Source organism: Aquarana catesbeiana, linkage group LG03 (assembly GCF_042186555.1).
Source record: "Aquarana catesbeiana isolate 2022-GZ linkage group LG03, ASM4218655v1, whole genome shotgun sequence".
In the NCBI taxonomy this organism is placed as follows: domain Eukaryota; kingdom Metazoa; phylum Chordata; class Amphibia; order Anura; family Ranidae; genus Aquarana; species Aquarana catesbeiana.
Window position 1 is genome coordinate 419583824 of NC_133326.1, and position 288358 is coordinate 419872181.

The following is a 288358-nucleotide window of genomic DNA, read 5'->3' on the forward strand; positions in this document are numbered from 1 at the left end:
TTAAAAACTCAAAAATTGATTTGATAATAAAATAGCAAAATATTACAAGAACAATATCAAAATGTAGAATGAAAAATAACATCAATAATGTAGTTATATTCTTAAGATGAAGATTGAATCAGATGTGTATCTTTGTGTGTGTGTGTGTGAAGCTACCTCGTGGTGTGTCTGAAGCAAATCTGCCCCACCTTGCTTCTTTTCCTAGTTTTTACTCCTAAAATCTAGACCCCCACTTTATCTTTAAAAGGACTGGATTAAAGTTCCTCTGAGCCTTATTGTCCTACAGACTCTTCTAATGAGAGTTAGCTTCCCCTCTCACCTCTCACGCAAGGGTGGGCGTTGTTCAGTCTCTATGCATTGGCATTCCTGAGGAGTGGGCAAGAACAATGTGTGAAAGCATTTAACTTGTACTTAATATAACATCTAAATCTAATACTACATATACTAATATATATATTATATATTTATTGAAAACCCAATGTTCCTATTAATAGTCCAATCAAGAAATATTGTAGTATAAAGAACTTATAATCTTAACTAAAACATAAACTTTTACATCTTAAGAAATGTGAATCCTTCCTTCTCCATCTGTGATGGGGTAGGTAAAAACTAATTATTACCATATGTGAGCTCTCCAAAGAAATGCTTATGAAGCTTATAACTAGGGATGAGCTTGATGTTTGGGTTGAAAATGAGTTCAACTCGAACATCGGGTGTTCGCCAATTTGCAGAAGAACGAACATTATGGGGCGTTCACTGGAAATTTGAGCGCCCGCGGAACGCCCTGTAATGCACTGCGAGATCGCAGTGCATTGCTGTATGATGATTGGCCAAAGCATGCACCTGACCTGCATGCTTTGGCCAATCCCAGCGTCCTCTGCTAAGAGCGCCATAATTGGCCAAAGGCAGGGTGCCTTTGGCCAATCATGGCTCAGAGGGACTAAGTCCATGCCCCACACTATATAAGGCTGCCTACACGGCGGACCTGTGTAGTGTTGTTGGCGTGGACGGAGAGATAGCTTGATTTAGATTAAGCTGGCAGGTTATTCAGTTAGTGGCAGTGTATTTGATATATACAGTCAGTATATATATATATATATATATATATATATATATATATATATACTCTGCATCCAGACAGTGTAGCCTAGATCTACATTCTACAGTGCATTCCGTGGTGTACTATTTCTAATCTACTTCAGGCAGTGTATTTATTATTATTATTATTATACAGGATTTATATAGCGCTAACAGTTTACGTAGCGCTTTACAACTTGAGGGTAGACAGTAAAAATACAATACACTTTAACACAGTAGGAATCAGAGGGCCCTGCTCCTTAGAGCTTACAATCTAAGAGGGTGTTTGATATATATATATATATATATATATACTCTGCATGCAGTCAGTGTAGCCTAGATCTACATTCTACAGTGCATTCCATGGTGTATTATTTCTAATCTACTTCAGGCAGTGTATTTGATATATATATATATATATATATATAGATTATAGATCTATAGATATAGATCTATATATATATCAGTTTAGTATATATATATATATCAGTTTAGTATATATATATATATATCAGTTTAGTATATATATATATATATATATATATATATATATACACAGTATCTCACACAAGTGAGTACACCCCTCACATTTTTGTAAATATTTCGTTATATCTTTTCATGTGACAACTCTGAAGAAAAAGTAGTGAGTGTACAGCTTATATAACAGTGTAAATTTGCTGTCCCCTCAAAATAATTCAACACACAGCCATTAATGTCTAAATCGCTGGCAACATAAGTGAGTACACCCCTAAGTGAAAATGTCCAATTTGGGCCCAAAGTGTCAATATTTTGTGTGGCCACTATTATTTTCCAGCACTGCCTTAACCCCCTTGGGCATGGAGTTCACCAGAGCTTCACAGGTTGCCACTGGAGTCCTCTTTCACTCCTCCATGATGACATCACGGAGCTGATGAATGTTAGAGACCTTTAGAAGAGGCTTCAATCTGGGACTACAGCCATGCAGACCAATTTGATGCAGTGTGCAGCGTATGGTCAGAGCATTGACATACTGACCCCCAACCCCTTCAACCTCTGCAGCAATGCTGGCAGCACTCATACATCTATTTCCCAAAGACAACCTCTGGATATGATGCTGAGCACGTGCACTAAACTTTCTTTGGTCGACCATGGCGAGGCCTGTTCTGAGTGGAAGCTGTCCTGTTAAAATGCTGTATGGTCTTAGCCATCGTGCTGCAGCTCTGTTTCAGGGTCTTGGCTATCTTCTTATAGCCTAGGCCATCTTTACATAGAGCAACAATTCCTTTTTCAGATCCTCAGAGAGTTCTTTGCCAAGAGGTGCCATGTTGAACTTCCAGTGACCATTATGAGAGAGTGAGAGCGATAACACCAAATTTAACACACCTGTTCCCCATTCACACCTGAGACCTTGTAACACTAACGAGTCACATAACAGCGGGGAGGGAAAATGACTAATTGAGCCCAATTTGGACATTTTCACTTAGGGGTGTACTCACTTTTGTTGCCAGTAGTTTAGACATTAATGGCTGTGTGTTGAGTTATTTTGAGGGGATAACAAATTTACACTGTTATACAAGCTGTACACTCACTACTTTACATTGTAGCAAAGTATAATTTCTTCAGTGTTGTCACATGAAAAAATATAAGAATAAGAAATAAGAAAATATTCACAAACATGTGAGGGGTATATTTATATATACTCTGCAGCTTCCAATGTAGTCTATATCTACAGTGCATTCCGCGGTGTACTGTTTCTACTACTTTTCTGGTGGTGTACACAGTACACAATACAGTGCAACCGTAGTACAGTTGCTACTACTTTTCTGGTGGTGTACACATGACACAATACAGTGCAACCGTAGTGCAGTTGCTACTACTTTTCTGGTGGTGTACACATGACACAATACAGTGCAGCCGTAGTGCAGTTGCTACTACTTTTCTGGTGGTGTACACATTACACAATACAGTGCAACCATAGTGCAGTTGCTACTACTTTTCTGGTGGTATACACAGTACACAATACAGTGCAGCCGTAGGGCAGTTGCTACTACTTTTCTGGTGGTGTACACAGTACACAATACAGTGCAGTGTGGTGTTGCAAAACAAAATATACATTATGTCTGGAAGGCCACCCAGGAGAGGCAGACACTCACAGGCCACCACTTGAGCCAGAACATGCAGAAGAGTTAGTGGAGTGGATAACAAAGCTGTCCTCATCCTCCTCATCCTTTGTCACCCAGGCTCAGAGTAGTTTGCCTTCCAATGCAGCTGCCAAAGTGGCCTATTCCATCGGCTCCTTGTTCACAGTCACTCCTTCCATAGCCCCACCATTATGCATGGAGGAGTCCCCCGAACTATTCAACCACAGTATCGGGTACATGCTGATGGAGGATGCGCAGCAATTAGAAGGCTCCAATGTTGGTTCCCAGGTTGAGGAAGGGAGTAACGTGAGCCTAGAGAGAGGGGGTGCCCAAGAAGGACAAGAAACTGTCAGTCATGTTCCCCCAGCCACAGCATACTGCCAAGTTTTCTCCAGTGATGAGGAGGGAGGGGATGATGAGGTCACTGACTTTACTTCGGTGCCTGATAGAAGAGAGGAGGAGGAGGCACAACTCCAACCAGGCAGGATGTCCTCTAGGGGGTAGCTTAAGGGCAGCCACCCTACTGCATCACACTGCAGAGCTCTGCAGGTGAAGGGTGCTGCTGACTCCCCGCTGATTTTGTAAAGTTCCTTGGTGTAGGCCTTTTTTGACACGTGTGCAGCAGATCGCACCATTGCTGTTTGCAACCTATGTCTGAAGTGGATCAAGCGTGGCCAGAACAGCAGCCGCTTGGGCACCACATGCTTGACCAGACATATGACGACCTCCCATGCAGTCCGTTGGCAACAGCACTTGAAAGACCCACATTAAAGAAAAAGGCGGACTTCTCCTTGCTCCTCATCTGGGATCTCCAACCCCACTATACCTCCAGTCCTCTTAAAAACCTGCACTGAGAGGAATGAAGGTATACCAATAGGTGTCCCAAGTACTTGCCGCCAATCTGCTATCAGTACACCTCCATCTTATTTTAGCAGGCAAATTTCCCTTCCCCAGTTGCTAAACCATAAAAAGAAATTTGGTCCCAGCCATCCACATGCTCAGCATCTGAATGCTAGCTTGGCCAAATTGCTAGCACTGCAACTGCTGCCTTTTCAGCTGGTAGACTCTGCCCCCTTTCGTGAATTTGTGGAATGGGCTGTACCTCAGTGGCAGATTCCAAAACGCCATTTCTTTTTACGGAAGGCCATTCTGGCTCTCTACCGGCATGTGGAAGGCAATGTTTTGGCCTCATTGGACAGGGCAGTCAGCAGTAAGGTGCATATTACCGCTGACTCATGGTGTAGCAGATATGGGCAGGGACATTACCTTTCCTTCACGGCGCACTGGGTAACGCTGGCAGCTGGGAATGATGCAGGACAGGGTTCAGTATTGTTGGAGCTTGTTCCGCCATCACACCTCCAAAATGCTAGTGGTGAGTCTGCCACAGCTCTCTCTTCCACCCCTCCTCTTCTTCTTCCTCTATGGCCTCTTCTGCAGGTTTCTCCTCTGAACCAGCGCTGCTCCGTAAGTGTTCAAGGGCCTACGCAAGCACTCAGGCAAAAAGATGCCATGCAGTGCTTAAGTTGGTCTGCTTAGGGGACAGTAGCCACACTGGGGCAGAGATTCTGTCAGCTGTGCAGGGGCAGGCTCAGAGGTGGTTGACGCCACGCCAGCTTCAGCCAGGAATGGTTGTATGCAACAATGCCACCAGCCTTCTCTCTGCCCTCCAACAGGGACACTTGACCCATGTCCCATGTTTGGCACACGTCCTGAATTTGGTGGTGCAGCAGTTCTTGAGCAGGTACCCAGACTTACAGGATCTCCAGAGGCAGGCCAGAAAAGTCTGTGGTCATTTCCGCCGGTCATACAATGCCAGTGCTCGGCTGGCTGACATTCAAAGGGAATGCAACCTGCCTACCACCTGCCTCATTTGTGACATGCCCACCAGGTGGAACTCAACTTTGGCAATGCTGCAGTGGCTGCACTCACAGCAGAGGGCAATCAATGAGTACCTGTGTGAGTATGGCACTAGGACAGGGTCAGGGGAGCTTGGCTTTTTTTCATCACACCAGTGGCTACTGATCAAGGATGCATGCACTGTCCTGTCAACATTTGAGGAGGCCACAAGGATGGTGAGCAGCGACAATGCATGCATCAGTGATACTGTCCCTCTTGTCTTCCTTTTGGAGCACAAGCTTCGTGGAATAATGGACAGGGCACTTGAGGCAGAACAGCGGGAGGAAGAGGAGGACTTCCTTTCCTCTCAAGGCCCCCTTTATCCAGATAGCATTCCTGTGGGCCCACCAAACACACAGGAAGAAGAGGAGGAGGAGGATTGTGTCAGCATTGATGTAGAGGATAACACTCAGCAGAAGTCTTCAAGGGATGGTTTTCAGTCCCCAGAAACCCAAGGAGTTGTACGTGGTTGGGAGGAGGTAGTTCCTGACATTGTCATCCTCAGTGACCCAGAGGACTCACAATTGAATGCGTCTGCAAACTGCAGGGCCTCCCTGATTCTGAAAAGCCTGCAAAAGGACCCTAGGATTTGTGGTATCAAGGAGAGGGATCATTACTGGCTGGCAACCCTTCTTGTTCAACAAGGGTAAGGTTGCAGAACTCATCCTGCCTTCGCAGAGGGAGCAGAGGATGAAACATCTTCAGGAGTCCATGAAGAAAGGTTTGTGCAATGCGTTTCCAGACCCTGGGAGGTTACAATTTCCTGGTGCTGAACAAGGTGTTGCTGAGGCTTCGTTCAGTCAGAGGAAGAGTGGTGGAGAAGGTGGTCGGCCGACCGATGCCTTTAGACAATTTTCAGTCCTCAGCGCCAAGGTCTGATCGGTTCAAGCAACCATCGCCAGCGTCTGCATTACATGGTGCATGAATATCTTGGGGCAAGAGCAGGCTTGGAGACCTTTCCAACAGACCATCCACTAGGTTACTGAGTCTTGAGGATGGACCACTGGTCAGAACTTGCTCAATATGCAATTGAGCTACTGGTCTGTCCTGCATCCAGAGTTCTTTCTGAATGCACATTCAGTGCTGCTGGAGGGTTTGTAATGGATCATAGAGTGCGCCTGTCCACAGACTCCATTGATAGGCTCACATTCATAAAAATGAATCAGTCTTGGATCAGCAGCAGCTATCAAGCACCTGATGTTGATGTAACTGATTGATTTTTCTATAGATGTGGGATCCCTTGAAGACTGCCTATGCTGAATGACTATCCTATTTCTCCTCAATCTTGATGATGCTAGCTTCCAACGCTATTTTTGGTTTAGGGCACCATCACCACTGCCTAAGGCCCAATTTTTCTGCCCCTGTTTAATGGGGACATGCAATTACAATTTTTGATCAAATATTTCACAGCAGGGCCCGTTCCTGCGCCCTACAAGAGTATCTGTGAGGGGTTACAGTGTTGTGGCACCACCACTGCATAAGGCCCAATTTTTCTGCCCCTGTTTAACAGGGGCATGTATTTACAATTCTTGATATAATATTTTATAGCAGGGCCCGTTCCTATGCCCAACAAGCGTAACTGTGAGGGCTTACAGTGTTGTGGCACCACCACCACCAAAGGCCCAATTTTTCTGCCTCTGTTTAACAGGGGCATGTAATTACAATTCTTGATCTAATATTTCACAGCAGGGCCTGTTCCTGCGCCCACCAAGAGTAACTGTGAGGGCTTACAGTGTTGGGACACCACCAAAGGCCCAATTTTTTCTGCCCCTGTTTAACAGGGGCATGTCATTACAATTTTTGAAATAATATTTAACAGCAGGGCCTGTTCCTGCGCACAAGAGTAACTGTGAGGGGTTACAGTGTTCTGGCACCACCAACACCTAAGGCCCAATTTTCTGCAGACTATATAGGGCAGGCCGTATAGTATATATACTTCTGTTCAGAGTATATAATGCCTGGGGGCCCCCCCCACACCATTTTTTTTTTAATTTGGGTGCGTCCATTATCAATACCAGACCCAAAGAGCCTGTTAATGGGCTGGGGGGGGGGGGACTCGTGTCGTTTTTCTCAATGATTTTCTTCTATATTGCCGGGACCCGACAATACATTACAGCCGCAAGCAGTGTTAGATTACTTTTTTCCTTTAGAAATGTCATTTTGCTATGGTTTTTTTCTAAACACGAGAAAACTACGCCACTTTACAGGCATACTAAAGACACCCCCAGGCACGATATTTAAAGGAATATTTCATTTTTATTGTTTCACTTTAAGCATTCTTAAAATCACTGATCCCAAAAAGAGTCAGTTTTTAAAAGTTTTTTTTGCATTGATACATGTCCCCTGGGGCAGGACCCCGGTCCCCAAACACTTTTTAGAGCAAAAACTTGCATACAAGCCTTTAAAATTAGCACTTTTGATATTTAACATTTGTGTCCCATAGACTTTAACAGTGTTTGCGTGTTAAAACAAACTTTTTTGCATGTTCAGATGTTCTGGTGCGAACCGAACCTAGGGGTGTTCGGCTCATCCCTACTTATAGCAATATATACAGTGCCTTGCAAAAGTATTCACCCCCTTGGCTTTTTACCTATTTTGTTACATTACAGCCTTTAGTTCAATGTTTTTTTAATCATAATTATATGTGATGGATCAGAACACAACAGTCTAAGTTGGTTAAGTAAAATTAGAAAAATATATACATAAAACTATTTTTTAGAAATAAAAAACTGATAATTGGCATGTGCGTATGTATTCACCCCCTTTGTTATGAAGCCCATAAAAAGCTCTGGTGCAACCAATTACCTTCAGAAGTCACATAATTAGTGAAATGATGTCCACCTGTGTGCAATCTAAGTGTCACATGATCTGTCATTACATATACACACACCTTTTTGAAAGGCCCCAGAGGCTGCAACACCTAAGCAAGAGGCACCACTAACCAAACACTGCCATGAAGACCAAGGAACTCTCCAAACAAGTAAGGGACAATGTTGTTGAAAAGTACAAGTCAGGGTTAGGTTATAAGAAAATATCCAAATCTTTGATGACCCCTAGGAGCACCATCAAATCTATCATAACCAAATGGAAAGAACATGGCACAACAGCAAACCTGCCAAGAGACGGCCACACACCAAAACTCACAGACCGGGCAAGGAGGGCATTAATCAGAGAGGCAGCACAGAGACTTAAGGTAACCCTGGAGGAGCTGCAGAGTTCTACAGCTGAGACTGGAGTATCTGTACATAGGACGACAATAAGCCGTACGCTCCATAGAGTTGGGCTTTATGGCAGAGTGGCCAGAGGAAAGCCATTACTTTCAGCAAAAATCAAAATGGCACATTTTGAGTTTGCAAAAAGGCATGTGGGAGACTCCCAAAATGTATGGAGGAAGGTGCTCTGGTCTGATGAGACTAAAACTTTACTTTTTGGCCATCAAAGAAAACGCTATGTTGGGCGCAAACCCAACACATCACATCACCCAAAGAACACCATCCCCACAGTGAAACATGGTGATGGCAGCATCATGCTGTGGGGATGTTTTTCAGCAGTTGGGACTGGGAAACTGATCAAAGTTGAGGGAAAGATGGATAGTGCTAAATACAGGGATATTCTTGAGCAAAACCTGTACCACTCTGTGTGTGATTTGAGGCTAGGACAGAGGTTCACCTTCCAGCAGGACAATGACCCCAAACACACTGTTAAAGCAACACTTGAGTGGTTTAAGCGGAAACATGTAAATGTGTTGGAATGACCTAGTCAAAGCCCAGATCTCAATCCAATAGGAAATCTGTGGTCAGACTTAAAGATTGCTGTTCACAAGTGCAAACCATCCAACTTGAAGGGGCTGGAGCAATTTTGCAAGGAGGAATGGGCAAAAATCCAAGTGATGAGATGTGGCAAGCTAATAGAGACTTATCCAAAGCGACTTGGAGCTGTGATGGCTGCAAAAGGTGCCTCTACAAAGTATTGACTTTAAGGGGGTGAATAGTTATGCACATTGACTTTTTCTTTTATTTTGTCCTATTTGTTGTTTGCTTCACAATAATAATAATTTAAAAAAATCTTCAAAGTTGTGGGCATGTTCTGTAATTTAAATGATGCAAATCCTCAAACAATCCATGTTAATTCCAGGTTGTGAGGCAACAAAACACAAAAAATGCCAAGGGGGGTGAATACTTTTGCAAGGCACTGTATATACTTTCACATAACTCTAAAAATCTATACATTTCACTTTTTCCATATCTAGAAGCTATAAATATATACAAGTCAATCATTCTAAAAAGACCCAATCCATTCATTCTGTAAAATTTGTTAATTGATAAATATTAGATATTAGATTAAAGAAACTTTCTAACATTTCCCTCTCAAAATGACTGATTAACCAATCTTAATCATTTTCTTATCTAAATCCATTTACAACCACATCTCATCCGTATCAATACATGTTTTCAGATCTTAAGATAATTGATTGGAACATATTTTCAATTTTGATTCTATATAAGGAAAAGTGAACTTTTGCTTCAAATACCATAAAAATATTTTCACCCTTATTATTTTCTTTTACCAAATAATTCACCCCCTTAATATTCATAAATTCATAAATGTAACATTGTTGCACAATACTTTGAAGTATGGATGTCACTTCAGAAATATATGTTTCATACTTTCCCTCCAAATTGTGTTTAGCATAAATCTATGATCCATACAACCTTTCAAATAACCTTGTCAAAATGTAAACATAAAATATGTTTCTTAACTTCAATTTATTCATATATGTGAGTAGGGATGAGCCGAACACCCCCCGGGTTCGGTTCGCACCAGAACCTGCGAACGGACCGAAAATTCGCACGAACGTTAGAACCCCATTGACGTCTATGGAACTCGAACGTTCGAAATCAAAGGTGCTAATTTTAAAGGCTAATTTACATGGTATTGTCCTAAAAAGGGTTTGGGGACCCGGGTCCTGCCCAGGGGACATGTATCAATGCAAAAAAAGTTTTAAAAACGGACGTTTTTTCGGGAGCAGTGATTTTAATGATGCTTAAAGTAAAAAAAAAAGGTGAAATATTCCTTTAAATATTGTACCTGGGGGGTGTCTATACTATGCCTGTAAAGTGGGGCGTGTTTCCCCTGCTTAGAACAGTCCCTGCACAAAATGACATTTTTAAAGGAATAAAAGTCATTTAAAACTGCTTGCGGCTTTAATGTAATGTCGGGTCCTGGCAATATGGATGAAAATCAGTGAGACAAGCGGCATGGGTATCCCCCAGTCCATTACCAGGCCCTTTGGGTCTTGTATGGATATTAAGGGGAACCCCGCACCCAAATTAAAAAAGGAAAGGTGTGGGGCCACCAGGCCCTATATACTCTGAACAGCAGTATACAGGCGGTGCAAACAAGACAGGGACTGTAGGTTTGTTGTTAAGTAGAATCTGTTTGTAATTTTGAACTGGTACATTTTTAACGTGTTTAGCTCCAGCCAAAAAATCTATTTTAAGCTTTTTGGAAAACATAGGGAAGGGTTATCACCCCTGTGACATTTGTTTTGCTGTCTGTGCTCCTCTTCAGAAGATTTCACCTCACTTTTTGTCCCAATGACAAATGTTTTTTGAAAATGTGGGGTTTTTAGTGAAACAAGGATTGGTGATAAAGCATCAGTGTAAAGGAGAAAAGTTTTTCCCATATTAACTCTTACAGGAGAGAATTTCCCTTCCTAGGGGTAGATTTTATCCCACTTCTTGTTGTCTCCTTCCGTTTGCAAGTAGGAGTTGTTTGTAAGTTGGATGTTTGAAAGTAGGGGCCTGCCCTATATACTCAGCAGAAATTTGGGTCTTAGGTGTTGTTGTGACCACAACACTGTAAGCCCCCACAGGGCCCTGCTGTGAAATATTAGATCAAGAATTGTAATTACATGCCCCTGTTGAACAGGGGCAGAAAAATTGGGCCTTTGGTGGTGGTGGTGCTGGTGCCACAACACTAAGTCCTCACAGTTACTCTTGGTGGGCGCAGAAACGGGCCCTGCTGTGAAATATTAGATCAAGAATTCTAATTACATGTCCCTGTTGAACAGGGGCTGAAAAATTGGGCCTTAGGCACTGGTGCTGGTGCCACAACACTGCAACCCCTCACAGATACTCTAGTTGGATCACAGGAACTAGCCCTGCTGCAAAGAATTGCATCAAAAATTGTAATTACACGCCCCTGTTAAACAGGGGCTGAAAAATTTGGCCATAGGCACTGGTGGCGGCGCCCAGAACCAAAAATGTTCTTACAAGCTATCAGCATGATCATTGAGGAAGAGGATAATTACTCAGCATAACAGGATAGTCACTCAGCATCAGCATAGGCAGTCTTTGAAGGGATCTGACGTTTCAAAAAAAAAATATTCGGTTACATCAGCATCAGGTGCTTGGTAGCTGGTGGTCATCCAAGACTGATTCATTTTTATGAAGGTCAGTCGATCGACTGAGTCGGTGGACAGACGCACCCTGTGATTGGTTACAAAGCCTCCAGCAGCACTGAATGTGCATTCCGAAAGAACGCTGGATGCAGGACAGGCCAGTAGCTCAATTGCATACTATGCAAGCTCTGGCCAGTGATCCATCCTCAAGACCCAGTAACCCAGAGGATTTTCGGTGGGAAAGGTGTCCAAGTCAGATCTTTACCCTAGGTATTCCTGCACCATGTAAAACAGACGCTGGCGATGGTTGCTGGAATGGATCATACCTTGGGGCTGCGGACTAAAAAATTGTCTGAACGCATCGGTCAGATGGCCACCTTCTCCACCGCTCCTTCTTTGACTGACCGAAGCCTCAGCAACACGTTGTCCAGAAACAGGAGTTTGTAACCTCCCAGTCTCTGGGAACACGTTGCACAGACCTTTCTGCAAGGCCTCCCGAAGATGTTTCATCCTCTGCGACGGCAAGATAAGGTCCGCAACCTTACCCTTGTAATGTGGATCAAGGAGGGTTGCCAGCCAGTATTGTTCCTTCTCCTTGATACCATGAATACGAGGATCCTTCCACAGGCTTTGCAGGACCAGGGAGGCCATGCAGCATAGGTTTGCTGAGCCATTCGGTCCGGAGTCCTCTGGGTCACTAAGGACGACATGATCCGCAGCCACCTCCTCCCAGCCACACAAGTCCATGTGTCCATGTTGGGACTGTAAATGATCCCTTAAAGACTGCTGCTGATGCTGAGTGCCAGGCTCCACCTCCATACTGACACAATCCTCCTCCTCGTCCTCTTCCTGTGTGATCGGCGGGCACGCAGGAACACTGTCTGGATAAAGGGGGCCTTGAGAGCTAAGGAAGTCCTCCTCTTCCTGCCTCTGTTCTGCCTCAAGTGCCCTGTCCATTATTCCACGCAGCGTGTGCTCCAACAGGTGGACAAGGGGGACAGTGTCATTGATGCATGCACTGTCACTGCTCACCATCCTCGTGACCTCCTCAAATGGTGACAGGACAGTGCATCCATCCCTGATCATGGCCCACTGGCGTGGGGAAAAAAAACAAGCTCCTCTGACCCTGTCCTGGTGCCATAGTCGCACAGGTACTCATTGATGGCCCTCTGCTGCGTGTGCAGCCGCTGCAGCATGGCCAACGTTGATTTCCACCTGGTGGGCATGTCGCAGATTAGGCGGTTCTTGGGCAGGTTAAATTCCTTTTGGAGGTCTGCCAGCCGAGCACTGGAATTATATTACCGGCGGAAATGCACACAGACTTTCCTGGCCTGCTTCAGGACATCCTGTAAGCCCGGGTACCTGCCAAGAACCGCTGCACCACCAAGTTAAGGACGTGAGCCAAACAGGGCACATGGGTCATTTGTCCCTGTCGGAGGGCGGAGAGGAGGTTGGTGCCATAGTCGCAAACCACCATTCCTGTCTTAAGTTGGCGTGGCGTCAACCACCTCTGAACCTACCCCTGCAGAGCTGACAGAACCTCTGCCCCAGTGTGGCTCCTGTCCCCCAAGCACACCAGCTCAAGCACCGCATGGCATCTTTTGGCCTGCGTACTTGCGTAGCCCCTTGAATGCCTACGGAGCACCGCTGGTTCCGAGGACAAAGCACAGGAAGAGGCCATGGAGGAAGAAGAAGAGGAGGGGGGTGGAGGAGAGAGGTGTGTCAGAATCACTAGTAGTGGCATTTTGGAGGCGTGGTGGTGGAACAACCTCCAACACTACTGCACCTTGTCCTGCATCCTTCCCAGCTTAGGTAACGTCCCTGTCCATGCCTGCTGGACCATGAGTCAGCGGTAATATGCACCTTACCGCTGACTGCCCTGTCCAGCGAGGCCAAGACATTGCCTTCCACATGCCGGTAGAGAGCTGGAATCGCCTTTCATGAGAAAAAGTGGTGTTTGGGTTCTACCACAGAGGAACCGAACATTCCACAAACTCACGGAAGGGGGCAGAGTCTACCAACTGAAAAGGTAGCAGTTGAAGTGCTAGCAATTTTTCCAAGCTAGCATTCAACCGCTGGGCATGTGGATGGCTGGGAGCGAACGTCTTTTTGTGGTGCAGCAGCTGGGGCAGGGGTGCCATCTGATACACTCGTCTCAAAAAACGCCCAAACTAAGAAAATTTTGAATAACGCGCAGAGACAGCAGCGCCCTGCACATGCGGAGCTCTGAGGTGTGATGCAGTCAGTGTGCTGCCCTTAGGCTGGCCCCTGGAGGACATCCTGCCTCGTCGGTGATGTGCCTCCTCCTCCCCTCTCCTATCAGGCACCCACGTTGAGTCAGTGACCTCATCATCCCCTCCCTCCTCATCACTGGAGCAAACCTGGCAGTATGCTGCAGCAGGGGGAACATGACTGTCAGATTGCTGTCCTTCTTGGGCACCCCCTCTGTCTGTGCTTACGTTACTGCCTTCATCTAGCTCAGTATCATCACCAGAGCCTTCTAAATGCTTGGCATCCTCCTGGAGCATGTACCCAACACTGTGGTCAAACAGTTCGAGGGACTCCTCAGGAGGACATGGTGGGGCTAGGGAAGGAGTCACTGATGCCATTGAGCCGAGAGAAGAGGCCACGTTGGAAGCTGCTTTGCCAAAGTACCCTGAGCATGGGTGAGAGAGGATGAGGAGGATGATGACAGCTTGGTCATCCACTCGACCAAGTCTTCTGCATGTTGCGACTCAACACGGCCAGCTGCCGAAAAAAAGGGCAAGCATGTCCCACGGCCACGTGCTGATGAGGATGCACCGTGTCCACGACCAGCACTGTTGCCTCTAGACACAGAGCCTGCTTGCCCTCTTTTATTGGCTTGTGACTCTCTGCCTCTCCTTGTTGGCCTTCCAGACATACTAATGGTCTGTAGTGAGATGTAGCTGCACTAAGCTGGGATATATATATATATATATATATATATATATATATATATATATATATATATATATATATATATATATATATATATATATATATATATATTTACTGATACTGCAGCTAGCAAAATCAACTGCCTGCCTGTAGTATTATTAGTATGAAAACACCACCAATCTTCTCAATCTTCTACAGGTAGCTTTAGCTGAACACTGTGCAGAGGTCGCACTACACTAACTTGTAGCTTTAGCTGAACACTGTGCAGAGGTCGCACTACACTAACTTGCAGCTTTAGCTGAACACTGTGCAGAGGTCGCACTACACTAACGTGTAAATAATGTAGCTGCCTGCGGTAGTGATAGGATCAGGAAAACACCATCAACCTTCTACAGGTAGCTTTAGTTGAACACTGTACAGAGGTCGCAATACACTAACGTGTAAATAATGTAGCTGCCTGCGGTAGTGATAGGATCAGGAAAACACCATCAACCTTCTACAGGTAGCTTTAGCTGAACACTGTGCAGAGGTCACACTACACTAACGTGTAAATAATGTAGCTGCCTGCGGTAGTGATAGGATCAGGAAAACACCACCAACCTTCTACAGGTAGCTTTAGCTGAACACTGTGCAGAGGTCGCACTACACTAACTTGTAGCTTTAGCTGAACACTGTGCAGAGGATGCACTACACTAACGTTTAAATAATGTAGCTGCCTGCAGTAGTGATAGGATCAGGAAAACAACAACAACCTTCTACAGGTAGCTTTAGCTGAACACTGTGCAGAGGTCGCACTACATTAATGTGTAAATAATGTAGCTGCCTGCGGTAGTGATAGGATCAGGAAAACAACACCAACCTTCTACAGGTAGCTTTAGCTGAACACTGTGCAGAGGTCGCACTACACTAACTTGTAGCTTTAGCTGAACACTGTGCAGAGGTCGCACTACACTAACTTGGAGCTTTAGCTGAACGCTGTGCAGAGGTCGCACTACACTAACTTGGAGCTTTAGCTGAACGCTGTGCAGAGGTCGCACTACACTAACTTGGAGCTTTAGCTGAATGCTGTGCAGAGGTCGCACTACACAAACTTGGAGCTTTAGCTGAACGCTGTGCAGAGGTCGCACTACACTAACTTGTAGCTTTAGCTGAACGCTGTGCAGAGGTCGCACTACACTAACTTGTAGCTTTAGCTGAACACTGTGCAGAGGTCACACTACACAAAAAAATAATGTAGCTGCCTGCGGTAGTGATAGGATCAGAAAAACACCACCAATCTTCTACAGGTAGCTTTAGGTGCACACTGCGCAGAGGATGCACTACACTAACTGTAAATACTGTAGCTAATAAGACTAATAGGATCAGAAGAACACCAGCAATTTTCTTCAAATACTGTAACAACACCTTCCTGCCTGTCAGTAGGAAGATAATAACAGGAACGGATCTATCTAAACTGAATACAGTGTATTTATATATATATATATATATATATACAACACCTGGGATGTATATATATACACAATACACTGTAAGTGCAGCTAACTGACTGTCCTGCCTAATCTATCTAACTTAAATCAAATGACACTGTCTCTCCGTCTCTGTCTCTCAACGCCGGAAAACACTACACAGGGCCGACATGCAGATGGCCTTATATAGTGTGGGGCGTTTACTAAACCCCCTGAGCCATAATTGGCCAAAGCTCTCTGTACAGATGGCTCTTTGATTGGCCAAGCATGCGGGTCATAGTGCATGCTTGGCCAATCATCAGCCAGCAATGCACTGCAATGCAGCAGTGAATTATGGGCCGTGACGCACCACTCGAATTTGGTGCGAACGGCCCATATAATTCGCAATTCGGTGAACGATCGAACAGATGATGTTCGAGTCGAACATGGGTTCCACTCGAACATGAAGCTCATCCCTATATGTGAGATGATTTTAAAAATAAATACATATTTCAATGCAAAGTTAGTCCTAACTTTAAGAAACTTTAAGTACTTTAAGAAAAATGTACTCTTAATTAACACCAGATGTTCCTCCTAACTGAAAGTACATTGCATGTGATTGTAAAAATGAATGTGTAAAAAAAATCTCATCTTGATATGATAAACATCACGTCACAAAAGTGTGTGTATTATATATATATATATATATACATACATATATATATATATATATATACATATATATATATATATATATATATATATATATATATATATATATATATATATATATATATATATATATACCCTGTATATAATATATATTTTATAACTGCAATATATCTGATGGATAAATTATTTCATCAGTAGTCAAAAATCAAAAGTCAATTGTTTTTAGAAGTTTCTCTCTTATTAGAGGTCTTGACATTTTTTTTTCTTCTTCTTTCTCTTCTTCCTGCACTCTGTAACGTTGTAAAAACTTTATTGAACATAAAAAGACAACAATAATTATAACGAATGAATCTTGTGTCAGATTTTCTCCCAGAACTGATATTCTTAAGCTTCAAGGGTTTTTTTTTCATCTGAAATGTCTAGAAATATTACATTTCTCTTCTTTTGGTGACTTATAAGTCAGATCCTGAAACAGAATGCAGTATCATTATTTTGAATTTACTAATGCAAAATATACCTTCATTTACTTATTAATTTTACATATTGCAATCCTAATATTTTATCATGACATGAAAAACGTATTTTGGTAATAATATTTCTAATTACCTTGCTTTGCTCTATTTTTCTTAAACTGGCCTATACTCCTTATGCTAGTATTCTGTGCATTTTAACTATAACAGGATGCAATTTCTCCTTTTAGTCATGATTCAAAACCTCGTTTTCACAAACAAAGAAAGGTTTCAAATCAACCCAGAAGCCTGAAGTGAGCTGTGTCCATTCACCATTCACTACGTGCTGTACTGTAATTTTTGGCATCTTCCTATTCAGCATTTTCTGTAGATTTTTTTGCTGAATAACATAACCATTCTTTAGGTAACACATAGGAAGACCTGCTGAACGACTCTTAATAGCATTAACAAATACTGTCTTAAAGCCTCTCTCAGCACTTGTTCTAAAAACCCCATTTATAGGTTTTCTGAATACATTTGTACAAACATCATTTTGTGCATATAGCTGAGAATGTTCTGTTACCAAATCTACCGGTATAGATTTAAATTGTACAGTTTTAAAGAATGGGCGATATTTATAATTCTCCTGAATTAATTCTCTCTAGAAGAAGTTTTAGTGATAGATCAGGTGTCTGTAATATGATCTTACTAGATCTCACAATCTTTTCTGTTACTTTGACTGCAAAATAAACACTTAACATTTGTTTAATATGTGTGTCAAAGGTATTTTCCATATTTGTCCAACCTCTGGAGAAAAAGCCTGTTATTTTCTGATCACCTTCTTTTAATTGAGACAAAGTCACTGAGATCGAATTCTCAGATACATCAGTTTGCAATACAAAGGGAATAAACTGACAAATTTCTATAGTATTCAATGAGGGAGCATTCTGCAGATCCCTTTTCAACATTTCAAAGGCATCTGTCTGGGTGTCACGTACCTGAAGAGAGACTGAAATGATGAGGTCGGCCTCTCTTGAAACAGAAGGAGCCCAGGGACAGGAGGCACATGAGTGCCTGTAAATGAAGACCCGGGAGCCTGTAGCAGGAAGTCACAGCTGGTCGCAGGACTGTAGTTGCAGAGCAGGAAGTCGCAGCTGGTCGCAGGACTGTAGTTGCAGAACAGGAAGTCGCAGCTGGTCGCAGGACAGTAGTTGCAGACACTCGGATGGTAGTGCTGAGCCAAGCAGGACACAAGAGCAAGGTCACAGGAATAGCCAGGTTCGTTAACAGACGGGCAGCAAGTTACCGGAACATCAGGCAGAGACAAGTCAGATGGGAAGCCGGAATCGTTAACAGATGGGCAGCAGGGTACTGGAACATCAGGCAGAGACACATCAGATGGGAAGCCGGGATCAGGAGCCAGGGATCAGGTATTGCAGAGTCCAATAGCAGAGTCAACAGGAGCCAAGGTCAGCAACGGGTATCAGACAGAATAATCACAAGTTTCAGGATATCAGGAGCACAGCTGAAGACCAGTCAGCACAGATCAGTGGTTGGGGCCTCTATTAAGTAGACCGTCTGGCACCAATTTGACGCTAGGGCCACGCTCCTGCACATGCACGCTGGGCGCCGTGCATGCGCATAAGTGTGCACGGGCATTTGCAGTCGCTCGTAAGCGTGCACCAGGCGATTTCCACTGGTTTCTTTACACTGAGTTTGACCCCATCTGCATTATTTTGGAGCTTGCCCAGCCTATGCTCTACTGTAAATTTAAAGGGCTGTAAAGCAAGGGACCAACTTGTCACGCGGCCATTTTTCTTTCCGTTTTCACACATCCACTTTAGGGGAGCATGGTCGGTGACCAACTTAAATGACCTCCCCACAAGTAATACTTCAGGGAGTCTAAGGTCCATTTAATAGCGAGACACTCCTTTTCGACAATGGCATAGTTTTTTTTGTGCTTGTTCAGTTTCCGGCTCAAGTATACAACCGGGTGTTCCTCACCATCTCTGTTCTGGGATAGTACAGCCCCTAGTCCCACCTCAGAGGCATCCGTCTGTACCACAAACTCCTTTGTGAAGTCCGGGGTCACCAGCACCGGTAGTACACAAAGGGTCTGCTTTAATTTCTGGAACGCCTCCTCGACTTCAGGATTCCATTTAACCGTGGCCAACCCTCTAACCTTTGTCAGGTCGGTCAGAGGGGCGGCAATGGTGGCAAAGTTGGGTATAAATCATCTGTAATACCCCGTAATGCCCAGGAAGGCCTGAACTTGTTTTTTGTTTACTGGTTAGGGCCATTTTTGAATTGCCTCAACCTTATTGGTCTGAGGCTTGACCAGTCCCCGGCCAATAACGTACCCAAGGTATTTGGCCTCCTCCAGGCCTATGGCACACTTTTTTGGTTTGGCCATGAGAATTGCTTTCCTAAGGGAATCTACCACTGCTTGTACTCAGAGCAGGTGCAATTCCCAATCTGGGCTGTGGATGACCACATCGTCCAAATAATCAGCTGCATACAGGCGATGTGGTCTCAAAGTTTTGTCCATCATTCGCTGGAATGATGCAGGGGCTCCATGCAGACCAAAAGGCATCTGCTTGTACTGAAACGAGCCCTCAGAAGTGGAGAAGGCAGTCTTCTCCTTGGCCGATTCAGTTAGCGGTATTTGCCAATAGCCTTTAGTTAGGTCTAGGGTTGTTATGTAGCGAGCCTGTCCCAACCTGTCCACGAGTTTGTCGACCTGAGGCATCGGGTATGCATTGAACTTAGACACACTGTTGAGTTTCCTAAAGTCATTACAAAACTGGATAGTGCCTTCAGGTTTTGGGACCAGCACTGTGTGGCTCGACCACTCACTGTAGGACTTTTCTATCACATCCAACTCTAACATATTTTTGATTTCCTTTGTGACTGCCTCTCGCCTGGCCTCTGGGATTCTATATGGCTTTACATTTACGTGAACCCCGGGTTCTGTCACTATGTCATGCTGGACCACGTTGGTCAGCCCGGGTAAGGGGGGGAGAAGTCTCTACTTTTGTTTACACAAAGGCCCTAACGTCACTTTGTTGTGCCATGGACAGGGAATCCATTATGGGGAAGTCAGGTGTCACCGGTACCTGGTCTGTGAGAAGCGGGGATGTGGCCAATTAAGTCTCTCTGTCCTTCCAGGGCTTTAAGAGATTCACATGATAAATTTGGTGTGGTTTCCTTTTCCCTGGCTGGTAGACTTTGTAGTTTACCTCCCCCAACCTTCCGACAACCTCAAAGGGTCCCTGCCACTTGGCTAGGAACTTAGGAACTTGCTTTCCACCGTGGGCACCAGTACCAGCACTCTGTCCCCGGGGCTGAAAGTACAGACCTTGGCACCCCAATCATAGACCCTCCTCTGAGCCTCCTGGGCTCGTTCCATATGTTCTCGTACCAGGGACAGGACAGCTGCGATTCAATCCTGCATCAAGGAGACATGCTGTATGATGCTTCTATATGGGGTGGCCTCTCCTTCCCACGTTTCTTTGGCGACATCTAGTAGCCCCCTGGGAAGTCTACCATACAAGAGCTCAAAGGGGGAATAGCCTGTGGATGCCTGCAGAACCTCAAGTATGGCAAACATGAGATAAGGTAGCAAAAAATCCCAATTTCTCCTATCTTTGTCGACCATCTTTTTCAGCATACTTTTCAAAGTTTTATTAAATCTTTCGACAAGACCATCTATTTGGGGGTGGTAGACAGAGGTACGGAGATGGGAGATTTTGTATAACTTACACAGTTCCTTGGTAACCCTGGACATAAATGGGGTGCCCTGATCGGTTAAGATCTCTTTTGGGATCCCCACTCAACTAAACACCTGGACTAGCTCCTTGGCGATAGCCTTAGCTGAGGTGTTACACACGTGAATGGCCTCAGGATAGCGTGTCACATAGTCCAGAATTACCAAAATATGCTGGTGACCTCGGGCAGACGTCACTACCGGCCCCAACAGGTCCATGCCAATTCTATCAAACAGAACCTCGATTATTGGTAGAGGAACAAGGGGACTGTGAAAATGTGGCGACGATGTCAACATTTAGCACTCGGGGCACTATTCACAGTACTCCCTGACATCTGCATACAACCCGGGCCAGAAAAATCTCTGGGCGATTCTCTCCCTGGTCTTTTCGATACCGAGATGTCCCCCCATTACGTGACCATAGGCCAGGTCTAGCACCACCCTACGGAAGGGTTTGGAAACCAGTAGCTCTTCTACCACGTCCTCTCCCCGTTTTATCACCTGATACAGTAAGTGGTTTTCCCCCAATTAGGATCCACCGGTTCCCCATCCACCATCTTAACGTTTTCTCTAGCCCTCATGAGGGTGGCATCTCAGAGTTGCTTGGTACAGAAATCCTCTCTCCTGACCTCTAAGTCGGGTACCACATTGTGGCTACTCTTATTGTCAGGGTCAGAGATGTTCTCCTATGCGTTACCCTCGGACTGGGAGCTAGCTTCCAGGTCCTCTGGCTCCCCAGCCATGACAGGGAAAGTAAGATGATCTCCGGCTTCCTTGATCCCACCAACAGCATCCCCTTCCTTTGGGCTAAAAGGGTCTGGTGAGAGTTCCCGTGCTTCCCCAGCAGGGGGAGCTCTACCTACCACCTTCCCTTTGCCAGCCCATAAATTCCAAAAATGGGGAAAATCTCTCCCCACTAAAGCTTCATGGAGCAGCGAAGGTACCTGTCAAGTATCAAGTGTGACCAGAGCTGTGTGGACGGCAACAGAGGAACAAACGCAGGTAAGGTTAAAATATATGATTTATCAAGTTAATTGAATAAATACAACCACCTCCAATATACTACAATGTGCAACCAACCAACCACCAACAGAAACCCACAAATAATAACAGAATATTAACAGAACAATATATACAAGTAAAGGGGAATACCAGAATCATAAACAGGGCCAGGCCAGGGTCGTCAACGGGAGGTCAGCAGCTAAAGAAAAGGAAGGGACGGGTACAGGTACAAGACTCAGGGTTGAGGTTCAGGTAACAGACAGGAACAGGATCAGGTACAGGTACAGATGCAGATACAGATACAGAGTTTCACAGGTTCAGGGTCAGGGCGCAAGGATAGATACCAAGGCAAGGCATAAGTGTGTCTCCCAGGTACTTATACACACCTCCTGCAATCACTCAGGTGATGCCTGATTGCAGGAGATTATGTCAGCCCCACACTGCCAGGAACCACCCGCTGGTGGACACCAGTACTGCGGCCCAAGGATCACATAATACATAATACCACCAACAGGGGAAGGCTCCCCTGGCAGTTCCAGACTGCCAGGAGACACCTGCTGGTGGACCACAGTACTGCACGCCAAATGTCAGAGAGTATCATCAGCGGGTGGAACCTTTCCTGACAGTACCACCTCACTGAATGTGTTACACTGCCCCAGGGGGTATCGACCTCAACCACCACTGTCTGGTAGTCCCAGGTGTCCCAATGGATGCAAATTACCCCAATAGTACTGGGGTGTAGTTTTGTGGGGTTTACACAATCATCCCTGACTAGGGTCACCACACTACCAGAGTCTAGCAGGGCTGTGAGTGGCTTCCCATCAACTGAAATAACACACATTTGTTTTTCAATGCGAGTCTGACATGATGCAGTACATGCAAACAGAGACATGCGTATTTTCATATAAGCATAATCGCATTGCATAGGTTCATCATTTATAGGACAGTTTGCAACAATATGCCCTAATGCATGGCAATGAAAACACCATATATGTCCTACCCCCGTCCTCTTAACGGTCCCAAAGACTTTCCTGGCTTCTTTGGCCAGTCTCCAGGTCTAGGGCCCATAGTCTCTTCAGCTGTAACAACAGTCTTATACAACTTCCCCATGCTCTTGTACCCCGGAACAGTCTTATCAGAACCACTGGGCGATCTTGCACCCCTAGACAGACCGAAGTGGGGCGTAGATGGGTTCACCAAGTCCTCAGTAGCAATGTACCTCTCCACTAGGTCCACCAATTGGGTTGCAGTTTTGGGATCCCACTGTCGACCCACTTCCTCAGATCAGCAGGGAGCTCACGTAGATACCGGATCATTACCACATGCTCCACGATTTGAGGGCCTGTCAAGGTCTCCGGCTGCAACCATTTCCTGGAGAGGTGGACCAGGTCGAACATTTGAGAACGGTGTGGCTAGTTGCTGGAATAGGTCCACTGATGCACGAGCTGGGCCCGGACTGCCATAGTGACACCCAAGCGTGCAAGTATCTCTGTCTTCAGAGTCTCAAAGTCCTGGGCCTTATCCGTTCCAGATCAAAATAGGCCTTTTGAGGTTCTCCTGTCAGAAATGGGGCCAACAGACCCACCCACTGTTCTTTTGGCTATCCTTCGAGGACAACAACTCTCTCAAAAGTCGCAAGATATGCCTCAATATCAACGACCGGTGTCATTTTCTGTAGGTGGTAGGAGGCACGTACCATCTTTGGTTCCACTGGCACAGGAGGTGCGGACCCCTTTTTCAGTTCATTTAGAGCCTCTGTGAACTGCCGGTTCATCTCCTGCTGGGCGGCCTGTTGTGCTGCAAGGACCCCCTGTTGTGCTGCAGTGGCCTCTGTGACTTGGCGGTTCATCTCCTGCTGGGCCGCCTGTTGTGCTGCAGCGACCTCTGTGACTTGGCGGTTCATCTCCTGCTGGGCCTCCCGTTGTGCTGCAGCAGCCTCTGCAACTTGGCGGTTGGTTTCCCGCTGAGCTGCATTGGCCTGTAGCAGGGCCTTTATCATTTCCTCCATCATTAGAAATTGCCCGCTAAATCCACCACGTGTGGGGCGATTAGCTCGTGGGGATCACCTTTTCTCAGAATGAAGGTCAGCGTACAGGCAGTTTTTTAAAATCTGGCGGTTGCCAGCTTTATTTACAGGTGGTTTGCAAAGTCATAAAAATAAACAAAACAGTAAAACAAATCCTTGCCGTCCGGCGCTAAACTAAACAGTACACTGCTCTCTATACTGTGTGGGGCTGGTCCCCGTCACCCACAAAGCATGAGGTAAAGCAAACCTTTGTTTTCAATCCAAACAAACAGGGCTCCTCTCTCTCAGATTCCCTTCTGAGTCTCAGGCCAGAGCACTGCTGTGCTCTCTTCCTGGTCATTTAAAGTCCACCTGAGCATGGACTCAAGTGGACCAGAAGACCCGGACCAGAACCAAGCCTGCCACAGAGACTGGAAAAATCCGGGCCGGATTCCGGTTCAGTCTCTGACAATAGAACAAATGCGAGGTGAAGTCGATGGCCACATATCTTACAATGTAAGCAAGTAACATTTCCTGTCTGCTGTGAAACTTTGGTTCTGCCTGTGACGTGTATCTCACCATATCTGGGTGTGGCCATACATGTCGCAACTCTCTGATCGCCATTTTGCTTTTGTCTGTCTAAACTCTGTGTGCATACTGCATCTTTATTCATTAATTTAGTTTTAAGCAAAACTTCATGGTCCAGGTCATCTATTTCTATAGACCGCATATCTGGTACAAAAGACTTCTGTTTAGAGTCTACACTATCATTAATCTCTAAACGTGACTGTGCTTTAGAATTTACACAAATCCTTTTTACATTATTCTGTAATTCAGACAACTGAATATCTTTTATTTGAATTGCACTTTGCAAATCATCTATTCGCTCAGTCAAAATCAGACAGTTAGGACTGTTATCCTGCTGAGTCTTTGTTTTCCCCTTTTGTACAAACAACATTCCTTTTAGGAACTACTAATATTGTGTCAAAAACTTTAACTAACTTTATCACATTTGTAACCTGTTTGCTGAATCTGTTAAAAGTAAATTTTGATTTTTGTATCTTAATATTGGCCTGTAAGCATTCATTGAACATGTAACACCATAATTCATCATCTTTAACAAATTTTGACAGCTTTTTGAATTCTAATTTACTCTCACTAGATAATTCATCAATAAAATTCATTACTTACCAATTTAGGACAGACTTTCTTCATGTAACACGCGTTCCCTCTCTTGGCAGGAATTAACGTCATCAAGAAACAGAGTTTTCTTGCACGTGCGCAAACATCTTTCCAATTCTGATAATTCTATGATTCCAGGTTAATTCGATCATGTCGAAAGTTCATTCGCTGTTTCTATTTCTCCTGGAAGCTTGACTGCATAATCAATGCTTGTCTTGCTTATCTTTCCGCTCTTCAAGCGGAAGGAGAAATAATTCAAAAATGTTTGAAATTCAGACAAAACGAAACTGGCTGATGGCTTGCCACTGTTAAAATCATTATTTCTGTATAATTATCGGTATTCAATAACTCATATTGATGAGAAAAGTTCCAAGAAAGTCCGTTCAGTTCTTGTGTAAAAACTCAAAAATTGATTTATGTTTTGCTTGCGTCTATCTAGCAGGTTACTCTGTGGTATAAGCAAGGAAGCTGAGATTTCTGCAGTGTGTAAATGTGCTTTTACTATACAAAGATGTTGTACATACAAAACTATTATAATCTTAGGAATACAATACAAGACTGACAGATATCTATAACAAGCAAAATGCCTAGCAAATGAACAGCCTATGGTCTAACAGTACAAATACATTTAAAAGTTACTTATCTTCTGTTACTGTATGTTCATGATCTCCATTGGCAACGATGCTTCTTGGACACCAGGCGCTGTTCTTGTATCATGAGTGGCAGCTTCCGATCTTCAAAGCATGATAATGTGTGTGTGTGTCCCTAGCTTATGCCTGAATCCCCCTTTTATGTGCCAGGCTGTTTACCTTAGTTACCAAACAACAGAAAACATACCAGTTTACTGTAGCTGTGTAAACAATGGACTGTTGAAACTGTCAATTGGATACAACAATGATATCTACGTACCTATTGTACGCCGCAGCATTTGTTTGAGAAATCTACTCAAGCCAAAAAACTGATAGTAATCTAACAGTCATCCTTTTAGTTTGAGAGCTGAAAGAACCTCAAACAAGTAAATCGCTTACTTGTGTACTGTAGCTATAGAGACAATAGCCTGTTGAAAACGGTCAATTGAATACAACAATGATATCTACGTACCCATTGTATGAAACAGCATTTGTTTGAGAAATCTACTCAAGTCAAAAAAACTGACACTAATCTGAACAACTCACTATTGTAATTTTTTTCCCATGTATATTATGTCTGATTAATATAAAAAATATCATATTGTAACAAACGCAACACATATTAATAATAAAATAGCGAAATATTACAAGAACAATATCAAAATGTAGAATGTAAAACATCAATAATGTCGTTATATTCTTGAGATGAAGATTGAATCAGATGTGTGTCTTTGTGTGTGTGTGTGTGAAGATTCCTCATGGTGTGTCTGAAACAAATCTGCCCCGCTGTGCTTCTGTTCCTAGTTTTTACTCCTAAAATCTGACCCCCACTCTATCTTTAAAAGGGCTGGTTTAAAGTTCCTCTGAGCCTTATTGTCCTACAGACTCTTCTAATGAGAGCTGGCTTCCCCTCTCACCTCTCACACAAGAAGGGGGTCATTCCTGGCATTCCCGAGGAGTGGGCAAGAACAATGTGTGCAAGCATTTAACTTGTACTTAATATAACATCTACATCAAATACTACATATATATATCTATATATATATATAGATATATATATATATATATATATATATCTGTCACAAAACCTCCGGAAGCACTGAATGCCAGTTCGTTAAGTAGCGCAGCCTAGCAGCTCAATCGCATACTTCTATTCTCATGACCCAGTAACCCAGTGGATTGTCAACTAAAAAACTCTCCATGTTTGCTTTGGCCCCTAGATAATCTCCCACCATATGATATAGACGCTGCCAATGGAATGTGAAAGCTGACAGCCATGGTTAAATTAAAAAATGTTTAAAATGCATCACTGAGGCAGCCCCTTTCTCCTCCGCTCCTCTCTTGACCAACAGAAGCCTCAAAACTACATTTTTCACAAGACTGTAACCTACCTGAGTCTGGATAGGTGTTACATAAACTCCTGTTTAAGTTGGCCTCAAGAGATTTCATCTTCTGCTCCCTCTGTGGGGATGGGATGAGTTCTGAGACTTTCTCCTTGTAAAGGTGGTCAAGGAGGGTTGCCAACCAAATAGTGAGCCTTCTCCTTGATGCCACGTATTCTCGGTTCCTTTCACAGGTTTTGAAGAATGAGGGAGCCCATGCGCAGACATGAGAAGTAGACTCTTCAGGGTTACTGAGGATTACAGTACCTGGAACTGCCTCCTCCCAGCCTCCCTGCTCTCAAGGGTTCTGGGGATGGAAAACCATCTGTTAAGGATTGACGTATGTCTTTCTCTGCTTAGTGCCTCCAAAACTGCCAGAATCCTCCTCCTCCCTTCCCTCTTGTGTGTTGTGTGGTGTCACAAGAATGATGTCTGCATAAGAGAGAGAGAAAAGAAAGTCTTCCTCTTCCTCCTGCTGCTCTGCCCTGAGTGCTCTGCTTCAGCAGGAACACAAGATGGTTGTATCACTGATGCATGCATTGTCACGGCTCACCATCCTTGCTGCCTCCTCAAATGGTGACAGTACAGTGCATGCATCCTTTATCCGCAGCCATTGGCGTGGGAAAAAAAAGCTGAGCCGGCCTGAGCCTGTCCTTGTGTCATACTCACACACCAGGTGTGCAGCCAGGGAACGGGAGTGCCAGACGCTTAGATTTGTGTCCATTTCTCTGTTGGTCTGTTGCAGGGTCTGCCACTGCACCTGTTTCCTCTTCCATGAATCTGCTGTGTATCTGCACAACATTGTCTTCCTCTTGATGCACATATCTCGGCTAACACCACACTCCCTTGGCTACAGTACAGTACAGAGATCTATGGATGTTTCTTGGGTTTAGCAACATTTAGTGCCTAACACCAAAGCTTCACCCTTCTTTCTCATCCAAGCATAAGGTGCTTTTACTTAGGTTTTTAGTAGATTCAGGCTGCTCTACAGCTGTCTGTTTGGTCCCTCCTAGGACCAGTGTAATAAGAACAAAACAAGGGTAGGAGTATTTTTCAGCAGAAAAAGGCTTGTGACTTCAAAATACAGCGCTGGAGGCAGGGAAACCCTTTCCCCCAAAGTCATGGAAGTTTCTCACAATGGTTGCCAGTCCTTGAGTCCTTGATACCCTCTTGGTGGAGGGGACTCAGTTGGAGGAGGAAACCTGTCTTCCCATCAACATCTTGGAACTCAGAGCAATTTGGTTGTCCTTTCAACACTGGACCTCTCAGCTGCGAGGTCAGCCAACAAGAATCCTGTCAGGCAATTCCATGGCTGTGGCCCTATATCAACCATAAAGGCACCAGAAGATACGTAATTTAACAGGAAGCTGACTTCTCCTAAACTATACATTTCAGCCCTGTCCTCTGTCCACATCCTAGATTAGGAAAGTTGACAGCTGGACTTTCTCAGTTGTCAGTGCTTGATTCCAGGAAAATTAGCTTTCCACCTAGATGTGTTTCAAGCCCTGGATTTGGACCTTCTGGTGTTCACATTTAACAAACTACACAGGATTATTGCCAAGTCCATGAACATTCAGGCCTTCTCAGTGGATTGTCTGATGACTGTATGGGATCTGTTCCACATGATCTATGCCTTTCCGCTCCAGCAGGCTTCTTCCTGCTCTACTCCGCAGGATCAAGATGGAGAGTATTCCATTGGTTTTTTTTCACCGAACTGGCCCAGGAGGACATGTCACTCGAACATACTCAGAATCTTGGATAAAAGAACAGAAGAAGGGCGCAAGAAGAGTCTACTCAGACTCTAGGCAGACTCTCCATGTGCCCTTCTGAATTCCATCCCAGGAGCCAGTCCTCCACAGTTGATGGGTTTAACAGCATGGCTTTTGAAGCCTGGGTCCTAAAGGACAGGGACCCATTATATTCAGTCATCCCTACCCTCTTAAAGGCTAGGAAGTCAACTTCTCACAGAGTCTATCATCACACCTGGAAGGCTTATTTTGTGTGGTTTTAAACCAGGAGATTTTGTCCTAGGAAATACTCCATGAATGTGTCCTGTCCTTTCTCTAGTCTGGTCTAGATCAGCATCTGGAATTGAGTACCATCAAAGGGAAAATCTTGGCCTTGGCTGTTCTGTTTCAGAGACCATTGCATTTTCATTCCTTTGTTAAGGCCTTTGTGCAGAGTGTCACGCATTTCTGACACTTGCACTGCTGTGGAGTCTACCTCTCAGCTACAGTCTCTTTTATTTGGTAATCATAATCCCTCTTTGCACTTCACAAAGGTTTCCACAAGAGGCTTCCCATTTCTTGCTCCACCATTATTAGGTGAATTAGACGAGTCATTATTTGAGCCAATTAATAAAGGATAACGTTTCTCCCTTCTTTAGGGCACACCCTACCAGATCCATTAGTACTACACAGGGTTTTTGCTATCGGGCAACTGTTTCTTGGATTTGCAGGGCTGCCACCTATTCTTCAGTTCACAAATTTAAGCTTCATCAGTTTGGATATTCAGCCTTCCTCTGATGCCAGTTTTGGGTGTAGGTGTTGCAAGCTGCTCTCTGTGTCTGTCAAGTCCCTCTTTACCCATTTTATTATATGGGCCTGTTAGTGTTGGTTTTCTGTGTTTCCCACCCCTCATTTTAAATGTTTTTGGATGTCTAAAAGCTCCCGTGTCCTGTACTGTATGACTAAGAAAATAGGATTTGTGACTTACCAGTACAATCAGTACCTCTGTTCTTTATGATGGTCTTATTTCTTGCTACAAAACAGGCTAGCTAGGAGTGGAAGAGGTTATATTGAGATTTCCTTTTTGTCAATGTCCAGTCACCTAAAGGTAGAGCTGAATATAACCAATGGATAAAAATGGTAAATCAAATACCCTGTTTTACCTACTAAGGGTAGGTAATTTGTACATGACGCATTCAGTTCCCAGTCCACCTTTTGGGGCACCTTGTGGGTAGAGTTGGGCGAACGGTTAGGGCGGAGCAAAAGTTTGTCCCAACAACGCCTGTCCGTTCGGCGAACACCCGAATTTGCAGGGCGTTCGGCAGGTGTTCGCTCTGCCAAACGCCCTACAATGCTCTGTGCGCTGCACACTGCATTCTGAGCCTTGATTGGATAAAGCTTTGCCCAATCAGGGTGCAGTGAATAGCAGGTTGTTAAGGAGCGGGGCCGGGAAGCTGGCCACAGCGTCCTTAACAACGGATAAGTCATCGGCTGTCAATGGGCTTCCATTGACAGCTGCATAAAAAAAAGGCGTGGGATCCCACTCAGTCCATACCAGACCCTTATCTGAACATGCAGCCTGGCAGGCCAGGAAAGGGGGGGACGAGTAAGCGTCCCCCTCTTCTGAACCTTATCAGGCCACATGCACTCAACATGGAGGTGGAAGCTTTGGCGCCAGGGGGGTTCTGCCCTGGGCTGTAGTTGTGGGGGTCTGTGGGCAGGGGGCTTAGCAGAATCTGGAAGCCCCCTTTAACAAGGTGGCCCCCAGATCCTGCCCACCCCTATGTGAATGAGTATGGGATACATAGTACCTCTACCCATTCACCAAAAAAGTGTCAAGTAATAAAAACACAGAGAGAGTTTTTGACAATTCCTTTATTAAAAAATGTAAAAACAGTGTCCCCCATGTAGATCCATCGTCAATCACATAGTTACATAGTTACATAGTAGGTGAGGTTGAAAAAAGACACAAGTCCATCAAGTCCAACCTATGTGTGTGATTATGTGTCAGTATTTCATTACATATCCCTGTATGTTGCGGTCATTCAGGTGATTATCTAATAGTTTCTTGAAGCTATCAATGCTCCCCGCTGAGACCACCGCCTGTGGAAGGGAATTCCACATCCTTGCCGCTCTTACAGTAAAGAACCCTCTACGTAGTTTAGGGTTAAACCTCTTTTCTTCTAATTGTAATGAGTGGCCACAAGTCTTATTAAACTCTCTTCTGCGAAAAAGTTTTATCCCTATTGTGGGGTCACCAGTACAGTATTTGTAAATTGAAATCATATCCCCTCTCAAGCGTCTCTTCTCCAGAGAGAATAAGTTCAGAGCTCGCAACCTTTCCTCATAACTAAGATCCTCCAGACCCTTTATTAGCTTTGTTGCCCTTCTTTGTACTCACTCCATTTCCAGTACATCCCTCCTGAGGACTGGTGCCCAGAACTGGACAGCATACTCCAGGTGCGGCCGGACCAGAGTCTTGTAGAGCGGGAGAATTATCGTTTTATCTCTGGAGTTGATCCCCCTTTTAATGCATGCCAATATTCTGTTTGCTTTATTAGCAGCAGCTTGGCATTCCCATCCTAGATTCCCCCAGAGGTTCTCCCCCCAGTGTATAGATTGCATTCATATTTTTGCCACCCAAATGCATTATTTTACATTTTTCTACATTGAACCTCATTTGCCATGTAGTCGCCCACCCCATTAATTTGTTCAGGTCTTTTTGCAAGATTTCCACATCCTGTGGAGAAGTTATTGCCCTGCTTAGCTTAGTATCGTCTGTAAATACAGAGATTGAACTGTTTATCCCATCCTCCAGATCATTTATGAACAAATTAAATAGGACTGGTCCCAGCACAGAACCCTGGGGAACCCCACTACCCACCCCTGACCATTCTGAGTACTCCCCATTTATCACCACCCTCTGAACACGCCCTTGTAGCCAGTTTTCAATCCATGTACTCACCCTATGGTCCATGCCAACGCACCTTATTTTGTACAGTAAACGTTTATGGGGAACTGTGTCAAATGCTTTTGCAAAATCCAGATACACCACGTCTACGGGCCTTCCTTTATCTAGATGGCAACTCACCTCCTCATAGAAGGTTAATAGATTGGTTTGGCAAGAATGATTCTTCATGAATCCATGCTGATTACTGCTAATGATATCATTCTTATTACTAAAATCTTGTATATAGTCCCTTATCATCCCCTCCAAGAGTTTACATACTATTGATGTTAGGCTAACTGGTCTGTAATTCCCAGGGATGTTTTTTGGGCCCTTTTTAAATATTGGTGCTACATTGGCTTTTCTCCAATCAGCTGGTACCATTCCAGTCAATAGACTGTCTGTAAAAATTAGGAACAACGGTCTGGCAATCACCTGACTGAGTTCCCTAAGTACCCTCGGATGCAAGCCATCTGGTCCCGGTGATTTATTAATGTTAAGTTTCTCAAGTCTAATTTTAATTCCGTCCTCTGTTAACCATGTAGGTGCTTCCTGTGTTGTGTCATGAGGATAAACACTTCAGTTTTGGTTACTGAAGCCCCCCGATTCACTCGTGAATACTGAGGAGAAGAATAAATTCAATACCTTTGCCATCTCCCCATCCTTTGTAACCAGATGTCTTTCCTCATTCTTTATGGGTCCAATATGGTCTGTCCTCCCTTTTTTACTGTTTACATACTTAAAGAATTTCTTGGGATTTTTTTTGCTCTTCTCCGCTATGCGTCTTTCATGTTCTATCTTAGCCGTCCTAATTGCACCCTTACATTTCTTATTGCATTCTTTATAAAGTCTGAATGCTGAGGATGATCCCTCAACCTTGTATTTTTTGAAGGCCTTCTCCTTTGCTTTTATATGCATTTTTATATTGGAGTTAAGCCATCCAGGATTTTTGTTCGCTTTTTTAAATTTATTACCCAATGGGATACATTGGCTAATGCCCTTATTTAATATGCTCTTAAAGCAAACCCTTAAATCACGATGCAGCCGGACCCAAGAAAGAAAAATAAAATCATTCCACCATCCAGTAAGGCTAACCGTTGAATGCCTGGCTTGCCGTTTGACAGTGCGAATATAGGTAAGGGACAGAGCCACCTGGCGATGTAACCTGGTGGCACCACCCCCCCTTGCGATGTCATGAACCAGTACATGCTGGGTCAGTAATGTCACAAGGGTGTGGTGCCACCAGGTGACCCCGCCCTTACCGCCCTTACCGATATAAGAACTGTCAAACGGCAAGTCGGGCATTCAGCGGTTTGCCTTACTGGATGGGGGAGCGTTTTTTTTTTTTTCTTTTTCAGGTCAATGGTGCAGCAGGCACCATGATTGATGATAGATTTACATCAGGGGATACTGTTTATTATTTTTTTTTAACCACCTTAATAACCAGAGCATTTTTTGCGATACGGCACTGCGTCGCTACCGGGACAATTGCGCGAGCATGCAACGCTGCACCCAAACATAATTGGCGTCCTTTTTTCCCCACAAATAGAGTTTTCTTTTGGTGGTATTTTGATCACCTCTGCAGTTTTTATTTTTTGCGCTATAAACAAAAAAAGAACAACAATTTTGAAAAAAAAAATTGTTATTACTTTCTGCTATAATTCATATTCAAAAAAATATAAAAAAAGAATTTATTCATCAGTTTATTCGACATATTTTTGGTAAAAAAAATCGCAATAGGCATATATTGATTGGTTTGCACAAAAGTTATCGCGTCTACAAACTACAGAATCGATTTAGGGACTTTACATTTTTTTTTATGTTTTTACTGGTAATGGCGGCTCTCAACCGCCCCTTTCCTGGCCTGCCAGGCTGCATGCTTGGGTAGGGGATTGGTATGGATTTTTGGGGGGACCCCATGCCATTTTTTTTTACCATTTCTTTATTGCTGCCAATGGTATTGTATTGCCGGAAATTTAAATGTCTTTTCTTTAAATTTCTTTTCTTTAAATTTCATGCATTTTTTACTTTAGAAATGTAATTTTTGGCTGCAGCATGTTCTATACATGCTACAGATGCACCACTTCACAGGCAGACTAAGGGGACCCCCCAGGCAATATATTTAAAGGTTTTTTTCATTTTTATTGTTGCACTTTAAGCATGATTAAAATCACTGCTCCTGTAAAAAATCTTTTTTAAAAATCTTTTTGCATTGATACATGTTCTCAAGGGCAGTACCCGAACCCCCATGCAGTTTTTATGGCCAATTACTTGCATATAAGCCTTCAAAATGGGGACTTTTGATTTTTAAAGTTCAGCTCCCATAGACTTCAATGGGGTTTGCAGAACTTTTTCTTTGTTCGGGAGTTCTGGTGCAAACCAAACAGGGGGGTGTTTGGCCCATATTTACTTGTGGGGCTGAAAAAAGTTAACTGGGGTTGTGAGGGTAGGCCTAAAAGTTGAAAGAATCATGGGTTTTTATTACCTTAGCAAGGTTTGATATGTAAAGATATCATTCCATATATCTGGTGTACCAGGCTGGTTTTGCTCTTTTCGTAGTCAGATCACACACAATTTAAAGGCACTTTTTTGGAAAAAAATTAAATCCACATCTTTTTGCAGATAAAAAATGTGCATTTATTATTTTTTTTATCCTGCAGCCTGCAAAGCATTGCACCTTTGATCAGCAGATCACGGGTGCAATGCCAGCAGTTCCTAAAGATGGGTGTAACAAGTAACGTGCTACCAAAGGTGAACTTATCCTTTTAATGTGTGTGCTGGGCACTGTAGAAGATTCAAGGAAACAGGAGGTGTGTAGCTGACATACAAGAGTATAATAATAGACAAAAGGAGGCCAAACACATTATCAGTGCTGCCAAAGCACAGAAAGAGAAGGACATCTATTAAGAAAGGAGATAAAACCTTTTTTAGGTACATTAGAATGCTGGAGCAAACCAGAGGTTCCCCCGACAGCGAGACAAGCTGATAGCATAATGGTCTTGGAAGGGGGAGTTGAGATGGGCGATGGAAGGCAGTTAGATGGTGATCAGCTGCAGAGATCCACAGCACATGTGTGTCAGAAACCATGAATCAGACCGAGACAGAAGTACAGTTAATCACACTTGTTTAAAAATAATAAAAAGGTAAACAGAGTAAGCGTAGTCAATACATAGCCAGAGTTCAGTAACCAGATCGGGTAGTCAGCCAATGCCAATGTCAGAGATTAACGTAGTAGTACAGCAAGCAGGATCAGGAGCCAGAAGGGACGTCAGCCGAGCAAGTCTTCAACAGGAAAAAGTCTCTGAGATGTGACCAAAGGCGAAGGCAGAACTGAAGTGAGCTGGACGGCTTTAAGTAGCCAGGACTGACAAGCAGATCATCAACAGCTGAGTCACTGTGGAGAGGAAGGAGCTGGCAATTAGCCAACAGCTGAGCGGCCAGCTCAGAGAAGGAAGGGCTGAGCCCAGCCCTGACAATGTGGGAGCATCTGTCCACAGGACAAATATTAATCATGCACTCCACCAGAATTCCCATTTGCAGTTTGCTAGAAGCCACGTGGGGGACCTCTGCAAACATGTGGAAGAAGGTGCTCTGGTCAGATGAGACCAAAATTTTACTTTTTGGCCTAACTTTTTTTGAGGGGGAAAGTGTTGGGTATCGGCACCACAATACAAAAAATATATATAGAAGTTATTAATTAACTATACCAATGCTGCACCTAAAATTAGTGGAAAATTAATGCACAAATCCAAAAATATATATATAAAGGCGCAAAGGAAACAATACATGAATCAAATGTCAGAATATTAATATACAATGTATATCTGATTAGTAAAGTGCACAATGAAATAAACCATCAGAAATGTCCATATTAATCATATGTGAACAAATCTTCTTGTGTATGCTCCAACACCGTGAGAAATAAAGTGCAAACGTGCTTCAGTAAACTTGCTTAAAGTGCTTCACCCGAAGTGATAACAAAATGCGCTCACCAGATCGCCTCAGCCACAAAGTGACCTGAAAGCATGACTATTAGGAAGGAATCCTTAATTCAATGCTATAGCTCCTTTATGTAACCCATTCCAATCAAGCAATCATATATGGAGGAAGCTGGATCCCAATCCACTTTTCAGGTATACAAATGTAGGTATCTTCACCTTATAACATCTCTCCACTGCATATATCAACTTGCATCAAGTATGTCGATACAAAGCGGCGCTCAGTGTGAGTGTGAGCACCGCTATGTATCGACATACTTGATGCAAGTTGATATATGCAGTGGAGAGATGTTAAAAGGTGAAGATACCTACATTTGGATACCTGCAAAGTGGATTTAGAAGAAAATTTTGACGAAAATTAGAAGAAATGAGGTTTAACCTTAAACTGCGCAGAGGGTTATTTACTGTAATGCCCCGTACACACGGTCGGATTTTCCGATGGACATTGTCCGATCGGAGCGTTTTGTCGGAAATTCCAACCGTGTGTGGGCTCCATTGGACATTTTCCATCGGATTTTCCGACACACAAAGTTGGACAGCAGGAGATAAAATTTTCCGACAACAAAATCCGATCGCGTCAATTCCGACCGTGTGTGGCCTGTTCCGACGCACAAAGTGCCACGCATGCTCAGAAGAAATTCCGACACGGGACAGCTCGTTCTGGTAAACGTAGCGTTCGGAATGGATACAGCACTTTCGTCACGCTGCAATGTTCAAAATGGTTTAATACAGCGCACTCTCTTCTTCTTTATAATGTGACAAGAATTAAGTAGTTTTGATGCTCATATTCACACACACTTCTCACAAACTTATTTTGTTACTATTTATCGGGATTCCCTCAATATATTTAGATTTCTCACATCTGACAACAAAATTTTTTGTTATTTTTGGACTTTAATGTAGATTCTTTTTTTGTGTTTCTCTTTTTTATTTTTTTATTTTTTTTGGGTGATTTTGATTTGTACTCCCGAAAATGTTTGTGTGTTTTTGGTGACAAGTTCCCACAACTCCACTAATATGTTGTTCTATTTAATCTGTAGGAGATTATTTGGTGTTGTTGTCCCTTGTTAATTTCACATTGTACTTTAGAAATGTACCTGAATCCTCACCAACAAACTGTCCTTTTTGGATGAAAACACACACAGGAGAGTAGAATTTCCCTAAAAAAATTTTATTAAGGGCTCACAACTAAACAAAGAGGGAGGCAACGCTGGAGAAACTGCAGAAGTGGGCGAAGCCTTGGACCCCCAGGGCAGACATCAATTATTTAAAAGCAAAATTGGTGGCCTGAGGAGTCCTTATCTAAGGGAGGGCAGTCTGGTCCAGAAGTCCCAGAGATCCGGAAAGCAGCAGATGACATCTGTGTCCCCAGGCTGTGGTCATACGAGAGACTGCATCTTCTGTCAGACCAGACTGAACCCAGGGTCATCACTCTTTGGTCTTCCCTCCACGCCTCCTTACAGGCTTTGGCTGTGGTGGTGGAGTTGTGGCAGCAGGAGGAGGAGGAGGAGGAGGAGGAGGATCGTCCCTCTCCATGACATCCGTCTTGTGTGTCAGTTCCCCACTCAACCCCTTACGTAGGACTTTATAAATCAGGTCCTCAGAGATCGTTGGCCCTCCTGCATGCCCTGCAATTTTGTGGCAGCCATGCAGGCAAAGGCCTCTTCAGGACTGGGGAAGGCTCTGAGGGACGCCAAAGCCTCCTGGATCAGCCTGTATGCTGAATCCTGCACGGGACTCGGAGTGGCCTTCCTGGCTCGTTTATATGGCAGGCGGAGGGGAGGGACCTGAGACTCAGTCAGGCTGCGACTGGCCCCTGGCTTCTCTTGGCTGACACTTAGCCCCGCCTCCTCCTGGCTGCCACTAATCCCCGCCTCCTCCTGGCTGCCACATTCCACAGCCTCCTCCTGGCTGAGGTCTTCCTGTGTATGAAAAAGGGACATAGTTTTAGTTTTTTATTCATCAATCACACACAATTTTCACCTCCTGACTGCTGCAAATTGAATGTTAACAAATATAACAGACTATCCTTCTGAGCCCAGCAGTTTTCATTCTTATCTCAATTTTGGGTGCCCACTACTGTCTATTGATATGTAAAGCACTTTTTTTAATCAGCAATTAGTGATCAATAATAACATCTAATAAACATCATTTATTTATTGCCCAGAAATCTGTAGAGGAATGCTATACCTGACTCCAGCTGGGCTCCTCCATTTCTTCCTGGCTGGAAGGCCCAGGTTGGACATCGGAAGCCTCAGCTGGGATGGAAGGAAGCGTGGAAGGAAGAGTAGAGAGGGATTCCCTGACTTCAGTGTGGTCTGACAGAAATCGCAGTCTCTCGTAGTACCACAGCCTGGGGACATAAACATCATCTGCTGCAGCTCTGGACCTCAGGGAATCTGTGACCTTCTTGCGCTCCCTAAGATAAATGCTCCTCAGGGCACCAATTTTAGCTTTCAAATAAGGGATGGTTGCTGTGGGGACCACCGGCTTCACCAACTCCAGCAGTTTCTCCAGCGCTGCCTGCCTCTTTTGTTTATGGTTATAGTGGGGGTGTCTCACTTGCCACAGACAGGGCAGCTCCCTGTACTTGTCTATGAACAGGGGCAGGAAATTGTGGTCGTTGAACCCATCCATTTTCTCTGCAAGACACAACACAAGACAAACCCTAATGTCAGGCCAAACTCCCCTAATCTTGTTACAATATAGGCTTCCATTTCGAAGCAGTATAGGCCCAAGTTTAGATCCTACCTTCGTTAGCACGATCGGCGTCTCCGATGCTCCTTCCTCTGCTCACAGATCGTACGTAAGACGCGCGCGTTACGATTTATACACACTGCGCATGCGTATAACTCCGCCCGCCCCTGACGTTCTTTCTAGTCTAGTCCCCGCCCCTTTTAGTTCGGCGCAGTGGAGGAAGAGCACATGGCGGAGAGACAGCAGGATAGTGCTAAGTACAGCAACGAGGAGGAGGAGGAAAGGCCGGAGCCTGAAACGTCCCGATCCAGAAGGAGATTAAAGGACTCAAATATGTCCTTTGGGGAGATGTTGGAGATGGTGGACATCCTGAAGAAGGCCGACTATGATGGAAAGTATGGGCCTTACCCCAACCCCAATGTCAGAAAGGCCAAGATCATGGCGAAAGTGGTCAGGAGTCTGCACCGGAAATTCGGGGTACGACGATCGAAAGATCAGCTCAGGAAGCGGTGGTCGGACCTGAAATTACGAGAACACGAGCAGTACAGAAAGATCCGGAGAGTGCTGCAAAAAAGTAAGTAGTTGTGCTGTGTTCCTATTCTTTATGTTTATTACGTTTGTGCTGCTCCATGTGCTTTTAGGAACTGTTGTACAGTTTAAAATGGTAACTTTCATGTTCATGGGCACATTATTCGTTCGGATCACACATTGTTATTTCGGACGATAAAATACCATTGTTTAGGCCATATGCATTTGGCCACCATTTTGACGCCCTATACTTGTCTTCAAAGAATTGGGTTGTGTAGATGGCTTTGTTACTAGAATGAAATGCAAACTAGATTGTGTGTAAGGAGAGGACACTGACCAGCTGTTTTCACATCTGGACACTGGAGCACTAGTGTGGGACACAAGAACACCATTTTTATTAGGGGGGCACACAGGTGCTGCAGTGTATACTATAGGGGGGTCTCCATCTGTGAAGCTTGTACCAAACAGGTAAAGTATTGCAGCTTGACAAAGGACACTAAAAAAGCTACATCTTGGAACTCGGCTAAAATAGATAATTGTACCCCACTTCCAAGCAATGTTTCATCTTTCTAGTTCTGCCATCAAATATCTGTGTGCTAATTATACCATTTTTTGTTTTACATAGGGGAGAAAAGACTCGGAGGACATCCCTCATCCGAGGAGACCAGAGCCCCCCCCCCCCCTGGAAGAAGGGGAAATCCACCCAACACAAGCTGAGCAGGAGGAAGAAGACGTGGTGGAAGTAGTCACCACAACAGGTGAGTGTCTGCAACCACAGGCTCAGATAAGAGATGGATGGCGGCATTTTTTTTCGACCTAATTTATTTTGGGTTTCCTCTCTTTTTAGGTGATCGTGAGGTTGTGGATGAAGATCCTTTCAAATCCGAAAGTGCCCAGATCCTGATCGGGGAGATCATGGGGTGTAATTTACAATTGGAAAACATCAAGCAAAACATCAATGATGTTATTCCAAAATATAAAAACATCATTGATGTTTTGGGGCAAGTTTAAAACCCCTCCAAATCACTTTCTTCTTTTGTCTGCTACAATGTGCGAAATGTTTTTGTGATTTTTCCCAAAGCCAAATTTGGAGGATGCACACAGTGTGTCAACATGTGCTATCTGCCATCACGGGAGATCAATGGACACGTTTTGGGGGTGCAACCCCTTCCTCAATAATAAAGTAACGGTGAGGAAGGGCTTTCTCCCCCAAAACACATCCCTTTATCCCCCGTGATGGCAGGTCGCACATGTTGACATTGTGAAATTGGTGTGCATCTTCCAAATTTGGCTTTTCCTGGGGTGATTTCCCCCCATCTGAACGCAATATCAAACACAGTTCCTAAATACTCATGTCTGATATAGCCTTCCAGTTCTACCAAATGTGAACTTTGTAAGATCAAGATTTGTGTCTTTCTTGTTGGTTTTACACAGGCCTGTTTTCTATAAAATGCACATTTTGATTTTGGATAATGACACCACAAAAATTGTTATACAACAAACATGTTGGTTTGTCAGAAAAACCTTTGGTAAATGCACATGTGATTGTGCAGGTATTAAAAAGATTGTTCATCAAGAATGTGTGGATTATTGTCTCAACACTACAACACTTTTGGGGTGATGTAATTGTTGTTTTATGAGAAAATGGGGGTAATTTCCTAAGGGGAAATCCACTTTGCACTACAAGTGCAGTTTCAGTGCAGTTGCAAGTGCACTTGTAGTGAAATGTGTCTTTGCATTTAGTAAATAACAGCCAACAGTGCTTTGTATAAGGTTACACAATCACGACATTTTCTGCACTCCACACATTTCTGTCCGGGTCAGCTCAAACAAACACAAGCAGTAAATGTCCACAAAGAAGAGCCTGGGGGGAGATGCTTGTCGAGAACTTGAGGTCCTGCAGACTTCTCCCTGTGGCCAAATACCGCAAGGTAGCGACCAACCTCTGCTCCGGAGTGATGGCTTGCCTCATGCAGGTATCCTGCCTGCTAATATAGGGGGTCAGCGAAGCCAACAAACGGTGAAACACGGGGTCCGTCATCCTGAGAAAGTTCCTGAAATCATCAGGATTATTCTCACGGAGCAAAGGCATATGAGAGAACTGGTCACGCTGAAGCAACCAATTCTTGGTCCATGAACTCCTCCCCACCCTGTTCATGGACTGGACTTGTGTCAAGGTCAGGACCCCAACACCAAGCCCCCGCACAGCACGAACTGTACGAGGAGTACGCATACGAAACATGGCTAGAAAACGGTCAGCTGCTCAGAACGAAGTAACAGAACGCACTGAAGAACAGCAAGGCCTGTGAAGAGCGACCTGAAAAACAGCAACGAGCAGGCAAGATCACACAGAAAACTCCGATACGAACTGACTGCACGCACTGAAGAGCAGATACAAACCCACAAGCACAAACTGAACGTCAGAAAACGATCTGAAAGCCACGAGTCTGAAAAAGCGCCAATCGTCTCTCACCAAACTTTTACTAACACGAGATTAGCAAAAGGAGCCCAAAGGGTGCTGCGCTTGGTTCTGAACCGGCCTTTTCTAGTCTCGTCGTACGTGGTGTACGTCACCGCGTTGTTGGCGATCGGAAATTCCGACAACTTTGTGCGACCGTGTGTAGGCAAAACAAGTTTGAGCCAACATCCGTCTGAAAAAATCCTAGGATTTTGTTGTCGGAATGTCCGAACAAAGTCCGACCGTGTGTACGGGGCATAAGAGTGGCAAGGATGTGGAATTCCCTTCCACTGGTGGTGGTTTCAGCGGGGAGCATCGATAGTTTCAAAAGACTATTAGATAAGCACCTGCACAGCCACAACATACAAGGATTTACAATGTAATACAGGCATAAAATCACACACATAGGTTGGACTTGATGGACTTTTTTCAACTCACCTACCATGTAACTATGTAAATGAAAAAAAGAGCTGATTCACCCATCCACAAAATCACTGCTGCTGTGCTTTTATAGAGCCTTCCCTGCCATCAGAATACAATGATCAGTGCTGCTGGCTATAGCTGGCAGCACTGGTCATTTGGGAAAAACCTGACAGGCTGGTTGCACAACCCCCCCCTCAACCATAGCTATATATACACACCTAACCAAAGCAGATTGGAGCCACAGGGCAATGAGTTGAGGGGGTCCTGTCATTCTGTATGGGGTCCCATGACTACTGCAGGCTGCCTGCTGCAATATCAGTGTGATGGATCTTGGATACCCCGGCTGGGCACCTCCGCCAGACCTGTGTCTCCTGTTCTCCAAACGCACCCGCAGCCAGCAGACTCGCCATAACCAGCCCTTAATCCCTCAATCACAATGCAAACCACACAGGTGTTGAGGGTTAAACATGCAGAGCATAAATGGTTTATTAAGTACAAAACATACACCTTTAAACAAAGTTAGAGACACTCCCCTTAGCCTTGTCATAGAGGCGGTAGGGGACAAAGAAGAACCAAAGGAAACTCGACACTTGTATATTCAAACAAACTACAGTTCAAACACTCCAAGGGATTATGATAAGCAGGTAGCCCCTCCTTACACATCCCCCACTGGGATGTGTCTCCACACCTTTTGTCTACGTGCCATGAGCTAACATAATCAAACACAATAACAAGAGGGGGGGATGGGGGAGAAGGGATGCAACTTACATAGAGACCTCATTACATTATCTCAATGCCATTTTGTCCCCAAGTCTCTCGTTTTCTGCTGGGCCATAGTCTGTGGTTAGGAGGCCAGCCCACAGCCCCCTCCAAAACACACAGTGTCAGTGGGTTCTGTCACATTTCTCCCCTTTTAAAAACTGACTAACCAGGTCCCTGACCCTCAACTGGTCTGGACCTGCGTTAGTCACAAACTCACACCCCAGGCAAACAGCAAAAGGAACAGTAGGACTCTGGCGCTGGGGAGCAAAACCGCACATACGGTCTCCCGTGCATAAAAACAGCCGCTGCGTGATCCGGGGCTGGGTTGCAGGTATTGGGGAGAGGTGAATAACCCTCTGCCCCGATGCCAGTGCTTTAGCTGGTAAGGAACGTAGGCTGGTAGTGCTAAGCCCTTGGGGAGGAAGAGGTACTTGCTTCCCTCCCAGTGTAGTTACCAGGCGCTGGGGAGCTAATTCCCGGACTCTCCGTCTCTTTTTCTGATGTTGGGCAGAGACCAACAGCACTCTGCCCATTGCTTCTTCTGGGGGGATGGATACAAAAGTAGAAATCAGCCGCTGGAAAGGCGGAAGGGTTTTCTCCCTTCCCGGTTCTGTGACCAGCCGCTTGGGTGACTTCTTACAGGGACTGTCTCCCAAACCCTCCAAAAAACATACTGAGGGCTGGGCGGAGGCCAGTGGCACTCTGCCCCATAGCCAGCGCTTCTGCTGGGAGGATGAACACGGGGGGTAGTATCCAATTGCTGGGGAGGGAGAATATCTTTCTCCACTCCCGGTGGGGATATCTGCTGCTGGGGAAACAGCTCACAGAGGTCATCCCTCGGACTCCCTGGATCTAACTCTGAGGGTGGGCAGAGGCCAGCGGCACTCTGTCCCATAGCCAGTGCTTCTGCTGGGGGGATGAACACTGGGGTAGTGTCCAATTGCTGGGGAGGGAGAACGGCTTTCTCGGCTTTCTCCACTCCCAGTGGGTATATCTGCTGCTGGGGAAACAGCTTGCGGAGTTCATCTCTTGGACTCTCCAGATCCAACTCTGAGGGTGGGCAGAGACCAGCGGCTCTCTGCCCCATAGCCAGCAATTGGGCTTGGTCACTGGATGCGATATTCTGGGCTTGCTGCTGATCACCATCTAACTGCCTTCCATCGCCCATCTCAACTCCCCCTTCCGAGACCTTTATGCTATCAGCTTGTCTCGCTGCCTGGGGAACCTCTGGTTCGCTCTGGCATTCTAGCACTCGAAGTGCCCTCTGTATCATCATTGCTTCTTCCGTTGCGGTTAGGACAGGAAAATGTAGGGGTACCCCCGGCCCCATTTCCTCCACATCTTTGTGACTGTCCACTACTTCTCACAGACAGTCCCAGGCAATGGGAGCCATGCGGGGCTGCTGATCACCATCAAACAGCTGCTTGTAGGCAATCTCGAGCTCCCATTCCTGCTCGACCAGGAACTCCAATTCCTCCAGGTCACACGCCTCCTCAGGGAGGTCCAGCACCTCATCTCGGAAGTCCAGGATGTCTTCCAGCCGCCATCCCCAACGCCTCCCTAGCGACCCCCCACTCCCCGACGCTCCCAAAGTCTGGGTTTCTGTACATTTTTTGATGGAGCAGCCCCACAATGCCATAGCCAACGCCTTCTGTCGGGCTGCCATCTGCTGTACCTGGCCACAGTTGTGCTGCAAACCACCGGAGGGCTCTGTAGCTGGCGTCCAGCCTCATCTCCTCCTGGACCAATCTTCCGAGCTCTGTCTTCCACTCATCTTGTGGTCGTTCCCTCAGGAACACCTCTCGCGCATGGTACTGCATCCAGTACATCTCTGCGGAGGAGGTAAGGATCTTCCCCTGATGGTGCCGCTCGTTGCTTAGCATCTCTTGCCAGAGTTGATGGCGGATGACATTCCCCCAGCCAAGCATGGTGCACTCTGTCGTTGGTCCCTGATGTTGCTTCCTCATGCCTTGCAGCCTCCTCCCAAACTTCGCTCTCATGCTGGCCGGTCCCCGTACCGATCCTCGGTGGCTGCCCGGATCTTGAATCCCGGTGGTGGTTTGGATGTCTCAGACTGCAGGAGACATCCCACCGCTGCCACCACTGTGACGGATCTCAGATACCCTGGCTGGTTACCTCCGCCAGACCTGTGTCTCCTGTTCTCCAAATGCACTGCAGCTGGCAGACTCGCCATAACCAGTCTTTAACCCCCAATCATGAGGAAAACTACACAGGTATTGAGGGTTAAACGTGCAGAGCATAAACTGTTTATTAAGTACAAAACATACACCTTTAAACACAATTAGAGACACTCCCCTTAGCCTTGTCATAGAGGGGGTAAAGAACAAGGAAGAACCAATGGAAAATCGACACTTGTATATTCAAACTACAGTTGAAACACACCAAGGGATTTATGATAAGCAGGCAGCCCCTCCCTACACATTCCCTGCTGGGATGTGTCTCCACACCTTTTGTCTACGTGCCATGAGCTAACATACTTAAACACAATAATAAGGGGGGGGTGGGGGAGAAGAGATGCAACTTACATAGAGACCTCATTACGTTATCTCAATGCCATTTTGTCCCCAAGTCTCTCATTCTCTGCTGGGCCATAGTCTGTGGTTAGGAGGCCAGCCCACAGCCCCCTCCAAAACACACAGTGACAGTGGGTTCTGTCACAATCAGTCCCTGCATTGTGCTGCTAAATTGTATAAGGAGGAGAATTACCGTATATACTAGAGTATAGGTCATTACGAATATAAGCCGAGGCCCCTAATTTACCAAAAAAAACTGGGAAAAACTTATTGAGCCGAGTATAAGCCGAGGGTGAGAAATACAGCAGCTACTGTAAGTGGAAAAGAGGGTCAACAATGCCCATCTGCAGCTGCATGCCTCCCTGTGTCCTGTGCATGTGTCCCTGTGACCTGTGCAGCCTACCTGTGTCCTGTGCATGTGTCCTGTGCAACCTACCTGTGTCCAGTGCAGCCTACCTGTGTCCTGTGCAGCCTACCTGTGCCCTGTGCATGTGTCCTGTGCAGCCTACCTGTGTCCTGTGCAGCCTACCTGTGTCCTGTGCATGTGTCCCTGTGTCCTGTGCAGCCTACCTGTGTCCAGTGCATGCCTCCGTGTGCCGATCTGCAGCCTCCATGTGGTGATCTGCATCCTCCGTGTGCCGCTCTGCATCCACCGATCAGCTTGTCATAATAACATTCGGCAGCCATTCCACTGTTCAAAAGCCGTGCCTCCTCCTCGTCTGTTATAGGCAGAACACTCCATTTCCCAGCAGTCAGCCTATTATGGACATTCTCTCATCCCCTTACCACGGACGAGGATGAGAGAATGTCCGTGATAGGCTGTACACTGACTGCTGGGAAATTGTGTTCTGCCTATGGAGGCGCGGCTTTTGAACAGTGGAATGGCCGCCGTTTGTCTGCATGACACGCTGATCATGTAGGCAGACGGCGATGACTCGAGTATAAGTCGAGGGGGGCACTTTCAGCCTAAGAAAAAGGGCTGAAAATCTCGACTTATACTCGAGTATATATGGTATGTGCCCAGACATTTTGTTGATGGCATCTACTGATAGCAAGCTCCCTGACAAAGGTGTGCTGACAGCAGTTGTGATATCAGTTTAGGCAGCTGGCAGCACAGTGTCACTGGCTCTCCAGAAATAAAACCATTACACACACACTGAACCCTTTCCCACACTATAGCCACAGTCCAGGTAGTGATATCACAGCAGGTGGGACAACAGCAAGCTCTACCACTGGTCCAGGCTAACCAGAAGCACTAATTACTGTAGGAGAGGTAGCCGATTTGCTGGCATTCTCTGTGAAAAGCAGGATCAGCAGCCCTGGATCTGGAGGAGGAGGAGCTCCTTGAGTCAGGAGTCTGCTGAGCACAATATACCTTTGGAGGAAGCTAGTTGGTAACATTGACAAGGTCCCATAATCACAACACCTCCCTCCAACCCCATTTTCATTACAGTCCACCCCCTTTCCTAGTCACAGCGACTAACTGCAACCATAAACCCCCCATACCAACTCACCTTCTCTACACAGGTACAGCATCTCCCGCCTCTCTCTGGTCACTGTGCCTCTCTACTAACTACTTTACTTTACAGATCACAGTACCTCTGAATGCAAACCTCTCCTCCTCCATTATGCTACCTCCAGTCTACCCATCTTTTACCTCTACCAGAACTTTTCTCTTATCCATCCCCCCTGCCCTTTTTCATTACACTGCCTTTGTGCCATACATCTCTCACCCTCCAGGTCACAGCACCTACCTTCCACCTCATACATCCCACCTTACCTGCGCACCCCAAGACCCACTTGCCAACCCTACCCCTTTCCCTGTGGTGTGTGGGGTTGCAGCTTGGTATGTTTGCCTTGGGCACTGGATGGCCTTGTCCCAGCCCTGGCATCAGGCGGCATTGATAGGTAAATCTCAGGGCATATTCATAGGTATATCACCACTACTGCTGAATGCTGCCAACATTGGGGATGTACTGTAAACATTGTCACTGAAATTGTCACTGAGCCTGCCATCAGCCTGTACTGCAAAGGTGAGCAGATGGGGGAAGGGAGATGTCCAGAGGTAACAGAGAAAGGATAATGCCGCGTACACACGGTCGGACTTTCCGGCTACAAAAGTCCGACAGCCCGTCCGACAGACTTTTGGCGGACTTGCGCCGGACTTTCTAATGAACGGACTTAACTACATACGATCACACAAAAGTCAGACGAATTCGTACGTGATGACGTACACCGGACTAAAATAAGGAAGTTGATAGCCAGTAGCCAATAGCTGCCCTAGCGTCGGTTTTTGTCCGTCGGACTAACATACAGACGAGCAGATTTCTGGGTCCGGCAGAGTTACGACGTAAAGATTTGAAGCAAGTTCCAAATCTAAAGTCCGTCAGATTTGCAACTGGAAAAGTCTGCTAAAGGTCCGGTGGAGCCCACACACGATCGGATTGTCCGCCGGATTTGGTCCGTCGGACCAGTCCGGTCGAAAAGTCCGACCATGTGTACGCGGCATTACAGTTTTGAGTGTTATAGGGCGTACACACGGTCGGACTTTGTTCGGACATTCCGACAACAAAATCCTAGGTTTTTTTCCGACGGATGTTGGCTCAAACTTGTTTTGTCTACACACGGTCGCACAAAGTTGTCGGAATTTCCGATCGCCAACCACGCGGTGACGTACACCACGTACGACGAGACTAGAAAAGGCCGGTTCAGAACCAAGCGCGGCACCCTTTGGGCTCCTTTTGCTAATCTCGTGTTAGTAAAAGTTTGGTGAGAGACGATTTGCGCTTTTTCAGACTCGTGGCTTTCAGATCGTTTTCTGCCGTTCAGTTTGTGCTTGTGGGTTTATCTGCTCTTCAGTGCGGGCAAGCAAGTTCCACGTGACTTTAGGTAGTCATTGTATTCTTGTTCGTTCGTTACTGTTTTTCAGGTCGCTCTTCACAGGCCTTGCTGTTCTTCAGTGCGTTCTGTTACTTCGTTCTGAGCAGCTGACCATTTTCTAGCCATGTTTTGTATGCGTACTCCTCGTAGAGTTCGTGCTGTGCGGGGGCTTGGTGTTGGGGTCCTTACCTTGACACAAGTCCAGTCCATGAACAGGGTGGGGAGGAGTTCATGGACCAAGAATTGGTTGCTTCAGCGTGACCAGTTCTCTCATATGCCTTTGCTCCGTGAGATCCGTGAGAATAATCCTGATGATTTCAGGAACTTTCTCAGGATGACGGACTCCGTGTTTCACCGTTTGTTGGCTTCGCTGACCCCCTATATCAGCAGGCAGGATACCTGCATGAGGCAAACCATCACTCCGGAGCAGAGGTTGGTCGCTACCTTGTGGTATTTGGCGACAGGGAGAAGCCTGCAGGACCTCAAGTTCTCGACAGGCATCTACCCCCAGGCTCTGGGGATCATTATCCCAGAGACCTGTTCTGCCATCATTCAGGTCCTGCAGAAGGAGTATATGAAGGTAAGATTTTTATCCTTTTATGTCACAGTTTATTGTATTGAATGTTTGCTAATATATTGTATTTCTTTCCTCATTCCCTAATTACCATGATTGGAATATGCTGTGAATGTCCCCTTTGTTCTCATGCATGCTGGATTTTTATGTAATTATTATTTTAGGTCCTTCATACATATTTGCCCTTCAATAACCTCCCCAGCATGGTGTCTCCTGCCCTATATTCACCTCATGTAGTCACTTAACAATGTATTTTATCAGCTCCATAGTAGTGCTTTACCCCAAACACCCCCTAAAATGTTTGGTAATGTTATTTTTGATTTAAATTCAGGCAGAGTGCCAGATGCTTTTTTTTGTGGTGTCCCCAAATAATTTTTAGTAACCCTCCCTCCCCCAACTGCTCAGCTGATACCAATTCTCTATCCTCAATCATCTATCTGCTGACTTTGCCAAACCCATACACACTATACCCACCTCTTTACTGGTCAGATTTATGGATGAATTCTCCAAAGCATGTAGTGCAAGGGCCTGCCTGTATACTTTCAAATGGTACTGTTTAAAGTTTTTGTATCCTATTATTATCTTGACAGGTAATAGCAGAATGTCCAAATGTCCTCAAATGTGTACAATGTGTATTTATATCTTTGTATTATGACACTTCTTACCTGTCCAGTGGGCTGCCAATAGTGTAACTAAGGAGGGGCTGTTCCAAGTAATACCCATTATTTAGGCATTCATCTCTCAATGAAGTGAAGAGGGTTACCTGTCCAAGATTTCCACACACCCCTATAATGTTAGAAATGGCCCATGAGAGGGGGGGAGGGGGAATATGATAGGTGTACCTTATACTTTGGCCTTGTTAAATTCCCCTTACTAAATGCTCTCTGGAGGTTGCCCCATAATGTTTGTGTCTAATCTGCTTGCCATGTTTCTGTGAAAAAAAAGTAATGTTTATTGTTTTTTCCTCAACAGTTTCCTTCCACGCCACAGGAATGGCAGACTGTGGCCTCCCACTTTGCCCAGCGGTGGGACTTTCCTAACTGCGGAGGGGCAATTGATGGGAAACACGTCCACATCGTCCCACCACCCAACTCGGGGTCGTACTATTATAATTACAAGGGGTTTAATAGTATAGTGATGTTGGCAGTGGTGTCGGCTAATTACGACTTCTTGTATGTGGACGTGGGGAAGAATGGCCGGATGTCCGATGGTGGAGTCATCGCCCAGACGGAGTTCTACAGGCGTCTCCAGAATGGCAGCTTGGACTTGCCAGCTCCAGAGAACAATGTTGAAGGACTCCCATTTGTGTTCGTTGCTGATGAAGCGTTTGCGCTGGGGGACCACCTGATGCGGCCATTCCCAATGAGGACCCGCACCCCGGAACAGAGGGTTTTTAATTACCTGCTGGCCAGAGCCCGAAGAGTGGTGGAGAACACATTTGGAATCCTGGCCAGCCGGTTCCGACTATTTCTGACACCCATCCATATGGCGGAGTATAAACTGAACCATATAATACTTGCGTGCTGTGTTCTCCATAACTTTTTAAGGAAACATTCGGCCAACTATGCTGGCTTAGTTGGGCCTGAGGCCGGAATGATACATCAAACCACACTGACGGCGCTTGAAAGCGGCTGTCCTGGCTTGCCCTCCCTGAGTGCCCGTGATGTCCGGTTACGATACCAGGAGTTCTTTGCGGGTAGGGGGGCCATCAATATGCCAGAAAATCTGTGAAGCCTTTTTATAATTAAAAAAAAAAAAAATCTTTGTGGACATTTCCTGCTTGTGTTTGTTTTAGCTGACCCTGACAGAAATGTTTTGAGTGCAGAAAATGGCGTGATTGTGTAACCTTATACAAAGCACTGTTGGCTGTTATTTACTAAATGCAAAAACACATTTCACTACAAGTGCACTTGCAACTGCACTGAAACTGCACTTGTAGTCCAAAGTGGATTTGCCCTTAGGAAATAACCCCCATTTTCTCATAAAACAACAATTACATCACCCCAAAAGTGTTGTAGCGTTGAGACAATAATCCACACATTTGCATTTACCAAAGGTTTTTCAGACAAACCAACATGTTTGTTGTATACCAATTTTTGTGGTGGCATTATCCAAAATCAAAATGTCCATTTTATAGAAAACAGGCCTATGTAAAACCAACAAGAAAAAGACACAAATCTTGATCTTACAAAGTTCACATTTGGTAGAACTTGAAGGCAATATCAGACATGAGTATTTAGGAACTGTGTTTGATATTGCGTTCAGATGGGGGGAAAATCACCCCTGGAAAAGCCAAATTTGGAAGATGCACACAAATTTCCCAATGTCAACATCTGCCATCAGGGGGGATCAAGGGACGTGTTTTGGGGGAGCAAGCCCTTCCTCACCGCTACTTTATTATTGAGGAAGGGGTTGCACCCCCAAAACGCATCCATTGATCTCCCGTGATGGCAGATAGCATATGTTGGCACACTGTGTGCATCCTCCAAATTTGGCTTTGGGAAAAATCACAAAAACATTTAGCACATTGTAGCACACAAAAGAAGAAAGTGATTTGGAGGGGCTTTAAACTCGCCCCAAAACATCAATGATGTTTTGATATTTTGGAATAACATCATTGATGTTTTGCTTGATGATTTCCAATTGTAAATTACACCCCATGATCTCCCCGATCAGGATCTGGGCACTTTCGGATGTGAAAGGATCTGGATCCACAACCTCACGATCACCTAAAAAGAGAGGAACCCCAAAATAAATTTGGTTTAAAAAAAATGCCGCCATCCATCTCTTATCTGAGCCTGTGGTTGCAGACACTCACCTGTTGTGGTGACTAGTTCCACCACGTCTTCATCCTCCTGCTCAGCTTGTGTTGGGGGGATTTCACCTTCTTCCAGAGGGGGGGGGGGGGCTCTGGTCTCCTTGGATGAGGGGTGTCCTCCGAGTCTTTTCTCCCCTATGTAAAACAAAAAATGGTATAATTAGCACACAGATATTTAATGTCAGAACTATAAATAGGAAACATTTCTTGGAAGTGGGGTACAATTATCTATTTTAGCAGCGTTCCAACATGTAGCTTTTTTAGTGTCCTTTGTCAACATGCAATACTTTACCTGTTTTGTCCAAGCTTCATAGATGGAGACCCCCCCTATAGTATACACTGGAGCACCTGTGTGGCCCCCTAATAAAAATGGTGTTCTTTTGTCCCACACTAGTGCTCCAGTGTCCAGATGTGAAAACAGCTGCTGAGTGTCCTCTCCTTACACAGAATCTAGTTTGCATTTCATTCTAGTAACAAAGCTATCTACAAAACCCAATTCTTTGAAGACAAGTATAGGGCGTCAAAATGGTGGCCAAATGCATATGGGCTAAACAATGGTATTTTATATTTGGAACAAAAATGTTTGATCCGAACGAATAATGTGCCCACGAACATGAAAGTTGCCATTTTAAACTGTACAACAGTAAAGTAAAGCACATGGAGCAGCACGAACGTAATAAACACAAAAAGAATAGGAACACAGGACAACTACTTACTTTTTTGCAGCACTCTCCTGATCTTTCTGTACTGCTCATGTACTCGTAATTTCAGGTCCGACCACCGCTTCCTGAGCTGATCTTTCGATCGACGTACCCTGAAATTCCGGTGCAGACTCCTGACCACTTTCGCCATGATCTTGGCCTTTCGGATATTGGGGTTGGGGTAAGGCCCATACTTTCCATCATAGTCGGCTTTCTTCAGGATGTCCACCATTTCCAACATCTCCCCAAAGGACATATTTGAGTCCTTAAATCTCCTTCTGGATCGGGACGTTTCAGGCTCCGGCCTTTCCTCCTCCTCCTCCTCGTTGCTACAATTAGCACGCACCTGCTGTCTATCCGCCATGTGCTCTTCCCCCACTGCGCCGAACGAAAAGGGGTGGGGAATAGACTAGAAACAACGTCAGGGGCGGCCGGAGTTATACGCATGCGCAGTGTGTATAAAGCGTAACACACGTGCGTCTTACGTACGATCTGTGAGCGGAGGAAGGAGCATCGGAGACGCCGATCGTGATAACGAAGGTAAGATCTAAACTTGTGCCTATACTGCTTCGAAATGGAAGCCTATATTGTAACAAGATTAGGGGAGTTTTGCCTGACATTAGGATTTGTCTTGTGTTGTGTCTTGCAGAGAAAATGGATAGGTTCAACGACCACAATTTCCTGCCCCTGTTCATAGACAAGTACAGGGAGCTGCCCTGTCTGTGGCAAGTGAGACACCCCCACTATAATCACAAACAGAAGAGGCAGGCAGCGCTGGAGAAACTGCTGGAGTTGGTGAAGCCGGTGGTCCCCACAGCAACCATCCCTTATTTAAAAGCCAAAATTGGTGGCCTGAGGGGCACTTATCTTAGGGAGCGCAAGAAGGTCACGGATTCCCAGAGGTCCGGAGCTGCAGCAGATGATGTTTATGTCCCCAGGCTGTGGTACTACGAGAGACTGCGATTTCTGTCAGACCACACTGAAGTCAGGGAATCCCTCTCTACTCTTCCTTCCACTCTTCCTTCCACCCCAGCTGAGGCTTCCGATGTCCAACCTGGGCCTTCCAACCAGGAAGAAATGGAGGAGCCCAGCTGGAGTCAGGTATAGCATTCTTCTACAGATTTCTGGTCAATAAAGAAATGATGTTTACTAGATGTTATTATTGATCACTAATTGCTGATAAAAAAAAGTGTTTTACATATCAATAGACAGTAGTGGGCACCCAAAATTGAGACACAAATGAAAAATGCTGGGCTCAGAAGGATAGTCTGTTATATTTGTTAACATTCAATTTGCAGCAGTCAGGAGGTGAAAATTGTGTGTGATTGATGACTAAAAATCTCAAACTATGTCCCTTTTTCATACACAGGAAGACCTCAGCCAGGAGGAGGTTGTGGAATGTGGCAGTCAGGAGGAGGCGGGGATTAGTGGCAGCCAGGAGGAGGCGGGGCTAAGTGTCAGCCAAGAGAAGCCAGGGACCAGCCGCAGCCTGACTGAGTCTCAGGTCCCTCCCCTCCGCCTTCCATACAAAAGGGCCAGGAAGACGACCCCGAGTCCCGTGCAGGATTCAGCATTCAGGCTGATCCAGGAGGCTTCTGCGTCCCTCAGAGCCTTACCAACTCCTGAAGAGGCCTTTGCCTGCATGGCTGCCACCAAATTGCAGGGCATGCAGGAGGGTCAACGCCTCCTGTGTGAGGACCTTATTTATAAAGTCCTACGTAAGGGGGTGAGTGGGGAACTAACACCCAAGACGGATGTCATTGAGATGGACGATCCTCCTCCTCCTCCTGCTGCCACAACTCCACCACCACAGCCACCGCGTGGAAGGAGGCGTGGAAAGAAGACCAAAGAGTGATGACCCTGGGTTCAGTCTGGTCTGACAGAAGATGCAGTCTCTTGTATGACCACAGCCTGGGGACACAGATGTCATCTGCTGCTGTTCATGATCTCTGGGACTTCTGGACCAGACTGCCCTCCCTTAGATAAGGACTCCTCAGGCCACCAATTTTGCTTAAAAATAGTTGATGTCTGCCCTGGGGGTACAAGGCTTCACCCACTTCTGCAGTTTCTCCAGCGTTGCCTCCCTCTTTGTTTAGTTGTGAGCCGTTAATAAAATTTTTTAGGTAAATTATACTCTCCTGTGTGTGTTTTCATCCAAAAAGGACAGTTTGTTGGTGACGATTCAGGTACATTTCTAAAATACAATGTGAAATTAACAAGAGACAACAACACCAAACAATCTCCTACAGATTAAATAGAACAACATATTAATGGTGTTGTGGGAACTTGTCACAAAAAACACACACAAACATTTTCGGGAGTACAAATCAAAATCGCAAAAAAAATAAAAATAAAATAGAAACACAAAAAAAAATCTACATTAAAGCCCAAAAAAAATATAAAAAATATACAAAAATATGTTGTCAGATGTGAGAAATCAAAATATATTGAGGGAATCCCGATAAATAGTAACAAAATAAGTTTGTGAGAAGTGTGTGTGAATATGAGCAGCAAAACTACTTAATTCTTGTCACATTATAAAGAAGAAGAGAGTGCGCTGTATTAAACCATTTTGAACATTGCAGCGTGACGAAAGTGCTGTATCCATTGCGAACGCTAAGTTTACCAGAACGAGCTGTTCCGTCTTGGAATTTCTTCTGAGCATGCGTGGCACTTTGTGCGTCGGAACAGGCCACACATGGTCGGAATTGACGCGATCGGATTTTGTTGTCGGAAAATTTTATCTCCTGCTGTCCAACTTTGCGTGTCGGAAAATCCAATGGAAAATGTCCGATGGAGCCCACACACGGTCGGAATTTCCGACAACACGCTCCGATCGGACATTTTCCATCGGAAAATCCGACTGTGTGTACGGGGCATTAGACCTCTATTTTCAGTGTACATAAAATCATAAGTAATGTCATTGGTTTGTATATGTCCCTGAAACTCTGGCTTGCAGGACGGCAATTTCAGTATATTTTATCAGTACAAGAAGGCTTTTGTTTTATTTAACTAAGCCCCTTTAAGCCCCTCCCACTCTTACCCCATTGTGGACCCACCCACAGTTTGCCATTGCACACTGTAAAGTGCCTCTCCTCTCACTCCAATGTGAAAGTGTGGGTGCTTTCACACTGGAGCAGTGCGCTGGCAGGACGTCAAAAAAAGTCCTGCAAGCAGCATCTTTGAGGCACTTTAGGAGCGGTGTATACACTGCTCCTAAAGCGCCCCTGCCCATTAAAATCAATGGGCAGCGCCGCCGAAGCACCGGCAAAGTGCCTCTGCAGCGGCTCTTTGCGGGTGCTTTTAACCCTTTTTTGGCCACTAGCGGGGGTTAAAAGCGCCCCGCTAGCGGCTGAAAATCGGCGCTAAGACGACACCCCCCCAACGCCCCAGTATGAAAAGGCTCTACAGTACTACTCTACTTAGAGGTTGTAACCCTCCCTTACACTTTGTACCAATAGGTAAGCCTAGAATAAGACTTACCTATAGGTACTAATGTAAATATCTCCTAAACGTGTGCCATTTAGGAGATATTTACAGTATACTGCGCCGATGATGCCATCGCCGAATGCGCTCTGAAGAAAGGGGCACCAATGCCGTTTCTTCAGTAGCCAGTGCCGTGACCGGCAGCTCCCCCGTGCATGCATGGGAGTGATGTCATGGGCTCCTGCCAGTCACAGAGCCGAAGTCCGTGGCCCCGGAAGGAAGAGGAGCGAAGATGGATGCGGCCTGCAGCGGGGAATGCGCGGGCTTCATTTTCAGGTGTGACATAATGTACTAATATGCGATGCATACTAGCACATTATTGTCTTTACTTTGCAGGGAAGGGAGAAGAATATGTTTTAATCAAGGGTTTACTTCCTCTTTAACTACATGCCGACCAGCGCCGGCGTAATGGCATGGCTGGGCAAATGGGTGTACAGGTACGTCCCCTTTAAATCGCGGCATTGTGGACGCCCGCATACCCCGTGACTGTGCCCGCGGACTCGATGTCTATGTAAACAAGGCATTTCCCTGTTCTGCAACATGACAGAGATCTACTGCTCCCTGTCATCGGGAGCAGTGATCTCTGTCATGTTCTAGTGAGACAATCCCCCCCACAGTTAGAATCACTCCCTAGGACACACTTAACCCCTTGATCACCCCCTAGTGTTTACCCCTTCTCTGCCAGTGTCATTTACACAGTAATCAGTGCATTTTTAGCACATCACAGATCGCTGCCATTACTAATAAAAAAAACAATAATACTAAAATGCCATAAATCTATCCCCTATTTTGTAGACGTTGTAACTTTTGCGGAAACCAATCAATATGCGCTTATTGTGATTTTTTTTTTTTTTACCAAAAATATGTAGAAGAATACATATCGGCCTAAACTGAGAAAGAAATGTATTTTTTATATATTTTTTGGGGATATTTATTATAGCAAAAAGTAAAAAATATTGCTTTTTTTTTCAAAATTGACGCTATTTTTTTGTTTATAGCCAAAAAAAAAAGAAAAAACGCAGAGGTGATCAAATACCACCAAAAGGAAGCTCTATTTGTGGGAAAAAGGGAAGTCAATTTTGTTTGGGTACAATGTCGCATGACCGCGCAATTGTCAGTTAAAGCGACGCAGTGCCGTATCACAAAAAAGTGCTCTGGTCAGGAAAGGGGTAAATCCTTCTGGGGCTGAAGTGGTTAAGCTACCGAGAGGCACCCTCTCTCTCCCCTGTCTCTTACCCTCCTCTCTCTCACCCCCCCTCTCTGTCAGCCCCCCTGTCTCTCACCCTTACCCCATCTCTATTTAATTTAATTTGTTTTAATAATTTATTTATTTTAACAAAAATTGTTTGTGTTTTCATTTTATTTATTCCTAAAAAAGGCCCATCAAAATTCTCACCACCAGGCCCATGATGCTCCTAATCTGGCCCTGGCAGTGGTGTGGGGGTATGGGATTAGTTAGGAGGCAGTACACTGTGGCAAATTCTTAATCATGTATAGCAAAGCTGGAAATCTTTGGCAAATATATAGTGGGGGATTCTACACTGACCACCAATGTAATTGGGAATTTACAATGACCCCCAATGTGCGGGGGGATTTACACTGACCACCAATGTGAGGGGGAATTTGCACTGACCACCATGTAACGAGGGATTTTACATCACCAACCAATATAAAGAGGGATTTGTACACGGACACCAATGTAATATGAGCATTTACACCAACCACCAGTGTAAGAGGGACGATACACTGAACTCCATGTAAGGGGGAATTTACACTGACAACCATTGTCAAGGAAATTTTACTGACCACCAATGTAAGGTTACACTTCTACACCGACCACCAATGTTAGGGGGGATTTACACTGACCACCAATGTAAAAGGGGATTTACACTGACCACCAGTCTAAGGGCAATTCTGCACTTTCAGATAAAATCTTGTGATCAACTAGGATAATATAATTATTTAACTGTCTTAAATGGGCAGCAAGGAACACACTCCCAATATACAGTCAGGTCCAAAAATATTGGGACATCGACACAATTCTAATCTTTTTGGCTCTATACACCACCACAATGGATTTGAAATGAAACGAACAAGATGTGCTTTAACTGCAGACTTTCAGCTTTAATTTGAGGGTATTTACATCCAAATTAGGTGAACGGTGTAGGAATTACAACAGTTTGTATATGTACCTCCCACTTTTTCAGGGACCAAAAGTAATGGGACAATTGGCTGCTCAGCTGTTCCATGGCCAGGTGTGTGTTATTCCCTCATTATCCCATTTACAAGGAGCAGATAAAAGGTCCAGAGTTCATTTCAAGTGTGCTATTTGCATTTGGAATCTGTTGCTGTCAACTCTCAATATGAGATCCAAAAAGCTGTCACTATCAATGAAGCAAGTCATCATTAGGCTGAAAAAACAAAACAAACCCATCATAGAGATAGCGAAAACATTAGGTGTGGCCAAATCAACTGTTTAGAACATCCTTAAAAAGAACAGCAACACCAAAAGATCCGGAAGACCACGAAAAACAACTGTGGTGGATGACTGAAGAATTCTTTCCCTGGTGAAGAAAACACCCTTCACAACAGTTGGCCAGATTAAGAACACTCTCCAGGAGGTAGGTGTATGTGTGTCAAAGTCAACAATCAAGAGACGACTTCACCAGAGCGAATACAGAGGGTGAGATGGTGAGCCTCAAAAACAGGAAGGCCAGATTAGAGTTTGCCAAACAACATCTAAAAAAGCCTTCACAGTTCTGGAACAACATCCTATGGACAGATGAGACCAAGATCAACTTGTACCAGAGCGATGGGAAGAAGGAAAGGAACTGCTCATGATCCAAAGCATACCACCTCATCAGTGAAGCATGGTGGTGGTAGTGTCATGGCGTGGGCATGTATGGCTGCCAATGGAACTGGTTCTCTTGCATTTATTGATGATGTGACTGCTGACAAAAGCAGCAGGATGAATTCTGACGTGTTTCGGACAATATTATCTGCTTATATTCAGCAAAATGCTTCAGAACTCATTGGACGTCGCTTCACAGTGCAGATGGACAATGACCCGAAGCATACTGCAAAAGCAACCAAAGAGTTTTTTAAGGGAAAGAAGTGGAATGTTATGCAATGGCCAAGTCAATCACCTGACCTGAATCCAATTGAGCATGCATTTCACTTGCTGAAGACAAAACTGAAGGGAAAATGCCCCAAGAACAAGCAGGAACTGAAGACAGTTGCAGTAGAGGCCTGGCAGAGCATCACCAGGGATGAAACCCAGCGTCTGGTGATGTTTATGTGTTCCAGACTTTAGGCTGTAATTGACTGCAAAGGATTTGCAACCAAGTTTTAAAAAGTGAAAGTTTGATGGATGATTGTTAATCTGTCCCATTACTTTTGGTCCCTTAAAAAGTGTGAGGCACAATACAAACTGTTGTAATTCCTACACTGTTCACCTGATTTGGATGTAAATACCCTCAAATTAAAGCTGAAAGTCTGCAGTTAAAGCACATCTTGTTTGTTTCATTTCAAATCCATTGTGGTGGTGTATAGAGCCAAAAAGATTAGAATTGTGTCATAGTTACATAGTAGGTGAGGTTGAAAAAAGACACAAGTCCATCAAGTCCAACCTATGTGTGTGATTATGTGTCAGTATTACATTGTATATCCCTGTATGTTTGGGGGCATTCAGGTGATTATCTAATAGTTTCTTGAAGCTATCAATGCTCCCCGCTGAGACCACCGCCTGTGGAAGGGAATTCCACATCCTTGCCACTCTTACAGTAAAGAACCCTCTACGTAGTTTAAAGCGGAGCTCTGCCGAAATTTTTTTTAAAGTCAGCAGCTACAAATACTGCAGCTGCTGACTTTTAAAACATGGACACTTACCTGTCCAGGGCGCCCGCGATGTCGGCACCCGAGGCCGCACCGTCTCTCGGTCCTCGGGTGCTGCCGCCTCCATCTTCGGTAAGGGAATCAGGAAGTGAAGGCTTGCGGCTTCACTTCCCGGTTCCCTACTGCGCATGCGCGAGTCATGCAGCGCAATACAGATGGTCCCTGCTGTCTCTGGGACCCGTGTGTTTCCCAGCAGACAGCGGGGGGGGACAGGAAGTGCCGTAAATAACAGCAGATTCTGCGGCTATCTATGCCGGAAGTGGGTACAGATACCTGTAATATACAGGTATCTGCACCCCCCTCCCCCCTGAAAGGTGCCAACTGTGACACCGGAGGGGGGGAGGAATCCGATGAGTGGAAGTTCCACTTTTGGGTGGAACTCCACTTTAAGGTTAAACCTCTTTTCTTCTAATTGTAATGAGTGGCCACGAGTCTTATTAAACTCTCTTCTGCGAAAAAGTTTTATCCCTTTTGTGGGGTCACCAGTACAGTATTTGTAAATTGAAATCATATCCCCTCTCAAGCGTCTCTTCTCCAGAGAAAATAAGTTCAGTGCTCGCAACCTTTCCTCATAACTAAGATCCTCCAGACCCTTTATTAGCTTTGTTGCCCTTCTTTGTACTCACTCCATTTCCAGTACATCCTTCCTGAGGACTGGTGCCCAGAACTGGACAGCATACTCCAGGTGCGGCTGGACCAGAGCCTTGTAGAGTGGGAGAATTATCATTTTATCTCTTGCGTTGATCCCCCCTTTTAATGCATGCCAATATTCTGTTTGCTTTGTTAGCAGCAGCTTGGCATTGCATGCCATTGCTGAGCCTATCATCTACTAGGACCCCCAGGTCCTTTTCCATCCTAGATTCCCCCAGAGGTTCTCCCCCCAGTGTATAGATTGCATTCATATTTTTGCCACCCAAATGCATTATTTTACATTTTTCTACAATGAACCTCATTTGCCATGTAGTCGCCCACACCATTAATTTGTCCAGGTCTTTTTGCAAGGTTTCCACATGCTGCGGAGAAGTTATTGCCCTGCTTAGCTTAGTATCGTCTGCAAATACAGAGATTGAACTGTTTATCCCATCCTCCAGGTCGTTTATAAACAAATTAAATAGGATTGGTCCCAGCACAGAGCCCTGGGGAACCCCACTACCCACCCCTGACCATTCTGAGTACTCCCCATTTATCACCACCCTCTGAACTCGCCCTTGTAGCCAGTTTTCAATCCATGTACTCATCCTATGGTCCATGCCAACGGACCTTATTTTATACAGTAAACGTTTATGGGGAACTGTGTCAAATGCTTTTGAAAAATCCAGATACACCATGTCTACGGGCCTTCCTTTATCTAGATGGCAACTCACCTCCTCATAGAAGGTTAATAGATTGGTTTTGCAAGAACGATTCTTAATGAATCCATGCTGATTACTGCTAATGATACCGTTCTTATTACTAAAATCTTGTATATAGTCCCTTATCATCCCCTCCAAGAGTTTACATACTATTGATGTTAGGCTAACTGGTCTGTAATTCCCAGGGATGTATTTTGGACCCTTTTTAAATATTGGTGCTACATTGGCTTTTCTCCAATCAGCTGGTACCATTCCAGTCAGTAGACTGTCTGTAACAACGGACTGGCAATCACTTGACTGAGTTCCCTAAGTACCCTCGGATGCAAGCCATCTGGTCCCGGGGATTTATTAATGTTAAGTTTCTCAAGTCTAATTTTAATTCTGTCCTCTGTTAACTAGGGATGAGCCGAACACCCCCCTGTTCGGCTCGCACCAGAACATGCGAACAGGAAAAAAGTTCGTTCGAACACGCGAACACCGTTAAAGTCTATGGGACACGAACATGAATAATCAAAAGTGCTAATTTTAAAGGCTTATATGCAAGTTATTGTCATAAAAAGTGTTTGGGGACCTGGGTCCTGCCCCAGGGGACATGGATCAATGCAAAAAAAGTTTTAAAAACGGCCGTTTTTTCAGGAGCAGTGATTTTAATAATGCTTGGGAACCCCACGTCATTTTTTTTTTAAATTTTGGCTGGGGTTCCCCTTAATATCCATACCAGACCTGAAGGGCCTGGTATGGAATTTAGGGGGACTCCCACATCATTTTTTTTTTTTAATTTTGGTTAGGGGTTCCCCTGTGGGGCATTCCCATGTCGTTTTTATCAATGAACTTCTATGTGTATTGTCGGCAATGCAATAGCCGCGAGTAGTTTTAAATGGGTTTTTTCCTTCGAAATGTCATTTTGCTGTCAGACTGTCAGAGAGTTCACCTCGGCAGGCAGGGTGCTCGCGGTGGTGGGCGTCAGGGCGTGTCGGCGCGCGTGTTCCTGCGGGTCCTGTTGCGCGCGTTCCTTGCAGCTCCGGTATGCGTGTCCCGGTCAGATCTGTTGTGTATGCCGGTGTGCGGGCGCGTGCGGGGGCGCGTGCCTGTGCGCGCGCGTGCTCCATTTGGCGCCAAACTGCCCATTTAAGCCGGCCTGCCTCTGTGATCAGTGCTGCCTGATCAACAGCTTTGCCGTCCGTAGTACCTGTACCTGAACCTGTGCCTATACTCTCCAGATCTCCTGACGACCCGGCTTGCTTCCTGAACCTCCCTCTGAACTCTGCCTGCACCCGACCTTTGGCCTGTCTGACTATTCCTTTGCCTGCTCCACTGTACCTCGTTGCCTGCCTGTTGCCGAACCCAGCCTGTCTCCTGACCATCCTGCTCAGTCCCATTGCCTGTGTTCCAGCCTGCACCTGCTGCTTAAGACTGCTCTTCCATCTGCATCTGGACTTCAGTTCACAGGCTCTCATACCACTCCGCACTCCTGTGCTTCCTGTTTACCTTACCAGGGGCTGCAAGTCGGACGCGTAAGGGAGCCTACCCTCTGCCCAAGTGGACTCACCGGTTTGGTAAGTAGGAGTCTGATAGTATCAGGCAGCCATGACCGAGTCGGGGCAGGGGGCCTCCCCTATGGATGAACTTTGCAGACATTTGGCAGGATTAACCCAAGCGGTAAAAAGCTTACAAGAGCTTTATACCAGACTGGAGAAACGTGTTCAGGCCCTGTCTGCACCCACCAGTCCCCCGGGGACTTCATCTGCAACCGTGGCACCCTCCGTAGTCATGCTCCCTCCAGAGCCCAAAGTACCTATACCGGAGAGATTCTCTGGAGACCGTAGTAAATACCGTGCATTCCGGATTGCATGCGGTCTCTACTTTGCTCTGCAGCCTCGGACCTTCTCCCTAGAAGCCACTAAGGTGGGCTTTGTCATTTCCTTGCTGTCCGGTGAACCTCAAACCTGGGCCCATCACCTTCTGGAACAAAAGTCTGATGCCCTGGAGAATCTGGACGCCTTCTTCTTGGCGATGTCCCAACTTTATGAAGATCCTCAATTAACCGCTACTGCCGAAGCTTCCCTGCACTCCCTTCGGCAAGGCCGCAGAGCAGCTGAGGACTATGCTGTTGAATTTAGGCGCTGGAGTTCTGATACGGCATGGAATGACGCGGCTCTGCGCCATCAGTTTAGGATGGTTTTGTCCGACCCACTCAAGGATGAGTTAGCACGGGTTGGGATACCTCAAACCCTGGAAGAACTAGTTAACCTGTCAATTCAAATTGACCGTCGTCTGAGAGAACGACGCACCGAAAGATCTACCAGTACCTTTCGACCCACCTGGATGCTCCCACAGGTTCCCAGTCCTCCTAGTAGGCCCCCGGCTCCACCAACTTCTCCAGCCTTCGACACTCCGGAGCCCATGCAGCTTGGTCTGCTCCGTCCTTCCTTGACTCCCGAAGAGAAGTTACGAAGACGTACCCATAACCTATGCCTCTACTGTGGGGAACCTGGGCACTACGCCAGCGTCTGCCCCAACAAGACGCGTAAGTGTCGTTCTTCTGCTCGTATGTGTGCCACTATCATGCCAAAACCTAGTACTCACCTTACCATCTCTGTCACTTTGCAGCTTTCCGGAAAGGCTATCCAAGTTCCAGTCATCATTGACTCTGGAGCATGCAGCTGCTTCATTGACCAGGCCTTTGCAGCTCAGCATGATATCCCACTCCGACTCAAGACCCAGAGCCTGGCTGTTCACCTTGCAGACGGTTCCACCCTCCGTTCCGGTCCTGTCATTCAGGAGACTATCCCCTTAGTAGCTACTATGAACTCTCAACACCAGGAATTCCTCTGTTTGGATGCCATTTCCTCTCCCCTGTTTCCTGTCATCCTTGGAATACCGTGGTTGCAGGCCCACAATCCCCATATTAACTGGGCTTCTGGAAAAGTGGAATTTCTCTCTGACTATTGCCAACAACACTGCCTGCAAAGAGTTACCCACGAGATGCCCCAACTCCTCTGCTTACACCCTGAAGCCAACTCACACCAAGCCATCCCAGAACCCTACCGAGATTTCTCTGACGTATTCAGCAAGAAAGGTGCAGAGATCCTACCCCCACACAGGCCCTATGATTGCCCTATAGAGCTGTTACCCGGAACCGAGGTACCCTTCGGCAGGATCTTTCCATTGACTGAGCAGGAATTGGATACATTAAAACAATATCTTGATGAGAATTTAAAAAAGAAGTTTATCCGCCCGACCACATCTCCGGCCGGCGCAGGCATATTCTTTGTGGAGAAAAAGGATCATTCTCTTCGACCATGCATCGATTACCGGGAATTGAATCGGATAACGATTAAAAATCGCTACCCGTTACCCCTGGTGCCTGAATTATTCCAGAGGCTGGGAACGGCAACTGTCTTCACAAAATTAGATCTCCGCGGAGCCTATAATTTAATCCGTATCCGAGAGGGGGACGAGTGGAAAACCGCTTTTCGCACTCGTTTTGGGCATTTCGAGTATCTCGTTATGCCCTTCGGTCTATGCAATGCCCCAGGCACATTCCAACATTTTGTGAACGACATCTTCTGGGAATTTTTGGACCTCTACTTCATCGTTTACCTTGATGACATTCTCATCTTTTCCTCTTCATTGACTAATCATCGCAGGCACGTTCGGAATGTCCTTGCCCGGCTCAGGCAACACGGGCTGTATGCTAAACTCGATAAATGTGAGTTTGAACTCCAATGCATCCAATTCCTGGGGCTCATCATTTCAGTAGAAGGTATTAAAATGGACCCTCAAAAGGTGTCCGCCATCCTGGACTGGCCCGCACCTACAGACAGGAAGGGGGTCCAACGCTTCGTTGGATTTTCCAATTTCTATAGGAAATTCATCAGAGACTTTTCCAAGATCATTGTCCCCATTACAGAACTAACAAAACAGGGAACCCGATTCTGCTGGACCCCCAGGGCTCAATCGGCCTTTGAAAAATTAAAGGGACTATTCACATTGGCCTCCATCCTCAAACATCCTAACTCTGCCTTGCCATTCGTGTTGGAGGTTGATGCCTCAGAAGTCGCAGTAGGGGCAGTACTCTCCCAATGTCAGGGCCCCAAGGCCCTTCTGTTCCCAATAGCTTTTTTTTCTCGCAAACTATCTGTGTCTGAAAGGAACTACGATGTAGGAGACAGGGAGCTTCTGGCCATCAAGACGGCTCTGGAGGAGTGGCGCTATCTTTTGGAGGGTGCTGTACATCCTATTCTAATCTACACAGACCACAAAAACTTGGAGTATTTGAGATCTGCCAAGAGACTAAAACCACGACAAGCCAGATGGGCACTCTTCTTTTCCTGCTTTCAATTTCATATAACCTACAGACCCGGCTCCAAAAACATCAAACCAGACGCACTCTCGCGAATGTTCCATGACTCCAAAGAAACTGTCCCTCCGGACACTATCCTGCCTGCGGGAAATTTTTTACTGCTTCAGGGGGATTTAATCTCCAGAATAAGGCAAGCTTCCACAACTATACCCCAACCCACCGAGACCAGCCTAAGAGATGGTTTACTCTGGCACAAGGAGAAGATCATGGTTCCTGAGAGCCTTAGGGTGCCAGTACTAGAGCTTTGCCATGACTACAAGCTGGCAGGTCACTTCGGGGCCCAGAAGACAACCGAACTGGTGCAGCGCACCTTTTGGTGGCCACAGTTGGCCGAGGATTGTAGGAATTACGTCAGTTCCTGCCACACATGTGCCCGAAGCAAGAGTAACCGGACGAAGGCCTGGGGCTTATTGAAACCCTTGCCCATTCCTGACAGACCCTGAAAAATGATCTTGATGGATTTCATCGTGGAACTACCCCCATCCGAAGGCTTCTCTACCATCTTTGTCATAATTGATAGATTGTCGAAAATGGCTCACTTCTTGCCCATGAAGGGCACACCCTCAGCCGTGGAAACGGCGAAGATCTTCGTTAAAGAAATCGTGAGATTACATGGGGTTCCCTCTAATATCGTCTCGGACCGTGGTGTTCAATTCACCTCCAGGTTCTGGAAGGCGTTGTGTGGTTCCCTTAAAATTGAACTAGTGTTCTCTTCAGCCTATCACCCTCAGACCAGACGGAGAGAACCAACCAGACCCTGGAGCAGTACCTCCATTGTTTCTCAGCCTTTTCCCAGGATGGTTTCTCTGCTACCAGTTGCGGAATTTTCATACAATAACTCCTTGCATTCAGCCATCAACCAGACACCATTTTTTGCCAACTATGGTTTTCATCCCTCCTTTCTACCCAGCTCGATACCCGAATGCTCCCTCCCTGCAGTGACCGAAACATTGGAGTTCTTCTCTACCACTAACAAACTTCTGCAGGAAACAATGGCCCAATCCCAGGCTTCTTATAAAAAGATGTTCGACAAGAAGAGGCGTGGGGAACTTATCCTGGAGCCTGGCAATCAAGTGTGGCTATCTACAACTAACTTAAAAATGGCTTGACCCTCTAGGAAACTAGGGCCTAAATTCATGGAACCCTTCCCGGTGAGAAGAAAAATAAATGACGTAGCGTATGAGCTCAGCCTGCCAGACTCCTTTAGAATACACCCGGTTTTCCATGTGTCCTTACTGAAACCGGTCGCTCCTAATCCTTTCCCCAACCGTAATGCCAGTCCTCCTGAGCCTGTATGATCAATAACGAGGAGGAGTTCGAAATCGAGGCAATCCTGGACTGTAGGAAAAGGCGCAATCAAATCCAGTATCTCATCAAGTGGAAGGGGTATGGACCCGAGGATAACTCCTGGGAGCCTGAGAGTAAGAACTGCTGCAAGCCTTTAAAAACTCTCATGCAACCAGGTTGGCCCAGCTAGGCATCCGGAGGCTGCCCTTGAGGGGGGGGCACTGTCAGAGAGTTCACCTCGGCAGGCAGGGTGCTCGCGGTGGTGGGCGTCAGGGCGCGTCGGCGCGCATTGGCGCACATGTTCCTGCGGGTCCTGTTGCGCGCGTTCCTTGCAGCTCCAGTATGTGTGTCCCGGTCAGATCTGTTGTGTATGCCGGTGTGCGGGGGCGCGTGCCTGTGCATGCCGGTGTGCACGCGCGTGCTCCGTTTGGCGCCAAACTACCCATTTAAGCCGGCCTGCCTTTGTGATCAGTGCTGCCTGATCAACAGCTTTGCCGTCCGTAGTACCTGTACCTGAACCTGTGCCTATACTCTCCAGATCTCCTGACGACCCGGCTTGCTTCCTGAACCTCCCTCTGAACTCTGCCTGCACCCGACCTTTGGCCTGTCTGACTATTCCTTTGCCTGCTCCACTGTACCTCGTTGCCTGCCTGTTGCCGAACCCAGCCTGTCTCCTGACCATCCTGCTCAGTCCCATTGCCTGTGTTCCAGCCTGCACCTGCTGCTTAAGACTGCTCTCCCATCTGCATCTGGACTTCAGTTCCCTCATACCACTCCACACTCCTGTGCTTCCTGTTTACCTTACCAGGGGCCGCGAGTCGGACGCGTAAGGGAGCCTACCCTCTGCCCAAGCGGACTCACCGGTCTGGTAAGTAGGAGTCTAATACAGACTGTTCTAAACACGGGAAACATGCGCCCCTTTACAGGCATACTATAGACACCCCCCAGCTACGAAATTTAAAGGGATATTACACTTTTATTGTTTGACTTTAAGCATTATTAAAATCACTGCTCCTGAAAAAATGGCCGTTTTTAAAACTTTTTTTGCATTGATCCATGTCCCCTGGGGCAGGACCCGGGTCCCCAAACACTTTTTATGACAATAACTTGCATATAAGCCTTTAAAATTAGCACTTTTGATTTCTCCCATAGACTTTTAAAGGGTGTTCAGCGGCATTCGAATTTGCCGCGAACACCCCAAATTGTTCGCTGTTCGGCGAACTTGCGAACAGCCAATGTTCGAGTCGAACATGAGTTCGACTCGAACTCGAAGCTCATCCCTACTGTTAACCATGGAGGTGCTTCCTATGTTGTGTCACGAGGATAAACACTGCAGTTTTGGTTACTGAAGCCCCCCGATTCACTTGTGAAGACTGAGGAGAATAAATTCAATACCTTCGCCATCTCCCCATCCTTTGTAACCAGATGTCCTTCCTCATTCTTTATGGGGCCAATATGGTCTGTCCTCAATGTCCCAATATTTAAGGACCTGACTGTAAATGTGCAATACTATTGCTGTACTTAAAAAGGATATGCTGCGCTAATGTATATAACATATCTCTTATCTCTTAACGTGTCAATCATATAAGACATGCGCCAGTGTTAAATAAGATTATAGCATCTTCTTATAATAGTCCAAATTAATAGGTCCAGTATTTCAGTGCAATCAGGTGTCGGATAAATGATAATCAAATGTCAATTAAAGATAAGACTTACTGAATCTTCACTGACACCAACAATGGGGCACTATTCCTTCCAATTACCCCAACAACAGGGCACTATTCCTCTCCCTATGGCCACAGTCTGGCCCCCCTAAAGTCTGAAGGTCAGACATGCCTGATGAAAGGGTGCCCGGCGTGGAAACATTGCACCACTCTTTGATGTGATCATGTAAAAAAAAAATCAGTTTGGACGCTATTTTGTTGATCCATGGTGTGCTGGCAAATATCTGCATAATAGTTGTCCTGTGGACATATTTTCCCACCTGAGCTGTGGATCTCTGCACCTCCTCCAGAGTTACCATGGGATGCTTCTTTGATTAATGCTCTCCTTGCCTGGCCTGTCAGTTTAGGTGGACGGCCATGTCTTGGTAGGTTTGCAGTTGTGCCATACTTATTCTATTTTTGGATGATGGATTGAACAGTGCTCCGTGATATGTTTAAAGCTTGGGATATTTTTTTATGACATAACCTTGGTTTAAACTTCTCCACAACTTTATCCCTGACCTGTCTAGTGTGTTTTCTTGACCTTGATGATGCTGTTTATTCACTAAGGTTCTCTAACAAACCTCTGAGGGCTCCACAGAACAGCTGTATTTATACTGAAATTGAATTACACACAGGTGGACTCTATTTACTAATTAGGTGACTTCTGAAGGCAATTGATTCCACTAGATTTTAGTTAGGGGTATCAAAGTAAAGGGGGCTGAATACAAATACACGCCACACTTTTCAGACATTTATTTGTAAAAAAAAAAATGAAAACCATTTATCATTTTCCTTCCACTTCACAATTATGTGCCACTTTGTGTTGGTCTATCACATAAAATCCCAATAAAATACATTTACGTTTTTGGTTGTAACATGACAAAATGTGGAAATTTTCAAGGGGTATGAATACTTTTTCAAGGCACTGTATATCTTTAGTGAGACCTAATTTAGAATACTTTGTCTCGTTCTGGAGACCTCACTTACAGAAAGATATTGATAAAATAGAACGAGTCCAGAGACGAGTAACAAAAATGGTGAAAGGTTTAGGGGATTAAACAAATAGAGAGCGACTTCGGGAACTTAATATGTACAGTCTGGCTGAAAAAAGGGAAAGGGGGGACATGATTGAAACCTTTAAATACATCAAGGGGGTAAAGAAGGTTCAGGAGGGCAGTTTTTTAATATGAAACCAAAATCAAGAACACGGGACATGCCCTCAAACTAGCTGGAGGAAAGTTTAGAACTAATCTTAAAAAGTATTGTTTTACTGACAGGGTAGTTGATGCTTGGAATGAACTAACAGCAGAGATAGTGAGACTGTCAACAGTAAATGGCTTCAAACATGCTTGGGACAAACATATATCTTTTCTCAGACAATAAAGTAATGAAAAAAACAAAAAAAAAACAAACTTCCTGTGTCTCGGTTGTTAGCTTTTCAATCCTGGAAGGAAGAAGTGGAGAGAGAGATGACTAAAACTGCAGAATGCAGGGTGCAGCTGCACATAAGAGACTATAGCTTCTAACTTAAGCTTGTTCAGTTAAGTTTTGATGAAAAAACTGGAAGTTAATTGGTTTCTATGCAATGCTGCACCAGATTTTGCACTCTTCAGTTCTAGTAAATCAGATTTAGGGAGATTAGGGAAGTAAACAAGTGGCTGAAGAGATGGTGTAGTAAGGAGGGGTTCGGGTTCCTGGAGGACTGGGCCGACTTCTCAGTCAGTAACCGGTACTATAGAAGGGACGGACTGCACCTAAATGAGGAGGGTGCAGATCTGCTGGGAATGAAGATGGCCAAAAAGTTAGAGGGGTTTTTAAACTAGGCGATGGGGGGGAAGGTCCAGAGACAGTGATAGCCAGCGTGGAAGATATTCCAGAGGGTAGTATTGGGGGCATTAGTGGTAGGTTAACCAAAGCACAAAAACAGTAGCAAGTCCTAGTTGCAATCTTGAAACACCCAATACGTGGACAATATGCGACCGGTCTAAACTATGTGGCATGTTCACCAATGCCAGGAGCATGGCGGACAAGATGGGTGAACTAGAGATACTGTTGTACAAGGAGGATTTGGATTTTGTGGGAATTTCAGAGACCTGGTTCAACAGCTCTCATGATTGGCTGGCAAACATTCAAGGGTATACCCTATACCGCAAGGATAGAGAGGGTAAAAAAGGGGGAGGGTTATGCCTATATATCAAGAATAATGTACAAGTGAATGTGAGAGATGACATCACTGAGGGAGCTAGTGAGGAGGCGGAATCCTTATGGGTAGAGCTCCAAAGGGATGAAGCTAAGGGGAAAATAATACTGGGAGTATGCTATAGGCCCCCTAACCTGAGGGAGGAAGTGGAGACGGATCTCCTATCACAAATTGGATTAGCAGCAAGGATGGGAAGTGTTATCATAATGGGGGATTTTAATTATCCAGACATAGACTGGGCAAAGGGAACCGCGCATTCATTTAAGGCTCGCCAGTTCCTTAATGTCTTGCAGGACAGTTTTATGGGTCAGATGGTAGACGCACCAACTAGAAATAAAACATTACTGGATCTACTGATTACCAACAATACAGACCTGATCACAGATGTGGAAATACGGGGCAATTTAGGTAACAGCGATCACAGGTCAATTAGTTTCAGTATAAATCACACAAATAGGAAACATGAAGGGAACACAAAGACACTGAATTTCAAAAGAGCCAACTTCCCTAAACTACAAACCTTGCTAAAAGGCATAAATTGGGATAAAATATTAGGAACAAAGGATACGGAGGAGAGATGGGTTTGCTTTAAGAGCATATTAAATAAGGGCATTAGCCAATGTATCCCATTGGGTAATAAATTTAAAAGAGCGAACAAAAATCCTGGATGGCTTAACTCCAATGTAAAAATGCATATAAAAGCAAAGGAGAAGGCCTTCAAAAAATACAAGGTGGAGGGATCATCCTCAGCATTCAGACTTTATAAAGAATGCAATAAGAAATGTAAGGGTGCAATTAGGACAGCTAAGATAGAACATGAAAGACACATAGCGGAGGAGAGCAAAAAAAATCCCAAGAAATTCTTTAAGTATGTAAACAGTAAAAAAGGGAGGACAGACCATATTGGCCCCATAAAGAATGAGGAAGGACATCTGGTTACAAAGGATGGGGAGATGGCAAAGGTATTGAATTTATTCTTCTCCTCAGTATTCACGAGTGAATCGGGGGGCTTCAGTAACCAAAACTGCAGTGTTTATCCTCATGACACAACACAGGAAGCACCTACATGGTTAACAGAGGACGGAATTAAAATTAGACTTGAGAAACTTAACATTAATAAATCACCGGGACCAGATGGCTTGCATCCGAGGGTACTTGGGGAACTCAGTCAGGTGATTGCCAGACCGTTGTTCCTAATTTTTACAGACAGTCTATTGACTGGAATGGTACCAGCTGATTGGAGAAAAGTCAATGTAGCACCAATATTTAAAAAGGGCCCAAAAAACATCCCTGGGAATTACAGACCAGTTAGCCTAACATCAATAGTATGTAAACTCTTGGAGGGGATGATAAGGGACTATATACAAGATTTTAGTAATAAGAATGATATCATTAGCAGTAATCAGCATGGATTCATAAAGAATCGTTCTTGCCAAACCAATCTATTAACCTTCTATGAGGAGGTGAGTTGCCATCTAGATAAAGGAAGGCCCGTAGACGTGGTGTATCTGGATTTTGCAAAAGCATTTGACACAGTTCCCCATAAACGTTTACTGTACAAAATAAGGTCCGTTGGCATGGACCATAGGGTGAGTACATGGATTGAAAACTGGCTACAAGGGCGTGTTCAGAGGGTGGTGATAAATGGGGAGTACTCAGAATGGTCAGGGGTGGGTAGTGGGGTTCCCCAGGGTTCTGTGCTGGGACCAATCCTGTTTAATTTGTTTATAAACGACCTGGAGGATGGGATAAACAGTTCAGTCTCTGTATTTGCAGACGATACTAAGCTAAGCAGGGCAATAACTTCTCTGCAGGATGTGGAAACCTTGCAAAAAGACCTGAACAAATTAATAGGGTGGGCGACTACATGGCAAATGAGGTTCAATGTAGAAAAATGTAAAATAATGCATTTGGGTGGCAAAAATATGAATGCAATCTATACACTGGGGGGAGAACCTCTGGGGGAATCTAGGTTGGAAAAAGACCTGGGGGTCCTAGTAGATGATAGGCTCAGCAATGGCATGCAATGCCAAGCTGCTGCTAATAAAGCAAACAGAATATTGGCATGCATTAAAAGGGGGATTAACTCCAGAGATAAAACGATAATTCTCCCGCTCTACAAGACTCTGGTCCGGCCGCACCTGGAGTATGCTGTCCAGTTCTGGGCACCAGTCCTCAGGAGGGATGTACTGGAAATGGAGCGAGTACAAAGAAGGGCAACAAAGCTAATAAAGGGTCTGGAGGATCTTAGTTATGAGGAAAGGTTGCGAGCACTGAACTTATTCTCTCTGGAGAAGAGACGCTTGAGAGGGGATATGATTTCAATTTACAAATACTGTACTGGTGACTAGACATGTGCACACTGAAATATTTCGTTTCGGAATTTCGTTTTCGTCCAAAAAATACATTTATTTAGTTACTCCCGAAATTCGTTTTTATTTATTTCGGTTTTCGTTAAAAATTGCATTCGTCCGAAAATCCTAATTAAGGTCGAATCTGTCATTGAATGCTTATGGTGTCTGTCGAATGTTCAAAGAAGATTCGACGGAGCAGCTAAACTGTGCGACGCCGTATAGTTTACCTGCTCCGTCGAATCTTCTTAGAACTTTCAACAGACACCATAAGCCAAAGTACGTGTGTACTTAGTTCTAGCTATTTTACTGCTCCTCCTCTTTGGTTACAATCAGCCAATAACATTCATCATCATCATTATTTTTATTTATCTTTCCTCCCCTACGTCGAATCTTTCCTCCCCTACGTCGAATCTTTCCTCCCCTACGTCGAATCTTTCCTCCCCCACGTCGAATCTTTACTCCCCTACGTCGAATCTTTACTCCCCTACGTCGAATCTTTCCTCCCCTACGTCGAATCTTTCCTCCCCTACGTCGAATCTTTCCTCCCCTACGTCGAATCTTTCCTCCCCTACGTCGAATCTTTCCTCCCCTACGTCGAATCTTTTCTCTCTACGTCGAATCTTTTCTCTCTGTGTAGAATAATCTTGGACTAATAGAGCTAAGGTTAGGCACATTCGACCACAGGTTTGATGGACAGATTGTTATTGTCATCATCATGTCGAATCTCCTATCTATATCGAACTGTTGTAGCAACGAAAACGAAAATAAAGCATTTGTTTATGTCAGATCTTTCGTTTTTCGGACTCTGCCAAACGATAACGAAAATACCTGAAATTCGGATGAAAATGCATTCGGACGAAAACGAATGCACATGTCTACTGGTGACCCCACAATAGGGATAAAACTTTTTCGCAGAAGACAGTTTAATAAGACTCATGGCCACTCATTACAATTAGAAGAAAAGAGGTTTAACCTTAAACTACGTAGAGGGTTCTTTACTGTAAGAGCGGCAAGGATGTGGAATTCCCTTCCACAGGCGGTGGTCTCAGCGGGGAGCATTGAAAGCTTCAAGAAACTATTAGATAATCACCTGAATGACCGCAACATACAGGGATATGTAATGAAATACTGACACATAATCACACACATAGGTTGGACTTGATGGACTTGTGTCTTTTTTCAACCTCACCTACTATGTAACTATGTAACTATGTAACCCCTACACCTGCTGAGTGTATATATAAATCCTTGTGACAGACAAAGTATCTATGCCCTGTCCTTGTTATTACTTCCCATTAGAGCTGCACAATTAATTGTTTAAAGCCTGTGCGTACAGTGGCGCACAGAACTATATGGCGTTAAACTGGCAGTAACGCATACAAAACTATATGGCGTTAAACTGGCAGTAACGTACACAAAACTATATGGCATTAAACTGGCAGTAACACACACAGAACTATATGGCGTTAAACTGGCAGTAATGCACACAGAACATTATGGCATTAAACTGGCAGTAACGCACACAAAACTATATAGCGTTAAACTGGCAGTAACGCACACAGAATGATATGGCGTTAAACTGACAGTAATGCACACAGAACTATATGGCGTTAAACAGGCAGTAGCGCACACAGAAGTAAATGGCGTTAAACTGGCAGTAAAGCACACAGAAATAAATGGCGTTAAACTGGCAGTAACGCAATCAAATAGACGGTGTTCAACCATCACTACACTGTCGCTATCTGAACTGTCCCTACTCTAGCTATACAATAATGTAAAGATTACTGACACGGTCTCACTACACTACACTGAAACTATATGAGCTGTCCCTACTCTAGCTGCACACTATGCAAAGCTGAATGATGGTCCTCCTCACAACACTCACACTATCCCTATACTAACACTAAACTAATATTCTACATTGACAATTCAAGCAAAATAGAACAGTATAGCACACTAACTAAATAATAAAACTGAACAGAGCCCTGTTCTATCTCTTTCCACGCAGAAATCATACTGAAAATGGCTACCATTGAAAGAATACTTTTATACTGTGGGGTAGGAATGAACCATGATTGGATAAAGTCACGACGACAGTGTCCAATCATGACTCTGACAGTGCTCTGTGACCTGATTGGCTGAAACTTTCACTGCTTCAGCCAGTCAGGGCTTGCAATGCACTGTTCAGCACTGCAATGCATTGTGGTCTGTTCGGGGAGCCGAACAAACGGCCAAACAACTGAACAACGAAAGTTCGGCCTGAACTTATGCTCGGGCCGAACCATTCGCCCATCCTTACTTCACATGCACAGTGCCAGATAGCTAGATCTGTGCTACTATATGTGTAGTTATCACCTTCTAGTATATTGATAGGTGAACCTGTTTACTGCAATATAGTTTATATGCAGCTCCTGTTATTTTAGGTAACTCTGTTCCTTCTGGCCTGGGATTCTATAGCTAGTTTCAGCTTAGTGTTCAATAACTAGCATAGGCTAGAGCCAGGTTAGGCTTCAAAAATATTAGGGAGAGACTAGAATGCAGAGTAGATAGTCTTACTCTGAGTTTCAGTGCCACATCAAGGTTCCTGGCAGTGAGAAGCTGCAATCCAGGCTGGTTTAACAACAGATGGAGGATTTTCGCATGACCGCAGATATTGTCTTCAGGGCTCCAGCATGTAGACAAATGCCACATAATCTTCAGCGGCCCCTGCAACTGAATTATGCTGCAACATTCATCTGGAAGCATCCATATCAATAACCATATACAGGTGCATCTCAAAGAATTAGAATATGATCAAAAAGTGTATTTATTTGAGTAATTCAATTCAAAAAGTGAAACTCATATATTATATATATTCATTACACACAGAGTGATATATTTCAAGCATTTCTTTCTTTTAATTTTGATGATTATGGCTTTCAGCTAGTGAAAAACCCAAATTAATTATCTCAGAAAATTAGAATATTGTGAAAAAGTTCAATATTGTAGACTTATGGGGGTTTATTTACTAAAGGCAAATCCACGTTGCACTACAAGTGCACTTGGAAGTGCAGTCGCTGTAGATCTGAGCGGGACATGCAAGGAAAATAAGAACAGCATTTTTGCTTGCACAAGATTAGATGATAAAATCAGCAGAGCCTCCCTTAATTTCAGATCTTCCCCTCAGATCTACAGCGACAAGGCGAAGTGGATTTGCCATTAGTAAATCAACCCCATAGTGTCACACTCTAATCAGCTAATTAACTCACAAGGTTTCCTGAGCCTTTAAATGGTCTCTCAACTGGTTCAGTAGGTTACACATTCATGGGGAAGACTGCTGACTTGACAGTTGTCCAGAAGACAGTCATTGACACCCTCACAGAGTGCTGTATCCAAGCATATTACAGAAAAGTTGAGTGGAATGAAAAGTTTGGGGAAAAAGGTACACATCCAACGGGGATAACAGCAGCCTTGAGAGGATTGTGAAGCTAAGGCTATTCAAGAATTTGGAGGAGATTCACAAGGAGTGGACTACGGCTGGTGTCAGTGCTTTAAGAGCCACCACACAGACGTATCCAGGACATGGGCTACAACTGTCGCATTCCTTGTGTCAAGCCACTCCTGAACCATAGACAACGTCAGAAGCGTCTTACCTGGGCTAAGGAGAAAAAGGACTGGACTGTTGCTTAGTGATCCAAAGTCCTCTATTCAGATGAAAGTTAATTTTGCGTTTCATTTGGAAATCAAGTTCCCAGAGTCTGGAGGAAGAGTGGAGAGGCACAGAATCCAAGTTGCATGAGGTCCAGTGTGACGTTTCCATTGTCAGTGATGATTTGGGGAGCCATGTCGTCTGTTGATGTTGGTCCACTGTGTTTTATCAAGTCCAAAGTCAGTGCAGCCCTCTACCAGGAAATTCTAGAGAACTTCATGCTTCCCTCTGCTGACCAGCTTTATGGAGATACTGATTTCATTTTCCAGCAGGACTTGGCACCTGTCCACACTGCCAAAAGTACCAATACCTGGTTTAATAATCATGATATCGTTGTGCTTGATTTGCCAGCAAACTTGCCTGACCTAAACCCCATCGAGAATCTAAGGGGTATTAGCAAGAGGAAGATGAGAGACACCAGACCAACAATGCAGATGAACTGAAGGCCGCTATCAAAGCAACCTGGGCTTCAGCAGTGCCACAGGCTGATCACCTCCATGCCAAGCTGCATTAATACATTAATTCATGTAAAAGGAGCCCAAGTATTAAGTGCATACTATACTGTACATGGACATACTTTTCAGTAAGCCAACATTTCTGGATTAAAAATGTTTTTTATTTTTTTTTGTATGTAATAAAAAAAAATTGTCTTATGTAATATTTTAATTTCCTGAGATACTGAAGGGGAGAGCTGCAGTCTGGCCCCACGGGACCGAATCCCTCTTATCCCAAATGCAGCAGCCCAAAATCTCAGAGCTCCTCCAGCTCAGCTAAAGCCAAACAAAAGCTCTCTGAACTCACTGGCACACTGACAGAGTTGAGTGCATTGGACATTAGATGATACCAGGGAACTGCATGACTCCATTCTGGCTTTTTCCGCATCCAACCAGCCAGTAATGGACACTGTTTTAAAAGACATGCTTGTCTCCCTGAGAAGCACTATTCATACAGACATCCTAACCTTGATGCAACAATTCAAGTCCGATATTAATGAGGTGTCGGATCGTGTCCAGCACATTGAAAATAAAATGTGGGCATTTGCAACTACCTTTAATGACTTTGTCGATGCCCACAATAAAAGGGAAGATGACCTAGATTGGATGAAATCCAAACTAGCAGATCTGGAGTATTGCTCCAGATGCAATAATGTAAAGATTAGGGGATCCCTGAATTGGTTGAAGATTTCGATATCCAGGTGTTTTTTCTCTAAGATCCTCAGATGCTTTCCCAGTACTTCCTCTAGAATTGGCCATCGACCGTATACACAGGCTTTCCGACCCCAAGCATCAGCCCGAGCATCTTCCTAGGGACACTATCGCTTGTATTCACCTTTTCTCAACCAAAGAGAAACTGATGGCCTTAACCAGAAACCCGGAAAAATTGCCAGAGAGTATGCATGGCATTACCCTTTTCACTGATCTTTCACAATATATCATGCAACGCAGGAGGAACCTAGCCACTATAACCAAACCACTCCGCAACCGTAATATTGTATATAGGTGGAATTACCTTGGCAAACCTTTGGGAGGGAAAAACCTACTCCATCACCACTGTGGACCAAGGCCTTAAATTATTGAGAGAATGCAAACTTCTTGAACCTAATCCTCCGTCTCCCAACGGCTCTCAGAAAAATCGCTCTCATACCTCAGATGGGAATGCTGAGGAAGCCGACTGAATTGCTCAACCAGCAGTTATACAATTTAACAGCTCCAGCAGGCACTTACAATGCTATGACAAGTTGTGTGTTTAATATTTTTGATTCCTTCATTGTTTAGTGGATTGTTATCTGCTCAGATTCTCGTTTGAATGGCTCTTTATTATGATTCAGAGGTTGTTCCCCTATCTACTGGGGGATTTGTTCCTCTCATTTTTGGTTCATACTTTGATTTTTCTTTTTCTTTATTTTTTTATTTTTAATTTGAATATACTTCCGATCATTGCCACATGTTCAAGACGCTGGACTATATTGTCCCTACACGAAGGGCTCAACGCTTCTGGAACTGATGTCAGTGGGTGCACATGGATCATACAGTATACATACATGTATACACACACACAGTATACATACACATAGCATATAGGGATGAGCTTCGAGTTCGAGTCGAACTCATGTTCGACTCGAACATTGGCTGTTCGCAAGTTCGCCGAACAGCGAACAATTTGGGGTGTTCGCGGCAAATTCGAATGCCGCGGAACACCCTTTAAAAGTCTATGGGAGAAATCAAAAGTGCTAATTTTAAAGGCTTATATGCAAGTTATTGTCATAAAAAGTGTTTGGGGACCCGGGTCCTGCCCCAGGGGACATGGATCAATGCAAAAAAAAGTTTTAAAAACGGCCGTTTTTTCAGGAGCAGTGATTTTAATAATGCTTAAAGTCAAACAATAAAAGTCTAATATCCCTTTAAATTTCGTAGCTGGGGGGTGTCTATAGTATGCCTGTAAAGGGGCGCATGTTTCCCGTGTTTAGAACAGTCTGACAGCAAAATGACATTTCTATAGGAAAAAACCCATTTAAAACTACTCGCGGCTATTGCATTGCCGACAATACACATAGAAGTTCATTGATAAAAACAGGATGGGAATTCCCCACAGGGGAACCCCGAACCAAAATTAAAAAAAAAAAATGATGTGGGAGTCCCCCTAAATTCCATACCAGGCCCTTCAGGTCTGGTATGGATATTAAGGGGAACCCCGGCCAAAATGTAAAAAAAAAATGACGTGGGGTTCCCCCTAAATTCCATACCAGGCCCTTCAGGTCTGGTATGGATATTAAGGGGAACCCCGGCCAAAATTAAAAAAAAAAAATGACGTGGGGTTCCCCCTAAATTCCATACCAGACCCTTATCCGAGCACGCAACCTGGCAGGCCGCAGGAAAAGAGGGGGGGACGAGAGTGCGCCCCCCCTGAACCGTACCAGGCCACATGCCCTCAACATTGGGAGGGTGCTTTAGGGTAGCCCCCCAAAACACCTTGTCCCCATGTTGATGAGGACAAGGGCCTCATCCCCACAACCCTGGCCGGTGGTTGTGGGGGTCTGCGGGCGGGGGGCTTATCAGAATCTGGAAGCCCCCTTTAACAAGGGGACCCCCAGATCCTGCCCCCCCCGTGTGAAATGGTAAGGGGGTACTTACCCCTACCATTTCACTAAAAAACTGTCAAAAATGTTAAAAATGACAAGAGACAGTTTTTGACAATTCCTTTATTTAAATGCTTCTTCTTTCTTCTATCTTCCTTCATCTTCTTCTTCTGGTTCTTCTGGTTCTTCCTCCTGCGTTCTCGTCCAGCATCTCCTCCGCGGCGTCTTCTGTCTTCTTCTCCCCAAAGCACCCTCCCAATGTTGAGGGCATGTGGCCTGGTACGGTTCAGGAGGGGGGGGGCCGCACTCTCGTCCCTCCCTCTTTTCCTGCGGCCTGCCAGGTTGCGTGCTCGGATAAGGGTCTGGTATGGATTTTTGGGGGTACCCCACGCCGTTTTTTTTTTTTCTTTTGGCGTGGGGTTCCCCTTAAAATCCATACCAGACCTGAAGGGTCTGGTATGGAATTTAGGGGGAACCCCACGTCATTTTTTTTTTTTTAATTTTGGCCGGGGTTCCCCTTAATAACCATACCAGACCTGAAGGGCCTGGTATGGAATTTAGGGGGACTCCCACGTCATTTTTTTTTTTAAATTTTGGCCGGGGTTCCCCTTAATAACCATACCAGACCTGAAGGGTCTGGTATGGAATTTAGGGGGAACCCCACGTCATTTTTTTTTTTTTAATTTTGGCCGGGGTTCCCCTTAATAACCATACCAGACCTGAAGGGCCTGGTATGGAATTTAGGGGGACTCCCACGTCATTTTTTTTTTTAAATTTTGGCCGGGGTTCCCCTTAATAACCATACCAGACCTGAAGGGCCTGGTATGGAATTTAGGGGGACTCCCACGTCATTTTTTTTTTTAAATTTTGGCCGGGGTTCCCCTTAATAACCATACCAGACCTGAAGGGCCTGGTATGGAATTTAGGGGGACTCCCACGTCATTTTTTTTTTTAATTGTGGTTCGGGGTTCCCCTGTGGGGAATTAGTTACATAGTTACATAGTAGGTGAGGTTGAAAAAAGACACAAGTCCATCAAGTCCAACCTATGTGTGTGATTATGTGTCAGTATTTCATTACATATCCCTGTATATTGCGGTCATTCAGGTGATTATCTAATAGTTTCTTGAAGCTATCAATGCTCCCCGCTGAGACCACCGCCTGTGGAAGGGAATTCCACATCCTTGCCGCTCTTACACTAAAGAACCCTCTACGTAGTTTAAGGTTAAACCTCTTTTCTTCTAATTGTAATAAGTGGCCACGAGTCTTATTAAACTCTCTTCTGCGAAAAAGTTTTATCCCTATTGTGGGGTCACCAGTACAGTATTTGTAAATTGAAATCATATCCCCTCTCAAGCGTCTCTTCTCCAGAGAGAATAAGTTCAGTGCTCGCAACCTTTCCTCATAACTAAGATCCTCCAGACCCTTTATTAGCTTTGTTGCCCTTCTTTGTACTCGCTCCATTTCCAGTACGTCCCTCCTGAGGACTGGTGCCCAGAACTGGACAGCATACTCCAGGTGCGGGCGGACCAGAGTCTTGTAGAGCGGGAGAATCATCGTTTTATCTCTGCAGTTGATCCCCCTTTTAATGCATGCCAATATTCTGTTTGCTTTATTAGCAGCAGCTTGGCATTGCATGCCATTGCTGAGCCTATCATCCACTAGGACCCCCAGGTCCTTTTCCATCCTAGATTCCCCCAGAGGTTCTCCCCCCAGTGTATAGATTGCATTCATATTTTTGCCACCCAAATGCATTATTTTACATTTTTCTACATTGAACCTCATTTGCCATGTAGTCGCCCACCCCATTAATTTGTTCAGGTCTTTTTGCAAGATTTCCACATCCTGCGGAGAAGTTATTGCCCTGCTTAGCTTAGTATCGTCTGCAAATACAGAGATTGAACTGTTTATCCCATCCTCCAGGTCGTTTATGAACAAATTAAATAGGATTGGTCCCAGCACAGAACCCTGGGGAACCCCACTACCCACCCCTGACCATTCTGAGTACTCCCCATTTATCACCACCCTCTGAACACGCCCTTGTAGCCAGTTTTCAATCCATGTACTCACCCTATGGTCCATGCCAACGCACCTTATTTTGTACAGTAAACGTTTATGGGGAACTGTGTCAAATGCTTTTGCAAAATCCAGATACACCACGTCTACGGGCCTTCCTTTATCTAGATGGCAACTCACCTCCTCATAGAAGGTTAATAGATTGGTTTGGCAAGAACGATTCTTCATGAATCCATGCTGATTACTGCTAATGATATCATTCTTATTACTAAAATCTTGTATATAGTCCCTTATCATCCCCTCCAAGAGTTTACATACTATTGATGTTAGGCTAACTGGTCTGTAATTACCAGGGATGTTTTTTGGGCCCTTTTTAAATATTGGTGCTACATTGGCTTTTCTCCAATCAGCTGGTACCATTCCAGTCAATAGACTGTAAAAATTAGGAACAACGGTCTGGCAATCACCTGACTGAGTTCCCTAAGTACCTTTGGATGCAAGCCATCTGGTCCCGGTGATTTATTAATGTTAAGTTTCTCAAGTCTAATTTTAATTCCGTCCTCTGTTAACCATGTAGGTGCTTCCTGTGTTGTGTCATGAGGATAAACACTGCAGTTTTGGTTACTGAAGCCCCCCGATTCACTCGTGAAGACTGAGGAGAAGAATAAATGTAATACCTTTGCCATCTCCCCATCCTTTGTAACCAGATGTCCTTCCTCATTCTTTATGGGGCCAATATGGTCTGTCCTCCCTTTTTTACTGTTTACATACTTAAAGAATTTCTTGGGATTTTTTTTGCTCTCCTCCGCTATGTGTCTTTCATGTTCTATCTTAGCCATCCTAATTGCACCCTTACATTTCTTATTGCATTCTTTATAAATTCTGAATGCTGTGGATGATCCCTCAACCTTGTATTTTTTGAAGGCCTTCTCCTTTGCTTTTATATGCATTTTTACATTGGAGTTAAGCCATCCAGGATGTTTGTTCGCTCTTTTAAATTTATTACCCAATGGGATACATTGGCTAATGCCCTTATTTAATATGCTCTTAAAGCAAACCCATCTCTCCTCCGTATTCTTTGTTCCTAATATTTTATCCCAATTTATGCCTTTTAGCAAGGTTTGTAGTTTAGGGAAGTTGGCTCTTTTGAAATTCAGTGTCTTTGTGTTCCCTTCATGTCTCCTATTTGTGTGATTTATACTGAAACTAATTGACCTGTGATCGCTGTTACCTAAATTGCCCCGTATTTCCACATCTGTGATCAGGTCTGTATTGTTGGTAATCAGTAGATCTAGTAATGTTTTATTTCTAGTTGGTGCGTCTACCATCTGACCCATAAAATTGTCCTGCAAGACACTAAGGAACTGGCGAGCCTTAAATGAATGCGCGGTTCCCTCCGCCCAGTCTATGTCTGGATAATTAAAATCTCCCATTATGATAACACTTCCCATCCTTGCTGCTAATCCAATTTGTGATAGGAGATCCGTCTCCACTTCCTCCCTCAGGTTAGGGGGCCTATAGCATACTCCCAGTATTATTTTCCCCTTAGCTTCATCCCTTTGGAGCTCTACCCATAAAGATTCCACCTCCTCCCTAGCCCCCTCAGTGATGTCATCTCTCACATTCACTTGTACATTATTCTTGATATATAGGCATACCCCTCCCCATTTTTTACCCTCTCTGTGCTTGCGGTATAGGGTATACCCTTGAATGTTTGCCAGCCAATCATGAGAGCTGTTGAACCAGGTCTCTGAAATTCCCACAAAATCCAAATCCTCCTTGTACAACAGTATCTCTAGTTCACCCATCTTGTCCGCCAGGCTCCTGGCATTGGTGAACATGCCACATAGTTTAGACCGGTCGCATATTGTCCTCGTATTGGGTGTTTCAAGATTGCAACTTGGACTTGCTACTATACTCACCTTGTGTTTTTGTGCTTTGGTTAACCTACCACTAATGCCCCCAATACTACCCTCTGGAATATCTTCCGCGCTGGCTATCACTGTCTCTGGACCCTCCCCCCCATCGCCTAGTTTAAAAACCCCTCTAACTTTTTGGCCATCTTCATTCCCAGCAGATCTGCACCCTCCTCATTTAGGTGCAGTCCGTCCCTTCTATAGTACCGGTTACCGACTGAGAAGTCGGCCCAGTCCTCCAGGAACCCAAACCCCTCCTTACTACACCAGCTCTTCAGCCACTTGTTTACTTCGCTAATCTCCCTCTGCCTCTCTGGTGTGGCTCGATGTACCGGTAGTATTCCTGAGAACACTACCTTGGAGGTCCTTTTCCTCAATTTAGCTCCTAAGTCCCTAAAATCGTTCTTTAGGACACTCCATCTGCCTCTGACTTTGTTATTGGTGCCAACGTGCACCATGACAGCCGGGTCTTCCCCAGCCCCTCCCAGTAATCTGTCCACAAGATCCGTGATGTGCCGAACCCGAGCGCCCGGTAGACAACATACTGTTCGGCGCTTCAGGTCTTGGTTACAGATTGCCCTCTCTGTCCTTCTAAGAATTGAGTCCCCTACCACCAGAATCTGTCTTTCCTTTCCCTTTGCTGCCCCCCCCACTCTCACTGGAGGAGTTCTTCCCCTGGCAGCTAGGAGAGTCCCTCATCTCCAGCAGTGCAATTCCCATACCGTTTTTATCAATGAACTTCTATGTGTATTGTCAGCAATGCAATAGCCGCGAGTAGTTTTAAATGGGTTTTTTTCCTTCAAAATGTCATTTTGCTGTCAGACTGTTCTAAACACGGGAAACATGCGCCCCTTTACAGGCATACTATAGACACCCCCCAGCTACAAAATTTAAAGGAATATTACACTTTTATTGTTTGACTTTAAGCATTATTAAAATCACTGCTCCTGAAAAAACGGCCGTTTTTAAAACTTTTTTTTGCATTGATCCATGTCCCCTGGGGCAGGACCCAGGTCCCCAAACACTTTTTATGACAATAACTTGCATATAAGCCTTTAAAATTAGCACTTTTGATTATTCATGTTCGTGTCCCATAGACTTTAACGGTGTTCGCGTGTTCGAACAAACTTTTTTCCTGTTCGCATGTTCTGGTGCGAACCGAACAGGGGGGTGTTCGGCTCATCCCTAATAGCATATATACACAGACACATACAGTATATACACATGTACACACATACAGTATACACACACATATACAGCCCAAAATCTCAGAGCTCCTCCAGCTCTCCAGCACACAGTATACATTAACAGACTTACACAGTATACGCAGTACACACACAGTATACACACAACACACACAGTATACACACACAGACATACTCAGTATACAAACACACAGTACACTCATACACACAGACATACACAGTATACACATGCAATGCAGTGGTGTCACTAGGGTTGGTTTCACCTGGTGTGGTAAAACATGGTGTCACCCCCCCCCCCCCCCAATAATTTTGATTTGATTTTGGAACTGACCTGCTGACACAGTGTGTTACTTGCTGGATGGGATCTGATGGCTGCAGGGAAGATGGCAAGATGCTGTGACCTGCCGACAACAAGGTGTTTTGCTACAAGGCCCTGTAGTCAGCAAGCAGAAGACAGTAGTTGAAAAGGAGACTTGATAGCTGTCAGCCTGCTGTGAGCCTAATGCTGATTCCCTCCGGAGTCTATCCTGTTTTCAGCACTTACTTGCTGAAGGAGGCAGGCAGTGAGAAAGCCTAGTATATCACTCCGCCAGCAGCAGGAACTGTGAGCCAGGACTTTATGCAAGTGCGGCACTGGTTGTAGTGTAAGTCCGCTTGTACTGAAAAGGAAAAAAAAGTCCCTCTATCCTGCAGTCTCCCGGGTCCCACTGGATGAACTGAATGCCCCCCCTTCCACCCAGGGAATATGATTTACCACCAGGGGGCCACGGGGAACATTATTTGTTCACAGTATGTATGCCCACGTATACTACATTATGAAGTTTGAAGCTACCGTCTGGCAAAACACCACAATTTCATTATTTAATATTCCTCTCTTGCTTGAGATTGTGAAGTAGAAATTTTGTTTTATATATCTGGAACTCTCAATTTCATGCAAATATTTTTGGTACACTATGCTCAAAAGGTTCCCTACCACTGCGCTCATGAGCAGCGGTCCAGGATAGTTGCTCTGTTATCCTGCTCCTCGCCCGCCAGATACATCAGCCTCTCTGCTAGACTCCTATGGAACTTCTCCCTGCCTTGCTGCTTTTCCCTTGTATCTCCCTGCAAGAATGGGGACAAAGATGGGCACCACTCGCGCTTCCTGCGCTAAATCGGCTGACCTGAATGGTGAGGCCTGCTACCCCACGGACTCGCCGGAAGCCCGAACCTCGAGTCTGGAGCTGTAACCACCACTGCTGTCTGGGGATCCGGACCTCTCCTCACCTGCCAGACACATCAGCCTTTCTGCTAGCCTCCTATGGAACTTATCCCTGCCTTGCTGCTTCTTCCTTGTATCCCCCTGCAAGAATGGGGAAAAGGATGGGCACCACTCGCGATTCCTGCGCTAAATTGGCTGACCCGAATTGGTGAGGCCTGCTACCCCATGGACTCGCCGGAAGACCGAGCCTCGAGTCTGGAGCTGTCACCACCGCTGCTGTCTGGGGATCCGGACCTCTCCTCGGAGGCTGAGAGCATCAATGGAGCTCTGCCAGCACTGCCTCCTCCAGCCTGCTTTAAAGTCATGCTGCAGAGTGAGCTCTCGGTGGCAACTACTAAACTGGCAACCCATCTCACTAAGGAAATCAAGGAGCTGGGAGGTCACACCAGTGATCTGAAGGACAAGATGGATGCTGCAGTCAGTCATAGAAATTTACAAGGACCTGCTCGACCTGAAGAAAGAATTGGCGGCGCTATGCCCTGGCTTGAGGACTTTGAGAACTGCTACTGCCAGGGAAATTTGCACCTGAGAGATAACCTTGAAACCATTGCTGACCTCTCCTCCACGGCCACGGCGCTGTTCCAAGAACTGGTTCATAGACCGGTTAGAGTTTGATCATATACATAGGGCTTTAGGGCCAAAGAAGTCAGAGGGCCTCCCTAGAGATATCATCAAATTCACCTATTACCGCACCAAGGAATCGCTCCTGATGGCCACTAGAAGGAGTGTAGATCTATGCTTCTGAGGCTATAGTTATGACATCTTTTCAGATCTATCTCAGATAACCCTCCAAAAAACGCAGCCAGATGAAGCTATTCACCTCTGTTGTACTGAACTGCCGCAACAATAACACTTGGGGCTTTCTGTTTTGGCTGTCCTTCGACTACCAGGGCCATAGCTATTCAGTCGCTACTCCGGAGGAAGCACAATCTACACTTGAGTCTCTGCCCCTCAAATTCTTCTGTGGGCACTGCCTTGGGATCGCCACGGCCCTCAGGCTCACAACCTGCCATCAAGCATGTTGTCTGGCAATGGGAGACTTCATCAGGCCACAAGAGATCTTGCCTTCAGGCCCCTTCAGGATCAGGCCCTTCACACTCCCATCCCAGCAGATCATCATGCTGTACCGCCGTTCCTTTATTCCACTGCATTAGGCTCTGCCCTCCTGTGACCGACTGTCGCCTCTCGTTGCCTGTGATTTTGGCCCTTGTTACATCCTTTTTGAGTTTTGGCCTGTTGCTGCTGACTTCCATCTGATGAACACCTCCAGGATCCTGATATCTCCCTTCTGTGAACGGTGACTTTTGCCTCCATGGGTCCCCCGGCTCGATCTTACTTCCTCCTACGATACTATAATATGGTTTGCTTTTCTCGTGGGACCCCTTCCCACCTCTATTTTTTTATGATATCTTTTACATATGATGGGATCTCAAGTTTATTTCCTTGTCAATACAGAGGAAAGTCAATATTCTGATGACGAATCGGTGGCTGGTAAGTCTCTTCTCTCGCCTCAATTATTTTCTGAAAGGTGTGCATTACAAGATTTGATAGATTTAGCTTTTGAATCCAATCCTTGCCCTGTTGAACACAGCAGTAGGCCAGTTGGTTTACCGTTTAAATTAAAGTCTGATTTTTATCCAGTAGGTTCGCGGGGCAAGGATATGGATTGTTTTCAGAGATTGGTTGAGGGAGATTTGACTCATCTCGCCAAAAAATCGTTTAGTAGTCATACACATGATAATCTCACTTTTTCTGAAAGAACAGCTTCAAATAATCTTAAAAATGATGATAGTGTGATTATTAGGAATGCAGACAAAGGGGGTTTAGTTGTCATCATGGACTCTGGAGCCTATAAAAATGAGGCTTTACATCAATTGTCCAATTCTAGAACTTATAGACCCCTTAGTGGCAATCCTACACAGCCTTTTAAAAAGGAATTAATTGTTGGATAGAGGTGTTGTAGCAGGTATTTTTACAGAGAAAGAAAAAAATCATGCTTATTCCAGAATGTCCAATCACACCGATCTTTCATTTCTTACCAAAAGTGCACAAGGGCTGCAACCCTTTAACAGGAATACCACTGCTACTGCTATTGGGGTGGGCCTGGAAAAAGCTTGTTGGTCTCTCTCTGGGCCTCAGGCCCCTGGGAAGCAACTTCTTTCCCCTTCCCTATCTGTTTCCATGAATGCTCAGTGTTTATTATTTAGCAGCGATGTGTCTGGTGGCAGAGCTACCCCTCTAGGTATCCTGACCAGATAGGATGTTTTACACCAGTGTTGTGGTTTTTGTAGTCTACTTTTCATTTCTAAAATAAAAAATAAATAAAGTGCGCTAATTATATGAAAATACACACATAGATGTGAATACATGTGGGTGGTAGTAAAAACCACAATCTACTGAGAGCAAGTAAATGACTCCATGAGTGGTAAAAATATATAAGTGCAAAACATAAAAACTCAAATTAAAAGAAGAAACTAAAAATGTGTACATGTTAAATACAATGATATTAATAGCGTGAAAATCTGAAAATCAAACAAACTCAGTCCATGGGTTCAAATATAAAAAGTTCATCAGTGAAAAAAAGCTTCCATCCACTATACAGCTCAGCAGCAACTAATCCCCCTATGAGTGGATTGACAAGGGAGAGAGATGTGCAGGATGGTGCAAATCCACTGGCGGTGACTCCAATAAGTAAGAAAGTGATAAAGGTGGACTCTTACCCTCCGTGTTGGACCCCCTCCTTGGCAGGGTCTATCAGGCATGCAGATTTTTGCCCTCTGCAGGGACCATGTAATGAGAAGATCTCCCCAGCAGCTGTTAGGAATGTTGTCTCCGATCCGGGCTGGTCCAAGTGAAACGCCTGGAGAGGGGGGAAGGAAAGCTCTCTTGCTCCCAGTGTGGCAAAGGAAAAAACAAAAGAGCAGAGCTCCAATAGTGTAAAAAGTTTCGGAATTTATTAAATAAAAGTACAGACCGCAACGGAGAGTGCACGCTCCGTGAGGTGAAAATACAATTAAAAACAAGCCGGCATATAAAAATCGTAATAACCCGTGCATAACATGGGGCAATCGTGACGGCTTACAACGTAGCCACGCCCTACATGTTTCGTCATTAGTAGACGTCTTCAAAGGGGCACGGGCTACGTGTTAAGCCATCCCCTATATAGTATAACAGTGCACACCAAGCCTCATTTTCACCTCCACTCTCAGGGGAGGGAAAACCCAAGCCTCTACCTGGTGCTCCTCAGTGAATGGATGTTGCCAAGGTGACACATAGGACTGAAACTAAACAAAACTTCAGCCCCTCCCAGCAGAGCCAATCTCTCGCGCCATCTGGAGGAAGAAGCCCAGTATTACTAGACAATTAATATGTCTTACAGATGCTAATTTGGAACGTAAAACTGACAGAGCAGAAAGGAGAAAATCACTGAATCTCACCAAGAGGCAAGATGTGGTGGAAAAAATTGTAAGTATATATGGAAATGTACGGAAAAGAAACAACGTTCATCTCCGTAAATAAAACCACATTAAAAAAACACATGTATGAAAAAAATATATATATGTATTAAAGTCACACCGTAATAAATGGAGGCCCATCCATGAACGTGAAGAGCACTCGGTATCACAATGATGCGACTAAATCATTATAATGTATAATATCTAAACATATCACTATGCTCCCAAAAAAAAAAAAAAAATTGTGAATGGATGAAGAGATAAAAAAAGTGAATGGATGGAGAAAAAAAGAAAGAAAAAAAAAAATTGTGAATGGATGAAGAGATAAAAAAAGTGAATGGATGAAGAAAAAAAAAATTGTGAATGGATGAAGAGATAAAAAAGTGAATGGATGAAGAAAAAAAAAAATTGTGAATGGATGAAGAGATAAGAAAAGTGAATAGATGAGAAAAAAAAAATGTGAATGGATGAAGAGATAAGAAAAGTGAATAGATGAGAAAAAAAAATTGTGAATGGATGAAAAAATAAAAGTGAATGGATGAGAAAAAAAAAATTGTGAATGGATAAAGAGATAAAAAAAAGTGAATGGATGAAAAAAAAAAAAATGTGAATGGATGAAGAGATAAGAAAAGTGAATAGATGAGAAAAAAAATTGTGAATGGATGAAAAAATAAAAGTGAATGGATGAGAAAAAAAAAATTGTGAATGAATAAAGAGATAAAAAAAGTGAATGGATGAAAAAAAAAAAAAATTGAAAAATAACAAAAATGAAAAACATGTATACAAAAGAAGGGAAGAAAGGAAAGGAAGCACAGGGCCCAAAGCATCACCTATGAGTTGTCAATGAACGCATTCAACTCAATATCAACATTTAGGCCTAAAGGTCTGAGGGAACGGATCTTATAAATCCACTCCATCTCGAGTTTAGAGATGGCCCGTCTTTTAGATCCCCCTCTCCATGGGAGTTTGAGTTTATCAATGCCCATGAACAAAGTGCCGCTAGGGTCTTTTTTGTGTTTGTCTAAATAATGTTTGGAGACTGGGTGGCCCAAAAAACCCCTTCTAATATTTCCAATATGTTTCCCCAGTCTAACTTTTAATGATCTGACCGTGCGGCCCACATAGTGGAGCCCACAAGGGCAAGTGAGTAGGTAAACCACATGGGTGGTTGAACATGTGATAAAAGATTTAATATGGAAATTAAGCGGGGAATTATTGGTAATGAATTGACACACCTTTCTCTCCGTTAAAGCATTAATAGCACAAACCTCGCAATTTTTACATTTGAAATAGCCTGTCATATGTTGAAAGAACATAGGTTTATGAACCGGAGGGTCACATGCAGCAGATACCACCCGTGAACTGATTGAGGGGGCACCCCTAAAGACCAGCTGGGGTCTGTCAGGAAGGGATGGTCCAAGCACGGGATCATTCTTAATAATGTGCCAGTGTTTGTTCAACATCCTCCTGACAGAAAAGTGCTGGCAGGAGTATCTTGTGATCAAGGGACAGACCAGCTGACAGTCCCTCTGTGCCCTGGTTTTATCAGCCAGAAGAGCGTCCCTGTCCAGTCTGTCTGGAGCTCTGCTCTTTTGTTTTTTCCTTTGCCACACTGGGAGCAAGAGAGCTTTCCTTCCCCCCTCTCCAGGCGTTTCACTTGGACCAGCCCGGATCGGAGACAACATTCCTAACAGCTGCTGGGGAGATCTTCTCATTACATGGTCCCTGCAGAGGGCAAAAATCTGCATGCCTGATAGACCCTGCCAAGGAGGGGGTCCAACACGGAGGGTAAGAGTCCACCTTTATCACTTTCTTACTTATTGGAGTCACCGCCAGTGGATTTGCACCATCCTGCACATCTCTCTCCCTTGTCAATCCACTCATAGGGGGATTAGTTGCTGCTGAGCTGTATAGTGGATGGAAGCTTTTTTTCACTGATGAACTTTTTATATTTGAACCCATGGACTGAGTTTGTTTGATTTTCAGATTTTCACGCTATTAATATCATTGTATTTCACATGTACACATTTTTTGTTTCTTCTTTTTATTTGAGTTTTTATGTTTTGCACTTATATATTTTTACCACTCATTTACTTGCTCTCAGTAGATTGTGGTTTTTACTACCACCCACATGTATTCACATCTATGTGTGTATTTTCATATAATTAGCGCACTTTATTTATTTTTTATTTTTCATGGTATACACAGATATTGGTGTATTTTGTGTGCAGCTTTTACCTTTGACCTTTTTTGCTCTGCAGCGCAGTTTTTCTTTTTCTTTTTATACTTTTCATTTCTGCTCCTTCTTCTTTTTTCTCTTTTCCTCTTCCTCTCCCCCCTCCCCCCATGGAGTAGGGGTTAGATGGCAGATCAGTTGATCTTTCCGTAAACTTCTTGTCCTCATTTTTTCAGTTGAGCTTAAATATTTCACCCCGCCATGGCCATGACTCCCTTGAGAGTGTACATTCAAAACATTAATGTTTTCAACTCGCCTCTCAAGTGGTCTAAGGCAGTAGATACCAACCTTTTTGGCACCGGGGACCAGCTGCGTGGAGGAAAATTATGACAAGGCCCTGGGGGGGTTGGGGTGCGATTTGCGGTTTTTTGTGGGCAATTTGTTGGCGCAGTGGCTGGTGTTGGCCCTTCAATTATCATGGCACCATGATTGATATGGTGTCAGGATGATTGAAGCGCATTATTTCTATTATTACATTGTAATATAAAATGAAATAGTTCAACTCACCATAATGCAGAATCAGTGGGAGTCTTGAGTGTGCAGCTTGTCACTTGCCATGTCACCTGCCACCAGATGCAGCTTGTCACTTGACACATCGCCTGCCACCAGACACAGCTTGTCACTTGTCACGTCACCTACCTTAGGATGCAGCTTGTCACTTGCCAAGTCACCTGCCACCAGATGCAGCTTGTCACTTGCCAAGTCACCTGCCACCAGACGCAGCTTGTCACTTGCCAAGTCACCTGCCACCAGACGCAGCTTGTCACTTGCCACATCACCTGCCACCAGACGCAGCTTGTCACTTGCCCTGTCACCTGCCACCAGACACAGCTTGTCACTTGTCACGTCACCTGTTTTAGGATGCAGCTTGTCACTTGCCCTGTCACCTGCCACCAGACACAGCTTGTCACTTGTCACGTCACCTGCCTTAGGATGCAGCTTGTCACTTGCCACATCACCTGCCACCAGATGCAGCTTGTCACTTGCCCTGTCACCTGCCACCAGATGCAGCTTGTCACTTGTCATGTCACCTGCCATCAGATGCAACTTGTTACTTGCTACATTGCCTGCCACCAGATGCAGCTTGTCACTTGCCACGTTAAATGCCTTCAGATGCAGCTTGTCACTTGCCATGTCACCTGCCACCAGATGCAGCTTGTCACTTGCCACGTCGCTTGCCACCAGATCCGGCTTGTCACTTGCCACCAGATGCGGATTTTCACTTGCCACATCACCTGCTACCAGATACAGCTTGTCATGTTGCCTGCCACCAGATTCAGCTTGTCACGTTGCCTGCCACCAGATGTGGATTGTCACTTGCCATATCACCTGCCACCAGATGAAGCTTGTCACGTCACCTGCCACCAGATGCGGATTGTCACTTGCCACGTCGCCTGCCACCAGATGCAGATTGTCACTTGCCATGTTGCCTGTCACCAGATGCGGACTGTCACTATCCTGCCACCAGCTGAAGCTCCCCACTGTTACCTACCATCAAAAAATGCCAGATGCAGCTTGTCACTTTTTTTTTTTGAATCAAATAAAATTTTATTGAGAAACCAAACAAAGATACATTTAGACACAGTTCCATTGCAGCAATAAATCCAAGTACAGTAGTTATCATAGTTATTATGTAGTGTGTAACATATTAACCATTATAAGAGGTCAACTAGCTGTATATACATATTGACATTAGTTTCGATAGTGCTGCATAGTTTTCCAACATCAAATAGCGATAATCTAGACTGTGATTCCTGAACCGTAAAGAATAAATGCAAAAATTATACACATAGCAGTAAATTGGTATGTGGGAGAACTAATAAGTAGTTCACTCTCAGGAATATAGAGAAAGAAAAAAAAAAAGGAAAAAAAAGATTTTAAACATAATTTTCTTCCTGTGTAGTTTTTGTTATTCACCATGTTTCTTCCAGGAGTAATTACTGTAAGAGCCAGAAGTTATTCCAAGTATCTTGACTCTACCTCCCTCTCTACTAGATCACATTTGTAATAGTCTTTTACCAGCTGAGTTGGACCTAGCCCAGGTGTATCTAGCCTGGGTTGCCACATTGAGTAGAATTTTTTTAGGACATTTCTATGTTGGTAGGTGAGTTTTTCTCATATTAGCATATTGTTTACCAGTTCAACCCATCGTTCCCCTGTTGGTACCCTAGGAGTTATCCAGAGTCTCGCAATCGCTTTACGTGCTATATATAATAGACGTAACACTGCCGTATGGCCATTCGGTGAAAGTGAGGGTATCTCCAGGGCACCAAGGAGGCAAACAACTGGGTCTTGCAGAATCTGGAATTGAAATACCTGAGAGATAGTAGAAAGAACATATTGCCAGTATCGGAAAAGTTTTGGACATTTCCACATCACGTGCAATAAATCTCCATCATGTCTACAGCATTTTGAGCATAGCGCGGAGTCTCTGAACCCCCATTTGTGTAGTAAAGTCTGTGTTCTATAGACTCTGTGCAGTAAGAATAAATGCGACAGCTTATGCAATGCAGAGACGAACACTAGTGGGGCAGATGTCAGACATAATTCCCATTGTTCCCCGTCAATAGGACCCAGATCTTTTTCCCACCCCTTTCTACAGGAAAGTTTAGAAGCATCATGCGTTGAATGTATTAGTCTGGTGTATACTCGTGAGACCATACCTTTCCTATCTTCCGTCAACAGCACATCAGTCATCAGAGAATGTGTCACTGGCACAAGTGAGGATATTCTACCTTCACTTTGAATAGCATGCCTGAGTTGCAGATACTTATAAAATTCTAGGTAGGGCGAATTCATCTTGCATGTCTATGAAAGATTTAAATACAGTACTATTGAACAACTGGTGGATATACTGCACACCCGTTATTTCCCAAAAGCGAAAGTCTTTAAGTTTATGAAGTTCCTTATAATATTTATTCCTCCATATAGGTGTGAACGTGCAGACTCCCCTGATTTTCAGAATGGATCTGGTATATTTCCACAGGTTGTTCAATAGCAGTATTGCGGGGAGAGTTTACGTTATATGCGTAAGACCTGCCTCTAAGTGAGATAGGGTCGAGAGTAAGGAAACCTCAGAAATCAGTAGGGACCTGATGGGGTCACTAACATCTGCACCCCCCCAATTACCTAGGTGTTGGAGCTGGGAAGCCACAAAATAATATCTAGCATGAGGTACTGCTAGACCACTTTAATCTTTGGCTAGTTGTAGCGTGTTTTAAGCTGATCCGTGCAGCTTGTCACTTTTTAAATGTAAAAGCAATTTGGTGGCAGGCAATAGTGACAGCAGAGAAAGAGGCTTCTCTCCCCAGCTTTTCAGCACATGTGCATTGGCTGGGTCCCAGAGTGAGGGCGGGCAGTGAGAAATGATGTAGTCTCTCTGCTCTCTTGCTCTCCCGCCCACCCACCGGCCCTCTCGCCCACCGGATGCAGAGAGGTTGGGGACCCCTGGTCTAAGGTATTTAACCATCTTAAATCCCAGAAGATAGTTGTTGACTGTTTGCAGGAGACCAGGTTTTCGCAGTCCTCAGCTCATTTTTTTTACTACGCACTTTCCAACTTTTTGTACCACCCCAGCTGCTGAGAGACATAGGGGGATCTTGATAGCATCAACCTGCCCTTTACGTGCACCCTAGAAATTGCTTACCCTATGGGCAGATATATACTCCTACAAGGCACCCTCTGGGATCATGAGGTTACCACTGTCTCATATTATGCCTCCAATAGATTCCAGCACAGATTTTTCTCTCACCTATGTCTCCCAACACCGAAAGGGCATTGTCGCGGACACTGGCTGCAGGCAGGGCCACTGTTAGAAATCATGGGGCCCCATACGGCCTACCTAACAGGGCCCCCCGACCCCGCCCACCTCAAAAAATGTAGCCTTGTCCTTTTCTCCTGCCTGTTATAAATGTGTCCATTTACATCAGGCTGTGTTTGATACCACATGTTTAGGTCTGGAAAAATAGAAAAGGATGCAGTCCTTTTCCCATTTTTTTTTTTCTGGAACTGAGCAGACCAGTGGTGGCCACTCCATATGGGGCACAGGGCTGGTCTGTTTGCTGCCCCTGGAATAGACCCAGAATTAGGTGGATGTAAACAGACAGAGGTCCATTTACATCCAGACTCCTGTAGACCTACATGAAGGTATGTACAAAAAATTGACCAATGGATCTAAGTGGAAAGCTTGGGCAATTAGTTCTTAATTGGAGTATTTGGGGACCTTAAAAACACAGCTCAGCCATTTACTGCTCCCAAACACAAATGTAATTAAGCATCTCATGCTTATGATTATCATTATTATGATGATCAGAGCACAGCAGATGCTCTATGGCTCTGTCACAGTGTCACATTGCTGTTGAATGTTGACTGTTTTGGCTGTACCGTGTTATAATCTGTAACACTCAGTACAGCCATAAAGTTAACAAAATCAGCACCCAACAGCATGTAACACTGTGACAGAGCCATAGAGCATTTGCTGCTCTCTGATCATCATCATAGGCAAGCACAGTGGGGAGTCAGGGAGTATACCTTCTATCCTTCCTTAGAAGTCAGTGTTGCTGTGTACAGTGTTAGCTGCCACTTGCCTGAGGCTCCCTGCCATCGGATTAAGCCTGCTGCTCCCTCTCAGCCTCCCCACCTTACATCACTCTCCCTCCGTCCACAGAACTCACTGAGGGAGAAGTGTACAGGAGCAATGTAGAGAAGAATCACTCCGCCAGGGAAACCATAGGCAGTGGGTGGCTGGGGCTGGTACTATAATATGGGCAGCTTGTTTGCCTGCACCCGAAAAAGGAAAAAAGTCCCTCCTCTGCTGTCACCTCCTAGGCCCCTATGTTGACCTGATGGGGCCCAGGGAAATGTAATTACTCTCTGATTAGCAAGTCGAGCAGGGTATGGTTTAGAAAAAAAACGTTTTATTTATTTAGGAAAAATAACTTTAAAGTTGCACAGGCCCCCTGCTGGACAGGGCCCGGTACAACAGGGCTTGTTGTACTGCCTTATCAGCGGCCCTGGCTGCAGGGACCTTTTTTGTCCACATTCACCCTGTTATATGGTATTGCTATATTAATCTTTTTTGTTACATTTTTGAGAGACTGTTTTCTTGGATTTGCCCAAAGACTATTCTTGGCTGTTAATTCTGAACAATACATGATCATTGAAAGAGCTGATCACATTGACCTCCGGAGACAGACTGTCTGGTCACCTAGGCTGCCTTAGGTGCTGTGTTAATTAACATGTTAATTATATAGTTGTCTGCTAAGTTGTTGCTAGAGGGGAGGGGGAAGAACCAATGAGCCAGTCCTACCTCATTATCTAATCCATTGTGTTAAAAAGTGTATAAAAAAGCTGTGTTCTGCCCAATAAATCATTCAAGATTCTACAAGCTATTTTCGGCTAGACTTGTATTTAATGCAACTATAATAATATAAAACTAGAAAAAATTACTGCGCTATCCCAAAAGTACAATAAATAACGTGAGGAAAAAAGCTGCAACTATAAATGTGAGACACAACCACTTGGTAAACAATAAAACAAAAAAATAGCTGCGCTGCGATTAGTGATATAAAATCAAAAAATAAATTGTTGTGATCACTTAGAAAAAAATATATAAATGAACATCCACATGTGATAGGCTCACAGTGACAAAACAATAAAAAGTCCTCTTAATTCAAATAGAACTGTTACATAGAACCAATGAACATGCGTGGTCCAATTGTAAAGTGCATAAAGTGAGAAGTTCATATGGGTAAAATATTCTTTTGCAAAGGAGACAATGACAGTCATCCAAAACGTGAGTGACATGCAACTTTATTATCCGGGAAATTGTGATGACAGAAAGTTTCCTCCACCTATAGATACACTGCCCCTTACCAACTCCTTTGATCTCTTATCAGGAGATCATGCGGGCGGATGGCTGTCTACCCCAGCCTCAGGTATGAACTGCAAACGGATCCCAATTAGGCCTCCCCGACAGGAATCTTCTATATGGTGGGTGGGTACTTTTGCTCTCCTAGACAGAAGTTATCTGAGGTTCCCAGGACAAAAGCCTTTGTCCTGGGAACCTCAGATAACTTCTGTCATTCTCTCCTTTGCAAAAGAATATTTTACCCATATGAACTTCTCACTTTATGCACTTTACAATTGGACCACGCATGTTCATTGGTTCTATGTAACAGTTCTATTTGAATTAAGAGGACTTTTTATTGTTTTGTCACTGTGAGCCTATCACATGTGGATGTTCATTTATATATTTTTTTCTAAGTGATCACATCAATTTATTTTTTGATTTTATATCACTAATCGCAGCGCAGCTATTTTTTTGTTTCAACTATAATAATATATCTCTCTGATGGTCAGACTGGAGGAAGCGGTATTACTGACGGAAGCACTCAGCAGAGTGTGGGATAGGATGTGTCACAATTGGTGGTAAGCTGGGGGATGCTTCCTCTTGCCTAGGCACACCCAAACTACTACCCGGACCCTCTGCACCTAACAGCAAATGGAAAATCACTACGCCAGACTCAAGCGCAGCACCTTGAAGGATCTCTTGGAAGCCCGTGGAAAAGTCTCCAGCAACAAATTCAAAGCGATTCTCATCAGCGTGACGTCCAGTGGCGACTGGCCTTGTATGGTACTCACCCCCCCCCCGCAGGAGGTTATCAGTCAAGTGTTACGAGAGATGTCCTAGCTGTTAATGGCTAAACTCCAGCGGGACCAAGGAGCGTCAGTTATGTTCAACCGGGAAGCTCCAGCGGCCCACAAAATGCTACCCTATGACGCCTTCCGAATGTTTCAAGTCGGGGAAGATGAGATGGATGTTTACCTGCAAATGTTTGAGTGGCAATGCGGTCTCCAAGGTGTCAATAAAGCAGATTGGGTCACGCTTCTGGTCAGCTGGCTCACAGGGAGGGCTGCAGAGACGTACAATAATGTCCCAGACGAAATCAGCCAGAACTATGACTGGGTAAAAGAAAGACTATTGGCTCACTTCGGCATTACTCCAGAGGCACACCGTTTGAAGTTTCACAACCTCCGCCGAAAGGAGAGAGAGCCTTACACAGAATGGGCTCATCAAATGACCCGAGCAGCGGAGAGTTGGATAACCGGGTGCCAAGCTGTTACCATGGCAGATGCGCTCCAGCTAATCCTCCTGAAAAAAATCTACGATCATACCCCACCTGAAGTTAGAGACTGGGTAAAGGATCGGCGGCCAGTCACAGTAGATGAAGCTGCCACCCTAGCTGACCAATACGTGGATTCAAGGCGGACTGTACAACCAGAGCCTAAGACCCCAGCTCGGCCTGTCCCCATCATTCCACGGAGCACTGCCCCTCCACACCAGCCGTCGATCTCCTGTCCCACTCAGCTACCATCTTCACAAGGGAAAGGGGACCTCTGCTACAGATGCAACCAAACAGGGCATGTTAGGAGGTATTGTTCGCAGAATGTTTCCAAGGATGTGTGGAACAACAGGCCTATTGGACCTGCCCGGGCTGCTGCACACTGTCTGGAGAGAGATGATGTGACTTAGCCAAGTGAGGAGAATATTGGAATTCTACATGAGGCAGACCCTGTGCAAGCTGCCGTTATGAATACTCGTTTGCACCATCGACAAGTGCGGATTACTGGTCGGGCTGCCCAGGGACTGCGGGACACGGGAGCTACTATTACCCTGATACAGACCCGGATGATAACCCCGGCAGAGCAGACGGGACAGTTTGTGGCTGTGCGGGTGACATGTTATGCGGGTCCCCACTACCAGGGTTCACCTTGATTGGGGTTCGGGGGCCAAAGAAGTGGAAGTTGGAATAATGCAGAACTTACCTGCAGAGGTTTTGTTGGGCAATGATTTGGGATGTTTAAATTCAGCCTTCTCCCTGGATGTTTCCCCGGAAGCCTGCCCTGTTACCACCCGCCAGCAAGCCCAGATGGAGGTGCGCTCCATCGAGGACAGGACCCAGGTAAGACCTGTAACCCCTGACCTAGACTGTACTACCCCAGCTATTCCTACCCTGACTTGGGCTTCTCCCCAAGACTTTGCACTGGCAACTCTCGGCGACTCTTCCCTAGCTAGCTATAGGGAAAGAGCAGGATTAGACCCCAGGGGTTTGGAGGGGGAACGGGTAGAGTGGGTCCAGGGATTGCTCTATCGGGTAACTGAGGGAAAGACAGCCTCCCATCCACCCAAGCGGCAGCTGGTTGTGCCGCAGAAATATCAGCATGACCTGCTGCGCATTGGGCATGAAATACCCTTAGCCGGACACCTGGGCATGTCCTGGACCCTACACCGTCTGACTCAGTCGTTTTTTTGGCCAGGGATTACAGGAGATGTCCAACAGTATTGCCGGACATGTGACACATGCCAGTGGGTGGGTAAGCATGGGGGCCCACTGAAAGCTTCCCTACACCCTTTACCGATCATTGATGAACCCTTTAGCCACATTGCCGTAGACCTGGTTGGACCATTGCCCCGACCTAGTCCTTCTGGGAAGAGATATATCCTTACCGTGGTGGATTATGCCACCCGGAGGCCATTCCCCTGGCAAATATCCACGCAGAAACCATGGCTGATGCCTTGCTCCGGATCTTTGCCAGGGTGGGTTTCCCTTGGGAAATCATCTCCGACCAGGGGACCCAGTTCACTGCTGAGCTCACTCAGCAGTTATGGAGGCTCTGTGGGATAAAGCCCCTACAGAGCTCTCCTTATCACCCCCAGACCAACGGACTGTGTGAGAGGTTCAGTGGAACACTGAAACAGCTGCTTAGGACATTTCCAACCTCTCACAGCGATTGGGAGAGATATCTGCCGCACCTTCTCTTTGCTTATCGGGAGGTGCCGCAGGAATCTACCAGGTTCTCCCCATTTGCGTTAGTGTATGGGAGGCGGGTGAGGGGGCCCCTAGATCTAGTCAGAGCCCACTGGGAAGGGGGAATTGATCCCCAAGGGTCCTCTATCGTAGCATACGTTCTTGAGTTTAGGGACAGACTGAAGGAGCTCACGGACACTGTCCAAGAGAACCTTTGGGCTGCCCAAAGGTGGCAGAAATGATGGTACGATCGTACTGCTCGGAACCGCACTCTGGAGGTTGGGCAGAAGGTTCTTTTCCTCAGGCCAACCAAGCAGGACAAGTTACAGGCCACTTGGCAGGGACCTTACCGGGTTGTGGCAAAGCTCTGCAACACAACCTACCTAGTGGCTAAATGTTCGGATGTAAGAGTCTGATGGACCTTTCAAGTGAACATTTTGAAAGCATACTGGGAAAGATCAGGAGAGGTAGCCACTATATGTGCTCCAGCTGTTTAAGATTCTGAGAACCTTCCCCTGCTGGTGCTTCCGGAGCTAAATAGGATTACTGCAGGGATAGAGACGATAAAGCTTCACGACCAGCTAGGGCCGACACAGAGAGAACAAGCTAGACAGGTCCTTAGTCAGAGAAGGGAAATGTTCTCCACAGTTCCTGGGTATACTACTATGGCAGTGCACCGAGTGGAGAATCCGGGACAACTGCCACTAAGACAGGCGGCTTACCTGATACCTGACGCAGTGAGAGAGGGAATGCGTCATGAGAATAAGGAGATGCTTGAGTTGGGAGTCATTGAGCCATCTAGCAGCCCCTGGGCTTCCCCGGTGGTCCTTGTACCGAAGCGGGATGGCACAACTCGCTTCTGCGTAGACTACCGCAGATTAAATGATTGCACCACCACTGACGCTTACCCTATGCCCCAGGTGGATGATCTGTTAGATCTCATTGCTCGGGGAAAATTCCTGACAACCCTCAACCTATGCAAAGGGTACTGGCACCTCTGCATGTGGAATCTATTCCGAAGTCGGCGTTCATTACCCCATTTGGCCTATACCAGTCTAAAACAATGCCATTTGGGATGAAGAATGCACCGACAACTTTTCAGAAGATGGTAGACCAACTCCTCGATGGCCTCCAGGACTATGCTTGTGCATATCTGGACGACATTGCTATCTACAGTGATACCTGGGAGGGCCATCTGTTTCACCTGGGTGTCGTGTTAGACCGCATCAAGGCTGAAGGACTAACCCTTAAGCCAGAGAAATGCAGCATAGGGATGTCCGAGGTACAGTACCTTGGACATCGAGTAGGCAGTGGACAACGACCCGAGCCTACTAAGACTGAGGCAGTTGCCAAGTGGCCGACCCCCCGTACTAAAACGCAGGTCCTGACGTTCCTCGGCACAGCTGGGTACTATAGGAAGTTTTTCCTGCAATATAGTTCCATCGCTAAGCCCCTGACAGACCTGACTAAGAAGCACCTTCCCCGACAGGTACTGTGGTCCCCAGAGTGTGAAGCTGCCAGTCCAACAATTAAAGAATGCACTAACTTTAGCTCCTGTTCTAGCTGCCTCTGACCCAACCAAACGTTTTTGTGTGCACACCGATGTCTCTACATTCGGGCTGGGGGCAGTACTGAGCCAAGTAGGACCTGATGGCGGTGAGCACCCAGTGGCCTATAGTCGGAAGCTGCTACCCAGGGAAGTCGGTATGCAGCCGTGGAGAAGGAGTGTTTGGCGCTGGTGTGGGATCTCAAGAAATTCCAACCTTAACTGTACGGATGATCTTTTATGGTGCTCACCGACCACAATCCATTAATCTGGCTTAACCGGGTCTCCGGGGATAATGGACGTTTGTTACGATGGAGTTTGGCCCTGCAGCCTTACAAATTCACCATCCAGTATCGGCCAGGAAAGCAGAATGGGAACGCTGATGGACTTTCCCGACAAACTGAACTATAAGACTCTCCCGGACAGCCCCAAGCTGACCCGTGGTGGATCTAGTTGGGTCTGCTGGACTATGGTATAGGGGGGCACTGTCGCGGACACTAGCTGCAGGGACCTTTTCTGTCCACAACCACCCTGTTATTTGGTATTGCTATATTAATCTTTTTTTGTTACATTTTTGAGAGACTGTTTTCTTGTATTTGCCCAAAGACTATTCTTGGTTGTTAATTCTGAACAATACATGATCATTGAAAGAGCTGATCACATTGACCTCCGGAGACAGACTGTCTGGTCACCTAGGCTGCCTGAAGTGCTGTGTTAATTAACATGTTAATTATATAGATGTCTGCTAAGTTGTTGCTAGAGGGGAGGGGGAAGTATCCATGAGCCAGCCCTACCTCGTTATCTAACCCATTGTGTTAAAAAGTGTATAAAAAGGCTGTATTCTGCCCAATAAACCATTCAAGATTCTACAAGCTATTTTTGGCTAGACTTGTATTCAATGCAGCTATAATAATATATCTCTCTGATGGTCAGACTGGAGGAAGCGGTATTACTGATGGAAGCACTCAGTGGAGTGTGGGATAGGATCCGTCACAGGCATCCTCTGTGATGGGAGGGCCCAACAGCATGATGGACTGAGCCCAGCCACCCTGTCTTCTCTCCTGCGGCTAAAGGGACTCTAGGGGGAAGGACCAGTCCACACTTCCCACCAGCAGCGGGTATGTTCTATGAGAGAGGCAGAGGTTGGCTGGGTGAGTAATGCTCTGTTTGGAACAATTTCTTTGGGGTACTGTGTGGGTACAGGCATTAGAGGACTGGAACTATGGACTAACTTCGGAGTCAACCCGCCTGGGGTCTCCTCCTGTGTTTGTCTTCTGCTGAAAGTGGAGAGATGTGACGGGAGGGCCCGTGGAACCAAGAATCCCTTGGAAAGGTTGGGAAACCCATGTTTCAGCTCCCCATGCACCTCTTATGCCTAAGTCACCCTGTGCCATCCTAGCACAGGGTGTCTGAGAAAATATATCTTGGATTACTTAAAATGGGACACTAATATTTACCCACAATATCTCCCAGGATATATGTAAAGACTATTCTTGGTTTGTTTGATTCTAAACTCAACATGTTAGTTGAGAGAGCTGATCACATTGGCCTCTGTACAATGTAGGAGACAGGCCGACTCCTGCTGGAGCGCTTGCTATTGTGAGAAGGTGTCCTGTGTTTATACTTATGATAATGTATAATCTACTGTGTGAAGCTCGGTGACAACAAGTCTGACCTGTAGTGAAATCCTGATTAATCATAACAATGCTCAGGAAGGCACAGAGTCACATTGGCTGCTTTAAGGGATTAGTTAATTAGCTCATGTTAATTCTGTTTCTGGTTACAGGTGTATTGTTAGAGTAATATGAGCAGAAGGGGGGACCTCCTCTTCTACTGTATATAAGACTTGTATTTGGGTTCCATTAAAGAGTCTATGTTCAGCAACTAAACAAGTATGGTCTTGTTTTGTACTTGTGAGCGGTTGGAATATCTGATATCTATATTCAGACTGGGAGGAAGTGGTATATGACGAAAGCACTCAAGCGGAGTGTGGGACGTTTCGTTACATGGACGACTCCAATATCGTCCTGAATTCCACTTTGGATAGGGGGTTCACACAGGGACCTTCCCCCACTCACAACACGACACAAGAGGCTCACATGAATTGATGTTTGGAGAGAGCTTCACCCTACTGCCCATAATTACAGTTTTTATTCCAACCCGCATGACAACTTCTGCAGGATAGACCATGTGTTCATGTTGATTCAACATCTTCCTCTTGCTCGTAGGGTCGCTATTCCCTCTTCTCCATGGTCAGATCATGATCCTCTGGTACTGTTGGTATCCCTTTTGGGTCTGAGCAAGCCCACCCCCCACTGAAGGATCAACAAATCTCTCCTGACTGAAGCCACTTGTCAGGAGTGCCCTTGTGGGAAGCCCATAAGATCACTGTCTGAGGCCACATCATTCAGTTGGCCTCCTCGAAGAAATGTGAGCGGGAGCATTGTATCTCTGAACTAACCTCCTTTTTGGCTGAGGCTGATGCTTGTTGGTCATGGAATTGGACCTCCTGGCCACTTCCCAGGCTGAGAAGGCCCTTTGGTGCACCAGACACAAATTCTATTCATGTTGTAATAATCCTGGACCTATTTTGACCAGAAAGCTTAATTCTGCTGGCAAACCGTATCAGACTTTTTGGCTGCTGACGCATTCAGGCAGCCTCTCTTCTAATCCAGCACAAAAAATGTCCGATTTCGCTAAGTTCCTTTTTACCTTGTTTGCCAAACCTGGTCCATTCCCCTAATGCCGCGTACACATGAGCGGACTTTACAGCAGACTTTGGCGTACTTTTCTACAGACTTTAAGACGGACTTTCCGAATGAACGGACTTGCCTACACACAATCAACCAATCAACCAAAGTCCGACGGATTCGTACGTGATGACGTACGACCGGACTAAAACTAGGAAGTTCATAGCAAGTAGCATCGGTTTTTGTCCGTCGGACTAGTATACAGACGAGCGGACTTTTCGACCGGACTCGAGTCCGTCGGACAGATTTGAAACATGTTTCAAATCTAAGTCTGTCAAACTTTTGAGAAAACAAAGTCCGCTGGAGCCCACACACGATTGAATTGTCCAACAAAATCCGGTACGCCGGACCAAGTATGCCGTAAAGTCCGATCGTGTGTACGCGGCATTAGACTTAGCTGAGGCTTTCTTTCATGACCTAAATTTTCCCACTCTATCCGCTGCTGCCTGCGAGACCCTTACTTCTTGCATCTCTAAGACAGAGGTGCTCCAGATGAAAAAGTCTTTGAAGCCTTTCACTGCTCCAGGCCCTTATGGTTTTTCCGGTTTGTAATTTAAGATATTTTCATCCCTCCTGGGACCCTACCTGACCAATTGCTTCAAAGCCCTGAAACAGGGATCCCTCCCCAGACACCCTCAGAGCTCATATAGCAATGCTTCCCAAAACTATGGACAATACCTCCGAGCCACAGGCTTTTTGGTCCATCTCTCTTCTGAATGAGGATCTAAAAAACCTGGGGAAAATCCTGGGCACTCGCATCAATAAGTACCTAAACCTCTTGGTCCATAGGGACCAAATGGGTTTTGTCCTGGGTAAGCAGGCTTGTGACAACCTTCCGAAAGTAGTCCATCTAATTCATCTCCTCAATCATCGTAAAAACCATGATGCCGCGTACACACTAGTGGACTTTCTGGCAGACTTGGTCCGGCAGACCCGACTCCACCGGACAATTCGATCGTGTGTGGGCTCCAGCAGACTTTTTTTTCCCAAAAGTCCAAAGGACCTAGAAATAAAACATGTTTCAAATCTTTCCGACGGACTCGAGTCCGGTCGAAATATCCGCTCGTCTGTATGCTAGTCCGATGGACTAAAACCGACGCTAGGGCAGCTATTGGGTACTGGCTATCAACTTCCTTATTTTAGTCTGGTCGTACGTCATCATGTACGAATCCGTCGGACTTTGGTGTGATCGTGTGTGTCCAAGTCCGTTCGTTTGAAAGTCCGGCGGACGTACGCTGGACGTACGTACGAGTCAGTCGGAAAGACTGTCTGACCTAGTCCGTCGGAAAGTCCGCTTGTGTGTACGCGGCATTACTTTCTTCTCTTCCTAGATATCATAAAGACATTTGACTCCTTGTCGTGGAAATACTTGCATTTTGTGTTGAGCCGCTGGGGTTTTCGAGAAGCCTTTCTGACTTGGTTTAAGGCTCTGTATTCAGTCCCGTCAGCCTTAGTTAAATATGCCGGTTACTTCTCTGTTGCCTTTCTGATTCATAGGGGCACAGAAAAACAGTAATAAAATTGCGCTTGCTCTAAAATATAAGCTGCTAACACAGCAACAAGAAAAATTGCTAAATGAACCAATAAAAAACAAACAAAAAGTGTAGCGCTAAATGAAAATACACCCTTAGTGTATAAATGTGAAAAATAATGAATAATATATGATTGTCCAATATTTTCAATAAAGGCAAAAGTCCATCCAAAACAATATAAATGTCATTCAGTGAACTGATAATAAACAATAAGGACCTCAAAGGTCACCGCTGGTGAAGAAGTGTGCACAATGCCGTCAACGTGTAATTCTGTACAAATAATTATGTAAAAAAATCTATTAAAGAATTCCTTTCACAGCTGGTTGCTATTATGTCCATAATATGTACATATTAGATCTTATTGGATGGTGAATATAGAGATCGATTCCATACACCGCACCACAGTGTCCTCACAAGAAACGTGCAATGCCCACTCCTAGTAAAGATGGAGGCTTACCGGAGGGTTTGAACCCAGATCAGCATATACTGTCGGGGTCAAACCAGCTTGTATTGCACACCGGCAATGGGAGGGAGACCTTGGCAACCTGGAGATTGAAAAGTCCCAGGGGGCTTCATGGAAGGGTCTTCTCCAAAAATAGCGTTAACTATCCCAACGTATGGCTTTCCTGGAGAAACTCCCTCCAGTGCTGCTCAGATAATCAAACCTAGGCAATTAAACACATGCAGGGAAATTCATGAAGAATTTAACATTCCATCCTCAGAGCAGCCGAGCTCACTCTCCAGTGTTGCAACCGTTAGCGCTACACTTTTTGTTTGTTTTTTTTTTATTGATTCATAGGGGCACTAGGCAGGACTACCCCCTCTTCCAGGCCCATTTCATCTTAGCTCTCGAACCCTTTGCGCTCGCACTTCATCAGGACCAGAATATAACTGGTGTCCCATATGCGGGCCACGATTACAAGTTAAGTCTCTTCGTGGATGATGCGCTTCTTACCCTAACTAGACAAATAAAGATTTGGGGGGCACACGCTAAAAAATGCATAAAAGATGGTGCAGCCATGATGCACCCCACCCACAATCATTAAGTATTAGTGTCCACCTGTGTTATAGGAGGAGTCCTTTTAAATTTTAAAGGAGTGTATGCTCCCATGGTTCAGAGAAGCAGGATCTTCCATTCTATGGATAGCGAGCCTTGTAGGAGTTAAATGTCATTTTTGCATTTGTGCGCTGTAATCTTTTTTTCTCACCCTAACACCCTCATCGCCCTCCCGAAACCTCTCGTGTTTCTCAGCCATCTCTGGCCTTTGCATTAATTTAGACAAGATGATAGCTCTTAACATCACTTCTTTCCCCTGATTTAGTCATGCATCTACAATCCCACTTCCCCTTTTGATGGGCTTCATTCTCCATTGAATATCTGGGTAATAGGTTGACCCCCAACTACCACTCCCTATTCACTGCTAATTAATTATCCTCTTCCAAGCTCTCTGTCCTCTCTGATCATAGGTGTGCGCAGCCTAATGCATTAGGGTGTGCACCCTTAAGCTCAAACACACATGCATGTGTATGTATCTACATATATATGACCCCGGCACATCGCTCTCCCTGCTGGCACAGTGAAAGAGAAAAGGATAAACACTTCTCTTATGGCAGAGCCAGTAGGAGGGAGAACTTTCCCATGTTCCTGTTGCTACACAGAACGATAACACTAATGCGCATGGGGGTATTAGGGTGTGCCTGGGCACACCCTGTGCGCACGCCTATGTCTCTGATACAGTCCTGGAAATGTCCTTATTTATCCTGGATAGGCCGTATTAACTCTAAAAAATGACAATTTTGTCCAAAATTTTGTACTACTTCTGCACTTTGCCTGTACGGGTTCCTTCCAATAATATTATCAAGAGGAGGAGGAGAGCAAGGGGGTGGGACTTTAAATGAATCACGTGGTTGCAGAAAGGTAATAGGTGGACATGTTGGGAATTTATTGATTGCCATAGAATACAAATAGAATATAAAATGTAGAGACACGATAGAATAATGCATGGTTAATACAATTCATCTAAGTTACAACATGAGTATCATAAAAAATGGCAAGCAAACAATCTTCCAAAATGCACCAGAATAAATTGGGTAAAAGCATAATACATGGTAATGCCTGCAAAGCCTCAGGCCTCTCGGATCAATAAATGCAAATTGGCGGTTGGCTAGTAAAGCAATGTAAGTATTGATAAGTGACAATAGGAATGGCAGCTCAACGCGTTTCGTGGCTAGAGGGCCACTCGTCAGGAGCCAGAACTTGATATATCTAGAGATAAAAATGATAATATAGATTTGGATGTTAATAATTGCACATGCGAACGGGGGGTGGAGATTAAACCCCCATATCAATTGCAAATAAACTTGCTCGAGTTCATATGATGGTGGCGTGGTGCCAAGCCTCATGAGCCATCCGACAGTTGTCCCCACCAGGAGCCGTGGCAGGCATTACAGCGGGGGCACCCCAGGGGCCTCAAACAGGCCGGGCATGGGACCGAGGTAACCTGTGTGTAAGTGAAATAGAGGGTGAACAAGGGTTCACAGTTGGGAAATGGCGTGAGGGGGTGATGGGGAAAGGGGGGTATAAGAGAGAGAACAGTAATTGGGAAGTGAACACCAGAGAGTAGAAGAAATAGAAAGTGTGAACAAAATGAGTTGCCACCAGTGAAGTGAAAGGGTAGGGATGAGATAGAGTGAGAAAGTGAACATGGCTGAATACCTGTGATGAGGAACAGAAGGTTAGAAAGAAATATTGCAGGGATGGAAATATGTGACCTTACCGGGCCACAATTTCAATTAAAGTCCCGAGGGATGGAAGAACTGACCTTACCAGGTCATACCTTCAATTAAAGTCCCTAAAACTAGTCCCATTACTAATATAAGGGATGGAACTACGTGGTTATGCTCTATTTGCCAGTTTTGTTACCCTTCTTGCAATTTTTTTACCTTTAGGGTAGTCTTCTTGGATCCACCTATTATATTGTTTTACCAGTAACAACCTTTTTTATTTTTATTTTTCTTCTATATACCCACAAAATATGTTTTACAGTATACTTCCAATCTGTCTGGGTTTATTCTTGGAGGTGATGTGTGTTATGGCTGGGTCAGCTTGCTGTCTGATTTTGTTTGACCATATCCGGGAGCTGTAATGTGCCTGGCGGGCCCCCTCCCACCCTCCGCCATAGCCACGCCTGGGGGAGTGTGGGCGCTGCCACAGCACATCAGCGTCACACATCCCATGCCTGACGTGCGGCGCTCCACAGGCGCCATCACATTCAGGGACATGGGAGTTAAGCTCGCGAGCGGACGGAGGGTTTTGATGCAGACAGGCCGGGCTTCTTATACCCGGCTCGCCTTGCTCCTCCCCCTGTCGTGCTATGCAGTGTGACGCCGGGGGGGCGTTCCTGCAGTGGCGTTATCTGTGGGTGTCCTCCGGGCAGCTCATGGCACATGAGGCTCCGCTTCACATCGGGTCACACACAGTCAAGTATTTCTTTCCAACCTTTCGTTCCTCATCACAGGTATCCAGCCATGTTCACTTTCTCACTCTATCTCATCCCTACCCTTTCACTTGACTAGTGACAACTCATTTTGTTCACACTTTCTATTTCTTCTACTCTCTGGTGTTCACTTCCCAATTACTGTCCTCTCTCTTACACCCCTCTTTCCCCATCACCCCCTCATGCCATTTCCCAACTGTGAACCCTTGTTCACCCTCTAATTCACTTACACACAGGTTACCTCGGTCCCATGCCCGGCCTGTTTGAGGCCCCTGGGGTGCCCCCGCTGTAATGCCCGCCGCGGCTCTTGGTGGGGACAACTGTCGGATGGCACGTGAGGCTCGGCACCACGCCACCATCATATGAACTCGAGTAAGTTTATTGCAATCGATACGGGGGTTTTATCTCCACCCCCCCGTTCGCATGTGCAATTATTAACATCCAAATCTATCTTATCATTTTTATCTCTAGATATATCAAGTTCTGGCTCCTGACAAGTGGCCCTCTAGCCACGAAACGCATTGAGCTGCCATTCCTATTGTCACCTATCAATACTTACATTGCTTTACTAGCCAACCGCCAATTTGCAGTCATTGATCCGAGAGGCCTGAGGCTTTGCAGGCATTACCATGTATTATGCTTTTACCCAATTTATTCTGGTGCATTTTGGAAGATTGTTTGCATGCCATTTTTTTATGATACTCATGTTGTAACTTAGATGAATTGTATTAACCATGCATTATTCTATTGTGTCTCTACATTTTATATCCTGTTTGTATTCTATGGCAATCAATAAATTCCCAACATGTCCAACTATTACCTTTCTGCAACCACGTGATTCATTTAAAGTCTCACCCCCTTGCTCTCCTCCTCCTTTTGATTATTACAGAGATGGAAATATGTGACATTACCGGGCCACAATTTCAATTAAAGTCCCGAGGGATGGAAAACTGACCTTACCAGGTCATACCTTCAATTAAAGTCCCTAAAACTAGTCCCATTACTAATACTTCCTATCATCTATGTCTAGTACTGAATAGGATCCTTCACTTCATCTGGGCTAATAAGAGTCTCTAGAGCTACCCTTTTTACGAATAGACTCCATGGCATATTGGGTGTTCCAAATGTCACCAAATATTATTTAGCGGTTCCTATTTCTCAGCTGTCCCTGCTCCATAACTCAATGGAAAATTCCCTGTGGGTGCTTCTGGAGCTCCCTAACTGTGCACCCCTTTCTCTCCTGGCCCTCCTTTGGCTTCCTGATAAACTACACCTGCCCACCCTTAGCCCTCTCATGCAGCATAGCCTGAAAACATGGGACTCCATCAGATACTCGGGCAATCTTGTGTCTCCAACATTGGATATCATCCCTCTGTCACACCTCTACCTATCCCTTTTGGAAAATGACCTTCAAGCACATATGCCAGCACTCCCCGGGGTCACCTGGTCTCATCTCCACCCTTTATGCTTCCCTGAATAGTACAGCATTCCCTACTTCTCTCGAATATTTTTGGGAACTTGGCATCCGAGACAGACCTAGCAGACTGGAGCATGGCTTGGTCCTCTGTAGCAAAATGTTCATTTAACACTGTCACTCTAGAGGCGGCATATAAAGTACTCCTACAATGGTATTGGGTCCCAGCTCATATTACCCATGCCAATCCTAGCTCTAATGACCACTGTTTCCGGGGCTGTGGCCATCGTCAGAACGTCTTACACATGTCTGTCCATGTCTTATAGGCTTTTGGTTCCGATTCTTCGGCCAACTACACACTCTATTTCATCTGACTATCTGAAAGGATGCTAAATTAGTCCTTCTGCACTGCCCTATCCCGGGCCTCTGCTTGTCAGCATAAGTTGGCAACATATCTATTCTTGTCTGCCAAGAGGACAATTGGCCAGGCCTGGAGGAAGCCTACGGTTTCTTTCCAGGGCATTAGAGATTGTATGATGGCTCTAATGCTCAACAAACAGATGTTTGGCATTCTCAAGGACCTTCATGCCAAATTTCTGAAGATTTGGAAACCTTGGCTTCTGTACACCTTCCCCTCACTTCCTACAGCTAGCATTGGATGCTCGTGACTTACCTTCCTGGTGATCCTGAGTCCATGTCCCCTTTGTCCTTTCCCTCCTTTTCTTCTTTCTGCTAGCCCCCCATTCTTCCCCCCCTTCTTTTCACTTTCATCTTTTCCTCTTTTTCTTTCTACTCTTCTTGAGGCTCTTGTCCTCCCTCTTTTTCTTTATCGTTTCATCATAAATGATATCATTGGCGTACCCCTGATGATGTCATTTATGACGAAACGATCGTCGGGACTGATTTGTACACACGCTACTGTGCATGCACGATCGCTATCTGGCCATTTACAAGGGATTTGTTTGGATTTATGTATCTATCTGCCTGCATTCTACTAATCTGATATAAGTGCATTACTTTTTATTAAATTCGAAGCTGATACAGTATCATACAATGTGGAGTCTTTTGTTCCATATATACTTCAGCTAGCTGATCTACTGCTGGAATTTGCCACTACTTCCTGGTCTGTTGAGAATCTTCTGGTTTACCAATTAAGGATACCAATTAAGGACACCTAAGAGAGCACCTGGGCTTTTCTTCAGTGGATCAGAGATCCAGTCAAGCACTGGATGACCTCCCTGAGCAAGGGGGGGGGGTCGCAGTCTTTCTGGTAAGCCTCCATTTTTGTTTTGGTGATGGGTGTCACACAGCTGGGTGTTTGATCATCATATCAACATGTTTTAGCAATGGACTTTACACATGGATTTTAGTCCCACATGATTTTTTGCAGAGATCTGCACCCTTTTTGTATATTGCACTGGTATTTATGCTTGAAATTCATCTCTAGCTGAGTTTTAGGTTTTGCACTTGCAATTGATGGCATTTGTTGCACTTTTAATAAGTACATATTTGATTTTTTAAAGTATGTGAAGCCTTAAGCCTTGTACACACGGTACTATTGTTGGCCAACCGAGCGTAGGATTTTTGTCAAAAGGGCATGTTCCAGGATCTTGTCTTGCATACTAATGGTACACAATCATCGTGCCACAAACAACTCTTGAGCGCCACCCTTTGGGGCCCTTCTGCTAATTTCGTCTTTGGTGAGCATTGATTCGGAGCATGCGTGTTTGTACTTTTGACTTTTGTGTGACGGATTTGTGTGACCATACGAAAATCAGACAACAGACCGTTCTACATTTGTTGGCCGAAAGTTGGAAACAAATGGCAAAAGGAGTGTACTAACAGTAAGATTTTAGGACAACAGTCTGTCAACAGACAATCCCCTGCCAACAATCGTACCGTGTGTACGAGGCTTAGCTCTGAGTTACGCTGTCATCCAAGCCCCTGCGTGAGCAGTTTGGATGCTTCTCTGTTCTTGTTTTTCAAAAAAAAAAAATTGAACAAAAATATTTGTACCAGAAAAGGTTGCCTACCCCTGGTTTGGGATGAATTTTTTGGATTGTATTTTCAATCTTTACTATTTATACAAAATCTTTGTTTCTACAAACAAGCATTTAAAACAGGGTGCACCCCTGAAACTTGTGCGACAGAACTTTGAGTTTTCCAGAAAGTGCTGCAGAAGCTAACTGCTTTTAGACTGTGTCTACCTAATCACCATACAGTCTCTTATAAGCAAGGGGGAGAAATGTTTCATTGTTTTGATTTATTCATATGAGTGTTAAGCTTGAGAATTGAGCTTGGTAAATAGGCTTCACTTTAGCAAAGCAGAAAAAATGATTTGGTAAGAAGGTGCCTAGAGCTCCTCCTGCTGCTTAGATTGTGAGTCACTAACATTCACAATAGAGAATTCAATAGCAATGCACTTAGAATATGAAAGGACAGTTCTGATTCATGGTTACTCAAAAGAGAGGAACTTACAGATGACAGAAATGTTTTCACAAAAAATAGTGAGTTGGGTAACTAAATGCAATTGGGTGACCTTGTGTGCAATTTGGTGAAAATAGTTTTTTTAAAGGTACAGGCTTCACTTCCTAGTGAACCATATACCTAGGAAAATCAACAGCCATTGAAGTCATAAAAGTCTCACCTCTCTTGCATAATTTTACCTGTTCAGTGACTCACAAGATTGTGAAGTCAGGATCACCATGGCAAACACTTTTGTACCTTCAAAACTATCTAGGACACTTTCCGTATTCCTGTTGTAAGGAGTTCTCTTTAAATATATACAGCAATTGTGCACTGCAGTTTTGTTGTTGTTTATTTATTTATTTTTGTTCATTTTTTAGCCCGATGGATCTAGCAAGGAGTGTGTCTTCATTGAAAAAGTGTTAGAAAATAACTACACAGCTTTGATGTCTGCTAAATACACTGGCTGGTATGTTGGATTTACAAAAAAAGGAAGGTCACGCAAAGGCCCGAAAACTCAAGAAAATCAGCAAGATGTTCATTTTATGAAGAGGTATCCTAAAGGTGTGGTGGAGCTACAGAAACCTTTCAAATATACTACAGTAACAAAGAGGACTAAAAGAATACGTCCCACAAAGCAAGGTTAAGAAACCATAAACTGGCATCTTTAATAGAATGTCTTCACTAGTAAAAACAAGAGAGCATTATGTGGTAACAGGCAAATTATTTATACCGAAATAATATAATGTCAAATGCAATAAATTAAACTGCACAATTAAAAGAGGCAAGTGTAACTATAGTTTTGTGCTAGTGCTAAAGGCATTTTATTAAATAAGCTATGAAATCAATGTCATAGCTTCAACTTAGTGTACCTAAAGAATATTTTTTACATTTGAAAATGAGGAATAAAGCTTTATTTTTGTACTTTGTTTAAAAATATAACCAAAGATGCTGGGAGATTTTACTGTGACTTGAAAAGACTTTATGCTACTTAAACTGACTGATGTAGGTGCTGTTGTCTTTTCTAGTGGATAGCGTCTGAGTGGATAACTAGCACAAGGCTGTAAACCAAAGGTGATTTTTTTTAATGATTTGCAAATAAGTTGCAAACGACAGTATCATATTTATTATCTGCTGCAACCAATAGCAAAATAACTAGGTGAGCATCATGGGTAGATGAGTTTCTTTGGAATTCTCAATACAGTCTTCTTATTAATGACATAGGGTGTCACAATTGTGATCCTGCACAAGGCTCACTTTTAATGAAAGCTGCTAATATATGTAAATGACATTAATTTGATACAATCAATTAATACCAACAATGTATTAATCTGATGATGTTATGTATGAGCTTGTGTGTGTGTGTGTGTGTATATATATGTATGTATGTGTATATGTATATATATATATATATATATATATATATATATATAAAGACAATGTTTATACAAATATCTTAGAAGTTATTTTCGGTCACTTGTTGACATTTTAAACATGTAGTCTTTTTCCTTGTTTTTTACATATGGAAGGTAAATGTTATCGGGGAACAGTGCACTATTTTAAATGTGTGTATCTTCCCTATCTACAGTATGTATATAGCTATTTATTGCACTTTTGTATTTAAAATTTAAAAAAACAAAATATTACTGCCTCTTCAAGAAGTGGCAAAGAGAAATTTAATGTAAATGTCGTATTTTGAAGGATGAGTGCATTTCCAGTGTTACAGAGGGTTGTGAAATAACAAAATTGTTACTAAAAGAAAAAACATACATGCATTAACTTAGACATCCCTGAGATGTTTGTAACAGGTTTTCTGCATGAGAATTCTCTTTTTATGTAATAAACCTGGCTGCTGTCAACATGCTCACCCCTATCCCTCAAAATGCATCAGTCTGCATTTATATTTTTGGGCATACTTAAAAATACCTAAAAATTGTAATGTCCTTTACATGCCCAACAATTGCTAATGCTTTAAATCATGCTTAAAAGTAACTTTTTATATGAGATCAAGTTAACATATATAACAAGTTAAATATAAGCTAACTGAAATGCCAGTATATCAGGAACACATTATTTAGTAACATGATGCTGAGAGCAGATTTGTGCAATAACCTTAAGCAACAGGTCAGATTTCAGCTTTTTAAACGACAGTATAGTCAGAGCAATGAAAGATGACTTTATTGGTTGCTAATAGCTAAAGCACATAGAATATTGTTCTTCGCTACATTGACTGAATGCTAATGAGATAAATGTGTAGAATGACATAGGGGCACATGTTGCCCATAGCAAATTACATTTTTTACATTTTCCTTAAGAATAAGAAAAATGCTTATTTTTTTAAAGCAGCTCATTATAACGTGAATCAAAATGAAAATGAAGAAATCACTTATGCAGGAGAATGATTAGAGTCTGTGTGCAAAACTATGTCCATTAATGGCAATATTTTGAGTTGGACTAGTGAGAACCACAGTAACCCCAAAAGTGGGGAGCAAAAAAAAAAAAGAACCAAGGGAGGTTTTCTGTATTGTTATAATTTGTCACTCGTAAATGAGCATGTAAATGATATTTCTGTCTACTACTCCTACAGTGCAATGGAGTGTTGATGAAATAAAAAGCAACTTTTACAACTGTAAACCTACTGCACGGAACAGCAGCTCCAGAAAGGGGAGTTGTAACACACCTATCTGAAGAACTGACCAGTAGTGCTGCTGTTTGAATTAATACTTCTTACCTGCCCTTCAATACACTCAAACCAATTGAGTATTATATGTACAGCATACATTCCTGCCCACATTTTTTGGGAGCACCTCTTTGGGTACTAACTGAAGTAGTAAATATCAAAGGTTAACAAATATTTTTTATAACATCATTTTATGTTTTAGAACTGAAAATAGGTGGTTGTTTTCTTCCTTAATAAAAATGATAAACAAATATGTATATTGAGAACAGATATGTAACTGCCTATGAGTAAAGATATTAAAAACAGTGGACCTCAAACATGAAAAATGTTCCAATATAGTATGTTCTTATCACTATTAGCAGTAAGGAACATCCATGAAGAAACTTTATGCTTTAATAGTTATAAGTATTTTCATATGTGGTTTAGACCAGTGTTTCTCAACTCCAGTCCTCAAAGCGCACCAACAGGTCATGTTTTCAGGATTTCCCTCTGATGAAACGGCTGTGGTAATTACTAAGGCAGTGAAACTGATCAAATCACCTGTGAAAAATAGTGGGAATCCTAAAAACATGAGACAAAAGACCTGTTGGTGCACCTTGAGGACTGGAGTTGAGAAACACTGGCTTAGACAACAATGCTAGTGCTTTTACTAGCAGCTGTTAGTTAATCAGGGGTATGTTTTGCCCACTGAACAACCAATAAATGACAGGAGCTATGCTCAATTTCCCCACTTATGTGATGTCCTTTTTGACCAAAGCAGATGTACATTTTACTGTTTAGTATTAGCAGATCCAGACACGTGGGCAGGCCAGAGGGAGTCACCCATAGATAACCTGCTGATTTAAACTAAAGTAAACACAGCACCCACAAATACAAGTCAGCCATGTGTTGCTTAAACAAAAACTAAGATTCTTAAATTCATTATAGAGATCTGCAATTGAAACTTTGCACTTTACCACCAAGATAGAAGCGCAGTCTGAAGTTAGCTTGGAATGGGTTTGGTTGCTGGATACATTTTAAGTACAGTATATGAAAGTTGAATTTATATTACAGTTACATTGGTCAGAGCCCCAAATAAAAGTAAGCTTAGGGCACAGATGTGTTTTATCAGAAAATAAAAACATTTACCTTTATGTATTTGAAAATAAGCTCTAATGTCAGTGAAAGCTATTTTATCTGCTGATTCCTTCACTTTTTTCTTATATACAATTGGGTCCTTTAAATTGTGTTGATGGTTACAACTGATCTAGCAAGTTGAAAAACCTTGCAGGTTTGCTATTTATCCACAGAGATTAGCCACCCTGTAAGAATCTGCTCCTTCCACTAATTTTCCTCCCAGTCCCCTCCTCCTTTCCCTCCACATTTACATATACTTGAACTGTCTTAGAAAACTTTTAGAGCTTCAGTTTGTTTAATTTAGTTAGACCTTGACTACTTTCACACTGGGGCGGGCGGGCGTCGGTGGTAAAGCGGCGCTATTTTTAGGAAAGGGGGATAGAGGGGAATACATAAACAAAGCGAGTAGGGTGAGCCAAATAGCCATCCCAAGTCCAAGGAAAAACCAGTGATGAAAACAAGAACCATTGTACATCCTAGCTATTCTCCTGTTGACTTATCCTACAATAAGAAGCAGTAGGATCAACACTTGTCCAAGTAAATGCAGATAATTACTGTATTAATGTTTATACATGTCAGAGGAGGTGAAATCTATCCACAAAGCCCAAATGTTATAAAAATTGGTGTAGTTGTCAGTTACATAGTTAGTCTGGTTGAAAAAAGGCACAAAGTCCATTCAGTTCAACCAATAAAATCAGTACATTTGTGTCTCCACTCCTTAGCCTCCATTATATCCTGCACCTTCAGTAGCCATTCTCTAACTGTAGGGGCATACTGACGACTTCCAATCGATCGGAATGAGGCAATTGGCAGCATTATGGAGGTGAGGCATCAGTGAACATTTATAAGTCCCTGCTGACATATGTGTGTCATGAAGTAGCATAGACAGTGGGTCGTCTGCTATCTGGTGTTGAGTAACCCTAGTAATTAGGTTACAGACTTCCACCCAGAAAGGTCAGATAATGGGGGAATCCCACCACAGGTGTAAGAATGTACCCCTCTGCCCACAGCCTCTCCATCAGAGTCCAAATGTTGTCGGGTATATGCAAAACAGTTTGTCTGGAATCCAGCTCTTTTTTAAAACAATCTACTGAGCTGGCCAGAAGTAGTTCTTGAGGAAGTCTATTTCATGTTTTCATAGCTCTTACTGTGAAGAAGCCTTTCTGTATGTGGAGGTGAAATCTCTCTTCCTCCAGACATAAAGAGTGCCCCCTTGTCCTCTGTAATGATCTTCAAGTGAAGTTAATGTTGTATTTGGATATTATCAACATTTTACCACTCATTTGGATCTTGTCCAAGATATCCTTTAACTTATTCAACCTTTAGAGCTTAAATCCAAGCCGGTATAAACAACACAAGCTAGTGCATTAAATAAAAGCATTAACTGTGTTTTTAAATGCAATTAGTGTAAATATCCGAATATGTCCTGAAATCTGCCTTTAGTAATCCCCTATATAGGATCAATGAGACTGGAAAAGGAAGGGGCAGCATTAGGAACTGGTAATTTGTATTGCATGGAAATAAACTGACAAACAAGCGGACTGTAAATGCTAGTACAGCTTAATAAATGAACAGACGCTCTGCTGACTTCCATCATCCAATCATGTGCAAGCAAAAATGCAGTTTTTTTTTATTTTCCTTGCACAGGATTGGGTACTCTTTGCAAAGTCAAGCCTTACCTCATTTACTAAGCTCTGGAGCAATTTCACTTGCAGAGGGCAACTGCCCTCTGCATAGTGCACAGTCTATTTGCCTTTAGTAAATCAACCCCATTGTGTTCTGACAGGGGAACACCCCACCACCACCGGAACACACTGGTCATTGGCTGAGAGTGCTGATTGGATGCTGATCCACAGACCTTATTCAGTCATGCCATTTCTGTCGAAATGGCATGACCGAAAAAGGTCTGCCGTACACACAGGCTGCCATACACATGGGCTGAATGTCGGCCAGTTTCTATTGAATGCCATCCGATTTTCGGCCCGTGTGTATGGCCCTTTAGAGAGAGTAGGGTGATTAGCTTATTAGACGGCAGCTGCTGCTCTTTCATTGTCTAGTTTCAAACTGGGAGCATGGGATCTACCTGTAATGCTTAAAGCTGAACTCCAGACAGATATAAAAAAAAGGCTCTAAAATAAGCTTGCAAAAAAAAAAAAAAACAGTGGTGATCAAGTATCACCAAAAGAAAGCTGTATTTGTGTGAAAGAAATTATATAAATGTTGTTTGGGTACAGCATTGCATGACCGCGCAATTACAGGTTAAAGTAACGCATTGCTAAATAGCAAAAAATGGGCAGGTTATGAAGGGGTTAATACCTTCCGGAGTGGTCAGTGAATCATTATATGTATTTTTTTTTTCAAATCCAAGAGGAGAAATTCCTTGAATTTGGCCTGGTATCAGCCTCTTGTATTTCTGTACACTGCAGAGCCCAGGCTGGGCAAGAGCAGAAGCAGCACAAGAAACTGATCAGTTGTGTTACAGTGCTCATGAACTAACAAGAACCATGTTGACAGGAAGAGGGAACAGAGTGACAAATAGATCATCATCTGATGTTTCTCCTTTCACTGTCCACTCAAAGGCTGGGATAGTGGGAGGGGAGAGGGACACAAGGTTTAAAGTGTATGTTACTTAAAGTGTAAGTCCATGTATTACCTAAAGTTACCTTCAAAACTACCTCTCCCATATAGATAATTTTCTATAATTATTATTTACCTTATTCCTGTAGCACAAAACTTTTTTTTACTTCCTGTGACTTCACCCAAATTGTAAAATTTCTGCTTGGTAAGCTCCTGGGAGGTCAGTTCATATGAACATCAGTAGCGGCGCATCCATAGGGGTCGCACGGGCTCCACCCCCACCCCCCCAAACTTTTGAAAAAAAATATTCACTTTAAGAGTGTCCGGGCGCCGGACACACGGCGGTCTATGGGAAGCTTCCCAGCTTGCAATCAGCTGATTACAAGCTGGGAAGCTGATTTGCCCATATTTAGGGAGTGTTCGGGGCGCAAGCGATGCGCCTGCAAACACTCCCACTCTACACTAATTTGTCTGTGGCTCTTGTCCTTTTTTTTTAATTGGCCGGGATCGGTGGACGACTGGGCGATGCTTTTTCGGTAACCGCGGTGTCATTTCCAGTTACCCGGCTGGCTCACAGTGTTGAGGAGTTGGAGTGGAGTGCGAAGACTTGACTGCGACCAGGACCCTGTGATGTGAGGCGGGGAGCAGATCATAGATGTGGTGGATGGGCGCGGAGCTGGCAGTGCTGAGCCTGAGTGTAGTGTACCAGAGCCTGAAGGTGAGTGCGGGGATCGGAGGTGATCTCTCTCAATATGGCACGATGAATGGCAGAGAGGATTGCAAGAGCTGAAGAGTTTACCTGCAGGTCTCTGTTTTTGCTGTTGGCATGTCTCTCTCTCTCTCTCTGCGACATGCTTCCCCCTCCTCTGACTCCTCTGCAGGGTGGCTACCGAGTGACTGCTCCACCCTGTGTGTAGTGTGTCCTGTCGTGAGCCTGGCTCCCCCTCTCCCCACCTCTGATCACTTTTCTCAGCTGCTGCAGAGCTTCATGAAGGCGGGGAGGGTGGGGCTGCTGAGTGTTGTGGTGTAGGGCAGTGACTGGCAGCTGTGGAGTTCCCAAACCCCAAATCCCTCCCCCCTCTTCCTGCATTTCCCCTCCCTGCCCCCCCACCCTAAATCAAACCCCCTCCCTGCCACACCACCCTAAAATGACCCCCCCGCCTCTCCACCCTAATTAATAATCCCTCTCCCTGCCTGTCCACCCTAAACAAACCCCCCTCCCTGCCACACCACCCTAAACAATAATCCCCCTCCCTGCCTCTCCACCCTAAATAATAACCATCCTCCCCACTTCTCCACCCTAAACAATATCTCCCTCCCTGCCTCTCTGCCCTAAATAATAACCCCCTCCCTGCCTCTCCACCCTAAACAAAAACCCTCCCCGCCTCTCCACTCTTCACAATAACCCCCTTCCTGCCTCTCCACCCTAAACAATAACCCTCCTCCCTGCCTCTCCACCCTAAACAATAACCCTCCTCCCCGCCTCTCCACCCTAAACAATAACCCCTCCCTGCCTCTCCACCCTAAACAATAACTCCCCTTTCTGCCTCTCCACCTTAAACAATAATCACCCTCCCGGCCCCCCACCCTAAAAAATAACCCCCTCCCTACCTCTTCACCCTAAACAATAACCCCCTCCCTGCCTCTCCACCCTAAACAATAAACCCCCTCCCTGCCTCTCCACCCTAAACAAATAACCACCTCCCTGTCTCTCCACCCTAAACAAATAACCTCCCCGCCTCTCCACATTAAACCCCCCTCCCTGCCTCTCCACCCTAATTAATTACCCCTCCCTGCCTCACTACCCTAAACAATAACCCCCTCCCTGCTTCTCCACCCTAAACAATAGCCCCTCCCTGCCTTTCCACCCTAAACAGTAACCCCCTTCCTGCCTCCCCACCCTAAACAATAACCCCCCCCGCCTCTGCACCCTAAACAAAAACCCCCTCCCTGCCTCACCACCCTAAACAATAACACCCTCCCTACCTCTCCACCCTAAACAATAATCCCACTCCCCGCCTCTCCGCCCTAAACAATAACCTCTTCCCTGCCTCTCCACACTAAACAATAACCCCCTCCCTGCCTCTCCACAATAACAAATATCCTCCCCTCCCTGCCTGTCCACACTAAACAAAAAACCTCCCCTCCCTGCCTCTCCACCCTAAACAATAACCCCCCACCTTGCCTCTCCACCCTAAGCAATAACCCACCTCTCCACCCTAAGCAATAACCCCCCTCCCCACCTCTCCACCCTAAACAATAACCCTCTCCCTACCTCTCCACCCTAAATAATAACCCCCTCTCCACCCTAAACAATAACCCCCTTCCTGCCTCTCCACCCTAAACAATAACCCCCTTCCTGCCTCTCCACCCTAAACAATAACCCTTCCCTGCATCTCCACCCTAAACAATAACCCCCTCCCTGCCTCTCCACACTAAATAATAACCCCCCTCCCTACCGCTCCACCCTAAACAATAACCCCCCTTCCTGCCTCTCCACACTAATAGCCCCCCTCCCTACCTCTCCACCCTAAACAATAACCCCCTCCCTGCCTCTTCACTCTAAACAATAACCCTCTCCCTGCCTCTCCACCCTAAACAATAATCCCACTCCCGACCTCTCCACCCTAAACAATAACCGCCCTCCCTACCTCTCCACCCTAAACAATAACCCCCCTTCCTGCCTCTCCACACTAAACAATAACCCCCCTCCCTATCTCTCCACCCTAAACAATAACCCCCTCCCTGCCTCTTCACCCTAAACAATAATCCCACTCCCGGCCTCTCCACCCTAAACAATAACCTCCTCCCTGCCTCTCCACCCTAAACAATAACCCCCTTCCCTGCCTCTCCACACTCAACAATAACCCCCCTTCCTGCTTTTCCACCCTAAACAATAATCCTCCTCCCTGCCTCTCCACCCTAAACAATAACCCCCTCCCTGCCTCTCCACCCTAAACAATAACCCTCTCCCTGCCTCTCCACCCTAAACAACAAACACCTTCCCTGTCTCTCCACCCTAAACAATAACCCCCTCCCTGCCTTTCCACCCTAAACAATAATCCCCCTCCCTGCCTCTCCACCCTAAACAATACTGCCCTCCCTGCCCATCCAACCTAAACAATAACCCTCCTCCATGCCTCTCCACCCTAAACAATAACTCTCCTCCCTGCCTCTCCACCCTAAACAATAACCCCCTCCCTGCCTCTCCACCCTAAACAATAACCCCCTCCTGCCTCTCCACCCTAAATAATAACCCCCTCCCTGCCTCTCCACCCTAAATAATAACCCCCTCCCTGCCTCTCCACCCTAAACAATAACCCCCCTTCCTGCCTCTCCACCCTAAACAATAACCCCCTCCCTGCATCTCCACCCCAATTAATAACCCCTCCCTGCCTCTCCACCCTAAACAATAACCCCCTCCCTGCCTCTCCACCCTAAACAATACTGCCCTCCCTGCCCATCCAACCTAAACAATAACCCTCCTCCCTGCCTCTCCACCCTAAACAATACACCTCCTCCCTGCCTCTCCACCCTAAACAATAACCCCCTCCCTGCCTCTCCACCCTAAACAATAACCCCCCTTCCTGCCTCTCCACCCTAAACAATAACCCCCTCCCTGCCTCTCCACCCCAATTAATAACCCCTCCCTGCCTCTCCACCCTAAACAATAACCTCCTCCCTGCCTCTCCACCCGAAACAATAATCCCCCTCCCTGCCTCTCCACCCTAAACAATAATTCTCCCTGCTTCTCTGCCCTAAATAACCCTTTCCCTGCCTCTCCGCCCTAAACAATAACCCCCTCCCTGCCTCTCCACCCTAAACAAAAACCCTCCCTGCCTCTCCACCCTAAAAAACAATAACCCCCTTCCTGCCTCTCCACCCTAAACAATAACCCCTTCCCTGCCTCTCCACCCTAAACAATAAGCCCTCGCTGCCTCTCCACCCTAAACAATAACCCTCCTCCCTGCCTCTCCACCCTAAACAATAACCCTTCTCCCCACCTCTCCACCCTAAACAATAATCCCTCCCTGCCTCTCCACCATAAACAATAACTCCCCTTTCTGCCTCTCCACCTTAAACAATAATCACCCTCCCGGCCCCAGCACCCTAAAAAATAACCCCCTTCCTACCTCTTCACCCTAAACAATAACCCCCTCCCTGCCTCTCCACCCTAAACAATAAAGCCCCTCCCTGCCTCTCCACCCTAAACAAATAACCACCTCCCCCTGCCTCTCCACCCTAAACAAATAACCTCCCCTCCCTGCCCCTCCACCTTAAACAAAACCCCCCTCCCTGCCTCTCCACCTTAAACAACCCCCTCCCTGCCTCACCACCCTAAACAATAACCCCCTCCCTGCTTCTCTACCCTAAACAATAGCCCCTCCCCGCCTCTCCACCCGAAACAATAACCCCTCCCTGCCTTTCCACCCTAAACAATAATCCCCCTCCCTGCCTCTCCACCCTAAACAATACTGCCCTCCCTGCCCATCCAGCCTAAACAATAACCCTCCTCCCTGCCTCTCCATCCTAAACAATAACCCTCCTCCCTGCCTCTCCACCCTAAACAATAATCCCCTCCCTGCCTCTCCATCCTAAACAATAACCCCCTCCTGCCTCTCCACCCTAAACAATAACCCCCTCCCTGCCTCTCCACCCTAAACAATAACCCCCTTCCTGCCTCTCCACCCTAAACAATAATTCTCCCTGCTTCTCTGCCCTAAACAATAACCCCTTCACTGCCTCTCCGCCCTAAACAACCCCCTCCCTGCATCACCACCCTAATGAATAACCCCCTCTCTGCCTCTCCACCCTAAACAATAATCCCCCTCCCTGCCTCTCCACCCTAAATAATAACCCTCCTCCCCACCTCTCCATCCTAAACAATATCTCCCTCCGTGCCTCTCCGCCCTAAACAATAACCCCCTCCCTGCCTCTCCACCCTAAACAAAAACCCTCCCTGCCTCTCCACCCTAAAAAACAACCTCCTTCCTGCCTCTCCACCCTAAACAATAAGCCCTCGCACCACCCTAAACAATAACCCTCCTCCCTGCCTCTCCACCCTAAACAATAACCCTTCTCCCCACCTCTCCACCCTAAACAATAATCCCTCCCTGCCTCTCCACCATAAACAATAACTCCCCTTTCTGCCTCTCCACCCTAAACAATAATCGCCCTCCCGGCCCCAGCACCCTAAAAAATAACCCCCTTCCTACCTCTTCACCCTAAACAATAACCCCCTCCCTGCCTCTCCACCCTAAACAATAAAGCCCCTCCCTGCCTCTCCACCCTAAACAAATAACCTCCCCTCCCTGCCTCTACACCTTTAAACAAACCCCCCTCCCTGCTTCACCACCCTAAACAATAACCCCCTCCCTGCTTCTCTACCCTAAACAATAGCCCTTCCCCGCCTCTCCACCCTAAACAATAACCCGTCCCTGCCTCTCCACCCTAAACAATAACTCCCCTTTCTGCCTCTCCACCCTAAACAATAATCGCCCTCCCGGCCCCAGCACCCTAAAAAATAACCCCCTTCCTACCTCTTCACCCTAAACAATAACCCCCTCCCTGCCTCTCCACCCTAAACAACCACCTTCCTGCCTCTCCACCCTAAACAATAACCCCCTCCCTGCCTCTCCACCCTAAACAATAACCCCCCTTCCTGCTTCTCCGCCCTAAACAATAACCCCTTCCCTGCCTCTCCACCCTAAACAATAACCCCCTCCCTGTCTCTCCACCCTAAACAAACCCCCTCCCTGCCTCTCAACCCTAATGAATAACCCCCTCCCTGCCTCTCCACCCTAAACAATAAGCCCCCTCCCGGCCTCTCCACCCTAAACAATAACATTGTCCCTGCCTCTCCACCCTAAACAATAACCCCCTCCCTGCCTCTCCACACTAAACAATAACCCCCTTCCTGCCTCTCCACCCGAAACAATAACCACCTCCATGCCTCTCCACCCTAAACAATAACCCTACTCTCTGCCCTTCCACCCTAAACAATAACCCCCTCCCTCTCCATCCTAAACAATAACCCCCCTTCCTGCCTCTCCACCCTAAACACCCCCCTCCCTGCCTCTCCACCCTAAACAAATAACTCCCTTCCCGCATCTCCACCTGAAACAAATAACCTCTTTGTTTAATGATGGGGTTAGCATGAGGGAGGGGATCCTGTGTAACAATGGGGGGTAGTGTTGAGGAAGGGGTCCTGTGTAACAATGAGGAGAGGGATTGTGGTAGGGGGATTGGATTTGTTTAACTATGCCCCTTAAGCCCCTTCCACTGTTAACAGTCTGGCCACACCAACTTTTTGGTGTGACGTGCCGCATGCTTACATCAGCCTCAAGTGTCCCTCATTCTCAAGACCTAAAGTTGGGATGTATGTACTCTGTCCTGTGATGGGGAGCTGTATACTTTGTCCTATGATGCTGGGGCTGTATACTGTGTCCTGTGATGCTGGGGCTGTATACTGTGTCCTGTGATGCTGGGGCTGTGTACTCTGTCCTGTGGTGCTGGGGCTGTGTACTCTGTCCTGTGGTGCTGGGGCTGTGTACTCTGTCCTGTGGTGCTGGGGCTGTGTACTCTGTCCTGTGGTGCTGGGGCTGTGTACTCTGTCCTGTGGTGCTGGGGCTGTATACTCTGTCCTGTGCTGCTGGGGCTGTATACTCTGTCTTGTGCTGCTGGGGCTGTATACTCTTGTCCTGTGATGCTGGGGCTGTATACTTTTGTCTTGTGTTGCTAGGGCTGTATACTCTATCCTGTGATGCTGGAGCTGTAGACTCTGTCCTGTGGTGCTGGGGCTGTATACTCTGTCCTGTGATGCTGTGCTAAATACTCCTGACACTTTGGGTGGAAGCTACTGGTATAAGGGATGGGTGGATTCTATAAGGGGTGGGACATATGAGAAGTGGGAGGGGTCAAAACGGAGGGACGGGGTCTGGCGCCCCCCCCATCCTAAAGCTTTACCAGCCGCTACTGATGAACATGTTCCCTGAGCTCTGTCCATATAAATAGGGTGCAGTGAAGATCTTAGTAGTTAAAGCAGCAGCATTGTTTTGCTGGAAAAAAAAATCAATGTACTGTATGTACCTAGAGTGGGACAAAGAAGTGTAGGTGATATGTGGCATTCTGTAGTCCAGAAGGCAGAGCACACTAGATTTGTGTTAAATCAACATGTTTTTTCTATACTTGCAGCATTTTACTAGGGATATCACATACAAAAGTGGAGTTTAATGATATACTGAATTCTTTTTTTTTTGCCCTGAAATACACTTTACCTACAGCAGAGAAAAATTGTGTCTTCTGTCCTGCCAGCCTGGGCTTTCTTTTGGCAGAGCTCTGTTAATCTCAGGACTGTATGGACAGTCCCGAGATTTACAATATACAGTATCTCACATTTTTGTAAATATTTTATTATAACGTTTCATGTGACAACACTGAAGAAATTACACTTTGCTACAATGTAAAAGTGGTGAGTGTACAGCTTGTATAGCAGTGTAAATTTGCTGTCCCCTCAAAATAACTCAACACACTGTCATTAATGTCTAAACTGCTGGCAACAAAAGTGAGTACACCCCTAAGTGAAAATGTCCAAATTGGGCCAATTAGCCATTTTCCCTCCCGGTGTCATGTGTTACAAGGTCTCAGGTGTGAATAGGGAGCAGGTGTGTTAAATTTGGTGTTATCGCTCTCACTCTCTCATACTGGTCACTGGAAGTTCAACATGGCACCTCATGGCAAAGAACTCTGAAGATCTGAAAAAAGAATTGCTGCTCTACATCAAGATCGCCTAGGCTATAACAAGATTTCCAGGACTCTGAAACTGAACTGCAGCACAATGGCCAAGACCATACAGCGATTTAACAGGACAGGTTCCACTCAGAACAGGCCTTGCCATGGTCGATCAAAGAAGTTGAGTGCATGTGCTCAGCGTCCTATCCAGAGGTTGTCTTTGGGAAGTAGACGTATGAGTTCTGCCTGCTTTGCTGCAGAGGTTGAAGGGGTGGGGGTCAGCCTGTCAGTGCTCAGACCATATGCCGCACACTGCATCAAATTGGTCTGCATGGCTGTCATTCCAGAAGGAAGCCTCTTCTAAAGATTATGCACAAGAAAGCCCGCAAACAGTTTGCTCAAGTCAAGCAGACTAAGGACATGGATTACTGGAACCATGTCCTGATGAGACCAAGATAAACTTATTCGGTTCAGATGGTTTCAAGCGTGTGTGGTGGTAACCAGGTGAGGAGTACAAAGACAAGTGTGTCTTGCCTACAGTCAAGCATGGTGGTGGGAGTTTCATGGTCTGGGGTTGCATGTGTGCTTCCGGCACTGGGGAGCTACAGTTCACTGAGGGAACCATTAATGCCAGCATGTACTTTAACATACTGAAGCAGACCATGATCCCCTCCCTTCGGAGACTGGGCCACAGGGCAGTATTCCAACATAATAACAACCCCAAACACACCTCCAAGATGACCACTGCCTTGCTAAAGAAGCTGGGGGTAAAGGTGATGGACTGGCCAAGCATGCCCCCAAACCTAAACCCTATTGAGCATCTCTGGGGCATCCTCAAATAGAAGGTGGGCGGAGTTCAAGGTCTCTAACATCCACCAGCTCCGTGATGTCGTCATGGAGGAGTGGAAGAGGACTCCAGTGGCAACCTGTGAAGCTCTGGTGAACTCCATGCCCAAGATGGTTAGGGCAGTGCTAGAAAAAATGGTGGCTACGCAAAATATTGATACTTTGGGCCCAATTTGGACATTTTCACTTAGGGGTGTACTCACCTTTGTTGCCAGAGGTTTAGACATTAACGGCTGTTTGTTGAGCTATTTTGAGGGCACAGCAAATTTACACTGTTATACAAGCTGTACACTCACTATTTTCTCACCATTTTACATTGTAGCAAAGTGTCATTTCTTCAGTGTTGTCACATGAAAAGATATAATAAAATATTTACAAAAATGTGAGAGGTGTACTCACTTTTGTGAGATACTATATAGCATACTTTGGCAGGTAAAACCCTTTATATACTGTATGTTTCATCTTTGTACTACAGCAGAGAAAATTCAGCTCACAGCCTGGCTATGCTGCATGTCAGATATGTAGAACCTCAGGACTGGAGGGACAGAACTGGAAAACCTTTGACATTTAAAATAGCTCACACATATATGCTTCATCTGTGGATTTAGCCGTTAGCCTGTTCTGCCTACGTTTCTGAAAGTTCCAAATGTTCTTTTTTTAATCAAACATTATGTGTTTAATGGAAATGTTAAAATGTACTATTTAGACAAACCACTATGTTATCACCTCTTGATAACCCTATTAATAAATTAAGCAAATGAATATAGCAATTAAATGCTACTTCTTGATAAATTGCTAAGCAAAAGTATACTGACATTTCTTACTGCCAGCCAGGGCTTTTATGAATGTTATGCTGTTTTTGCATCCTTTGCAATAAATATGAACATGCTTCATTTCTCGGGTCTCTGTTTTGTGCATTTGTCTACATTGTACTATTTCCATGAGCATTACAAGTTGTATGGTTGGATCTTGGATAGATACAGTCATAAATGCTGATGTAAAGATCCAAAACAGTAGGTAAATGAAGCAGGAAATGCACCACTACCACATACAGTGCTACATTATTTCAACACTAATTCATGTAGCCTTCCTGCAATAGGACGTATATTTGCTGTCCATCATCTCACCCCCTGTGTTCCCTAACTTTCCACCCTTTTTATTAACAGCCACAAGATGATGTTACAGTTTACAAAATATATGTATTTGTTATGATGTTATATTTTTACAGGTACTGTATACTTTTTTTTTCACACACATGTGTGTGTGAAAAACAAAGCCAAAAGGACCTATCCTAAAAAACTGAGAAAATAACTGCTGTGTAAATATATACAGTATGTTAAAAAATATTTGCAATTAAATCTGCACACTGCAAAAATGCAGATTTTGCTCTGGTCATAAAGTGTTAGGATTTCTCACTCTAGCTGCTAAATATCTCTCACCAGCACGAATTGCATACAATGGGTAATTAAAACAAGCAGTCTACAATCAGTCATTCTACATACTGTAGGTGTACAAAGGGTTGAAAAAAGACAAATGACATCCTAGCTCTGTGTCAATTTCTTTTGTCCTAAAGCTGGCCGGAAGGGACCAGCCGAGATTTGAACCATCTATGGGCAGGCTGACTATACTCATGTTGATCCATCGACTGACTTGGGTACAACCAGCATGTACATTTACATAGGATTATTGCCAGCGACTATAGCCGCCAGCAATAAAATAAACTCTCCTCTTTGTGCCTCTCCGAATCTAGTTTTGCTTCAGTAAGACTAGTTTCAGAGAGACACTCTGAACAGGGTTTCCAGATTAACATGGTAAAAGCAGGCATTTAAGGCAGTTGTTCTAACTTTAAATATTTAAAATGACAGGCAAATTCAATGTTCTGTGAATAATCATATCAAACCTTGTGTTTTGTGTATTGTTTTTGTTTTTTTCCTTCTTGGTGTATATACCACTGTCCAGCATGTACCAAGGTGACTGACTGTTCCTGACCTACTGATACACATTATGCCCCAAAAAACAAAGAGAGCCAACATAACAACAGATATCAACTAAGCATGGCAACCCAAACTACACTTACCTGTTCCTTTTACATTCAATAAATATCTATTTACATTTACACACCACTTGAAGTGCCATCTCAGTCTTTTTCTCTTATTCTGTTCTTAATCTGTTCAGAAAAAATTCAGAAGTTGAAAACACAAATTTCTCCAGGTATGCTGTTGGAAAACATCTTCAGTATACTGTTTCCTCTGTACCTACAGTCCTAGACTGGTAAGTGTTCTGAATGTAAGTATCAACCATCTCCACTCACTGGTAAAATAGGGTTTATACATGTTTGATATATTTTGGTGACAAAAACATAAGTTATTTCAATGTGTTTATGCAGAAGTACTAAGACTGGCCAGATCCATATGCCTAATACATCACATATACTGATTTGACTGTTGACTGTTTTACCTTGTTTATTTCTAATATTATGAAACATTTCTCATCCTCACCAACACCTGTTTGCCAACTATTAAACATAAAGCTCTCTATACAAAGTTATTTTCTTTGTATCTACCAACGTCCTGAATTTCTTGAATTCTTTTCTCATTCTCACTTTTCTCATTCTAAGTCTAATGCCACGTACACACAATCGGAATTTCGGCCCACAAAAGACCGATGAGAGTTTTTCGTTGGAAAATGCGACCGTGTGTATGCTCCATTGAACTTTTGCTGGCTGAATTCCAGCCAGCAAAAGATTGAGAGCAGGTTCTCAATTTTCGGTCGGAAAAAGTTCCTATCCGAAAATGTGATCGTCTGTGGCAATTCCTACGCGCAAAATTCCTACGCATGCTTGGAAACAATTCGACGCATGCTCGGAAGCATTGAACTTCATTTTCTCGGCTCGTCGTAGTGTTGTACGTCACCTCGTTCTTGACGGTTGTAAGTTCAGCGAACTTTTTGCGTGACCGTGTGTATGCAAGGCAAACTTGTGCGGAATCCCGTTGGAAAAGCCGTCATATCTTTTTCCGACGAGAAGTCCCATCGTGTGTAAGTGGCATTAGACCTACATGTCTATTCTACTTCTGTCAAAGTTGATTTAAAGGAATGCAAAGGAAAACTCCCTTGTCCTCCACGGAGCATGTGATGCTGTGCATAATCCAGCAAAAAAGTGGATGGTACTGTATATCTAAATATTTCATAGCAGCTTTTAAGATAAAAAGTTTATCTCTATTTTACAACTACTAGAGTAATTGAAAGGCAGTTTGACTAAATTGATCTAACATCCCATTACTGTTTTTTACTTTTTGAATTCCATATCATTTTCCCTCAAAACATGCTTCTTTTAGTGAAATCACAGGGATAATTAAACACTTAAAGGACTCATGATTGCTCTCTCAGCAGTCTGATCTTACTCTGAGACCACCACAGTGATTTTGTTGAATGCCATACCATTGGCGCTTCATGATATACCTCCACTGACAATTCAGTGGTCTCAAAATGGACATTTAGAACTTCCAAAGTGGAAGATGTATTAAAAATTGAAACTGGAGGGGGCGTGGCCGGCAGCCTGAGGAGATGGCCGCACTGTGACCAAGCTCCAGCTCCACAGGATCTAATAGGCATCTATTAGTGACAGCAGGACCCTGAAAACATCACCCAACACAGGATGCAGAGCCAGAGAGGCAGGGGAAGCATGATAGGGAAAAGAAAGGAACGTGAAGGACCCCGTAGACTGACAGATTTCTACAGCCTAACGGGCACTCGATTCCCTCAAGATGGCGCCGGAGCAACGGCTCCCTCACAGAGGAGAACAGGGAAGACTGCAGCAGCACGGAATGCCTCACAACAGCGTGACCCTTCCATTATCTGTAACTGAAGTCGAGCTCCAAAATCTACGTTTAATAGCCCTGTGAAACAAAGAGACCTCTGTACCCAACAAACTCCCTCTAATCATAGAGTGTGGGACTACAACAATACAAGTTTCCCATTCCTTTTTCTCGTTTTGTTTATTTTTAGTTTATGTTACCCTGTTTGCTTTACCTCATGCCTGCAACATTAATATACAGAAGAAAAATAGTTTGCCTGCATTACACCTATCTACAATGGTACTTAAGTTACTATTGTTGAACACGAAAGGTCTTAACAGCCCTTACAAGACTTTGAAAGGAAGCAGAACGTGATCACTGCAATATTTTATGTGTACAAGAATCTCACTTCCTGTTTGCAAAACCTCCCAGCTGTACCCACAAGCATTTCCCCCATGTTTACCAAGCTAATTTCAAGAAAAAGAAAAGAGGCGTTATGATAGCAGTAAAAGATTCACTATTCTTCAAGTTATATACTTCAGTGACAGATGAAGAAGGTAGATATATAATCCTGGTTGCAGAATTCAATGGAGTACTATACACCCTCGTCAATATCTACGCTCCCAAAAAGCACCAAATATGGTTCATCAGACGGATCTTGGCCAAAGCTCGCTTAATCCAAAAAGTCCACCTTTTACTTTGCGGTGATTTCAACATTCCCATGGACCCCGACATGGACACTACCACCAGAAATTTGTCGCGGAAACCTGGACTTAAACAATTCCTGATGCAGGAGGATCTACATGACCCGTGGCGCTATTACTATACCACAGAAAGAATATACTTTTTTCTCCAATCCCCATAATACATACTCAAGAATTGACTGCTTTATTACAGATAGAACTCTTCTCCATAAGGTAACAGGGACACATATTTACAACATCACATGGTCCTACCATGCCCCTATTTCGCTAGAAATCTCAGAGGAGGGCACTGGTAAACATACGCCGTTATGGAGAAATAACACTTACATATTGTCTCACCCAGAATTTGTAAAGGAGTTGGGGACACAATTAGAGGAATTCTTCTCCTTCAACTCAGAATCCTCTAGTAGTATCTTCAATCTCTGGTGTATGCATAAGGCCTTTATTAGGGGAGTGCTAATTCAGATGGGAAAGGAAAAAGAGGAAATTACAAATTTCCACTCTTCTGGCTGATATAGCCTCTGTGGAAGCTCAGCACAAACAATCTCCCCAACATACATTTCTGTCCTGCCTTGTAATCTTTAGAGAGGAACTTAGAACAGTTTTGATATCTGAAAATAATAAATATATCAAGGGCCTTAAACTCACAGCCTACTCACAAAATAATAACGCAGGGAAAAGAATGGCCATGCAATTAAAACAAAAAAGAGCTAGGGAAAAAATTACCTGACTGTGTCACCACAAAACAGGTGAATACGCCCTTGACCCTTCAGAAATAGCCCAAACATTCAGGGATTATTATGCAGCATTGTACAATCTAAAAGAAGATCATGACACCCCTCAACCCAACACTGAGGTAATATCCAAGTTCCTAAAACAGATAAATTTACCTGCACTTGATGCCTCACTGAATCACCTTAACCGCCCTATAGAAAGGCAAGAAATTATAAATGTTATTACATCCCTTCCGCTGGGCAAATAACCGGGAATAGATGGACTCTCCTTGGAATATTATAGAGCCCTTAATCCAATTTTAAACCCTTATTTGGTTGAACTATACAACCAAGCTGTCCTCACAGGTTTCTTCCTGAAGGAAATGTTAGAAGCTGTTATTGTGACACTCCCTAAACCTGGAAAAGAGCCAGACCACCCACAAAATTTCAGGCCCATGTCACTTCTAAATTCTGATTTAAAAATATACTCCAAACTGCTTGCTAACAGACTCTTAGATTTAACTCCACTCCTACTAGGGCTGGAGCAAGTAGGGTTTGTGAGGGGGAGGCAGGCTCCAGATGGTACACAAAGAATGAGCAACCTAATACATCACGCTGAAACTTCTCGGGTGCCTTTTCTTCTCCTTGCTTTGGATGCAGAGAAGGCATTCAACAGAGTTCACTGGGAATACTTGTTGCAAGTGCTAACTAAATTCGGGCTGTCTGGATCCATATTGTCTGCTATTATGACATTATACAAAAATCCTTCAACGAGAGTATATGCCGACGGTACCCTGTCTGGATCATTTGATCTTTCAAATGGAACAAGGCAGGGGTGCCCCCTCTCTCCAATTATATTCTCCCTTGCCATTGAACCCTTTGCTGAAGCCATCAGGAGTAATCCTCTGATTCAGGGCCTGCGAGTGGGCCGCAGTGAACACAAAATAGGCCTGTTCGCAGACTATATAATTTTGTCTCTTGCAAATCCCCTCAATTCCCTACATAGAACCCAGCAACTAATTGATGAATTTGGGAAAGCCTCCTACTACAAGATCAATTCTAATAAGTGTCAAATACTGGCCATGGGTTTGTCTCAATGCCAAATAAATCAAATGAAAAGTGAATTCCCATATACATGGGGAACTAAATCAATCACATATTTAGGTATCCAGCTTACTTATCCCACTGGCCTGCTCTATGAAGCTAACTTTACTCCTCTATTGTCCAGCATTTCTGAAGATATGATACGGATGAGTAAGTCTCAAATGTCTTGGGTGGGCAGAGCAGCTGCCTTTAAAATGCAGGTACTCCCCAAGATACTCTACCTGTTTAGAATACTCCCAATTCCTATCCCATTCTTCACAAAATGTAACTCCCTCTTAAGGAACTTTATTTGGCAAGGTAAAAATCAGAGAATTGCCCTTTCATCACTACAATTGATGAGAGCTAACCGACTGAGGACATGCTATAGGTTGACATGGAACTAAGCTTTATGAAACATCAGGACGCCCTTGCAATTCTATCAGCTTCTCTTATGTCCCCCCAAGTACTCTCTTTTGTTCGCCACCCCACAATTGTAGCCACTCTGAAAGCATGGCATACTTTACTCTCCCGTAAAAAGTACACAGAAAATACATACAAACTAAATATCCCGGTTAAAACATATGAATGGCTAATTAACCACTTCAATACAGGGCATTTCACCCCCCTCCTGCCCAGACCAATTTTCAGCTTTCAGCGCTGTTACACTTTGAATGACAATTGCGCGGTCATGCAACACTGTACCCATATGAAATTTTGATAATTGTTTTCCCCACAAATAGAGCTTTCTTTTGGTGGTATTTGTTCACCTCTGCGGTTTTTATTTTTTGCGCTATAAACAAAAAAAGAGCAACAATTTTGAAAAAACACAATATTTTTCACTTTTTGCTATAATAAATATCCCATTAGAAAAAACAAAAACAAATTTTTTCCTCAGTTTAGGCCGATATGTATTCTTCTACATATTTTTAGCAAAAAAATCCCAGTAAACGTATATTGATTGGTTTGCACAAAAGTTATAGCGTCTACAAAATAGGGGATACATTTATGGCATTTTTATTGTTATTTTTTTTTACTAGTAATGGCGGCGATCTGCGATTTTTATCATGACTGCGATATTGCGGCGGTCACTTTTGACACTATTTTGGGACCATTCACATTTATACAGCGATCAGAGCTATAAAAATGCACTGATTACTGTGTAAATGTGACTGGCAGGGAAGGGGTTAACACTAGGGGTCGAGGAAGGGGTTAAATGTGTTTTCTAGGGAGTGATTCTAACTGTAGGGGGATGGGACTCACAAGGTGAGGAGACTGGTCGGTGTTCCTCTGTACTGGGAACACACCATCGGTCTCCTCTCACCTAACACGACGTGGATCTGTGTGTTTGCATACACAGATCCACAGTCCTGCTCTGTTAACGGGCAATCGTGGGTGCCCGGTGGACATCACGGCCGCCGGACACGCGCATCGGGTGCCTAGTGACGTGGCGGTGCGTGTGCACCCCCTAGAGGTTCAGGAATTAAAAGACATCATATGACGGCAGCCCAGAGGGTCAAAGGGTTCCTGTCGCCATCATATGACTATGCGTGGTAGGGAAGTGGTTAAAGACTTTGCTGTGAGAGACTGCCTTAAAAGAGGTATAAACTTTACACCTCAGCAGCCTACCTACTGATACCGATAGGTCAATGCAGATTAGACACTATCACTCAACTACCAAGTGCATGGAATGCATAGAAATTCCAGGCTCTATTTGGGATTTCCTCCAAGGGAAGTCGAACAAATCGACCCGTGGAATTTCTTTCTTCTATAACTCTCTATCAGGCCCCTTATTAGTGACTAAAACTGTAGACATGTACAAATGGGAAAAAGATATGCAGAAATAATTCTCCCTACAACAATGGTTGAAAGCTATACGAATGAGCTTTAGTACGACTGCTTGCGTGGAGCATTGGGAAAATTTCCAAAAAATATATCATAGGTGGTATTTGACACTGTACAGACTGTCAAAAATATTTAAAGATTCCTCACATATTGTTGGAGAAATTGTAACTATACAGGGAACCTATTCCATGTTCTATGGAACTGCCCTCACATCGTGTCCTTTTGGGAAATTTAGCTAGAATCATCAGTGAAATCACAGGCCTGTACAAATCACTTACCCCGGAGCTAGCATTATTGAACATAGGCCTAGATTCCTATTCTTTTACAGTTAAAACAGTGATAGCTCATGTACTATTCGCAGCTATGACAGCTTTAGCGAGTGAATGGAAAACTTCTAACCTCCCAACTAGAAGAGAAATATGCACGAGGATCAATATACAACGTCAATACGAAAAATTACTGGCACTCAAAAAAAATTAAAGCACCCCAATTTTTAATAAAATGGCAAGGTTCCTTCACCTGGAAGCAGCTAAAGACCTAAAACCTTAACACTATACAGTAGTAGTTGCAGCTAAATATATATATATTTTTTTCTTTATTCCCTCCCTTTGTTCAGATTCTGTTGTTAGTGTTCCACATACTTATATTTTTCACTTTTATACTCACATTACAGAATCCAGCCCTCGAGCAATATGTTATGTTTCTGTATCCTGAAGTTGGCTATCCCACTCACAGTTTGATCCCATTAGTAGTGGTAGCAGAAACGCTTCCCCTCACCCCTAAGGATATAGAGGCATAACTGCCCCAAGTTATGTTAAACTTTCACATGTTATATGTTTAAATGATGGTTCACTAAATACTGTCATCGACTTTACATAGTTTTGTATGTAGAATTCATGCATATTATTGCTACTCTATCTTTACTGTACTTATATAAAAATTTCACATAAAAACATTTGAAAGAAAAATTGAAACTGAAGCCCAATCTTTTGTTCCCATTATGGACTGCACACTACCATTAAAAACAGTGCTACTCCTAAAAAATATGTGCAATTTACCTAAATAAGAGTTCACTATTAATTCATCCAATTAATATAAAATAAATATTTTTATCCGCTTGCCGACCAGCCACCGGCATTATACTGCGGCAGGTCGGCACGAGCCATCGTAGCTATACGTCAGCTTGCGGGATCGGGATAGCAGCACGCGCCCGCTGCACTGCGGGGGTGCCGATGCTCTTGGCTGACGGTTACATAGTTACATAGTTAGTCAGGTTGAAAAAAGACGCAAGTCCATCCAGTTCAATCTTAAAAACAATAATTAAATAAAATTTAAAATATCGTACAATCCAATATACCCAATTTTATACCCACAGTTGATCCAGAGGAAGGCAAAAAATCCCAGTAGAGCATGCTCCAATTTGCAACAGCAGGGGAAAAAATTCCTTCCTGATCCCCCAAGAGGCAATCGGATTTTCCCTGGATCAACTTTACCTATAAATGTTAGTACCCAGTTATATTACGCACATTTAGGAAAGTATCCAGGCCTTTCTTAAAGCAATCTACTGAGCTGGCCAGAACCACCTCTGGCGGGAGTCTATTCCACATTTTCACAGCTCTTACTGTGAAGAAACCTTTCTGTATTTGGAGATGAAATCTCTTTTCCTCTAGACGTAAAGAGTGCCCCCTTGTCCTCTGGGTTGACCATAAAGAGAACAACTCAACACCAAGTTCACTATATGGACCCCTTATATATTTGAACATGTTGATCATATCCCCCCTTATTCTCCTCTTCTCAAGAGTGAATAAATTCAGTTCCTCTAATCTTTATTAATCATAGCTGAGCTCCTCCATGCCTCTTAACAGTTTGGTTGCCCTTCTCTGCACTTTCTCCAGTTCCCCCATATCCTTTTTGAGAACTGGTGCCCAAAACTGAACTGCATATTCCAGATGAGGTCTTACTAATGATTTGAACAGGGGCAAAATGATATCTCTCTCTCTGGAGTCCATACCTCTCTTAATACAAGAAAGGACTTTGCTCACTTTGGAAACCACAGCTTGGCATTGCATGCTATTATTGAGCTTATGATCTACCAAGACCCTCAGATCCATCTCCACCACGGATTCCCTCAGTTGTACTCCCCTTAGCATGTATGATGCATGCATATTCTTAGCCCCCAAGTGCATAACTTTACATTTCTCAATATTAAACCTCATCTGCCACATAGTTGCCCAATTAGACAGTGCATTAAGGTTGGCTTGTAAATTGGAGACATCCTGTAAGGACATTATTCCACTGCATAGCTTGGTATCATCTGCAAAGACAGAATTGTTACTTTTGATCCCAGACCCAATATAATTTATAAAGATATTAAAAAGTAAGGGTCCCAGCACTGAACCTTGCGGTACACCACTGATAACCTTAGACCATTCAGAGTAAGAATCATTAACCACTACTCTCTGAATTCTGTCTTTTAGCCAGTTTTCTATCCAATTACAAACTGATATTTCCATTACCTTACCTTACCCATGAGCCGCGTGTGGGGAACTGTGTCGAATGCTTTTGCAAAATCCAAGTATACCACGTCCACAGCCACCCCTCTGTCCAAGGTTTAACTTACCTCTTCATAAAAAGAAATCAGGTTTGTCTGACAACTTCTGTCTTTCATGAATCCATGCTGTCCGTTGCTAAAAATTTTTTTTTTCCAGCAAGAACTCATCTATGTGGTGTTTTATTAAACGTTCCAGTATCTTCCCGAATAAAGAAGTTAAACTAACAGGTCTATAGTTACTTGGTAAAGACTTTGATCCCCTTTTAAATATAGGTACCACGTTCGCCCTGGTACTATTCCCGTCATTAATGAGTCCCTAAAAATTAGATACAATGGCTTTGAAATTACTGAGCTCAATTCTTTTAGGATCTGTGGGTGGATGCCATCAGGTCCAGGTGCTTTATCCACCTTTATTTTGTCTAAATATTTCTGGACTATATCACTTTTGGGCTGTGTCAATACCACCCCCATTATGGACATGAGCTCCCCCATGCTCTTTTGTATACACAGAGCTGAAGATAGTATTTAATAAATTTGCCTTCTCTTTGTCCCCAGTCACCCACTCTAGATTATTTTATAAAGGGCCTACATGCTCAGACCTGACCTTTTTACTATTAATATATTTGAAGAATTTTTTGGGGTTTGTCTTACTATCCTTTGCAATCTGTCGTTCATTTTGAATTTTTGCATCCTTGATTTCCTTTTTTACATTTTCTGTTAAATTCTTTGTAACATTTAAACGACACTAGTGTTCCTTAATTTTTATATTTTTTAAAAGTTCTTTTCTTATTGTTTATAGCTTTTTTAACTTTGGCCGTGAGCCACATAGGTTTTGTTTTTAGCCTTTTAAACTTATTGCCCATGGGAATATACTTTGCAGTGAGGTCCCAAACAGTCTTTTTGAAGAATTCCCATTTCTGTTCTGTGTTTATCAATGCAAATATTCCCTCCCAGTCTAAATCCTGGAGAGCAGCCCTCATCCTTGGAAAATTTGCTCTCTTTAAGTTAAGTGTTTTTATCTTTCCCATATGTATTTCTTGTTTACAGCTAACATCAAATTAAATCATGTTATGATCACTGCTACCCAGGTGTTCCTTTTTCTGGACATTAGTAATAAGCTCTGCATGGTTTGAGATTACCAGGTCCAACAGAGCTTCATTCCTAGTTGGGGCCTCAATAAACTGGACCATAAAATTGTCCTGTAATAGGTTTATAAATATTTGCAATTTAACTGTCCCAGCAGTGCCATTACTGCAGTCAATTTCTGGGTAGTTAAAATCCCCCATTATTATCACTGACCCAGCCCTTGCAGCCCCTTCCATCTGTGCAAGGAGCCGAGTTTCCACCTCCTCGGTAACATTGGGTGGTCTATAACAAACTCCAATGATTAACTTTGAACTACGCCCATCTATATGCTGTTCAACCCATATTGCTTCAGACTCATCACACTCTCCATCAACCAGGTCCTCTTTCACACCTGTTTTGAGATCACTTCTCACATAGAGACAGACAGACCCCGCCACCTTTCCTTTTTACCCTGTCTCTCCGAAAGAGTACATAGCCAGGAATATTAATAGCCCAGTCATGTGAGGATTGAAGCCAAGTTTCAGCAATACCGATTACATCATAGCTCTCCACATGCAACAGAGCTTCCAACTCACCTATTTTGCTTGGCAGACTTCTGGCATTGGTGTACAAACATTTTAATGCATTATTAAATTGTGCTTTGGTGTTTTTCATATAATTTTTAGTAGTACAAATGGCACTATAGTTTCCAATGGCTGTTTTCAACATGGGAAATTTCTTGTCACCTGCCATAACCCTCCCCCCATCTATCCCCATTCCACCCTCCATTAATGTCTGATCCCTAACTGACCAGTCTGCCCGATGTAATTCTAGTTCAACCTCCCCCTCAATCCTAGTTTAAATACTCCTCCAGCCTTCCCATAAACCTCTCCCCCAGCACAGCAGACCCCCTTCCATTCAAGTGCAAACCGTCTTTAGCATATAGGTTGCACCCCAATGAAAAGTCAGCCCAGTGCTTTAGAAACCCAAATCCCTCCTCCCTACACCAGGTCTTTAGCCATGCATTCAGCTCTCTAATCACCCCCTGCCTTTCCTATGTTGCGCATGGCACAGGCAATATTTCAGAGAATATCACCTTGGAGGTCCTTCCCTTCAACTTGCAGCCTAGTTCTTTAAATTGATTCTTAAGGAGCCTCCACCTTCCATGTATACTGTCATTGGTTCCAACGTGGACCAAGACAGCTGGGTCATGCCCAGCCCCTCCCAGTAATTTATCCACCTGGTCCACTACATGCTGAATCCTAGCACCAGCAAACCATTCGGTTGAGGTGTTCCTGGCGACAAATTATTATATCAGTCCTTCTGATTATAGAATCCCCTATAACCACCAACTGTCTAGGCCTACCTGCACTCCCCTCACCACCTCTACTAGATGGGCTGCTCTTCCGGCTGTTAGGGGTGGCAGTGACATCTAGGGCTGCCACCTCTATGTTTGCCACTTCCGGTCGCAATGACCGCCGGCCACGAGCGATCGCGGGCACGACAGGCAGAACAGGGACGTGTGTGTGTAAACACACAAATCCCTGTTCTGTTCTGTGAGGAGGAAGGAAATTTTGGGACTTTAAATGAGGCAGAGACCTACTCTGGTCTCAAGCCTCCATCCTGGTTTCATGAAAAGAAGAGAACAGGGCGGCACTTTGAATGAAACACGCAGTCAACAGTAGGGGGTCATGAAATGGTATATTAAATGTAAATCATAATAAAAATTCATATAATTAAATACACAGTGTCACAGTAAAATTCATCTATGTGCATATAGGAACATGATAATACATGACAGTGGATAGGGGTCAATGCTACACCAGCTGAGAAACTTCCTATTGCTTAAAATTCTTAATAACCATAACAAAATACAGATATCCATGTGAATAAAACTAAATACATAGTCGGTTTGAACATTGAATGTATGGGGGCTCAGTTTCGTGGAATATTTATATCCACTCATCAGGAGCAGCAATGTCTTCATCTGAAATGAGACATAAAGATGTCTGAGTCACTAACTTTGGGGGGAGGAGACAACCATGGGGAGGTATACGGTTAAAAGATGTTCATTAAAAAATGTCCATTAAAGTGATAGATTAGTGATAGATTAGTGACAATAGTCATGAGTGTCCATAATCCTGGTGAATCTTCTAAATAAACAGTTGTGTTGTGAAATTGATGTTAATCCTCGTGACTAAATAGTCACATAATGCTCCCAGATCCCTTACCTCCAAATGGAGAAAAATAAGCCTTGAATCGATATCCTGGGATGGGATCGCCAATGTGTCGCCCGTACTCCCAATCGATGTCTGGTTATGGACGTGGTTCACGATACGCTGAGCAAGCCCTGTCTCTGCTGATAGCTTGAATGGCCTCAAAATCTCGTGGTTTCCTTATGGACGTTCAGTGTTCGCCATTAAAGGAAATAAAAGAAAACAGGCCTCCCATAGTGTAATATGTAAAGATAATAAAATTTATTGAAAATGCCAAGTTGCCTCTTACATCAAAAAAGTTCAAAACAAGCTTATCTGTATGTAGCCGTGTGTCAAACACACTCCTTGCATCACTTCCGGTCTCTCAAACTTCCGGCCAATCCCTACGCACGTTACATCACAACATGTGACTTCATCTCCAACATAGCGCAGAAGAGTGTAAGACAAATTTTGCAATTCTGTATGGGGTCAGGTACCATCTAAGTGAGATTTTCTGGGTTAATCTCCATAAGTTTACGCTTTTGGTTGCCGCATATGTTTCTCTGAGGGCCTTTTGCCATTGATCAGTATAACTAGCCCCTATCTCATTTTCCCATGCTATTATGTTGGATGTTTTAGTAAACACTTCTTTGTTGTTGAGCATTGTGTAGAACGAGGATATACCTTTAATTTTAGTATTTGGATTAGAGTAAAATTGAACTATGTTCCATGGTAAAGACACTGCAGTGTTCAGGTTTGAGTGAAGGAAGTGGTGAATTTGTAGGTAAGTATAATATTCATGGGAGGCTAGGTCAAACTCAATCTAAAGGTTTTGGGGGTGGGTCCTATCATCAAGTCCAGTTTGGCTAGAAATTTTGTTATCAGTTCAGGATCAGGTTGGTGAGTGAAGGAGTCTTTCTCTAGATTGTATAGTGATCCGTAGTAGTTACTGAAAGCATCCGCAATGTCTCTAGGGTAGTAATGTTTATCTTTAGTGATAGGATGGACTATGTAAGGGATTCTATCTTTACTGTATACCTGCAGCCACTCAGGCGTTGGGCTAGGGTCTTCCCGCTTTATTGCCCTGGGCATAATAAGTCATTTTTAATCGTCTGGAAGACTTCTCAAAGTTCTCCAGAAGACAAAGTCTGAGGTCGTATCTGATCTGTGTTAATCTGTGGGAGACAGATGGCGAAGGGTCCTGTTTATTTAAGATTTCTAATTCATGGATGCTGTCAGTAAGTTCTTTTATGCACTTTTGCCTTTGCCTCTTTACCCCTGCACCCAGTTTGATAAAATGCCTCGCATGAACACTTTGTGGACGTTCCACAGGACAAAATTGTAATTTACAGAGTTCACATTGTCAGCAAAATAATCGTTTAGATGTCTTTCCAGTATTTTCCTGGTATCTTCTCTCTGCAGGAGAAGTGGGTTGGCTCTCCATATCGGGTTAGCGCCAGAGGATAGGGAGTCTTTTATGGTAAGAGTCACTGACGCGTGGTCTGACCAGGTTATTGTGTTAACCGTCCTTTTGGTTGTTCTTGATAAGAGATCCTGGTCCATGAGAAAAAGATCTATGCGTAAGTAAGATCGGTGGGGTGCAGAAAAAAAAGGTAAAGTCTCTTTCCTTCACATGGGGGCATCGCCATGCGTCATGTAAGCTGTGTTTATGCATTGTATTGGAAAGAGAAGGGCCTGTGTGAGTAGATGTGGAGGTTGAGTCCATTATTTTATTTGGGGCAAGGTTAAAATCTCAGCAAATCAATAAGTTCCCTCTCTTGTGAAGCTCTATCTTCTTTAACAATTTGTTGAGTAATTTAATTTGATGGGAGTTAGGGGTGCATATATTGGCAATCATATACGTGGTAGAGTTGATATCGCAGATTAAGATTAGGTATCTGCCCCTTGGGTCTTTGATTTCCTTGTGGAGCTGAAATTAAACAGTGTCTCTGATTGCTGTGAGGACTCCCCTTTTCTTGACTCTGTATTAGCAGTGAAGACATATGGGTAGCTCTTGTGTGAGCATTTGGGCTGTGCCGCGGCACAAAAGTGCGTTTCCTGTGCACACAGGATATCACTCTTGAATTGTAGGGCTTCGGTCCAATGTGATTTGCGCTTAGCTGGATGATTGAGGCCTTTTGCATTAATAGAAAGAAATGTCACCCCCATGTGCACGGGTTAGGGATAAGATAGAGCCATTCTTTTGGTGGGGAACTAATTTCAGTGGAAAGTGTTCCCCCCAGTGGTCAAAGTGAGAATTGCTCTTGTTGTGAAAAGAGTGCATAGATATTTTAACAGTGGTACTCGCGTTATGAAGCTCCACCGTGGGTGGGTGTATGGAGATTTTGTTTGTACCTTGGTGTTGAACCTTGGGGTTGGCCCTGCACGCTTGCTGGCATGTGGGTTGAACATGTGTACTGTCCGGGAAAATCTAAGCTTCTCCCAATAAGCATATCATTTCTCTGCGCTTAAAAGCACAAAAAGCTCTCTTATATAATGCCGGGAAAGCGCGCCTCTCTTTCTCTCCAAGTAACACAAACAGACGTTGGTATCACTTCAAGCTCCGTGTAAAATCCTGAGCCAAATAGCCAAGTGGCTTTTATTTATACTAAACACATGGATAACAAAAGAGGCTGCTGACTTCAGAATCAGCCAATCAGACACTTGTATTCATTCAAAAGAACCAATGACACACATGCATATAATCAAATATAAAAGCAGTAGTGACGTGTGCAGACGGTGGTGTGCAAAACCATGCAGCAAGCACATGGTTTTGAACACAGCCGTGTGCACATTCCCACTGCTACCAGTGATGCGAGCCGTACTATACCATGGCCCAATGGGCTATAATATTGTATGGTTATACTATGGTTCCCAAGGTACGCAAACTTGTTTACTTAGGAGTTGAAATGCAGTCGCCATGGAGTGGCCAGTTCCTTGGAGAGACATAAACAGACATCCTTAAAAAAGCAAACAGATCCGCCGTGTCCACGGGAAGGTTTCCGCATCCAATGGTCTTCCACCAGCATCTGTATGTGCGAATACCCTCAAATGAGAGTATTGCAGCAAAACAGACACTGGGGGGCATCTGACAATATACATAAATAAAATTTTCCACAACAGCTCCTCCTCTTTGTCATATCCTCCCATGTGTCCCTCGATGAATCTTGATCTTCTTCTTACACCTGGAAATGTATCAGTCCTTACAGTCCATATGAGTCCATAAAAAAGGAAAATGCGGCTTGACTTGTAGATTCTATTCTTCAGGAGGAATGACTTATAAGGAGGACACGACATGGTGAGCTGTAGTAATCGCCGGTCGATCTGGGATCCTCTGTGTCTCGTAAGTGGGTTGGGCTTCGGGGCGTCTCATCTCGGTGAGGAAGATGTGGTCATCTGCTCTGGCTCTGGTCACGCGTCCAATCAGGCAACAGGAACACCTCATCACGACATATAGAAGGAATAGAAATAAAAACAACATGAGTATATATACCCCTACTTCCTTCAACCATGATCCGATGGAAAATAAAAAATCCCCCAAGTTTCCCAAACCCTTAAAAGGATTCCAACCTTCACCAGCTATAGCTCTGGCTTTGCCTTGCAGGGATCTAACTTTATCCATATGGGCCTGAACTTTGTCACTGGTATCCTCAATCCAGGTACAACAGTCTTTACCTATGAATTCACAGAAACCCCCCTTGGATGCCAACAGATAATCAAGGGCCATCTTTTCCTGCAAGAGAAGGGTCTTGATCTGACGTTGTTCCTGTGAAATTTCCCTTACAGCCTCTACGGTTTCATTGAATATCCCATCCACAATGGATGAGAAATTGTTCAATCGTTTCATAAGTTCAATCCCCCACCCCGTCCAAGCAGGAAACCATGCCCAGGCCTGGTCGGAGTTGGTGAACAATTCCCTTCTAGTTTTTCCTGCCGTTCTTACCTTCTCTCGCGCCATCAGATCCTCTTGATCATCCGCGATGTAAGATGCTGGAACGAGTTTCACCAGGACGCATGAACCTCTTGCATTAGGGGGAATTACCTTATAAGCTGAAGTACCGCATAAGAAGTAGTAGGGGCCAGTCAGAGTCGCACAGGGGGAATCACTCTGACGGTTACGTGCATTGAGTAGAACCAGGATAGTCTGGGGGATTTCTCCCTCGGTCTGAACGTCACACCCTTTCTCCCAACAGATGTAATCTGGTCTATTGGTGTTATTAAAATGGCCGGGGGTTTCGTTGGTTAGATTAACTGTTATACCTTCCTTACAGGTGGTGGACCCAATGAAGTTATCCCCTCTACCGAAACTAAAGTTGAAGCACACTTGTGGGCTACCTAGTTGTCCCGATACCCATATTGGTTTTGTGAGGGAGAGGCAAAAGCCTGAGCTAATGTTAAAACTATAACTAATTTTACCCTCTAGGAATGTATCATTAAGTTCTATTGACAAGTGTCTGTTTGGTGTGTTTGATTTTCTCATGCCGATACGGACATCATATATAGCATGTACTGCTGCCATTGCTGGGGCATCAAGGCTTGGTGGGGGTTTGGAGCATACCCAGCAGTTGGTCCTGTTTGCCATTCTTGCCAGCTGGAGGTGCATTTTAAACAATAAATTGGGATGCTTTTCATCGTTACCCTTGCTAAAATACACTAAACTAAAAATATAAATAAAAAAGATACTCCTCATTCTTTGGTGTAGTTGAGCAGCTTCTTGCAGTGGCTGGCGTGGATCCAGTTGTCCCGTTCTTCAAGCTTTAGAGAGGTCGGCGTGGTCAGCTGAACCTGGAATGGCCCGAGGTATCTCGACTCTAGTCCCGTCCTCTGGTGTTTCTTTACCACGACCCAGTCACCTGGTTGGATAGAATGTAAATCGGTTATGGAGTCAGGGTCTGGAAGGGACTCATGGACCCTGTGATGGATTTTTTGGAGCTCGCGTTGCAGTGACTGCACATACCCCGTCAGCTGAGAATGTAAAGATGACAGCTGCTGAGGAAAGTACAACCCTGTTTTTGGTTGGCTTCCGAACAAAATCTCATATGGAGATAACCCGTGAGGTCGTCTAGGGGCATTCCTGATGGAGTGGAGAGCTATAGGGAGACATTCGGGCCATGGTTTTCCTGTGTCAGCTATTATTTTTGAGATTTTGTTTTTAAGTATTCCATTCAATCTTTCAACCTTACCACTACTTTGGGGGTGATAAGGGGTGTGTAATCCCTGATTGATATGGAGGGCTTTACATACTTCCGCAAATATCTGACCAGTGAAGTGGGAGCCTTGATCCGACTCGATCGTTTCAGGTAGGCCCCAGCGACACACCATTTCGGACAGGATTTTCTTGGCTGTGGTGGTGGCGTTGGCTTTCTGAACCGGCCATGCCTCTGGCCAACCTGAAAACATATCTACACAAACCAAGACGTGTTCATACGGCCCACTCCTTGGCACCGTAATGTAGTCTATCTGGATGCGCTGAAATGGATATTCTGGTCGGGGGGAGTGTCGTTTGGGTACTGATACCGTTCTACCTGGGTTGTGCAATGCGCAAACCAGGCAGGCTGCTGCAAAGTTAGCAGCTACGGTAGTAAATCCAGGGGCGATCCAATGCTCATCCACCTGCGCGCACATAACCATTTTTGACTGATGCCCTGGATAATGAGCCAAATGGGCCATCATTGGAAAAAGCGATCTTGGTAGACACCATTTATTACCGAGACCCCAGATGTCATCTGGACCTCTCATGGCCCCTAGTGCTGTCCATCTCCTCTTTTCCTGAAATTCCGCTTGTGACTGTAGTTTCTTAAACTCTTCCAGAGACACATCAGAGGGGATGGCTAGCATCAGGGTTTCTCCGGGAGGGTCCAGAGTACCTTCCTTAGCAGCTCTATCTGCCAAGGCATTCCCATCGGCCTCCAAAGTCCTATCAGTCGTGTGGGCCTTAACTTTTAGAATGGCTATCTCACGTGGCAGATTGAAAGCAACAAATAACCTGTTGATTAACTCTGCATGTTTCACGGGCTTCCCCGAACTAGTCAGAAACCCTCTTGCTTTCCAGATGGGACCGAAATCATGCGCTATCCCAAAAGCGTACCTAGAATCTGTGTAGATATTGATCCTTTGGCCTTCTTGGGTCTCACAAGCTCTTGCCAGTGCCCACAGCTCGGCTTCTTGTGCAGACATGTTGGAACTCAATGAACCCTTTTCTACAATTTCACCAACTGTAGTCACTGCATAACCTGTGTGTGGCTTACCATCTGGGGTATAATACCTGGAACCATCGACAAAAAGGTTCTTAGCACCTGGGATAGGAGCCTCCTTCACTGGACTGATGGTTGTTGACTCAAGCTCCATTAAAGAAACACAGTCGTGGTGGTCATCAACATGTTGTCCTTCTAAGTTGAAAAGTTGGTTAGAGGTAGAGAGATTAGTATTGTTAGTCTGTAAAATTTGAGTGTTGTTACTTTTAACACCATTATCTCCCCTCTTCTCTTCCTCATTGAAAGGAAGAAGAGATGCTGGGTTCAGAGTGGTGCATCGTCTTAAAGTTAGGTTAGTAGGGGTTAGGAGAGCCACTTCATACTTGGTCAGTCTGGCAGCAGAGAGGTGTTTTGTCTGAACTTGATTTAGAATCTCCTGCACTGAATGGGGAGTAAAGAGGGTCAGTGGGGAGTCCAAGACTATGTCACCTACCTTCTGTAACAATACAGCGCAGGCGGCTACGGCTCGTACACAACCTGGTGAGCCTCGAATGACTGGATCTAGGGCAGTCGATAGGTACATGATGGGTCGGTACCTGGACCCATGTAGTTGGGTCAGTACTCCAGTGGCGTGGCCTTTGCTTTCATAGCAGAAGAGGTAGAAAGGGAGGTCGTAGTTGGGCAGACCTAAAGCAGGTGCTTTGGAGAGTTCTTGGATCAAGTCCTGTAGGGTTGACCAGTTATCATCAGTCAGTTTAAAGGGTGTTTGGGATGGGATTTCGTAAAGGGGTCCTAAGGTGGATGAGATGTTAGGGACCCAGTCTCTACAGTAGTTGATAAGACCAAGAATGGCTCTGGCTTATCGTGCATTTCGGGGTCTCGGGAAGTCTTTCAGTGTCTGAATTCTCTGGGTTGTCAGGTGTCGAGTGCCCTGAGATATACAATGTCCTAAAAAGGTGACCTTCTCCCTGCAAAACTGCAATTTTTCTTTGCTAGCTTTATTCCCCGTGGACGCCAGATGGTTAAGCAATGAGACAGTATGCTGATAACAGACATCCCTTGCGGGGCAACAGAGCAACAAGTCATCAACATACTGTAACAGCACCACCTCTGGATTCGTTGGGGTCCACTGATCCAACACTATTTTGAGTTTGCAACTGTACTCCGAAGGACTAGTCACAGACCCTTGAACGAGACGCGTCCAAGTCAGTTGTTGACCCTGAAATGAAAAAGCAAAAAGGTACTGGCACTGGGGGTCCAGTGGTACAGAAAAAAATGCATTAGTCAGATCAATGACACTGAAAAAAATTGCGTTAGGTGGTATAGAGGCCAACAAGGTGTGTGGGTTGGGTACCAAAGGGGCATCACTGATAATGATTTTATTGATGGCCCTTAAATCATGTACTAAACGGAAAATTGCTTCCTGACCTTTGACAGACTTTTTAGCCACTGGAAACAAAGGAGTGTTACAGGGGGACTTGGTTGGCATGAGAACTTTTATCAGTAGGTACCGGTCAATTTGGATTTTAAGACTATCCATCTGAGCTACACTCAAAGGGTATTGTGGTAATTGGGGCAAAACGCTTCCTGGTCTGATGTTTACTGTGGCTGGCGGAACTGGCAAAAGACCCACGTCATACTTGTCAATCGCCCAAAGTTTGGGATCGACCTCCACCAGCACATCCAACCCCAAAAAACAACCAGGCTCTGTCATGTATGGTAGAGCCACCATTGCACATAGGCACTCATCCGACAATGCACTACTAACCACAATACCTGTTGGAGTATATTCAATAACCGCCTGTATCTCTGACAAAATATCAGCCCCCAATAGATTGATAGGAACATCATCCGATACTAGCACAGACTTTATGGCCTCTGTGTGTTGGCCCAACCTACAATGGAGAGGTTTTGTTGTTTGTAAGGACACTGTCTGACCTGTGAGACCTATGGTTGGGGTAGTTTCTCCCAAAAAGGGAATTTTGCCTTTAACATCTTTAGTTCTTAAAACTGTACGGGCAGCACCGGTATCGATGAGGCATGGTAGTGGATATTTAAGTTCTTTAACATACAGATTGATATGGGCGGATACCGGTTTGCCAATGACCTATGACGAGTCGTAGTCGTTTCCTGCTATTGCTACAACTTGAGGTGTTTGATCCTCTGGGATAAACTGCCACTTACCCCGAGGTCTAGCTGGTTCATTATTACAAAATCTTTGTACATGACCTTCCTTCCCACAATTGAAGCAAATAAAAGGTCTCTTGCGATGTGTCGCATTTTTGACCTGTTTGTTTTTATGTTGGGGTCCAGTGTAGGGAGTTTGTGCTACAAGGATTTTGGATGTCTTCTCCTGCTTTTTCCGGTCCACATCCCTCTCTATAGCAGAGAGTGTGGATAGGATGGCAGGCATAGACATTTCATTAAATTCGGGCCTGGCCAATAATAACCTGTCCCGAACTTTTGAATGGATTCCCTCTAGAAATTTAGCTCTTAACATGAGGTGAATGGCGGTAAGTTTTTGTCCCTCGGGTGGTACATCGGGACCAACCTCCAGATCTGCGTCTATTGCGGCTTGTTTCAGGCGACGCCAGAAACAAACGCATTCCTCTCCAGGATTCTGGCCTAATTTCATTACATCCGTGGTAGAGGTTGCACCATACAGTTCTGGAAGCTTTCCTAGAAGGGCCTTACAAAACTCTTTACCACCAGATGTCATCTGCTCATTTGTGGTGATGCTACAACGAGACATTACAGCCTCCGCCATTTCATCTCCTATTTTAGCCCTTAGAATTCTGGCACAGTCTGTCCCGCTCATTCCGTAACTAAATTGGTTCTGAACAAACATTCTTGCGAATCCCCGCGGATTCGTCCTGTAATCTGGTAGTTCAGTTAGAATGTTCCTGATCTCTGAGGAGGTAAAAGGGACATGCCATACTACCCTCTCCCCTGGGGTCCTTTCTCCGTCTGCATTGGGGGCACCTTCAAATTGTTGTACCCGGACTGGATAAGTCCCAGGGTGGGGAGTGGGTGTATATTGGGGGGGTGGTTTTGATAGTGAACTAAAATGTACGGTTTCACCTACAGTGGGCTCTGATAAATAATCCCCCAGAGAAGGATATAGAGTAGGAACGGCTAAATCATACTCTTTCAGAGCCTTTATACAGTCTCCTCTTTTCCTGTCCCTGATAGGGATTCTTCTAGATTCACACAACATGTTTAAATCTGTAGTGGAAAACAAATCGTAGTTAGCTTTAGGCTGGAGAGCAGAGGCTTCAGTGGTTATAGAAGATGGTTGAGGGAGAGAGACAGGAAGAGGGTCAGAGACAGTAGGAACGGTGGGAAATTCAGGAGAGACAACAGCAGTTACAGATCCAGCTGATCCTGCTTGTCTCAACAGGGTTAGCCCAGAGAGGGCTTCCTCCGTTTCCCTTATTGGATTACTAGGTTCGGCAATCCCCTCTGGCCAGGTATACATAATGCGCTTCTTCCGGACTGAAACTGCCTTCTGTATACCCTGCTGGTTCACTATAATAGACTTCTGAAACCACAACTGAGCTATGTCTAAAGTCTTTGCAGCCTGGAGTCTGGTTCTAAACTCAGTGATGAGTTTCTCCCACCTCCAGGTTTCAAAAGTACCTTCCAAAGGAATACACCATGCTGTACCCTCTGACCATCTATGCCAATCTTTAAGGGGTCTCACTGCCTGAGCCCCAAAACTAGACCTCATGTATTGTGCAGCAGTCTGACTGGTGGGGAGGCTTATTTGTTTCCTCCCCATCAAGGACAACCAATTGCCCATGACGATTCGAATCGTTTTTTTTTGGCGGACTCTGCGTCCAGAGAACCCTGCGCTTTACTTTCGGAGCGGTTATTGTTTGCGCCTTTATCACTATAACCGGCCCCCGCGTCCCGATTATTTTACACGGCCTGAGCGGGGCTGCTAGCGTACTACTCCTCACGTTTTATGCCTTCTAAACGTGTTTGTCAGACAACTGCAAAACACCATGAAATCCTATTCAAAATTTAAAAATGTGGTTTCTATCCGTCCTAGATGTTACAACACTAATGGGGATGCCTCCCTTCACTCTCTATGCAAAACCGAATTATAGTAGTAAAAAAACTTCGCTAAAACAACTGTAATAAAAAATAAAAAACAAAAAAACAAACTGATTCTACCAGAAATGGAATTCAGCACAAAAGACAAACTATATTTCACTCAGGACTAAAATCAGCAGAAACAAAACTGACTATACAATTGAGAGACCAATATTAACACTTTTCCCTAGACAAACACTTTAGGCTATATCAATTAGGGGCCATGCTAAAATATAGGCATATTTAAATAAATAATATATTCAAAAATGCCAAAGTTGCATAAAACATGAAATAACACGCTTTAAACATACACTCTTGTTCTCAAATACAAAACAAACTTTTGTTCTGAAAGTTGGTAAGACCATGGGTACACAGGACCATCAACAATACTGGTTGCCCCTCCCCCATTCATCCACATGGTCAATTACATATGCAGCAGCCATCTTAGCACATGGTGTCAGCCTGTTCATTCATACACACAACATACAGTTACACAGCCTACTCAGTCACACACAACATTCACTTTAGGTTTGTATTAAATGGGACCTATAGAGGATTTAAATATAGGCGCTCCCCCAATTAATAGACCTACTTACAATGACAAAAATATAACCTACAATAAAAGTCCCGTCATTATACAGAAAGCGACAAAAAAACAAAAAAACAAAAGGTTCTTTGCCTGCCAGATCTTACCTCATACAGCGGACAGAGAATCAAGATCCCGAACACAGAACAGCAAAAATGTTCAAAAGAAAAACATGAAGTATGGTTGTCTTACCATAGGCCGGCCTTTGCTGGTCTGGTTCTGGAGGTCTCTTCCCCCTCGAGGTCCGCTGAATTTAGAAGATCTGTTGGCCTCCTACCTGGCTCGCCATTAATGTCCGGGAAAATCTAAGCTTCTCCCAATAAGCATATAATTTCTCTGCGCTTAAAAGCACAAAAAGCTCTCTTATATAATGCCGGGAAAGCGCGCCTCTCTTTCTCTCCAAGTAACACAAACAGACGTTGGTATCACTTCAAGCTCCGTGTAAAATCCTGAGCCAAATAGCCAAGTGGCTTTTATTTATACTAAACACATGGATAACAAAAGAGGCTGCTGACTTCAGAATCAGCCAATCAGACACTTGTATTCATTCAAAAGAACCAATGACACACATGCATATAATCAAATATAAAAGCAGTAGTGACGTGTGCAGACGGTGGTGTGCAAAACCATGCAGCAAGCACATGGTTTTGAACACAGCCGTGTGCACATTCCCACTGCTACCAGTGATGCGAGCCATACTATACCATGGCCCAGTGGGCTATAATATTGTATGGTTATACTATGGTTCCCAAGGTACGCAAACTTGTTTACTTAGGAGTTGAAATGCAGTCGCCATGGAGTGGCCAGTTCCTTGGAGAGACATAAACAGACATCCTTAAAAAAGCAAACAGATCCGCCGTGTCCACGGGAAGGTTTCCGCATCCAATGGTCTTCCACCAGCATCTGTATGTGCGAATACCCTCAAATGAGAGTATTGCAGCAAAACAGACACTGGGGGGCATCTGACAATATACATAAATAAAATTTTCCACAACAGTACGTTCCTGTATGCGACACTCAGGATGCTTCCGTTTGTTAGTAGGAACATACTGTGATGAATAGGAAGAAAAAACAGTAAAAAGAAACATAACAAAAGGAGTCAGAGTACATAATTGGGATTCAGATTCCTGAGAAAAACAAAACATTGTGAACCAAGTGGGCTAACTGCCCAGGTCAATGTGGTATAACTGTTCACTCGGATGCAGCTTGCTGCTGCTCAGATGTAATTAGAGGGTCAAGTTCGTGGCAGAGAGGAATACCCCCACCTTCGGGACTCGTGGTTCCTGGGTATGCTTACCAGGTTCAGGCATGTTTCTTGGAATTCTTTGCAGTGACCATTCTCCACTCTGTTTCCACTTGTGGTACTTTTTTAGGGAGATTGGGATTGCTATCTGGTTCAGGGACAATACGCTAATCCTTCAGCAAGGATAGGCCATTTTCCAGCGATGTCACTATGTGTGTGTTCCCATCTTTAGTGATGGCAATGTTTGTCGGGTACCCTCATCTGTAATTTATCTTGTGGTTCCTGAGTGCTTTGGTTGTAGTAGCCAAGCTTCTTCTTTTCTTCAGACTGAACTGTGACAGGTCTGCATAAAACTGCAGGTGTTGGTATTGAGGCGGGATGCGTTCCTTGGTGTGCATTACCGCTATTAGTTGCTCCTTGGCATGGTAGAAATGTAATCGCATAATTACATTCCTCGGTGTCTGATCAAGGAGGTAGGATGGTTTGGGGAGGCGATGTATTTTGTCTATAGTGACATCAAGCTCTGTTAGGTCAGGCAGGATTTCTGTGAATAGAGTAGTAGCGTAGGCCCTCAGATCCCCCTGTTGGATGGATTCAGGAATACCTCTGATTTTCATGTTATTCCTTCTGCTTCTGTCTTCTATATCCGCCATTTTTGCTTTGATACTCTCCATCTCTTCCTTTTGCTCATCATGGGCATCTACTAAATCATTTATAGTGGATGCGAATTCCCCCATTTTACATTCAATATGGTCCACCCTTGATTCTACCGTCTGTATGTTCTTATTGAATTTTTGCATGCAGGACATCATGTCAGCTTGTATTGTACTCTGCAGTGAAAGCAGCATGTCTTTCAGTATAGTGTCCATGACAGGCTGGTTCGTGGTGGGGAATTTCTCTGTTCTGTCAGGTAGCTCCCTAGTGTCCTCCCTGGAATCAACCTCGGGCCCGGTCACCGGACTGCATCCAGATCCATCCATCCTAAATCTGGCCTTAGCAGGGCTGGCAGATGGAGGTGTGTTTGGATAGGATTGGGGGCTCACAGGAGAACCGCTATTTTTGTTGCTAGAGGTGAATGAGGGCGGTGGAGAGTGTGTGCTGTGTATCGGGGTAGAGGATGAGCCGGCGCCATCTTGCCTACCTCCTCGCTGCCGATGGGTGAAATACTCAGTCAGGTTCTGCGGCTTCCTATTGTCCTTTCGTTTCCTGGACATTGTCATCCGGATGTAGAGAGTGTCAGTCACCTTGTTGGGATGTTTATTTGTACCCCTGGGAAGCTGAATAGTGCCGCTGTGTGTCCCAGTGTGCAGGAGCTCCGCTCTCAAGCAGCCATCATGGTCCGCGGTTAGCCACGCCCCCTTGTGTTTACTTTTTTACACTATTTGGGATTATTTTTCTATAATATTAATGTGTTAGAAGTCTGCGCGAATCACTTTCATTAATATTTACTGTTTTTTGTGTTTAGTGTATACTTCAGATCTTACAGCAATTTCACGTACTTCACATTATTAGTTTTCATTGCTTATTCACTTAATTAGTAGCACAAAGGACCTCACTTTCAACTTCCAAATATTATGCCTCTCTTCCTTGACCAACCATGAAATTGAACTAGGATCCATTTATACAATTTCTATACAATACATTTAAAAGTGAAATCTTACTGAAAAGCTGGCACAACAATCAATATAAATTATGTACAAATAATAAATAAACAGATGCCATGCTAAAGTGTCAATAATAACAAATACATAAAAGTAAAAATGCATCATAAAAAAAATAGTCCCAAATAGGGATGAGCTTCCAGTTCGACTCAATTCCCAAGTTTGACTCGAACATCGTGTGTTCGACCGTTCGCCGAATTGTGAACTTTATGGGCTGTTCACGCCAAATTCGAGTGGCGCGTCACGGCCCATAATTCACAGCGGCATCGCAGTGCATTGCTGGCTGATGATTGGCAAAGCATGCACTATGACCCGCATGCTTGGCCAATCACAGCGCAGTCTGCACAGAGAGCCGTAATTGGCCAAAGCCAGGGTGGCTTTGGCCAATTATAGCTCAGGGGGTTTAGTACACGCCCCACACTATATAAGGCCGCCTGCGTGGCGGCCTTGTGTAGTGTGTTGCGGCGGCGGAGAGAATTAGACAGAGAGAGAGACAGTGTCATTTGATTTAAGTTAGAGTAGGCAGGCGAGTCAGTTAGCTGCACTTACAGTGTATTGTGTATATATATATGCATCCCAGTTGTTTATATATATATATATATATATATATATACTGTATATATATATATATATATATATATATATATATATATATATATATATACTGTATTCAGTTTAGCTAGATCTGTTCTTGTTATTCTCTTTCTAATATACTGACAGGTAGGCAGGTGTTTTTACAGTATTTACAGTTAGTGTACTGTGTACCCTGCACAGTTGCACCTATAGCTACCCGAAGACAAGTGCTGTTGTTCTTTTTCTGATCCTAATAATACCACAGGCAGGCAGCTTGAAGTATTTACAGTTAGTGTACTGTGTACCCCTGCACAGTTGCACCTATAGCTACCTGAAGACAAGTTCTGTTGTACTTCTTCTGATCCTATTAATACTACAGGCAGGCAGCTTGAGGTATTTACAGTTAGTGTACTGTGTACCCTGCACAGTTGCACCTATAGCTACCTGAAGACAAGTGCTGTTGTTCTTTTTCTGATCCTATTAATACCACAGGCAGGCAGCTTGAAGTATTTACAGTTAGTGTTCTGTGTACCCTGCACAGTTGCACCTATAGCTACCTGAAGACAAGTGCTGTTGTTCTTTTTCTGATCCTATTAATACCACAGGCAGGCAGCTTGAAGTATTTACAGTTATTGTACTGTGTACCCTGCACAGTTGCACATATAGCTACCTGAAGACAAGTGCTGTTGTACTTCTTCTGATCCTATTAATACCACAGGCAGGCAGCTTGAAGTATTTACAGTTAGTGTACTGTGTACCCTGCACAGTTGCACCTATAGCTACCTGAAGACAAGTTCTGTTGTACTTCTTCTGATCCTATTAATACTACAGGCAGGCAGCTTGAGGTATTTACAGTTAGTGTACTGTGTACCCTGCACAGTTGCACCTATAGCTACCTGAAGACAAGTGCTGTTGTTCTTTTTCTGATCCTATTAATACCACAGGCAGGCAGCTTGAAGTATTTACAGTTAGTGTACTGTGTACCCTGCACAGTTGCACCTATAGCTACCTCAAGACAAGTGCTGTTGTTCTTTTTCTGATCCTATTAATACCACAGGCAGGCAGCTTGAAGTATTTACAGTTATTGTACTGTGTACCCTGCACAGTTGCACCTATAGCTACCTGAAGACAAGTGCTGTTGTTCTTTTTCTGATCCTAGTAATACCACAGGCAGGCAGCTTGAAGTATTTACAGTTAGTGTTCTGTGTACCCTGCACAGTTGCACCTATAGCTACCTGAAGACAAGTGCTGTTGTTCTTTTTCTGATCCTATTAATACCACAGACAGGCAGCTTGAAGTATTTACAGTTATTGTACTGTGTACCCTGCACAGTTGCACATATAGCTACCTGAAGACAAGTGCTGTTGTACTTCTTCTGATCCTATTAATACCACAGGCAGGCAGCTTGAAGTATTTACAGTTAGTGTTCTGTGTACCCTGCACAGTTGCACCTATAGCTACCTGAAGACAAGTGCTGTTGTTCTTCTTCTGATCCTATTAATACCACAGGCAGGCATTCTGCTAGCTGCAGTATAATCAGTATATATATACATCCCAGTTTTGTGCAGCTAGATCTCACTGCAGGCCATTAGTATGTCTGGAAGGCCAACAAGGAGAGGCAGACAGTCACAAGCAAATAAAAGAGGGCAAGCAGGCTCTGTGTCTAGAGGCAACAGTGCTGATTGAGGACACGGTGCATCACCATCAGCACGTGGCCATGGGACACGCTTGTCCTTTTTCTTGGCACCTGGCCGTGTTGAGCCGCAACATGCGGAAGACTTGGTAGAGTGGATGACCAAGCCACCCTCATCCTCTTCATCCTCTCTCACCCAGGCTCAGGGCAAAGCAGCTGCCAACGCGGCCTCTTCCCTCGGCTCAGTAGCATCAGTCACTCCTTTCCTAGCCCCACCATGTCCTCCTGAGGAGTCCCCCGAAATGTTTGACCACAGTGTTGGGTACATGCTCCAGGAGGATGCCCAGCGTTTTGAAGGCTCCAATGATGGTACTCAGTTAGAGGAAGGCAGTAACGTGATCCCAGACAGAGGGGGTGCCCAAGAAGGACAGCAATCTGGCAATCATGTTCCCCCAGCTGCAGCATACTGCCAGGTTTGCTCCAGTGATGAGGTGGGAGGGGATGATGAGGTCACTGACTCCACGTGGGTGCCTGATAGGAGAGAGGAGGCACATCACCGAGGCAGGATGCCCTCCAGGGGCCGGCTTAAGGGCAGCACACTGACTGCATCTCACCGCAGAGCTCCGCATGTGCAGGGCGCTGCTGTCTCTACACGTTATTCCAAAAGTTCTTTGGTGTGGGCCTTTTTTGAGACGAGTGCATCAGATCCCACTGCTGCTATTTGCAACATATGTCTCAAGCGTATCTCACGTGGCCAAAACATCACCCACTTGGGCACCACATGCTTGACCAGACATATGTTGACTTGCCATGCAGTTCGTTGGAAAGCATACCTAAAAGACCCATACCAAAGAACAAAGAGGACCTCTCCTTGCTCCTCATCAGCTGGGATCTCCAAGCCCACTATACCTTCAGTCCTCTCTGAGACCTGCACTGAGAGGAATGAAGGTGTAGAATTAGGTGTGTCACAGCCAAGTACTTGCGGGCAATCTGCTATCGCTACGCCGACGTCAGATTGTACCAGGCAAATTTCCCTGAACCAGCTGCTGCACCGCCAAAAGAAGTCTGCTCCCAGCCATCCACATGCCCAGCGGTTGAATGCTAGCTTGGCTAAATTGCTAGCACTTCAACTGCTACCTTTTCAGTTGGTAGATTCTGCCCCTTTTCCGTGAGTTTGTGGAATGTGTGGCTCCTCAGTGGCAGGTTCCCAAACACCACTTTTTCTCACGGAGGGCGATTCCGGCTCTCTACTGGCATGTGGAAGGCAATGTCTTGGCCTCGCTAGACAGGGCGGTCAGCGGTAAGGTGCATATTACCGCTGACTCATGGTCCAGCAGGCATGGACAGGGATGTTACCTATCTTTCACGGCGCATTGGGTGACTCTGCTGGCAGCTGGGAAGGATGAAGGACAAGGTGCAGTAGTGTTGGAGGTTGTTCCGCCACCACGCCTCCAAAATGCTACTACTGGTGATTCTGACACACCTCTCTCCTCCACCCCCTCCTCTTCTTCTTCCTCCATGGCCTCTTCCTGTGCTTTGTCCTCCAGCGGTGCTCCGTAGGCGTTCAAGGGGCTACGCAAGTACGCAGGCCAAAAGATTCCATGCGGTGCTTGAGCTGGTGTGCTTGGGGGACAGGAGCTACACTGGGGCTCACGTCCTTAACTTGGTGGTGCCGCGGTTCTTGGGCAGTTACCCGGGCTTACAGGATGTCCTGCGGCAGCTTTTGTCCTGTACTTTTTCGCTGTGGTGTCCTATGTATTTCATGATCCAGCATCTTCAATAAAGACACTTGAAATTTCTCCCGGTGTGCGGCTGTCCAGAACTTTTTCGTACACTTCCTGCCTATCTCAGCAATAGCCAGCACCTGGGGCTCTTCTTTCCTGGAGGTATAGGATTTGTCTATTCTGGTTTGAATCTACCTGTGCAGTGGAGTCTCTTTTGGATCATTTACAGTCCCAAGAAACCCATGGACTTGTACGTGGCTGAGAGGAGATGGCTGCGGATCTTGTCATCCTTAGTGACCCAGAGGACTCCGGACCGAATGCCTCAGCAAACCTACGCTGCATGGCCTCCCTGATCCTGCAAAGCCTGCGGAAGGATCCTCATATTCGTGGTATCAAGGAGAGGGATCAATACTGGCTGGCAACCCTCCTTGATCCATGTTACAAGGGAAAGGTTGCGGACCTTATCTTGCCGTCGCAGAGGGAGCAGAGGATGAAACATCTTCGGGAGGCCTTGCAGAAAGGTCTGTGCAATGCGTTCCTAGAGACTGGGAGGTTACAAACTCCTGTTCCTGGACAACGTGTTGCTGAGGCTTCGGTCAGTCAAAGAAGGAGCGGTGGAGAAGGTGGCCGTCTGACTGATGTGTTCAGACAATTTTTTAGTCCGCAGCCCCAAGGTATGATCAGTTCCAGCAACCATCGTCAGCGTCTGTTTTACATGGTGCAGGAATACCTAGGGGCAAGATCTGACTTGGACACCTTTCCAAAATCCTCTGGGTTACTGGGTCTTGAGGATGGATCACTGGCCAGAGCTTGCACAGTATGAAATTGAGCTACTGGCCTGTCCTGCATCCAGCGTTCTTTCGGAACGCACATTCAGTGCTGCTGGAGGCTTTGTAACCGATCACAGGGTGCACCTGTCCACTGGCTCAGTCGATCGACTGACCTTCATAAAAATGAATCAGTCTTGGATCACCACCAGCTACCAAGCACCTGATGGTGATGTAACTGAATAATTTTTTTTGAAATGTCAGATCCCTTCAAGACTGCCTATGCTGATGCTGAGTGACTATCCTGTTATTCTGAGTGACTATCCTCTTCCTCCTCAATGATCATGCTGATAGCTTGTAAGAATATTTTTGGTTCTGGGTGCGGCCACCAGTGGCTAAGGCCCAATTTTTCAGGCCCTGTTTAACAGGGGCTTGTAATTACAATTTTTGATGCAATATTTTGCAAGGAGGGTTCGTTGTTGCACTCAACTAGAGTATTTGTGAGGGGATGCAGTGTTGTGGCAACAGCACCAGTGCCTAAGGCCCAATTTTTCAGCCCCTGTTTAACAGGGGAGTGTAATTACAATTTTTGATGCAATACTTTGCAGCAGGGCTCATTCCTGCGCTCCAACTAGAGTGTCTGTGAGGGGTTGCAGTGTTGTGGCACCAGCACCAGTACCTAAGCCCCAATTTTGCAGCCCCTGTTTAACAGGGGCATGTAATTACAATTTTTTATGCAATATTTTGCAAGAGGGCTCATTCCTGCGCTCCAACTAGAGTATCTGTGAGGGGTTGCAGTGTTGTGGCACCAGTGCCTAAGGCCCAATTTTTCTGCCCCTGTTCAACAGGGGCATGTAATTACAATTCTTGATCTAATATTTCACAGCAGGGCCCGTTCCTGCGCCCACCAAGAGTAACTGTGAGGACTTACAGTATTGTGGCAACACCAACACCTAAGGCCCCAGTTTCTGCAAAGTATATAGGGCAGGCCCCTACTTTCAAACATCCAACTTACAAACGACTCCTACTTGCAAACGGAAGGAGACAACAGGAAGTGAGATGAAATCTATCCCTAGGAAGGGAAATTCTCTCCTGTAAGAGTTAATATGGAAAAACTTGTCTCCTCTCCACTGATGCTTTATCAACAATCCTTGTTTCACTAAAAACCCCAAATTGTCAAAAAACATTTGTCATTGGGACAAAAAGTGAGGTGAAATCTTCTGAAGAGGTGCACAGACAGCAAAACAAATGTCACAGGGTGATAACCCTTCCCTATGTTTTCCAAAAAGCTTAAAATAGATTTTTTGGCTGAAGCTACACTTTAAAAATGTACCAGTTCAAAATTACAAACAGATTCTACTTAACAACAAACCTACAGTCCCTGTTTTGTTTGCACCGCCTGTATACTGCTGTTCAGAGTATATGGGGCCTGGGGTGCGGGGTTCCCCTTAATATCCATACATGACCAAAAGGGCCTGGTAATGGACTGGGGGGGGTACCCATGCCGTTTGTCTCACTCATTTTCATCCATATTGCCGGGATCCGACATTACATTAACCACTTACCAACCGGCCCATAGCCGAATGACGGCTGCAGGGCGGTTGGATAACTCTGGGAGGGCGTACTATGACGTCCTCCCAGAATTCCCCTCCCGCGCGCCCCCTGGGGCGCGCACCCGAACACATCCGTGACCGCCGGGTCCTGAGGACCCGGCGCATCACGGATCCCAGTAAATGGCCGCTGATCGCGGCCGTTTACCATGTGATCGCGCCGTCAAATGACGGCGCGATCACATGTAAACAGACTGGCGTCATCTGATGACGCCGGTTCCTCTCCTCCTCTCCTGTGTACCGATCGGTACACTGTGAGCGGAGAGGGGGGTGGATGGATGGCTGCAGCGCTGTGGGCTGGATGTGTAGTGCCCACAGCGCTGCACAGAGACATCCAGCCATCCATCCATCCATGCTCAGCCATCCCTACTACTCTGCAAAGCCCCACATTACTCTGCAAAGCCCCACATTACTTTGCAAAGCCCCCACATTACTCTGCAAAGCCCCCACATTACTCTGCAAAGCCCCACATTACTCTGCAAAGCCCCACATTACTCTGCAAAGCCCCCACATTACTCTGCAAAGCCCTGCAAAGCCCCCATATTACTCTGCAAAGCCCCCACATTACTCTGCAAAGCCCCACATTACTCTGCAAAGCCCCGCCATACCCCGCCATACTCCGCCATACCCCGTCATACACCGCCATACCCCGCCATACTCCGCCATACCCCGTCATACTCCGCCATACCCCGCCATACTCCGCCATACCCCGCCATACCCCACCACACTCCGCCATACCCTGCCATACTCCGCCATACCCCGCCATACTCCGCCATACCCCGTCATACCCCGCCATACCCCACCATACTCCGCCATACCCCGCCATATCCCGCCATACTCCGCAATACCCCGTCATACTCCGCAATACCCCGCCATACTCCGCAATACTCCTCTCACACATGTGGTATTGCCGCACTCAGGAGGAGTAGGAGAATCTATTTTGGGGTGTCATTTTTGGTATGTACATGCTATGTGGTATAAATATTGTATAAATGGACAACTTTGTGTTAAAAAAAAAAATGCGTTTTAACCACTTCCCGCCCGCCGGCCGTCATACAACGTCCTTGATTTTGTGTGGGGATATCTGAATGATGGGTGCAGCTACAGGCATCATTCAGATATCAGCTTTTTCAGCCGGCGATTCCCTACACCATAAGAACGATCATAGCGGCTGTTCCACTGCTTGATCGTTCTTACGGGAGGCGAGAGGGGATGTCCCCCCCTCCCGCGCTTCTACCGACTCACCGCTACGATCAAAGCCAGGATCGTTTTTTTTTTTTTTAATTTCAGGCTTCCCAGCCTAGAGGGGAGATGTGGGGTCTTATTGACCCCATATCTCACTGTAAAGAGGACCTGTCATGCCATATTACAAGGATGTTTACATTCCTTGTAATAGGAATAAAAGTGGTCAAAATTTTTTTTTTTGGAAAAAAGCATCAAACTAAAATAAATAAAGTAAAATGAACAATAAAAAAAAAAAAAAATTTTTAAAGCGCTCCTGTCCCTGTGTGCTCGCATGCAGAAGCGAACGCATACGTAAGTCCCGCCCACATATGAAAACGGTGCTCAAACCACACATGTGAGGTATCGCTGCAATCGGTAGAGCCAGAGCAATAATTTTGGCCCTAGACCTCCTCTGTAACTCAAAACATGTAACCAGTAAAAAATTTTAAAGCGTCGCCTATGGGGATTTTTGAGTAGCAAAGTTTGGCGCCATTCCACAAGCGCGTGCAATTTTGAAAGGTGACATGTTGGGTATCTATTTACTCGGCGTAACTTCATCTTTCACACTATGTAAAAACATTGGGCTAACTTTACTGTTTTGGTTTTTGTAAAGCACAAAACAGTTTTTTTTCCAAAAAAACGCGTTAAAAAAATTGCTGCGCAAATACCGTGCGAGATAAAAAGTTGCAACGACCACCATTGTATTCTCTAGGGTCTTTGCTAAAAAAACATATATAATGTTTTGGGGTTCTATGTAATTTTCTAGCTAATAAATGATGATTTTTACATGTAGGAAAGAAATGTCAGAATTGGCCTGGGTGCTCTTAGAATGCCTGATGGTGCTCCCTGCATGTTGGGCCTCTGTATGTGGCCACTCTGTGTAAAAGTCTGACACATGTGGTATTGCCATACTCGGGAGTAATAGCAGAATGTGTCTTGGGGTGTAATTTGTGGTATGCATATGCGGTGTGTGAGAAATAACCTGCTAATATGACAATTTTGTGGAAAAAAACAAAACCTTGATTTTGCAAAGAATTGTGGGAAAAAATGAAAACTTCAAAAAAACTCACCATGCATCTTTCTAAATACCTTGGAATGTCTTCTTTCCAAACAGGGGTCATTTGGGGGGTATTTGTACTTTTCTGGCATGTTAGGGTCTCAAGAAATGAGATAGGCAGTCAGTACTTCAGGTGTGATCAATTTTCAGATATTCGCACCATAGCTTTTGGACTCTATAACTTTCAAAAAGACCAAATAATATCCACCGATTTGGGTTATTTTTACCAAAGATATGTAGCGGTATAAATTTTGGCCAAAATATATGAAGAAAAATTACTAATTTGCAAAATATTATAACAGAAATGAAGAAAAATGTATTTTTTTACCGATTTTTCGGTCTTTTTTCTTTTACGGTGCAAAAAATAAAGAACCCGGCGGTGATTAAATACCACCAAAAGAAAGCTCCATTTGTGTGGAAAAAAAAGGACAAAAATTTCATATAGATACAGTGTTGCATGACTGAGTAATTGTCATTCAAAATGTGAGAGCACCAAAAGCTGAAAATTGGTCTGGTTAGGAAGGGGGTTTAAGTGCCCAGTTGTCAAGTGGTTAAAGCCGCAAGCAGTTTTAAATGACTTTTATTCCTTTAAAAATGTCATTTTGTGCAGGGACTGTTCTAAGCACGGGAAACACGTGCCACTTTACAGGCATACTATAGACACCCCCCAAGGTCCGATATTTAAAGGAATATTTCGATTTTTTTTTTTCACTTTAAGCATCATTAAAATCACTGCTCCCGAAAAATCGGACGTTTTTGAAACTTTTTTTTGCATTGATATATGTCCCCTGGGGCAGGACCCGGGTCCCCAAACCCTTTTTAGGACAATACCATGCAAATTAGCCTTTAAAATTAGCACTTTTGATTCCGAACCTTCGAATCCCATAGACTTCAATGGGGTTCTAACGTTCACGCGAATTTTCGGTCCGTTCGCAGGTTCTGGTGCGAACCAAACCGGGGGGGGTGTTCGGCTCATCCCTAATCCCAAAAAAAGGATCAGAAGTCCCCCCCCCAGAAAATAAAACTATGATGGAAATTGTCCCAAGAAAAGTGAATCCGCAGAGAAAATCCTGGTGCACACCATAAAACTACCAAGTGCTCCGCCACCTTAATATGCAGTAAGAACTCTTACCAGAGTTGGTGGACTATTTGGTATTAACAAATGTCAAAAAGAGCATATGAATTTCAGTTGTTCAGTTGAAGGGAAAGGTATCCTACGGGTCATCACCATATCCTCATAAGCACCTCCTCAGCAAATGGATTTAACCAACGCAAACATAAAAGGAAAGCCGGAAGAGCCACATAGTGTAAAACTGTATGAGTATTTTTTTATTTAAATTTGTACTGACAAAATCACAGATAATAGGTGCCTGTAAAAACAATCTGTCCTGGGAGCCGGATAAATCACTTCCTGGTAGGGATGAGCCTGATGTTCGAGTCAGGTGTTCGCCTGTTCACCGAATAGCGAACAATTTGGGGTGTTCGTGGCAAATTTGAAAGCCGCGGAACACCCTTTAAAAGTCTAAAGGAGAAATCAAAAGTGCTATTTTGAAAGGCTTATAGGCATGGTATTGTCATAAAAAGTGTTTGGGGACCTGGGTCCCGTCCCAGGGGACATGTATCAATGCAAAATAAAAGTTTTAAAAACGTCAGTTTTTTTTCGGGAGCAGTGATTTTAATAATGCTTAAAGTGAAACAATAAAAGTGAAATATTCCTTTAAATTTCGTACCTGGGGGGTGTCTATAGTATGCCTGTAAAGTGGCGCATTTTTCCCATGTTTACAACAGTCCCTGCACAAAATGAAATTTCTAAAGGAAAAAAGTCATTTAAAAGTACTCGCTATAATGAATTGTCGGTCCCGGCAATACACATAAAAGTCGTTGAAAAAAAGGGCATAGGATTCCCCTACAGTCTATTACCAGGCCCTTTGGGTTTGGTATGAATATTAAGGGGAACCCCAAACCAAAATTTAAAAAAAAAATTGCGTGGGCCCCCCCCCAAAGGCCTGGTATGGATATTAAGGGGAACCCTGTGCCAAAATTTAAAATAACATGGCATGGGGGTCCCCCTCAAAATCCATACCAGACCCTTCAGGTCTGGTATAGATTTTAAGGTGAACCCCGTGCCAAAAATCCATACCAGATCCTTATCCGGGCACGCAACCTGGCAGGCCGCAGGAAAAGAGGGGGAACGAGAGAGCCCCCTCCTCCTGAACCGTACCAGGCCACATGCCCTCACAATGGGGAGGGTGCTTTGGGGTAGCACCTTGTCCCCATGTTGATGGGGACGAGGGCCTCATCCCCACAGCCTTTGCCTGGTGGTTGTGGGGGTTTGCGGGTGGGGGGCTTATCGAAATCTGGAAGCCTCCTTTAACAAGGGAACTCCCAGATCCCGGCCTCCCCCCCGTGTGAAATGGTAACGGGGTACAAATGTACCCCTACCATTTCACAAAAAAAGTGTGAAAATGGTAAAAATGACATGACATTGCTTGGGACAAGTCCTTTATTAAAAAATAAAAAAATAAAAATGTCCCTTCCTCTTCTTCTTCTTCTCTTGCTCCGCCGACGGACCGAAAAAAAAAAAAGTGACCCCGCCCCCCCTCTGACGCTATGGGGAAGCTATCACCATGTGGCCCCGCCCTCAGTTATAAAAGAACTGTCACCTGAGAGGATGGTCATTACGGTGGGTGCCTCCCATGGATGTGGATCGGTGGCAGCGTGCTGGTTTTTTTTCTTTTTTTTTCGGTCCGTCGGTGGAGCAAGAGAAGAAGAAGACTTCGTAGGACATTTTTATTTTTTTATTTTTTAATAAAGGACTTGTCCCCAAGCCGTGTCATGTCATTTTTACCATTTTCACACTTTTTTTGTGAAATGATAGGGGTAAATTTGTACCCCGTTACCATTTCACACAGGGGAGGAGGCCGGGATCTGGGAGTCCCCTTGTTAAAGGGGGCTTCCATATTCCGATAAGCCCCCCCGCCCGCAGACCCTTACAACCACCGGGCAAGGGTTGTGGGGATGAGGCCCTTGTCCCCATCAACATAGGGACAAGGTGCTTTGGGGGGCTACCCCAAAGCACCCTCCTCATGTTGAGGGCATGTGGCCTGGTACGGTTCGGGGGGGGGCGCTCTCTCGTCCCCCCTCTTTTCCTGTGGCCTGCCACGTTGCATGCTCGGATATGTGTGGTATGGATTTCTGGGGGGACCCTAACGCCATTTTTAAAAAAAATTTTGGCGCAGGTTTCCCCTTAATATCCATACCAGACCTGAAGGGCCTGGTATGAAATTTGTGGGGACCCCCACGCAATTTAAAAAAAAAAATTTGGTTCGGGGTTCCCCTTAATATTCATACCAGACCCAAAGGGCCTGGTAATAGACTGTGGAGGAATCCCATGCCGTTTTTTTCAACGACTTTTATGTGTATTGCCAGGACCGACAATTCATTATAGCCGCGAGTACTTTTAAATGACTTTTTTCCTTTAGAAATGTGATTTTGTGCAGGGACTGTTGTAAACACCGGAAGCATGCGCCACTTTACAGACATACTATAGACACCCTCCAGGTACAAAATTTAAAGGAATATTTCACTTTTATTGTTTCACTTTAACCACTTCAGCCCCGGAAGAATTTACCCCCTTCCTGGGATATAAACAAAAATAATTCTGCGCTGCCTAAGTACAAAGTAAGCAGCTAACACAACCAACAAGGGTAATAACAACGAAATACAAAAATGAGTGTAGCGCTATAAAAATATATAAAAAAGTCCAATGTCATGAACATTAAACTAACAGTTCAAAATGGAGCTGACAAAGAAGAGGCTTCCTGAGGAATAGGACGAAAAAAATCTTCAGGGGCTAGACACTTCAAATTCATACATCATCTGGAATGAAAATGTACACAACACCACCAACAATGAAGAGGCTTACCGGATTGGATGGACCCGCCAGGGCATACGCCAAGAGGGGTCAGATAGGCTTAGGTGGTGAGTGTCTGAAGACGAACTGGAGGAGCGATGAAATGGTTCTCACGTTGCTATGTCTAGATAGATCGCCATCACCCCTTAGAGAACTTAAAAATTTTAAAAGGATTTACACTATTTGGCCTTTCCTTTCTTTTTCTGTCCACCACCACTACCATTCGGTTTTTAACATCGTTCCGAGGGATCCTTCTACGTGTCCGTTTTTCCACACTCCTTGGCTCGGACATCCGTTTGGTAGACATAGCAACGTGAGAACCATTTCATCGCTCCTCCAGTTCGTCTTCAGACACTCACCACCTAAGCCTATCTGACCCCTCTTGGCGTATGCCCTGGCGGGTCCATCCAATCCGGTAAGCCTCTTCATTGTTGGTGGTGTTGTGTACATTTTCACTCCAGATGATGTATGAATTTGAAGTGTCTAGCCCCTGAAGATTTTTTTCGTCCTATTCCTCAGGAAGCCTCTTCTTTGTCAGCTCCATTTCTACCCCCTTCCTGACCAGAGCCCTTTTTGCGATTCGGCACTGCTCCGTTTAACTGACAATTGCGCAGTCGTGCGATGTGGCTCCCAAACGAAATTGACGTATTTTTTTTCCCCACAAATAGAGCTTTCTTTTGGTGGTATTTGATCACCCCTGCGGTTTTTATTTTTTGCGCTATAAACAAAAAAGAGCGACAATTTTGAAAAAATGCATTATTTTTTACTATAATAAATATCCCTCAAAAATATATAAAAAAAAATGTTTTTCCTCAGTTTAGGCCGATACGTATTGTCTACATATTTTTGGTAAAAAAAAAATCGCAATAAGCGATTATTGATCGGTTTGCGCAAAAGTTATAGCGTTTACAAAATAGGGGATTTTTATCCTGACTGCGACATTATGCCAGACACATCGGACATTTTTGACACATTTTTGGGACCATTGTCATTTATACAGCAATCAGTGCTATACAAATGCACTGATTCCTGTGTAAATGACACTGGCAGTGAAGGGGTTAACCACTAAGTGGCAGTGTAGGGGTTAAGTGTGTCCTAGGGGCGTGTTTCTAACTGTGGGGGGTATGGCTGTGTGTGACACGTCACTGATCTCTGCTCCGATGACAGGGAGCAGAGATCAGCGACACTGTCACTAGGCAGAACGGGGAGATGCTTGTTTACATTAGCACCTCCCCGTTCTTTCTCCCCATGAGGCGATCGCGGGTATCCCTGTGGCGATCGAGTCCACGGGACCCACGACCCGACTCATGGAGCTTGCCGCAGGCTCGCCGCAGGTGGCGTGCGCGCGCCCGCTGGCCACCTTCTAAAGGGGAACATACAGATACGTGATTCTGCCTGTATGAGCCCTTCTGCCGCAGTATATCTGCGTGAGGCGGTCGGCAAGCGATTAAGCATTATTAAAATCACTGCTCCCAAAAAAACGGCCGTTTTTAAAACTTTTTTTTGCATTGATACATGTCCCCTGCACTTTTGGTTATTCATGTTCGTGTCCCATAGACTTTAACGGTGTTCGCGTGTTCAAACAAATTTTTTGCCTGTTCGCATGTTCTGCTGCGAACCAAACCGGGGGGTGTTTGGCTCATTCCTACTTCCTGGTTTCGAAATGCCCGATGACATCACAAGTGTGTCTCCACACTACACGTTTTGTCACATCTGACATCATCGGAGCGTCAGAACCCATCAACATTGTACCCAAACAAAATTTGTTATGGAGTCTACAAGCTATGGTGCCAATCATTGAAAATTGATCACACCTGATGTACTGATGGCCTAACCCATTTCTTGAGGTAATGTCAGGACAGTACAAATACACCCCAAATTACCCCTTTTTGGAAAGTAGACAGTCCAAGGTATTTAGTAAGAGGCATGGTGAGTTTTTTGAAGTTGTCATTTTTTCCCACAATTCTTTAAAAATTTAAGAAATTATTATTATTTTTTTTTACACAAAATTGTCATATTAACAAGTTATTTCTCGCACACAACCTATGCATACTTGCAATTACACCCCAAAATACATTCTACTAATCATCCTGAGTATTGCAATACCACACTTTTTCACAGCCTGGCCACATAATGAGGTGAAACATCCAAGTAGCACCTTCAGGCATTCTAGGGACATACATTATATCACATTTTTGAAGGCCCTGGAACATTAGGACAGAGGAATTACCCACAAAATAACCCCATTTTGGAAGGCAAACATCCCAAAGTATATTCTATGAGGCATAATGAGTCTTTTGAACATGTCATTTTTTCCACAAGTTTTTGCAAAAATGTAAAAAAGAAAATGAAAGCGTATTTTTTTACACACAGTTGTCAATTTATAAGAATATTTCTAACACATAGTATGTACATACCAAAAATGACACCCCAAAATAAATTTTGCTACTCCTCCTGTGTATGGCGATACCACATGTGTGCAACTTTTACACAGTCTGGCCACATACAGAGGCCTAAAATCCAAGTAGCCACCTTCAGGCGTTCTAGGGACATAAATTACACATCTAATTTCCTGACTACCTATCACATTTTTGAATGCCCTGGAACACCAGGACAATGGAAAGGCCCACATAATGACCCCATTTTGGAAAGCAAACACCCCAACGTATATTCTATGAGGCATGGGCTGGAGACCGGTACTCAGGTACTCTGATGGGCTGCAAATAGGTACTCTGATGGGCTGCAGGTAGGTACTTAGGTATGCTGATGGGCTGCAGATAGGTACTCTGATACTCTGATGGGCTACAGATAGGTACTCGGGTACACTGATGGGCTGGAGACAGGTACTCGGGTATTCTGCTAGGCTGCAGATAGGTACTCGGTAACTCTAATTGGCTGGAGACAGATACTCGGGTATTCTGATGGGCTGCAGATAGGTACTCTGATACTCTGATGGGCTACAGATAGGTACTCGGGTACTCTGATGGGCTGGAGACAGGTACTCGGGTATTCTGATGGGCTGCAGATAGGTACTCGGGTACTCTGATGGGCTACAGATAGGTACTCGGGTACTCTGATGGGCTGGAATCAGGTACTCAGGTACTCTGATACGCTGCAAATAGGTACTCAGGTACTTTGATGGGCTAGAGACAGGTACTCAGGTACACTGATGGGATAGAGACAGGTACTCAGGTACTCCAATGGGCTGCAAATAGGTACTTTGGTACTCTGATGGGCTGGATACAGGTTCTCAGGTATTCTGACGGACTGCAGATGGGTACTCGGGTACTCTCTGATGGGCTGGAGGCAGGTATTTAGGTACTCTGTTGGGCTGGAGATAGGTACTCAGGTACTCTGGGCTGGAGACAGGTACACTGATGGGCTGCAGATAGGTACTTGGGTACTCTGAGGTGCTGGAGACAGGTACTCGCGTACTCTGATGGGGGCAGATGGGTGCTCGGGTACTCTGATGGGCTGGAGACAGGTACTCGCGTATTGTGATGGGATGCAGATAGGTACTCTGATACTCTGATGGGCTACAGATAGGTACTTGGGTACTCTGATAGGCTGGAGACAGGTACTCGGGTATTCTTATGGGCTGCAGATAGGTACTCGGGTACTCTGATGGGCTACAGATAGGTACTCAGGTACTCTGATGGGCTGGAGACAGGTACTCGGGTATTCTGATGGGCTGCAGATAGGTACTCGGGTACTCTGGGCTGCAGATAGGTATTCAGGTACTCTGGGCTACAGATAGGTACTCGGGTACTCTGATGGGCTTCAGATAGGTGCTCGGGTACTCTGATGGGCTGGAGACAGGTACTCGGGTACTCAGATGGGGGCAGATAGGTGCTCGGGTACTCTGATGGGCTGGAGACAGGTACTCGGGTATTCTGATGGGCTGAAGAAAGGTACTCTGATACTCTGATGGGCTACAGATAGGTACTCGGGTACTCTGATGGGCTGAGACAGGTACTCGGGTATTCTGATGGGCTGCAGATAGGTACTTGGGTACTCTAGGCTGCAGATAGATATTCAGGTACTCTGGGCTACAGATAGGTACTCGGGTACTCTGATGGGCTTCAGATAGGTGCTCGGGTAGTCTGATGGGCTGGAGACAGGTACTTGCGTACTCTGATGGGGGCAGATAGGTGCTCGGGTACTCGGATTGGCTGGAGACAGGTACTCGGGTACTCTGGGCTGCAGATAGGTACTCAGGTACTCTGGGCTACAGATAGGTACTCGGGTACTCTGATGGGCTGCAGATAGGTACTTGGGTACTCTGATTGACTGGAGACAGGTACTCGGGTACCCTGATGGGCTGGAGACAGGTACTCAGGTACATTGATAGGCTGCAGACAGGTTCTCTGATGGGTTGCAGATAGGTACTCAGATGGGCTTACAGACAGATACTCTGATGGTCTCACAGACAGGTACTCTTTATTATTGGGCAATCTGGGGACAGTACTTTAAACTGTAAAGAGTAACTCGTTTCTGTAATCTCCTCCTCACACTAGATAGGTGTGAGGAGGAGAACCCAGTAACAGTGAGTTACCGCGGATTGTCGACATGCCTCATCACCAAACGCCGCGCTGTGTGCCCAGGGACGCCCACGAGCAGCGAGACCAGGCGGATATCATATGTCGCCCGTCCAGAGGGATGGGAGGTTCCTACCGGCGTCATTCTGCAATACGCTGGGCGGAAACTGGTTAAAGGAAAAGAAAATTTGGGAAAAGAGAGGATATAAGTAAGAAAATTACCCCTTCAACTAAAATCTATGTTAAAATGTTTAAGGAGATTATTTTGGGGAAGGGTAGAGGTACAGTATACCAGTTAAAAAAAGGAACAATACCCTTTAATATTACCCTTTGTAGAATCCCTTTACCCTTAGCCATTATTATCTCCCAAAAGTACATAAAACATGAAGATACTCCCAGGAAATATGCATTTTAGAGCTGGAGACAATATAGATTTTTTTCTTCAGCTGCTGGTTGGAGAACCCAGGTGTATCTTATGCAGCGTACGCACGAGCGGACTTGACGGCATACTTGGTCCTGCGGACCGGAGTCCGTCGGACAATTCGATCGTGTGTGGGCTCCAGCTGACTTTTTTTCCCCAAAAGTTCGACGGACCTAGAAATGAAACATGTTTCAAATCTTTTCGACAGACTTGAGTCCGGTCGAAAAGTCCGCTCCTCTGTATGCTAGTCCGACGGACAAAAACCAACGCTAGGGCAGCTATTGGCTACTGGCTATGAACTTCCTTGTTTTAGTCCGGTCATACGTCATCACGTATGAATCCGTCAGACTTTGGTTGATCGTGTGTAGGCAAGTCCGTTCATTCAGAAAGTCCGTCGTAAAGTCCGTCGAAAAGTCCGCAGGTCAAAGCCTGCCATAAAGTCCGCTCGTGTGTACGCGGCATTAGGGTGGCATGCATTTGATTTAAATTTTAAAGGACATCAGCAGTTTGCACTTTACTTGTTTTAGTGCACTGATCAAGTTTATGGTGTGGACCACTTTTGGATCATATCTACTTATATGGTAATGTAAGAGATACATTTAATAAATTAATAATTTCAAATAATTTCAAACAGAAGTATGGCCAAACCTTTTTTGTTCATACCTCTCTTGTGGGTCTCAGGAATGCACTTACTTTTGCACTCCTGTGACCCAGAGTCAGCTAACAGCGAGTCATTGCCCACTATCAGCTGATGTCAGAGCCACTACAAACTTTTTCTTTTTTGTTTTCAAAAACATTTTTTATTATTTAGCATAATAAAAATGTTACATAGAAAACACCAGGTAGGTAGTACATACCGGTAGCAATAAATTCACAGTGATTCAGTCAAGGATATCAACGCCAGCATTCTGTTAGCATACATTCCTGAATCACAACCATATCCCCGTACAGTATTTACGCTCTTTTTTTAAAATTATTATTAATGATATCAAAACAGCGTACAAAAAAACATAAAAACCCCGAACAACGAACAATTCAAGCCCCAACAATGCCTTTAGTGAGAAGAGGTGGCAAGTGCCCTCCCATAGGGGTTAACTCCTCCCCCTCTTCCCACCTCAGGCGTCCCACTCTTGAACCCAGACCATAGATAGTGGGATAGAGTGCGAGCACCCTAATCTCCCTCAATCTCCATATTTCCAGTGTAGTGCACTCATACTCTCACTCTCCAGTGTAACCTCTCCAGCTGGCTCTCGCTCTTAACTTCTTTCGCTGCTCTGATCCCCATCCTCCTCCAATATATTCTTTGAGTCAACCCACCTAAACCATACCTTCCTGCACTTCTTGGGAGCCCCCTGGCCACATACGTCAATCGATATAAAAGCATGTCAGAATTCATTATCTTACATCCCTAATGTCAATTGTTCCTCATAAATCCATCTCCAGGCGATAAGTTTTCACACCTCAAAGTATAGAGCCTGAGGAACAACTTAGTATGTACATTTACCTCCTCTTGGTCAAAGACACTCAGGAGGCAACGTAAGGGAGAGCATATGTTAGGAAGGGCAAAGTTATCAGAAATGAATTTAGTCACCCTGGACCACAGGGGACGTATCCTAAGGCAGTGTCTCAACTCCAGTCCTCAAGGCGCCCCAACAGGTCATGTTTTCAGGATTTCCCTCTGATGAAACAGCTGTGGTAATTACCAAGGCAGTGAAACTGATCAAATCACCTGTGCAAAATAATGGAAAACCTGACCAGACCATGTGAATAAAAGTTCCCTCTGCCCCCTTACATTTGTGACACTCTGCAGAGTGTCTTTTTCGCATTCAAAACAGTCTGGCCAGTGTGTAGTACATCTGGTGGAGGTATCTAAGCTGGATCATTCTATCCGTGGAGGATATAACAGAGACAAGATATGTATCCAGAATCTCCTGCCACCACTCCTCAGACAACTCCGGTACAACGGCCACCCGGCGAGACCTAGTCCTGGCAATCAGTTCAGGGTTCCCAGGGCTCACTTCCCTATAGTATCTTGAAATGCGTTTAGTTTTATCAGGAACAATCAAGGCCTTTTCCAGAGCTGTATTTTGTACCCTAACTCCCCCCCTCCAAAACTGTGTCACAGCTGCATGATGCAGCTGAGCATATCTGAAATGCCAAGTCCTGGGTATGCCAAACTTAGTTGAGCAAAGGAGCACAACCTACCGTCCTGATATATGTGATGAAAATACTTGACACCATATCTAGCCCATTAATATCCATCCTCCAATTTAAAGATCTCTCTCAGCAATTTGTTGCACCACAGAGGGGGAAAAGCCATAGGGGCTCATCACCCATCCTCTGAGCACATTGATGAAACACCCTACCAGGGAGTGCCATAACAGAACCCACCTTCCTACCTAGGATTCCCCTCCTGAACACCATATTCAATAGGTTTCCTGGGAAGTAGCGACTGCCACTTCCAGTAAAGTAGTGGCATTAGGAATCTGGGGAAAACATCGCCAGTGTAAAAAGGTCAATTGGGACGCAAAAAAATAAGACCGCAGATCAGGAAGGGCCAGTCCCCCCATTACCACGGGTAACTTAAGCACAGCCAAAGAAACTCTGGGAGCACGGGACCCCCACAAAAATCCCACTACAATGGAGTCTATGCTCCTAAATATTTTAATTGAAATGTAAACAGGAGAATTTGAGAGAACATACAGAAATTTAGGAAGAAAGATAATTTTTAAATAAGTTTATTCGACCCATCATCGTAAGAGGAAGATTCTGCCACCTCTGTACTCTCTCCCAAAAAGTCCTTATAATCGGCATCAAATTAATTATTTGAAAGATTTGGACAGAGGGATGGGGCAATCCGAAGGGACCGTCATTGCATCATCAATGTGTAAGTTCACAAAATGTCGTCTGACATTCATCTGAGCACACCTCCCCTGTATAAATCCCATCTGATCCACATTAACTAACGTTAGAATAACTGTTTGCAGTCTCCCAGCAATAATTTTAGGTAAAATTTTTGTGTCTACGTTCATTAATAAGATCAGACGGTGGAGTCCCACTCCCAAGGATTCTTTTGCCCTTTAGGAGTCAAAACCACCAGGGCTTCTCTCATAGAGGGTGGCAGTCTACAATCCGATCTGGCCTTAGCAAACACTCATAGCAGGCGAGAGGCCAAACTACTACCAAAGGTGTGATAACACTCCAAAGGGAGACCATCAAGACCCGGTGACTTCTGAGGAGCAAAAGAAGAAATTGCTCCGTCTACCTCCTCCACTGTGATATCTGCTTCTAAAGCAGCGCTGTCTTAATTTGTTAGCACAGGTAAATCAATATTGTGTAGATAGCTAGCCAGTGCATCCCCCTCAGCAGGGATGCGTGACAGATAAAGCTCCCTGTAAAAATGGGTAAATACTTGCAGGATGTCAGCTGAGTCACACACCTCAGCTCTGTGTCTATCATACACACTCATTATGTATACAGGTACATATTCCGGTTTTGCTAAGTATGCCAGAAGTCTGCAACACTTGTCGCTCACCTCAGCTATAAACACCACTCTTAGCCTCTCTTAGCCTCAAAAGCCTCCCACAGAACGAGATCCAACCCAGCGTTCCTGTTTTCAGTCCAGAAAAGCTTAATAGCTTCATTACATTTAATCTTTATGTATTCCTCCTGCAACTAACTAGCTTCCATCCGCCAATGACGGATCCCCGGTTTTGGCCCCAGGCTAAGATCCAGCAACATGGGAGAATGGTCAGAATGTTCTTTAGGGAGATATGTCACATCCCTGACCATTTCCAGGCCCTCCCCATCGGCAAGGATGGCATCTATTCTGGATAGCGTTTTATGCATTTCAGAATAGCAGGAATATTCCTTAGCAGCCGGATATTTAAAACGCCAAACATCCCGGAATTCATATGTAGACAGCCAGCTCGCCAGGGGGGCCGGAGCTCCAGGTGGCGCACCCAGCCTATCCATGGCTGAGTCTGCCACTGCATTCAGATCCCCAAAATGAAAATCCTCCTTTCTGCTATCTCATAAGTAGCCTGCAGCATGTCATCTAAATGAGACATCGAGAAGGGAGGAGGTACATATAGATTAACAAATGTCAGGAACTTATTCAGCACTTTCACCACAAGAATAACATATCTACCCTTAATATCAGTTTTAATTGCATGAATGAAGATGGGCATAGGTTTTGTGACCAGGGTAGAAACTCTCCTAGCATAGGAAGAAAGGCGGGCATGGTACGTTCCAGCAACATGTGCCCTTTTTAGAGAAAGAACCCTGTAGCTCTGAGTCTCTTGCAATAGGATCAAATGTGGTTTATACTTTTTAATGTAATCAAATACCAAGGAATGTTTAAATTTGGAATTAAGTCCTCGGACGTTCCAGGACACAACCCTAAGATTTACCTCCATTGCAAATAAACAGGGAGCAGAAGAAGGGAGACAAAGAAGAGGGGAGACAAAGGTTCAGGGCTCCAGAGCTTTCCCCCCCCCCCTAGAAATAGAGCAGAAACTGTTTAACAGGAGAAAAAGTTTATTTTTTGTACATCACGGGACACAGAGCACCACAGTAATAACTGTATGGGTTATACGCCACCTTCAGGTGATGGACACTGGCATAATTACAGACAGGAAGTCCCCTTCCCTATATAACCCCTCCCACACAGGGAGTACCTCAGTTTTTTTGCCAGTGTCTAAGGTGTTGGTCATGGTTAAAGTCTGTGCTAAAGAATCTCCCTGGAAAGGCCTGCAGGGTCAAGGAGCTGCACAATCGGATCCGTTCAAGGGCCACAATGAAAGGCTAAGGTGAATGGTACCCGAGCCTCAGTACGGAAGAACAAGGTTTTGGCAACGCTTCTCTTTAAGAGAGCTGGGCCCTTGGATCCATCGCCTTGGTCACATTCTCATACCACAGGTTTTGTTCTGGTAGGGTGCTATACGGGTCCAAGACAATGGACCCTAGATTAAAAGGGGACCCCGTCCTTGAAGGTCAGGCATGACTCCAACCCTCTGTGATGGGTGAAGATTGGGTCACTGTGAGTATTCCAGTTTGTACACTGCGGCGGGAATGGTAAGTTAAGAAGATCCTGGGACATTCCTATGGACTTCTTTTAAGTAGATGCTGTCTTGCCTGTATTTATATTTTCAACCACTAGAGGATGTTATTTACATATGTAGTGTTAAACATCTCATGCTAGTCCCTATGGATAGCTGTGTCAAGCAGTACCTGTGGAGGGGTTTGTTTCCTAGACTCTTGTCAGCAGCTACTCGTAGGGTGGTAGAAGGGGGGAGAATCCAGGCATCAGTTTACTCACCCCCTTCCCCCCTCCCCCCCGGGATTGCCGTTTCGTCTTGCTGCGCGCATGCGCAAAACACTCCTCCGTCACAGTTGTGGATTGAGAGGTCATCACAAGGGGGCAGGGCTTGGCGCCGCCAGTGTGCAAGTGGATCAGTGTGCACGCTTTCTCACGGCGCAGGCGCGGACCGGCGGCTTTGTATAAGCCATTGCTGTTTACAGAGTGCTGGTTGAAGGAGGGACACAGGCACAGTCTAAGGGCATGTAAGCGCTGGGTGATGGCTACAGGCAATTCAGACACATCTACTTAGTATCTTGCTGACATTGATAGTGGCATATTAACCATTGCTAAGACTGAGCTCTGTAATAGATGCATGGTAATAGTACCTCTGCTGTGTGCTTAGGACTATGTATTCCCAAAAGAGAGGGACAAAATCAGGGAGAAGGAGTGCAAAAGCGCAGCGGTCAGGTTCCGAGCACCCTAGTTATGCCTCCACAGTATCATCCTCTCCTGAAAGTCCTGAAGCGGCTGACCAGGCTGAGCACATTGGAGCCGTCAGGCGTTGTAGCTACCTCCAACATTCCAGCCTCTGCCTATGTCATTAAAGACGATTTGGCTACAGCCCTGGCTGGTTTGGAAGGAAACATAGCTAGTTTGCTTGCATCCTCCTCCCAGGCTGGGAGGAAACACGAAAGATCCCCTTCCCCTGCCCTGGACTCGGCATCTGCAGATCAGGAGTGGGTACAGGATTCGGATGTGCCCCTGGGGGGTCCACTAGAAGGGCAGGAGGATGGTTCCTCAATTGAGGACTCTATCCCAGAGGATTCAGTTTCAGCTTCACAGTCTCAAAGGTTGTTGGTTCAATCACTCACTGAAACAGTGCATTAGCAGAGACGGCTGAAGCACATTTCTCCTCTTTGGGTTCAATGAAGCCTCCTCAGGGTTCACATGCTTTTCCTATGCACCCGTTGCTGGAACAGCTTATTTATGCTGACTGGGATCATCCAAAAGTTTCTCTCAGATTTATCCTATGGAGGAGAAATATACTAAAAAATGGAGTTTGCCAGCAGTAGATGTGGCTGTTTCTTCTCTGAATCTTAATTGTCCAGTAGACAATATTCAGGTGTTTAAAGCGGGGTTCCACCCAAATTTTGAACAATATCTGTATGTATTCTCTTCCTTGCCTAGATGCTGACATGCCGTTTAAAAAAATTTAAATCGCCGTAATTACCTTTTATTTTTCTATTCTTCTTTGCACTTCCTGGTTCTCCTCCCGTGGGAGTAGGCGTGTTTCTAGCCTCTCCCAGACTCCTGGGAGCTAGTCTCAGGCTTCCCAGGATGCCACTGAGCATGTGCGGGAACGAGCGGTGAATGCTGGGAGCACAGCATTCACCACATCTAGGAAATAAATGCTTGTGGGCTTCAAATGCCCACAATGAAGATGGAAACCGCCTGCAGTGAATAATATAAGTTATTCTTTCCGACTAAATATGACACAGGCGGACATATTACACACAATATGTGAGTATGTAATGCTGAGAAGAAAAGTTTGTGAATGAACTCAAAAAAAAAAAAAACGATAGATAGGTGGACCCCCGCTTTAAGGATCCAGCAGATAAGAGACTAGAGACATTCCTTAAAGCCTAATTTTCCATGGCTAGTGCAGTTGCACAGCCTGCAGTAGCGGCAATCGGCGTCTGTCAATCTCTTAATGACAAAGTAAAACAAGTCATCAAAGGGGAAGAGTTCCCAGATTTGGCAGAATTGCCCAGGGCCTTTTGCTTTGTGGTTGACGCTATTAAAGATTCTATTTATCAGGCGTCTCGCCTTGCCCTTCTGTTAGTTCATATGTACAGAGTTTTGTGGCTTAAGCATTGGTCAGCAGAGTTGCCTTGTAAGAAGCTGCTGACAGATTTTTCCTTTCATGGGGAACGATTATTTGGGGATAACTTGGATAAATATATCCAGAAGATATCTGGTGGAAAAAGTACCCTTCTTCCAGTAAAAAGGAAGAGTAAGCGTTTCTCTTTCAAACGTTCTACCTCTCCATCACCAGGGTTAACGTTCTCCAGACAGTTACGATGGCCTCCGCCATCAACTCCAAGAGGAAGGCCTCAAATGCAGAGCCAGAAAAAGCCCTGGGGACAGAAGTCTACAAAGCAGAGTCCCAAGGCCTCCTTATGAAGAGGAGCCTCGCTCGATCGAGTGGGAGGAAGGCTCCAGCAGTTCTCAGGAGTCTGGCGGGAGGAAATCCAGGACAAATGGGTCATCACCACAGTGTCTCTGGGGTACATACTGGAGTTTCGGGAGTTTCCACTGTCTCGCTTCCTAAGATCAAGTGTCCCAAGGACCCAATAAAAAGAAAGTCTTTATTTCAGACGCTAGACTGGCTGCTATCTCAGGGGGTGATCATAGAGACTCCCTTAAGAGAACAGGGGTTGGGGCTTTATTCAAATCTCTTTACCGTGCCGAAACCAAATCAAAGTGTCAGACCCATTTTAGATCTCAAGGGTCTGAACCAATTCCTAAACATTTGTTCGTTTTGCATGGAAGCAATTCGCTCAGTAGTATCCACCCTTCAGGGAGGAGAACTTCTAACATCAATAGACATCAAGGATGCATATCTCCATGTTCCAATATTTCCCCCTCATCAAAGATTCCTGTGATTCACAGTAGAACAACGGCATTTTCAGTTTGTGGCCTTGCCCTTCAGGTTGGCCACTGCACCTCGGGTGTTTACAAAGATCCTGGCTCCGCTTTTGGAAAGATTGAGAGCCCAGGGTATAACAGTGGTGGCATACCTGGACGACCTGCTGCAGATCAGTTCGTAGCAGGGCTAGATCAGCATGTGTTAAGCACGGTCAGATATCTGGAACATTTAGGTTTGGTTCTCAACCTAGAAAAACCGTCCTTACGACCAGTAAAAAGATTGGAGTACTTGGGTTTAGTTATAGATACTACCCACAAGAAAGTGTTTTTACACCAGGTTTGCGCCATAAGAGAACTGGTATTCTCGGTCAGGCCAAAGGAAAGGCCTTCCTTCCACCTTTGCATGAGGGTGTTAGGGAAGATGGTGGTCTCATTCGAGGTGGTTCCCTATGCCCAATTTCATTCAAGGTTTCTGCAAAACAGTATCCTGGTTGCCTGGAACAGGAAAAGCCAGGATTTGGATTGTTCAATGGGTTTGACTCCAAGTGTTCGACAAAGTCTCAATTGGTGGTTGTCAGCCAAAAATTTGCAGAAAGGGAAGACCTTCATACCCGTCACTTGGTCGATAGTGATGACCAATGCCAGCCGCTTGGGCTGGGGAGCAGTCTTGGAAAAGGATCCTGAAAGGTTCCTACCCATCAACATTCTAGAAATTCGGGCGGCATGCCTGGCCCTGAAGGCCTGGACAGACAGGCTATGAAACTGTCCTGTCTGGGTTCAGTCCGACAATGCCTTGGCAGTAGCCTATATGAATCATTAAGGCGGCACCAGGAGCCGTGCTGCCCAGAGAGAGGTAAACCTTATTCTATCTTGGGCAGAAGAGCATGTGCCCTGCCTATCTGCGGTGTTTATCCCAGGAGTGAAAAATTGGCAGGCAGACTTTTTAAGTCGCCAACAGTTGCTCCAAGGAGAATGGTCTCTGCACCCTGACGTCTTTCGGCCATATGCCAAAGGTGGGGCACCCTGGACGTAGACCTGTTGGCGTCCAGGTTCAACAAAAAGTTGTACAATTTTGTGTCAAGGACAAGGGATCCGCTGGCTTGTGGAACAGATGCTTTGGTAACTCCTTGGGATCAGTTTTCTCTGATCTATGCGTTTCCTCCAGTTCGCTTGCTCCTGCGTCTCCTACGCAGATTAAAAGGGGAACAGAAACTTGTAATCCTCGTGGCTCCAGCTTGGCCCAGGAGATCCTGGTATGCGGAAATTGTGAGGATGGCAGTAGGGGAGCCTTGGACTCTCCCGTCCCGCCCAGATTTGCTTTTGCAAGGGCCAGTGTTCCATCCTACCTTACAAACGCTAAATTTGACAGTTTGGCTGTTAAGACCCTCATGCTAGAGCTAGAGCGTCGTGGGCTTTCAAGTCCAGTAATAACTACCCTGATTAATGCAAGAAAACTAGCCTCTAGAGCTATCTACTATAGGGTCAGGAAGGCCTACATCTCCTGGTGCGAGAGTAGAGGTTGGCAGCCTCGCAAGTATGTCATAAGTAGAATTCTATCCTTCCTGCAATCAGGAAAAGAGATGAAACTAGCCACTAGTACTATCAAGGGTCAAGTCTCGGCTTTGTCAGTTTCTTTCCAAAAAAATCATGCTTCTCATTCTTTAGTTTGGGCCTTTATTCAGGGAGTATCTTGTATAAATCCTCCGGTCAGATCACCTATGTGTCCATGGGATTTGAACCTGGTATTGTCGGTCCTTCAGGAACCTCCTTTTAAACCAATATGTGATAATCCATTGGTCCTTGTGACAAAGAAATTGGTATTTTTAGTAGCAAAAGTCTCCGCAAGGAGAGTTTCTGAGTTAGCAGCCTTCTCTTGTAAAGAGCCATACTCGATCATTCATAAAGATAAGGTGGTCTTACGTCCTCGCCCATCCTTTTTACCTAAGGTAGTATCCAGTTTTCATGTGAACCACGATATTTCTCTACCTTCGTTTTCTCTAGAACTGCATTCTGCAGAGGAAAGTTTACTACACTTCCTTGCCTTGATGTAGTAAGAGCGGTTAAATTCTATCTGGAAGCAACAGCTCAGATACGGAAAACTGACGCTTTGTTTGTGCTACCTGAAGGTCCCAGAAAAGGACAAGCAGCGTCAGAATCAACTATTTCTAGGTAGATCCGTAAGGTCATTATTCAGGCCTATGATTTAAAAGGGAAAATTACGGCTTTTCGTCCTAGGGCACACTCTACCAGGGCAGTTAGTGCTTCTTGGGCAGTTCATCACCAAGCCTCCATGGCTCAGGTTTGCAAGGCCACAACATGGTCATCAGTGCATACATTCACAAAATTCTACCGGGTGGATGTAAGTCAACAAGAGGATGCCGCCTTCAGACACAGTGTTCTGCAGGCAGCAGTATAGGTCCTCACGAAAAGAGGCTCTTTGTTTCTGGGTGGGAGCAGAGAAGCCAGGATATGTAGAAAACCGGTAGCCATTGAACTCCAGTTCAGGCTCCATCATGGCCCCTTTCAAAATATTCTCCCGATCACGGGTGGTGCTCGACCCGGGACGCAATGCGCCCGTTCTATGGCAAATATGTTAGTAAAAGTACCAGGAGCCATATGCTCTTTGAGCCAACCCTCTAAGAACTCCTCAGGGTGTTTCCCCTCAGCTCGTTTAGGGAACCCCACCAGCCTTATATTATTCCTTCTCATGCAATTCTCCATATCGGTCTTTTTTAAAATATGCTCAGAGAGGGTTTTCTTTCCCACCTGAACAGCAGTGTCCATAGGTCTGGCAGTGTCCTCCAGATAGGCAATGCGGTGGTCTGTAACCTGTGCCTTTTCTCTGAGCTTCTGCATATCATGTTTCATGAATGAGAATTCCAATTTAAGTTCACCAAAGTGATCAATTAACTTGTTCTGGCAGCCCTATATGGCCGCCATAATCTGTGTAAGGGATAGTTCCTCATCCTCCTCCACCTCCCTGCCAGCTATGTGCATTCGGGAATCCAGCCTAGAGATCTCCCCATGCATTTAAGGTGATCCCTCTGTTGTCTGGGACTCACCCGATCTGGTGGGGGAGCCGCTGGCTGAGCAGCCTCCACATGTCTCTGCAGCGGTGGCCATTCCTCCTCCCCTGCACCGGCGCCATCTTGGGAGCCCCAGGCAAACCGTATTTCACCATCCCTGGAGGTGCCTGTGAGGATCCAGCACACATACCGCAGCAGTCCAGGTCAAAATTTGAGCTTTTTGCTCACAGGATCACGGCAGAATCAACAACCTGCAGAGAGAGCTCTGTCCCTGCAGTCCTCACAAGCTGCGCGCTGGCTCTGCCCCCCCCGCCACTATAAACTTTGGAAGTATACCAACCCTATTGTCAGGATCCACCCAACTGCCTGATTGAAGCTGACTTCATCTCTTAGTGCGAGGCTTAGAGTCAAAGCCAGCTGCACCCACTCCTTCTCCTGTCCAGTGCTCCAGTGAGTGGTGGAGGGGCAGAGCGGAGAACAGTGACTAACAGTCAGTGCTCTCTGCTCAGTGAAGACTGAGAACTGAGTGATCATTGATCAGCAATCATGTGATCATTTAGTTCTTGGTCTAAGAGTAGATGTGGGACAGCCGCAGCATCACACTGATGCTGCAGCATAGAGGTGAGTATGGAGGTATGTTTTTTTTTACTTCCCTTGCTTATCTTTTACAATGTAAATTTAGGTAATTCATTTAACATATTTTTTAAGAGCTATTGCTGTGTTTTATGATAGCGTGTTGTTTAATATCATTTTTAATATACATAGCTGCTTGGTTAGATCGGGAAGAAAACCATATGCAAAGTATTTGGTATTTCACTCTACAGACAGGACATTTCTAGGGTATACATTCAAACATAGTAACCAGATGGGCACACATTTAATTCTGTACACAAGCAAGAGACTTATAGGAAGCCCAATAGGACCCCAATAGGCAGCCTTTTTGTAAATCCAGAGAAATACATTTTTTGTTGACCCAAACAAGTGAAACAGTGCTACATTCGGCTGCTCAGCAAAGCAGCTTCTGATGGTCTCCAATGCTATGTAGTCCACAGGAAAAAGCTGGAACTCCCTAAAGCTGGACATTCTTTATTGAAAAATATAATATAAAAAAATATAAGACATTAAATTTTAACCAGTTCCCGACCGGCTCACGCAGATATACTGCGGCGGAATGGTTCTCCTGGGCGAAATCCCGTATATATACGATTTTGCCCAGGAGAGCCACCAGAGGGCATGCGATTGCCGCCGGCCACACGCAGTCGCATGCACAAATGCCAGCACGGGGATTTGTGTGTGTAAACACACAAATTCCTGTGTGTGTGCTGTCAGAGAAGAGGAGACAGATCGTGTGTTCCTACAAAGTAGGAATCTGTCATCTCTCATAGTTAGTCCCATCCCCACACAGTTAGAACAGTGAGGGAACACACAGTTAACACCTTGATCGCCCCCTAGTGTTAACCCCTTCCCTGCCAGTGACATTTATACAGTAATCAGTGCATATTTATAGCACTGATTGCTTTATGGATGTCAATGGTCCCAAAAATGTGTCCGTCGCAATGTTGCAATACCACTAAAAATCACAGATCACCGCCATTACTAGTAAAAAGTAATAAGGCCATAAAAATGCCATAAATCTTTCCCATAGTTTGTAGGCACTATAACTTTTGCGAAAACCAATCAATATACGCTTATAGCAACTTTTTTTTACCAAAAATATGTAGAAGAATACATATTGGCTTAAACTGATAAAGAAATTTGTTTTTAAATAAAAAAATTGGGGGGATATTTATTATAGCAAAAAGTAAAAAATATTGTTTTTTTTTTAAATTGTCACTTTTTTTTGTTTATAGCGCAAAAAATAAAAACTGCAGCGGTGATCAAATACCACCAAAAGAAAGCTCTATTTGTGGGAAAAAAGGACGCAAATTTTGTTTGGTTACAGCATTGCATGTCCGCGCAATAGTCAGTTAAAGCAACGCAGTGCCAAATTGTAAGAAGTGCTCTGGTCAGGAAGGGGGTAAAATCTTCTGGGGCTGAGGTGGTTAAATATTTAAATAACTTATGAACAATCATATGATCACAATAAAATCACATGGACACAAAAGGGGAGGAGCAAACAAAGCACACAAAAAAACAATTTAACATTTAAAATATGTACATGAAGTAAATATAAACATGTGTAGGGCTGTATGCATTGTATTCATGAAAATAAATTATTACCCCTGACGCACAAAAGGGAAATGTTTTATAATAAAATTTGAATCCAGATGAAACTCACTGGGGTTGATTTACTAAAACTTAAACCGGAGAGCACAAAACCTGTTGACGCTCTAGACACCAATCAGCTTCCAGGTTTTTTTTGTAAAAGCTTAATTGAACAAGTTGAAGTTAGAAGCTGATTGGATACTGTCAGGGACATCGTATGCGCGGTTGTGCGCAAAGATATGCACATAATTTCTCTCAAGTGCTAACCAGACATGCCCATTTTGCACACATGCGTTAGCATGAGCAAGTGGGAATACTTGCTGCCTATTTAAAGTGGCTCCAGAGACCAGAGTAAGTGATCATCAGCTTCTACAGTCTGTGACCTGATCCTGCGCTTGCTTCTGTGTTTACCTGTTTTTGACTCTGCTTGTTCCCGATAACCCGTTGCTGACTCCAGCTAGTGATCTAACTCTGTCTTCTGCCTGCTGTTTCGATACCTTCTCTGCTTGCTCAATACCAACTCCGGCATGGCTCTGACTTTGTTTTGGTTCAGGATCCTGCACCTCTGTTGTCGGCTGATGCTGACTCTTGCCTGCCAGACCACCCGAGATTCTACACCCACCTGCTTGCCAGCTTTCCTGCCACCTGCCATTCTGCACCTGCTTCAGTGCCTTAACATCTGCCAGAGTGTCCTGTATCTGCCTGCTTACCAGCCCGCTTGCTTCCCACTGTTCTACACCTGCTATATATGCCACTGTCCTGTTATAGCCTGTCATCACCTTTGGGGTGGAAAAGGTGCAGGAGGTGTTAGGGGAAGCCCTCTCGTCAGTTTGGCATTGACCAGGTACGTGACAGATACGATGCACATCTGCACCAGATTTTGCACTCTCCTGTATTAGGAAATCAACCTCACTATAACCTAATGGACAAGCAATTAGGGATAATTAAAAATTTAAATCGGGGAAATAAAAACAGGAATGGAGTGGAATTACCTCAAGTACAGATCTACATCCCACCTATGATTCAAACCATGTGGAATGCGGATCTGCAACCTATGAATTCAAAAAACTTCACATTTTATTAATTGGCACTGCCTATCTCCACCCCTGTCAGCTGGTAGAACCCTATCAATGTCACGGAACAAAAAGGAGGATATCCCCCTCTTATGTACATCCCTAATATGCTTTAAAAACATTAGAAATGTTCTTGGCATTGGTATTCATGCTGTCACATTGGGGGAGAAGACAGTACATAAAGTAGCAGCAGCATTTGGACAAAATGTTACAACCTGTCCGAGGTTTTTTTTCTGAATTTTTAATTGCCAGCATTCTTTTGTTTACATTTTAGCTGGCAGTGGGGAAGCCTGCTGACAGCTGATGAGTCATTGGTTGTTAAGGACGCGGTGGCCGGCTTCCCAGCCCGCTCCTTCTTCACACAGCTATTCTTCACACAAAATTTGAATTGTTCCAAAAATTTGGAATCCATTAGAAAATGTATAAACAAAACATTTTAACAGATGACCCTATCTTAAAACATCTAGTGGATGAGGCACCCAGAATTACATTTAGGAAAAGTGAATCCCTGGGAGATTTGCTTACCACCAATGCCACAGGAGAACCCACTCCCACAAGAGAAAAAGGGACCCTTGTGTCTCCCATCCAAGAGGCTCCTTCAGATGCGGTGGATATGTCGTTTTTTTCAGTTTGTCAATGTACCTGGCCTTGAAGTGCTTCCATGGGGAGTAAATTTCTTCCTTGCCATTTTGTCTATTGTAAAACATACAGGGTTATCTACTTACTTACATGTGGCTGTGACCCTATGTGCATGGGCTAAACCAGAAGGATGTTCTGAGAAAGAATACACGACTGCGTGAATGACATTAAGGGTGGTAACCTTGAAAGTTCCATTGGTGGATATTTCGTATACCATCACGGCTATAATAAAAAGAAAGGAAATGGGGCGCTTCTGTCAGAAATATTCCTCTGATAAGCTGTACCGAAAACCTTCACATCAGTGTCCCCATCAACATCAAGGGTGAACTGGGTGAAGACTGGAATAGCACTTGCGGCAGAACTTCAAGGGGAAGAAGCAACTCTAATATGGATAAGAAGGAAGACAGAAGGTGCTTCTTAGTGCAGTATTCAACAGTATTTATTTTTAAATAACTGTTAAAAACACTTACAAGATCATGTAAGAAACAGGCATATCGATCAGCATGGTGAGTATCCTGCTCTATCCTACGCCTCTAGAGGGAGAGCCCACCAGCAGCTGTGACATGAGATAGAGAAGCAAGGAGGCAAGATGGCCACCCGGCTTCCTGAATCACACTGGAACACACGGACTGGAAGTGACGTCAGGTGGGGGGTGGGTAACGTGTTTTGCGAAACATGCGCAGATCACTCCTTTGTCAGACCTACGCCCCTGCCTGTAGGCTTGGCTTTTATGCGGCCCGGAGGAGGAGAAAAGGGGAGGGGAAAAGGCTCAGTGGGTGGAGATGTGTGGCTAGAAGTACCCACAATGCTATTTAGCGCTGAACTTAATATTCTCACATAAGTAAAAGCATAAATTAATTAAAACAAGTATACATATATAAAGTTATACAAGGATACACTGGCCTAAATACATACAGACATAGATATACCAGGGAGCTATCCAGTGCTGACATTGGTACTATCACATATGTAAAAAACGGATTGATTAAAACACGCCTACAGAAATAAATGAACAAAAAAAGGGGCGCTGGCCCAATTTCAAATGGATATTCCCATGGGGCTATCTAGTGTAAACATTGATAATATCACATATCTACATATTTAAAGGACAGACATAAATCAGCAAAGTAAGATGAACAAAAGTACACAGACCTAGTGTAACTAGTGATGATATCACATATTTAAATATTTAAGGGGCCGGTGTAATTGGCACAATTATTCAGACATAGATAAGCAGAGTTAAATGAACAAGATTACACATATCCAGTTTTTAGGAGTTTTAAAGCAGAGTTACACCCACGCTTCCATGTTGGCACCATCCGCTTCATAGCAGCAGTTAAAACCACATTGGACTTTTTTTTTTGGCTTGATTTTGCCTTGTTTCCATGCGGCAATCTGTTTTCTTCCTGTTTAGCACCGCCGCGGTGAGGTATGTAATTTCCTGCGGTGCCTTGACTCCTGGGAGATGTGTGTCATCATTCCCTGGAGACTGTGGGCATTGCCACTTGTTAGCATCATCTTATTTCCAAACAGGAAATGACGCAATGCAAGGCGGTGAAAAGCGGTGTGATGGCAACCGGATAAACATTCCGTGCGCCGCGCTTTGAGCTTTATGCTCATGCTCAAGATCGGGGGGTGCATGCTGCGTAGCCAACAGCACCTTATACCAGAAGAATACACTAGTGGGCGTCACATGCCCACAATTAAGATGGGAAGGTGCTGGCAATCGAAAATAAAAGTAATTTTTTCACAAAATACGCAACTAAAATACAGAACTACAACAGCGGCATTGCATATAATTACCATGTTAGACAGATATTAGTAAGAACATCACGAGTGTCTTTTTAAAAAATGCCCCAGTTGAAGGACTTTTGTTTGAAACATGTAGAGTCGCTAAGCCTCTGTGCTCCTTGACACCACGCAATACTGCTTTTTATTTTGTATGTGATCACCCCATGTACCCACCTGACTGGGTGGTTTGTACTGCTGAGCTTTGGCTTTTTTAATAAATATTTTATTTTTTGGATTTACGCACTATGTGGAGGCCTTTTCCTTCTCTCCTTTTCTTATATGGTTTGATGTGATACCATTGGGAGTTCGTACACCTTATCAAGGGTAACCACTGCATGAGAGTTAGAGTTCGCTGGCTCAGGGGTCCTAACTACACCGGTTGTTCACCACGGCTTTGAATGAAGTTTTGGAGGGGTATTCCCATACCAGCCTTTTTCATCAAACATCTTCTTGATTGTTGAATCCAAACACCCTACTGACCCACCGCCGAATGGTGAGTGTGTCCACTTCCCATGGTAAGCGTACCCATTTCTTCATTTTATTTCCATCTTGATGCTGTGAAACACCTTATGAAGAGGTTATTCCTGTCACATAGTAATTACCATCTATATGCATCATCTACACATGGAACTTCACTCTAGCCACTGAGGAATTTTTAATTTTTGGTTCACCACGGACAGTTTTTGTTGCAGGTTTTTTTCTTGCTGTCATATATGGACATTTCATTTATTGCAACCTTATTTGTGACACATTTTTTTTTATTTACACTTGTTCTAAATTGTTTACACTGATGTCTGACCTATAAGGCTCGGTTCACACGGGGGCGACTTGTCAGGCGACCTAGCCGCCTGACAAGTCGCCTCCCGTTCTGTACAATGGAACCGTTCTAATCGGAGCGACGCAAGTCGCTCCGACTTAGAAGAAAGGTTCCTGTACTACTTTGGGGGCGACTTGCATAGACTTCTATACAGAAGTCGTCTTGCAAGTCGCCCCGGCAGTCGTGTGCAGGTCGCCTCGGTGAGGCGACCTGCAAGTCGTGCCGCGTCTAGTGTGAACCGGCACTAAGTCACCACCAGTTTTATTTTCACACTTCCAGTGACACTTTACTGTTGCACCTTATTACATATTAGCACTGCATTTATTTATAAATCTCCTTAAAAAAAAATAAGGCTGGAACTTCGCTTTAAGAAAGTAAGCAGTAGTCATAGCATGGACCTAGGGATTATAACCGATAATACACATAAGTATCCTTTATGCTATATTCTTAACAGGGGTAATCTGTTATGAGGTTATTATACAGGATAGTATAATATTTAGGTAACAACTCATCTTGTATTTGTGATATCAAAAAATATGCACTCACGGGCCACTTTATTAGGTACACCTGTTAAATTGCTTAGTAACACAAATTGCTAATCAGCCAATCACATGGCAGCAACTCTATGCATTTAGGCATCTAGACGTGGTGAAAACGACTTGCTGAAGTTCAAACCAAACATAAGAATGGGGAAGAAAGAGGATTTAAGTGACTTTGAATGTGGCATGGTTGTTGGTGCCAGATGGGCTGGTCTGAGTTTTTCAAAAACTGCTGATCTACTGAGATTTTCACGTGCAACCATCTCTAGCATTTACAGAAAATGGTCTGAGAAAAAGAAAATATCCAGTGAGCGGCAGTTCTCGTGGACGATAAATACCTTGTTGATGTCACAAGAGAATGGACCGTCTTGTTCAAGATGATAGACAACAGTAACTCAAATAACCACTCGCTGCAACCAAGGTATGCAGAATACCATCTCTGAGTGGACAACACATTGAACCTTGAAGCAGATGGGCTACAGCAGCAGAAGACCACACCGGGTGCCACTCCTGTCAGCAATTGTAAGAACAGGAAACTGAGGCTACAATTTGCAGAGGCTCACCAAAATTAGACAATAGAAGATTGGAAAAACGTTGCCTGGTCTGATGAGTCTCAATTTCAGCTGCGCCATTCAGATCGTAGGGTCAGAATTTGACAAAAACAACATGAAAGCATGGATCCATTGTGCCTTGTATCAACAGTTCAGGCTGGTGGTGGTGTAATGGTGTGGGGGATATTTTATTGGCAAACATTGGGCCCCTTAGTAATAATTGGTCATAATTTAAACACCACGGTCTTCCTGATTATTGTTGCTGACCATGTCCATCTCTTTATGACTACAGTGTACCCATCTTCTAATGGCTACTTCCAGCAGGATAATGCACCATGTCACAAAACTCAAATCATCTCAAACTGAGTTCACTGTACTCCAATGGCCTCCACAGTCACCAGTTGTCAGGGCGCTGACAGCAGGAGAAGGTCTTTAGGATTCAGCATCTGTCAGGGCACCAACAACAGGAGAAGGGCTCTAGGACCCAGCGCCCCCAGCAGCACATCACATGGGCCTTTATAAGGAAGTGTATCAGTGCTTGAAGTTGCTGACTGATCTCAGCTCGTTACCTGTGTTCCTGTGATTCCTTGCTCCTGTGTTCCCTAGTTTCTGACCCGGCTTGTTCCCGAACTGTCTGCCTATCTCCAGTTCCTGACCCCAGCTTGTCTAACGGATACCTTCTGCCTGCTTCTCGTGTTTGAACCGGCTTCCACCTGACTTTGTCTGCTCTACTTTAAACCTGGTTCTGATCTTAGCTTGTGTTGACTACTCTATTATCTCAGTGACTTTACAGACCTGTCTCACCTCACAGGTGCCACCTGCCTGCAGACTCTGTTCATCACAACAGCAGCATTCCTGAGCTTTCTTCAAGCAACTTCACAGGCGACCTGTGCTACTTTGTGCCCGACTCCTCCTGTCTCACCTTCAGGGGAGTCTGGAACTTAGCTGCAAAGGAAGCCCTCTCTCCACTGGCCTCCAGCACCTGGTACGTGATCGTATCAGTCAGCCATTATGTCTGAGGCTGAGAGAGTTGCTTGTGCGCTGGAAGCGCTGTGTCAAAAGATGACAGCCCTAATACAAGGGGTCAGAAACCTGCAAGATGGATACTTCCAGCTCGAGGGACATCTCCATACTCTCACTACTTCAATGGCTCCTGCCGAACCCAACCCAGCCACAAGCTTTGCCTCTGCAACGGCACCCTCCAGTTCAGCTGCTGCTGCTCCACCTGCTGTGTTACTGCCTCTCCCAGAACCCAGAGTCCCCACTCCAGAATGCTTCTCCGGGGACAGACGAAGGTTCAGGGCCTTCAAAAATGCCTGCAAACTTTGCTTCTGTCTCGGTCTGATTCATGGTTTCTGACAGTAGGCGAAGGCCATAAATTCAGAAGATGCAGTCAGTCCACTTGTTGGTAATATTTTTTCCTGATTGGATGACCAGGATCACCGCATGGATCAGTTTTCCTTGGAGTTACAAATGCTCCTGAGTCGCACGGCTCACCTGGAATCTTCCACTATGGCTGCTCCAGTACAACCTGTGTTGCAGGCCGTCCCTGCTGCTGCTCCAGTCTCTGTGCAGGCACCCGCCTCGAGTATTACCTCTATAAGAGGCATGTCTGGTTCCGCTCCGCTTCCCCAGCGATTTGGGGGCGATTCAGTTCAATGCAGAGGGTTTCTCAACCAGGTTGAGCTATACTTTGAGATGCTGCCCCAGGCATTTCCCACGGACAGAAGCAAAGTAGGTTTCGTGATATCTTTGCTTTCTGAGAGAGCCTTGGCCTGGGCAAACCCTCTATGGGAGACGCAAAAACCCGGTATCCTGAGTTACCCAGAATTTGGGGCTTCCTTCAAAAGGGTATTTGATGTTCCCACATGCTCTGCTTCTGCTACCAAGAGCCTCATGTCCATCAAACAGAGTACGAGAACTGTTGCCAATTACGCCATTGAATTCCGTACTCTGGCAGCAGAGGTTACTTGGAACAATGAGGCCCTCATGGCTGCCTTCTCTCATGGTCTCTCGGATAACATCAAGGATGAGACAGCAGCACGAGATATACCCACTGAGCTGGAGAGGTTGATCACATTTGCCATCCTCATTGACTCCAGACTCAGAGAAATACTCTCTTTTAAGGAGCGCTGGCACAAGCCTCCTGTACATTTAATAGAAATAAAAATATAAATTACTGTATGTAGCGCTAACAAATCTAATCGATAAAAATCAATGAATCTTCAATAATTCAAAATAATGCTAGATGTGCAAATCCAATCACCAGGCGTTGATAACAAATAATCAAAAACAATAATAAAACCTAAGCGTGCAAAATAAGTACAAAATATTCAAAGTGCAAACAATAAGGTAAATGACTAATAAGTGTCCTTAAAAAATTCAACCGATAAATTGCTGTGAGTAAATAAATAAATCCCAAACAGTTGATAAGATGCAATAGTAATGATGTAAATAAATACAAGATCTTTAAAACAGTTCATGTGTGAAAAAAGTGCAAAGTGCAAAAAACGATCGATGTGCAAAAAAATGATTAATGTCTACTTCATCCAATTCCCATTCACAGTGATGTAATGAAATGACCAACAAAGTAAATGTGTACAGTATCTTCAAAAAACAGTTCATATGTGAAGAAAGTGCAAAGTGCAAAAAAACAATGGTCTATTCTCATGACCCAGTAAGTCAGTGGATCGTCAGCTGGAAAGCTATCCATCTCTGTTTTGGCCTTGAGGTAATCGTCCACCATGTGATGCAGACGTATCACATGGTGGACGAGTCAGGAAAAACATTCAATAAAATCCTCTTTAACGTGTCCTTAAGAGATTTTATCTTCTGCACTCTCTGTGGGGATGGGATGAGTTCTGAGACCTTCCCCTTATAACAGTGTTCAAGGAGGGTTGCCAACCAGTAACCATCCTTCTCCCTTATGCCAGGTATTCTTGGGTCCTTTCGAAGGCTTTGAAGCATGAGGTTGCCCATGCTCCTCAAATTTGCAGAGGCTTGAGAAGCAGACTTCTCGGGGTCACTCAGGATGACAGCATCTAGAACTTCCTCCTCCCAGCCACGTACTACTCCCAAGGGTCCCGGGGTTGGAAAGCCATTGCTTACAGATTGACGCATGTCTTCCTCTTCTTCAAAGCCTATGAAAGTGCCAGAATTCTCCTCCTCATCCTCCTCCACTCTCTCCTCGAGTGTGTTCTGTGACATAGGAATGATGGTGTCCATATAAAGTGGACCTTGAGAGAAAAGGAAGTCCTCCTCTTCCTCCTGCTGCTCTGCCTCCAGTGCCCTGTCCATAATGCCACGCAGAGTCTACTCCAGCAGGAACACAACAGGGATTGTGTCACTGATGCATGCACTGTCACAGCTCACCATCCTTGTGACCTCCTCAAATGGTGACAATACAGTGCATGCATCCTTAATGATCAGCCATTGGTGTGGGGTAGAAAAGCCTTGGCGGCCTGAGCCTGTCGTCATGCCATATTCACACAAGTACTCGTTGATGGCCCTCTACTGCATGTATAGTCACTGCAGCATTGACAAAGTCGAGTTCCACCTGGTGGGCATGTCACAAATCAGGCGGTTTACGGGCAGGTGGATTTCCAGCTGAATATCAGCCAACCAAGCACTGGCTGTGTATGACCAACTGAAATGTCTACAGACTCTTCTGGCCAGCTTTAGCACATCTTGCATCTCTGAGTACGTATTTAGGAAACGCTGCACCATCAAATTGAGGACATGTGCCAGGCATGGCACGTGTCAACTTTCCCTGTCCGAGGGCGGACAGGAGGTTTGAGCCATTATCGCACACCACCATTCCTGGCTTCAGCTGGCATGGTGTGAACCACCTCTGGGCCTGTCCCTGCAGAACTGCAAGAATCTCTGCTCCGTTGTGGTTCCTGTCTTCTAAACACACCAGCTGAAGCACTGCATGGCACCTTTTAGCCTGACTCTGGGAATAGCCCTTTGAACGCTTAGGGGGTACCTGATGTTCATAAGACAATTCTGCAGAGGAGGGCATTGAGGTGGTGGAGGAGGAGGGGTGTAGGGCTCACAGGTCTGGCATCATCACCACCAGCTGTATGGAGACGTGGGGGAACAACAAGCTGCAGCACCAAGCCCTGTCCTGCATCCTTTTGAGTTGCAAGCAGCGTTACCCAGTGTGCTGTGAACAAAATATATCGTCCCTGTCCATGCTTGCTGGACCACGTGTCAGCAGTAAGGTGGATTTTATGGCTGACTGCCTTGCCCAATGATGCCAGAACATTCCCTTCCACATGATGGTAGAGAGATGGAATGGCCTTACGTGAAAAGTAGTAGCGACTGGGAACCTACCATTGTGGTACAGCACATTGTGCGAATTCACAGAAGGGGGCAGAATCCACGCTTTGACAAGCTTGAATTTAGATGCTGGACATCTGGGTGGCAGGGACTCTATTTTTTTTTTTTTTCCGCTGCAGCAGATGGGGCAGAGAAGTTTGCTGGCTGCAGACTACAGCTGGTGGTATGCTGCTGGCAGATGTGCTGCTAGGACCTGGGAGACCCTGTGCTATACCATCATTCTTGTCAGTGGAGACTGCTGAGAGGTAATGACTCAGTATAGCAGGGGCAGACTGAAGTGGATAAGGAGGAGGGACAGATTTGTGCCCCTTTTGTGTGGCTTTTAGGCGCTCTTGCCAACGGGCTGAGTGGTTGGATGTTAAATGCCTTGTTAAGCATGTGGTACCCAAATGGTTGGTGTTTTTGCCAAGTTCGATGTGCCTGAAACACAGTTTGCAGATAGCAACAGTGCAATCTGCTGCAGATGTGCTGAAACAGGCCCAGACAGCAAAGCTTTGGTGAGTGGGACGGGAGATAACAGCTGCAGAATGTGAAATAGTGAAATAGGTAGTATAATGGTAAACCAGCTTGGTGAATAAAGTGTAATAAGTAACAAGTTATGGAAGCCCATAGGATACCTAGTAGGGTAAGAACGAGGGGTGATGAGATGTGCAACAGTGATGGAAAGATGAACAAACCAAGGATTATAGCACGGTGCATACAGATGTATATTGCAGCCAATCAACTGAGGGTGACCACCAACGACACGCAGCATGAAGAGGGAGGGCGGCACTATCGCCTGTGTAAAACTGACGCTCGGCATAATGGTGCTACAACCTCCCTCATAGTACACGCGCCATCATCCTTGGTTTGTTCATCTTTCCTTCACTATTGCACTTCTCCTCATCCGTCCTTCTTACCATTCTAGGTATTCTATGGGCTTCCATACCTTGTCACTTATTACACTTTATTCACCAGGCTGGTTTCCCACTATACTACCTATTTCACTATTTCACACCCTATTCGTCACTATATATTATGCATACTTGGTTGTGGTTTTTATCCCTCTTTCATATCTACTTCCTTATCTTACGGGCTAGCATGCTCAATTATCACAATAGACAATGACTTTCGGTCACACCTATTGGTCTGATACATGTTACTTTCACGCTTATCTTTCCATCTCACTTGTTTTCTCATGCCCACTTGGTTGTGGTTCTCCCTCTCCAGCTTTCAGCTATACCATCTTATAGTCTAATTACCTATCTTATAGTCTAATTACCAGCTTATAGTCTAATATATACCAGTTTATAGTCCAGCTTATAGTCTAATTACCTATCTTTACAGATATTCTTTGGAATTATCTGTATTATGAACATTATACATTACCAATTATACAGATTACAGCTGAAGTACTGGAGATCTCTATCTACATGCTTTTCTTCTGGCTGCTGGAGCCACCACCGTGTCTCAGGGGATTACCGCCTCAGTTCCCGGGGATGACGTTATATCTAGCAATATTCCATTATGGTCACCATCTACAATTTTACCCATATACTACAACTAGGTAAGAGTGGTTGGGATCCTTGTTTGCTCCCCCTTTTCCTTTTATGTTTTTTATTTTGTTTCTTACTATATCATTTTTGGTAATTTATTCTAGACATTCCCAAAACCCTGCATCTGCTCCTGATGAGTGGTATACTAACCACAAAATGCGTAGAGCTCCCCTATGATGTGACGTCACAGTTTCCCATGTTTTACCATCTTACCTGATTACCATTACAATACTATTATGAACCAATTCATCATTGTTTATATATCCATATGTTACTATCACAATCTGGTTTATATACCCTAGGTCCATTATTATGTTTATTGTTTTGAGTTTAATATTTACCGATTTTACATACAAGTTCTATATGTGACCTATTCTTGATTATGCTATTTTAATTTTTTATACTATGTTACAATGTTATGTATGCCTTTTGTACTAATTAAATAATGTTTACATTGATTGGCTCGAATTATGTTATGTAGCAGTGTGCCTCATATAAAGTCCCAAATCTCTCTTCTTATTCCAAAGTATCGAGAATGGAGGTAAATCATAGATATTGCCTCATATAAAGTCCCAACCCCATTTCCTCTTTTTCACCTTCAGTTTCCTCCTCTGCTCTATCTTCATCATTACCACTGGAGACAACTTGGCAATACGCTGCGGCTTGGGGAACATGAATGCCAATTTGTCTACCAGTGTTCTTCCCTCTCTCTATGCTCATGTTCCTGTCATACTTAACCTCAGAACCAACATCTGAATCCAGTAATGGCTGGGAGCTAGGAGCAAGTGGCTGACACGGTGGTCAAATAACTCAGCTGACTCCTCAATGGCTGATGTTGGGGCTATGGCAAGATTAGATGTGGACAAGGAGGCAGGTTTATCCACTCTGGCAACTGCAGGGGACTGCACACTTGTCTCTGCTTGTGTGACAGAGGATGAGGAGGATGAGGAAGGTTTAGTAAGCCAGTCCACTACCTCCACATGCTGTGGCTGGATAGCACAGGCAAACTCGCTAAACAGAGGAAATGATGCCCTGCCTGAGGACTGACCACCACGTCCACCTTTGCCTATGGACACATTTGTTGCTGGCCCCCTTACAGTGCCAAGGGAACGTCTGCTCTCCTTGTTGTCCTCCCAGACATTATTGGGAGAAAGTTAAAATCTGTACGTAGATGCACTTTAATCAATGTAAAGAGGTGTTTGATGCACTTTCATTTGAGTACTCATACTACACAGACACACTCCACAGATACACTATAATATACTGCAATATAATGCACCAAATGTACGTTAAACTCGCCGAAAGTCCGAATAGCGAAAGTTCGGCCCAAACTTATGCTCGGGCCGAACTGTTCGCCCATCCCTAGTCAGCAGCAAGGTTCACATTACTGCTGGTTCATGGTCCAGCGGGCATGGTCAGGGACATTACATTTCCTTCAGGGCACACTGGGAGTTAATACTCTGCTGGTAGCTGGAAAGGATGCAGTACAGGGTTCAGTGCTGGAGCTTGTTCCGCCACCATGCCTCCAAAAAGCTGGTGGTGATTCTGCCACATCTGTCTGCTCCACCCCCTTCCTCTTCTCCTTCCTCTATGGCCTCTTCTGCTAAATTGTCCTCTGTACCAGCAGTGCTCCCTAAGCATTCAAGGGGCTACGCAAGCAGTCAGGCTAAAAGATGCCATGCAGTGCTTCAGTTGGTCTGTCTAGGGGACAGGAGCCACAACGGGGCAGAGATTCTGTCAGCTCTGCAGGGGCAGGCTCAGAGAGGGTTGACGTCACGGCAGCCTGAGCCAGGAATGGTTGTATGCGACAACGGCACTAACCTTCTCTCCGCCCTCTGACAGGGACACTTGACACATGTTTCATGCTCGGCACATGTCCTGAATCCAGACGTGTACCTGCGTGTTTTTTATCGCTTGATATAAGAAAAGCATTTGACACTGTCTCATGGCCATCCTTACAATATATTATTTAAAAACGGGGGTTTGGACCGCATTTTTTGAAGTGGATTTCATCCTTATACGACAAGCCAAATGCATTTTTTAAATATGCTGGTTTTAAATCAGACCCTTTCCCTATTGGAAGAGGCACTCGTCAAGGATGTCCTCTCTCCCCCCTCCTATTTGCACTCCTCGTTGAACCCTTGGCCCATTTAATTAGATCTAATCCAAACATAAAAGGTATTGAATTAGCTGGATGTCATCATAAAGTATGTCTTTTTGCAGATGACATCTTACTCTTCATGTCATCTCCCCCATCTCTCCATGTTTTGCACACATTTCGGACTAAACAGTTAAAGTGTTTGTAAAGATAAATAAAATGAAAAAATAAAATAACAAACATGTCTATACTTACAATACCTACTCTGTGCAATGGAATCGCACAGACAGGCCGGGAACCTCCTCTTTTTGGGTCCCCCGCCAGTGCTCCTGGCCCCTCTTCTCTGTCCAGTGCCCCCATGGGAAGCCACTTTCCATGGGGGTACTCATGCGTGCTCGCACCCGAGTCCCTCTGCTGCATCCATTGACACAGACAGAGGGTCTCCCCCCCCACTCCTTCGTCACTGGCTTTGATTGACAGCACTGAGAGTCAATGGCTCCCCGTGCCCCAGCAAAGCCAGCAAGACCCGGAAGTGAGGGGACGAACAATCTGACGACGTGCATGCGCTGGATCGAAAGGGGTCTCAGGTTAGTAAGGGGGGTTGAGGGGGCAATGCTGACACCTAAACATTTTTTACCTTCATGCAAGGAATGCATGAAGGTAAAAAATGTTTAGCCTTTACAACCACTTTAACTATCACAAATTGATTGCACTCAACATTTCAACATTTTCTTGCCTCCTTCAGACCTTCAGCTTGCTAAAGATTCACTTCCCTTCTCTTGGAAACATCATAGACTTCCACACCTAGCAGTGACGTAACTAGAGCCTTCAGGGCCCCGATGCAAGAAACTATGAAGGGCCCACCTGACCCCCGGACAGGGCCCTTTCCTCCGAGCACGGTGACGGAACAACAGGGCCCGGTCGCAAGTGGGAGGCTGCATATAAAGGAACCAATTTCTCCATTTTCCCCTGCTTCTCCTCCTCTCCTTCCTGCAAGCATTCTGCGGCTGCAGGAGGAAAATGGAGAGATCGGTTCCTCTATGCCAGTGTTTCTCAATCTTTTTCCAGTCAGGGCACCCTTGAAGTATACCCCTTGGTGAATGGGGCTGCACTGTAACCACCCTGCAACTGTGTGCATTGCATGAAGTTGCAGCACAGCGATGATGCATTTAAGGGGTTAAAACAGGCAATCAGGAGGCAACATATTGCCTCTTTACCGGCTGTCAAAGCCTCTGAAAAGCGATCTGAGCATGGATCGCTTTTCAGAGGAACAGCATTTTTTTTTGCTGGTACTATAAAAAATAAAAAAGCAAGAACAAAAATCAGTTCTGATTGTACACATATAGGGGGTCAGGATTGAACACGCATACATAAAATGTGCATACTGTACATACATGTAAACACACACACGCACATACATACACATATATAAACACACACACATAATACACAAACATATACTATATATATACACACACACACACACACACATATATAAATACACACACATATATATAAATGCACATACATATAAACACATGCACACACACCTACATACATACACGTACATGCAGATACACACACATACATACATGCATGCACACACATACATGCACATAAACACATACATGCACATACACACATAAGTGCACACGTATACATACACAGATATAAACACACATACATACAGATAGCCTTTTAAAAATCGACAGTGCTTTACCTTACCTCTTCCTGCCAGGTACTGCACTGTAGGGGGAGACAAAGAGCACAGCACACACTGTGGTCAAATCAGTGTGACAAGCTCCCTGCAGTGCCGATTACATTTCGGCTGAGGATCGGTCTCAGCCGCCCTTGTCGCTCCTCCTATCGAGATATGGGCCATGCAGCATGGGGCCCGGTCACCATGGCGGCTTCAGCGACCCCTATACTTGCGCCACTGATACCTAGGAATACAACTCACTCCTAAGATAACTGACTTATACACAGCTAACTTCCCTCCATTACTAAATCGGGTTACTGAATTATTATTACAATGGTCCTCTATCCCTCTATGCTGGATAGGCAAAATATATTTAATTAAGATGGCTATATTGCCCAAGTTTTTATATCTTTTTAGAGTCTTGCCCATCCCAGTTCCATCTCATTTTTGACTGCTTATACAGCACAGAATTATCTCCTTTTATCTGGGGTAAAATAAAACCTCAAACCTCTAAATCCACTCTTTGTCTCCTACAATGCTGCGGAGGTATAGGTCTCCCAAATATTTCTGCTTACTATCATGCTGCACACTTTGCACATTTACCAAAATGCCATGCAATCAAAAAAAATCCTTTATGGGTAACCATTGAGTCTATTGACTGTGACCCTATTTCATTATCTAACATGTTATGGTTAAGACCAACTGATCCTACTTTTATTCGCAATCCTATCATAAAATATTCTTTATCCATCTGGGACAGATTCAAAACTTCTCTAGGCCCTCAGTCTCCTCATTTACTGGTCGTTTCTTTTTTTTTTTAAATCCCACTTTTTACCCTGTGTGACAGACCTAGCCAGGACAGAGGCTTTTGGAGAGGACTGAATGCAAGCCTCTTGCCTTTTGATTAAGGGCCCTGGATTTTCAAGGGAACAATACTCTTTGCGAGGTGAATGAGAAATCCAGTCTGATCTGTACTAATCAGACTCAATCTTGTATATATGTATATATTGTATATTGTCTCATTTTGTTGTGGACTCTTTGCTGTGATCATTTGGGAAGTGTATCTCTATGAAGGGAGGGGGGATTCAACCAGCAGCCCCCCTGTTGATAAGACTGTTTACTAAGGAGAAGTTTGAACACACCTAACCTGTGTGTCCATTGTCTTTGGACAGTTTAACCCGCCCTCTTTTCCAAGGGTGGGGGGGGAAGAGTCTCTGAGTTATTTTATCTGTTGTGTCCGTGTGTGATAATAAAACAGTCCATGTTAGCATCTAAGCAAGTCTAGTCTTGTTTTATGCTTGGGAGCGGTTGGAATATCTGATATCTGTGTCCAGACTGGGAGGAAGTGGTATACTGACGGAAGCACTCAAGCGGAGTGTGGGACATTCCGTGACATTGGTGGCAAGCAGCGGGATGCTTCCTGCAGTCTGGGACATCCAAACTTCCACCTGGATCCAAGGTCCGGATAGCAGGAGGGGAGAGGTACAGATACCAGCCGCCATAGAGGAGGAATTCAGAAGGAGGTTGCGAGAGATGCAGATACAGCACAGAGTACCAGTATCAGAGCAGATCCTGCTGGGATGGTGTGATTCTATTCGCTGCGAACTCTGGAAAGAAGCGCTAGCCCATGAGTGGCGACACTCCATCCAGGAAAGGTACTGGCGCAGTGCGGATTGCTGATGACAGCCCAACAGAAGGCTTAAGCTACGGCGGCCTGGGACTGTTGTATGTGAAGCTGACAGGGGACTCTAACTTTGGGAGTGATTTGGAGTGGCAGTTGGACGAAATCATGGATTTCAGAGAAGGGCTACTGAACATCTCGGAAGTGCATTGGGCACTGGAAGATATAGAGTTTCTGGCCATTCAGGAATGGGAGCTGGAGATCGCCTACAGATGGCTGCTAGACGTTGCTCAGTGCCAGGGCTGGGCTCCCTTTGCCTGGGACTATCAGGAAATACCAGTTGACAACCCTGAAATCCTGGCTGAAGAGTCGGCAATGTGGCAGAGTAATAGTGTGCTTTGCCAACCTGCCCCCGCAGCTATGGAGGCGGAGGTGTTATGGCGGATGCAGCAAGTGCTGACTGACCTTGATGATCCTTTTTCTGCATGGGATGATCTTGGATGGAGGAATGTGCCTGTCCAGCAGTATGCCAGAGAATCAGCATTGGAAAATCTGGAGATTGCCATCCCCAAAGCTGAAGTGCTGACAACAGGGCAGAGCTCTGCTAACCTTTGCCCAGCACCGATAGCATCTTCTGGGTTCCATGGACAGGAGATGGTGAACCTCTATCCCCAGACACCAGTTGCAGAGACTGGGGATTTCATAGACTTTTCTGCTGAGGAAAAACAACCTGATGAGCCTCCAGCAGAAGAGCTGCTATCAGGGCCAAAGTTCACTGTGCTCTGCTCAGCACCAACAGTGGCTTCGGCCTTCTTGAGAGAAGAGGTAGTCAGCCTTTCTCCCACAACACTGACAGGGACATATGATTTTCTGCCAGCAGCATCTATGGAGTTACAACAAACTTCTCCAGCTGAAGATCTGAACAGAGGGTCCAAGACCTCTGTCCCACACTTTTAGCAATTCCAGAGACTGGGGATTTAATAGACATTTCTGTAGAGGAGGAACCACCTAGCAAACCCCCAGCAGAAGTGGTGGCAACCAGACAGAGGGTCCAAGACCAATGCCCCACACCTGCAGCAATTGTGGAGGCCCAGGGTGAGGAGGTGGCAGTCTATCGCTGCAGATCAGGATCCAAGGAGAGAATGCAGTCTTCACCTCACAACTGCAGCTTGATCTGGTGTCGGTGGATGGGGCTTCAGTCCCCACCTGTATACCCCAGGGATGCTGGGCAGTCAGCCCAGATCCCCAACAGCATGACAGCGTGAGCCCAGTCCCCCTGTCTTCTCTCCAGCGGCAGAAAGGACTCCAGGGAGAAGGGCCAGTCCAGGCCTCTCCCCAGCTGCGGATACGTTCTCTGAGAGAGGCATAGGTTGACTGGGTGAGTTATGCTTTGTTTGGAACAATTTGTTTGGGGTACTGTGTGGGTACAGGCAGTAGAGGACTGGAACTATGGACTAACTTTGGAGTCAACCCATCTGGGGTCTCCTTCTGTGTTAGTCTCCTGCCAAAAGGGGAGAAATGTGACAGACCTAGCCGAGACAGAGGCTTTTGGAGAGGACTGAATGCAAGCCTCTGGCCTTTTGATTATGGGCCCTGGATTTTCAAGGAAACAATACTCTTTGCGAGGTGAATGAGAAATCCAGTCTGATCTGTACTAATCAGACTCAATCTTGTATATATGTATATATTGTATATTGTCTCATTCTGTTGTGGACTCTTTGCTGTGATCATTTGGGAAGTGTATCTCTATGAAGGGAGGGGGGATTCCTCCAGCAGCCCCCCTGCTGATAAGACTGTTTACTGAGGAGAAGTTTGAACACACCTAACCTGTGTGTCCATTGTCTTTGGACAGTTTAACCCGCCCTCTTTTCCAAGGTTGGGGGGGGGGAGAGTCTCTGAGTTATTTTATCTGTTGTGTCCATGTGTGATAATTAAAAAGTCCATGGGGGGTGTGGTATGGAGAGAAGACGCGCTGCGTGAGCATGCGGAGGATCCTGGACTCTGAGAGACACGAAGAGCAGTGAGCTGCAGAGATAGCTTCCCCTCTCCTCATCCTTCTGGGAATCGCAGCCAGGAATGGTGACACGCCAGCGTACTACCTCCTAGCAAAGGGAAGGTACAGACAGGCGGACTGAGAGCCTATCTATCCCCACAGAGTTCGGATCAAGGAAAGACAGACCGGAGGGTATCTGAGCATGAAGGGATAAAGACCAGTCCAAAAACAGACAAAGGTACGATAAGGAGACACCACTGAAGGGCCGGGGCTCACCGGGTTATGGTCAGAGGAGCCCAGTAATGACAAAGGACCTGGCAGTGTGTGGACCTGAGAGGGCTGAGCAGGATATTTCCTCTGAGAGGGATAACCATGTGATTGCTGGATTGAGCCCTAAAGACCATCTGGGAGCAGGTAACAAGTCTGACGGTGGACTGTGGGGGCAAGATATAGGAGGAAGTGGAGTGGTGATACCGGGGGGTATCCCGGGGGAGAATGTCCGGGGGGCTGAATGTGAGAGTGAAACCCCATGGCTGGGATTCGGTGTCTGCTAGCCAGGGATTAACCCTGAGAGGAGATGATGACTCAGAAACACAAATACAGCAATTGATACCTCAGACTCAAATCCCCTCCCTAGACCAAGCAATATATCCCAAGCGGAAGTAACAGGTATAGATTTGGACAAAGAAATCAGAGAACATCTGAGATCCCTCCCTACTAAAAATGATATACAACTACTTATTTCTGCAGTTGAACTGTCATGTAAGCAAATGGTGGATGGGCTCAGAGAGGATACGATAGCTTTGGGACATAGAGTGGAGGAGATGGAGACAAGTCAAGATGATATTAAGCAAGCAGTGGCTGATACTCAAGAAGCAGTAAAGAATCATGAAGAAAAAATAAACTCTCTATTAGATCGAATGGACGATCAGGAAAATAGAGACCGCAGGCAGAATATCCAAATATCTAGCTGAGGTAAAAGGGGCCATGGACTTGCTTCAAACAGTGACTGGTCTGTTTCGCCAAATATTGGGGCCCCAGGCACCAGATGTTATCGAAATAGATAGAGTAGACCGATCTCTATCTTATGTCCATCAGAATACGGATAGACCCCGAGATATTGTTTGTAAATTGCATAAGTTTACAATGAAAGAGGCAAATATGAAAGCAGCCCGCAATAATCCCAGGATAGAGCATGAAGGTTGTCAGATATCCCTGCTCCCAGATCTATCTTATCGAACATTGATGCAACGCCGGACTGTTAGACCCTTATTAGAAGCTATGCGGGCTGCTGAAGTGAAATACCGGTGGGGTTTCCCTTTTCGTTTAATGGCCACCCGAGATGGAAAGTCAGCAGTATTTAGATCTAAAGACGACCTACAAAAGTTTACAGAAATATTGGGCTTGCCGTTAGTTGACTTTCCTGATTGGAGAATGAACAGCATCAGATCTCCTTTGCATCGTCCAGAGCAGTGGAATCAAATCACAATTAGAAGCAGAGGGAGGAAGATAAATAAGGAAGGACAAAATTCAACTATAAATAGGCATATTTAAAAATGGAACTGGAACTAATTAAAAGGGAAAGCTGGCTATAAGAGGAGAGGAGGGGGATGGGAGGGGCAAAGGAAGGGAGGAGAAGGATAGAAATGTATCCTCCTTGGAAGGGGGGTGTCATATTAGGAGGGAGGAAGGGAAGTCGTTTTTTGGTTTTTTTTCTCCCTCTCCTCTCTCTCCTTTTTTGTTCTTTTCTTTTTTTTTTTTTTATATGCGGGTGCTCTTTTTGCTCTTGGGGCCCGGGGGAAAACCGGGTATCTTATCCATACCATTAACTATCTTTACCCCAATAAGGAAGGTCCCAAAAGGAGGACTTCTTATTCTGCATTTTGGCAGAAGGGAGGACAAACCCAGGGAGGGGTGGCACACCCCCATGGGGAGTGGTATTCCCCTTAGTGGAGGTAATAGCAAATTTTTTTCTTCTTTTTTTTTCTCACATATAAATTTGTACATTCAGGTTTTGCAATATGGAAGGAGGGGGGGTGGAGGGCCCCCTTTTTTTTTTTTCTTTTCCTCCTCCCCTTCTTCTCCATCCCAGGCACTTTTTTCTCTTGGACCGGATATATTCAGTGGAGATGGCAAGGGGAACCCCGGAATGGAGTGGCACGGCAATGGGTACAGGAAAGTATATATATTCAGGATTAAATGGCAGAGGTGAAGATAGTATCATATAATGTAAGGGGCCTGGGATCTCTGTGCAAGAGGGGTCGTCTCTGGTGTGAACTGCGTACCCTGGGAGCAGATATTGTATTTCTCCAGGAGATGCACTTCGCAGCAGGGTCGATCCCCTGTTTGCCCTGTTTTCCATTTAACCAATGGTTTCATACGACCTCTCCGATTCGGGGAGCTAGGGGAGTCACAATAGCCTTTAACAGATCATGTCCATTTTCACTTATGGAAGGTCGCTTTTTGTTTGTAAAGGAGAGAATACACGGACAGTGCTATAAATTCGCCTCAATTTATGCCCCTAATAACTGTACGGTAGATTTCTTATTGAAAACATTGAAGAAACTAGAGAGGACTAGGGAAGGCGTTCTAGTACTGGGGGGAGATTTTAATCTTACACTGGAACCTGAAATGGACACTTCATCAGGTAAGACATCATTATCCTTTAGAGCCCAAAGACATATAAAACAGAGTATAAGATCTCTCCATTTGGTGGATACCTGGGGGGCATTACATAGGCGAGAAAAGGATTATAGTTATTACTCGAGAATACATAATACTTACTCACGGATCGACTTATTTTTGGTTGATCAATTTTATTTACATCTTGTGCAATCTCTGTAATTGGATCAATTACAATATCTGATCACGTCCCAATAGCTTTGAGTTTACGAGTGAGTGGGGTAAGTAATAAGGAAAGGACATGGAGATTAAATGAGTCCATTATGGACGATAAAAGGGTTTTTGAAACCCTAAATAATAAACTGATATCGTATTTTGAAACCAATATACCAGGTGAAGTGTCCAACCAATCAGTATGGGAGGCGCATAAAGCAATTATTAGGGGAGAAATGATCACACAGGGTTCATGTCTTAGAAAGGAAAAACAAAAGGAAATTATGGATCTTTTAGAAGAAATACATAAATTAAAAAATTAAACATAAAAACAGTCAGAACCCAGAAGATGCTAATAGGCTGGGAGAATTGCGACTAAATCTGACTCGATGTTTAGATCTGAAGGTCAAAAATAAGCAAAGGTATTATGCTCATCGCTTTTACGAACAGGGTAGTAAAGGGGGAAAGCTGTTGGCAAGACAATCAAAGAAGCAACAGGAGGCAAGGCATGTTCATAAGTTAATAGCAAACAATAAACAAATAATTGACACCCAAAAGATAGCAGCTGAGTTCCAAAGCTATTATAAATCTTTGTATAATATAGATTCGGTTTCAACAGGAGCTGTGGACGGAGGGGTACTGAATAAGATCCAAGAATACCTAAGGGCCTCGGAACTACCCGCTATTCCAACCGCAGCGCTTGAGGAAATGGAACAGCCAATTACGGTGGAGGAGTTGGGCAAAGTAATAAAGGCACTGTCACTGGGTAAGTCCAGGCCCAGATGGCACTTTATAAAAAGTTTCTCTCGGTTTTAATACATCCCTTATGTGACTACTTTAATTCTATAACAACATCTAGCCCTTTGCCCCCGGAAGCATTAATGGCACATGTGACGGTTCTCCCAAAGGTGGGGAAGGACCCTCAGTTTTGTGCCAATTATAGGCCCATCTCCCTCCTGAATTCGGACACGAAGATCCTATCAAAAATTCTGGCCCTTAGAATGCAAGATCATATAGCAAAGATAGTACACCTAGATCAAACAGGATTTATAAAAGGCCGGGAAGCTAGAGACAATACAATCCAAGCTTTACAGATATTACACTGGGCCCAAAATGGACCAGAGCGAATCCCAAGGGTGGACCGGAGTCCGTCGGGGACCGTTCGATCGTGTGTGGGCTCCAGCAGACTTTGTTTTCCCAAAAGTTCGACGGACCTAGAAATGAAACATGTTTCAAATCTTTCTGACGGACTCAAGTCCGGTCGAAAAGTCCGCTCGTCTGTATGCTAGTCCGACGGACAAAAACCAACGCTAGGGCAGCTATTGGCTACTGGCTATGAACTTCCTTGTTTTAGTCCGGTCGTACGTCATCACGTACGAATCTGTCGGACTTTGGTTGATTGTGTGTAGGCAAGTCTGTTCATTCGGAAAGTCTGTTGGAAAGTCAGTCGAAAAGTCCGCCAGACCTAGTCCGTCGAAAAGTCCGCCCGTGTGTACGCGGCATTACACACACCTTTGCACCTTAGTGCTTGGTGTGGTAGGCAGCTGGTGGGAAAAGGCTTTAAAAAAAATCCACTTGTTGCAGGCTCTGAACTGCCCAAGTGAGTTGTGGATGTGAGCTATGATATCACTGCACAGGTGTGCACCCAGACCTGCCCTGCTGCCTGATCCGAGGCCGAGCTCAGGGGTGCACCAATCAGTTGCCTCCGAATGGCAACAAGTGGATTTTTCATGGGCACGGGATTGTTAGATCGACTTCTGTTGAGCATACAGTATACACACACAGTATACAGACACACACACAGTATACATACACAGTATAAGCACAGATACACACACACACACAGACACACACAGACACACAGACAGACACACACAGACACACAGACAGACACACACACACAGACACACACACAGACACACGCGCACAGACACACACACACACAGACACACACAGACACATACACAGACACACACACAGACACACGCGCACAGACGCACACACACAGACACACACACACAGACACACACACAGACACACACACAGTATATATACAGTATACATACACACACACATTAAGCATATACATACACAGTATACACAGACCACCACTTTTCATCTAGAAATCAGCCTAATTGAACACACTGCTGCTGCCTGCTGCTCTCCTGGCATGCTGGTACTTGTAGTGCCTCAGCAGCTCACAGACACATTCAGTGGTAATACAGGAGATGATGTGTCTGTGTAGTGGTGGGCAGGTAATCAGTAGGGAGGTGTAGCAGAGATAGGGGGAGAAGAAAAACGATCTAACAGCCTCAGATACAAGAGCTCTGCTAGAGGAAACACAACCTCCTCCTGCTCACCAGAGAAAGCACTGATAAAACTACATTTAACTCAGCCAAGTTAGTAATCTTACCTTGTATCAGCCTGTAGCCCGTCCCACACTGCGGGCTGTGTCCCCGCCTCTCCTCTCCTCCAGATGTCGGTATCTCCTGCTCTGCAGTGCCCGAGTGCCGGAATGGTCAGTCCGCCCCTGCACAGAACTTATAAAGCTCTTATTCATGCTAATAAAAGTGGTGGGAGGGGCAAGAAATGTCCCCAACCACCACATATGGGATGCTGGTAGACAGTAAAATATTACTGTTTAAACCAGTTTGTGTCAGTTATTTGTACTTACCTTTACATAGTTACATAGTTAGTCAGGTTGAAAAAAAGACACAAGTCCATACAGTTCAACCATAAAATAAATAAATAAATAAAATAAAAAATATCGTACAATCCAATATACCCAATCCTATACCCACAGTTGATCCAGAGGAAGGCAAAAAACCCCAGCAGAGCATGCTCCAATTTGCTACAGCAGGGGAAAAAATTCCTTCCTGATCCCCCAAGAGGCAATCGGATTTTCCCTGGATCAACTTTATCTATAAATGTTAGTACCCAGTTATATTATGTATATTTAGGAAAGTATCCAGGCCTTTCTTAAAGCAATCTACTGAGCTGGCCAGAACCACCTCTGGCGGGAGTCTATTCCACATTTTCACAGCTCTTACTGTGAAGAAACCGTATTTGGAGATGAAATCTCTTTTCCCCTAGACGTAAAGAGTGCCCCCTTGTCCTCTGTGTTGACCGTAAAGAGAATAACTCAACACCAAGTTCTCTATACAGTATGGCCCCCTTATATATTTTAACATGTTGATCATATCCCCCCTTATTCTCCTCTTCTCAAGAGTAAATAAATTCAGTACCTCTAATCTTTCCTCATAGCTGAGCTCCTCCATGCCTCTTATGAGTTTGGTTGCCCTTCTCTGCACTTTCTGCAGTTCCCCGATATCCTTTTTGAGAACTGGTGCCAAAACTGAACTTCATATTCCAGATGAGATCTTACTAATGATTTAAACAGGGGCAAAATGATATCTCTCTCTCATATCATACCTCTCTTAATACAAGAAAGGACTTTGCTCACTTTGGAAACCGCAGCTTGGCATTGCATGCTATTATTGAGCTTATGATCTACCAAAACCCCCAGATCCTTCTTCACTACGGATTCCCCCAGTTGTACTCCCCCTAGCATGTATGACGCATGCATATTCTTGGCCCCCAAGTGCATAACTTTACATTTCTCAACATTAAACCTCATCTGCCACATAGTCGCCCAATTAGACAGTGCATTGAGGTCGGCTTGTAAATTGGAGACATCCTGTAAGGACGTTATTCCACTGCATAGCTTGGTGTCATCTGCAAAGACAGAAATGTTACTTTTGATCCCAGACCCAATATCATTTATAAAGTTATTAAAAAGTAAGGGTCCCAGCACTGAACCTTGTGGTACACCACTGATAACCTTAGATCATTCAGAGTAAGAATCATTAACCACTACTCTCTGAATTCTGTCTTTTAGCCAGTTTTCTATCCATTTACAAACTGATATTTCAAAGCCTGTAGACTTTACCTTACACATGAGCCGTGTGTGGGGAACTGTGTCGAACGCTTTTGCAAAATCCAAGTATACCACGTCCACAGCCACCCCTCTGTCCAAGGTTTTACTTACCTCTTCATAAAAAGAAATCAAGTTTGTCTGACAACTTCTGTCTTTCATGAATCCATGCTGTCTGTTGCTTAAAATGTTTTTTTTTTCCAGCAAGAACTCGTCTATGTGGTCTTTTATTCAATGCTCCAGTATCTTCCCAACTATAGAAGTTAAACTAACAGGTCTATAGTTACTTGGTAAAGACTTTGATCCCTTTTTAAATATAGACACCACGTTCGCCCTGCGCCAATCCAGTGGTACTATTCCCATCATTAATGAGTCCCTAAAAATTTGATAAAATTGCTTTGAAATTACAGAGCTCAATTCTTTTAGGATCTGTGGGTGGATGCCATCAGGTCCAGATGCTTTATCCACCTTTATTCTGTCTGAATATTTATGGACCATATCACTTTTGAGCCATTGTGGATCATTCGGGGCTGTGTCAATACCACCCCCATTATGGACATGAGCTCCCCCATGCTCTTTTGTATACACAGAGCTGAAGAAAGTATTTAATAAATTAGCCTTCTCTTTGTCCCCAGTCACCCACTCTAGATTACTTTGTTAAGGGCCTACATGCTACCTGACCTTTTTACTATTAATATATTTGAAGAATTTTTGGGGGTTTGTCCTACTATCTTTTGCAATCTGTCATTCGTTTTGAATTTTTGCATCCTTGATTTCCTTTTTACATATTCCGTTAAATTCTTTGTAACAATTAAACGACACTAGTGTTCCTTCATTTTTATATTTTTTAAAAGCTCTTTTCTTATTGTTTATAGCTTTTTTCAACTTTGACTGTGAGCCACATAGGTTTTATTTTTAGCCTTTTAAACTTATTGCCCATGGGAATAAACTTTGCAGTGAGGTCCCAAACAGTCTTTTTGAAGAATTCCCATTTCTGTTCTGTGTTTATCGATGCCAATATTCCCTCCCATTCTAAATCCTGGAGAGCAGCCCTCATCCTTGGAAAATTTGCTCTCTTGAAGTTAAGTGTTTTTATCTTTCCTGTATGTATTCCTAGTTTACAGCTAACATCAAATGAAATCATGTTATGATCACTGCTACCCAGGAGTTTCTTTATCTGAACAATAGTAATAAGCTCTGCATGGTTACCAGATTACCAGGTCCAACAGAGCTTCATTCCTAGTTGGGGCCTCAATAAACTGGAGAGCAGCCCTCATCCTTGGAAAATTTGCTCTCTTGAAGTTAAGTGTTTTTATCTTTCCTGTATGTATTCCTAGTTTACAGCTAACATCAAATGAAATCATGTTATGATTACTGCTACCCAGGAGTTCCTTTATCTGAACAATAGTAATAAGCTCTGTATGGTTACCAGATTACCAGGTCCAACAGAGCTTCATTCCTAGTTGGGGCCTCAATAAACTGGACCATAAAATTGTCCTGTAATAGGTTTATAAATGTTTGCCCTTTAACTGTCCCAGCAGTGCCATTACTCCAGTCAATTTCTGGGTAGTTAAAATCCCCCATTATTATCACCGTCCCAGCCCTTGCAGCCCTTTCCATCTGTGCAAGGAGCTGATTTTCCACTCCTCGTTAACAATGATTAACTTTGAACTACGCACATCTATATGCAGTTCCACCCATAATGTTTCAGACTCATCACACTGTCCATCAACCAGCTCCTCTTTCACACTTGCTTTGAGATCACTTCTCACATAGAGACAGACCCTGCCACCTTTCCTTTTTACCCTGTCTCTCCGAAAGAGTGCGTAGCCAGGAATATTAATAGCCCAGTCATGTGAGGATTGAAGCCAAGTTTCAGCAATACCGATTACATCATAGCTCTCCTCGTGCACCAAAGCTTCCAACTCACCTATTTTGCTTGGCAGACTTCTGGCATTGGTGAACAAACACTTTAATGCATGATTACATTTTGCTCTGGTGTTTTTCATATCATTTTTAGTAGTACAAATGGCACTATAGTTTCCAGTGGCTGTTTGCAACATGGGAACTTTCTTGTCACCTGCCATAACCCTCCCCCATTCCACCCTCCATTAATGTCTGACCCCTAACTGACCAGTCTGCCCGATGTAATTCTAGTTCACCCTCCCCCCTTAATCCTAGTTTAAATACTCCTCCAGCCTTCCCATAAACCTCCCCCCCAGCACAGCAGACCCCCTTCCATTCAAGTGCAAACCGTCTTTAGCATATAGGTTGCACCCCAATGAAAAGTCAGCCCAGTGCTCTAGAAACCCAAATCCTTCCTCCCTACACCAGGTCTTTAGCCATGCATTCAGCTCTCTAATCACCCCCTGTCTTTCCTGTGTTGCGCATGGCACAGGCAATATTTCAGAGAATGTCACCTTGGAGGTCCTTCCCTTCAACTTGCAGCCTAGTTCTTTAAATTGATTCTTAAGGAGCCTCCACCTTCCATGTATACTGTCATTGGTTCCAACGTAGAACCCTAGCACCAGGGAGACAGCAAACCATTCGTTTGAGGAGATCCTGGAGACAAATTATTCTATCAGTCCTTCTGATTATAGAATCCCCTATTACCATCAACTGTCTAGGCCTACCTGCACTCCCCTCACCACCTCTACTAGATGGGCTGCTCTCCCGGCTGTTAGGGGTAGCAGTGAGATCTAGGGCTGCCACCTCTGTGTTTGCCATCTCCACATCTTCACCCAACTTGGCAAATTTGTTTTGATGCACAAATACAGGACTGGCCTTCCTTTTCTGCGAGCCCCTTCCACTCCCTCTAACTACATTAACCCATCTTCCTATCTGATAATCCTGACTTGCCCCTCCACCCTCCACATCAACCCTACTGACCACCTGCTCAGCGAGCAGAGGACCCCTTTCAAGGTTGTCCTTTCTGCCCAGTGTTGCAACTTGCTCCTCCAGATCTCTAATGCGAGCTTCCAGGGCAACCTGCTCACATCTGTCACAGTGGTATCCATCCTGGAGCTGTTGCACCAATTTTGCATACATGTGGCACACTGTGCACTGAGCAAAACCTTCAGCCCTGCTAGCACTCATTTCCCAGTTACAATACAATTACTTAAAGGAAGTTTAAGATGTTACTTACAGGTTAGAAGACTCCTGTCTTAACTCCTGTTTTCAACTCCTGGTTATTAACTCTCCGCTTTAGTTAAAAATTCCACTTATGTTCACAAAATCCATATGCAAGCCACCATCAGCAAGGAGCAAGCTCCCAGGGGAGTTTGTATAAACACTTTTATACATCTGTGAACAATTAACCACTCCCCTTAATTAGCAGGAAAAAAAAAAAAAAGCTGTTTAAAAAGTGTCAGAAAAAAGGAGGGAAAAAAAGTATTTTAAAAACTGATAGCAAACGTATCAAATAAAGGAGGAAAAAAACCCAAAACAACACTTGCAAGCAGAAGCAGTCAAAAGCACAACTCCTGGTTATTAACTCTCCACTTTAGTTCAAAATTCCACCTATGTTCACAAAATCCACATGCAAGCCACCATCAGCAGGGAGCAAGCCCTTTGATTGGCTTAGGATGTTTGTAACCATCCTGGCACGAGTAAAGACCTATAGAAGAAAGAAAAATGTGTCATAACAGCGCAGTCAGCAGGATCAAGAGAAAGAAGCACATCTGCGGCTGTACCATGGAATCGTTGCTGCACCAGATGATGGAGTGGGCCGGATCCGACGATGGAGAACAGTGGCTTTGGTCCTGTTTGTCTATGCCTCCCCCTTCATCATCGGCTTACAGGGCTCCCCATCCGGCTCCTTCAGCTTCTCCATGTCCTCCTTTCTACCATGACCCTCTGGTTGGTGTCGCCCCTCTTGCTCTTCTGGATCTTCCTCCTGTTGCGACTGCCTCTTCATCTCACTGGGGACCACCTATTGACTCCGTGACACAGCATCCCTCATTCAGAGCTGTTCGGGATTGTCTCGGCTACTCTCCGGTCTCAGAAGACGGCGCATGCGCAATACGGCCTGCGGCTTTAAAGAAAGAAAGCTGTAAGAGGCCACGAATATTTGAATCCCCTTTGATGCCACAGGATTCTGGAATAAAAAAATTAAAAAGACGGGTTTGAAGAAAAGCAGTAAGAAACATCATTTAAATAACAAATTGTATGATAACATTGCTCAATGCTCAGATGTTAATACATTGGGAACTAACTCTTCAGTTTCTGGAGAATCATGTGTTGATGTGCCTGCTGTTGATGCTGTCGCTATGACAACTAGCAATAAGCAAGACACTGTAGCTGCTAATTCCATGGCTACTAATGCGGTTCCACAAGGCCTTGTTAATGCTGCACAGTCTAATTTACAAGTGTCCAAAGGTGAGTCTTTTGATGCCTCACTTTTACAAGACTTTGCTTTGTCTATGTCTAAATTATTGCCAAAATTGTTACCAACGTCTGTGTTAACTAATTCTACTGCTCAAGCTGGATTAGCCTCTGTATGGAGAGATAATATGCATACTGCTGTAGATTCTCCTGTATTACAAAATATTTCTTTGTCTGCCCCTGCTATGTCTGCCGATCTTTCTGTTACAGCGGTATCTCTTATACCTGAATTGTGTATGAAAGAAGTTCTTTCTTGCGAATTGTCACCTTTGAGTTTCCATTTAAATATTGCCATAAAAGAAAAGATATGGAAAGGAGACTATGTTGATTTGCTTTCATTATTGCCTTCTTTAAAAGACAATAGGCTTGAAAAAAGAGATGGTGAAAAATTTGAGGATGAACGGCGAAGGTCTAGTCCTCATAATTTCAACAACTGGTTACAAGCATTTTGCATATATGCTAGTGTTATGGGTGAAAAACACCCGGAATTGTGCAGTGGTCTATTCCAACATGTAGAGCTCATTTTAGAGGCATATAAGAATTTTCTAGGTTTCTCCTGATTCTTTTATGATGAGTCTTTCCGGCAAAAGCTGTCTGTACATAAGCCGCTAAAATGGGGTATGAAGGAGGTTGGCCTTTGGCTAAATTTATTGTTGCCACAGAAACAAGCTGTTAAGCCACTTACGCCTATTGCTGCAATAGGGTGGTGCACAGTGGTGTAGTGGTTAGCACTTTCACCTAGCAGCAATAGGGTTGCTGGTTCATATCCCAACCATGACACCATCTGCCTGGAGTTTGCATGTTCTCCCTGTGCCTGCGTGGGTTTCCTCCTGGTACTCCACTTTCCTCCCACACTCCAAAGACATGCTGGTAGGTTAATTAGACCCTGTCTAAAAATTGACCAAAATAAGTGTATGTGTGTGTGTTTGTAAATGCGTTGGGACCCTATGAGGTAAAGGACCGCGATATACCGCAGATGGACACCGGCGGCAAAGCACCCTGAGGCGATTCAGTTCACATAGGTAGCGCTATACAATTCATTCGATTGTGTTTTAATTCTAATGAGGGTCATTGTAAATAGTTTATTATTGTAGATACAAGCCTGAATGTGCTAATTGTACAGGGCTGCACCCAGCTGTTCGTTACTTTAAAAAGCTTAATCAGCATACTCCTTCTGCTTTAAGGGATACATTTCTTAAAAGCGGTAAACATGTTGCCATGGCTTCTGCTGTACCCAGATCGCAAGAAAGCGGACATGTTAATTGATGGTTTCCATTTCGATTTTATTTCACCTTCTTTTTCAGGTATTGGTTGCGCTGTTTTTCAGAATTTGGCTTCAGTTGCTTTACATGAAGATGTCGTTTGGGTTAAACTTTATAAGGAACTTGAAGAAGGGAGGATTGTTGGCCCCTTTGATCGTCCACCATTTTCTAATTTTAGGGTCTCTCCTTTAAGGGTTGTTCCAAAAAAGGAACCTGGTTATTTCCATAATATACATCATTTATCTTTCCCTGATGTTTTTTCTTTGAATGATGAAATTGATTCCAATTTGTGTTCTGTGTCTTATTCCTCATTTGAGGATCCTTTGATTAAAATCAGGGCTGTTGGTAATTCTGCACTGTTAGCAAAACCTGACATAAAATCAGCTTTCTGTCTTTTGCCTATACATCTGTCTGCATTCAATTCTTTAGGTTTTGTTTTTGAAAACAAATATTTCTTTGATAAGTGTTTGCCGATGGGTTGTTCTATCTCCTGTTATTATTTTGAACTTTTTTCTACTTTTCTAGAATGGGTGGTTTGTTATAGTTCAGGTTCTTATAATTGTATTCATTATTTGGGTGATTTTTTATTTATAGGTTACATAGTTACATAGTTACATAGTAGGTGAGGTTGAAAAAAGACACAAGTCCATCAAGTCCAACCTATGTGTGTGATTATGTGTCAGTTTTACATTACATATCCCTGTATATTGCGGTCATTCAGGTGATTATCTAATAGTTTCTTGAAGCTATCAATGCTCCCCGCTGAGACCACCGCCTGTGGAAGGGAATTCCACATCCTTGCCGCTCTTACAGTAAAGAACCCTCTACGTAGTTTAAGGTTAAACCTCTTTTCTTCTAATTGTAATGAGTGGCCACGAGTCTTATTAAACTCTCTTCTGCGAAAAAGTTTTATCCCTATTGTGGGGTCACCAGTACAGTATTTGTAAATTGAAATCATATCCCCTCTCAAGCGTCTCTTCTCCAGAGAGAATAAGTTCAGTGCTCGCAACCTTTCCTCATAACTAAGATCCTCCAGACCCTTTATTAGCTTTGTTGCCCTTCTTTGTACTCGCTCCATTTCCAGTACGTCCCTCCTGAGGACTGGTGCCCAGAACTGGACAGCATACTCCAGGAGCGGCCGGACCAGAGTCTTGTAGAGCGGGAGAATTATCGTTTTATCTCTGCAGTTGATCCCCCTTTTAATGCATGCCAATATTCTGTTTGCTTTATTAGCAGCAGCTTGGCATTGCATGCCATTGCTGAGCCTATCATCCACTAGGACCCCCAAGTCCTTTTCCATCCTAGATTCCCCCAGAGGTTCTCCCCCCAGTGTATAGATTGCATTCATATTTTTGCCACCCAAATGCATTATTTTACATTTTTCTACATTGAACCTCATTTGCCATGTAGTCGCCCACCCCATTAATTTGTTCAGGTCTTTTTGCAAGATTTCCACATCCTGCGGAGAAGTTATTGCCCTGCTTAGCTTAGTATCGTCTGCAAATACAGAGATGGAACTGTTTATCCCATCCTCCAGGTCGTTTATGAACAAATTAAATAGGATTGGTCCCAGCACAGAACTCTGGGGGACCCCACTACCCACCCCTGACCATTCTGAGTACTCCCCATTTATCACCACCCTCTGAACACGCCCTTGTAGCCAGTTTTCAATCCATGTACTCACCCTATGGTCCATGCCAACGCACCTTATTTTGTACAGTAAACGTTTATGGGGAACTGTGTCAAATGCTTTTGCAAAATCCAGATACACCACGTCTACGGGCCTTCCTTTATCTAGATGGCAACTCACCTCCTCATAGAAGGTTAATAGATTGGTTTGGCAAGAACGATTCTTCATGAATCCATGCTGATTACTGCTAATGATATCATTCTTATTACTAAAATCTTGTATATAGTCCCTTATCATCCCCTCCAAGAGTTTACATACTATTGATGTTAGGCTAACTGGTCTGTAATTCCCAGGGATGTTTTTTGGGCCCTTTTTAAATATTGGTGCTACATTGGCTTTTCTCCAATCAGCTGGTACCATTCCAGTCAATAGACTGGTAAGGCGGATACTTTAGATTGTTTATATATTTTCACTGAATTTAAGATGATTTGTCGTTTATTCGGGGTCCCTCTAGCTCCTGAGAAATCTGTTTCCAAAACCACATGTTTAAAATTTCTAGGTGTGCAAATTGACACTGTGGCCATGGAATTTCGTCTCCACATGGAAAAAAATTGAAAAGACCAGGATATTGTTGGATTTTATTTTGACTAAACAGAAGGTTCAATTGAAAACGATTCAGTCTTTGTTAGGTTTATTGGCTTTTGCTGCTAGAGTAATACCTATGGGAAGAATTTTCTCAAAACGCCTTTATAGTGCTATTTCAGGTGTTAAATCTTCTAGACATTTTATTAGAATCACATCCAACATTCGTGCCGATTTGTTGGTTTGGCACAAATTTTTGTTTTCTTTTAATGGATGCTCTTTGTGGCAAACCCCTTTTTGTATCACCTCTGCTCTTCACCTTTATACTGATGCTTCTGGGGCTTGTGGATATGGGGTCTTTTGGCAGGGTAGATGGTCAGATGATAGATGGCATACTTCTTGGATTGAAAAAGGTTTTGTTAATAATATTGTTCTTCTTGAGTTGTTTCCTGTTATCGTAGCTCTTGAATTATGGGGTTTACAGTTTAAGAATAAGAGGATACTTTTGCATTGAGATAATAAAGGGGTTGATTTTGCGATTAATTGTTTGGTTTCTAAATCACTTCCGGTTATTTCTATTCCTCATTATTTAGTGTTTCAGCGTTTAGAATTAAATATATAGTTGAAAGCAAAATATGTTCCAGGAGTTCATAATGTCTCGCCAACAGATTGGCAGATTTCGGGAATTGGTTCCATCCACGTGGGCATGTTATGAAGCAGCGTGGAATATGTGGTGCTCTTTTCTGCAACGTTACAATATGTCTAATGAATGCGTTACTGAAGATTTAGTTTTGTCTTTTCTTTTAAATTTTATGATGGCAAGACAATACTCTTATTCTTATATTGTGAAGACATTAGCAGGTGTGTCCTTTTATAGAAATTTACATGGTGGTGCTCCCTGCTCTAATTTTTTTTCCGTTAAATTGGCATTGAAGGGCTATCGTAAAAAACACAGATTGCCGGATCGGAGATTACATATCACAAGTGATCTATTGGGTAAAATATGCTCTACTACTGAGGTAGTGTGTTTTTCGCCTTTTGAAGCTTTATTGTTTAAACTTTCTTTTTGCTTGTGTTTCTATGGAGCTTTCAGGATCTCTGAACTGCTTCCTCCTAATCGATCGACTAGTTTCGGTCTTCTGATGTCTTCTGTAATTCTCCATTCCGGGGTTCTTCATGTGTTGTTATGCAAGTGTAAAAATGATCAATTTGGTCGTGGTCCTCGGATTACTGTCCACAAGCATATAGATGTGTCCATATGTGCAGTGTCTCTGACTCAAACTTACTTAGCACTATGACCACCTCTTGATAAACAATTCATTATTCATGCGAACGGTGACCAGTTGACAATTTTATCGATTTAATGCTGTTTTGAAAAAATGTCCGCATAATTTGCAGCTGGACCATCTTACCATTTCATGACACTCTTTTCGTATTGGCGCCGCTACTACTGCTGCGAGTTTAGGTTTTTCTGAATCTGTTATTAAAAATATTGGTAGATGGAGATCCAAATGCTACAGTTCTTATGTTTGTCCTAATGTTTTTATTTAATTTTCAGATTCTCTGTTCATTACTTGGATCGTTGGACATTCTTACATATACTGGGCTCATAGAAGAGCTGAATTCTGCTGTTATGGTTGTAATTTAGATCTATCTACATCTCGCTTTGCCTTATATTGGTATGGGCATCGCAGATTAAAATGGATGAATGTATGTAAAGTGTTATCTTTATTATATTTGAAATGGCCTGTTCCTGATATTATTATCTTCCATTTGGCTGGAAACGACCTTGGTCTCCGCAAGACTTTAGACATTATCTCTTGTATAAAGTCTGATTTGTTGTGCATTCATAATGTACTTCCTAACTGTGTCTTAGTCTTCTCAGAAATTATTCCTCGTTTGAGTTGGCCTTTCCCCGAATGGAAGCATTTTGATCTAATACGTAAGAATGTTACTAGAGCTGTTGCTAAGTATATGCCTGTGTTGAATGGACTGTCTTACAGACATGTGGATTTGGAGGGTGGTATACTAAGTTTTTACCGTCCTGATGGAATCCACTTGTCTGATATTGCACTAGACATCCTGAATATGGATCTACAATCTTGTGTGGAATTGGCTGTGGGCTGGTTGGGGTGCCGTGCTTATTGTACATAATCTCGGTGTGTGGGACTTTATGTTATGGCTTGATTAGCTTGAGCTTTAATAGCTAAGCTACAAAATGTGTTGTTATTGTTGGTATGTTAATATCAGTATTTGATAATAAACAGTTAATATATATATATATATATATATATATATATATATATATATATATATATATGATATATACCTATAATAAAAGGCCACGGTCATTTAAATCCACACATATATTAGTCCAGTGTTATAATTTTATTTATATGTTAAAGTTTAATTACATAGTTCTGCCTAACATACCATAAAAGTGGTGGGAGGGGCAAGAAATGTCCCCACCCACCACATATGGGATGCTGGTAGACAGTAAAATATTACTGTTTAAACCAGTTTGTTTCAGTTATTTGTACTTACCTTTGATTGGTAAGGATGAGCCCGATGTTCGAGTCAAACGTGAGTTCGACTTGAACATCGAGTGTTCGCCTGTTCGCCGAACAGTGAACAATTTGGAGTGTTCGTGGCAAATTCGAAAGCCGCAGAACACCCTTTAAAAGTCTATGGGAGAAATCAAAAGTGCTAATTTTAAAGGCTTATATGCTTGGTATTGTAACAAAAAGTGTTTGGGGACCTGGGTCCTGCCCCAGGGGACATGTATCAATGCAAAAAAAAGTTTTAAAAACGGACATTTTTTCGGGAGCAGTGATTTTAATAATGCTTAAAGTGAAACAATAAAAGTGAAATATTCCTTTAAATTTCGTACCTGGGGGGTGACTATAGTATGTCTGTAAAGTGGCACATTTTTCCCGTGTTTAGAACAGTCTCCACACAAAATGACATTTCTAAAGGAAAAAAAGTCATTTAAAACTACTACTAGAGAGGATTCGGGCTACTCCTCCCTCCAGCCTGCAGGTGGCAATAGAGAGCACCGCTATACAGTGAGGGAAGGCTGCCATTTTCCCTCCGTCTCTATCCCCTTATCACATAACTGGAGGAGGACGCAGATGTTTCACAGTATCTTGTTTGCTGCATGAGTCATCCTGTGACCACACTCTCTGGAGCGTCCCCTGCTGCTGTAGACGAGCTATCCAGGAAGGAGGTCGGAGGGACATCAGCTGTAATCCTGGCAGGACATCCACAGTGATCTACATATCCCTATCTCTACTAAGCCTGTTTTGACCCCCCTGAGTAAGAGCGGTCACAGGCTTTCTGGTAAGCCTCCATTTTTCTCACTCGGTGGTGGGGGCACTAACAAGTGGAATATTGAACCTGGATTTTGCACTTTTTATTTTTGTGGAATTTTTTTGGACTTTTTTACTTTATTTGAACATTCTCATTACTTTATATTTTGGTATTTATGAGCACGTAATTTCCATTAATTGGTAGCAATATATTGGTGGACCATCACTGTTACTGATTGCTCACAGTATCTTATTGGCACATCATCACTAATATTGATTGTTGTAACATTATTTATACTTTGATATATGTTTGATTGATATAGCACTTTATTTTGATATATGTCCAGCGCTGCACTGTTCATTATATATACATCTTTTTTGCCCTTATATCGAGGTTATAGTGTTCAGCAGCAGGACTCCCGTCACGTTTTTTTCTTTATAATCAATATATATTTATTTTCCTTCACTGTTTATGCACCTAGTGCAAAACTTGTTTATTGTTTTTATTTATGTTAATATCAGTATTTGCTAATAAACAGTTAATATATATATATGATATATACCTATCATAAAAGGCCACGGCCATTTAAATCCACACATATATGAGTCCAGTGTTATAATTTTATTTATATGTTAAATTTTAATTACATAGTTCTACCTAGCATATCAAATGGAAGCAATCGAAAGAGATCAAATCGGTCAATTTGTGAAACTCTGGCTTCCTTGGGTTAAGAATTGTTTACCTCCAGACTTTGATGACACGCTATTATTGCCTTGGTAATTTTATTCTATTTGCCTTGACTATACTTTCTATCCATTAGGGATCACATCACCACTTGTAAACCCCCCTCATTCCCTTCCCCCCTTTTTTCTACCCTGTTCTCTCTATCTACTCCTATTTTTTGTTTTCTACCTTTCTTTTAATATTGTATGGTACTTATAAACATATTGGGATTGATTTGCAGGGGCTGTGGAGTGCAGGGTCTGGTGCAGCTATGCATGGTAACCAATCAGTTTCTAACGTCTTTTTTTTTTTTCTTAAATCTTTTTATTACATTTCTTAACAGACAAACAAAACAAAACACAAGAAATCATACACGCTGAACCAAAAATATAATAATACAATTTCAAAATCCAGTATATCAATTATTAATAAAAAAAAAGAAAAAAAAAAGAGCAAACGATTTTTAAAGTAAACATTAGTTCCTTCTTTTCCCAATGACCCCCGACATTTCTCATATAGGAGCATACCCATTTTAAACAATAACCCCCATGGGCATTCAATGCTGTATACGGTTTGTCCAGCCACTTTGCCCACACTTTATCATACTTACTAGGATAACCCCTATTCATGTAAGTATCTCTATACAATGGAAGATTATTATTTACCAATTGTTTCCAATATGAGAGCGTAGGGGACGGAGGTTTCTTCCAATGCAGTGCAATAGCTTTTCTTGCGTAAAATAATGTTATATTAGCGAACACTCGCTCTGACACTATGGGAATAATATTCTCTACCAGGCCCAGTAGACAGACAGACAGACATTGAAACCGGTAAGGGAACAGAAGTGATAGAGTTCAATAAATCCACCACTTCCACCCAAAAGATAACTATATACGGACAAGTCCAGAAAATATGTGTAAAATCCCCCTGATTCACGCCACATCACCAACACTCCGAAGAACACAGAGGATTTATCTTTTTAAGTCTATGTGGCATAATATATGCTCTATGTACCAATTTATATTGAATCATACGATCTCTTAAGGATATCAAAGATCGCAGAGGGAAATCCCACACACCCCTCCAATCCTCCATATCTAAATCTGGTATATCTCGCACCCACCTAGTTCTGAGAGCCTCTAATGGCAGAATAGAAATTAATATAAGATGAGAATACAATCTCGAGGTGGGCTTGAGGTATGAAGAAGCTGGAAATATTTAAATAGGTAGGAGCTTGGGACATTAAAGGTCAAACTAAGTGTAGAAAAGGTAGATAGTTTCCGATCATTAATCACTTGAGAAAGTAGTTTAACATTATACTTGGTCCATGCAATAGGCTCTGGTGCTTTAAAAAATTGAGGAAGAGTAGGATTAAACCATAAAGGAGCACTTGGAGAAAAGGATAATGCTCACATCTAAGACTAGCCTCCCAAGCACGAATAGGGATAGGCATTGTAGGGGTTAGCTGATATGGTGCCCTACAGCCCCTAAATAAAAGAGCCTTCAGGGCATCCACCGAGCCTACTACTGCCGCTTCCAATCTAGTAGAGGATTTATATATATCAGGATTCAACCACCATGTGGTCATAACCAACTGAGAGGCTAAAAAAAATCTATATAAATCCGGGAAGGCTAGTCCTCCCTGTCACGGTACTACTTGCAGTGAGGCCACAGGTGAGTAAGTGACAGGGGATCTCCCAAGGCATGGAGTCTAAGGGCCAGCCGGTATTCTGCCAGGGACACCCTCACAAGGGTTTGGACTTAGTTGCGTGCTGACCCCAGGCCACGACCCCCGGGTTCACCCTGCTCGCTAGGGAAGTACCAGAAGACACTGTCAGACAAGGATGGATGGATGAAGCAAAGGAGAGCCAGATAACAAGCCAAGGTCAGGGCGGGCTGCAGACAACGTAATCAGAACAAGCCGAGTCGGTACACAAGAGATCAGTTCACAAGAGGTCAGGTTAAGGCAGGTTACACGAAGGGAGCTCAGAAACAAATGTTACTCAAGCAACCAGAACTGGTCTGAGAGGGATTTAAATAGAGAAGCACATGAGGCGGTGGACAGGAAATAGCAGGAAGGAATCATATATTAAGCAACAGGTGATGCCGGCGACACCCATAGCTGTAGAGTGCAGCAGAGCGGGACACAAGCTAGTGGAACAACAGGTGCCAGCCAGCCTACAGCAGTAAAGATGAGACACAGATCAGCTCTGCAGCTGATCTGTGACACTCCCTGCTCACAAGGCAACATCAGAGTAATTAATTTGTACCTGGGATTCTTCGATCCCCATAAAAAAGATGAAAAGAGTTTATTTCATTTTGTAAAAAAGGACATAGGAAGCCACTGAGGAGAGTTTCTAAATAAATACATAAATTTGGGTATGGTTTTCATTTTTAGAAGACTGATACGTCCTAATAAAGACAATGGTAGAAACTTCCATACTTTCAATTTCGACCCGGAGAGAGAGGGCAGCCCTGTCGAGTTCCCCTAAACAATGAAAAAACTGTTGACAATCATCCCCCCATCTTCACTGCAGCTGTTGGATTTCTATATAAGACCTGCAACCATTTTATAAATACCATTGGAAAGCCCATTGTGCGGAGTACCTCTCACAAAAAGGGCCACTCCAAAGTATCAAAAGCCTTCTCTATATCTAGGGTGGCAATAACCCTAGCACCTATATTACCTACACCTATACCTATACTAACCTATACCTATATTAAGATGTGAAGCATGAATATTAGTATATAATCTCCTTAAATTCACATCTGTAGCCCTACCAGACATGAACCCTGTCTGATCTGAATCAATAATATATTCGGTAGCAATGATTGTAATCGAATTAGGTGGTGTATCCGCGCAACGAAAAATAAATTGGAATAAAGTACTGGACTGCTGCCTCCACAGACGTAATTTCCACCGAAGTGGAAACAACGAAATGGTGAATAAAGGGTTAATAGTGGGTGTGGCGCTGTCCTAAATAAAACTAATGGATACCATATGAATCGCATATAAACCAAATAACCATATGAAAGGTGATCCACTTGAGTGGGGGTGGAAGAGGGGGGGGGGAGTGGAAGGGATAGGGAAAATCTCAATTGGCAACGTCCAAAGTGACTGTGCTACATATATTCAATAAAGTTTCAAAACCACATATAATACGTGACTTGTGCTCAGTGTGGTTGAAATAGTATATATATAATACTTATAAATTGTTTGACATAAAAATTAATTGACATAAAAAATTATTTATCAGACACTTGTTAATAAACTGGATGAAATAAACCTTGACTGGTGCTCAGTGCAACATAAGTGATTTTAAACAGTCCTTGTAAAATTCTTGGTGTTTCTTTAGACCTAGGCAGGTGTAACCATACATGCATCTGCTGCCTGTATTAATTTTGGTGACCGGGTGCTCGTGTCTTGTGATCATGCAGACATTCACCAGCTTCTTTAACCCCTGCGGGGGTAACACGCAGTCACAGTGTATGCCACTGTGCGGCAGTCCTTAGCAATTTCAGCAATTTCATATAGGCTGTAAATCTCCTGAGGAGAAATTGCTAAGGACTGCCGCACAGTGGCATACACTGTGACTGCGTGTTACCCCCGCAAGGGGTTAAAGAAGCTGAAATTGAAGTGCAGTCACTCCAAATCTAAGGGGTAGATCTGAAATGAGTGGAAGCTCTGCTGATTTTATCATCCATTAATGTGCAAGCTAAAATGCTGTTTTTTATTTTCCTTGCATGTCCCCTTCGGATCTACAGCGACTTTACTTCCAAGTGCACTTTCAGTGCACTTTCAAGTGCACTTGCAGTGCAAAGTGGATTTTCCTTTAGTAGATAACCCCCCATGTCTCCAGAAGCTTATTTCTGAAATTGGAATACTCGGTCGTTCATGTTTAGCCATTGTGGCCAAGAAACTACCATTACGATCTCCCTTTTCAAAAAACTTCTGTTTATTCTGATATAAATCCAGCCTTGCAGCCTCCGCCATATGCAAATGTAGTGCCTGTTTGCCGTGGAGCAGCGAAACTTAACTCTGAAGGATCTACAGCGTATTATTCTGTTTTTTCTTCCACTATAAGCTTCAAAGCATCACTCTTTTTTGCCGATCCTTATTAACCACTTTAATAGCGGATATATACTGTCCACTTGTGTAGGCCTTAAAAGCATCCCATGTTATTGCTGAGGTGGACGACCCTGTGTTAAACTCCCAATATTCTTTTAAAAGAGATGGAATTTTATTAGCCACATCTGGATGTGAAATCCAGTGCGTTCCCAATCTCCATTGTGCTGCATTTCGAAAATGAGCAATGCAAAGTGTAAGCATAAGTGGAGCATGGTCAGGTAACCCACTCGGCAAGTATTTAACATCTACCGTGTCCGCCAATATCGCCAAATTTGCAAACGCTAGATCTATATGAGAGGCGGTCTTATAAGAAGATGAGAAACAGGAGTATGTTCTAGTTGATGGATTTTTCCATCGAAAAGCTCCTACCAAATCTACCATTTTGGCCCAATTATTAAGTTCTCCCAAAAAATATTTGGGAGGAGTTGGTCTATCCAAGACAAGATCGAGTAAAGCATTACAGTCTCCCATTCTCAATAACTTAGCTGGACCATACAGAGAAATCTTTTCTATGAGACTATATAAAAGAGTCCCCACAAAGGGGGGTGGTATATACACACTAACAACTATATATCTCTGATCCCACAGAAGAAACACAACAAACACGTATTTGCCCTGGGGGTCAGAAAATATATCCTCCACCATACATGGTAATGATCTACTAATCAATATTGAAACCCCTCTAGAAAACGTGGAATATGTAGCATGATATGCTTTCTGTACCCAAGGCTTTTTAAGGGCCAAAAGCTTACTCCCCGTTAGATGAGTTTCTTGGAATAGCACTATATGTGGAAGGTAACTTTTCAAATATCTAAATAATAATGCTCTTTTAAATTAAATAAATAGAAAAGACCTCTTGGTCACGTGACATCATCCAAAAGAGAAAAAAAATCAGTTTCTAACTTCACCTTGTGAAATTAAGCTTTAACAATAAAACCTTGCAGCTGATTGGTTTCTATGCGGAGGTGCGCCGGATTTTGCTCTTGCATTTTAGCGAATCGCCCAAATGATCTCTTCTGTTTTTAATATATACCTATTAGATAGATCTCCTAATTACTGCTCTTGCAAAATTAACCAATAGTCACTAGCTTACTTTTTTCCTTCTGATGGAATTTTCTAATGCTTTTGATGTAATACTTTATTGGTTTGTTCCTTGCTCTACTGGTTACATTTTTACATTGCTATTTGCTCATCCTGTTCATAAATCGATATGTTTAGCTTTATTGCTGTTTGAATATTGTACCACCATCCTTGTATGTACTCAATTTGTTAATTTTTGTTATATTTAAAAAATAATAAACACATTTGACAAGAAAAAGTGTCACAAAAAGGAGGGAAAAAAGGGGGGGGGGGAGTGTTTTAAAAACTGATTGCAAACTTATCAAATATAGAAAAAAAAAACAACACTTGCAACCACAAGCAGTCAAAAGCACAACTCCTGTTTATTAACGCTCCACTTTAGTTCAAAATTCCACTTTTGTTCATAAATTCCACATGCAAGCCAGCATCAGCAGTGAACCAAGCCAGCCTCAGCAATAGAGTGGTACTTTTTAATATACATGAATTTGTGCACTATTTTTATTATATTTATTTATTTGAAGGTTTAGTCACAACCTATGGATACTTTAGCACTTTAGAATTTAGGTGTCCATAGGATTAAATAAGCTTTTGGTAGTATGAAATTGGTACATTTAATTGGGATATATGCTTACAGGATAAGCACAGCTCATTCTGTTTATACTGAGTACCAGGTCCACTAAGGGTGCACGGGCGCCACCTCCCCTATCCATCACCGCCACATCCCACCATGCGTCCGGACCCTTTCAGGATGCCAGGTGCATGAATTCCAATGCAGGGTGGATGGTTTTTTGAAGCAAAGATTAGAGCCAGATGCTCTAATAGGCATCAAAATAAGGTGGGCTTGGGGCTGCGAGAGAGGCTCTGTCCCTAAAAGTTTATAGGAAAAGGTGACCCAGGAGTCTTAAGGGTTAATGCAAGGTTCAGAACTAGCATCTCTGCAAATTCTGTAGTTCTGAATCAGAACATTCAATCCTGGGTGCAGGTTTTGCTAGAGGCCAGCAACCTGGCTCACTACACAGGTGTGCAGGGTCATTATATAGTCAGGTCTGAGAATTGCTCAAGGCTCTCATTTTTGGAGACAGCTTCCAGTTTGGAGACTGCTCCCAGTGTGGGAGACAGAAGGTCTCAACCAGGGTCAGGGGGCCCCAGCCAGAAGCCACAAGACAGAGGTCTCATGGAAGAATCCCCTGCATGGGCAACTGATGTATGAGTGAACTTTCCTTTATTCAATAAAAGTGGGCTGCCACGCCCTAAAACTACCATTTGGACTGGCGCAGCTCATTGTAAATGCACCTGCTACTTGAGTTTAATTCCCCAATCTCACACTGAATCGCCTCCCCACCATTCAGTATGCACGGGTCTGAGACCCTTTTCCTGATTGGCCAAATTGCATTTAGGTGTTTTGAGAGAAAACCGCCAAGCACAGCAAAATAGCACCTCAATGCGTCTAATAGCTAGTCGTGTTTAGCACTTCAGCATTTATTTATTTCAATGGCCAGAATGAATTCAAATTCTGGTAAATGAAATAAATAAACGTTAGGTAGTTAGTAGTTAGTTTGGTCCCCAGGAAGGCTGCTAGAGTGAAATCAGAATTTAAAAGTTCTTGACAGAAAGTATCCATTTTTGCTTGTTGTATTCTTAATGTTTTGATGACCTCTAGTGGTAGCTAAGAGCATTGCCATGCTTAGCCATGAAGTAGAGCTATGGCTAAAATTAAAAATTACATACATGATGCAGTTTGACAATAGCATTAACGCAGAATTCTTTGTTTTTCTGACTTGACCCCATAGTTTTTCTAGTTAAAGATTATTATTGAAGTTTCATGAATATTACAGTAGGCTTACAAAACTTTCAATGGGATAAGTACAACGTGAGCAGTAATGATATGAGAATCATTTACAATTGGTTGGATTTGAGTAAAGCAAACAACATGGTATGACTATATTTGGATTTTAGAGGGGATATAGGAGGGAAAGGGATTTGAGAAGATCTGATATGTTGGTCCCTAACATATGCCGAATGTACTTTCATACCACCTGTCCACCCCTAATGGGAACATACTGGGGACAGGTGGGGGCACATCCGACAAGTCACAGTATAGGACAAGTCCTAGGGTGGAAGTGTGGCACCTGGGGTAGGGGTATTATGGGCAAGAAGGGAACCATACTACAGGTACTACAGTCTATCGTTACATATCAGATACGGACTTAAAAGTAATGATCATCCACGTAGGATTAATTGCTATATTTCCAACCTCATCGTGGGTAATAACTTTGCAATAAAGGGGATTCCCATTGCCCTATAAGTAGGTAAATAGTAGAAAGAATATAATGGAATGAATTACCAAGGCATTAGTAATGACTCATCAAAGGCAGGGGGAAGGCAATGCTTAACCCAGGGTTGTCATATTTTTTAGAATTTCTTCACTTTATCAGTTTCGATGGCAGTCATTTTAGCGAAGATAAGGGCCCTATTCATCCTGTGTTTTGCTTCAGCCACAACCAAGGTCTGCCATTTTCATGCTTTGGCTATGGTTTGTTTAGCCACAGTGGTAAGTTGGATTAGTAATCGGAATTGATTGTGAGTAAGCTCTGCTGGTTTCAAGTTTAAAAGGGCAGTAGCCGGGTCAGGAGGGATATTAGTCTCTAAGGCTTTGGATGCCATAGAGAAGATTATTTTCCAGAAGTCTTGGGCCACCAGACATTGCCGCCATATGTGTATGTGGGTGCCTGGGGCCAAGCAGCCTCGGAAACAGTTTCCTGGATACGATGGGACATATTTTGCAATTCTCGCAGGTACAAGGTACCAACTCGCTAGGACTTTAAAGTTAGTTTGAATTGCCGAGCAATTAGGGGAGGAGGATTTGGTAGCAAGCCATATAGCAGATCAGTCTGAAATCTCGAACATGCGCTCCATGTCTTATGTCCATTTAATGGTGTAGGAAGGTGGTGCATTGTCGGGGGTATTCGTCAAGTGTTGATATAGGGTCGATATTAGTCCTCTAGTGTGTGGGTCACTTTTGCAGATGTGTTCAAATTGGCTCAGCTGATTCAGTGGAGATCCAGCTCTGAGGAATGGGGTATAGAAAATTGTAATTTGCAGATAACGTAAGAGTTCTGATCTAGGTAGTCTAAAGGTCTTGCATAGGGTAGGAAAAGTCAGAATTGCGTCATGAGAGGTTAGTTGGTGGAGTCTAAATAGACTCGCTGTAGACCATGCCACGAATGCAATTGGAGACTCCCAAGCTAGGTAGAAAGCTGGGTTTCTGAGAAAGCATAGGAGAGGATTATGAGGGAATTGGAGATTGCGAGCATCTCTGAATTTGTCCCAGATGGTCAGGAAATGCTTAGTAACAGGATTAGAAAAGCAAGCTCTATCTTTAGGTTGTAGTCAAAGCATGTTTGCTACCAAAATGGGGTCACAGTCAACCGACTTAATAGTAACCCATAGTGGTGTCTGTCGTGTGATACTTGAGAAGTTGGGCAAGCTGTGTAGCATAGTAGTAAGATGAGAAATTGGGAATGCTTAAGCCCCCACTTGGTTTGTGGAGAAATAGGGTAGATTTCGGGATACAAGGCTTGGTGGCTGTTGTGGAAATTTTATGAAGATGTATTTTAATATGTATTGTCATAGTGTCTCCCAGTGTTAGTTCTCCCGCAACCCACTCAAGAGTTGACTGAGGCAGACTGGCACTGGTTGAGATCCGTTTGGTAGTGAAAAGCTCCTTGGGGATGTAGAGAAGTGTTTGCAGAGTGAGGATATGTCCGCCAGCGAAGGGCCCCTGTGTGATGCACAGAACGATCGTCTGGGGGGATGTGTTCGCTCTGCATAGACATTATCGGTTTAGCGGATGTGCGCTTGTGTCCCCCCTGTATGCCTGATCAACATATTTGGGGTGCCGTGGCGTACACCTGCAGATAATCTCCCATCCACACTGGACGGTAGTATAGTCCGGGTATGCTTTGTTCTCTGAACAAAGCAGAATAAGGATTCACTAGGGATGAACTTCGAGTTTGAGTCGAACTCATGTTCGACTTGAACATTGGCTGTTCGCCAGTTTGCTGAACAGCGAACAATTTGGGGTGTTCGCGGCAAATTCGAAAGCCGCGGAACACCCTTTAAAAGTCTATGGGAGAAATCAAAAGTGCTAATTTTAAAGGCTTATATGCAAGTTTTTGTCATAAAAAGTATTTGGGGACCTGGGTCCTGCTCCAGGGGACATGGATCAATGCAAAAAAAGTTTTAAAAACTGCCGTTTTTTCAGGAGCAGTGATTTTAATAATGCTTAAAGTGAAACAATAAAAGTGTATTATCCCTTTAAATTTCGTACCTGGGGGGTGTCTATAGTATGCCTGTAAAGGGGCGCATGTTTCCCGTGTTTAGAACAGTCTGACAGCAAAAATTTCAAAGGAAAAAAGTAATTTAAAAGTACTCGCGGCTATTAATGAATTGCCGGTCCGACAATACACATAAAAGTTAATTGATAAAAACGGCATGGGAATTCCCCACAGGGGAACCCTGAACCAAAATTTAAAAAAAAATGACGTAGGGGTCCCCCTAAATTCCATACCAGGCCCTTCAGGTCTGGTATGGATATTAAGGGGAACCCTGGCCAAAATTTTTTAAAAAAATGGTGTGGGGTCCCCCTCAAAATCTATACCAGACCCTTCAGGTCTGGTATGGATTTTAAGGGGAACCCCGCGCCAAAATCTTTAAAAAAATGGCGTGGGGTCTCCACAAAAATCCATACCAGACCCTTATTCGAGCACGCAACCTGGCAGGCCACAGGAAAAGAGGGGGGGCGAGAGAGCAACCCCCCTCCTGAAAAGTACCAGGCCACATGCCCTGAACATTGGGAGGGTGCTTTGGGGTAGCCCCCCAAAACACCTTGTCCCCATGTTGATGGGGACAAGGGCCTCATCCCCACAACCCTTGCCCGGTAGTTGTGGGGGTCTGTGGGCGGGGGGCTTATTGAAATCTGGAAGCCCCCTTTAACAAGGGGACCCCCAGATCCCGGCCCTCCCCCTGTGTGAAATGGTAAGGGTTTCGTACCCCTACCATTTCACAAAAAAAGTGTCAAAAATGTTAAAAATGACAAGAGACAGTTTTTGACAATTCCTTTATTTAAATGCTTCCTCTTTCTTCTATCTTCTATCTTCCTTCGGTTTCTTCCTCCATCTTCTTCTTCTTCTGGTTTTTCTGGTTCTTCCTCTGGTGTTCTCATCCGGCATCTTCCTCCGCGGCGCCGGCGTCTTCTTCCCTTCGTCTTCTGGGCCGCTCCGCATCCACTATGATGGGAGGCTCCCACTGTGTGACGCTTCTCCTCTTCTGACGGTTCTTAAATAACGGAGGGCGGGGCCACCCGGTGACCCCGCCCCCTCTGACGCACGGTGACTTCCCTGTTCGCCCCCCTCTGACGTCACGGGGAATGCCACAGGGAAGTCCCCGTGCATCAGAGGGGGGCGGGGTCACCCGGTGGCCCCGCCCTCCGTTATTTAAGAACCGTCAAAAGAGGAGAAGCGTCACACAGTAGGAGCCTCCCATCATGCTGGATGCGGAGCGGCCCAGAAGACGAGGGGAAGAAGACGCCGGCGCTGCGGAGGAAGATGCCGGACGAGAACACCGGAAGAAGAAGATGGAGGAAGAAACTGAAGAAAGATAGAAGATAGAAGAAAGAAGAAAGAAGATAGAAGAAAGAAGAAGCATTTAAATAAAGGAATTGTCAAAAACTGTCTCTTGTCATTTTTAACATTTTTGACAGTTTTTTGTGAAATGGTAGGCGTAAAGTACCCCCCTTACCATTTCACACAGGGGGAGGGCCGGGATCTGGGGGTCCCCTTGTTAAAGGGGCTTCCAGATTCCGATAAGCCCCCCGGCCGCAGACCCCCACAACTACCGGTCAAGAGTTGTGGGGATGAGGCCCTTGTCCCCATCAACATGGGGACAAGGCGTTTTGGGGGCTACCCCAAAGCACCCTCCCAATGTTGAGGGCATGTGGCCTGGTACGGTTCAGGAGGGGGGGCTGCTCTCTCATCCCCCCTCTTTTCCTGCGGCCTGCCAGGTTGCGTGCTCAGATAAGGGTCTGGTATGGATTTTTGGGGGGACCCCACGCCATTTTTTTTTAAATTTTGGCGCAGGGTTCCCCTTAAAATCCATACCAGACCTGCAGGGGCTGGTATAGATTTTGAGGGGGACCCAAAGCCATTTTTAAAAAAAAATTTTGGCTGGGGTTCCCCTTAATATCCATACCAGATCTGAAGGGCCTGGTATGGAATTTAGGGGGACCCCCCATGTCTTTTTTTTTTATTTTGGTTTGGGTTCCCCTGTGGGGAATTCCTATGCCGTTTTTATCAATGAACTTTTATGTGTATTGTCGGACCGGCAATTCATTAATAGCCGCGAGTAGTTTTAAATGACTTTTTTTCCTTTGAAATGTCATTTTGCTGTCAGACTGTTCTAAACACGGGAAACACGCACCCCTTTACAGGCATGCTATAGACACCCCCCAGGTATGAAATTTAAAGGAATATTACATTTTTATTGTTTCACTTTAAGCATTATTAAAATCACTGCTCCCGATAAAACTTTTTTTTGTATTGATCCATGTTCCCTGGGGCAGGACCCGGGTCCCCAAACACTTTTTATGACAATAACTTGCATATAAGCCTTTAAAATTAGCACTTTTGATTATTCATGTTCGTGTCCCATGGACTTTAACGGTGTTCGCACAAATTTTTTGCCTGTTCGCATGTTCTGGTGAGAACTGAACACGGGGGTGTTTGGCTCATCCCTAGGGTTCACAAAAAATGGGAGTTTTTGAGTTGTTATGGTCAGCGGCAGAGTTCATGTTTGTTAGCCATGCAGCTTCCTTTGTTTAGTTGAAGAGCATGGCTTCCAGGTAAAACATACACACTGTCCCTGCCCAGACACGTCCATAAGACTCCCCTAGTCATTATTTATTGGTTGTTGTATAAACTCATCCTGTTGGAAGGATTTCCTGTGTTGACATTCATATGCTGTGAGGTCATATCCTGTGTGGTCATTTCCCATGGAGGAAGCGATTGGCTGTTAGCCAGGACTTTCTGTTTTTCATTGCTTTTATTCTCTTTGAATAAAAGATCCAGTGTGGTGCTCAGGAGGGGAGTTGTGTTGAGATGAGGACGTAAGCGGTGGTCATGTCTGTTTACTTGGGGATATGCAGGAAATAGAGTGATAGGTAAGATGCATTATACCATTAGACGAAATGGGCGCTTATTAGCGCAGGTGAGATTGATTACATTTAGCGTGAAGCGAAATCTCCACGTCAGTGGCCCCCCATATGTAGGACATTACTTTTTGTTGCGTTAGTCATAAGAAGTAGGATGGTAATGGGATGAGGAAAACTCTGAACAGATAGAGAAATTTAGGCAGAATTTCATGCTATTGACCCTACCTAGCCAGGATAATGGAAGGGGGGACCATTGTGTCATGAGATTAGTCACCTGTCTTAATAAAGGTAAGTAGTTCGCTGTAAAGAGGTCGGTTAACAAGGCCGTAAGTTGTATTCCCAAGTAAAGGCGTTGATGAGTCACCCAAGTGAATGGAAGGGAGGACCTGGCCCGTTGGAGCTCTGATTGTGATAGGGAAATATTGAGTGCAGTAGATTTCTTGGGGTTGACATGTAGTCCAGAGATCTGGGCAAAGTTATCCAATATAGCTAACAAATTTGGGGCGGAGGTTAGACATGTGCAGGATGAAAAAATTTGTTTAGTTAAATTCGTTTAGTTTAGTTTAGTTTCGGTTCGATATTTAACTAAATTTGTTTAGTTAAATTAGTTGCATTCATTACATTCGTTTTCGGAATTCGTTTAGTTTCGTATTCGAATTCGAAAAAATTCAACCGCATTCGAAAAAACTATCAAATTCGAAAAAAATTCTACCGAATTCGAAAAAAACTATCAAATTCGAAAAAATTCTACCGCATTCGAAAAAAGACTATCAAATTGAAAAAATTCCACCGCATTTGAAAAAAACGATCAAATTCGAAAAAATTCTACCGCATTTGAAAAAAATGTGACCGAATTTGAAAAAGTAAACTATATATAACCATTTTGCGAAATTTGAATTTCATATAGAATGAAATCGAATTCCAATAGAAAAGATTCAAATAGAATAGAAAATAAGAATAGCATGCAAAAACAATAGAACAGAATAGAAAAAAATATAATATATTCTATTCTAATCTTTTCTATTCAAATTCGAATTCATTCTGTAGCAAATTCCAATACCGGAAGATGTTTTATATATATTGTTTTATTGTTTTTCCTATTCTAATCTTTTCTATTAGAATTCAATTTCATTCTATTTCTATATAACCATTTTCTGAAATTCGAATTTCGTATAGAATGAATTTGCATTCAAATAGAAAAGATTACAAAAAAATTGAAAATAATAGAAAAAAATAGCATAGAAAAACCATAGACCAGTATAGAAAAAAAATATATATATCTATATATATAGAACCGTCTTCCGAAATTTGAATTTCGTATAAAATGAATTCGAATAGAAAAGATTAGAATAGAGTAGAAAAGAATAGACTAGAAAAACAATAGAACAGAACAGAACAGAATAAAACATAATATATATATATATATATATATATATATATATATATATATATATATATATATATATTATATTTTATTCTATTCTGTTCTATTGTTTTTCTAGCCTATTTTCTATTCAAATTCAACTTCATTCTCGAATTTCGTCTAGAATGAATTCAAATTCGAATAGAAAAGTTTAGAATAGAAAAGAATAGCATAGAAAAACAATGGAACAGAATAGAAAAAAAAATGTTATATATATATATAGATCTATAGATATATATAGATCTATATATATATAGATCTATATATAGATATATAGATCTATATATATATATATATATCTATAGATATATCTATATATATATCTATATATCTATAGATATATATATATATATATATATCTATAGATATATATATATATATATATCTAATCTATCTATCTATCTATCTATCTATCTATCTATCTATCTATCTATATATATATATATATATATATATATATATATATATATATCATCTTCCGAAATTCAAATTTCATATAGACTGAAATCAAGTTTGAATAGAAAAGATTAGAATAGAATAGAAAATTATAGAAACAAATAGCATAGAAAACATTAGAACAGAATAGAAAAAAATATAATATATATATATATATAGATTGAAGTGTAGAGGAGAACCACACACAGCTTTCAATCTAGTGTCAGCAAACAGGTCCTCCCACCGACCTTGTATATATAAAAATAAAGTTCAGATGTGTTCTGACTGATCTAAGGAAGGGTGCGAACAAATCAGCCTGAAATGTAATCTTTGAACAAATGATTGTAATGATTCTGTTTGGAATGACTCTACTTGGTTTGTAATCTTTTTCTAAAGATTTGATGGAATAAAGCAACAAATGTTTAAGTGCAGCAACCTTTGGAACTTTACTCTACTTCTATTCTAATTCGATTTTCGAAATTAGAATTTCTGAAAATGGTTATATATATATATATATATATATATATATATATATATATATATATATATATATATATATATATATATATACACATACACACACACATATATATATATATATAAAACCATTTTCCGAAATTCAAATTTCGTATAGAATGATTTTGAATTTGAATAGAAAAGATTAGAATAGAATAGAAAATAATAAAAAAGAATAGAATAGAAAAACAATAGAACAGAATAGAGTAAAATACAATATATGTTTGTCTAGTTTATTCTTTTCTATTATTTTCTTTTCTATTCCAATCTTTTCTTTTCAAATTCATTCTATACGAAATTCGATTTTCAGAAGCCATGTTCCGAAATTCGAATTTCGTATAGAATGAATTCAAATTTGAATAGAAAAGACTATTAACCACTTCAGCCCCGGAAGGATTTACCCCCTTCCTGACCAGAGCACTTTTTACAATTTGGCACTGCGTCGCTTTAACTGCTAATTGCGCGGTCATGCAATGCTGTACCCAAACAAAATTTGCGTCCTTTTCTTCCCACAAATAGAGCTTTCTTTTGATGGTATTTGATCACCTCTGCCGTTTTTATTTTTTGCGCTATAAACGGAAAAAGACCGAAAATTAAAAAAAAAAAAAAAGATATTTTCTACTTTTTGTTATAAAAAAAATCCAATAAACTCAATTTTAGTCATACATTTAGGCCAAAATGTATTCGGCCACATGTCTTTGGTAAAAAAAAATGTCAATAAGCGTATATTTATTGGTTTGCGCAAAAGTTATAGCGTCTACAAACTAGGGTACATTTTCTGGAATTTACACAGCTTTTAGTTTATGACTGCCTATGTCATTTCTTGAGGTGCTAAAATGGCAGGGCAGTACAAACCCCCCCAAATGACCCCATTTTGGAAAGTAGACACCCCAAGGAAATTGCTGGGAGGCATGTTGAATCCATTGAATATTTATTTTTTTTGTCCCAAGTGATTGAATAATGACAAAAAAAAAAAAAAAAAATTTACAAAAAGTTGTCACTAAATGATATATTGCTCACACAGGCCATGGGAATATGTGGAATTGCACCCCAAAATACATTCAGCTGCTTCTCCTGAGTACGGGGATACCACATGTGTGGGACTTTTTGGGAGCCTAGCCACGTACGGGGCCCCGAAAACCAAGCACCGCCTTCAGGATTTCTAAGGGCATACATTTTTGATTTCACTCCTCACTACCTATCACAGTTTTGAAGGCCATAAAATGCCAAAATGGCACAAACCCCCCCCCCCCCCAAATGACCCCATTTTGGAAAGTAGACACCCCAAGCTATTTGCTGAGAGGCATGTTGAGTCCATGGAATATTTTATTTTTTGACACAAGTTGCGGGAATGTGACAATTTTTTTTTTTTGCACAAAGTTGTCACTAAATGATATATTGCTCACACAGGCCATGGGCATATGTGGAATTGCACTCCAAAATACATTTAGCTGCTTCTCCTGAGTATGGGGATACCACATGTGTGGGACTTTTTGGGAGCTTAGCCGCGTACGGGGCCCCGAAAACCAAGCACCGCCTTCAGGATTTCTAAGGGCATACATTTTTGATTTCACTCCTCACTACCTATCACAGTTTTGAAGGCCATAAAATGCCAAGATGGCACAAACCCCCCCCAAATGACCCCATTTTGGAAAGTAGACACCCCAAGCTATTTGCTGAGAGGCATGTTGAGTCCATGGAATATTTTATATTTTGACACAAGTTGCGGGAAAGTGACAATTTTTTTATTTTTTAAATTTTTTTTGCACAAAGTTGTCACTAAATGATATATTGCTCAAACATGCCATGGGCATATGTGGAATTACACCCCAAAATACATTCTGCTGCTTCTCCTGAGTACAGGGATACCACATGTGTGGGACTTTTTGGGAGCCTAGCCACGTACGGGGCCCCGAAAACCAAGCACCGCCTTCAGGATTTCTAAGGGCATACATTTTTGATTTCACTCCTCACTACCTATCACAGTTTTGAAGGCCATAAAATGCCAAAATGGCACAAACCCCCCCCCCCCCAAATGACCCCATTTTGGAAAGTAGATACCCCAAGCTATTTGCTGAGAGGCATGTTGAGTCCATGGAATATTTTATTTTTTGACACAAGTTGCGGGAATGTGACAATTTTTTTTTTTTGCACAAAGTTGTCACTAAATGATATATTGCTCACACAGGCCATGGGCATATGTGGAATTGCACCCCAAAATACATTTAGCTGCTTCTCCTGAGTATGGGGATACCACATGTGTGGGACTTTTTGGGAGCCTAGCCGCGTACGGGGCCCCGAAAACCAAGCACCGCCTTCAGGATTTCTAAGGGCATACATTTTTGATTTCACTCCTCACTACCTATCACAGTTTTGAAGGCCATAAAATGCCAAGATGGCACAAACCCCCCCCCAAATGACCCCATTTTGGAAAGTAGACACCCCAAGCTATTTGCTGAGAGGCATGTTGAGTCCATGGAATATTTTATATTTTGACACAAGTTGCGGGAAAGTGACAATTTTTTTATTTTTTTAATTTTTTTTGCACAAAGTTGTCACTAAATGATATATTGCTCAAACATGCCATGGGCATATGTGGAATTACACCCCAAAATACATTCTGCTGCTTCTCCTGAGTATGGGGATACCCCATGTGTGGGACTTTTTGGGAGCCTAGCCGCGTACGGGGCCCCGAAACCAAGCACCGCCTTCAGGATTTCTAAAGGCATACATTTTTGATTTCACTCCTCACTACCTATCACATTTTTGAAGGCCATAAAATGCCCAGATGGCACAACCCCCCCCCCCAAATGACCCCATTTTGGAAAGTAGACACCCCAAGCTATTTGCTGAGAGGCATGTTGAGTCCATGGAATATTTTATATTTTGACACAAGTTGCGGGAAAGTGACAATTTTTTTATTTTTTAAATTTTTTTTGCACAAAGTTGTCACTAAATGATATATTGCTCAAACATGCCATGGGCATATGTGGAATTACACCCCAAAATACATTCTGCTGCTTCTCCTGAGTACAGGGATACCACATGTGTGGGACTTTTTGGGAGCCTAGCCACGTACGGGGCCCCGAAAACCAAGCACCGCCTTCAGGATTTCTAAGGGCATACATTTTTGATTTCACTCCTCACTACCTATCACAGTTTTGAAGGCCATAAAATGCCAAAATGGCACAAACCCCCCCCCCCCAAATGACCCCATTTTGGAAAGTAGATACCCCAAGCTATTTGCTGAGAGGCATGTTGAGTCCATGGAATATTTAATTTTTTGACACAAGTTGCGGGAATGTGACAATTTTTTTTTTTTGCACAAAGTTGTCACTAAATGATATATTGCTCACACAGGCCATGGGCATATGTGGAATTGCACCCCAAAATACATTTAGCTGCTTCTCCTGAGTATGGGGATACCACATGTGTGGGACTTTTTGGGAGCCTAGCCGCGTACGGGGCCCCGAAAACCAAGCACCGCCTTCAGGATTTCTAAGGGTATACATTTTTGATTTCACTCCTCACTACCTATCACAGTTTTGAAGGCCATAAAATGCCAAGATGGCACAAACCCCCCCCCAAATGACCCCATTTTGGAAAGTAGACACCCCAAGCTATTTGCTGAGAGGCATGTTGAGTCCATGGAATATTTTATATTTTGACACAAGTTGCGGGAAAGTGACAATTTTTTTATTTTTTTAATTTTTTTTGCACAAAGTTGTCACTAAATGATATATTGCTCAAACATGCCATGGGCATATGTGGAATTACACCCCAAAATACATTCTGCTGCTTCTCCTGAGTACAGGGATACCCCATGTGTGGGACTTTTTGGGAGCCTAGCCGCGTACGGGGCCCCGAAACCAAGCACCGCCTTCAGGATTTCTAAAGGCATACATTTTTGATTTCACTCCTCACTACCTATCACATTTTTGAAGGCCATAAAATGCCCAGATGGCACAACCCCCCCCCCCCCAAATGACCCCATTTTGGAAAGTAGACACCCCAAGCTATTTGCTGAGAGGCATGTAGAGTCCACGGAATATTTTATATTTTGACACAAGTTGCGGGAAAGTGACAATTTTTTTATTTATTTAATTTTTTTTGCACAAAGTTGTCACTAAATGATATATTGCTCAAACATGCCATGGGCATATGTGGAATTACACCCCAAAATACATTCTGCTGCTTCTCCTGAGTACAGGGATACCACATGAGTGGCACTTTTTGGGAGCCTTGCTTCATACGGGGCCCCGAAATCCAATCACCGCCTTCAGGATTTCTAAGGGCATAAATTTTTGATTTCACTCCTCACTACCCATCACAGTTTCGAAGGCCATAAAATGCCAAGATAGCACTAAACCCCCCAAAATGACCCCATTTGGGAAAGTAGACACCCCAAGCTATTTGCTATTTGCTGAGAGGCATGGTGAGTATTTTGCAGCTCCCATTTGTTTTTGAAAATGAAGAAAGACAAGAAAAACATATTTTTTTTTCTTTTTTCAATTTTCAAAAGTTTGTGACAAAAAGTGAGGTCTGCAAAATACTCACTATACCTCTCAGCAAATAGCTTTGGGTGTCTATTTTCCAAAATGGGGTCATTTGGGGGGGGGGGGGTTGTGCCATCTGGGCATTCCATGGCCTCCGAAACTGTGATAGGCAGTGAAGAGTGAAATCAAAAATTTACGCCCTTAGAAAGCCTGAAGGCGGTGCTTGGTTTTCGGGGTCCCGTACGCGGCTAGGCTCCCAAAAAGTCTCACACATGTGGTATCCCCGTACTCAGGAGAAGCAACAGAATGTATTTTGGGGTGTGGTGTCTACTTTCCAAAATGGGGTCATTTGGGGGGGGTTTGAACTGTCCAGGCATTTTATGCACAACATTTAGAAGCTTATGTCACACATCACCCACTCTTCTAACCACTTGAAGACAAAGCCCTTTCTGACACTTTTTGTGTACATGAAAAAATTATTTTTTTTGCAAAAAAATTACTTTGAACCCCCAAACATTATATATTTTTTTAAAGCAAATGCCCTACAGATTAAAATGGTGGGTGTTTCATTTTTTTTTTCACACAGTATTTGCGCAGCGATTTTTGGGGAAAAAACACACTTTTTTAAATTTTAATACACTAAAACACACTATATTGCCCAAATGTTTGATGAAATAAAAAAGATGATCTTAGGCCGAGTACATGGATACCAAACATGACATGCTTTAAAATTGCGCACAAACGTGCAGTGGTGACAAACTAAATACATTTTTAAAAGCCTTTAAAAGCCTTTACAGGTTACCACTTTAGATTTACAGAGGAGGTCTATTGCTAAAATTACTGCCCTCGATCTGACCTTCGCGGTGATACCTCACATGCATGGTGCAATTGCTGTTTACATTTGACGCCAGACCGACGCTTGCGTTCGCCTTTGTGCGAGAGCAGGGGGGGACAGGGGTGCTTTTTTTTTTTTTTTTTTCTTTATTATTTTTTTGCTTTTTTATCTTATTTTTAAACTGTTCCTTTCATTTTTATTTTTTTTTTAATCATTTTTATTGTTATCTCGGGGAATGTAAATATCCCCTATGATAGCAATAGGTAGTGACAGGTACTCTTTTTAGAAAGAATTGGGGTCTATTAGACCCTAGATCTCTCCTCTGCCCTCAAAGCATCTGACCACACCAAGATCGGTGTGATAAAATGCTTTCCCTATTTCCCAATGGCGCTGTTTACATCCGGCAAAATCTAAGTCATGAAATGCTCGTAGCTTCCAGTTTCTTAGGCCATAGAGATGTTTGGAGCCATTCTGGTCTCTGATCAGCTCTATGGTCAGCTGGCTGAATCACCGGCTGCATTCTCAGGTTCCCTGTTGGGACAGGAGAGCCAGAGAAAAACATGGAAGATGGTGGGGGGGGCATTCCCTCCCACTGCTTGTAAAAGCAGTCTAGAGGCTAATTAGCTGCTAGGATTGCTTTTACATGAAAGCCGACCACTGGCTGAAAAGAATGATACCAAGATGATACCTAAACCTGCAGGAATCATTCTGGTATAACCACTCAAAGTCCAGCAACATACCAGTACGTTGCTGGTCCTTGTTGGGCATACATTGTAAACTTTTTTTTCATGCAGCCTGTGGGCTGAACGAAAAAAAGATATTGATCGGTGGGTATGCCCACCATTAGAATACCTCCCTTCATCCACCCACTTCTAATGATGGGCATACATGCACCGTATATATATGCCGAAGCATGGGGGCATCCTCCCGCAAAAGGCAGGAGCAAATCGCTCCTCCACCCACTGCTGCCCCCACGCTTCGGCATATATGCTGAAGTATGTAACTGTGGTGGTGAAATCACCTCCGACAGCGCTGGAGTCACGGCTTTATGTATCGTGGGAGCAAACGCTGTTGCTGTCAAGATAAATAAATCCGTGCTGCAACTGAATGGCGTACCTGCTAAGCAAATGATGGTTAACAAAAAAACAAAGCAACATTACAGTATAACAGTAATACTTACCATACCTGCAAAGCAAAATACAAAAAAAAACATAGTAAAAAATAAAACATTTAACGCAACCTGTGCCTACCTAAAATATATATATGCCGAAGCATGGGGGCATCCTCCCGCAAAAGGCAGGAGCAAATCGCTCCTCCACCCACTGCTGCCCCCACGCTTCGGCATATATGCTGAAGTATGTAACTGTGGTGGTGAAATCACCTCCGACAGCGCTGGAGTCACGGCTTTATGTATCGTGGGAGCAAACGCTGTTGCTGTCAAGATGAATAAATCCGTGCTGCAGCTGAATGGCGTACCTGAAAACAAAAAAGTGGTTAACAATAAAAAAACAAAGTATAAAAAAATTGCATACCTATAAAGCAAACATGATAAAAACATAACAATAAAACATTGCAGTATAGAATGCAGAACAATAGAGAGAGAACAATAAAACAACAACTATTTTTGTTTTTTTTATTTTATATATTTTTTTGTTTTTTTCTTTTTTTTTTACTTTTTTTTGGTTTTTTTTACACTTTTTTTTGTAACTTTAACTTTTTTAACTGGTACCAGGTTTGGGTCTCTCAAAATGCGACAGCATCTTGGGAGACCCTGTGAAAGTGTGTCCTAGTCTGTGCAGTGCTGTACCCTACGCTAATACTCCACTAATGTATGGTAGCGTTCAAAACATTCACCAATGCAAAGACCAGGATTGCCAGGACAGAGGGGACAATAATACCGGGTGTCACGCCTAAATCCGCCCTTGCTGCAGACACGACATCTTTTTTGGGGGGTTCGTTGGGTAGGGGTACTCGGGAGGGCATAAAGAAAATGCCTCTCATGCAGCCGACTTACTGCATTTGGTTGGGGAAGGTGAGGTGGAGCACCGTCTGGAAACAGAAGGGCTCTGACGATCTCTTCCTGGAATTTAAGGAAGGATCCAGTCTGTCCTGAAGCTCTGTATAGCACATGAGCGTTCAGCAAAGCCAATTGAAATAAATAAATAGACACTTTTTTGTACCAGCGTCTGGCCTTACGGGCAATTAGGTACGGCGCCAACAACTGATCGTTGAGGTCCACCCCTCCCATATTAAGGTTATATTTGTGGACACAGAGGGGTTTCTCCACAACACCAGTCGCCGTAGGAATTTGGACCGTCGTGTCTGCATGAAGGGAGGTAAGAACGAAAACATTCTTATTGTCCCTCCACTTCATAGCGAGCAAGTTATTACACTGCAAGCAGGCTCTCTCCCCCAGCCTAAGACGGGAATCTACAAGCCGCTGGGGAAAGCCCCGGCGATTAGGTCGCACGGTGCCACATGCTCCAATCTGATGATCAAAAAGGTGGCTAAAAAGTGGCACGCTCGTGTAATAATTGTCCACGTACAAGTGGTACCCCTTTCCGAATAAGGGTGACACCAAGTCCCACACTATCTTGCCAGCGCTTCCTATGTAGTCAGGGCAGTTTGTCGGCTCTACGTGACTATCTTTGCCCTCGTAAACCATAAAACTACATGTATAGCCTGTGGCCCTGTCACAGAGCTTATACATCTTGACCCCGTATCTGGCACGCTTGCTGGGAAGGTACTGTTTGAATGACAAGCGGCCAGAAAACTTAACCTGGGACTCATCAACGCAGACAACTTGATGGGGAGTAAACAAGTCTGCAAAACGTTGGTTGAAGTGGTTTACGAGGGGCCGAATTTTGTAGAGCCGATCGTATCCACAGTCTCCACGAGGACGACAGAGTTCATTGTCGTTGAAGTGCATGAACCGCAAAATCTGCTCGTATCGTGCCCTGGCCATGGAAGCAGAGAACAAGGGCGAATGGTAAATTGGGTCAGTGGACCAATATGACCGCAACTCACTCTTTTTATTCAAGCCCATGAGGAGGGAAAGGCCCAGAAAGATCTTAAATTCGGAAACCGTAATTGGTTTCCAATCTCTGGCAAGGGAGGACTGGGGATTAGTGGCGATGTGTTGACCAGCGTATAAATTGCTTTGGTCCACAATAGATCTATAGAGATCTTCGGTGAAAAACAGCGAATAAAAATCCAGTGGCATAAAGTCAACTGTTTCCACCTGAATTCCGGGTTGGCCAGTGAAAGGGGGAAGTACGGGTGCTGCAGAAGTGGTGGGTACCCAATTCGGATTGGCGAATGCAGCAGGAAGGGCACTATGGGCATGACGGGCCTGTGTTCGTCTTCTTGGTGGCAGCGGGACACTACTTGTGCTTGCCACCTTGCCAGCTTGAACTGCACTTATGGGACTCGCCACGTCACCAAGTGTTACTGCAGTGCTGGATGTACGACCAGGGTGTACTAGGCCGCTGGTGCTTGCCAGTTCACCAGAAGGAATAGCGGCATTAGTACTTCTCTGCTCCATACGAGAGCCCTGCGGTTCTTGCACTTCAAGGACAGAAGAAGTTCGGGGTCTGGTATGCCTGACCTTAGCAGGGACCACAACTCCGTCGTCAGAGCTATCTGTCATGGAGCCGCTGTCCTCTACAGGATCGTATTCTGAGCCTGAATCTGACAGATGAGTGACTTCCTCTTCACTATCTGTCATGCTCAGAAACGTGTAGGCCTCTTCACTAGTGTACCTTCAATTTGCCATTTTGGGCTCTAAATTTAGGGGTACACTAGTGAGACTCACAGGCAAAAAAGCTCCTGACTGTTAGCGACTGATTCAAAACGCTACCAAAAAACTGTTAGCGATCGCAGGGATCAGGCCTGACTCTGCGAACGCTGCAGTTATGTGTGCTTAGTGTTTTGTAAGTGACAGTTATCGATCGATACTGCACTTGGGTGGGCTGGGCTGGGCCGGGCCGAGGAGCAAAACGCAGGTGCTAGCAGGTATCTGGGCTGATCCCGCTAACACTGCGTTTCAGGGAACCCTAAACTGCTGGGGAGTATAGATCTGATCGGATCAGATATCGATCCGCTCAGATACTATAGCACTAAGGGAGGTGTATGCTGCGGGCGTGGGTTTTAGTGGTGCTGGCGCTAACCTGATGCTGCCTGGGGCGACGCAGACCTTACCTGACCCTAAAAACGTAACTTATATCACCGCCGGGCAATTAGGGGGTTAAACCTTTATAAGGTAATAAACGGCGGGTGCCCTAAAACTATCATAAACTATAATAAACTATAAAAAAATAAACTAACTAACCAGCGTCACCCGTAACAGTTATACGGTGATCGCTGGTGAAAGGGTTAACTAGGGGGCAATCAGGGGGTTAAAACCTTTAGCAGGTAGTATATGGGGGTCCCTGTCCCTCTAAAACACTGACAGCGAACCTATATACTTACCTCCCTAACTAGTGTCACCTGTGTCACTAATACAGCGATCAGAAAAACGATCGCTTAGCGACACTGGTGACGGGGGGGTGATCACAGGGTTAACCTTTATTAGGGGGGTACCCTGGACCTAAAGGGGGGTACCCCAGACCTAAAGGGGGCTAACCTAACTGCCCTAACACTTATAACTGTCACAAACTGACACCAATGCAAAAAAAAAAAAAAACTGCTATTGGTGTCAGTGTGACAGGGGGTACAGGGGGGTGGTCGGGGGGTGATCGGGGGGTGAAGAGGGGTGAAAAGTGTGCCTGCGTGTTCTGCTGGAAGTGTAGTGTTGGTGCAACTTACTTGGATGTCTTCTCTCCTCGGCGCCGGATCGAAAAGACCGGCTCGAAGAGAGATGACATCACTTCCTCTCCCTCTGTTTACATTACAGAGGGAGAGGAAGCATTTGATTCGCTGGGAGCGATAGGGAGGGGGTGGCCATCAATGGATGGCCTCCCCCTGACCTCTCATCGCCCGCGAACAAGAGCCGACCGCCTATGGCACCGGGGGGGGGGGGGGTCCGAACGGACCCCCGCCCGCGGGAAGGCATCACGTATCAGGTACGTGATTTTGCCTGCCCGTGCCATTCTGCTCACGTATATAGGCGTGAGGCGGTCGGCAAGTGGTTAAAGAATAGAAAATAATAGAAAAGAAAAGCATAGAAAAACAATAAAACAGAATAACAAAATATTATATATATATATGTATTCTATTGCTTTATGATTTTATATTCTATTTTATTGTATTTTTTAGAAAATCGATTTCTATTGTTTTCAAATTCGATTCAAATTTGTTTTCGAATTCGATTCGAATGTTTTCGACTTCGATTCGAATATATTTTCGAATTCGAATATGTTTTCGAATTCGATTCGAATTAGTTCGCTTTTTTCCGGATTCATTTAAATCCATCACTTTTTAATTCGGAAATTCGGATGCATCCGAATTTCCGAATAATGAAAAAATAATGAAAAATTTGTCCGAATTTCGATTCGGAACGAAACGAAATGCACATGTCTAGTCTCCCCTTTTCCCCAGTAAACAGACATAATCACCATCTCAGCTCCATTGTTCCTCCATCTTCCCAGCAGGGCAGAGGCTCTTGGCTTTTTAGTCACACACAAACAGGAAGCCACAAACAGGATGTGACCTCACAGGATATGACCAAACAAGGATATGAATTTATATAACAACCAATGAATAATGACTAGGGGAGTCTTATGGGCGTGTCTGGGCGGGGGCAGCGTGTACGATCTCCAGCCCCCTGTCTCTGTACACCAAATGAGAATACAGGAAGCCTGAGATTATGAACCCTGCTCCCGACCACAACGATTCAAAGTCTCCCGTTTTTACCATTTTTCGTGAGTCCTTATTCTGCATTGTTCAGAGAACAACACATACCTGGACTATACTACTGTCTCTGTGGACAGGAGATTATCTGCAGGTGTATGTTCATGGCACCACAAATATGTTGATCAGACATACAGGGGTGACACGAACGCACAGCCGCTAAACCGATAATGTGTTTGCAGAGCGAACACATCCCCCCAGACGATTGTTCTGTGCATCGCACAGGCGCCCTTCGCTGATGGACATATCCCCACTCCGTAAGCACTTCTCTACATCCCCAAGGAGCTTTCCACTACCAAATGGATTTCAACCAGCATCAGTCTGCCCCAGTCAGCTCTTTAGAGCGTGTTGCGGGAGTACTAACACTGGGAGACACTATGATAATACACATGAACCTCTTGCATTAGGGGAATTACCTTATAAGCTGTAGGTCCGCATTAATACCAAACTAAAGTTGAAACACTCTTGTGGGCTACCTAGTTGTCCTGATACCAAAGCTGGCAAGAACCAGAGCTATTATTAAAATTATAACTAATTTTACCCTCTAGAAATGTATAGTTAAATTCTATTGACAAGTGTGTGTTTGGATTTTACTAGTTTGTCAAAACTCCTCACACCAATATGAACATCACATATAGCATGTACCGCCATCATCGCTGGGGCACTGGAGCTCGGTTGAGACTCAGAGTATGTGTCCTGTTCGCTTTCTTAGCTAGTTGGAAAATACACTTTAACCTCCCTGGCGATATGATTATTTCAGATTTTTGATGCTGAAAGCGTTACAATTATTTTGCATTGAAATTTGGCGTTTCTATATTGTAGGCCTGTATTTCTTAGGAATAACTCATTAAATCTGTCCAAACAAGAGTCTAGTAGACATCCCGGGTATGATAAAGTTTGAAACACAAAATTATAAATTATAATATAATAAATAACTATAAATAATTATAACAAATAATATAATAATAATAAAAATTATTCAATAATGTAATTAAATCAAAAACACTGAAATTTGCTCAGTTGCAGAATTGTCACTGTCATTACTTTCAGTGTTTGATGAGGGATTTCCCCACAAATCACTATCGATCAATTCTGCAAGTGATTCTAATTTATTATTGCTGTTTTCTAGCTGGTCTAAAACCACTTTTGATGTAAAGGGACGGTTTTGGTTGCTATGGACAATCTCCAGTTTCCAGGCAGAAAAAACAGTATTTATAATATAAAACTGCATGCAGGGCACTGGAGAAACCACTAGGGACAAAAGGGATGTGAAATAAATTGACACAGTAATGTAATCTGTAAGATTACAGTGTACTGTATATGTATTGTGTTTTTTACCTTTTGAATTTGTCACCGTTCTCCGTCCCTGTGCATCACAAAGCTCACAAGGAACAGAGCTCGGCACTGTGATGAATCGAGCGGAGGACACAGATCGGGGAGGACATCCTGGGGACAAGGTGAGTTTGCTGTACCAGGATCGTGTGATGCAATCCTGAGTGTGGCTCAGGGTTACTGCTTTTGGTGCTAAAAATCCACCCTGAGCCACACTCGGGAATACTGTCAGGGAGGTTAAAAATATAAATAAACAAAGATACTCCTCATCCTTTGGTGTAGTTGAGCAGCTTCTTGCAGTGGCTGGCCTGGTCTCGTCAAGTTCTTTACAACGACCCAGTCACCTAATTAGAAAGAATGTAAACTGGTTATTGTGTCAGGGTCCAGGAGGGACTCATGAACCCTGTGGTGGACCTTTTGAAGTTCATGTTACAGTGACTGCACCCACCCCATCAGCTGAGAATGTAGGTGACGGCTGCTGAGGAAAGTACAACTCTGGTTTTGGTTGACCTCCAAACAAACCTCATATGGCAATAACCCAGACATGTGGGAACTTAATGACTGTGGTCACTGCATCTTACCATCTAGGGTATAATACCTGGAACTAGGGATGAGCCGAACACCCCCCGGTTCGGTTCGCACCAGAACCTGCGAAAAAATTCGCACGAACGTTAGAACCCCATTGACGTCTATGGGACTCAAACGTTCGAAATCAAAAGTGCTCATTTTAAAGGCTAATTTGCATGTTGTTGTCCTAAAAAGGGTTTGGGGACCCGGGTCCTGCCCCAGGGGACATGTATCAATGCAAAAAAAACTTTTAAAAACGTCCGTTTTTTCGGGAGCAGTGATTTTAATGATGCTTAAAGTAAAAAAAAAAAAAAAAGTGAAATATTCCTTTAAATATCATACCTGGGGGGTGTCTATAGTATGCCTGTAAAGTGGCGCGTGTTTCCCGTGCTTAGAACAGTCCCTGCACAAAATGTCATTTTTAAAGGAAAAAAAGTCATTTAAAACTGCTTGCGGCTTTAATGTAATGTCGGGTCCTGGCAATATGGATGAAAATCAGTGAGACAAACGGCATGGGTACCCCCCAGTCCATTACCAGGCCCTTTGGGTCTTATATGGATATTAAGGGGAACCCCGCACCCAAATTAAAAAAAGGAAAGGTGTGGAGCCACCAGGCCCCATATACTCTGAACAGCAGTATACAGGCAGTGCAAACAAGACAGGGACTGTAGGTTTGTTGTTAAGTAGAATCTTTTTTAAGCTTTTTGGAAAACATAGGGAAGGGTTATCACCCCTGTGACATTTGTTTTGCTGTCTGTCCTCCTCTTCAGAAGATTTCACCTCACTTTTTGTCCCAATGACAAATGTTTTTAGAAAATTTGGGTTTTTTTGTGGAACAAGGATTGGAAAGCATCAGTGGAAAGGAGAAATGTTTTTCCCATATTAACTCTTACAGGAGAGAATTTCCCTTCCTAGGGGTAGATTTCATCTCCCTTCCTGTTGTCTCCTTCCATTTGCAAGTAGGAGTCGTTTGTAAGTTAGATGTTTAAAAGTAGGGGCCTGCCCTATATACTCAGCAGAAATTTGGGCCTTAGGTGTTGTTGTGGCCACAACACTGTAAGCCCTCACAGGGCCCTGCTGTGAAATATTAGATCAAGAATTGTAATTACATGCCCCTGTTGAACAGGGGCAGAAAAATTGGGCCTTTGGTGGTGGTGCTGGTGCCACAACACTGTAAGTCCTCACTCGCTCTTGGTGGGCGCAGAAACGGGCCCTGCTGTGAAATATTAGATCAAGAATTGTAATTACATGCCCCTGTTGAACAAGGGCAGAAAAATTGGGCCTTTGGTGGTGGTGGTGGTGCTGGTGCCACAACACTGTAAGTCCTCACTCGCTCTTGGTGGGTGCAGAAATGGGCCCTGCTGTGAAATATTAGATCAAGAATTGTAATTACATGCCCCTGTTGAACAGGGGCTGAAAAATTAGGCCTTAGGCACTGGTGCTGGTGCCACAACACTGCGACCCCTCACAGATACTCTAGTTGGAACGCAGGAACGAGCCCTGCTGCAAAGTATTGCATCAAAAATTGTAATTACACGCCCCTGTTAAACAGGGGCTGAAAAATTGGGCCTTAGGCATTGGTGGTGGTGCCCAGAACCAAAAATGTTCTTACAAGCTATCAGCGTGATCATTGAGGAGGAAGAGGATAATTACTCAGGATAGTCACTCAGCATCAGCATAGGCAGTCTTTGAAGGGATCTGAGATTTCTAAAAAAAATTATTCGGTTACATCAGCATCAGGTGCTTGGTAGCTAGCTGGTGGTGATCCAAGACTGATTCATTTTTATGAAGGTCAGTCGATCGACCGAGTCGGTGGACAGACGCACCCTGTGATCGGTTACAAAGCCTCCAGCAGCACTGAATGTGCGTTCCGAAAGAATGCTGGATGCAGGACAGGCCAGTAGCTCAATTGCATACTGTGCAAGCTCTGGCCAGTGATCCATCCTCAAGACCCAGTAACCCAGAGGATTTTCGGTGGGAAAGGTGTCCAAGTCAGATCTTGCCCCTAGGTATTCCTGCACCATGTAAAACAGACGCTGGCGATGGTTGCTGGAACCGATCATACCTTGGGGCTGCGGACCAAAAAATTGTCTGAATGCATCGGTCAGACGGCCACCTTCTCCACCGCTCCTTCTTTGACTGACCGAAGCCTCAGCAACACGTTGTCCAGAAACAGGAGTTTGTAACCTTTCTGCAAGGCCTCCCGAAGATGTTTCATCCTCTGCTCCCTCTGCGATGGCAAGATAAGGTCTGCAACCTTACCCTTGTAACGTGGATCAAGGAGGGTTGCCAGCCAGTATTGGTCCTTCTCCTTGATACCACGAATACGAGGATCCTTACGCAGGCTTTGCAGGATCAGGGAGGCCATGCAGCGTGGGTTTGCTGAGGCATTCGGTCCGGAGTCCTCTGGGTCACTAAGGACGACATGGTCCGCAGCCACCTCCTCCCAGCCACGTACAAGTCCATGTGTTTCTTGGGACTGATCCCTTAAAGACTGCTGCTGATGCTGAGTGCCAGGCTCCACCTCCATACTGACACAATCCTCCTCCTCCTCCTCGTCCTCTTCCTGTGTGATCGGCGGGCACGCAGGAACACTGACTGGATAAAGGGGGCCTTGAGAGCTAAGGAAGTCCTCCTATTCCTGCCTCTATTCTGCCTCAAGTGCCCTGTCCATTATTCCATGCAGCGTGTGCTCCAACAGGTGGACAAGGGGGACAGTGTCACTGATGCATGCACTGTCACTGCTCACCATCCTCGTGGCCTCCTCAAATGGTGACAGGACAGTGCATGCATCCCTGATCATGGCCCACTGGCGTGGGGAAAAAAAAACAAGCTCCCCTGACCCTGTCCTGGTGCCATAGTCGCACAGGTACTCATTGATGGCCCTCTGCTGCGTGTGCAGCCGCTGCAGCATTGCCAACGTTGAGTTCCACCTGGTGGGCATGTCACAGATTAGGCGGTTCTTGGGCAGGTTAAACTCCTTTTGCAGGTCCGCCAGCCGAGCACTGGCATTATATGACCGGTGGAAATGCACACAGACTTTCCTGGCCTGCCTCAGGACATCCTGTAAGCCCGGGTACCTGCCCAAGAACCGCTGCACCACCAAGTTAAGGACGTGAGCCAAACAGAGCACATGGGTCATTTGTCCCTGTCGGAGGGCAGAGAGGAGGTTGGTGCCATTGTCGCAAACCACCATTCCTGCCTTAAGTTGGTGTGGCGTCAACCACCGCTGAACCTGCCCCTGCAGAGCTGACAGAACCTCTGCCCCAGTGTGGCTCCTGTTCCCCAAGCACACCAGCTCAAGCACCCCATGGCATCTTTTGGCCTGCATACTTGCGTAGCCCCTTGAACGCCTACGGAGCACCGCTGGTTCCGAGGACAAAGCACAGGAAGAGGCCATGGAGGAAGAAGAAGAGGAGGGGGGTGGAGGAGAGAGGTGTGTCAGAATCATTAGTAGTGGCATTTTGGAGGCGTGGTGGCGGAACAGCCTCCAACACTACTGCACCTTGTCCTGCATCCTTCCCAGCTGCCAGCAGAGTCACCCAATGCGCCGTGAAACTTAGGTAACATCCCTGTCCATGCCTGCTAGACCATGAGTCAGTGGTAATATGCACCTTACTGCTGACCGCCCTGTCCAGCGAGGCATGGACATTGCCTTCCACATGCCGGTAGAGAGCCACAATCGCCTTCCATGAGAAAAAGTGGCGTTTGAGTACCTGCCACTGAGGAACCACACATTCCACAAACTCACGGAAGGGGGCAGAGTCTACCAACTGAAAACGTAGCAGTTGAAGTGCTAGCAATTTTGCCAAGCTAGCATTCAACCGCTGGGCATGTGGATGGCTGGGAGCGAACTTCTTTCGGCGGTGCAGCAGCTGGGGCAGGGAAATTTGCCTGGTACAATCTGATGTCGGTGTACCAAAAGCAGATTGCCCACAAGTACTTGGCTGTGACACACCTAATTCTACACCTTCATTCCTCTCAGTGCAGGTCTCAGTATAGTGGGTTGGAGATCTCAGCTGATGAGGAGCAAGGAGAGGTCCTCTTTGTTCTTTGGTGTGGGTCTTTTAGGTACGCTTGCCAACGAACTGCATGGCAGGTCAACATATGTCTGGTCAAGCATGTGGTGCCCAAGCGGGAGATGTTTTGGCCACGTGAGATACGCTTGAGACATATGTTGCAAAGAGCAGCAGTGCGATCTGATGCACTCGTCTCAAAAAAGGCCCACACCAAAGAACTTTTGGAATAACGTGCAGAGACAGCAGCGCCCTGCACATGCGGAGCTTTGCGGTGTGATGCAGTCAGTGTGCTGCCCTTAGGCTGGCCCCTGGAGGGCATCCTGCCTCATTGGTGATGTGCTTCCTCTTCCTCCTCCTCCTCCTCCTCCTCCTCCTGTCTCCTATCAGGCACCCACGTTGAGTCAGTGACCTCATCATCCCCTCCCTCCTCATCACTGGAGCAATCCTGGCAGTATGCTGCAGCAGGGGGAGCATGACTGCCAGATTGCTGTCCTTCTTGGGCACCCCCTCTGTCCGTGCTCACATTACTGCCTTCATCTAGCTCAGTATCATCATCAGAGCCTTCTAAAAGCTGGGCATCCTCCTGGAGCATGTACCCAACACTGTGGTCAAACAGTTTGAGGAACTCCTCAGGAGGACATGGTGGGGCTAGGGAAGGAGTCACTAATGCCATTGAGCCGAGGGAAGAGGCCGCGTTGGCAGCTGCTTTGCCAGACAAGGTACCCTGAGCCTGGGTGAGAGAGGATGAGGAGGATGAGGACAGCTTGGTCATCCACTCGACCAAGTCTTCCGCATGTTCCGGCTCAACACGGCCAGCTGCCGAAAAAAAGGCCAAGCGTGTCCCACGGCCACGTGCTGATGAGGATGCACAGTGTCCACGACCAGCACTGTTGCCTCTAGACACAAAGCCTGCTTGCCCTCTTTTATTGGCTTGTGACTGTCTGCCTCTCCTTGTTGGCCTTCCAGACATACTATTGGCCTGCAGTGAGATGTAGCTGCACTAAGCTGGGATATATATACTGATACTGCAGCTAGCAAAATCAACTGCCTGCCTGTAGTATGAGAACACCACCAATCTTCTACAGGTAGCTTTAGCTGAACACTGTGCAGAGGACACACTACACCAATGTTAAAATAATGTAGCTGCCTGCGGTAGTGGTAGGATCAGGAAAACACCACCAACCTTCTACAGGTAGCTTTAGCTGAACACTGTTTTGAGGACGCACTACACTAACGTGTAAATAATGTAGCTGCCTGCGGTAGTGATAGGACAAGGAAGACACCACCAACCTTCTACAGGTAGCTTTAGCTGAACACTGTGCAGAGGTCGCACTACACTAACGTGTAAATAATTTAGCTGCCTGCGGTAATGATAGGATCAGGAAAACACCACCAACCTTCTACAGGTAGCTTTAGCTGAACACTGTGCAAAGGTCGCACTACACTAACGTGTAAATAATGTAGCTGCCTGCGGTAGTGATAGGATCAGGAAAACACCACCAACCTTCTACAGGTAGCTTTAGCTGAACACTGTGCAGAGGTCGCACTACACTAACGTGTAAATAATGTAGCTGCCTGCGGTAGTGATAGGATCAGGAAAACACCACCAATCTTCTACAGGTAGCTTTAGCTGAACACTGTGCAGAGGTCGCACTACACCAACGTGTAAATAATGTAGCTGCCTGCGGTAGTGATAGGATCAGGAAAACACCACCAACCTTCTACAGGTAGCTTTAGCTGAACACTGTGCAGAGGTCGCACTACACTAACGTGTAAATAATTTAGCTGCCTGCAGTAATGATAGGATCAGGAAAACACCACCAACCTTCTACAGGTAGCTTTAGTTGAACACTGTGCAGAGGTCGCACTACACTAACGTGTAAATAATGTAGCTGCCTGCGGTAGTGATAAGATCAGGAAGACACCACCAACCTTCTACAGGTAGCTTTAGCTGAACACTGTGCAGAGGTCGCACTACACTAACGTGTAAATAATTTAGCTGCCTGCGGTAATGATAGGATCAGGAAAACACCACCAACCTTCTACAGGTAGCTTTAGCTGAACACTGTGCAAAGGTCGCACTACACTAACGTGTAAATAATGTAGCTGCCTGCGGTAGTGATAGGATCAGGAAAACACCACCAACCTTCTACAGGTAGCTTTAGCTGAACACTGTGCAGAGGTCGCACTACACTAACGTGTAAATAATGTAGCTGCCTGCGGTAGTGATAGGATCAGGAAAACACCACCAATCTTCTACAGGTAGCTTTAGCTGAACACTGTGCAGAGGTCGCACTACACCAACGTGTAAATAATGTAGCTGCCTGCGGTAGTGATAGGATCAGGAAAACACCACCAACCTTCTACAGGTAGCTTTAGCTGAACACTGTGCAGAGGTCGCACTACACTAACGTGTAAATAATTTAGCTGCCTGCAGTAGTGATAGGATCAGGAAAACACCACCAACCTTCTACAGGTAGCTTTAGCTGAACACTGTGCAGAGGTCGCACTACACTAACGTGTAAATAATGTAGCTGCCTGCGGTAGTGATAGGATCAGGAAGACACCACCAACCTTCTACAGGTAGCTTTAGCTGAACACTGTGCAGAGGTCGCACTACACTAACGTGTAAATAATTTAGCTGCCTGCAGTAATGATAGGATCAGGAAAACACCACCAACCTTCTACAGGTAGCTTTAGCTGAACACTGTGCAAAGGTCGCACTACACTAATGTGTAAATAATGTAGCTGCCTGCGGTAGTGATAGGATCAGGAAAACACCACCAACCTTCTACAGGTAGCTTTAGCTGAACACTGTGCAGAGGTCGCACTACACTAACGTGTAAATAATGTAGCTGCCTGCGGTAGTGATAGGATCAGGAAAACACCACCAACCTTCTACAGGTAGCTTTAGCTGAACACTGTGCAGAGGTCGCACTACACTAACGTGTAAATAATTTAGCTGCCTGCAGTAGTGATAGGATCAGGAAAACACCACCAACCTTCTACAGGTAGCTTTAGTTGAACACTGTGCAAAGGTCGCACTACACTAACGTGTAAATAATGTAGCTGCCTGCGGTAGTGATAGGATCAGGAAAACACCACCAACCTTCTACAGGTATCTTTAGCTGAACACTGTGCAGAGGTCGCACTACACTAACTTGTAGCTTTAGCTGAACACTGTGCACTACACTAACTTGTAGCTTTAGCTGAACACTGTTCAGAGGACGCACTACACTAACTTGTAGCTTTAGCTGAACACTGTGAGAAGGATGCACTACACTAACTTGTAGCTTTAGCTGAACACTGTGCAGAGGTTGCACTATACTAACTTGTAGCTTTAGCTGAACACTGTGAGGAGGACGCACTACACTAACTTGTAGCTTTAGCTGAACACTGTGCACTACACTAACTTGTAGCTTTACCTGAACACTGTTCAGAGGACGCACTACATTAACTTGTAGCTTTAGCTGAACAAAGTGCAGAGGTCGCACTACACTAACTTGTAGCTTTAGCTGAGCACTGTGAGGAGGACGCACTACACTAACTTGTAGCTTTAGCTGAACACTGTGAGGAGGACGCACTACACTAACTTGTAGCTTTAGCTGAACACTGTGCAGAGGTCGCACTACAGTAATTTGTAGCTTTAGCTGAACACTGTGAGGAGGACGCACTACACTAACTTGTAGCTTTAGCTGAACACTGTGAGGAGGACGCACTACACTAACTTGTAGCTTTAGCTGAACAAAGTGCAGAGGTCGCACTACAGTAATTTGTAGCTTTAGCTGAACACTGTGAGGAGGACGCACTACACTAACTTGTAGCTTTAGCTGAACACTGTGAGGAGGACGCACTACACTAACTTGTAGCTTTAGCTGAACACTGTGAGGAGGACGCACTACATTAACTTGTAGCTTTAGCTGAACACTGTGCAGAGATCGCACTACACTAACTTGTAGCTTTAGCTGAACACTGTGAGAAGGACGCACTACACTAACTTGTAGCTTTAGCTGAACAAAGTACAGAGGTCGCACTACACTAACTTGTAGCTTTAGCTGAACACTGTGCATCGGTCGCACTACACTAACTTGTAGCTTTAGCTGAACACTGTGAGAAGGACGCACTACACTAACTTGTAGCTTTAGCTGAACAAAGTGCAGAGGTCGCACTACACTAACTTGTAGCTTTAGCTGAGCACTGTGAGGAGGACGCACTACACTAACTTGTAGCTTTAGCTGAACACTGTGAGGAGGACGCACTACACTAACTTGTAGCTTTAGCTGAACACTGTGCAGAGGTCGCACTACAGTAATTTGTAGCTTTAGCTGAACACTGTGAGGAGGACGCACTACACTAACTTGTAGCTTTAGCTGAACACTGTGAGGAGGACGCACTACACTAACTTGTAGCTTTAGCTGAACAAAGTGCAGAGGTCGCAATACAGTAATTTGTAGCTTTAGCTGAACACTGTGAGGAGGACGCACTACACTAACTTGTAGCTTTAGCTGAACACTGTGAGGAGGACGCACTACACTAACTTGTAGCTTTAGCTGAACACTGTGCAGAGATCGCACTACACTAACTTGTAGCTTTAGCTGAACACTGTGAGAAGGACGCACTACACTAACTTGTAGCTTTAGCTGAACAAAGTACAGAGGTCGCACTACACTAACTTGTAGCTTTAGCTGAACACTGTGCATCGGTCGCACTACACTAACTTGTAGCTTTAGCTGAACACTGTGAGAAGGACGCACTACACTAACTTGTAGCTTTAGCTGAACACTGTGAGGAGGACGCACTACACTAACTTGTAGCTTTAGCTGAACACTGTGAGGAGGACGCACTACACTAACTTGTAGCTTTAGCTGAACACTGTGCAGAGATCGCACTACACTAACTTGTAGCTTTAGCTGAACACTGTGAGAAGGACGCACTACACTAACTTGTAGCTTTAGCTGAACAAAGTGCAGAGGTCGCATTACAGTAACTTGTAGCTTTAGCTGAACACTGTGAGGAGGACGCACTACACTAACTTGTAGCTTTAGCTGAACACTGTGCAGAGATCGCACTACACTAACTTGCAGCTTTAGCTGAACACTGTGAGAAGGACGCACTACACTAACTTGTAGCTTTAGCTGAACAAAGTACAGAGGTCGCACTACACTAACTTGTAGCTTTAGCTGAACACTGTGCATCGGTCGCACTACACTAACTTGTAGCTTTAGCTGAACACTGTGAGAAGGACGCACTACACTAACTTGTAGCTTTAGCTGAACACTGTGAGGAGGACGCACTACACTAACTTGTAGCTTTAGCTGAACACTGTGAGGAGGACGCACTACACTAACTTGTAGCTTTAGCTGAACACTGTGCAGAGATCGCACTACACTAACTTGTAGCTTTAGCTGAACACTGTGAGAAGGACGCACTACACTAACTTGTAGCTTTAGCTGAACAAAGTGCAGAGGTCGCATTACAGTAACTTGTAGCTTTAGCTGAACACTGTGAGGAGGACGCACTACACTAACTTGTAGCTTTAGCTGAACACTGTGCAGAGATCGCACTACACTAACTTGCAGCTTTAGCTGAACACTGTGAGAAGGACGCACTACACTAACTTGTAGCTTTAGCTGAACAAAGTACAGAGGTCGCACTACACTAACTTGTAGCTTTAGCTGAACACTGTGCATCGGTCGCACTACACTAACTTGTAGCTTTAGCTGAACACTGTGAGAAGGACGCACTACACTAACTTGTAGCTTTAGCTGAACACTGTGAGAAGGACGCACTACACTAACTTGTAGCTTTAGCTGAACACTGTGAGGAGGACGCACTACACTAACTTGTAGCTTTAGCTGAACACTGTGAGGAGGACGCACTACACTAACTTGTAGCTTTAGCTGAACAAAGTACAGAGGTCGCACTACACTAACTTGTAGCTTTAGCTGAACACTGTGCATCGGTCGCACTACACTAACTTGTAGCTTTAGCTGAACACTGTGAGAAGGACGCACTACACTAACTTGTAGCTTTAGCTGAACAAAGTGCAGAGGTCGCACTACAGTAACTTGTAGCTTTAGCTGAACACTGTGAGGAGGACGCACTACACTAACTTGTAGCTTTAGCTGAACACTGTGAGAAAGACGCACTACACTAACTTGTAGCTTTAGCTGAACAAAGTACAGAGGTCGCACTACACTAACTTGTAGCTTTAGCTGAATACTGTGCATCGGTCGCACTACACTAACTTGTAGCTTTAGCTGAACACTGTGAGGAGGACGCACTACACTAACTTGTAGCTTTAGCTGAACAAAGTGCAGAGGTCGCACTACAGTAACTTGTAGCTTTAGCTGAACACTGTGAGGAGGTCGCACTACACTAACTTGTAGCTTTAGCTGAACACTGTGAGGAGGACGCACTACACTAACTTGTAGCTTTAGCTGAACACTGTGCAGAGGTCGCACTACACTAACTTGTAGCTTTAGCTGAACACTGTGAGGAGGACGCACTACACTAACTTGTAGCTTTAGCTGAACAAAGTGCAGAGGTCACACTACACTAACTTGTAGCTTTAGCTGAACACTGTGAGGGGGACGCACTACACTAACTTATAGCTTTAGCTGAACACTGTGAGGAGGATGCACTACACTAACTTGTAGCTTTAGCTGAACACTGTGCAGAGGTCGCACTACACTAACTTGTAGCTTTAGCTGAACACTGTGCACTACACTAACTTGTAGCTTTAGCTGAACACTGTTCAGAGGACGCACTACACTAACTTGTAGCTTTATCTGAACACTGTGCAGAGGTCACGCTACACTAACTTGTAGCTTTAGCTAAACACTGTGAGGAGGATGCACTACACTAACTTGTAGCTTTAGCTGAACACTGTTCAGAGGACACACTACACTAACTTGTAGCTTTAGCTGAACACTGTGCAGAGGTCGCATTACACTAACTTGTAGCTTTAGCTGAACACTGTGAGAAGGACGCACTACACTAACTTGTAGCTTTAGCTGAACACTGTGCAGAGGTCGCACTACACTAACTTGTCGCTTTAGCTGAACACTGTGCACTAACTTGTAGCTTTAGCTGAACACTGTTCTGAGGACGCACTACACTAAGTTGTAGCTTTAGCTGAACATTGTGCACTACACTAACTTGTAGCTTTAGCTGAACACTGTGCAGAGGTCGCACTGCACTAACTTGTAGCTTTAGCTGAACACTGTGCAGTACACTAACTTGTAGCTTTAGCTGAACACTGTTCAGAGGACGCACTACACTAACTTGTAGCTTTAGCTGAACACTGTGCAGAGGTCGCACTACACTAACTTGTAGCTTTAGCTGAGCACTGTGCGCTACACTAACTTGTAGCTTTAGCTGAACACTGTGAGGAGGACACACTACACTAACTGTAAATAGTGTAGCTGCCTGACTGTGGTATTAATAGGATCAGAAGAACACCAGCAATTTTCTTCAGGTAGCTGTACTGTAACAACACCTGCCTGCCTGTCAGTAGGAAGATAATAACAGGAACGGATCTAGCTAAACTGAATACAGTATATATATATATATATATATATATATATATATATATATACACACACACACACAACACCTGGGATGCATATATATACACAATACACTGTAAGTGCAGCTGACTGACTGTCCTGCCTAATCTGTCTAACTTAAATCAAATGACACTGTCTCTCTGTCTCTCAACGCCGGAACACACTACACAGGGCCGCCGTGCAGGCGGCCTTATATATTGTGGGGCGTGTACTAAACCCCCTGAGCCATAATTGGCCAAATAAAGGGATGGTGAACCCGCGCAGTGGACATAAAGACTTAATTGGTAAAGTTTGGAACTGCTGCCTCCCAACAGGCAGTCACCCTAAAATGGGGACAGCTGAGATATATTAGAAATGATAGAAGGGTTTGGCGCTGTTCCTATTTAGTTTCCTACCTCCATATAGGTTACTAGATTAAAATAAATTCTTAGGTGCACCGTGCATATATCAAATATTAAATACAAATTAACAATATGAATTCCCAAGTATACCGTGCATGTGTCAATTAAATATTCTGTTGCAATATTGTGCAATCATAGGTGATACATAGACATAACTTAAATGCTTACATAGTAATATTGCTAGGGAGGGAAGAAAGGGGGGGGGAGGGGGGGGGGGAAAGGGAGAAGGGAGTGAGATAGGGAGGTGGGGAGGGGTGTAGGAAATCTGTTCCTAAGGAAAATTACAATAACAAAATAAAGTGCAAATGTGCTGGTGCAATCCAAAAGGCAACAGTGACAAGATAAAAGTGCAAACGTGCTTCAAAATTCTTTAGTAAGTCTCTTGTGTCATATTCTTGTGCTGTGGTGATAATCCTTCACTTATAATATCTCTTTGCTCTAAAAGTGCAGCCACTCACCAGATCACTTCACCCCTGCGGGGGTAGTAGGCAGTTACAGTTTTATCGCCACTGTACAGCGATCGCTGGCGGGCTCAGGATCGTGGTATATCATATATAAAAAGAGAGGGAGTGCCCATAGCGTAAAATTGCTTTAAAAAAGTTTTATTACACAAAATGAAAGGGTACTCACACTTTTACGGTAAAAATCAAGCGAAATGGTAAAAACGTCAAAACCGTCATTAATATCCTTCAGCGCTGGTACAGGAGGTGATGTTTGGGAAGCACAGATTAGGCCACGTCCTACGCGTTTCGTAGACGTCCTAACGACGAAACGCGTAGGGCGTGGCCTAATCTGTGCTTCCCAAACATCACCTCCTGTACCAGCGCTGAAGGATATTAATGACGGTTTTGACGTTTTTACCATTTCGCTTGATTTTTACCGTAAAAGTGTGAGTACCCTTTCATTTTGTGTAATAAAACTTTTTTAAAGCAATTTTACGCTATGGGCACTCCCTCTCTTTTTATATATGATATACCACGATCCTGAGCCCGCCAGCGATCGCTGTACAGTGGCGATAAAACTGTAACTGCCTACTACCCCCGCAGGGGTGAAGTGATCTGGTGAGTGGCTGCACTTTTAGAGCAAAGAGATATTATAAGTGAAGGATTATCACCACAGCACAAGAATATGACACAAGAGACTTACTAAAGAATTTTGAAGCACGTTTGCACTTTTATCTTGTCACTGTTGCCTTTTGGATTGCACCAGCACATTTGCACTTTATTTTGTTATTGTAATTTTCCTTAGGAACAGATTTCCTACACCCCTCCCCACCTCCCTATCTCACTCCCTTCTTCCTTTCCCCCCCCCCCTCCCCCCCCCCCTTTCTTCCCTCCCTAGCAATATTACTATGTAAGCATTTAAGTTATGTCTATGTATCACCTATGATTGCACAATATTGCAACAGAATATTTAATTGACACATGCACGGTATACTTGGGAATTCATATTGTTAATTTGTATTTAATATTTGATATATGCACGGTGCACCTAAGAATTTATTTTAATCTAGTAACCTATATGGAGGTAGGAAACTAAATAGGAACAGCGCCAAACCCTTCTATCATTTCTAACATAATTGGCCAAAGCCTCCCTGGCTTTTGCCAATTACAGCTCTCTCTACAGACGGCGCTGTGATTGGCCAAGCATGCGGGTCTGGTGCATGCTTGGCCAATCATCAGCCAGCAATGCACTGCGATGCCGCAGTGAATTATGGGCCGTGACGCGCCACATGAATTTGGCGCGAACGGCCCATATCGTTCGCAATTCGACGAACTGCCGAACAGACAATGTTCGAGTCGAACAGGAAGCTCATCCCTAACAATGGGACATTTTCGAGAACTGGTCAACCACCATAAGGATAACTGTGTTGCCCTGGGAGTTGGGTAACTCCACAATGAAATCCATAGACTGGTGGGTCTAGGGCCTCTCTTCTTTGGTATGGGTTGTAGGAGGCCCACTGGAAGGAGTCATGGAGTCTTACTCTGAGCACCCATGGAAGAGGCAGCTACGAAGGCAGTTACATCAGTACGTAGACTAGGCCACCAGAATTGTTGGGAAATGGCCCAAAAGAGTTGATTCTTCCCAAGGTGGCCAGCAGCCTTGGGAGAATGGTAAGTCTGGAGCACGGCAGTGCGGAGACTCTCTGGGACAAAGCAGCGGTCACAAAGGGGGTTTCTCAGGAGGTGCATGAACCTGAGTAGCAAGAATTTTATCACCCAAAGTAAAAGTGAGATTGGTGCGAACCGTAGCCAGAATATGATCAGGAGGAATTACAGGAACCGGAACCGACTCCATCTTGGAAGTGGAGGAAAATTGTTGTGACAAAGCATCAGCCCTTACAGTCTTAGTACCGGGTAAGAATGAGACAATGTAATTGAAACTAGACCAGAAAAGAGCCCATCACGCCCTTCTGGGAGAGAGGCGTTTAGCCTCAGACAAGAATGTGAGATTCTTATGGTCAGTAAGAATGAGAATCGGCACAGTGGTACCTTCAAGGAGATGTCTCCATTCTTTCAGAACTAAAATGATCACTAACAGCTTTCTGTCACCAATCTCGTAATTGCACTCCGCAGGTGACAATTTCTTGGAAAAGTAGCCACAAGGATGCATAACGCTCTCAGAGGTAGAGAGCGTTATGTTACCTCAAGGATGAAAGGTAACCTCAAGGATGAAAGGTAACGTAGGATCAGGATGTGCCAACACAGGAGCAGAAACAAAGGCAGCCTTGAGACCCTCAAAGGTCTTAATGGACTCCAGAGACCAACTTTGTGGGTTACCGTCCTTTCTGGTCTTATCAGTCAGTGGCTTAGGCCAGAGACGAGAAGTTACGAATAAACTTCCAATAATAGTTGGCAAAGCCAAGAAAACGCTACAGCGGACCTAAACCCACGTGTCGGGGCCACTGTAGGACTGCTGAAAGTTTCTCTGGGTCCATCGAAAAACCAGCAGTGGAAATTACATAACCCAGGAATTTAACCTGTTCACGATGGAATTCGCACTTCTCTACTTTACAATAGAGATTGTTCTCTCTTATTTTCTGAAGCACACGACAGACATCTGTGTGGTGGCTCTCCAGGAACTTGGAAAATATGAGGATATCATCTAAAAAAACCACCACACATAACTGCAACAAATCTCGTAGGACATCATTAATAAATTCCTGGAAAACTGGTGGGGTGTTACAAAGGCCAAAAGGCATTACGAGGTACTCATAATGGCCTGTTCTGGTATTAAATGCAGTTTTCCACTCGTTGCCCTCCTTTATCCTCACAAGATTGCAATCGTATGAGATTGAATCAAGCTTCATGAAAACCGTTGCTTCCTTGAGGCGGTCAAATAACTCCGTAATCAACGGAATCGGATAGGCATTCTTAATCGTGAAACAATTAAGACCCCTATAATTAATACAAGGTCTCAGTTCACCACTCTTCTTCTTCACAAAGAAGAAACCAGCACCAGCAGGAGACGTGGATTTGCGGATGAAACCTCGAGAAAGTGAGTCTGCAACATACTCCTCCATGGCCTTATCCTTCAAGACCAACAAAGGGTAAACCTGGCCATGAATGAGTATGGCACCAGGTTGAAGGTCAATTGTGAAATCATACGACCATTGTGGAGGCAAACTACCGGCTTGACCTTTGTCAAAGACTGCTAAAATAACGGTACTCCTGAAGAGGTGCCCAGGACCTTGACTGCCTTCTGGAAGCACTGTCTTACTGCAATGTGGCAACCAGGAGAGAACCTCAGCACGGAGCCAATCAAAAGAGGGGTTGTGCCTCTGTAACCAAAGATAACCAATAACCATTGGAAACTTAGGTGAGGAAATAACTTGGAATTGGATTATCTCATGGTGAAGAGCCCCTACGGCCATGGACAACGGAACAGTCTCATGAGTCACATGGGCAGACTGTAGAGGTCTCCCGTCAAGAGTCTCAATGGCAAGTGGAGTGTCACGCAGCTGCAGCAGAATCGAGTTCTTCGACACAAAGGCAGCATCAATGAAAAGGCCTGCAGCCCCAGAGTCGATTAGAGCCTGTATCTAGACGGACAACTCAGCCCAAGAAAGAGTAACCGAAACCAGGGGCTTATCCTTCTGGATAACTGGGGATAAAACAACACCCCCTAAGGTCTGTCTGTGACAGGGCCTCAAGGTTCGGGCGTTCCCTGGACGGGGAGGACAAGACTTCAAAAAGTAACCTGCCTTGCCACAATAAAGGCACAATCTCTCCCTCCTCCTAGGGGTTCTCTCATCCGCAGAGAGACACATGAAGCCCAAGTGCATGAGTTCATCTTCACAGACCGACTCGGTACCAGGAGGCATGGGAGGTGAGGGAGGCAAGGGTGGGACTGCAAAGTTCAGAGACAAATGTACAGGAGGCTTCCACAAGCGCTCCTTAAAAGGGAGTTTTTCTCTGAGTCTGGAGTCAATGAGGATGGCAAACGTGATCAACCCCTCCAGCTCAGTGGGTGCTATCTCATTCTTGATGGTATCCGAGAGACCATGACAAAAAGCAGCCACGAGGACCTCATTATTCAAAGCAAGATACAAGAACAGAAAGCGGCGCCTTCTAAGCGTAGCAGTTAGATAAAATTTTTTAATGATGAGGTAAGTAAATGACAGATACACTCACAAACAGACGAAGGAATTGGGCACATCACATAGTGGTCATCCGCTCTGTCCGGGAAGGGTGACAGCTGCCTGATGGAATAGGCTGCAATGTCTGTGTATTGTCCCTCGTGTAGCACAGTGGCGGTGGATCCAGCGCTTTGATGGTGTCCGGGGACGGAGATCTGTGGACACAGGAGTACAGCATGATGCAGAGATGACGTCATTTCCGGGTAGCGGGGAGGAGCCTAAAATGCTTAAATTTACCTGCACTACAAAACAATCACACTCTAGCACCTACACTAGGTAGAGGGAGCTACACTTCCAAGAGTGTGTAGCCCAAGCTGCCCGTGAAGGTTTCTCATTGAGCAGACAGTGAGTCTTGCCAGAGCCGCTCGGTGTGTGAAACGGACCAGCTGTTACAACTCCCCAATGGGATGGGTCTGGGCGGGCCACTATGTGTATGCATACTTTCCAACTTTTTGAGATGGGAATGAGGAACACCCCTTGTCACACCCCCTTAAAGGAGAATTGTACAAAAAAAACAAGATTGTTAAACCCACAAGTGCTTTTTTTTACCACTACTATTCCTATATTTTGGCTTTTGAAATTATCAAAAGCAGCAATTTGGAAAGCAGATAGATAAAAAGTGCATTTTGTATACAACTATATAGATCAGACCAAAATGAGGGACACAGGAGTAGGAAAGAGGGACAGAGGGACATTGCTTAAAATCAGGGACAGTTGGAAGCTGCTATGTGTATGTGGCTCCGCCCCCTTTCTTAAGCAGCTCAATCATTGGCTGGTGTTTGATAGCTGCTCTGTCCCGCCCACTCCCGACACCACCACTGAGTTGTGACAGCTGATCTCTCTCCCTGCAAGCAGTTACCTTAGCTGACAGTGTTACACACCGAGCGGCTCTGGCAGGTCTTACTGTCTGATCAATGAGAAACTTTCACAGGCAGCGCAGGCTATCTGGGCTATCAGCCTCACTATCTGCTGTATGTTAAACTCCCCCTCTCCTCTGTCAGTGCCAATCAGTTTCTATCAGTGCCAAACAATGCCACCTATTAATGCCAATCATAACCCATTAGTGCTGCCTATCAGTGCTGCCAATCAGTGCCCATCAGTGCTGCCTATCAGTGCCACCTATTAGTGCCAATCAGTGCCCATTAGTGCTACCAATCAGTGCCGCCTATCAGTGCCCATCTGTGCTACCAATTAGTGCTGCCTATCAGTACCAATCAGTGCTGCCTATCAGTGCCCATCAGTGCTGCCCATCATTGCTGCCTATCAGTGCCGCCTATCAGTCCCCATAAGTGCTGACAATCAGTGCCTATCAGTGCTGCATATCAATGTCATCAGTGCCACCTATCAGTGCCCATCAGTGCTGCCTATCAGCGTCCATCAGTGCTGCCAATTAGTGCCCATCATGCTGCCAATCAGTGCTACCTATCAGTGCCAACTATCAGTGCCATTAGTGCTGCCAATCAGTACCACCTATCAGTGCCAATCAGGGCCCATCAGTGTCCATCAGTGCTGCCTATCAGTACCGCCCATAAGTGCTGCCAATCGGTGCCCATCAGTGCTGCCAATCATTGCTTTCTATCAGTGCCCATCAGTGCTGCCAATCAGTGGCCATAAGTGCTGCCAATCCATGGAGCCTATACGTGCCAATCAGTGGCACCTATTAGTGCCCATAAGTGCTGCCAATCAGTGCCACCTATCAGTGCCAATCAGTGCCCATCAGTGCTGACAATCAGTGCTGTCAATCAGTGCCCACCAGTGCTGACAATCAGTGCCCATCAGTGCTGCATATCAATGCCCATCAGTGCTGCCTGTCAGTGCCAACCAATGCCACCTATTAGTGCCAATCAGTGCCCATCAGTGCTGCCTATCAATGCCCATCAGTGCAGGGATGGGGAGATGAACTCAGCAGCCAGACAAATTGTCCATGGGGGGCCGGCCTGGTGGGGCACAACTGAAATCTATTGATTTTTATTAATGGCACATGCCCACTTTTAGTATAATGGATAATCACCACACTACTATTTACAATAAACTACTGGAGGTTAAATAAAAAAGCTTCAGTAAAAGGCTTGCTGCTAAGCACTGTTATGTGTTCCCACACCACAAAAAAAAGAAAAAAAAGTGCAGCACTAACTTACTGATCAATAGTAGTGGAACCCTCTAATGTATGTAAATCTCAATAAACTTCAATATTTATAATTGTGGAACCCTAATGTATGTAAATCTCAATAAGCTTTATTATTATGGTACCGGTCTCTGTGATCTGTAACATCACATATAATACACATCAAACTGAAAAAGACATAACAAATATTACATATAGGAAACCCCTCCTATAGATATTTGCCATACAGATTAACTTCAAGTGCAAAAATTCCTGTGATATGTGATTTTACATGTAATGCACATCAAAATGAGAAAAAAAAAAAATTTTTTATAAAACTTAGCAGGGATGGTGGAAACCCCGCTACAGATAATTGCAATACAAATTAACTTTAAGTGCAACAGCGTTTTAGTTCGGAGGTTCACACCATTATTAGCAGTTTGAAATTTTTTTTTTAGATTGTTACATTTTATTTTATATATTTTAGTTACTATTATATTATATACTATATACTATTATATACCATTATACTTAAAGTTAATTTTCCACCACCCCTACTAAGTCCATGTCTTTATGGACCTTGCTTTGTGCATTGGTGCACAGTCATGTTGGAACAGGAAGAGGCCATCCCCAAACTGTTCCCATAAAGTTGGTAGCATGAAATTGTCTAAAATGTCTTGGTATGCTGACGCCTTAAGAGTTCCCTTCACTGGAACTAAGGGGCCAAGCCCAACTCCTGAAAAACAACCCCACACCATAATCCCCCCTCCACCAAATGATTTGGACCAGTGCACAAAGCAAAGTCCATAAAGACATGGATGAGCGAGTTTGGGGTGGAGGAACTTCACTGGCCTGACCTCAGCCCAATAGAACACCTTTGGGATGAATTAGAGTGGAGACTGCGAGCCAGGACTTCTCATCCAACATCAGTTCTTGACCTCACAAATGCGTTTCTGGACGAATGGTCAAACATTCCCATAGACGCACTCCTAAACCTTGTGGACAGCCTTCCCAGAAGAGTTGAAGCTATTATAACTGCAAAAGGTGGGCCAACTCAATATTGAACTCTATGGACTAAGACTCGGATGCCAATAAAGTTCATGTGCGTGTAAAGGCAGGCGTCCCAATACTTTAGACAATATAGTATATACAATATATATATATGCACACACGTGTGTTTGAGCTTTGGGGTGCACACTCTAATGCAATACTAATGCTGCGCAAGCCTATGTTGTGGGTTAACAACTATATTTTTACTTGTTTCAGAAGGCCTGGTCTTTGTCTATGTGTTCAATTGCAAACTTTATTCTTGTTACAATGTTTTTTTTTTGGGAAGCAGAGGCTTTTCCTAGCACACCTGAAATACTGAAATACAGGTTTAACTGGTGCAGTCTTTTTTAGATTGAAGATGCTTGCATTTAGACACCAAGGAGATGAGTTATAAACAATTTGCATAGCTATTTGTTCAGTGAAAGTGCATGTACTGTACATTCTTTCTTTATGAACGGGACACGAAGAGTAATGCAAATACAGTAGACTATATCCTGTGCTGTTCAGATAATTGATGTTAAACCTAAAATGCTGCAAAGTATGATAGGTACTTCCTATAATACTTAGCTCTATCTAGAGGCCAAACATGATATTTTGAATTTAATACCATTTTTCAGAGAATATGAAAACAAAAACGTTTCTTTCACTTATGGTTAGTGTTTGGCTGAAGCCATTTATTATCAATCATTAAATCATAATGGCAACAGAAACTACCCAAATGACCCAGATCAAAAGTGTACATACCCTAGTGATTTTGGCCTGAAAACATGCACACAAGTTGACACAAAGGGGTTTGAATGGCTATTAAAGGTAACCATTAGGGATGAGCCGAACACCCCCGGTTCGGTTCGCACCAGAACCTGCAAACGGACCGAAAATTTGCACGAACGTTAGAACCCCATTGACGTCTATGGGACTCGAACGTTCAAAATCAAAAGTGCTAATTTTAAAGGCTAATTTGCATGGTTTTGTCCTAAAAAGTGTTTGGGGACCCAGGTCCTGCCCCAGGGGACATGTATCAATGCAAAAAAAGTTTTAAAAACAGCCGTTTTATCAGGAGCAGTGATTTTAATAAAGCTTAAAGTAAAAAAAAAAAAAAAAAAAAAAGTGAAATATTCCTTTAAATATCGTACCTGGGGGGTGTCTATAGTATGCTTGTAAAGTGACGCGTGTTTCCCGTGCTTAGAACAGTATCTGCACAAAATGACATTTTTAAAGGAATAAAAGTCATTTAAAACTGCTTGCGGCTTTAATGTAATGTCGGGTCCTGGCAATATGGATGAAAATCAGTGAGACAAACGGCATGGGTACCCCCCAGTCCATTACCAGGCCCTTTGGGTCTTGCATGGATATTAAGGGGAACCCCGCACCCAAATTAAAAAAAGGAAAGGCGTGGGGCCACCAGGCCCTATATACTCTGAACAGCAGTATACAGGCGGTGCAAACAAGACAGGGATTGCAGGTTTGGAAAACGTAGGGAAGGGTTATCACCCCTGTGACATTTGTTTTGTTGTCTGTGCTCCTCTTCAGAAGATTTCACCTCACTTTCTGTCCCAATGACAAATGTTTTTAGAAAATTTGGGGTTTTTAGTGAAACAAGGATTGGTGATAAAGCATCAGTAGAAAGAAGAAACGTTTTTCCCATATTAACTCTTACAGGAGAGAATTTCCTTTCCTAGGGGTAGATTTCATCTGACTTCCTGTTGTCTCCTTCCGTTTGCAAGCAGGAGTCGTTTGCAAGTTGGATGTTTGAAAGTAGGGGCTTGCCCTATATACTCTGCAGAAATTGTGGCCTTAGGTGTTGGTGTTGCCACAACACTGTAAGCCCTCACAGGGCCCTGCTGTGAAATATTAGATCAAGAATTGTAATTACATGCAGCTGTTGAACAGGGGCAGAAAAATTGGGTCTTAGGCACTGATGCCACAACACTGCAGCCCCTGACAGATACTCTAGTTGGAGCGCAGGAACGAGCCCTGCTGCAAAGTATTGCATCAAAAATTGTAATTACATGCCCCTGTTAAACAGGGGCAGAAAAATTGGGCCTTAGCCACTGGTGGCGGCGCCCAGAACCAAAAATGTTCTTACAAGCTATCAGCATGATCATTGAGGAGGAAGAGGATAATCACTCAGCATAACAGGATAGTCACTCAGTATCAGCATAGGCAGTCTTGAAGGGATCTGACATTTCAAAAAAAATTATTCGGTTACATCAGCATCAGGTGCTTGGTAGCTGGTGGTGATCCAAGACTGATTCATTTTTATGAAGGTCAGTCGATCGACCGAGTTGGTGGACAGATACACCCTGCGATTGGTTACAAAGCCTCCAGCAGCACTGAATGTGCGTTCCGTAAGAACGCTGGATGCAGGACAGGCCAGTAGCTCAATTGCATACTGTGCAAGCTCTGGCCAGTGATCCATCCTCAAGACCCAGTAACCCAGAGGATTTTTGGTGGGAAAGGTGTCCAAGTCAGATCTTGCCGCTAGGTATTCCCGCACCATGTAAAACAGACACTGGCGATGGTTGCTGGAACCGAACATACCTTGGGGCTGCGGACTAAAAAATTGTCTGAACGTATCGGTCAGACGGCCACCTTCTCCACCGCTCCTTCTTTGACTGACCGAAGCCTCAGCAACATGTTGTCCAGGAACAGGAGTTTGTAACCTCCCAGTCTCTGGGAACGCGTTGCACAGACCTTTCTGCAAGGCCTCCTGAAGATGTTTCATCCTCTGCTCCCACTGTGATGGCAAGATAAGGTCCGCAACCTTACCAGTGTAACGTGGATCAAGGAGGGTTGCCAGCCAGTATTGTTCCTTCTCCTTGATACCACGAATACGAGGATCCTTCCGCAGGCTTTGCAGGATCAGGGAGGCCATGCCGCGTAGGTTTGCTGAGGCATTCGGTCCGGAGTCCTCTGGGTCACTAAGGACAACATGATCCACGGCCACGTACAAGTCCATGGTTTTCTTGGGACTGTAAATGATCCCTTAAAGACTGCTGCTGATGCTGAGTGCCAGGCGCCACCTCCATGCTGACACAATTCTCCTCCTCCTCCTCCTCGTCCTCTTCCTGTGTGATCGGCGGGCACGCAGGAACACTGTCTGGATGAAGGGGGCCTTGAGAGCTAAGGAAGTCCTCCTCTTACTGCCTCTGTTCTGCCTCAAGTGCCCTGTCCATTATTAAACGCAGCATGTGCTCCAACAGGTGGACAAGGGGGACAGTGTCACTGATGCATGCACTGTCACTGCTCACCATCCTCGTGGCCTCCTCAAATGGTGACAGGACAGTGCATGTATCCCTGATCATGGCCCACTGGTGTGGGAAAAAAAAAACAAGCTCCCCTGACCCTGTCCTGGTGCCATAGTCGCACAGGTACTCATTAATGGCCCTCTGCTGCATGTGCAGCCGCTGCAGCATGGCCAACGTTGAGTTCCACCTGGTGGGCATGTCACAGATTAGGCGGTTCTTGGGCAGGTTAAATTCCTTTTGGAGGTCTTCCAGCCGAGCACTGGCATTATATGACCGACGGAAATGCACACAGACTTTACTGGCCTGCCTCAGGACATCCTGTAAGCCCGGGTACCTGCCCAAGAACCGCTGCACCACCAAGTTCAGGACGTGAGCCAAACAGGGCACATGGGTCAGTTGTCCCTGTCGGAGGGTGGAGAGGAGGTTGGTGCCATTGTTGCAAACCACCATTCCTGCCTTAAGGTGGCGTGGCATCAACCACCTCTGAACCTGCCCCTGCAGAGCTGACAGAATCTCTGCCCCAGTGTGGCTCCTGTCCCCCAAGCACACCAGCTCAAGCACCGCATGGCATCTTTTGGCCTGCGTACTTGCGTAGCCCCTTGAACGCCTACGGAGCACCGCTGGTTCCGAGGACAAAGCACAGGAAGAGGCCATGGAGGAAGAAGAAGAGGAGGGGTGGAGGAGAGAGGTGTGTCAGAATCACCAGTACTGGCATTTTGGAGAGGTGGTGGAACAACCTCCAACACTACTGCACCTTGTCCTGCATCCTTCCCAGCTGCCAGCAGAGTCACCCAATGCGCCGTGAAACTTAGATAACGTCCCTGTCCATGCATGCTGGACCATGAGTCAGCGGTAATATGCACCTTAGCGCTGACTGCCCTGTCCAGCGAGGCCAAGACATTGACTTCCACATGCCGGTAGAGAGCTGGAATCACCTTCCGTGAGAAAAAGTGGCGTTTGGGAACCTGCCACTGAGGAACCGCACATTCCACAAACTCACAAAAGGGGGCAGAGTCTACCAACTGAAAAGGTAGCAGTTGAAGTGCTAGCAATTTTGCCAAGCTAGCATTCAACCGCTGGGCATGTGGATGGCTGGGAGCAAACTTCTTTCTGCGGTGCAGCAGCTGGGGCAGGGAAATTTGCCTGGTACAATCTGACGTCGGTGTACCGATAGCAGATTGCCCGCAAGTACTTGGCTGTGACACACCTAATTCTATACCTTCATTCCTCTCAGTGCAGGTCTCAGAGAGGACTGAAGGTATAGTGGGGTTGGAGATCCCAGCTGATCAGGAGCAAGGAGAGCTCCTCTTTGTTCTTTGGTGTAGGTCTTTTAGGTACGCTTGCCAACGAACTGCATGGCAGGTCTACATATGTCTGGTCAAGCATGTGGTGCCCAAGCAGGAGATGTTTTGGCCACGCGAGATACGCTTGAGACATATGTTGCAAATAGGAAAATTGTGAAAGGCCACACAGCAATTCTTCAGAGAGGACAAACCGGTGGAAAAAACTGTTATTCATTTATTGATTATCCATATAGAAATTTTTTTTTACAAAAAATATTTTTACAAAGATGAATAGAAAAAATATAAAGTACTACTATTCCCAACACATATTAAAAAGTGTCTAAATAGGACATCGGTGGCCACCATTTCCTCAATTGCACCATTCATAACCCTCACATCCACACATACACATTCAGACCAGAGTCGATCCACAGATCGGTTGGAATTGCTGGTTTAAATGTCCATGAGCGCTGGAAAATGACAATAATTATGTCTGAGCTCTCTTCCTTAGTAATATGTGACAGTTCATGGCTGTCCCTCCTCGGAACAGAAGGAAATTATAAGAAGCTGGAAGGTGCTAGTGCTGTGTGAGAGTTCCTCGGTATACCCGCTACAGCTATTTATGTTGCAAAGAAACTTCCTTGTTTTGACAAATGCGCATTTATGATCAGAGATCACTGTCTAGTGACACTTAGTATCAGAACTGAGTGTTACACAGGTACTTTGCTTATACAGTTTGTAATGGTTCCTAATAACAATAGTTAGGAGATAATACAGCTCACCACATCTTCAGGTAAGAAGCTATCCGCAGCCTCCGGCATCTAGACGAGATTTCGGTGATCAATCTGTTACCGTCACAGCCGCTGCAGGGAGATACAGGTAAGGAGTGGCAGAGTGGCCTACTCTGTTTTTTTTGTGGATACAAAGATCCATGTTACGGAGTAGAAGAGGGATAAGTCATCCAGTAGTTTAGGGAATCATTCCCGGAGATGTACTGCAGTAGTGTCACTCGTAGTGGTTATATCAATAGCCGGTCTCTGGTGCTAGTTATCGGTCCGAGGAAAATTAGAGGGGGGGAAAATCGGGTAAATGGATAGCAGTCTCGATGTCCTCATCACAGATACCATGTTATAATCATGCTTACATGTTTCGCTTTGTTCAAAGCTTATTCAGAGCACGCACACTGGTGTATCCTCCTTGTTTAAATCATTAATTAATCAGGCATTGATCAGTTTCATATGAAGACCATCTAGTTGTGCTGTGATTCAATCACGGTATCAGTCATCACCCGTGCACTAACAAACTCACATTCAGGGGCGATCAATCTCTAAAGATACAGGTTATAGACAGACCACACATGCTAATTTAGATAATTAGCTCAAGACTTTCATAGCAGAACAGTGAAGTCAATTAAATGGACTTTTTATATAGGAAAAAGTTTAAGAAACATAATTCATCCAAGCAAATAGTAGCGGTGCGATCTGATGCACTTGTCTCAAAAAAGGCCCACACCAAAGAACTTGTGGAATAACGTGCAGACAGCAGCGCCCTGCACATGTGGAGCTCTGCGGTGTGATGCAGTCAGTGTGCTGCCCTTAGGCTGGCCCCTGGGGGGCATCCTGCCTCATTGGTGATGTGCCTCCTCCTCCTCCTATCAGGCACCCACGTTGAGTCAGTGACCTCATCATCCCCTCCCTCATCATCACTGGAGCAAACCTGGCAGTATGCTGCAGCAGGGGGAACATGACTGCCAGATTGCTGTCCTTCTTGGGCACCCCCTCTGTCCGTGCTCACGTTACTGCCTTCATCTAGCTCAGTACCATCATCAGAGCCTTCAAAACGCTGGGCATCCTCCTGGAGCATGTACCCAACACTGTGGTCAAACAGTTCGAGGGACTCCTCAGGAGGACATGGTGGGGCTAGGGAATGAGTCACTGATGCCATTGAGCCGAGGGAAGAGGCCGCGTTGGCAGCTGCTTTGCCAGACAAAGTACCCTGAGCCTGGGTGAGAGAGGATGAGGAGGATGAGGACGGCTTGGTCATCCACTCAACCAAGTCTTCCGCATGTTGCGGCTCAACACGGCCAGCTGCCGAAAAAAAAAGCCAAGCGTGTCCCACGGCCATGTGCTGATGAGGATGCACCGTGTCCACGACCAGCACTGTTGCCTCTAGACACAGAGCCTGCTTGCCCTCTTTTATTGGCTTGTGACTGTCTGCCTCTCCTTGTTGGCCTTCCAGACATACTATTGGCCTGCAGTGAGCTGCACACAAAACTGGGATGTATATATATATATATATATATATATATATATATTGATTATACTGCAGCTAGCAGAATCAGCTGCCTGCCTGTAGTATTATTAGTATGATAACACCTGCACTTGTCTTCAGGTAGCTATACTGTAGGTGAAACTGTGCGGGGTACACAGTACAGTAACTGGAAATACGTCGAGCCTACACAAGCACCTGGCTGTGGGTAGCTATACTGTAGGTGAGACTGTGCGGGGTACACAGTACAGTAACTGGAAATACTTCAAAGAGCCTACACTAGCACCTGGCTGCAGGTAGCTATACTGTAGGTGAGACTGTGCAGGGTACACAGTACAGTAACTGGAAATACTGTAAAAACACCTGCCTGCCAGTATCTTAGGAAGAGAAGAACAGGATCTAGCTAAACTGAATGCAGTGTGTACATACACACAACACCTGGGATGCATATATATATATATATACACAATACACTGTAACTGCAGCTAACTGACTTGACTGATCTAACTTAAATCAAATGACACTGTCTCTATCTCTGTCTCAACGCCGGAACACACTACCCAGGGCCGACGTGCAGGCGGCCTTATATAGTGTGGGGCGTGTACTGAACCCCCTGAGCCATAATTGGCCAAAGCCTCCTTGGCTTTGGCCAATTATGGCTCTCTGTACACACAGCGCTGTGATTGGCCAAGCATGCGGGTCATAGTGCATGCTTGGCCAATCATCAGCCAGCAATGCACTGCGATGCCACAGTGAATTATGGGCCGTGACGCGCCACTCGAATTTGGCGCGCACGGACCATATAGTTCGTAATTCGGCGAATGACCGCACATTTGATGTTCGAGTCGAACATGGGTTCGACTCGAACACGAAGCTCATCCCTAGTAAACCATCCTCACCTGCGATCTGTTTGCTTGTAATTAGTGTGTGTGTGTATAAAAAGTCAAAGTTTCTGGACTCCTGACAGACCCTTGCATCTTTTATCCAGTGCTGCACTGATGTTTCTGGATTCTGAGTCATGGGGAAAGCAAAAGAATTGTCAAAGGATCTGTGGGAAAAGGTAGTTGAACTGCATAAAACAGGAAAGGGATATAAAAAGATGTCCAAGGAACTGAGAATGCCAATCAGCAGTGTTAAAACCCTAATCAAGAAGTGGAAAATGAGGGGTTCTGTTGAAACCAAACCACGGTCAGGTAGACCAACTAAAATTTCAGCCACAACTGCCAGGAAAATTGTTCGGGATGCAAAGAAAAGCCCACAAATAACTTCAGGTGAAATACAGGACTCTCTGAAAACATGTGGTGTGGCTATTTAAAGATGCACAATAAGGAGGCACTTGAAGAAAGATGGGCTGCATGGTCAAGTCGCCAGAAGAAAGCCATTACTATGCAAATGCCACAAAGAATCCAATACGCCAAATAACACATAGACAAGCCTCAAACCTTCTGGCACAAAGTCATTTGGAGCGATGAGACCAAAATTTAGCTTTTTGACCACAACCATAAACACTTCATTTGGATAGGATTCAACAAGACCTATGATGAAAGCTACACCATTCCTACTGTCAAACACGGAGGTGGATCGCTGATGTTTTGGGGCTGTATGAGCTACAAAGGCACAGGAAATTTGGTCAAAATTGATGGCAAGATGAATGCAGTATGTTATCAAAAAATACAGGAGGAATATTTGCATTCATCAGCCAGGAAGCTGCGCATAGGACGTATTTGGACATTCCAACATGACAATGATCAAAAACACAAGGCCAAGTTGACCTGTCACAAGGCCAAGTTGACCTGTCACAAGGCCAAGTTGACCTGAAATCTTTTCTGTGTTATCATTCATATTCTGTGAAAAATGGCCAAGAAATCATAAATTCTGCGAGGGTATGTAAACTTATGAGCACAACTGTATATTCCCAGTTAAGGGTGGGGCGTGGCAGCAATGGCATTATACAACCGTCTTCCAGGCAAGCTTCTGGGTGGCCCCCTGAGCTGGCGGTGCACCACACAGCGCCGTGGACACAGACACAGCTGGTCTCCCTGATAGCAGGAGCCTGGGCGCCAGAAGATGGCGGTAGTCACAGCGTCGAGCAACCTCACTTTCAGGCAAAAAAGCACAATAGGAGAAGCAGTGAAACTCATCCCCATAATGCAAAAGAAAAAGGAATGTGAAAAAAATATGTGGGGACTGGAAAAAGGAAGAAAAGCAATTGAGATAATCATAAAAAATGATAACAACATGAGATCAGTACGATGAACCATATTGAGGATGAAATGAATGACATATGACATAATGATACCAAAATAACAGAAGAATCATTGAAAAATAATTATTACTGATATGTATATAGAATGTATGCATAGACGTATATGTGAATGAAAGAAGATAGAGAGGAAAAGGCAGATTCTGTCACTTAAGAGCAGGAGACAGGTAGATGGATCTAGTATAACTCTGGTCCCCCTAAGTCGAATCCCTCCAAGAAGAGTTTGAATCAGACCGCCTCATTTAGACCTGGGAATGAGGTGACATTTAATCTAAAAATCCACTGTTGTTCGCGTTGTAATAATACTTTATTCCAATCGCCACCATCATGAAACTGTGTGACATGTCTTCCTAATGGTAGATCTGGATTACATGTTTGCATACTGATTATATGGCAATAGGCTCGTTGCCAAAATGCCATCTTTGTCTTTCCTACATAAAAGCAATTACAGTCGCACTGCAAGAGATAGACGACCCCTTGGGTCTTGCAGTTCACAAAGTGTTTAAATGTAAATTTCACTTTATTTGGAAGAATGGCATGCTTGGAAATATCCATGTACTGGCAATAGTTGCCATCCCCACATCTATATGTTCGTGGCCTCTTGCATGGATCTCAAGGCCAGCTTGTCTCATGGACCTAGTTCTTCTAAAAGTAAATGCTGGACGTTCTGGTAAAAGTGGACCTGCTGTAGGGGCCAATGCGAGAACATGCCAGTATTTCTGAATTATGTTTTTGAAATGTTCTTGTTGATTAGAAAAAACGTTTAATGATTCTTAATTGATTCATATTGGCTTTCGGTGTTTTGGTTTTATATAAGAGTTCTGCCGTGTTTTAGTCGTCGCTCTTTTAAAAGCTTTTTTAAGACACTTTTGTGAATACCCTCATTCTAGGTGTCTGGTCCTAAGTTTATCAGCTTCTTCTTTAAAGGTATCATCACTAGCGCAATTACGTCTAATGCGAAGATACTGCCCAAATGGGATTGACTTGACAAGATTACGGGGATGGAAACTGCTGGCCTGTAGGATGCCATTGCCAACAGCAGGTTTTCTATACAGGCTACTGGATAGAAGGTCATCCCTGTCTTTGTGAATTTGTACATCCAAAAACATAATTTTCTCTGTACCCTGAGACATTGTGAAGGAAAGATTGAATGTATTTGTGTTTAGCTGCTGCATAAAAGTCTGCAGCATCTCATCGGGGCCACTACACACCATGAAAATGTCATCTATATAGCAGAACCAATGGATCACATGGTCCAAAAATGTGGCTTGGTCCTCAGAGGTATTGATCATACATTCCCACTCTCCCAGGTACAGATTGGCGTAGGATGGGGCACAGCAGGTCCCCATCGCTACGCCCTGCACCTGAAGGAATTGGGAACCACTGAAGACAAAATAGTTATGACATAGCACAAACTCGAGTGCATTGGTGATGAAATCATTAAATTTGTGCTCGAATCGACTTTTTTTTTAGAAACAACTCTTATACAGGCCAGACCTTTGTAATGTGGAATGGAACTGTATAAGGCTTCCACATCAATGGCTGTCAAAATGGCCCCTGCTGGAACCTGTAGTCCATAGATGTTTTGAAGTAAATGGATTGTATCTCTTATGTAGCTGGGGATATTTAGCACATGAGGGTGTAAATAACCATCAATAAATTTACTAAGGTTCTCTGTCAGAGAGCCATTCCCAGATATGATGGTCCTACCCAATGGATGCGACAGACTTTTATGCAGCTTGGGGAGTGAATAAAAAGTAGGTGTGTGAGGAAAGGGGGTACGGATGAATTCCCATTCATCCTTGGAGATGAGATTGTGATTGGGAGATTGTGATAAAAGGCTGCATCAGTAAGCTGATAGAATTCCTGTTGAAATCGATTTTGGTCATAGGGATACATGAGTACCAAAGTTTATTGTTGAGGATTTTATTGCACATCTGTATATATTTGTTGGATGGGCTTTATGGTGATCATGGAGTTGGTAGAGAGATTATAATGTGTGTTTTGTTCCTCAACTGAAAGATTGGAATGAACATAATTTTTACATTTTTGATCTTGTTTGTAATCTGTTTAACAAATGCCAGAACATTAGGATTCAATCCCAATGCCGGGAACTTGTCTGACTTCTTTTTATTTATAGGTGCTTTATCAGCTGGCAGGATGGACAATGTAGATGCACTGTGGTTTACATAAGTGTTATTCCATCATTTTCCATCTATCTGACCCTCTTATGCCCTGTACACACGGTCGGACATTGATCGGACATTCCGACAACAAAATCCATGGATTTTTTCAGACGGATGTTGGCTCAAACTTGTATCGCATACACACGGTCCCACAAAGTTGTCGGAAAATCCGATCGTTCTGAACGCGGTGACGTAAAACACGTACATCGGGGCTATAAATGGGGCAGTAGACAATAGCTTTCGTCTCTTAATTTATTCTGAGCATGCGTGGCACTTTGTGCGGATTTGTGTACACACGATCGGAATTTCCGACAACAGATTTTGTTGTCGGAAAATTTTATAGCAAGCTCTCAAACTTTGTGTGTCGGAAATTCCAATGGAAAATGTGTGATGGAGCCCACACACAGTCGGAATTTCCGACAACAAGGTCCTATCACACATTTTCCGTCGGAAAATCCGACCGTGTGTACAGGGCATTATACTGCATAGAATATAAGTATGTTTAGGACTATTGCAATAATTCTCTTTTTTGTAATTTATATTCCTATCATATTATTAATGAAAAATGTATATCCGCTTAGACGTTTGGTATCATTGTTCTTTGTGCACTGGGCTTTCAGGTGCTTTGGCCTCTGTTGAAGGTTTGCGGTCCATGATTGGGGTCACGTTTGGCGTGTTCTTCCCTCCTTGCTTTTTTTCTGTGCAATTCAGTGATCCATCTCCTTTCGCTCTTGAGCTATGATCCCCATTGGTTAAATCATTGACACATAGGGTCAGTATGATCAGTTTTACGTATGATTGTTCAATATTTGATCATTGTATAAAAATAATTTTATGTTTGTAATTATGTATATTCTATAATTGTAGATTGATCTTGTATAAATCTGGAACCACATAACCTATTGTCCCTGAAGAAGACATTGACCTTTTATGTTGAAACGCGTCAGTTGCCTCTGTCTTACTTGTGACAGCTGTTCTTTAGGTAATCCCAGTGTCGTGATTCCATGCTGTTTATCTCACTCAATGGTTTTTGTTTTTCATTTTTATCAATCAATTCCTTTTTATATGCTTATTTCTGTCTGTATATATGTATACTTGTTTAATAAATGTTGTACTTTTATGATACACACTACTGTTTTTGGTCCGTTAAAGTCCCACCTTTGATGAACTTTGTTTGTACTACATGTATCAGGGATGTGGACCGAAAACAGTTATGTAGATAGTTGGCAAACCTCTTTTTCCACTTGTTACAACCAAGGCATGCAGAATACGCACCACACATCAAACCTTGAAGCAGATGGGCTACAGCAGCAGAAGACCACACTGGTTGCCACTTCTGTAAGCTAAGAACAGGAAACTGGGGTTACAATTCGCACAGGCTCACCAAAATTGGATAATAGAAGATTGGAAAAATGTTGCCTGTTCTGATGAGTCTCGATTTTAGCTGCAACATTCAGATATTGGGCCCCTTAGTGCCAATTGAAAGTAGGATAGTTGTGTGCTATTATGCAAAGAAATATTTAAACCTGAGATTGCTGCTGCTGTCACTTATGTGCTCCCTGTCAGAAACCATGAAATCAGACCGAGACAGAAGTACAGTTAAATCACACTTGATTAATAAAAGTAAACAGAACAAACGTAGTCAAAACATAGCCAGAGTTCAGGAACCGGAACGGATAGTCAGACAAGCCAAATGTCAGGGAGCCGGAGATGAGTGTATTAAAACAGCAAGCAGGATCTGGAGCTAGAAGGGATGTTAGCCAAGCAAGTCTTTAAACCAGAATGCAGGAGGGCGTCTCTGTGATGTTGACTAAGGCAAAGGCAGAGATCCTATGGGCTGGATGGCTTAAGTAGACAGGACTGACAAGCAGGATATCATCAACAGCTGAGTACCTGTGGAGAGATAGGAGCTGGCAATTAGCTGACAGCTCAGCGGCCAGCTCAGAGAAGGAAGGGCTGAGCCCATCCCTGACAGTACCCCCTCCTCAACGACCCCTCCCCCTAGGAGGACCCCCAGGCTTGAGGGGAAAACATCTATGGAAATCACAGAGGAGGACAGGGGCATGTATGTCCAAGGATAAGACACAAGAGTGTTCCTCCGGACCGTACCCTTTCCAATGCACCAGGTACTGTATGCGCCCACGGAACATACGGGAGTCAAAAATGGACTGTACTTCATACTCCTTATGGTTCTCAACCTGTACAGGGTGAGGACGTGGCACCGAGGTGGAAACGCGGTTGCAGACCAAAGGTTTTAATAAGGAGACATGAAATACATTCGAAATATGCATGTTAGAAGGAAGGTCTAATGCGTAAGCCACTGGGTTAATCCTGCGATGAATACGGAAAGGCCCAATAAAGCGAGGTGCGAACTTCAGTGAGGTAACACGAAGTTGGAGGTTGCAAGATGACAGCCAGACTCTGTCCCCAACCTGGTAGGAAGGCACGGACAGGCGTCTGCGGTCAGCATGTAGTCTGTACCTAGCATTAGCATGTCGCAAAGCCTCCTGGACTTGTGCCCAAGTGGAACAAAGACCACGGAGATGCTCCTCTAACACAGGAATACTCTGCAGAACAAATGAGTCGGGCAACATGGAAGGTTGGAAACCAAAGTTCGCCAAAAATGGGGACAATCGGGAAGCAGAATTCAAGGCACTATTGTGAGCAAACTCTGCCCACTAATAATAGGTCTGACCAGTTGTTATGATGGTCAGAAATATAGTAATGTAGGAATTGCTCCAAGGACTGCTTGGCTCATTCTGCGGCCCCATTAGACTGTGGGTGGTACACAGAGGAAAAAGCGAGCTGAATTCCCAACTGTGCACAAAAGACTTGCCAGAACCAGGACACAAACTGACTACCCCTATCCAAGACAATCACCTTGGGTAGCCCATGTAAGCGAAATATATCCCAAGCAAAAATGGAAGCCAGTTCCTTAGAAGTGGGCAATGTCTTAAGAGGAATACAATGAGACATTTTTGAGAACCGATCAACCACCATAAGGATAACTGTGTTGCCCTGGAAGTCGGGTAACTCCACAATGAAATCCATAGACGGGTGGGTCCAGGGCCTCTCTCCACTGGGTATGGGTTGTAGTAGGCCCATTGGAAGATGTTGTGGAGTCATACGCTGAGCACACACAGAACAGGCAGCTACGTAGGCGATTACATCAGCACGTAGACTAGGCCACCAGAATTGTTGGGAAATGGCCCAAAAGAGTTGATTCTTCCCAGGGTGGCCAGCAGCCTTGGAAGAATGGTAAGTCAGGAAGCTTGGTCCAAAGTTTGTGGGTCCATTTGAGATCAAGAAGGAGGTGAACCCCATGGCTTTTGAACTGCTTTGCCGGTCTCCTACAAGATCCATCCGGTGTTCCATGTCTCCCTACTGAAACCAGCTGTGCCAAGTCCATTTCTGGGGAGAGAGGAGTTGCCACCTCCACCAGTTACTATAGCTAATGACACTGAATATGAAGTAGAAGCCATCCTGGACTGCCGGAGAAGAGGTAGGCAGACTCAATTTCTTGTTAAATGAAAGGGGTATTCTTCAGAGGAAAATTCTTGGGAACTGGTAAATAATATACATGCTCTGAGACTTTTACAGAACTTTCGCAACAGGTACCCAGAGAAATGGTCTAGTTTGGGCTTCCGGAGGCTGCCCTTTGGCACTGTCAGGGACATGGCCATCACAGAACTGGCAATGTTGCCCAGAACCTTCATGGATGCTCACGGAGGGTTCTGAGACGTGCACGATCATTGGCGCATGCCAGCACGGACCGGCGCACACGCACGTGCAATACTGCGCATGCGCAATGGCGTGCAAGTGGCATGACAGACACTGGTGCCAGTGGCCCTATTTAAGCCAGCCTGTGACTACAGGACATTGCTGGATTATCTCCTCAGCTTCCTTGTGTACCTTGACCTTGCTTCCTGATCTGTGATTACCCGTTGTGACACGGCTTGCCTTGACCTCGCTTCTTGATCTCCCGGTTTGACCCTTGGCCTGCTTCTGGATTCTGCTTCTGCTTCCTGATAATCCGGCTTGACCTTCGGCTTGTACCTGGACCCTGCTTGTGTATGACCTTGGCTCACCCCTGTTTATGCTCTGGACTGACTTATCTGTGTATGACCTCTGGACTGGCTCCTGGTTTCTCAGTTTAGCTGAACACAGCAAGTTCAGCTCTGCCTGCTTCAGTCATCCCTCAGTGGCCAAGCTCATCTGACTGCAAACAAGCACCTGGCCAACCGTGCTTCTTTGGGCACCACACTCCCTGTTCCCAACTCCAGGGGCGCGCTGCACTTAGCCGCAAGGGGAGCCCTCTTAGCGTCTCGATCTCCATACTAGCACCTGACAAGCCCCTATGGCGAGGATGTGTCCCTTATATGCTTGTTCATAATCATATGCTTTTTTAAGCCTGGAAAACGTATTCTCCTTTGTTTTAATAAGATTGGTAGCATATTTAGTGAGATGTTCTTTCAATTAGTTACATAGTAGGTGAGGTTGAAAAAAGTCCATCAAGTCCAACCTATGTGTGTGATTATATGATAGTATTACATTGTATATCCCTATATGTTGCGGTCATTCAGGTGCCTATCTAATAGTTTTTGAAAACTATTAATGCCCCCTGCTGAGACCACCACCTGTGGAAGGGAATTCCACATCCTTGCCGCTCTTACAGTAAAGAACCCTCTACGTAGTTTAAGATTAAACTCCCTTCTGCGAAAAAGTTTTACCCCTATTGTGGGGTCACCAGTATGGTATTTGTATATTGAAATCATATCCCCTTTCAATCGTCTCTTCTCCAGAGAGAACAAGTTTAGTGCTCGCAACCTTTCCTCATAACTAATATCCTCCAGACCCTTTATTAACTTTGTTGCCTTTCTTTGTACTCGCTCCATTTCCAGTACATCCTTCCTGAGGACTGGTGCCCAAAACTGGACAGCATACTCTAGGTGCGGCCGGACCAGAGTCTTGTAGAGCGGGAAAATTATCGTTTTATCTTTAATCCCCTTTTTAATGCATCCCAATATTCTGTTTGCTTTGTTAGCAGCAGCTTGGCATTGCATGCCATTCCTGAGCCTATCATCGACTAGGAACCCCAGGTCCTTTTCCATCCTAGATTCCCCCAGAGGTTCTCCCCCCAGTGTATAGATTGCATCCATATTTCTGCCACCCAAATACATTATTTTAAAATTTTCTACATTGAACCTCATTTGCCATGTAGTTGCCCACCCCATTAATTTGTTCAGATCTTTTTGCAAGGTTTCCACATCCTGCA